The 288,358-nt window shown below is 38.6% G+C and overlaps 8 protein-coding genes across 10 annotated transcripts; 4 read left to right on the top strand and 4 right to left on the bottom strand.

Annotated features, from left to right (window-relative positions):
• The first annotated feature begins 85,430 nt into the window (after nucleotides 1-85,430).
• On the top strand, nucleotides 85,431-128,901 carry LOC149845475 (fanconi anemia group F protein (FANCF)). The gene is made up of 9 exons (XM_089995767.1): nucleotides 85,431-85,642; nucleotides 87,552-87,650; nucleotides 87,794-88,350; nucleotides 105,539-105,740; nucleotides 106,767-106,937; nucleotides 107,192-107,292; nucleotides 125,872-125,940; nucleotides 126,023-126,066; nucleotides 127,228-128,901. Exons 1-9 carry the CDS (start codon nucleotides 85,475-85,477, stop codon nucleotides 127,293-127,295), a joined length of 1,479 nt encoding a protein of 492 aa, XP_089851893.1. The 5' UTR covers nucleotides 85,431-85,474; the 3' UTR covers nucleotides 127,296-128,901.
• Nucleotides 128,902-146,453: 17,552 nt separating this feature from the next.
• On the top strand, nucleotides 146,454-147,685 carry LOC149845474 (acid phosphatase 1-like). Its single transcript, XM_089988075.1, has 3 exons — nucleotides 146,454-146,806; nucleotides 147,051-147,260; nucleotides 147,444-147,685. Exons 1-3 carry the CDS (start codon nucleotides 146,454-146,456, stop codon nucleotides 147,619-147,621), a joined length of 741 nt encoding a protein of 246 aa, XP_089844201.1. The 3' UTR covers nucleotides 147,622-147,685.
• A 608-nt stretch (nucleotides 147,686-148,293) lies between these two features.
• LOC149845473 (peroxygenase-like) lies at nucleotides 148,294-152,103 on the bottom strand. Its single transcript, XM_089988072.1, has 6 exons — nucleotides 152,001-152,103; nucleotides 151,728-151,877; nucleotides 151,537-151,622; nucleotides 151,058-151,152; nucleotides 148,634-148,759; nucleotides 148,294-148,441 (listed from the first exon to the last, which is right to left on the bottom strand). Exons 1-6 carry the CDS (start codon nucleotides 152,101-152,103, stop codon nucleotides 148,294-148,296), a joined length of 708 nt encoding a protein of 235 aa, XP_089844198.1.
• A 16,230-nt stretch (nucleotides 152,104-168,333) lies between these two features.
• LOC149845472 (peroxisome biogenesis protein 12-like) lies at nucleotides 168,334-193,173 on the top strand. Of its 3 annotated transcripts, none has more exons than XM_089997637.1 (10): nucleotides 168,334-168,673; nucleotides 168,783-168,888; nucleotides 169,395-169,549; nucleotides 175,484-175,733; nucleotides 182,623-182,732; nucleotides 183,401-183,475; nucleotides 190,520-190,606; nucleotides 192,060-192,146; nucleotides 192,443-192,580; nucleotides 192,833-193,173. In XM_089997637.1, the coding sequence occupies exons 1-10, from the start codon at nucleotides 168,566-168,568 to the stop codon at nucleotides 192,902-192,904; spliced, it is 1,188 nt and encodes a 395-aa protein (XP_089853763.1). In that variant the 5' UTR covers nucleotides 168,334-168,565; the 3' UTR covers nucleotides 192,905-193,173. The 3 variants fall into 3 exon arrangements, with proteins under 3 accessions (XP_089853763.1, XP_089853764.1, XP_089853765.1); XM_089997638.1 differs by having other exon boundaries at nucleotides 192,443-192,603; XM_089997639.1 differs by lacking the exon at nucleotides 192,060-192,146.
• A 1,101-nt stretch (nucleotides 193,174-194,274) lies between these two features.
• On the bottom strand, nucleotides 194,275-196,650 carry LOC149845471 (protein PROTON GRADIENT REGULATION 5, chloroplastic-like). Its single transcript, XM_089997636.1, has 2 exons — nucleotides 196,331-196,650; nucleotides 194,275-194,500 (listed from the first exon to the last, which is right to left on the bottom strand). Exons 1-2 carry the CDS (start codon nucleotides 196,586-196,588, stop codon nucleotides 194,396-194,398), a joined length of 363 nt encoding a protein of 120 aa, XP_089853762.1. The 5' UTR covers nucleotides 196,589-196,650; the 3' UTR covers nucleotides 194,275-194,395.
• A 5,388-nt stretch (nucleotides 196,651-202,038) lies between these two features.
• On the top strand, nucleotides 202,039-212,760 carry CESA4 (cellulose synthase A4). Its single transcript, XM_089988065.1, has 11 exons — nucleotides 202,039-202,228; nucleotides 203,361-203,482; nucleotides 203,584-203,650; nucleotides 204,841-204,994; nucleotides 207,011-207,623; nucleotides 209,205-209,342; nucleotides 209,656-209,781; nucleotides 210,275-210,487; nucleotides 210,797-211,312; nucleotides 211,519-211,869; nucleotides 212,176-212,760. Exons 1-11 carry the CDS (start codon nucleotides 202,039-202,041, stop codon nucleotides 212,758-212,760), a joined length of 3,075 nt encoding a protein of 1,024 aa, XP_089844191.1.
• Nucleotides 212,761-241,956: 29,196 nt separating this feature from the next.
• LOC149845469 (putative F-box/LRR-repeat protein 22) lies at nucleotides 241,957-244,577 on the bottom strand. Its single transcript, XM_089995766.1, has 2 exons — nucleotides 244,118-244,577; nucleotides 241,957-242,799 (listed from the first exon to the last, which is right to left on the bottom strand). Exons 1-2 carry the CDS (start codon nucleotides 244,480-244,482, stop codon nucleotides 242,274-242,276), a joined length of 891 nt encoding a protein of 296 aa, XP_089851892.1. The 5' UTR covers nucleotides 244,483-244,577; the 3' UTR covers nucleotides 241,957-242,273.
• Nucleotides 244,578-276,813: 32,236 nt separating this feature from the next.
• On the bottom strand, nucleotides 276,814-277,680 carry LOC149845468 (uncharacterized). Its single transcript, XM_089988058.1, has one exon. The coding sequence runs from the start codon at nucleotides 277,678-277,680 to the stop codon at nucleotides 276,814-276,816; it is 867 nt and encodes a 288-aa protein (XP_089844184.1).
• Nucleotides 277,681-288,358: the final 10,678 nt, after the last annotated feature.

The following is a 288,358-nucleotide window of genomic DNA, read 5'->3' as shown; positions in this document are numbered from 1 at the left end:
TTCATTTCCTTTCCTAAAATTCAAATTCAGATTCAAAATCCCTTTTTCTTAAACTTTGAAACTTCATCTCCTTCTATTTTCAAAGCTTTAAGTCATTTCCTCCTCATTTATTTTCTTCCAAAAATTTTGATCTACTTCTCTCAAGTGCTAAGTAAGATTTAAACATTTCTTCACTCCCATACCAAGTTCATCTCAGAATACTTGGAAATTTCTAAAACCTTCTTTTCAAAAGAGCATAACATTCTTGCATTGCACAAGCATGATTCTTTGTGCATTTAGAGTTAGAATAAATTCTTAGATTATGTTTAGGAAAAGCAAAAGGCATAGACTCGATCCTTGGGTCGATTACCCCTGGTAAAGGCGCCAGAAACGGTCGAACCTCGTACCGACGAGTGAATCCCGTCTCCCCATTTTTCCCGCAAATTTTCAAAACGGAGGCGAGTTAAATTTCTAAATGTTTTCAAATTAAGGTCAAGTGAGACCGCGCAAAACAGTTCCCCTCTCTCTCTTTCTTTCTTTCTTTTCACTTCTCTCTTTCTTTTCTTTCTTTTTATCCTTCTCCCTTCAAAAGGGAGGAGAATAGAGGTTAGAAAAGGAAAAGAGAAGGAAGAGAGAGAAATCATAAAGAGAGGAAAAATTTTGTGATGATCACAGTTTTGGCGACCGAGATGGGACTCGTCTTCGTCCGGTTGGATCTATGCCTTTGTTTTTGCTTTTATATAATCTAAGTCTTTATTCTAACATATGTCAGCTACATGCAAACCTTAGGAAGCCTAGATTTTATCCCAAGCTGACATCATTGCATATAAGATCTAAGTATGGTTTGGTAGGACCATATTGAGGAGATTATTCCATGTTCACATTAGACTTAGGTTTTAAATACAACTCTCCTCAATTTTAGGGATTGAATGCAAAACAATGTATGCAAGTATATGCTTCTTCTTTAAATCTATCTCTTTAGGACTTGCATTAGAGTCTTCTGATTTTATTGCATGTTGATCATATTTTTGAAAAACAACCTTACCTATATTGTCCCGTCTTCACGTTGCTGGGCTGTCTCACTGAACCATAGTTCGAGAGAGAGCCTCACAACTGGACCACTTATTTGCGTTCGTGCCCCCCTACCATGTACCTAAGGGCCATAGTCCGAGGTATATCGGTAGGTGCTCAAGGATGTTGGGAAGCCCTTACCTTAGAACCAGAGAAATTATCTTATATGCCACGTACTTCGAGCTTCGGCTTGAGTATATCGGCATACCTTGATTGGAATCAGATGATCTGAACCATAGAGTTAGGATTAAGGTCCTACAAGCTATTTCAAATATTGCATATAGAGTCAGACTTTAGGGAGTGCTGTGTGTGCATCCTTGTTTGTGCAGCTATGATTATGCGATATCGACCTCTTTTAAAACCCTGGGTGTACTATTTAAAACTTCCTCTATTTTCAAAAAAACCCCAGTTGCATATTTTTCCCTTTGCCTATATTCTTTTCCTTTTTTGTTTTTATGTCAAAACTTTTTCTTAAAAACCCTGGAATGTCTTTTTCAAATCCCCTGTTTTTTCCAAAATTTCCAGGATTAATGTTTGTCCCCTTCTTTCATCGAAAAGTCTATCCGTAAGTCCTGCATTCTATCTGACACTCTTCCTCCTTTTGCCTCAGTATCACTCCGATGGCATCCGAATCTCCCGATGTTATCTTTCCTTGGGATCATGTCTTCTATCAAATAAGGGATGGAACCCCAGATCATCGGGTCATTCAGTCTCGTACCTTCTTCCCTCGGTGGTACTATTCTTGGTTCATCGCCTTCTCGCGTATGTTCCCAGACCACTTGGATGATTGTGGATTGGAGATGGCATCGGCAGTTGGCAAACGAACCATCAACGGCAGTCTAATTCAAGCTATGGCAGAGCGTTGGAATCCGCGTACCTGCACGTTTTGGTTTCCATGGGGAGAGATGACTATGCTAATGGACGAGTTCAATAATATCATGGGATTGCCAGAACCAGCTGGTCAGCCAGATGATCCGGTCGAGCAGCAATTTTTGATCAATGTCAAAGGGGTAGATGTTCGAGAAGCATTGGCCAGAGCTACAGGGAGCAGATCCTGGCCTCTCACAGAGATCAGCGGAAATCAGTTCATCGACCTGTTCGAACTCTACAACAAATATGGGGCCTACGAAGAAGTCGATACCTTATCTCGGGCAGCGAAAGAAAGGATCCAGCACGCCATGGTCCTATGCACAGTGGGGCTGGCATTCTTTCAGGATGGTCAGAATTTCATCGATATCAGAGTCGCCCAACTTTTTCGAAGATGGGGAAGCAAACAGACCCGTCAGCTTTCAGTATCCATGGCAGCTCTAGCTTTTCTCTACAGAGGTTTAGCACGTTTCGCCCTCGGAGAGACCATTCTGGTGGAAGGATGCACGTATGCCTTGCAGTCATGGTTCCTGCGACATGTACCAACAAAAGCCAGTTCTTTCAGATTCAACAGCAAGCAGCCGAAGTCAGCCATTCAGTGCCGAGTTTTGATCGAGAAACTGCATCAGGAGGAAATCGTTTGGGACTTCTTCGACAGAAGAGAGACCATTCCTCGTTACACCTATGCTCGTGACAAGCGTTACAAACTGCTCGGCCCTTTCTTCTGCGTAGACTATCAGCCAAAGAGATGTCTCAGACAGTTTTCGCAGCGGCAGGTTCGTGCCAACACTCGCTTCCCGACAGGCCGCATGCCAGAGTTCGATCTACGGTCAGATCAGTGGTCTGGAGCATACCACGTCGCCAAATACACTTGGGACTCCTTTATTCCTTTGTCTATATTTTCTGGTCCTAATGTATCATCAGAGTATCGAGAATGGTGGCTAACTGTCTGCCCACCTTCTTTTTGTATTTAAATTTTGTCAATCAATGAAAATGCAAACTTTTATTTTGTGGCCAAATCTTATTTTATTTCATATAGTTACGGATTCATCCCCAGCGATGAGACTTCTTTTTGTCTGTTCTCGCCTAGGTCATAAGGCGCATTTTGTCACCATAAAAGGATGACGCGATCATTGCAAAAATTTGCCAAAATTCCTTCCCTCATGTCTTTTTCTAAAAATCACATTTCCAAAAAATTTCCTCCAAACCCTAATCATTCTTTTCACAATATTTAACAGAAATCACTGGCATTGGCAAAATGGTCGTAACAAGGGCAGGAAAAGAAACAGTTCCTCAACACAGCGACAGCGAGGCCGAAGGGATGGATTCTCCCAAATCGGTCAGAGGACAAAATCAGAATCAAACAGATGATATCGATCCAGCCATGTATAATCTGTTTAAAAGAATGATGACCAAAATGATGGCTGAGCAGGCCGAGGCCAGTAAAAAAGAAGCCGTTCCGAAGAGCAAGCCAAAGAAGAAGGCCGTGAAGAAGCCAGTCAGGATTGTTAGGAAGCAAGTACAGCCCGACACCACTTCTGAAGAAACAGAATCAGTTGAGGAATCAGAAGAAGAAGAGCAGCTTGTCTATCAGAATCCTCCACCGCAGTTTGCAAAGACCACTGCAGAGCCCGAATCAATCAACATTCCAACTAATGACCCGATGCAGGAGCAAATGAAAGAAATGAATCGGGCCATCAAGGATATTCAAGCTAAAAGCAAGGGCAAGCAGACCTACTCCGGTGAAGACTTCTATCATGGTCTGGACGGGGATGCCAATTTGGAGAATCTCCCTCGAAAGTTTCTTAAATTCGATGGAACCAGTAACCCCAAGGCTCATTTGGCCACCTTTTATACCGAATGCGACCGCTTCAGAAAAGATAATTGGGCGTTATTCATATGCTTTCCTCGCAGCCTTGAAGGGGTAGCGGCCAGGTGGTATGCAGACCACATTAATCTTATCGAACTACGAGAGTTTGATAAAGTTGTCAACTTATTCATTGAGCGCTTCATGTTCAATGTTGAAGCCTCACCAACCCTCAATCATTTGTACAATTTAAAACAGATGGAGAATGAGAAAGCCAGTGAGTTCATCCACAGGTGGAGGAGCACCTGTAACAGAATGAAGGTCCCCATCCCGGAGGAGCACGCCCTACAGATTATTCTGAATAATTTCGCTCAGCCTTTGAGGAACCTCATTTCCACTTCACCTGCCAAGTCATTCATTAAATTAATTAAGAGAGCCGAGTGGCTCGAGACCGGCCTGGACAATGGTCTATACGAAGGATATCCTTTTGTCAGAGGAAATCCTGATCAAAAGAAAAAGGCGCACGTCACCTATGTCGCAGAATTGACAGATCAGGGCAGCAGTGATTCCGACAGAAAGAAGAACAAGAAGGGACAAGAATTCAGGACATCCCAGTACCGAAAGGACAAACTCGGCAGCCCAGAAAGGAAAATTTGTTAAGCCCATCCAACCAGGGCCCCAGCCAGAAGCGAAGCAGCGAGAAAAGTCGAAGCACGAAGGTTGGAGTTATGATCGGGAATTCTTAGCCTTAGAACAGTCCCACGAAGACATCTTAGAATATATGATGTCGAAAGGAATGATTAAGCTCCCCAAGGTGGCGGATCCTCCTGTCGCCATGGGTAAATGGACTGACAAGTTCTGCAAGTTCCATAGGACTGTCGGACATGACACCGAGCATTGTTTTGTCCTCAAAAACATCATTCAGGATTGTATTGACAAGAACATGTTAATTGAAGACGAGGATGAGCAGCAGCCAGAAGTCTTGTCCAAACCATTCCCTAAGCATTCAACTTCGGTCATCTCAGAGCGAGCATTCTCTTTGCAAGACAGTATCCAACCGTGTTCTAGGCAGGACATTCAGGATCAACATCAGGTCCTAGTCCTTCGCCAAGCACAGTCATCCGTCAAGAGGGCGGATGCCACTCAATTTTCCAATAAATCAACAAAGGCAGCAACAGGAACTGCCAAAGTAGTCCCCAGGATCCCGAAGCGCTTTATCAAGGCAGCTTTGAAGAAAGAAGAGGCTTCAGGGTCAATTCAGAAGCCGATTACTGCATTATCCAACATCTCTATCTTGGACCTGACTCACGCTTCATCTGAGCACCAAAAAGCGCTAGAAGATCTTCTTAGAAAGATCAAAGTCAAGCCTAGCACAACCCCGCAAGATATGGCTCAGATCGTCAATCAGGCCATGACGAATGCACCAATCACTTTTTCTGATGAGGATTTGCCAAAGCCTCATTCGTTTCACAACAACGCCCTATACATAGTAGTGCGGACCAGGGGCATGACAGTCCCTCATGTGCTCGTTGATGGAGGTAGCAGCCTCAATATCTGTCCAGAGATGACGGCCAAGGCATTGGGCCTAAAAGAAGAGGAATACACCCCAGATCCGATCACTATCTACGGTTTTGATAACCATGGACAGACAGCCAAGGGGAAGATATTTCTCGAGATCTTCATCAACTATTCGGTGCATACTGCACTCTTCCATGTGGTCAATGTACCACCAACATACAATTTGCTCCTCGGACGCACTTGGATTCACAATGCCAATGCGGTCCCATCAACCCTGCACCAGTGTATCAAATGGTCGAAGGGAGGCATGATCACCACGGTCCTAGGAGAGGATCCAGAAGAACGACTCCCGCAGCCGATGATTCCCCGTCCCACTTTCACTGCCGACATCCCGAGCATCCGGGAAGCCGAAGAGATTGATCTGAGTGAAAGCCTGGATATGCTGAATCTGAAGGAAATCCAGCCAACAGAAAATGTCACCGCAGTTGTTCAGTGGCAGGGACCTCGCTTCTTCAAGCTAGGAGGACGCCTCGATTGCACCTCATTTAGAGATCATCCTCTGTTTCCTCGATTCTCCAAATCAAGGAAAGGATTTGACCTTCTAATGAAGCACGGATATCAACCTTTCAGGGGCCTAGGCAAAGATGAAGACGGCATCCTGGAGCCGATCATCCCTGTTCAGCATGTCACCGGCACAGGCTTGGGTTTCACAGGCCAGTCATCCGGCAGAAAAACCATCTTCGTCAAGGGAGCTCAGTAATGAAGACAATGCCAGTGTTTTTCTGTTCTCTTTCCTTTTGTCATCTTGTAAGGGCAAGATCCGCCCCAATTTCTTTCCTTTTCTCAAACAGTCGCTTGTAAATATCAAAGTTTACTTTATCAATGAAGAGTTGTTTGCTCTGTTCATCTTGGTGTACACAAATTCTCTGCTTATATCCTTATCTATGTTGTCATTCTCTATCTCTGTACAAAAGGCTATTTTTCAGATATTTTACCTTTTCTCAAATGGCCTCCTTTTCACTTACAGGATTGTCGTGATCATGACTCCTAAATCATTCAAAAAGCTCATCATCAATGCCAACCTTTTTCAAAATAAACCAGCCAAAGCATGCAAAGCGAAGGCAGGGGCAGAAGTCAGCAAAATGACAGAGCGGATCGAGGAGTTGGCAGAATTCGACTCGACAAATCAAGGTTTGCCAGAATTTGCCAGCATTCAGAAGCAGGATGAACCATCGTCGTTGGTTCAGGATCCAACAGAGGATGTCAATATTGGTTCAGAAGATGACCCAAGAATCCTCAAAATTGGTTCCAGTCTAAGTTTTGATGAGAAGGAAAGGCTCATCTACTTCCTCAAACAGCATCAGAAAGTCTTCGCTTGGACTTATGAGGATATGCCAGGTTTAGACTCCAAGTTAGTCGAGCATCGCCTTGTGTTGAAGCCAGATTGCAAACCAATCAAGCAGAAACTAAGAAAAATGGATCCTCGAGTGGCACCACAAGTTAAAGAAGGACTTGAGGAGTTGTTAAAGGCAGGATTCATTCGGACCATTGAGTATCCAGACTGGTTGGCAAACATTGTGGCAGTCCCCAAAAAGAATGGCAAAGTTCGGATCTGTATTGACTTCAGAGATCTGAACAAAGCCACCCCAAAAGATGATTATCCACTCCCCAACATCGATCTTTTGATCGATAGCACGGCAGGCCATGCCATGTTCTCCTTCATGGATGGATACTCGGGCTACAATCAAATCAAATTGGCCGCTCGTGACCAATCAAAAACTTCTTTTACCACGCCTTGGGGCACCTTTTGCTATACAGTCATGCCGTTTGGACTCAAGAACGCGGGGGCAACCTATCAGAGAGCAATGGCAGTTATCTTTCATGACCAGATGCACAAAAACATGGATGCCTATGTGGATGACATCCTGGTCAAATCTAAAGAAGGAGAGGACCATCTCGATGCTCTCGGCCAAGTCTTTGAAAGACTTATCCTCTACAAATTACGACTCAATCTGCAGAAATATGTCTTCGGGGTAGAGTCAGGCAAGCTGCTTGGCTACATGATCACCAAGAAAGGCATAGAGGTGGATCCGGCCAAAGCAAAGGCAATCATCGACATGCCACCTCCCACCAACCTCAAAGAATTAAGGAGCCTTCAGGGGCGCATTCAGTCTATTCGACGTTGCATCTCAAATTTGGCCATGAGATGCGAGCCCTTCAATCACTTGCTAAGAAAAGAAGTGAAATTTGAATGGGGATCAGAATGCCAACTCTCATTTGAGCGCATCAAACAGTATCTCCTCAATCCACCAGTTCTGAAGCCACCCGAACTCGGAAAGCCGCTGCTCTTATATATTTCTGTCAACCACAATGCTTGTGGCAGATTTCTTGCGCAGTATGAGGAAGGCAGCCGGATAGAGCATGCCATCTACTATATCAGCAAGACTTTCATCGATTATGAAAAGAGATACTCCCAGATGGAGAAGACATGTCTAGCCTTAGTGTGGATGTGTTAGAAGCTGAGGCATTATCTAATGGCATCAGAAATCAAGATCCTTTCGAGACTCAACCCTCTCAAATACATCCTTGAGCAGCTGTTCCTTACAGGACGGATTGCGAAATGGCAAGTCCTCCTGATGCAGTATGATTTGGAGTACGTTTCTCAGAAATCGGTCAAGGGTCAGTCCATCGCAGATCAGTTAGCAGATTTCCCGTTGACAGAAGAGATCAAAGCAGAAGATGATTTTCCTGACGATCGCATCTGCAGTGTTCAGGAATCTCCACTCTGGACTCTATTCTTTGATGGAGCCAGAAATATGTCTGGTATAGGAATTGGGATCTTGTTAATCACTCCTGAAAAGGAGATGCTCCCTTATTCCCTCAAGCTCAATTTCCAATGTACTCACAACATGGCTGAGTATGAAGCTCTAATACAAGGCCTCAAAATTTTGCACGACTTTGATGTCAAGAGAGTACACGCCTTCGGCGACTCATTACTTGTTATCAGCCAAGTTAATGCTGAATGGCAAGTCAGGGATTCAAAGTTAATCCCTTATCAGAAGATTGCCTTAGCTCTCATAGGCAACTTTGAAGAATTTCAGCTCAATCATGTCAAGAGGGAATACAATCACATAGCCGATGGTTTAGCCTGCTTGGGCTCTATTTTGTCTTTCAAAGATAGTGAATCTTGTCGTTCCTTCGAAATCGGCAGACTTGATCAACCTGCCTACATTCCAGTTGAGCAAGTGAACCAGGCCGCTCAGAAGGAAAAGCCTTGGTATCAAGACATCAAAAGCTTTATTGAAACCGGTGAGTTTCCAGCAGAAATGCCAAGAAAGGAGCAACATGCGATTCAATGCATGTCAGTTCGCTATTTCATCCTTGCCAATACTCTCTACCATCGTGGGTTCAGTTCTGAGTATGCCAGATGCTTAGACAAAGACGAAGCCATGGAAGTTATCCAAGAGGCGCACGAAGGAATTTGTGGTGGCCACGTCGGCTACCAAACACTCGTCAAGCAAATTATCCGCGCAGGATATTACTGGAAAACCATGCAGCAAGATTGCCATCAATTTGTAAGGAAATGCGTCAAGTGTCGAATGCACGCACCTTCCATTCACACGCCAGCCGCATACTTGCAGTCAATGGTCTCTCCTTGGCCCTTTTCAATGTGGGCCTTCGACGTGGTGGGTCCAATCACTCCTTCTGCATCTAATGGCCACAAATACTTTCTCGCGGCTACAGAATACTTCACCAAATGGGTCGAGGTTGTAACTCTGCGAACAGTAGAAGGCCGGCATGTGGTTTCATTTATTCATAAAAATCTTCTCTGTCGCTTCGGCGTCCCACATGATATTGTGTCAGATAATGGCAGCCATTTCAAAAATGAGAAGATGAAGACCTTCTGCTCGAAGTTCGGGATTCATCACCACTTCTCAGCTCCTTACTATTCTCAAGGGAACGGTCAGGCAGAGGCCACCAACAAGATTTTGATCCGCATTCTGGAAAGAACAGTGGAAACAGGTCGTGATTGGCACGAGAAGATGCACGATGCACTTTGGGCCTACCGAACCACCATTCGAACCCCAACAAATGCTACGCCTTCAGAACTTATTTATGGAACAGAGGTGGTGTTACCTCTACATGTTCAGAAGCCCGCACTCAAGTTTGCGTCACTCGTTGAACTTCCGCTTGATCAGTATCAGCAGCAGAGATTGGTACAGCTTGATCTACTAGACGAGAAAAGGCTCAAGGCAGCAGAGCACGCTCAGGCCTATCGTCAGAGGATAGCTAGGCACTACGCCAAATCAGTTATTGAGAGAAGGCTTCGAGTTAATGATCTTGTGCTTAGATCGACAACTCATCTCAAGCATCGGCTGAAGGGCAAGTGGTCACCCAATTGGGAAGGCCCTTATGTGGTTAAGGGAGCATTGCCCCGTAATTCCTATCGTCTGATCAATGCAGATGGAGCGGAATTGCCAGATCCTATTAATGCTTTACATTTGAAGAGATTTTACACTTAAAATCCTAGCCTTTTGTACTCTTCAGAAGAATCTCTCTCAATAAAGCAATGATTTTTCTATTAAATTCTCACATCTTCTCCCTGATACTGGGGCATTTTTATTATTGATCTATACATGTCTTCCTTCGTCATATGCAGGCAGGATTAGACGAACTCTTTTTCTGAAAAACTTGTCAACTTTTCAGTTGATCTATTTTTATTTGGAATCTATTTCATTTTCCAATTTAATTGAATTTCCATCGATTTGTTCATTTTGTCAAGTTTTTATCAAACTTTTAAATTTTATCGATCTTTTATTTTACATCCCTTTCAGGTTAAGGGATAAAACCTGAACTACTTCCCATAAACTCTTCAATTCATATCAATCTTTTATTCATTTTTTCCCTTCAGGATAAGGGATAATCCTGAAACACCGGCAATCACTTTCGCTCAATTCTCAAATATCTTCGAATGTCGGTCTCATTTTTCAAATCCTCCTTCTGAAAAAGCCAGTGCTCGTACTGGTGTGCATTTCGAAAACCCAGTGCTCGTACTGGTGTGCATTTTTCGAAAACCCAGCGCTCGTACTGGGGCATTTTTTCGAAATCCAGTGCTCGTGCTGGCACATCTAGCGCTCGTGCTAGTGTTTGGCTGACTAATCAGTTAGCCTTCCAGGTTCAGTCTTTGTGCTAACCAAGCATCATCATTTCAAAGTTCTAAATTCTCAATTTCAACCTTCGGGTTATCATTTTATCAAAAATCAATCTTTTTCTCTTGCGAAGGACCCTCTTCAGGGAGAGTTCGAGGGAGCTCGTTCCTTTCGCATACAACCATCTTTCGTTCGCAAGAACCCTTTTCCAGGGAGAGTTTGAAGGGACTCGTTCTTCTTCGCGAATAGTTTGCAAAACAACAACCAACTTTACACAAGGGAACCCTTTTTCCAGGGAAGCTTCGACGGAAGCTCGTTTCTTTTGTGGCCCCCGTTTTATCATCTTTGGCCAACTCCTTCACAGAGGACCCTCTTCTAGGGAGAGTGTGATGGACTCGTTCCTCTGTGATACTTTCAACTTTGTTTTTCGGCCACCTTTCCATAAGAGAAGCCTAGAGATAGGGAGTTTTGACGAAAACTTAATTTCTCTTCGAAAGTTCCGTTTTGCAAACACCTCCTCTTTCAGGGAAGAGAGGAGTATTTCCAACTTCCCATTCAGGTAAGGGCTTAATCCTGAGTCTCTCTTTTTGGGAAAAAAGAGAGAAGAATTTTGTCATGGACGTGTCAGTTCGATATCAAGCAATCTCTTTCATCAAGGACTTCTAGAATACGTTGCCAATTTGCTATCAAAAGTCATTGTTGATCTCAAAGCTTTCATTACACAAAGAATTATCTCAAACTATCTTTAGTATCATTTTCAAAAGAGCAAGACTCTTGCGAAATAAGAGCTAAATTCAAGCTTTTTTCTGTTGGCCAACCAAGAGGCTGAAGAAAAGTCTTTGATATGACCGGCAAAGGAAAATTCAATGATGTTGAAAAGCCATAAGTGAGCTGATATTGATCATAGCTGTGGCGCATTCTTAAAGAATATTCTTTTGGCAGTAAGGTAGTGGAAATATCTTGGGCAGTAAAAAGAACCTACCCAGTCCATATATCCTCAGTCATCCAAGCTAAGCTGCAATCAAATATCCGCAAAAGGGATCTCTCAAATGTCGTCAAGATGAAGGCGAATTAAGCGAGTGGATCTCCGGGGCCAAAGAAGATTTGAAACATCTCCAAGATGACGGAGTTTGTGACGGATCCTTCCAGGGAAAGTTCGGATCACCGTCGAGATGAAGGCGGATGCGATGAACCTACCGACAAACCCTAAAAGATATTTGATTTCTGCTATCATTTAGAGATTTCAACCCAAGAACCAATCCCTGAGAAAGAAAAAGAAGGATCGGATCATCTCCGAGATGAAGGAGTTTGTGACGTACCCTTCCTCGAAAAAGAGAGAAAAGTCAGGAGGATGTAAAAGAACCCAGAAAGGATCCATGGTTCAAAAGAATGCAAACAGATCATCATGAGAAATGCCCAGGATATCAGACTGCCCGAAACTGTCAAGAATCATCTTTTTCTATGTGAAATTCTTTATCAATGTCTTTTCACTTAATCGCTTTTATGAAGCTAAGAATGTTTCCTCTTCTTTTCATATTAGGGAAATTGATATCTTCCTTGAGGAAACTCAACAGCAACAAATTTGAATTTTAGATCTCAAATTCTATAGAGTTAGCCCAATTGAAGCTAATACTCTAGGTAGAAAGAGGTGATGTCTTCACACATGAGCACAATTCAATCATTCTGAATCAACTACAATTTTTGGTATCTTATTGGCAATATTTTCTAATTATCCCAACATGAAGTGTGAACTTGAGATCGTTTTTGACGTATCCTGACGTCATCCCTCCTTAGGACTGAAAAGTCCTTTCCTTCCGTCTGATCTGAGCGCTCTCAGATTCGCACACTTCCCTGTGCTCCCCACTATCCCGCCATAGACAGTACTCGCTCAGGATAAGGGTTAAACCTGAACTTTTTGCAAAAGATATGTTATTGTCAAAAGCTATTTTCAGTCTCAGCAAAGAGGCGCCCAAGAACAACCCCTTTTCAAGCTTTAGGGACCGCCATTTTTATCCTTTTGCGAAAACCCCTCTTGGACTTGTTATGCAAAGTCTAGAGGCCCATCACAGTTTTCCTCGCTCCTCGAGGATTCTGTATCCATTCAGGCTAAGGATTAAATCTGTCACCTCGCTCCTCGAGGTGTAACCCAAAAACTTTCTGCGAGAGATCGTCTGTTTTTAGAAAGCTGATTTTAGTCTCAGCAATGAGGCACCCAAGATCATCCCCTTTCCAAGCTTTAGGGAATTCCTTGTCTTTCTCTTCTCGCAAACCCCTTTCAGATTTGTTCGTCCAAACTCTGAAGGTCCCATCATGGTCTCTTCATCTGAGGATTCCGTATGGTCATCCCTTTCAGGTTAAGGGTTAAGCCTGAACCTCGCTTCACAAGGTGTCCTTTCCGTTCAGATTATGGTTAAACCTGAGTCCCATTTCCAACTAGATATCCTTTCTAGTTCCATCACGGTTTCTCCATTCGAAGATTCTGCATCATCTCCCACTTAGGACAAGGGTTAAAACCTGAATCTCGCTTCGGCGATGCATTTGTTGTCCCATCACGGTTTCTTCACTCAAAGATTCTGTATGGTCGTCCCTCTCAGGATAAGGGTGAAGCCTGAATCTCACTCCGTGAGGTACCTCCCTTTCAGGTTTGGGTTAAACCTGAGCCTCGCTTAGACGAGGTAATTCTTCCCATCCCATCATAGTTTTTCCCACAAAGGAATCCATGTTCTGTACATCCATCCAGGAAAGGATCATGTTTTAAATTTCATCTCACAAGGCATTTCTCTCAAAATGTCCCATCGAGGTCCGTTTATATTTCCTTTCCCCCATCCAAATTATCTTGATCTATCTTCGTCCCATCCAGGTTAAGGGCTAAACCTGAGTCATTCTAAAGGGCTGATCTTATCTCACCCATGAAACTTGATCAAAATTTTTATCTTTCACCATCCCTGGGATTTTCACCCAAAGTCCCATCACAATTTCCTCATTTCTATCATTCAGTCGTATCGTTGTCGAGGATTTCATCCCCCCGGGACCATTCAGGATAAGGTTTCAAGCCTGGCAAGCCGTATTTTCAAAATAATTCTTCCACACCCAGCTCGGATCAGCTGACTGGGGCATTTTTCAAAATTTGGAGTGTTTCTTTGCCACTAAGCTCGGCTTTCAACCGGCTTAGTAGCAAAGAGGGGCATCTGTGAACACCCCAAATTTTTCAAAATGTTGTAAATATCCCCTTTCTGCCCTTTGTCCCCATTTTCTGGGTAATTGAGTCAGTTTTAAATCTAAATCCCCTTTTGTTTCTCAAAATTTGGTTGAAATTAAATTCATTATTCCATGTCTGACTCAATTTCGGATCTGGATCCATTATCAAAATCCAAATCTGAGCTTCATTATCCAATTTTAAATTAAATTCTCAAAATTACCAAAATAATCTTTTGAAAAGCTCAGACACTTCGTCCGGTATCCGTTTGGATCCATCGAGTTGTATTTCTCGATTCGAGGTTTAAAACTCGAACATTTCCTCAAAACCTGGGTCCAAACCCCTTTTTTCTGAAGAAATTTTCCCCAAGATGGCCCGAAATTCTTGAGAAAACATTTTTTTTATTTATTATTTCTTAGAAAAATACAAAAATTTAGTGTTTAAACTTTAAATCTTAGTTTTTCTATTACAAAAATACAAAAAAATGAAAAAAATAAAAAAAAAATTATTAGTTTTAATCCTTGTTTTCTTACAAATTTTAGGATTTTATTCTAAAAATACAAAAAAATGGAAAAATCATGCAAAAAATCAAAGAAATTAGGAAAAACTACGTGGTTTTTTTAAAAAACCTTTAACCACCTTTTTTAAGAAAACTTGAAAAGAAAAACCACCTTTTTGAAAAACTCCCAAAACGAGCCCCCCCTATTTGCTAAAATATTTTTTTTTTAAGGGGGGCCTGTTGAAAATTTTCTTTTAGGGTTTTTTTTTTTCGAGAACCCTTCGCAAGGAGAGGTCGAAGGCCCATAGCGCTGCCTCCCTCTCCCTCTCTCAATATCTCTCAGCCCTTCAGGAAGCCTCTAGCTTCCATGGCTTCCATCAACCCTCCGATCGCTTCCATCGCCCTCCTCCTTCGTTCATCACCAACAAACACGCATGCATCCATCTCCCGAACTCCTCCACCCTCCGATTACTGCCCTCTCACTCGGGCCATCGATCAGCAACGGAACCTTTCTCTCTGGAAGCTTCTTCTTTCCTCTATAAAGGAAGACCCGGAAGAAACGAAAAAGGGGGGGGGGGGATCGGTGACTCGGATGTTCTCCACGCTCCTTTTGATCATCGCTCATCAAACCGAGGCATCCTTTGCCAGAAGACGATCTCCACCATCAGCCAAGCCCACCGAACATCGTTCAATCAATCCTCAATCTCATCTCTCGGTGCCTCTTCAGCCTCTGGATTCCTGTAAGTTTCACGGTGAGCTTCTTTCTTCCTTTCATTTTTTCTGAACTTCCCTGTAATTTCTTTATTTCTATGTTATTTTTGCCTCCGTTAACGCACTATAGGTGACATTGGATTGCATATAGCAAAAACCCAATCCACCTTGTGCAAAAGGAAAGGAATGCTGATATTCCGACATCATCTCTCATCTTATACATTTTTTTTTTCCTTTCAATTTTAGCCTGGTCATTCATTTTATATTTCCTTTTTTTTTTTGGTTTAGGCGTTTTAATTTTTTGTATCTTGGTTGTCATTTTTTTTTATGTGCATCGCCTTCATTCATTATATCTTGACATTGCACCTCCCCGCTAAGTGTCATGCTCTATAGATGTTTACTCTCCATATTGTTCATTTCATGATACCCCACCAGCATACTCGGGTCGATGATGATCGGGTTCCCGAATTAGTCATGACGTTCTTCTCGCTGGAATGTCCTGTTCACTTTCGTTCATGTCTGGTGACTTCAACTATGCCCCTGCATTTACATTACCTTTTGTAGAATGATATCAGTCCCAAATTCTCTGCTTGCGATAATACCGGTATACTTTAGTGTTAGTCGTTCATACAGTACATCTAGATTCTATTTTGTTAGATTTAATCTTCCATTTTACGTATATTTTGGTCCTTACAAATATAGCCCAAGCTCAGTTGCATATCGCATATAGCATGTAGTTCTTGCATAGATTTGTCGGCATCTCCATATGGTGTCTTGATGTATGAGTTGATGATTTGTTAAAATCGATTCACCCTAGGACATTTCGGGTGTTAAGAAGGTAGGCCATCAAGAGCCTTTGGACAGAGGCGTGCCGGTGGAAGTTCTCACCATTGTGACCTCGGCCGGGGAACACACCTTATCTGCCATTCATGATATGAGGTCTTTTGAAGGCAATGCCATCTGAAACTCGCCACCGTTATATAAATCCCTTCTCAAGCTTTCCTACAGGTATTGGCAGAGGATTCGTTCTGAAGCCTGTTTTTCGGGTGACTTTGTGGAATCATAAGAGGCATAAGTTTCTTGAAATATCCCACTCACTCTTCAGTGATCCAGATATCTGGTTTTCTAGAAATAGTGTGGTTTTAGTTTCAGTCCGGTCAAAGGTCTAAATCACTACAGAAGGAATATCCCGTTGTTCAAGCTTGGTCAAAGAAAGACTCAGTGATACCTCAATACAGAAATTTCTGTGGTAAGTATGAGCTTGAATTTGGACATACTAACTTCCAGCGAGACCGACGCACCCAGCAGAGTCCAACTTGTCTGAATTTTGTAGTTCCAAGACAGTCACCTCGACAAAATTTTTTTTTAGATGATCGCGGCAGCAGCTGATTCATGATCAACAATCAGTGACCGTAAGTTCTGATTCAAAACTGATACGTCTTCAGTTTTCTTTTGCAGGAACAGTCTCACTATCATACCCAGCATCCTCCCGTTCGTAGGCTGTTCAGCTGCTCGAGGGAGTCTGATCATCGGTGTTTATCATTTTCCGGTAAGTGACTACTACCTGGAATTCCAGTCAGCGATATATTGGTTGAAGCATGGTCTACTAAGATTTGAAATCATTTACTAAGTTTTCAAGGCATTATCTGCTAAAATTTGAGATGGTTCTGACCTATCAGAATGTCAGTGGACCTGCAAATCAAATGGATAATCATATCATCTGAATGTAGATATAGAATATCTGAACGTCGCTTGGATTCTAACATATCACCATTATTTTGGGATAAATGCCCCTCTCACTGATAGTCATATTATCGAATTAGTCTGATGCCTAAATGATGGGACATTAAGTTTTGATCAGATGTTATCCTTCTATCCGCCACGTAGTCACAGCTGATAGACCTTCCAAATGCTAAATTGAACAACATACATTGCTTGTTTAAAGATGGTAAGTGAGTTGGTATGGTCTGTGTTAACAGATTGAATAGTAAACATGAAGTATAGAAGGTATTAGTGATCTAGTGCTAATACTAACTAAACGGTCCATGCTCAGTAGTCATGTCGATATGTATTAATAGTTAAATATCAGCAAGTGTGAATCTTTATTAGCAGTCAATATCACTGTGTTGTCAGCCTTGTTAGTCTTCTGTGTGGGTAATAGAAATCATGGACATTAATGATGCTTGTGGAACCAATGAATAGCAGCATGTCGGATTTGTATCGATTGAGCTCCCTTTGAATTGGAGGGATCGAACCTGTGAATCTTTGCTTTACTGGAACTAGTCAGATTTTCTCTACCTGTTCAGGCGTGAACCAACAAGCCATGATTTCCCGAATCGGATTCCCTCCATTGATCGATAGTACCCTGCTGACTTGTTGCTATTTAGGATCTAATATCCCTTTGATGTTGCCCAATAGCCTGGTATCCTTTAAGAATCTGGCTATGAATTCCAAAGTAACTAGATACCACCACCATTTGAGGCCCAAAACTATTCAATATAAAGTGTTATCCCAGTGACAAATAGTATCATCATAGAATAATCTTCATTTTATGATAACAATATTGCCACCATTTCTAACAAAATATCTGGCCACATATGTATCTGTACAATCACCATTTTTTTGTTGCTGCTATTCCAACCATTGTCACACTGTATCCCTGTTAGCTGCACTGTTGTACATCACTACTGTCATACGTTGCTTATAGCAGCATCTCTTACCCATCATATTTGCATTTTCCAACTTCCCGCTTCCAGTCAACATCATCCCTTGCATATTAATGTTATCACTGTAGTTGCATAGCTAGCATCTCATTCACTGTTCATCATCCTTCAGCCCATAGATGCACTCCCTCACTTAGCCTAAACCGACCTCCTTCTACTTACCAACCATATACTTGCCCTATTTCCTGCAAATGCAACTATACCAGCACTCACTCTTTCTCTATATATATAAATATACCTATATATATGTATATATATGGGTACATATGTGTATAGATATATGTATATACTTATATACGTATATGTGTTGTCTTCACATGTACATCTTTATGCATGGTTACACAGATTCATCCTTATATGTATATACTTAGTCCCACGCATCTCACATGCACTCTTCCTTTAGATATATGAGTATTCACCATCTTGTATAGGAAGTATTGTTTTCTTTCCATATGTATTTTTTTTTTTATTATGCTAACTCGGTTTTGCAGGGAATATGTGGAGAATATCATTTCTTGGGTTTGTAAATTCAATTTTTTTTTTTAATAAGTTAGGATTTAATGAGAACTTACATTTCGTGTTGTATAGAATGAATGAGCATTGTAAATATCATGAGTTATTTGTTTTTCATGCATTTTTGTCTTTATTTCCCAAAATCTCACATTGGTAAAACACGAATGACACGAGCACCATTTTGTAAGAGGTAAATCAATCCTAAGTTGATGATCCACATCAATGGCCATAGTCAGGGTGTGGACAAAACTTAGGATTTTTATCTTTTACAAAATAACACCGGATCCACACTGGATCCATTTTTCAAAATTCATCATATTTACTCAAATATTTTCTTCTTTTATTAGAGTTTAACTTAGAATTAATTCAATATATATACCAATGGCCATAGTCATGGTATATTGAGAGTTAATTTCATTTTAAACTCTATAAAAGCACCAAAATGTATTTTATTCTTCACCTGAATTTAAATATAGATTATTATATAATACATTCAATGACCATAGTCAAGGAAGTATTATATCCTCAATCTTATTTTAATTCATCCAAAGAATGAAATAGCTTTTCAAAAGCCAATTTCAAAATTCTTTTTAAATCATTCATCATTTAGGATAGAACTGCATCATATTTCAAAATTACTTTTCCAAAACTCCAAGTGATGTAAACATCTTCTTCAATCAAATCGCCAAATCTTGTTCATCTTTTCCAAATTCTATTTCATTTTACCATCTCAGAGTCCAATTTAACTTTGAGATTTCAATTTCATTCCATATTCAAAAATCCCAAATCATTTTCAAAGTTCAATTTTACTTTAAAAATTCAAATTCATTTTCAAAAGCTCCAATCAAAAGGTTCAATCTTAACTTTGAGATTCTTGATTCATTTCAAACTTCAAATCCCAGGACTAAATTGACTTAGGATTCATCTGTATATTCAACATTCAACTTCTAAAAATTCCCTTTTCCCAAACTCAAATCAGACTTAGAAATTCTTGAATTAATTCCAAGTCTATTTTTTCTAAAAATTCAGCACTCATATTGGATCTCAGACTTCAGATCCAATTTCTCTTTAGGATCCAGAATTCAACACTCATGTTGGATCTTAGACTTCGGATCCAATTCCTCTTTAGGATCCAGAGTCCAATTTCACTTTTGGATCTCAGACTCCAGATCCAACTCCCAATTAGGATCCAGAATCCAATTCTATTTTGGATCTCAGGCTTTTAGATCCAAAAATCCATCTTAGGATCCAGAATTCAATCACACTTTGGATCTCAGACTTCAGATCCGAATCTATTTTAGGATCCGAAACCCAATCTCCATTTCCAATTCTAGGTTTCAAACCCAATTCCATTTTTCAGATCTCACCTGAACTCCCTAAATCAATTTCTATTCTTAAATACCATTTGGATCCCTCAGATCTATTCTAGATTTCAAACTTCAAAATCTAAATTTAAATTCATCTCAAACATTTCATTTCCTTTCCTAAAATTCAAATTCAGATTCAAAATCCCTTTTTCTTAAACTTTGAAACTTCATCTCCTTCTATTTTCAAAGCTTCAAGTCATTTCCTCCTCATTTATTTTCTTCCAAAAATTTTGATCTACTTCTCTCAAGTGCTAAGTAAGATTTAAACATTTCTTCACTCCCGTACCAAGTTCATCTCAGAATACTTGGAAATTTCTAAAACCTTCTTTTCAAAAGAGCATAACATTCTTGCATTGCACAAGCATGATTCTTTGTGCATTTAGAGTTAGAATAAATTCTTAGATTATGTTTAGGCAAAGCAAAAGGCATAGACTCGATCCTTGGGTCGATTACCCCTGGTAAAGGCGCCAGGAATGGTCGAACCTCGTACCGACGAGCGAATCCCGTCTCCCCATTTTTCCCACAAATTTTCAAAACGGAGGCGAGTTAAATTTCTAAATGTTTTCAAATTAAGGTCAAGTGAGACCGCGCAAAACAGTTCCCCTCTCTCTTTCTTTCTTTCTTTTCACTTCTCTCTTTCTTTTCTTTCTTTTCATCCTTCTCCCTTCAAAAGGGAGGAGAATAGAGGTTAGAAAAGGAAAAGAAAAGGAAGAGAGAGAAATCATAAAGAGAGGAAAAAATTTGCGATGATCACACCTGCTAAAGTGGAAGCAGTATTAGAATGGAAACAACCTAAGAATATTACATATATTCGAAGTTTTCTTGGACTTGCAGGATACTACCGAAAATTCATTCAAGATTTCTCCCGTATAGCATCACCGATGACCAGACTTCTAAAGAAGGGTATTAAATTTGATTGGGACGCTAAATGTGAAGAAAGTTTCCAAATTCTGAAAGAAAAACTCACTATATCTCCAATACTTACTTTACCCTCAGAACATGGTGGATTTGAGGTTTATGCAGATGCTTCCGACACCGATCTAGGTTGTGTATTGATGCAACATGGAAAAGTTATTGCTTATGCATCAAGACAATTGAAAAATCATGAGAAGAATTATCCAACCCATGACTTAGAAGTTGCGGCAATTGTTTTTGCACTAAAGATCTGGAGACATTACTTATATGGAGAACAATTTGAAGTATTCAGTGATCACAAGAGCCTCAAATATTTGTTCTCGCAGAAAGAATTGAATATGAGACATCGACGTTGGCTAGAATTTATTAAAGACTATGAGTTCACACTTTCTTATCATCCTGGAAAGGCGAATATTGTAGCTGATGCTCTTAGTCGTAAAACTAGAGACACCTTGACTAGTCTCATAGACAAAGAATGAAAACTTATTGAAAATTTCATTAATTGGAAACTCTTTGCAACTGAACTAGGAAGGATTTTATTATTAAACTTAATTATTCGACCAGAAATCCTCATCCGAATTATTACCGAACAAAGTAAAGATTCTCAACATGAAGAATTTTTAGCTAGAGCCCAACATGAAGATGATGTTTCTTTTCGGCTCAAAGAAGATGGAAGTATTTTGATGAATGATCGAATATGGGTACCAAATAACCCTGAACTGAGAAATGAAATCCTTGAAGAAGCCCATAAAAGCAAATATACTATCCACCCAGGAAGTGCAAAGATGTTCAAAGATTTGCAAAGAAAGTACTGGTGGACTGGTATGAAGAAGAATGTGGCAAATTATGTTTCAAAGTATTTGATTTGCCAACAAGTAAAAGCAGAACATCAAAAACCAGGTAGAATGATGCAACAAATTGAAATTCCACAATGGAAATGGGAAGAAATTACTATAGATTAAATAGTGGGTTTACCGAAGACTCAAAAATAGCATGATGTAATTTGGGTTATTATTGACTGATTAACTAAATCGGCTCATTTTCTACCTATTTGTATAAGTGAATCATTGGAAAGTCTCATAGATTTATATATTCGAGAAATTGTAAGACTACATGGAATACCAAATTCGATTATCTCTGATCGTGATCCAAGGTTTACTTCTCGATTCTGGAACCAACTTCAGCAGGCTTTGGAATCAAAATTAAAGTTCAGTTCTGCATTTCATCCCCAAACTGATGGATAATCAAAGCGTACTATTCAAACTCTGAAAGATATGTTACGCGCTTGTATGCTAGAATGGAAAGGAGATTGAGATATTCATATTATGCTAGCTGAATTCGCTTATAATAATAGTTATCATGCCAGTATTGAAATGGCGTCATACGAAGCTTTATATGGAAGACCTTGTCGATCGCCACTCTATTTGAATGAAATTGGTGAACGAAAGTTAGAGTCACCAATGATACTACAACATTACACTCAGCAAGTAAATATGATCCGAGACAGACTACGCGCTGCTCAGAACTGTTATCGTCGCAAAATTTTTCCCCCGCCTTCCCTTCCTTGCGGAAGAGAAAAAGAGAGAAATGCTTTCGCGCCTCAAACTTTGACCGGATTTTGGAAATTGTTTTGAAATACTCGCCTACGTTTTTGAAAATTGCGGGAAAATCCATGGGATGGGGCTCGACCTGTCGGTACGAGGTTCGACCGTTCCTGCCACCTTTAACAGGGGTAATCGAACCAAGGACCAAAATTGTGCTTGACTTAGCGAAATTATCAAAGTTATGTTCTATCCTAAATGCATAGAGAATTCAGGCATGTGCTATGAGATTTTGGAAAATGCAGCTTGGAAAAACATGATGTATGCTTGGAAAATATTTGGAGTTGAAAAGATTCTCTCAGGAAAAAGCTGAAAGTCAATTTCTTAGGAAACTCAGATGGAAAAGGGGTTTTTGAAAACATGAGAAAGCTTATAAAGATGTGGAAAAATCAGAAATAGTTGAAAATCTTGGGAAAATGGAAGTGATTCTTGAGAAAAGATGAACCTTTTTGAAAAGGGAAACACTTCTTAGGAAAACTTGGACTTTGAGAGTTTTCTTAGGAAAATGATGGAAGATTTATAGGAAAGCTCATTGGAGAAGGAAATTCAAAACTTGTGGAATCGAAATCCTGGGAATTTTACCTTTTTAAATACTTGAAAATCGATTTTGGATCTTGAAGAAAGATTGGAAAACTCTTTTGAATATCTTAAGAAAATATCCTTTTCCTGGGAAAATTGTGGAAAAACTTGTCTTGGAAAACCGATTTTTGAAAAATCCTTAGAGTTTCTTGAGAAATCGATTTCTTGAGAATGAAGTTTTCTTGAGAAAATCTTGAGAAAATCAATGATTTTATGATGCAAATGACATAAGTGAATGAATGCACTTTGAAAAGATTTTCTAAGAGATTTGTTGGAAAAATATGCATTAAGTCAAGATAAATCCTTCACATATCCTGACTGTGGCCATGAATATGTTCAGAATTTAGTTGATTTGATGCACATGATTTTGAAGACTTTGGAAATATGATGTGCATTTTAAGATAGCCTAAGAGTGTAGGCTCAATGTGACTAGTAGAAAGATGATGGATCTGGGTCTCGTCCATATTCCGACTAGGGCCGTAAATATGGATCCCACCGAGTCCATCAACTCCCTAAGAGTTGGTGCACGTGCCATTCGTGAACATCCATAGTGCTTTTGAAATAAAATGCATGAATCATAGAAACAGGATATTGCATAAATTCAAACTATATGATATGCATCCTAGTCTAAGCAGGAAATTAAATTTCTTATTCCAAAATTTACATTATTACATCACTAAATAAAGGAAATAAAAGAAATTTGCAGACTTCAGCTCCTTCTTTGGAATGTCCCTGCCAAGCTTGAAATAAAGTTAGCTCAAATATGTGGGTTTTTCCAAGATTTTCCAATAATATTATGAAATTATTGGATTTAATTGGATATAAACCCTATTCTCATGCTTCCTTGATGTTTTGATATGGTGTAAATGCAAGAAATTTAGTGAAAAATAATTTAAAATTCGAAATGGTGGTCAAAATGACCAAAATACCCCTAAAATTAAAGTTACACCTTTAAAATCAGGGTTTTTTGAAGGAAAACTTAGTAAAATTGGGATTTCGAAATTCAAATTGAATTCAATGATGATGAAATGCAATATGACATGCTTATAAACACATTAGGACTGTAAAATCAGAATTTGACATTTTGAAATTTAGCCAAAATAACGAATTTCGCTTGTTTTTCACTTGGATCCGGGTCCTGCGGGACCCTGTTTTGGTATTGTGGATAATCCGAACCTCAAATGGATTCCAAATTGCACCAAATTCGGTATGAAGCATCTACTTACTATGATAAACAGCCTAGAATGCTAAAAATCACGAAATGATATGATTTAAATGCTAAAATTCAAGGAAAGTCCTAAAAATGATGGATTTTGCCTATGGATCCGAACCAAATGCAATGCCTAATATGATAATGCAAGATTTACACCATGGAAACTTCTGATATTTTTCAGACTGCTAAAAGACCCAAAATGGAACATTTTTGGTTTTTATAGCCTCGGGATTTGAGCCATGGTGAGTTCAATAACAGAGATTTAGTTCGGACAGAGGTAAAAATCACACTAATCTGATGAAAAATGCTAAAGAAATACAAAACGGCCATGGAAATTTATGACATTAATCAGAGGTATGCACGACATCTACATGAACAACTTTCATGTTTATGACTTCGGCATTTGATCAACGGAAACACAGATAAAAATATAACTATTCCTGCCTAAACTAACAGAACAGACAAATGTAGCAAAACAGGGGGCTGACAAGAAAAATCCGAAGCAGGGGTCAACACTGTTCTAAAAATTACAGGCTTTTAGATGCAAACAGAGGACACCACGGACATAACTTTCACTTTTTATCGTTTCGGATTTGGAGCAACACACAAAGAGAAACCATAGCCCTAAGTCGATCCAAGATCTCAGAGACCCAAATTAGGCTCTGACACGTGTACCGACATCTCGGATTTTTGTCAGACATAAACAAAAATCAGAAAAATCTGATAAAATCATATTAAAAACTAGACATTCTCCCTAGTTCCAAACATCTTTAGGATCAAAAATCGGATCTTCCATGAGGGATATTTCGATTTTACAAGTCGAAAAATGATTTTCAAAACGTATCCCGGGTAACAAAACCCGACTTGCCATTTTGAATGTTTACCACAGTAAACAAATTCAAATGCCTCCGAATTTTTGTCAAAATTTCAGGGACACCTAAGGGCGCATTCCGTGATTTTTTTGGGATTTTTAATAAAAAACAAATGCATGAAATGACGTGTGGACTGACTGATAAAAACAGAGACCTACTGAAAATAAGCAGAATTGAAATAAAGGCTAAAATAATCCTAATTAATTCATGAAATGTGCTAAATGAATGAAATAAAATGCAAATTGAACCTAGCTAACTATATGAATGTTAAAAATCATCAAGGAAGCATAACAAAACATTTTTATATATGTCGTTTTATGAGAATAGCTCAATCCATCCCTCGGATGAGCTCTTTCTTCAAACGACTCCCGATTCGGATTATAGAATCACATCAAGGGGAAAAGAAGTGCACCTTGCTTCGTTACGCAGCGTAGGAGCTCTTGAAAGGGGCAGCTATCACGAGCTTCCTTCGTCCTTCGCTCCGAGCTTCGGATGGTCCACCAAAATCGACCTCTGTTGGAATTGAATTGGCCACAGCACGAGCTCTACTCCACCTTCTTCAATGAGCCAAAGGGGGCACGATTTCCAAGATTCAAAATCAGATGTTAGGAAGGCTAGGTCGGATTTTCCAAGTTCACCAGAGCTAAAAAATATAATCTTCTTTTTTTAGGCTGGGCGTGAACCCTTGTTTTTATAACTTTTCTGAAAATTTTTGAAATTCAAACAGGTTCAATCTGAGCCCTCCATGTGGCGCCATCTCAGGGGGTATCATCTGAGGGGTTTGAAATTCGAATTTGTCTTCTGCAGGGAGCCCTCAGGTGGCGCCACCTCAAAAGGTGTTTTAATTTTTGAGAAAAATAAAAAAAATGGAAATTTTGTGGGTGAGACACCTCAGCAGGGGGAATTTGGAATTTTTCAAAAGTTAGCTTGATTCTCTCTGCAGGGAGCTCCCAGAAGGCGCCACCTCAGAGGGTGCTCTCTTGGAATTTGAAATTCAAACTCACCTTTTGTAGGGAGTCCTCAGGTGGCGCCACCTCATGGTGGGCTACCTTTATTAAAAATAAAATAAAAAATAAAAATGGAGCCAAGTGGAGTCCTGGAATGGTGCCACCTCAAAAGGTGATCTGAGGTGTAAAGTTGGAACAGTAGGGGCATGCTATGTGGCGCCACCTCTGGGGAGTTCAAATGTTTGAAATTTTGCTTTTCTGCAGGAAAGGAGGGGCTGACATGTGGCATTTCCTCAGAGTGGCTCCTACGATGCCATGTGGCAGGAGAACATGAAGGGAGGAAGCAAAATGCGCCACCTCATGGGGGGGGGTTTCTACTTTTTTTGGTGCAGGGAGGTCTGGACATGTGGCGGACAAGTGTCAGCTGTCTGGAGAGGCTTTCTCAAATGGCGCCACCTCAGGGGGGAGTTTGAAATTCAAATGGAGGTTGGCCCTGGAGGAATGGAGGGTGGACATGTGGCGCCACCTCAGGGTGGCTCCTACAATGCCATGTGGCAAGAGGGAGGAAAAGGAGGGAAAGGGACATGTGGCGCCATCTCAGGCCATCTGGAAAAATCAGAGCTCAGGATTTTTGCCACCTAGTGCCTTGTTTGAATTTTGAATGGTTTGCTTTTTCTGAAGAAGGCCAGGAGTGACATGTGTCTCCTACTTTTCTGAAAGAGGTAGGGAGAAGACATGTGTCCTCTACTTTTTCTGAAAGAAGCAGAGAATGACACGTGGCAGAGGGGAGAGAAGGTGGGCCAAGCCATGTGGCGCCATCTCAGACAGGATGAAAAAGGTAGGAGTTCTTGATTTTCGCCACCTATGGGGATTTTGAATATTTGAATTCTAGTTTTTCTGAGGAAAGCAGAAAATGACACATGGCACTTGCTTTTTCTGAGGAAATGAGAGCTTGCCATGTGTCCTCTGCAGGAGACACTCCAGATGGCGCCACCTCAGAGGAGACAAGCCTACCTTTTCTGTAGGAATTTAGGAGTGACACATGTTTCCTACTTTTATGAAAAAAATAGGGAGAGGACATGTGTCAGGCTACTTTTCTAGAAGGAAGGAGGGGTTGACATGTGTCCCCTGCAGGAGACACACTTCAATTGGCGCCACCTCAGAGGAGACAAACTCCACTTTTCTAGACAGGACAACCTATGACACTTGGCATCTCCTGGCAGTCTTGGAATGACACATGGCGCAGGATGGATAGGGTGACACATGGCAGATAAATGGGATGACATGTGGCGGCTTCTGAAGGTAGCCCCACACTGACACTTGGCATGGAAATGGGAGGAGAGAGAAAAGACAAGTGGCACCAATCCAGGGGACAAGGCTCCTATATTTTTGGGTTTTTCAAAATTCAAATTTTCAAAAGGAAAGCTTGTGTGACACCACCTCAGTGTGGGTCCCACATTGCTTCTTTATTGAAATAAGGATAAAACCACAACTTCTTTTTGGAATTTTCATAAAATCTGGACTAATGGGCAAAACAGGAATTTTGGAAAGAGTTGGCCCTTGTAGGGCGATTTTGTAAAAGAAAGATATTTGAAATTGTCAAAAAGGGCAAAATCTGAGGTCAAGTGACTCAAATCCATATTGAAAACTATCCAGATGGTTTTCCTGAGGAAATATTTTGAAATTCAGAGTCTTGGGGGTAAAATGGGAAAAATTGATAATTTTGAAGACCCAGGGTTTTGAAATCAATTTTGAAAAGAGTTGAAATTCTAATCTGGATTGAAAATTTTGAAATCAAGAGTTCTGGACCTCGAAATGACATGCTGTGCAGTGCAGTGATTTGAAATGCTCATGCAATGATATGCAATGTCATGTCTTATGAAATGTAATCTTGAATCAAGACTTGGAGATGTCTGTCTCCTGTCAGGAGTAAAATTTTGAACATCTGAGCTAAAAATAGAGAAATTTTGAGAGTTGCAGATGAAATTTGGACTTTTGCAAGGTCCGAGCTTAGAAAATGACCATTTTGCCCTCCAGCGATTTCAGAGGCTGGATGATGATGTTTGGTGGAGATGTCGGGGAGGTGAGTGAAAATTTGGGGTGTTTACAAGAACCGACAAAAAGGATATGCTGATCAAAGACGAAAGGAACTCGCTTTTGAAGTTGATGATATGGTCTTTGTCAAAGTATCTCCAACCAAAAGTGTGTTCAGATTTGGAAAGAAGGGAAAGTTAAGTCCTAGATTTGTAGGACCCTTTAAGATTCTTGAGCGAATCGGTGAAACTGCTTATAGAATCGAATTGCCTCATCAGTATGCACAGATTCATAATGTATTTCATGTTTCAATGCTGCGAAAATACGTTTATGATCCATCTCATATTATTCAGCATCAAGATATAGCAATTCAAGAAGATATGACTGTCGAGGAAAAGCCAATAGAAATTATGGATAGAAGGAATCAAATTTTGAGAACAAAGACTATTCCTCTGGTTAAAGTCAGATGGCAGCATCACGGAATTGAAGAATGTACTTGGGAACCTGAAAACAGCATCAAAGAGAAGTATCCAGAATTGTTTGTTTAGATTGTACCATAAATTTCGAGGATGAAATTTTTTCTTTTAGGGGGGTACAATGTAATACCCAAAAATTTTAATGATTTGTAAATTCTGAAGATAATTCAAATCTCAATTCTAATTCATTCTAGATACGAATTATAGTGTTAAAACATTGAATTTTTATGGTTAGTATTATTCAAATTGAAGTTTTGGATCTATATTTAAAATCCTAACAAAATTCTATTAACGCTTGTCCAAAAATTGAAATTCAGGGACATTTTTGTTATTAATCAAATCATCAAAGGTAGCTTAGTAATTTCCCAATCTTGTGGCATTTTCGGTAAAATACACAACTATATGAGGTCAAAATGGTAATTTTTTTTTTAGGGACATTTTCAGGGAATTAATAAAATTGTCAGGGACAAAAACAGTAATTTGCCATCTTTATTGACAGACCCAGTAATTTTTTGAACTTTAGAAGGGCAATAAAGTAACTTTTGAATCCCTTATGGCATTTCTAAAATATGGGATTTGAATTAGGTATAAAAGGTATAAAAAGATTAGCAATAAAATAAAATATAATATTTTATATTAAAATATTCAAGAGACCATGGTTTTGGAAAACCACTGGCCCAAAACCAAATGCAGCCATGGTTTTTCCAAAACCATAAGGTGACAAGTGTCACCTCACAGTGAGGAGGTGACACCCATCCCTCTTCTCTCTTTGACACATGTCAAAAAAATTAATAAAATAATATAAAAATGACAAGTGTCAAAATAAACTAATATTAAAAAAAAGTGACAAGTGTCACCAAAGTGGGTCCCACAGGGGGGGGGCAAAACCCTCTCTCTCTCTTATAAATACCCCCTCCACCCCTCTCTCTCTACCCAACTTCTGAAGTCCCTTCTCTATCTAAGCTCTCTCTCTCCTACTTTATCTCTCTAACTTTGAGTTTCTCTCTCTAGCTTTTAAGCCTAAACCTCTGTAGAATCTCATATTTTTTCTGAGGATCCCCTTCTAGCCACTTTTCTCTCTCTCTCTTTAGACAAGATCTACTCCTTCGTTGAAGTTTCGACGAGCTAAATCTAGCCCCAAGAGCGCTGCCTGCAGAAGTTGTGCTAAATTTAGCAGAAAAATCAAATTTGGATAGCGGAAGCGCTGCTCAAATCAACTAAACAAGGTTAGTATTCAGAAACCCTCTTCTAAATTCGAGTTTATACTTTCTGAGCTTCCATATTCTCTTTCTGAACCTCAACTATATTTCTTTTGGATTTAAATTTTGACAATTTTGCCAAAATTTTATCCAAGCCTGCCTCTACGCAAGGGAAGCTTTGTTCAAATTTTTCTAAATATTTTTAAGTATTCAGAACTACTTTAACAGTAGTTCTGGCAAAATTTTCTAAAAGACTTCTGAAAAATTGAGTTTTTATAGCAGGAGTTCTGCCAAAATAATTTAAAGATTTTTGAAAAAAGTAGAATTAGTATAACACTAATTCTGACCAAATTTTTAAATGATTTTTGAAAAAAAAATAATTATTTCAATTAGAATTTTGGCAAAAATTTTTCAGATATTTTAGAAATTTCGAGTTTATTTAGTAGAAGTTATATAAAAAAATTTATAACTATTTCAGAAAAAAACAATTTTTATAAAGGGAATTCTGTTAAAATTTTCAAAATCATTTTTAAATATTTGAATCAATTTTTTTGAAAAACCTTTATAAAAATATTTGTGATGCAAAGTCATGTTCGAATTTTTACAAATCGAATTCAAGTTTAAACCTATTTTCGAACTTTTGAGTTATTATAGAGGAAATTCTGTGAAAATTTTTATAAAATTTTTAGATTTTTAATAATCCCCTTAAAAAGATATTTATAGGGCAAATACTGCCTAAAATTTGATATAAAAATATTAACTCATATAATGAATTTTATCAAATTAAATCAAAGCACGAGCGCTTTATCCTATTCCCCTTAATCCTATCAGAAATCAAGGTAAGTTATTCTATCAAAATCTTATAATTTTTATATTAGACATGTTTTTGATGCATGCATAATTATTTAAATCTGATTCATGATCAAATGCATATTTCAATATCCGCATGAATAAATATTTGTTTTGAATGACAAGATTTTCAATCTTATGATTTGAATAAAATTTTGATGGGTACTATGGTCAAAACTTTGATGATTTTCAATTTTGATAAAAGAATTTTTGTATAGCATGTTGATTTTTGAAAGATTTTATTGTTGCATGAGTCATGTCTACACAAACTTAATTTTCGCCTTCATAGGCGAGTGCTCATTTTTATAGAGCAAAATTCTGGATGGGCTGGGTAGATATGACCTGTGTTTATTTGAAAGGAATGATTTGGCTATTGAGCCTAGTTTTGAAAAGATGTAAAGTTCGATAAAAGAATCCTTCAAGCCCATCTAGGTTTAGCCTACCCTGGAAGGGGTAGTGGTACAACCATGAGTGACATTGTGAAGATTTTGATTCTTGGGAGCAATAGATTCCCTGGGCCTCCTGTCACTCGGGTTGAGGAGGCCGAAACAACGGGTCTCAAGGCTGCCGCATGCCAGTGGATGCATCTAACTCTCCTTGTTTTCTCGCCATTGCCGAGAATCTTCCCGGTCGTTGACCGCTCGCTTGAGAGCCCGTTTCACTCAGGTATCCAGGTAATCCACAATAGAATAATACACCTCCGAAATACTTAGTTTGAGATCGGAGTGCCCTCCACCGTACCAGGAGAACGTTAATATCGAAACAATGACATTTTCTTTCACAGAATTTGATATAAAAATATGCTTTGTTGATATAACACATAATCATGTTTTAATTTATTTTTAATCGCCATATTTTAAATTGTATAATTGTTCTTGAATATATGTATTTTGATTTATAAATTATTGAAATCATGCTTAATATTTGAATTGTATGATTTTGATTAATAACTTACATGGCTATCATAAGTCTGACCTCGTTTTATGGGGATTTCAGGTTCAGATATGGAGTAGGCGATATTACAGTGGATATTGGACAAGTGCGGCATCGAAGAATCCAGATTCCCAAGATCCTGAGATCAATTTAGGATTTATTTTAAATTTAATCTTAAATGTTTAAATTTTTGAACCTTGTGAAATGACTATGTATATAGTGTTGATATAAATTATTGTTGCTCTTGTTATGAATTGTGAAATGTGACGTGCCCGAGGTTTAAAAACCGGAAGTCAAAACCATTTCCGTTGTCTAAAAAAGAAAATTGCATTTTTAAAGGTTTTAAAACCACGGGACGTTACAGTATAGCATCCAATAGCTTGCCCTAAGCTAAAGAGAATAACAACAAAGGAATCACAGGATGAGAGGGATACAAGATTACCTCTCGGGTGCACAACCCGAGTCAAAACCCACACCACAACCAACCTCTCTTTGAGGATCAATGTGCGGTGACGAACCTTCTTCCTTCCTCTTCTTCTCTCTACTCTCTCTCTCTTACTTCTCTCTCTGCACACTGCACACAGCCACTCTGCTGATAGCACTTTGCTCTTCTCACCTCCAGCACATAACCTCTGCACCCCTATTTATAGATGGCATAGAGCCTTCTAGATGTGAACCTTCTAGATGTGAGCCTACTAGACCCATTCCGGAAACTGAAGGGGTTTTGGCCCTTCAACTTCTCCTGCATTAATGAGAAGCAGTGGGTGGTTATTTCACTTCCCCATATCATTAGTGAGGGATAGGGCTGGACCCAATACACCCCTCATGGCACTGATAACCAGCAGAAATGGCTGGAAAATGCAATGTTGTCAATATCAGTATCGGCCCTGAATCGTTAGGCCACTGATTCAGCTGTATCGGTCGATACTGATAAGCGAATGGTTCTATATTGATCAGAAAATAATAAAAAACATGACATGTCAATAATAACCTCATAGACACGTGTCAATAGTAAGGAACTTCATAGTTGGAACTCACAAGAATATGTTGTTTTGACAAAATCTAACCTCATAGACAACATGGTCAAAATAGTAGAAATTGACTCTTGGATCATAGTTTTTTTATGTAAAAATATATTTTTTTGAGGTTTGAAAATTTAATACATTCTAAGCCATTGATTTTTAAACCCTCATGAAATCTGATATATATGTCAAAAAAATCATTATCCAAAGGTCAGTTTAAGTAATTCACATCTATAAGGTCAGATGTGTAAAAAAAATGAAAAAAGAAAAATATTATATTTTTTCTTTAAAGATTTCTTATCCACGAGTGGCGCAAACATTAGCCCCCATTTAGAAAAGGCTAAAGATTCCCCCTCCTTCAAAAAGCACTATATAGAATGTCACCTATTTTGAAATGGGAAAAGTATTTCCTACCACCCTACCCTCTTGGGTGAGGAACTCCTTAAGAAATTATAACTCATATATGATGTTCTTATGAACAAATCTAACCCATAAGTGTGTTCAGTATATTAATAAAAATCATGAATCGACCTTTGAATCACATTTTTTCAACATAAAAATATGTTTTTTTGAAATTTTGATACATTATAGGTTGTTGATTTTGCAACTTCTGTAAAATCTAACATACATGTAGGAAAAAGAACACTGATTCAGGCTAAGTATTGAATAGTAGGTTGTATTGTGATTTCTGCCATGCTCTCATACTCTATTGCTATTTGAGAGCAAACAATGCATTGGGAATGGTGTCAGCAACCCAAAGCGATATTTCAACACCTTTTTCGAGATGATGTTAAACAATGTTTTCCTTCCATTGCAAGGCTCCCAAACATAGCTTAATTTCTTATTTGTTTTTGAAATTTTTTTGTGGTTTAGCCTTATACATTTTGATATGCATTCTTGTGTGGCATTGGATCTTATGATCCAATGACTCTGGTGCATTTATTCATTGGTCACGCCTAAGGTGTCTGCAGTTTGCATAGTATGGTGTGTGCACCATGAACAACGTGAACTTTGTATGAAATGAGCAATGTTGGTTTCTTGTAAATGTGCATTTGTTAGGAATTGACTGTTGAATTATGCTTTTCTGATAAAATATAATAGGGTTTTTTCAAAGTTGATATGTCTTATTGACGATTTGTAAAATAGTCCTTGCCTTATGGTATTTTGCAAATAGGTCCTTGCCTTTTCGTTAACCTTTGCAAATTAGTCCCTTAAGTTAATAGCCATTAGTTTTTCGAACAATAAGTGTTAAGGGCACATTGGGGATCATTTTGCAAAAACAAAAAAGTAGGGATTGGTTTGCAAAAGGTGAGAAAAAATGACCATTTTGTCTTCAGTGTCGATCACTTGTTTATTAGCTCTATTGTGCATGTCCCCGACCAATCCTTTGGAATGGGGTATGTGCAGTGTTGAGCGCCATTGAGTGAAAAATGCATTGAGTGTAGGAACGAGCAGTATGCGTTGGGCTAATCGGTGATGTGTGGTGATAGCATGACATGCGATGAACAACAGTATCATCGTTGATGTGATGACGTGTGGTGGCACAAATGTGGAGCATTGTTTGGTTAAACAACATGCCAGCAAATTAGAGGATGTTGCTTTTGAAGATTTGGTTAAAGACCTCTCGACTTGGATGAGATATCTCACACATAGTATTTGGTTGCTAGGGGGTGCGTGTGGGTTAGGGCTAATTCTCTCAAGAATCACATTAGGTGTTCTCAACCAAATATGGTGACTCAGGGCTAGGCGAGTGAATGTCTAGGCATCGGTGAGAAATCTGAGTAGCATTGCTTGCTATAACATATAAGTTATCAACCGATCACAAGACTAGGTGGTCATGAGAATAACCTTCTCATGTCCATCGACATATCAGCAAGGCCTTCTTAAGTGACGCTTTCAGGTGGTCATGCCACAACCTTAGAGGTTCAACATTGTTGTTGGATCTGATTATGGTTCAAAGAGGCACGAGCGTCTCTCCATCTTGGAACTTAGATGATGACCCTTTTGTGCATTCATTATAGCATGGTGGTGATGCACTTAAGGAAGATGCACGGAGCCAGTGGCTTGGTCCAAGCAGTTACATATAAGGCAATGTTTGAAGCCAAACTTCTGCTTAGGCAGCTATGCACATGATGGTGCACAATGCCAATGATCAATTCGACACACATAAAAAAGTTTGTTCAAGGCCTTTGGCCATTAGGTTGGCTAGACTGAGCAATCTGGTACCACACAAGCTCACAAAAATGTTTTGTCTGTGACAAATGGTATTAAAGCAAAAGGATTCATGGTGACTATGTCTATGAGTCAGTGTGATACTGAAAGATGGTAGTATTTATTGGACGAGTCCAAGAAGTTTGTTTGTGTGAACACTCCAAATTTTTCAAAATTTTGTAAATATTCTCTTTATGCCCTTGGCCCTCATTTTCTGAATAAATTGAGTCATTTTCAATCTAAATTCAAGTTATTTCTCGGATTCACTGAAATCCAAATTCATTTTATATATCTGACTTAATTTCGGATCCGGATTTAGTTCAGAATCCAAATCTGAGCTTCGTTATCTAATTTTTAAACCAATTTTATAAAAATACCAAAAATAATTTCTGAAAGGCTCAGACAGTCCATCCAGTGTTCGTTTGGATTCACTGCTCTTTACTTCTCAATTCGAGGTTCAAAATTTGAATATTTCTTCAAAACCTGGATCCAAACCCGTTTTCTGAATAAATTTCCAAAATTCAAACCCAAATTCTTAGAAAACACTTCTTTTGTAAATATTTTTTTTTAAATTTTGCAAAATTAGTTTTAAAACCCTTTAGTTTTCAAAGTTTTTATATCAAAAACACCAAAAAATAAGAAATGCAAAGAAAAAGAGCAAAAAAATAAAAATAGAAAAGAAAAAAAAAAAAATTAGTTTAGAAACCCCTTTTTGAAAATTTCTTTTAGTTAAAACCATCTTTTTGAGAAAAATCTTAAAAAGAACCACTCTTTTAAAAACTCCACGAAATTTTTGGACCCGATCTGAGAAATCCCCAACAGTTTTCTCTTATAAAAGAAAACTGCAGGGGAAGGGGTCCTCCATCCGTCTTCTGCCCCTCCATCACGCTCCCTCTTCTCACAAGCCTTCTTCCTCTCTTTTGCTCTTCTTTGATTCCCCTTTTTTCTTTCTTCTTCTGGTTTTCCCCAATCAGCAGAAAGGATCGACCCCCCCTGCGAATCTACAGGTGAGTGACCATCTTCTTTTTTTTCTCTCTTGATTTTCTGTCAAAGCTTTTCCCCTGTTTACTACATTCCCTTGCCTGGATTCCTTCTTCTTCGTTTTGTTTTTATTTTATCACAAAGCACCGACGGTGGGATCGGCTGCATATAGCAAGATCGATCCCCCCATTGCAACAGTAACAGAATATCTGTGTTCCGACATCCGTTTTATCTCCTTTATAATTCCTTTCAGAATCTCCTTAATCTCTCTTTGTATATTTTAGCATAATTTATAAGTTGTTTTTGCATCTATGTTTCCTTTACAACACTTTTTTTTTTTGGTTCTTTCTGTTTGATTTCTGTTTCAAGTTTTATCAGTAGTTTCGATCTACTTGATTTTTGTTCGGTTCCTGTTTTGGATCACATTTCGCTTCCTGTTTTTGAATTACTTCTTTCTTTTTTTTACTTTTGTTTTGATTTATGTTTATGTTTTGATTTCTATTTTAAGTTACTATTAGCTTTGATTACTGATTGATGATCTCTCATTGATTTCCTATTTTATTTCCTTCACAACTTTATACCCCTTCATCCTTCTCCAGCACAATGCATAGATCACAAATCCTGTCATGAATCGTCTTAAAGTCATTTTAATTTCTTGTTACGTATTGTTTTATACTGATCTTTCAACTTTATGCCCAACATTCCTGATTCATTACTATTGTTTCATTTGATTTTCTGCATTTCTGTTATTATTTGTAACACAACACATTTGACTCTCGTTTCCCCATCATCATTTTCATCACGCATTTCGTTTCATCCCTCTGTTACATTTACATTTCATCTTCTTTGTTAGTTCATATTCCATGCCCTGTGTCGCACGCCATGATTTCTTCTCTGCATGTATACATATCTTGTCTTGTTTTACCAATTCATGTTGTCGATTTATCACATGCATTTTGTTTCACTTGTTTATTATCACATTATGTGTGCATGCATAGGGTTACTGCGTGTTTTGTTATTCACTTTATTGAATTGGCATGCACATAATGGGCATAGAAGCGATCCACCTGCAATAAGTCCCCAGTGAAGGCTGGAATTGAGAAGATGAAGGATTGCGTGTTTGAAAGTAGCAGGGCCTATCAAAAGATTTATAGCTACTATAGCTCCCCAGAATTTTCAGTGGAACTCTCAAGTATTTGAATCTAGTGTAATCCGAGAGGTGTTGTGACTCTGATAGCATGGTCCATGTTATGAAGTACTGGGTGATTGTTAAATACATGCACCAGTTGCTTGTTATGTCTAATCAGTCATTAAAAAATAGGCAGCTAAATAAAGAACATTTTGAGAATTCGCTAGTATCAAGGTTATCTCTTATTGTAAGAGTTTTGATATCACTCAGTAACCTTGCAAAGGAAATCCCAATCCTTGAATATGACATGGAGTTATTATGCTTTGTAGTTTGTCTTGTCAATGAACTGCCTAATTTGTTTCAAGGAACATCTGGGATTGTTACTTTGGTCATCTTGCATTGGAGAATAGCCTTGAAAATCTCTTAGTAATGACCTGCTGCGGAGTTGGCCCTTCTGAGGGGAAAATTTTTGAAGGTAGAATACTTTTTCCAGAAACAGATTGAAAAGATTATAGAGATTCATCTGATTATATTTTAAGAATAAAATTTTTTTGTGAGGGATTTGTCAAGTTTGTGGTTGACGGGGTGAAGCTTGTATGCAATGGGAGCGTTATTTTAATGAAGATCTCAGGAAAGCTCACAGAAATTCAACAAACATGCCACATCACTCCATTATACAATGTTTTTGATCTGGCTGGATTACCATTTGATCAGACTCACGTGGTTCTGATCATGAGAATTTTCAAATCAGTTGCGCCTGGGGATTGACACACCAATTCATTGCAAGATCGGTTATCAATCTGTGGATAAGATTATTTGTTGCCAAAAATCTCGATACAATATTTGCATATCACATATTCCAGCATCTGTATCTACCAGGATAGAATCATCTCCTGCGTTTCATATTTCCATAAACTTTGGTGCAAATTGCCTGTCCCATTCGTGTTTGTGCAAAGGTTTGACTGATAGCATCAATCATTTGATTCCACATAGGAATGTTCAATTCTGCATTTTCTCGTGTAAATTCGCAATATGTTTCATCATTGTTTTAATAGTGCCCACCAATCATCTGTATCACAGGTTATAAACATTGGATATATGTCTAAGTTGATGTCTGCTATATATATCATGTGGCATTTTCCCTTTGGCATATTCGTCCATGGGGCCCCTGCATATTTTTAAAATATGTGTATAGTCATAATACATTTCAATTTCATTTAACACATACCATTTTGATTTAATAGAGACACTTTCGACCTTGCATATCCTTATCAGGTGCATAAGCAATGGCATTTTTATCATTTAGCAGTTGTTAGTTGGCAATTTACAACATCTAGTCATAGTGACTGCTACATATGGTAATGTATGTATACCATATGGCACTATCCCATATTTGCAGTTTGTCCTGTGTACTCATCACCTATAAATCTTAGTTGAGTTAACCCAGAGTTGGTATGTATATTCAGGTGCATATGTCTCGATCTGGTAGGTCTTCCCTTTGCATATGATGTAAATTGACAGTCATCACATTCTATTCATTGATCATCAACCTTAACACCCTTTTTTTTTATCCTGAAATCCATTGAGATAGGGTTGCCAGTCATTGATAGGAGTTCTGAGGCACACAAACGCCAATCCATTTGTATTTTCCATATAGCATCTACAGGTTACTCTTGTACCTGTGCACCTTTTCACTATAAATTGCATAATACTTGCATATTCATATTGTTTTCAAATATTTCCTTCATCACACTGTCACCTCACAGCATATCTATGCCTATAACTGCACCTACAACTGATACAACACACCTTGAATTTGTGCTATAACACCATTTGCCCATGTTGTATTTGCATAACATTCATGACTCCTTTTACATCTGTTGTAGCATCATGTATTGTTTTATCTCTGTTTCACTATTTCTTGTACATTGTTACAAGAGCATGGGTTAGATCATTTCATCATTCGCATGCTGTAAATTCCTGCAACACCTTCCATACACTACATTTAGTTTTCACCCTTCACTATTGCATGGTTGTTGTAACTTACAGCAACATCCATACTCAAGTACGTTCCCTGCCATGCAACAACCACTTTACCTTCCTGCTAACACTTCCATCCCCCATCACCTGTAAAATATCATATACACACCTTCATATCCCTTTTTCTCATCACTTTAGGATATTGCATATATATTTTGGCATCCATTTCTTCATTAATCTTAGTATATCATATGTGCATTTCAAATGCATAACTTCCCACCAAATACGATGTATTGAATTTTCATTAGTATAAAGTACATGTAGGAGCATTATATCAGTTGACTTCTAGATTCAACATGGTACTTGGCAAACTTCTTTCTGTATGCTTCTTTTGTCTTGTGCTAACCTGATTTTTGCAGGAAACATGTAAAATTTTTAAATTCCTTCCTAGATTAGAAATTTATCATTTCAATTTCAATCTCAAGTTTGTAAAAGCGAGACATTAATGAGAAATTTACTTTTCCAGTTTTAGATTAGAATGTATGAGCATGTAAATATTACTTGCTTCATTCTTCTTTTACTTTCAGAAATCCACGAATGGAAACATGAATGGCACGTGTATCATTCTAATAAGAGGTAATTAATCCTAATCAAATGACCCACATTAATGACTATACTTAGGATTTTCATCTTTTATGGAATAACATTGATCCACACTAGATCCTTTTCAAAAAATCATGTTTCCAAAATATTTTTCTTCCTTTATTAGAGTTTAATTTAAAATTAACTCAAGATATATATCAATGGCCATAGTCAGGATATATTGAGGGTTAATTTTATCTTAAACCTTATAAAGGCACCAAAATATGTTTTATTCTTCACTTGAATTTAGGAATGATTATTATATAATATATTTTATGACCATAGTCAGAAATGTATTATATCTTCAATCTTATTTTAATTCACTTAAAGAATGAAATGTGCTTTTCAAATCTAATTTCAAATTCTTTAATTCATTTCATCATTTATGATAGAATTACATCATATTTTCAAACATTCTTTTTCAAAATCCAAGTGATTTTGAGATATATTTTCAAATATCTTCTTCATTTCTCAAATCAATCTTCGATTCTTATTTCAAATTCATCCTTTTATTCTCAATTCTATCTCATATCAAAAATCAAACTTCAATTTCAAAGTCCAATTTGACTTTGAAATTTCAAATTCATTTGTATATTCAAAATTCAAATTTTCAATTCAAATCAAATTTCAAAGTTCAAATCAACTTTGAAATTCCAAATTCATTTTCAGGATTCAATTTCAAATTCAATTTAATATCTCAGATCAAATTTCAAAGTTCAATTTAAACTTTGAAATTCCCGATTCATCTTCTGATTTAAAAACTCAAGTTTTAAATCAAGCTTATCCTTTATTTTTCAAAAATTTCCAAAGTTCTATCTAAAGATTGAGTCTTGGTTCTCAATTCAAAATCAGGATTTAGAGATTGATTCTAAATCTCAAAATTCAATTTTCCCTAAGTTTAAAGCCCACCCTTAAAATTCAAATCTGGATTTCCAAAATCCAGGTCCATCCTCAAAGTCCCATTTGGATTTTCAAAATCCAATTCAAACTCGGATTCTAGATTTAGAACCCAATTCCACATTGGATTCAGATCTTTGGATCCATTTCCATTTAGGATTCCAGATTTTGGATTCAATTCCATCTTAAATTCCAGACTTCGGATTCAATTCCATTTAGGATTCCAGACTTCGGATTCAATTCCATTTAGGATTCCAGATTTCGAATTCAATTCCATCTTGGATTCCAGACTTCGGATCCAATTCCATCTAGGATTCCAGACTTCAGATTCAAATCCATCCTGAAATTCAGATTTCAAATCCAATTTTGTTTTCAAATTTCACCTAGATCCATTCTAAATTTCAGACTGTAACTCCAGGATTCAATTCCCTTTAAAAATTTCATCTCAAATTCAAATTCTAGATTCAAAATCAAAATAAAAAAATTCATTTTTTCACTTCAAAAATTCTATCTCAGTATTCAAATCTCCCCTTTTCCTTCATTTCTTCAAACTCAAGATTTATTTTCAAGTCTCTGATTATTCTGAGACTTCCAGATCTCGTTCAAGTTTTAAGTTAGATTCAAACTCTAACTTTTCCAAACCAAATCCTCAACCTTTAAAAATCATTTCTTCACTACATCATCTAATTTATTTTAGAATCACTTGGAAAGTCCCAAAATTTCTAAACTATTTTCTCAAAAGCATACATTTCTGCATTTGCATTGCACAAGCATAATTTTTTGTGCATATTTTGACTTAGAGTAAATTCTTAGATGATATTTAAGCAAAGCAAAAGGCATAAATTCGATCCTTGGTTCGATTACTCCTGGTAAAGGCGCCAAAAACGACCGAACCTTGTACCGACGAGCGAATCCCATCTCTCTGTTTTCCCACAAATTTTCAAAATGGAGGCGAGTGATTTCCAATCATTTTTCAAAATTAAGGTCAAGTGAGACCTTTGCAAAAGAGTTCCTCTCTCTTCTTTTTCTTTTCTCTTCTCTCTCTTCTTTTATATCTTTTGTTCCCCTTCAAAAAGAGAATAGAGGCTAGAAAAGGCAAAGAGAGGAAAAAGAGGAAAACCAAAGAGGAAAAATTTTGCAATGATCACAGTTTCTCCCATGTATGCGTATATATGTAGCTGACATGTGGTAAATTGAACGAAGATGCAAGTTGTTAGCAGAATGGTATAAAACATCTTGTCGATGGAAAGCAGAACTCAAGGTTATGGCTTAGTTGGCTGAGGAAACATGGGTAAAGTGTGGTTGATTCCTACCATCTTGTGTATCAACTCACATGTGGAGCATGGCGTTGCTTTGTGTAAGATGCAGAGCATGCATCCTTGATTATTCAACTGAATAGATTTGCACCTTTGAGTACGAGAGACTCAATGAGACTTGCAAGTTCTCTCTCAAGTGTTCGAGTGGGACGTCTGTTATCGTCGCAATTTTTTTCCCGTCTTCCCTTCTCTTGCGGGAGAGAGAGAAAAATGCTTTTGCAATTCAAACTTGACTGGATTTTGGAAATTATTTTGAAATACTCGCCTCTGTTTTGAAAATAGCGGGAAAATCCATGGGATGGGGCTTGACCTGTCGGTACGAGGTTCGACCATTCCTGCCGCCTTTAACAGAGGTAATCGAACCAAGGACCAAAATTGTGCTTGACTTAGTGAAATTATCGAAATTTTGTTCTATCCTAAATGCACAGAGAATTCAGGCATGTGCCATGAGATTTTGTAAAATGTAAGTTGGAAAAAAATGATGTATGCTTAGAAAACATTTGGAGTTGAAAAGCATTTCTCAGAAAATCAATCTCTCAGGAAACTCAGATGAAAGGATTTGGAAATCACCAGAAAGTTTATGAAGTTTGGGGAAAATCGTGAATGGATGAAAGTCCTGGGAAAATGGAGAAGGTTCTTGAGAAAATGATTGGAATACATTGGAAAATCCTTAGGAGCAGGAAAAGCAAAACTCAGGAAACTGAAATTCTGAGAGTATTAGACTTGAAATATTTGAAAATTGATTTTGATTCTTGAGCAAGATAAGAAATCTCCTTTGAAAAGCATCTTAAGAAAATAATATTTTCAGGGAAAATCACGAGAAAACTTTGACTTGGGAAATCCAACTTCGGAAATCTTCATAGTTTCTTGAGAAATCGATTTCTAGGGAGTGAAAATTTCTTGAGAAAATCATAAGAAAAGCAGATGATGCCATGATGCAGATGATTTGAATGAATGGATGCACTTTGAGAAGATTTTTTTGAGAAATTTTTGAAAAACTGTGTATTAAGTCAAAGTAAATCCTTCACATATTCTGATTGTGGCCATGAATATGTTCAGGGTTTATTTGAGTTAATTCACAATATTTTGAAAAATTGGAAACATGATGTGCAATTTTAAGATAGCCTAAGAGTGTAGGTTCAATGTGACTAGTAAAAAGATGATGGATCTGGGTCTCGTCCATATTCCGACTAGGGCCGTAAATATGGACTCCACCGAGTTCATCAACTCTCTAAGAGTTGGTGCACGTGCCATTCGTGTACATCCATGGTGATTTTGCAAAATGAGATATATGAATCATAGAATCAGGATATTGCCGAAATCAAACTACATAAGATGCATCCTAATCTAAGCAGTAAAAATAAATATTATTCCAAGTTTGATTATTACATCTCTGACATAAATGAAGATAAATAAAATACATAGTGTAGAAAGAATCAACATCCTCTAGATTTTCCTACAAAATGAGAATTAGTACAAGGAAGGGATATACAAGATACCCAAGGAAATGGGCATATATAGAATATGTGCAATGAAGATATATATATATATATATATATATGTATATATATATCAAAATGTTAAAATTTGTGCTAAATGACATGTAACAATGGAGGTGTATTTATATGAGAAAATAGTTACATGAATGCTTATATATGGAAATAAATGCACATAAAGGGATCCATATGTAAATATATGTATATATATATGTGTGTATATATATATATATACATGTATATGTATATATATATATATGTAGATATACATATATATAGATAGATATATATACATATAATGAGAAAATACACATATTAATTGAAATTCCATATATAATGGGTAAAATCAGAAAATACAAGGTATATACAGTTTCTGTAGGTGATTTCACAAAGCTGTAATTCCCAAATTATAACATATTTCTCAGTAAAATTTGGTATGAAGCTTCCCTATATATCAATAACAAAGCATGAAAAAGATGGTCCGAAAATTATAAACGGATATTAAAATATCCATCCATGAACATGGCTCATTATCAAGAATGGGTACCTGCAGCAGAAGAGATGGGTATGGATACAAGATGCAACTGTAAGTGATAGTTGTGGAACACTTAAATGGCATGATGAATATCACTCCAATGGGCTGTTGACCACCCATTGCTTCCTGCAAAACTGATTCTTTTCCTCTATTATGATCTACATATATCGGTAACATACAAAACTCCATTGAACCTAGCTGGATTTCAGATTTGTTGTTGACTAATCGATTTCCAGCAGTTTAGGGATCATGATATCAACAAAATCTATTTGATAAAAACTCAGTGATAGAAGAGGAAAAATGATTTTCCTTTTTGCAGCTAGTGTAGAAATATTAACATATAACGATAGAATATGAATACAGATGCATGAAAGGGCAATGTCAACAGTTGCACAGCCGCAAAAGAAAAGTCCTAAGATGAAATTGTAACAAAAACAAAGCCATAGGCCAAATTACACAGGGGTTTTGAACTGCTAACTATAGATGATCAAGGTAGTGTGAAATCACAAATACAAAAAAAAAAAAATTAGAATAAGTGCAGGAACTAATCATGATAAGCATAAGATCTGTCATAATGTAATGCAACAAAGTACCACTTAAGCTAATAAGATCAGTTTGATCTAAGCTCACTTCAATCAGCCAAAACTGGAGATGATGGCATGTATACAACAAGCTAAATTACTGAGGAACAGTTAAGATCTTATGCTGTTTCAAATTATCTGAATTACAACCACCTAAATTTACATGATAAATCCAGACTATTAGCTATGGATGTTGATATGTAGATGGAACATTTGCAGAATGTACGCAGGAAATTTGCATAACAATAACCGACACAGATTTGGCCAGCAAGTATAGAGAGTATGATAGAAAAAAATAATATAAGCTGTATGTATACAGAATGACATATGCTACAGAGCCTTCAACATAAAAAACAAATGTGTAAATATGTCAACAACTAAGACATGATGGAAAGAAAACATGCAGAGGGTAAACTTCGACAGAGGAGCTGGGAGGCATTAGACAGAGCAGCCCACTGTAGGTGCAAAATGAGAGATTAGAGAAATCTCTTGTGGAAAACAACCCACAGTTAGCCTATTGCAGTCCACGTTAGCCGATTGCTAGGGGGGGTATCCCTTTCAATGCTGGATCGAGATGTTTACTTCAGCTAACAATGACAAATAGGATTTTGAGTAGATTCCCTGCACCGTGTGACTTGTTGCTGGGCTGAAGGTGATAAAAAAAAAATGTTGGCTGGGTCTCCTGTATCCTGCGTGGAAGGGAGCCTCACGCTTGAGAGGAATGATCCCTGCTGGATCCCCTGCAGCTGAGCTGAAGAAAGAGAAGTCCTTCTTCACGCTGGATGAAGGAAAAGAGCAGCAACAAGGGTCAGTTTTCTATGGCTGGGCTGAAGAAAGCTGGGAAGGAAGATAATGGTTGTATCTCTTGCAGGTGGGCTGAAGAAGATGGGAAGGCAATCGACTGTGTTGAAGGAGAGGTGAAAAGCAGTTGTTGGGCTGAAGGTGGATGGGAAGCCTCCTTCATGCTGGATGGAGTTTTCTGCTGGTGAGCTGAAGGCACTCTGAAGGAAGATGATGGCTGGACTCCTATAACCAGCGATGAAGGGGCAGCAACCTACTCATGGGTTGAAGGATGGCAGCAACCGTTGGAGGTGGAAGAGAGCTCCACGCTCAGAAGGAAAATCTGCAAAATCGGAAAAAGAACAATCAATCGGCCTCCTCCTTTGTGAATCAATAGCCTTCCTTTTAAAAAACTTTCAGCCCCTTGAAGAAAAACGCAGCCCCCTTTCATGAGGTTCTGTTACCTCTTTTGAAATTTGAAACTGCCATTTTCAAGAGGGGCGCATTCTATGTTTTTTTTCAAAATTTTGTTTCATTTACCTAAGTTTTAGGTAAAATGAAATTTATTTTTTTAGGGAAGTTTGGTTGTGCCATTTAAGGCTGCTTTCTTTTAAAAAAAAATCTTATTCAAGCAAATAAATGAAAAGAAATAAAATGAATAGTGAAATATGAGAGGCTTTTATGGAAATGCCACCTCAATCCACTTTTAAAATCCTTTTGAAAAATAAAGTTTTATTTTGTTTTTGCAAATCTTTTATTTTCAATTGGGGTGCCACATGTGTGTGGGCCCACTAACTAAAAAAATAAATAAATAAATAACATAAAGAAGAAGAATTTGCAAATTGGTGCGATCTCCGGGTGGGTCTCGCTTGAAAATAAGAAACTTACCTGGGAATCTGAGTATGATGCTAGTTCAAAGGCGGGTCCCGCTCCATTTATTTGAAAATAAAAATAGAAGAAATAACTTCTTTTTTTTGGAATTTTTGTAATACGAGATAAAACTTTGTTTGTTTTCAAGAATTTGGAAAAAAATGGTTTTTCAGGAAGTTTTGAGATAAAATCTTTAAAATCAATATCCAAATATCCAGATTATTTTCCTGAGAAAAACTTTTGTAATTAAAAAGTTTTGGGGGTAAAATGGGAAATATTGGCAATTTTGAAAACCTAGGGTTTTAAAAATCAATTTTGAAAAGAGTTAAAACTCGAATCTGGATTGAGAATTTTTGAAATCGAGAGTTTCTGGACCTCAAAATGACATGTTGTGCAGTGAAATGATATGAAATGTTCATGCAATGCTATGCAAAGACATGTTCTATGAAATATCATTCTGAATCTAAAATTGGAAATTCTAATTTCTTGTCAGGAATAGGATTTTGAAAATTTGCAATTTGAAGATGTCTCTGAACCTAAATATAGAAATTTTGAGGCTCAAGAATGAAATTTTAGACTTTCTGCAAGGTTCAATCTCAGAAAATGACCATTTTGCCCTTCATTGATTCCGGGGAACTGAAATGTGCCGATTGAGGGAGATGTCAGGGAGGTGAGTGAAAATTTGGGGTGTTTACAACGTCAGAAGCGTCTTCAAATGGCATTGATGAACTTGTGGGCATGTAGAGTACTCACCTTGAGTAGAATGCTCATTGATATTGGTATGTTGTTGTCGGCAATCCTCTCTAATTTCGCCTGGGTCGGGTGGTAGTATGATTTGAGTCTTAGACTAAGACATTACAATTCATTAAAGTGATAATAGGTTATCATTCTAGGCTTGTCGGTTTGGTTCCTATGGGAACATATTTGTTGACTTTGAGAAGAGAGTTGCGACATAGGGGTTGAAAACTGCAGTTGGATGAGTGACTAGAAGACCGCTGTGGAGGACCACTGTGGGGGTGGTATGCGCATTGGTAGTTGCCATATGAGAATAAGTGTGTGTCATGGACATGGAAGAAAATAGTGATAGTAGTGCTATTGGAGGAGCAGACCAATTGGTGGCATATGTTGGTGGACTCTTTCTGCATTAATAGAGGACCACAAAGGGTTTGAAATTGCCCTTGGTTGGGGTAAGAACCCCTTTGATAGGTTGTGAGTGCCTTTGGTTGGGTTGGAAGTGCCCATGATGAGCATGAAAACAATGAATGTGTCATGCAAGTGTTAATGACCTTCTTAAGTCTAAGACTACACTAGAGTTCCACGAGCGAAGAATGCTCGATTGCTTAAGAAGGCGGATGACCATTGTCAAAGTGACTTAAGGTGCATTGAAGTATGGGACTTGACATGTTGAAAGTTGCGATAATGGCAGGTTGAAGCCAATAACACTACAAGAAAATAGGCTATTAGTGACAAAATTTAGCGACATAATTATTCCGCCGCTAGTTAGCGACAGATTAACGAGCGAAACACATCTGTCGCTATAATCAATAAAATTTATGAAAATAGTGATGAAATATATCCCGTTGCAAAATTCGTCGCTAATTAGCGACATATTTTGCGAGGGAATATTTTGTCATCACGGACACACCATTTAGCGACGTCGTTTGCGACGTAAAGTCTTTTGTTGCTAATTAGCGACAGAATTGGAGACAGAATATATTTCGTTGCCATTTACGTGTTTTGATTTACGACGGCTTAGCGACGGAATTAATCTGTCGCTAAGCCGTCGCTAATTGTCGCAAAACCCTAATCACAGCCGTCTTTTTCTTTTCTTCTTTCACTGCTCCCGTGCCCTCTCCCTCCCGCCGCCCTATTTGTCCCGTCGGCCTCTCTCCGGCCCCCACCGTCCACTGTTCGCCGGTTGTCGATCCCCGTCAGCCTTCCGCCGCTGCCCGGAGATAGGTAATTTCTACTGCGTTTTCCGGTAGGGGGTCGACCCCCTGTTGTTCCGGCAGGGGGTCGACCCCCTGCATTTCGGTAGGTCATTGGGTACTGGGCTTTTTAAGGCCTATGCAAGATGTTTTCATTTGCCTCGGGTTTTTTGTGGTGACTTCATTCTAAAACAGTATTTTTTGCAGATTTCTCAACGGAACCCGCTTGTGCTCAGCCACCCGTGGTAAGTGACAAAAAAATGCAAATCGGGTAAATATCCGCAGTGAGTAAGTGATGCAAGCGCATCACATGTTATTTAATTTATTAGATGTAACACTTTATTGTTCACACACTCACTTAGTTTTTGATATCTAGGGTTGCTTTGTTGGAGTTCGGAGATCATGCTGAGCCTGATTTTAATGTATGAATATAGAAGTGTTCTTATTTTTGGAGTACGGATTCCATGTTAGGCATGGTAGTAGTTAGTGGAATATTGAAGTGTGTTTGTTGCGGGTACATGTTTGACATTTGTTTGATATGAATGATTACGATGTATTGCAATGTTTGATGTAATTGTATCCATGCTTGCATGTAGTTACTTTCAATTTTATTATGGCTTCCATGTGAAATTGTATAATGAAAGCATGCTTCAAATGAATGTATTGTGTCATTAATAGTTTACACATGAAAATATTAAGTTATCAATGCATGCATCATAATTCTTGTTATTGTATGACATCATATATTGCATGATAAATTTGATATTTTCTTTATCATAGCATTCTAATGGTTCCCTTTTAACTGGTTAGGTTATTATTCGTAACATCATACAAAAATGACTGTAAATCGTGAATGAATGTACCATAGAATAGTGGACAATGAGTTATTGCATGAATATATGGATGGTATTGAAAGTTTTATTAAATTTGCAATGGCAAGTGTCAGTACAGTGAATCCCACAGGTCGAATTAGGTGTCCCTACATGATTTGTAAGAATAATTGATTTGTAGAACCTCATGGCGTTAGACATCACCTATACAGAAAGGGTTTTGTGAGTGATTATCAGAATTGGACGTTTCATGGAGAAGAATTTAGAAACAATTTTGATGCACGAGTGAATGTGGTGCACGATAATCCATATATGGATTTGATATTTGATGCCGCAGGAACAGAACTGGGTTCTGCTATGAGTCTTAGTGATGTAAGAATTATCGTAGATGAAGAATCACCAAACGATGCAGCTAGTAGATTTTATGATTTACTTAGAGATGCTGATGAGCCACTTTAGAACGGTTGCGAGAGTCACAATGTCTTGTCTGCAGTTCTTCAACTAATGAATTTGAAGTCCGAGTATAATTTGAGTCAATCATGTTTTGATCGTTTGTGCGTGATTGTGAAGAGTATGTTGCCCAAAGATGAGAAATTGTCACAAAATTTCTATCGTGTGAAAGTTATGGTCAATGCTCTAGGTATGGGGTATAAAAAGATTGATGCTTATCCAAATCACGGCATGTTGTATTTCAAGGATCAGGAAAACAACATATCATGCCCGTCATGTGGGCATCCTCAGTTCAAGCCAAAGACAAGAGGCAATTGTAGCACAAGATCAAAGAAAGTTTCATACAAGTCCCTCTGATACTTTCCTGTCACTCCTAGATTACAACGATTGTATATGTCTTCAAGGACAGCTAAACACATGAGATGGCATGCAAATAAAGTTCGACACGATGAAAACAAGATCACGCATCCTGTTGACGCTGAAGCTTGGAAGCACTTTGATCGTACTCATCAGAACTTTGCAATAGAAGTGCAAAATGTTAGACTCGGTCTATGTACAAATAGATTTAATCCATTTAGGGGTAGATCAACTACATACTCATGCTGGCCAGTATTTGTAACTCCATACAACCTTCCACCAAGCTTGTGTATGAAACATCCAAATCTTTTCTTGTCTCTGTTGATCCCTGGTCCGACCTCACCTGGCCAAAATCTTGATGTATATTTAAGGCCATTGATTGATGAACTAAAAGTATTGTGGGATGATGGTGTTACCACGTATGATGCCCACAAAAAACAAAATTTTAATATAAAGGTCGTTGTTCTATGGACAATCAATGACTTCCCTGCATATGGTATGTTATCTGGTTGGAGCACATATGGAAGGTTGGCTTGTCCGTACTGCATGGAGGATTCCAAAGCTTTTAGATTGACGTATGAAAGGAAGCCTTGCTGGTTTGAGTGTCATCGTCGATTTCTACCCAGCGATCATCCGTTACGACGATAAAAGAATGTGTTTAGAGCAGGCACAACTGAAATGGAAGGTACATCCACAAGATTGTCTGGCATAAAGATTCTAAAAAGATTGCGATACTTTCCAGATGTATTAACAGATGCCTGCAGTCCAATACCCTTTTGTGGATTTGGAAAGGATCACAATTGGACAAGGAAAAATATTTTTGAGGAACTACCATATTGGCCGACCCTATTGATACGACATAATTTGGATGTGATGCATGTGAAGAAAAATGTGTTTGATAATGTGTTCAATACAGTAATGAATGTTAAAGGAAAAACAAAGGATAATCCAAAGGCCCGTATGAATTTAAAAGTAATATGTAAAAGACCAGAATTGGAACTCAAAGAGTATAATGGCAAAATACTGAAACCTAAGGCAAAGTACGTGCTTGGACCTGATCAAATAAAGCATTATGTCAATGGTTGAGACAATTGAGATTTTCAGATGGATATGTCTCTAACATTGCTCGGGCTGTAAAGATTGACGATGGACAGTTATATTGGTTGAAGAGCCATGATTGTCATGTCATTATGCAACGATTGATACCCCTAGCATTCCATGATATGTTAGACAAACCTATATGGGGGGTATTGTCTGAGTTAAGTGGAGTTTTTAGAACATTGTGCGCATTGAAAGTCGTAAATAATCTCAAGGACTGTGTCATCACCATTGTTTGTCTGCTAGAAAAGATTTTTTCGCCATCATTTTTCGATGTTATAGAACATTTGATTATACATTTGCCATATGAACTAAGGGTTGGTGGCCCTGTGCAATATCGATGGATGTACCCATTTGAAAGGTACATGTTTTTTTATATTTGTCTCTTTAATGACAGATATTTCAAATTTGAAATGTATATTTTTGACAGATGCATGTTTGACCTAAAAAAAAGGTTCGTAATAAAGCAAGAGTAAAAGGCTCTATTTGTGAGGTGTACACTTTAGAAGAGATGTCAAATTTCTCATCTATGTACTTTGAACCTCACATTCCAACACGTTACACATGCCCGTCTCGTAACGATGATGGAGAACAAGTAACTGTAGCTGACAAGCTGTCGATATTTCAACCGCTTGGGCATGCATTTGGTAGTTGCTGATCAAGGCTCTTGACAGATCGAGAGCAAGACGCAACACACATCTATATTCTTTTTAATTGCTCAGCGATCGACCCATACATCAAGTAAGTATATGTAGACACAACACAATTATAAATCCTTTTATGTTCTATATGTGCATACATGGTTCAATAATATAAGTATTTGTGGTTTGCAGACGATTTGATCTGGAGTTGCGAAAAGAAGTTTCACATCTCACTGATGCAGAAGTACAAAACGAATGTGAAACTAAGTTTGTAAAGTGGTTGAAACAGTTGGTAAGGATGCTAACATAAATTTTGTACTTATAAACAATACTAAGTTACTTAATTGGTCGTGATCACAATCATTGTTTATGTCTGTGCGTAGGTCCGCCATGGTGATGTTAAAGATCAAGGAATATGTGATTTAGAAAATAGTCCGACCAAAGTTGTGCAATGCAACAATGGGTACATCGTAAATGGTTATTGATTTCATACGAAAGATTACGGTATAAACAAATGAACGATGAATAGTGGTGTGTGTGTCAAGGGTAGAAGCTATGGTGAAAATGAACATAATTACTACGGTGTTATAGAGAAAATAATGGAGTTGACTTACTTAGGCATAAATAATAGGGTAACTTTATTCAAGTGTTATTGGTTTGATCCAACTGCAAGAAGACTTGACAAAGCTTCAGGCATTGTGGAGGTGAATCATAAATCAAGGTTTGGAACATATGAACCATTCATATTAGCCTTGCAAGCTTAACAAGTTTATTATACTTCATATCTGAGTATAAAAAAGTCAGATAGAAATGAATGGTGGGCAGTTTGCAAGGTGAAGTCCAAACTATACCCTGAGTATGATCAGTTACAGGAAGACAAGTTAGCTGAAGACAGTGATTACTATCAATCAGATGATATCTATGACTTCTCTTATGGTCACAATGTTGCGCATGATATGAATGTCATATCTCAATTGTCCGATGACACATACATGGAATAATGTGATCCAAATGATATACCAAGTGGATGGGTAAACAATGAAGAAAAAGAATATGAAGAAGAAGAAGAAGAATATGAAAGTTAAACAAGTGACGAGGAAGAATTCTCAAGCTAGTGAGCAAAATCTTGTAATACAAACCTCTATTTGAATGCATTGCAATGCTTGATGTGAATGATTTGAATGTATTGTAATAATTGATGCTAATGAATGAGTTGTATTGCAATACTTGATGTGGATGATTTGAATTATTTGAATATATTATAATACTTGATACGAATGATTTGAATGCATTGAAATACTTGATGTGAATGATTTGAATGTATTGTAATACTTGATGCGAATGAATGAGTTGTATTGTAATACTTGATGTGAATGTTTTGAATTATTTGAATATATTGTAATACTTGATGTGAATGATTTGAATGCATTGCAATACTTGATGTGAATGATTTGAATGCATTGCAATACTTGATGTGAATAACTTGAATGTATTGTAATACTTGATGTGAATGACTTGAATGTTTTGTAATACTTGATGTGAATGATTTGAATTATTTGAATGTATTGTAATACTTGATGTGAATGATTTGAATGCATTGCAATACTTGATGTGAATGATTTGAATGTATTGCAATACTTGATGTGAATGACTTGAATATTTTGTAATACTTGATGTGAATGACTTGAATGTATTATAATACTTGATGTGAATGACTTGAATGTATTATAATACTTGATTCGAATGAATGAGTTGTATTGTACTTGATGTGAATGATTTGAATATATTGTAATACTTGATGCGAATTATTTGAATGTATTGTATGACATTTGTTATTTGTTAGAATATGGTTTGTGAAGGTTACAGTGGTCGTTCATCCAGTAGTAGCCAGACCCAACCTTCATCTTCACGGGCTCCTGTGATAGGTATATCATTTAACTAATTGGATGCTTGATTAGTTGAAATGCGCATTCTGAGAATTTCTAACGTATTTTTTTACAGATGATGTTTCACCAGCGATCGACCCACCTACACCAGTTGATCACATAAGTCAAGAGCCAACACAGGATGCAGGGTCTTCTCAGTCTGGCACAAGAAGACTAATTTGAATAGTGTATATCGATAATCGATCGTAAGTATTTCATTTTTAATTATTGCATATGTTATAAATATTTTATATTGATATTTACTGTGTACCAATTCATATACAGCACGAGGTTTGAGCCTCAAGAAGTAGTACGCGAGATTAAGAATTCACTTCTTCAACATCTACCAGGACCAGCCGCTTAATGGAAAGAGTATCCAAAAGAGATGATAGACAGATTGTGGTCCTCATTCACGGTATACAGTTGTTTGTCATAGTTAATGTGTTTCATATTTAAGTTTTTTATAATCATGTCTACTAACTTTTTGAAAATATATATAGGCTTCGAATCGCTTCGCGACCACGGTGGAGGAACATGATGCAAGGAAGGTGTGGCAGAGGGTGGATGTCAATCGATTTGCAGACATGTTGCACAATATGAAGACTGCAACAAAAAAAGTATATGGCGGAATAGATGATCCACTACAGTGGAAGGGCCATGACCCTATTACTATCAGGAGAGATTATTGAGATGGAATGTGCGACAAGTGGGCGAGGGATGCATTTCGAAATCGCTCTGCGAAGGCTACACAAAATCGAGCGAAAATGCCCGAAGCCCATCTACACACAAGAGGATCTAAGACTTTTGGGAGCCACCTGAAGAAAATGGTAACTCATCAATATATAATATTAATTTTATAATTATTGTTGCAAACTTGTTTACTAAATCTTTTATCATTTAAGTTCGCAGGAAGCAAAAAAAGGAGGCATTGTACCATATAAGGATGTGTTTGTTGAAATACATAAACGAAAGACCACGGGAGACTTCGTATCAGAAAAGGCAAGAATGACAGTGGTATGTATTTATTCTATTAATAATCATTGCAATATGCAAGTTATCATAATGTTATCATTAATTATTAATGCATACTTTAAACATTATTTTGTAGGAGGCATATGAGCAACAGATGGTAGAGCGATATGGCAATGACGCTACTCAGCATCCATCATTTGATCCTGCAGCATGGGTGACTGCAGCAGGTGAACCCAAAAAGGGTCGTGTGTTCGAGTTTGGGAGTAATATGAACACTTCACCTGTTATTTCTTCTTCCAGTTACGGCTCACAGACTTCTTCCGTCGACATAAGCTCCAAACAACATCCTACTCTTTTCGGTGATGATATACGCCAGATCGTTAAGGACACAATGTGTGACTACTTTTATGAAACCGTCGTCGACGTTCTCTGAGCTAAGTTCAACAGTTTTTTGCTGAACAGGAGAACTTCAATTGCAGGTCCCTCTCAGGTATGAAAGTTTCATGCAATATATTGCATGTTGTTAGATTTCATGTAACTTTGAGATTTCATGTAACTTTGATTGCCTTAACATATTCAGTTTTTTTGACTGCCTTAGAGCACATATGAGCATGATAGAATCACATATAGAGTTTTTCTGACTTTTTTAGAACACATATGAGCATTCTAGAATCACATATACAACTTTTTGCCTGCCTTAGAGCACATATGAGCATGGTAGAATCACATATAGAGTTTTTCTTACTGCCTTAGAACACATATGAGCATGCTATAATCACATATTCAGTTTTTTGACTGCCTTAGAACACATATGAGCATGATTGAATCACATATATAGTTTTTTGTCTGCCTTAGAACACATATGAGCATAGTAGAATCACATATCGAGTTTTTTGCCTGCTTTAGAGCACATATAAGCATGCTATAATCACATATAAAGTTTTTTGCCTGCCTTAGAGCATATATGAGCATGATAGAATCATATATAAAGTTTTTTTGACTGCCTTAGAACACATATGAGCATGCTATAATCACATATTCAGTTTTTTGACTGCCTTAAAACACATATGAGCATGCTAGAATCACATATAGAGTTTTTTTACTGCCTTAGAACACATATCATTCATGATAGAATCGCATATAAAGTTTTTTGCTTTGCCTGCCTTAGAGCACATATAAGCATGATAGAATCACATATAGAGTTTTTCTGACTGCTTTAGAACACATATGAGCATTCTATAATCACATATTCAATTTTTTTACTGCCTTAGAATACATATGAGCATATGATAGAATCACATATAGTGTATAATTTATTTCAATATATTTTGTTTATCAATACTGATTGTTCTTTTCTTGTGTAGATTACTAGCGATAATCAGCGTAGCAGAGCTGAAGGGACAGATCAAGGCAATGAATAAGAAGACACACAAAATTTTGGCGATGATTAGATTAATGTGTTGAATTTGTTCTATTTTTTTTTGTTTCGAAAATGTAATTGTTGAATTGTAAATAATTAAACTTGTTAATTTTAAAGTGGAATGATTAATTGTTTCAGTTTCTTTTTATATGAAATTTTATGTGTACTTTATTTTTTATTTACAGGAAATATAAATTGTACAGGAAATATAAATTGTTGCGTTCTCGATATATAATTTTCAAATAATTTTTTTTATTTTTTTTCTTGTTTGTGACGGATTAGCGATGGATATATTCATCGATATACATATAATTTAGCGACGACTGTAAATCCGTCGCCAAGCCGAGGTCACCGTTTAGTACCGGCGGATTTGCGACGGAATCCGTCGTTCGTTATTCCGTCGAAATTAGCGACGGAACTGGCGACAGATTTATTCTGTTGCCAGTTAGCATTGAAAAAATTGCGACGTAAGCTAACTGCCGCTATTCCGTCGCTAAGCCGGTTAGCGACGAAATAGCGACGGATTGACATTGTCGCTAATCCACTGCTTTGTTGTAGTGTAAAGGATGCACTATGAGTTGGAAGTCTAGGTGCCTAAGAGAGGCACTTGACGGATCTTTGTGGGAGCACGAGGCATGCCATAGGTTTGGGGTCCCTAGAATATTGAGGGCAACACGAGGTAAAGCTCGGCTATTGTTCGTAGTGTTGAGGGCAGCGGGAGGTGAAGCTCGGTTGTCGCTCATGAGTTGAGGTCAGCATGAGGTGAAGCTTGGCTGTCGTTCATGATGTTGAGAGCTCTAGCGTAAAGTAGGTTTTCTGAGTGAGTTACAAGTTGAAAATGATGAAGGAAAAGAAAAACTAAAGATGATTGCGAAAGAAAACTAACAATTGGAATTGGAGATTATTCTTACCTACACCAACATTGTCAAGGACGACAATGGGTTGAGTGGAGGAGAATGTCTTGGACCAGGCCTTTGGAATGGGACATGTTCAATATTGAGCTCCATTGAGTGAAAAACGTATCGAATGTAGGAATGAGCGATATGCGTTGGGCTAATCAGTGAAGTGCGGTGATAGCATGACATGTATTGTTGTTAATGAGAAGGTGTGTGGTGGCATAAGTATGGAGCATTGTTCTGTTAAGCAGTAACCAGCGGATATTGTAGTTAAAGATTTGGTTAAGGACCTTTGGACTTAGATGAAATATCCCATGTGTGGCGTTTGGTTGTTGTGAGTGTGTGTGGGTTAGAGCTAATTCCCTCATGGATCATATTTGGTGTTCCTAACCAAGTGTGGTGACTCGGAGCTAATCTGAGTAGCATTGCTTACAATGATATATAAGCTATCAACTGGTCGTAAGACTGGGCAGTCATAAGAATAATATTTCCTCGTTCATTGATATATCTGCAAGGTCTTCCTGGATGACGCTTTCAAGAGGTTGCTCGTAGCCTTAAAGGTGCAGCATTGTTGTTGGATTCCGGTTGTGGTCCAGAGGGGGCACAAACGTCTTCCCCTCTGAGAACTTGGACGATGACCCATTTGTGCAAACATTGTAGCACAATGGTGATTTACTTAAAGAAGATGCGCGAAGCCAATGGCTTGGGTAAGGAAATTACACATTGAGTAATGTGTGAGGCCAAACTTTCGCTTAATTAGCAGTGCATGGGGTGGTGCGCAATGTCAATGGTCAATTTAACACACATAAAAGAGTTTGTGCGAGCCCTTTCGCCGTTAAGCTGGCCAGACTGGGCAGCCTAGCGCTGCACGAGCTCATAGAAATTTTTTGCTTGTGACAATGCTAACCCATATCTTTTTAGTGTTTATTCTTGTTTGATTGAACAACTTATATTGATTTGTGTATAGTGTAAATTATTCTTTGTTATAGTTGGGCTTTGGTACTCATAGTTGTCAAAATATTAGAGTATAGTATGGCCCTTACTAAATCTGTTGAGGTGGGGCATGGGTATGAATGAATGAAGTGGGCATGAAGAGTGTTACAACATTTGATGGTGGGTGGGGGTTGTGGTGTGGGAATGATCTGGGCAAAGGATCGATATAGTGCGTGGTAGACTAGTGAAAGGTGTAGAGATTTTTTGGGCTTGTTAGGGTTCTTCATTTTTTTTTTTTGACAGAGAAAGCTGGGGTTATTCAATGTTTTTGGTGTTGTTAGTTTTACTCCTATTTTGCTGTTATCCTTGTGGCTGCAACTGGGTGACATTCACCACTTTAATTTTAGTAACCCGTGGGGCTGCATGTGTACTGAGGCCTTGCAATTGGTTTTGGTTAGGATTCTGCAGCTCAGGCTCTTTTATGTTATTGTAGTTGTTGGGTGGCCGTATGTCATCGATTTTGGGTTTGGGTTGTTTATGTTTGTTGTTGCTACTGTTGGTCTCGATCGTTGATGATGCGGCTGCTACAAGTATCTTGGGTCTCCAAACATTTCAACTTCAGGCCTGTTTGTGTGTCGTGGAAACCTATGGGTTTCCACAGAAATGCACACAACTGCATGCATCTTTGTGGGGGCCTGTCATCCTCTTTCTGTGCGAAAAGAAGACCTCATTTTTAGGGCCGCCCCCCTTTTCGACTAAAATGCTTCATGTGGGAGTAGTCAGGCTTGAGTTTCGCGGAAGATAGCTATGCAACAGGTGATGAGTGGTGTTGCAGAGCCCTCTTCCACAACACACAAATGGGCTCTCAATGAAAAAGCAGAAGGAAGAGACACAGAGGAAATGGAGTTGTCCCGTAAGCCATCAATAGGGAGGGAATGGTTGCTGGATCTAGGCATTGGATACAAAGTATGGTCATTAGGTCTTACAAAAGAAATTATTAAGTAGTGGGCTCTTTAAATACATTTATATGTAACTAATATCCTGTTCAGAAGGTGATTATTACGTGGCATCATTCTTCTGAATCAATGGTGGACGATATCAATCTTTTTGAGTTGCCTATATAGTTAATGTTATGGTAAAACATTAAAATGAGATGAAAAAAAATAGATTTTGTTAAGAGGATTGAGGTGTGTCATCACAAAGCTAGTGTTTTGACTCCTTTTGATGCACATGCCCCACAATTCTTGACCACACCTTAAACCAGTTTAAGAAACTTCACTGGTTTCAAGGGAGGTCGGTTGTTGGGGAAGAGGGAGAACCCAAACGAGGAGTATTTTGGTGATCAGTTGACCATGGTCAAACTAAAGGGCTTTGACAGGAGGACTTGTTTGTAATGACGTTGAGAAAGGTGAGAACTAATTTGCAAAAATGCAAAAGGTAGGAACTATTTTGCAAATTGTTTATAAGGCGGGGACCAATTTGCAAAAATACCCAATATAATATTTTGACACTTCAATATTGACAAAAATTTTGTGCCATAAAATAACTTGCTTGTGTGCCATAATCATCTTTGGCTTCTGTTACGGCCTCGATTTTCGGGTATAGTATAAGGTCTGAAACTGGATCTAATCAGACTTATCATAAGAGAAACCATACTTGGACCCGATAAGAACTACACAAACCAAAACTAGGCCATACCTAGTAAAATAATATTTTTTATCATTTTTATATTAAAAAATTGTGGGTCTTAATCGAAACTCGGGTTAGGTCCAGGTCTGGTATAAAATTTCACAAACTATACGTAAGGATGTCAACAAGTCGGGTTTACCGAGACCGGACCCATACCAAACCCTATAGGGTCCAAGTATGGTGATAAATAAGAAGATCCGATTAAGACCTGGGTTCGGACCCTAAAGTCTCATTAATACATGGATCCATGATATAGTTTGTGAAATTTTATAGCAGACCCAAGCGACCCAAGCCTGACCCAAGTTCTAATTAAGACCTGCAAATTTTCAACATAAAAATGATAAAAAAAATAGTATTTTACCGGGTATGGCCCGAGTCTAGTTCATGTAGTTCTTATCGGGTTTGGGTATGGTTTCTCTTATGATGGATCTGATTAGACCCTAGTCCGGACCCAATACTGTAACACCCCAATTTTTATAACCCGAGAAATGGTGGATTTTATTTTATTTTTTAAATATTTTAACAAATAACAACGGAAAAAATCAACGAATCTAAAACTTGGCATGCTACTTCACATGAACACTTGAAAACATACACTTGTGAAATTCAAAATTTAACAACTAATTAATCATGCATAAAATGAAATCAGAGTTTTACAATATCCAAAATTAATTACATTTGTCCTTGAATTGAATTAAAATAAAAATCAAAGTTCAAAATCCATGAAGCAGAGGAAAGGTAGGCTCGATCCTCATCGCAACCCTTCACAAGTAAGTATCTACTCCTCACCTGAAAAACATTAAACCATATAGGGTCAAACACAACATGTCTCAGTAGAGTGAAATATACTAAACTTGTAAAGCAGAAAACACGAAGCAGGATTTTATTAGGTTTTTCATAATTTAACATTTAAAATTAAATGAACTACTTACACAATTGGCATGCATATTCAATTTACCAAATTAAATAATTGTGCATCTATTCATTCATTCAGAGAAATTAAAATGCATGAGCAGTTAATATGCATGACTTACCATATGTAGAAGCAGTTGAATGCATGCGTAAATTCTTATCTTAAATTATATTTTCTTTCTTAAATGATGCATGCAATGCCTGACTAATGAGCATACATCTTTAAGTTATCACTTCTTAATCCTGTTGATACGACACAGGCTTGACTTCTCATATCAGAACCATGGCTCAGTCGATATTTTACATACATGGGTGGCTTTAGCCTAGCCGAGCCCTTTCACCACGACGGGGTGAGAGACGATGATAGTATGACAGAGATTCCCAACATCTTTCAACCCAGTGCATCAGTTTTTCCTCATGAGTATCTTGCCCTCTGCGCTGCAGTCTAATGCAGAGGTTTTTCCACAAAATCATAGGAGGGAGGAGCAATCTTCCGTGCTCAAAACTTACTTGCCCTACGAAGTTTTGTATCACTTGCCACTCTCTTAGCAAGTATCTTAAAATTTAAATGTCACATATTTACTTGATTTAACTTGTATTTTGCATGCAACATCTAAATTCTTGGCCACTTTACGAGCAATGGATGCATTCTTAATAAAGCATAATTTTTTTTATTAAATTATGTTTTTAACATAAACTTGAGCATATGCGAATAGGAACATCTCATCCATTTTCATGCTTTGATTAACATATATGCATATACATGGCCAATGCAATACAAAACATAAACTTGAGCATCCATATTATTGAAACATCAATATCATCATAACATGTTCAAACTTGTAGTTACGACTAATACTCGAAACTTAACATGACACTTTGCATATTGGACCCTTTGATCCATTAATTAACACTTGGCTCCCTTTGAGCAACATAATTAATTACGAGCCTTCACATTCATGCTATAAAACAAATACAGCATACACTGTATAAATCAGACATAAATATAAAAATACAATACGTATTCAACTCATACATGAAATTTCATGAAACATAGATAATTGTGCATGTATCGGGGTTGGACTCTTAGACAAACTCTAAATTGTGAAACTCTCAACTCTGTTTAACTGTGAAAGAGTTCATAAAAAAATTATCAGTCGGTTAACAAATCTAATATTTCGCATAATGTAACAAATTTCACCAGCTTTTCGTAGGCGCAAATCGTTCATAAAAATTCTTCAATATGAGGAAGTTACAAATATTTTACTGAAGGTCTATCTAATTATATTTCAACTGATGCCAAAACAGGCTCAAACCATGAACAGAGATAAACATTTAACAAGAGTTAAAAAAATTTGTTAGCTTTCCAACACAATAAATTGTTCATCAAAACTCCTCTGAATGAGGGAGTTACAAGCATTTTACTGGTTGGATGTCTGATCGGAACCAGTAAATTCTAGATCTAGGCATTCCGGTGAGCCCAAACCAGGTCACTTGAATCCATACATCCATATATATTTGATAACATTTTTAATCAAAATAGTAGTATAACTACTCCTCTAAGTCTGATTTATTCTTATTGAGACAAATCAGATTTTTCCTCAGTCGTTTGGCCAAGAAAAATTGGTGTGTCTCTCACATGCATTAATTACTCAGAAATAAATTCGGAAAACACACAATTAATAAAGTAAATCATGGAATTTATATGCAAATAAAATTCTGAAAAATTTATAAAAATCACAGAATACTCCTATGTATATATTCTACCAACTACAAAAGTAAAATCACATGAGTTCATACACGAAATTCATGATATTCTCTAATTTACCAAAATCTTTTCTGGAAAACCCGATTTGACTAAAATTAAGATATCTCAAGACTCTAACTATGAAAATTCATAAAATTTTCATAGAATATCTACAACATCATATACTACCAATCCAAATGGATACTTGCACAAAAATCATAGCTTATTCCACAAAATTTCAAAATTTACAGATTTCTTTTCTAAGAAACCTATTTTTGAGTAAATCATGTTTTCAAAGAGGGTTTTTCTTCAAAAAACCCTTCTTTAAACATAGTTTGACAGCCCTAAGCCAAACCCACGTGTGTGAGGGTTTGTTTAGGGTTTATGGATGTAAAAAATCCATAGAATTCATACTACAAATTTTTGTTTCACAAGAAGAGTATTGATCACCTACCTTTTGTCAGATTTTTCGTTCTTTCGTGCACTGGCAGGTTGTTTTGCACGATTCGTCACTTTCAAGCAAATCATGACCTGGTGTATAGCCTCCTTAGACCTTCCTCAATCACGTGAATCCCTCTTTCTTGTTGGAACAAGGGAGAAACACTAATGGTATTGAGAAAAGAGAGGAAGAAGAGAGGGTTTTAAGAGGGGAGAGAGACAAAGGCTTGAGATGGCTAAAAATTTCTAAAGGGGCAAAATAGAGGGGGCGTGAGCCCCTCCTCTAGCTTTATAGGGCCTTGAATTAGTTCAAGGGCTGGGTTGATTCTTGTCCCTTGATCTAATTCTAAAAAAAAATCCAAATCTCAATGCCTTCTTCTTGCCTTTTCTCTCTTTTTTTTTCTTTTGCATTTTCTTTATTTATTTTTCATGTTCTTTTTTTTTTATACACTTAGCATAATAATATATTTATTATATACCTTATACTTAATATACTATATGTGTAATCTAAATATATTAACATAGAGAGAGGGTAGGTCGACCCCCTCTTGGCTTCTCTTTCTAAATTGGGAAAAGGCAACTTGCTTGCTTGGCTAGCAAGTTGACCTTTTCAAATATTTTTTTTTATTAATCTACTATTTTTTTTTCTTGCCTTTACTTTCCTAATCTCTCAAGGGAGGTCCAGCCCTTGCTGGACCTTCTAGGTTTTTCCAAAACCAACGCCTCCCCTTATGGGGCTCTTTTATTTAAATTTTGGAAAGGGTTGACTTTTTTAACCTTTTCCCTCTTATTTTAGTAAGTTTGATTTTCACCTTATTTTCAAAGTTATTTTTGGTTTTTACCAATTTACAACTTTAAGTAGGATGCCACATGGGATGGGAGGGCCCACCTATGGGATCTTACCATTTTATAAATTTTAATTATTTTTTGAAATCCATTCCATGAAATTCAAGTTAAATTCTTTCTAAATTACATTAAAATGCCTTGTAAATTAATTCAAAATTCACATAAATTCTAATGAATGTAGTTTAAGTAAATTCATACCTAAATAAATTTTATTAGTTTATTTTCAAAGATTTAAACATTTAATTTATTTATTTTCATTAATTCTACTAAGTGAAATTCTTCTTAAATACAAATTAATTCAAATAAAATTCTATAAGAATTCAAATATGAAATTACATTAAATGACACTAAATGATATTTGAATTAGTAATTGAATTTTATCTATTAAATTTTCATTTTTTATGCATTTAAATTATTTATTTCATGTATTCTTTCTAAGGCTAATTCGTATTCTTCAAAAATAATTTTTGAAGAAATGGATTCCAATAGGGTCGATGAAACCCTTGGGCCTATGGGTGTATTTCATAAACGTATTCTAAATCTTACATAACACATAGCATAACACTTAGTTTGAATCATAATTATCCATTTATTTCGATTGCTAAAAATATTTTCTAAAAATTCTGTTTTCTAAATAATGCATTTCACAAACGATTCCTACTCGAGTCGACAAGGCATGTTGTCGTATTGACTATTTGATTTCATTTTGGTTTCGTACATTAAGTTTCAAACTTGAATTTACATTCAATTAAGTTTCAAATCTAATTATAATGTTTGAGACATATTTGATAATCCAAATTTAAATACAAATCCGATCTGGATTCAAATTTTTGAATCAAAATTCAGATTGATAAAACTTTAGAAATTGAAATCAAAATTCAATAAGATTTCAAATTAAAATATATACTTAGTTTGAATCATGTCTAATATTAAACCTTGAATTAAAATCTAGGTAGCTTCAGTTTAAACTCAGATTAGATCCAATAAAAACTCAAAACCCTGATTCAGAATAAATTCTCAAATCTAACTTTATTCTGAATCCCAAATAATACTTGAATTATAATTAAATTTATACCTTAATTATGAATAATATTTTTGTCTTAATTTACTATTATTATGTGGCATTATTCTCCCAAATCAATGGTGGACGATATCAATCTTTTTGAGTTGCCTATATAGTTAATGTTATGGTAAAACATTAAAATGAGAAGAAAAAAAAGAGATTTTGTTAAGAGGATTGAGGTGTGTCATCACAAAGCTAGTGTTTTGACTCCTTTTGATGCACATGCCCCACAATTCTTGACCACACCTTAAACCAGTTTAAGAAACTTCACTGTTTCAACAGAGGTCGGTTGTTGGGGAAGAGGGAGAATCCAAACGAGGAGTATTTTGGTGATCAGTTGACCATGGTTAAACTAAAGGGCTTTGACAGAAGGACTTGTTTGTAATGACATTGAGAAAGGTGAGAACTAATTTGCAAAAATGCAAAAGGTAGAAACTACTTTGCAAATTGTTTATAAGGCGGAGACCAATTTGCAAAAATACCCAATATAATATTTTGACACTTCAATATTGACAAAAATTTTGTGCCATAAAATAACTTGCTTGTGTGCCATAATCATCTTTGGTTTCTGTTACGGGTGTCAACGGGTCGGGTTTGGTTCAAATCCAGGTGGAACTAGACTTAGCCTCAATTTTCGGGTATAGTATAAGGTCTGAAATTGGATCTAATCAGACCTACCATAAGAGAAACCATACTTGGACCCGATAAGAACTACATGAACCAAAACTAGGCCATACCCAGTAAAATAATATTTTTTATCATTTTTATATTAAAAATATGTGGGTCTTAATCGAAACTCGGGTTGGGTCTGGGTCTGGTATAAAATTTCACAAACTATACTTAAGGATGTCAACAGGTTGGGTTTACCGAGACCGGACCCATACCATACCCTATAGGGTCCAAGTATGGTGATAAATAAGAAGATCCGATTAAGACCTGGGTTCAGACCCTAAAGTCTCATTAATACATGGATCCATGATATAGTTTGTGAAATTTTATAGCAGACCCAGGCCTGACCCAAGTTCTAATTAAGACCCGCAAATTTTCAATATAAAAATGATAAAAAATAGTATTTTACCAGGTATGGCCCGAGTCTAGTTCATGTAGTTCTCATCGGGTTTGGGTATGGTTTCTCTTATGGTGGGGTCGATTAGACCCTAGTCCGGACCTGATACCATACCCAAAAATTGGGGCTAAGTATGGTTCCACCTGGGTTCGAACCAAACCCGACCTGTTGAGACCCTTAGCTATACCCAGCACCATGTATTAATTAGACCTTTGAGTTTTGACCCATGTCTTCGTATTTAGCACCATAACCGAACCCTATAGGGTTTAGCATGGGTTGGGTCTAGGTAAACCCGACCCATTAACACCCTTAGTTTTTGGGGTCTGGGCAATTTCTCTGCAGTGAATTTCTCAGAAGATTTTCAACATTTTGAATATTTCTTGAGTTTTTTTCGGCAAAATATTGGGAAAAAATTAAAAGTTCAAATAAATTCTCAAAAAATATAAAAAAAAAATCAAATAAAATAAACCAATTTAATTTTACATGAAAAAATATAAAATCTATTTTGAATCCCACTAACCATATCAAAAAAGTATCAAACATCAAATAAGTATCAAGCATGTGCATCAAATGTACTTCCATTCAAGTAAGTATCTATCATCAACCAAATCATCATACATTAAATATCAAAAACAAAAACAAAATGACTACAAGTTCACGAGAAAACAAACATCATAATGATTCAAATTTATACAAAAAGACTATTCACTTGCTATTAACTAAGAAATCAAAAGTGTCTTCATCAATTCCTTGGTCGTCAATGCTTTCATCATCCTCTTTCTCATCTTTTGTTTTCTCTTCTTTATTCCTTTCTTCAATTGAGCCATATGCAAATGTATCAATGTCATCATATACAATAGGTCAAGAATCTTTTGCTTTTTTTTCAACTGAAGTCTCCTGCATGTGCACGTGCATGTGCATATTCATGCGCACATAAACTAAATTAGTAAGAGTTGTTGGCTCATGCTGGTTTCACTTTTTGGTATGTGTCGCTTCAAATGCACTCAAATTTCTTTTACATGCAGATGCATTGCATGGTTGACTAAGTATTTTAATTGTTATATTTTGCAAAATAGGAACATTTGCTTCACTCATTTTCCACCATATCCCTGATGAAAACAAAAACAAGTAATGAGAAATTGATAATATATTTTAAAATAAAAAAATACAAAATGCAAATCAAAATTGAAACTTATGTAGATGTGCAGTATGGAGAAGAGATATTGTAATCTCATTAAAGATCTTTGGATCTTTTGAATGATAATAAGTCAATTCTGAAGCAAGCTCATCTTTTTTATCTTCCTTATCAACCATCTTTTTCATAATTTTCTTCAATCCTTCTATGATTTCGTTGTTCATCTTTACAAAACCATTATAAAAAAGTTATGAATTTACATACCTAACAACAACATGTAAGTCACTTCTCAAGTTGACCTCCCATCTACTATCAATGATGTCCCATAGTTGTAGATATTTATCTACTTGACATTTATAAAAACTTTTTATTTCTTCTTTAACATGATTTATGCCTTTATATAAGTAACCTATGGTAGAACTAGCCACATCTACCATCCTCAAAAGTTTTATAAGTGGTTCTGTTGTTGCTATTATTTCTCTATCATTTTTCTCAAAACTCCTCTCCTTGTATAATATCAGTCACATCTTTGCCTTTTCTTCCTTTCTTAACCTTTTCTAAATTTTTCTATTAAGAAGAAACAACCAAAAACCTCAACTTATTTTTCATTTTCAATATAGATTTCAAATATAAAAAAATAGTAGCAAAACGAGTATCCCCAAGCCTTTGTATCTCTCTATCATTTGTATAATTTTTCATAAGTTACAACATTGATTGTGATTTATATATGAAGCTTGTAATCCTCCTTGCATCTATTAATGTATGAGAGAAATTAGGCAATCTATCACAATCTTCAAGCATTAAATCAATACAGTGTGCAACACAAGATGATGTAAAAATATGAGGGTATCTTACCTCTAGTGCAGACATTGCTTTCAAGTAGTTTGATTCATTATCTGTCACAAATTGAACTACTTTGTTTGATTCAATTTCTTTAATAGTAGTTGATATATACTTCTCAATATATTCACCATTTTTTGGCTTTTTAGCACATTTAGATTTCAAAAATATTTTGCCTTTAGGGCATAAGGCCAAAATATTTATATGTGAATGATTTTTCTTATCTATCCATATATTAGACATTAAAGTGCATCCTGATATCGATCGTGACTTTTTTACCTCATCAATAAATGTTACTTGTCTTTTTAGGTTTTGAAGCTATTTTGTTTTAATTGTTTCACTACTTAAAGAGGTATAACCAAGTCCATAATTTGCAATGTCATTAACCATCTCCTTAAATGCATTATCTCTAGCTAACCTAAAAGGCAAATTGTTCATGATAATACATTTTGTTGCATACATATGTACATGTTCTTTCTCTTTCTTCTTTATAAAAGCATTTAGAGTATTTCGTTGATCTATACCTATACTTATAGAAGTAGGAAAAAATTCTATAGAAGTAGAATCTGAGCCGCTTCCAGTAGAAAACAAATAACTTGTGAATTTTGATTTTTTCCCTAATGGCTTGGACTCTAATTCATGAATTGAAGTCAATGCTAGATGTTTCACATCTAACGTTACGTGCCCACATGCAGTAACATCTTTATTTGGCATGCCCGCAAGATGATACTTAAATCATGTTATTCTCTCATTAAATTCTACCTTACAATAGTTGCAAAGTAATCGACCATCTGATTGTAGTGTAGCATGGTTCCGTAATGCATCTCTATCTTTAGGTCTCCCCATCCTTTTTTCTATATATAACACATCAAAACACATCAAAACACATCAAATATTTAGCATAATGTATCAAAACAGAACATTTATTTTTATGTTAAGCACATCAAAATAGAACAGCCAAAATAGAAGTTTCTTAACATAACCAACAAGTAAGAAGTAAAGGCAACTCCATAAATTCAAATAATTGAAAGGATAAACTCTTTATGACACTACAAGAAAAATGTGTATTAGCGACGAACACTATCCGTTGCTACGCCATCGCTAATCTGTCGCTACATATGTTAATGACGACTTTTGCGATGGATTAGCGACGGATAGCGTCCATCGCATAACCCTAGTCGCTAAACTGCGACAAAATTTATTTGTCACCAATCCATCGCTAAGTAGCGACAGATTATGTTTGTCGTTAATCCGCCATTAAATAGAGACTAATTTGGTTATGCGACAAAATTTAATCCGTCGCTAATTAGTCGCTACTATTTAGCGGGGGATACATATCCATCACTAATGTTCGTCGCTAATTTGGCGACGAACATTAGCGACAGATTTAATTTCATTGCAAACCAACGACTGCTTTAAATTGGCAATAGAGTAGCGACGAATATTATCTGTCGCTAAGTTTTAAAAAAAATATAATTTTTTGAAACTCGAGAAAAAATTCTCGTTATACAATCATATAACCTGCTTATAAAAAACAAAATACACATAAAAAATACATATGCAGGTGAAACAAATGTAACAAAAGTTCTAAGTTAGGCAAACTTTAACAACCAAATACAGTCTTTGCCAAGTTATAATTTGTTACAAGTATGTCAAAGAAATTAAACAAATGAATCTAATCCTCGTCAAGATTATGGGCATCATCCTCTTCATTTTGTCGATCTGTGCCTCCCTCCATGCCTACATCAGCTCCTCTACGCTGATCATCTTCAACATCCTACAAGAGAAAAAAAATGTTAGTATTTATAAACAAAATATAATGAAATAAATTATATGCAATGCACCTAATCTAATGCAACAAAGTAAATGGTTGAATGACACAGAGAATAGCAATAAATTGAAGGACTTTAACAAAATTCAAATATGTGTTCTAAGACTGGAAAAAAAATGTACAGTGACTCAATCATGCAGATATGTGTTTTAAGTTTGTCAAAGAATTTCACAGTGATTCACGCATGCATATATAGTTTATAAGGATGTCAAATAAATGTGTTATGTATCACAATCATGCATATATGTGTTGCAAGACAGTCAAAAAACTTCTATAGTGATGAAATCATGCTTATATGTGTTCTAAAGCAGTGAAAAAACTTTATATGTGATTCAATCATGCCTATCATGTTCTAAAGTAGTCAAAAAAATTATAGTTGAATATCATGCATATATGTGTTATAAGGCATTAAAAAACTTTCATATATGCTAATATCATGCTCATATGTGTTCTAAGGTTGTCATAGTGATGAAAGCAAGCTTGTATGTGTTCTAAGGTTGTCAAAAAACTTTTATAGTGATTAAATCATGCATATATGTGTTATAAGGCACTAAGAAAAATTTATAGTGATTAATTCATGCATATATGTGTTGTAAGGTTGTAAAAAACTTTCATAGTGATTCAATCATGCGTATATGTGTTATAAGGGTGCCAAAAAAATTGTATAGTGAATCAATCATGCATATATGTGTTATAAGATGTCAAAAAAATCATAGTGAGGCAATCATGCATATATGTATTCAATCATGCATATACTAGCTTGAAATCTAATGACATAAAACAAATGACATGAAACTTTATACCTGACAGGCATCAAAGCTCATGTTGAATGCAGACGAAGTTCTCCTGTCTTGAAAAAAGTTGCACAACTCATTACAGACAATGTTGGGAATGACTTCATTTAAAAAGTATTATATTTTGTCCTCAAGACACTGACAGACACCATCCCAAGACATAGCAGGGTCAATCGGACGTTGGGAGCTGATGCTTACGAGAGAACTCTGAGAGTCGTGGTTGCAAGAGGCAACAACTAGTATGGTGTTCATGTTACTTCCAAACCCGAACACACGACCCCTTTTGGGTTCACCAGTTGCAGTCACCCATGCTGCAGGATCAAAAGGCGGATGCTGAGTATAGTCATCGCCATATCACTATACCATTTGTTGCTTGTATAACTCCTACAAAGTAATGATTAGACTATGAATTAATAATTTAGAATTATAATATTTATGATAACGTAATTCAAAGTAACTTGTATATTACAATGTTTATTAATACAATAAATATATATCGATGTCGTTCTCGCCTTCTCTTATACAAAATCTCCCGTGCTCTTACGTTTATATGTTTCAACAAACACATCCTTGTAAGGTACAATGTCTCCTTTTTTGGCTTCCTGCAATGTTAAATAATAAAAAAATGATTAATAAGTATGCTGAAATACTTATAAATTTGACTATATATATATATATATATATATATATATATATATATTGATGAGTTACCATTCTCTTCTTGTGGCTCCCAAAAGTCCTAGATCCCCCTGTGTGTAGATGGGCATCTTCACTTGGTTTTGTATAGCCTTTGCTGAGCGGTTTCGAAATTCATTGCTCACCCACTTGTCGCACATGCCCTCTCAATAATCTCTCCTAATAGTAGAAGGCCTATGGCTCTTCTACTACAGTCGATCATTTATCCCACCAGTTGCTTTTTTTGTTGCAGTCTTCATATTGTGTAGTATATCAGCAAATCGATTGGCAGTCACCTTATGTCACACTACCCTCGCGTCTTTCTCCTCGTTTGCAGTCGCGAAGCGATGAAAAACCTACAAATACTTTCAGAAAGTTAGCACACATAAATATGAAACACTTCTTGTTATGACAAACGATTGCATACCATGAATGATTTTGGCCTAGGTCGGGTGCGCGACAGAAGGGGGTCAGCAAGGCTGCCGAAGAGGGAGGGGTCGGGGTATCAGTGAGTTAGGTAGGAGGGTCGATGGCAATGTTGTCAGGCCGGGGGGCGACAGAAGGTGGGCTGAGGGGCGATAGGAGGTGGGCAGGGGGGCGACAGGAGGCGGGCCAGGGGGCGACGAGAGGCGGGTTGGGAGGCGATAGGAGGCAGGCCGGGAAGCGATGGGAGGAGAGACGGGGGGCAACAGGAGGCGAGCCGGAGGGCGACGGGCTGTGGGGCGACAGGAGGCAGGCCGGAGTGCGTCAGAAAGCGGACTGGGGTGTGACCGGAGGTGGGCCATGGGGTGATAGGAGGCGGGCTGGGGTGCAGTAGAAGAAGGGTCAGAGGGCGACAGGAGGCGGGCCGGGGGACAACAAGAGGCAGGGCGGGGGGTGGGGCGGGGGGCGACAGGAGGCAAGCCGGAGGTCGACAGGAGGCGGGTCGGGGGCCAACAGGAGGCGAGCTGGGGGGCACCAGGAGGCGGGCCAGGGGCCGACGGAAGGCGGGTCGGGGAAACACGGTGGAAATGAAACATAAAAGAGAAAGAAAGGGAAAAATTAGGGATTTATGGAGAAATTAGCGACGGATTCGCGACGGGCAAATTTCGTCGTTAAGTCATCACTATTTGGTGATGAATTAGCGACAGATTCATGATGGGCAAATTTCTTCGTTAAGTCGTCGCTATTTGGCGATGAATTAGCGACGGATTAGTTTTGTCGTTGATCCGTCGCTAAATTGTGACGAATATAGAGACAAAATAAAATACATCGCTAATCCATAGAAAAGTAGTGATGGATTAACGACAGAATATTTTCCATCACTAAAATCGTAAATAAATGATATTTTAGTGACAAATAGCTTTCTCTCGCTAATCTGTCATAAATTTGCGATGGATTTTGTCAGTCGCTAATTAGTGTTTTTCTTGTAGTGTGAGTTCGTACAAACTCTTTATGAGCCAAGTAATGAGCAACTCAGATTGTTTCCCAGCCCTAGTCTCAGATGACAATGTCGTCAGCTATATGTTACATGCCCACTATCTCTAACTGTATGCATTTGTTTGTTAGAAGCTATATGCCTGTGGAGATCAAAAAAATTGTTTGACACTTTATTTTTTCTCTTTTGGTTTGTTTGGTTTTGGAAGAAGTCACTTAAGATTTTGTTCTTTCCTGATTGACACTATCCGAGCATTCTTGCTTGATAGCCAAAATATTTTTACTTACCGTAGATGCGTATAAGTTCTCAAATGTCCCCAAATGGGTGGTAAAAATTTAAAGTTGTATAATTTGTGATCACCACTCTTTGGATGATAATTATTTCTTTGGAAGGCTAACTTGTACAAGTCATCCTATATTAGTGTTATATTATGTTACAAAGACATTGTAACGACCCCAACTCATACCCTTTGAAAATGTGAAATATTTTTTTTATAACAGTGCGGAAAACTTCCCAGAGACCCGAGGTCCTCACAGTTCCAATTCTCACTCGATAGCCAAAACACCACAAACGAACTTGCAACCATCATCGATAAGAACCAAAACAATTTCTTTATTTATGAGTAAGAGTAAATTTCAGAGATAATGTTTTATTCGACTGAAAATAAAGCAACAACTGAAAAAGCAAGAAGGACTGAAGTAAAAGAAAGAGCCACTATGTCCCCTGCTGAAGCTGTCAAGCCCAAGTATGACTCTCATTCATTCCCAGTAGCCAATCTAACCTCATTGTTCACCCTTCCTTATAAAAAACCAACAAAGTAGGGTGTCAGAACTGAAATTCTGAGCGCAACTACTTCTAAAGAAACAAGGTGCGACAAAGAACATGGATAAGATTTCATATAATGATTTGAGTGAGTGCAGATATAACAATTTGCAGTGTCTAACAATTCATACATGTGACAGATTGCATATACTCACCAATCGAGAACACTAAAGCAGTACCATATATCAAGAACTAAATAACCAAACCTTGCAGCATGCTTTTAGGAAGTAAATTACCTACCACCACCATATCATGTCATGATATAGAGAATAATTCAAATATGCATGATCTAATGCATAATAGGAAGATGCATGACTTCTTTTCAATGCATGAGTCCTTTTGTTATTTTACCTTTAAGTTTCTTTTTTCTTTCGCATATGCATGCTCTGTTAAATGCATGCAACATTAAGTTCCTCTTTTTAATTATCGTTGTCCGCGGATACACCAAACAGGTACAATCCCCGAGGTTAAGTAGGTTCTCAGGGTAGCTTAGCACACAATTTGTATTTTATTATTTGGTTCCAACTTAGCCTTCGATTGAATCACCTTCGGAACATTAGACCTCCACATTTAATGTCGGAGACACAAGGGACACCCCACGCCCACAAGTGTCACTTCCTTGGTACCAAAACAATCACAGTTGTGACCAACACACCACCCCTAGGTAAAGTGACATACTCTCCCTAAAAACGTGGACAGGAGAAGGAACCTCACTATCGGGTTTAGGAAATAAAATTACAGCACACGGAGTTTTTGTATCCTCACAGTCTCCCCAATACCGTATCTCTAAGATCTCCATTCTCCATATGGAAGATCCCAGAACATATATTACACTGTTCTTATTTATTATATTTTTAATTTACCTCAATTCTTTAAGTTTGCAATACCATATGCAAAAGTAAAGTGAAAACCCGCATCCTCCCTTGCAGGAACTCTTACGGAACTCCAACCCGTGAGGACAACTAGAACAATGTAGTAGTGTGTCATACCAACTTATGTGGTTTAAGTTATGCAATCAAAAACATATGTGAAAGGAAAACAAACCCACGGCTCTCCAGGTCGATGATGGTCCAATTAGGCCATCGGTGCATCACATAATAAAACCAAGTAGTGTTTATTCATAACACTAAGCCAATAGTGCCAAAAGCATGTGCACTCATGCAAACATAACCCAATCATATGCATGCCATTTCTCAATCATATGCATTTTCACTATGTGTATTACCTCCATCACATACGTGTATCCACCCATGCATATCTCCTTTGAATGTGTGCATGTGCACATAAATTAAACATTTTCATCAAGTATACATGCTTGCGTAAATTGCCAAATATCAATAACCTAACAGTTATATGACAACACATGCTCACGTTAATGACTATATAATCAGGACAATTAACTACTGCTTAACAAGGCCAATCACATATACATATCACTGGGCAGAACTTATGAGCACATATGTCAACCTATCATGGAATGAATCGTATTATGAGCAGCATTAGCCATGACGAACATAGATATGCTATTGAGCATGTTCCAACATGCATCGGGCTGTTGCTATACCTGGTACAACATCGGTCCAGCCAACACACCCCCATAGTTTCATAACAGAAAGTTTATTTTTTGTTTGGCACCGAAACAACCCACGTATATGCAGTTTTATGACAGGAATATCATTTTATGTTCAACACTGAAACAGCCCATACATATGATGTTTTTATAACAAGAATATGCAAGACCATAAAACTAAAAATCAAGAGATCCATATTATGCATATAATGTCAACTAACTCGGATCATTACCGTATATGCATAGCTACGCAGGATGATAAAAAAAATAACACAGAACTACTAATCCCCATTTCAGATCTACACGAATTGATCTATTGAAAAAAATAAATAAATGGAGCCAAACACCATAAAAGATATGGACCACTCTCAATTTCAGCAAGCACGTGTTTGATCACATATCACGCAAGGTCCAGCACGCTCCAACAAAATGGACAGAGGATTTAAAAAAATAGGGATTTCAAAAAAAAGAATCAGTATATGGGAAAATCCATTTTGCATCAATCGAAAACCCCCTTTTTATCCCAAATCGAACCCTCCCCCCTTCCGTACTTAGTTTATCAAATCCCAAATAGGAAACCCCCAAATTTTGGGGTTATCCGTTACCACAATCGTAACCTTTCCTCATATTATAGAAATCGAAAGATCCCTCCAACCACCTACAACTCCCTTTCTAAAATACCTTTGGAACCCCCAACCATTAACTTGGGTTTCGAAATAGGGTTGACAGCAAAAACCAAAATCGGATGTCGTAGCTACCGGAACCCCTGGGTTTGTCATCTTGAATCCCTACATGGAATCGAATCCATATTTGATTCCTCACACAGTTTCAAGAGATGCACTGTACCTTTATTTTGCTATGTTTTTGGCGATCAGAAACTATAGTCGTTGCGAGAGAAGGGTCGACTGAGCCTCGTTAGCGCTGTCGTGTAGGGAGGATGCAGGCTGGTGTCACTCCTCTCTACTGTCGTGGAGGAGGGTGCTCGTTGTGGCCTTTGATGGCAGCTGGTAGCCATGACTTGCAGGCGATGGAGCCTCTTTCTCCGGCGTGCGCACACTGACAAAGAGGGAGACGAAGTGGGAGGAAGAGAAGAGAGATGAGAGGAGAGAGAGCGAGACTCCCCCTCCATCTCTTCTTTAACGAGCCGACACCCCCCCTCTCTTCCGAGAAAATTGGGAGTCGGTTACGACTTCCGTAACCTCCTCCCCCTTCCCTTCTTGCGCTCTGCAAGAATCGTGCCCTAGGCACGATTCTTGTAATCGGGCCCCTTTAAAAAAAATGTTGGGTCCGGGTCTGAGCCCCCCGCCCGACCTGCGATCCACGATGCTGTTGGATCCACCTTTAGCGTGGATCCGGGTCGCTCGTGAATGACGGATCCTCAGTTGGATCCTCGTGGGTCCAACTGTGGGTCTGACCCTTGTAGCAGAATTATTTTTTTTTCTTTTCTTTTTATCTTATAAATAATATTAATTAATTATTTAATTTAAAATTAACATTATATGTTTAATTTAACCCCCATTTTATGGGTTATTTACGAATTCGAATATCGGGTCCAAACTCTCCTACTCAAGATCCAAATTCCATTTTGGATCCAAGCTGATTATAAGAGTGGATTTGTCTGAAACTATTTACTGTTTTCCTTATTTCCTTATGATTTTATATATATATATATATATATATATATATATATATATATGGGTATATGGATCCGAAAGGTGGATCCCGGACCCATCTACGTACCATCTTAAATAACTATCCCTCAAATTATTTAATTAATTAAAATTATTGCACTTATATATGGATATAAGATTATACGAGGTAAATTTATTCGTAAGGATCCCTTTATGGGTCAAGGATCCGAGACTTGGATCCCAAGCCCAAATCACAATGTTATGAAATTTTGTATCATAATATTTTTAAATAAATACCTAAAAATTTATGGTTTTTACATCCCTACCCCCTTAAAAGAATTCCATCCGCGAAATTAAAATGTACCAAATAAGTGTGAGCAGTACTAAAATTAAATATCACACGAGCCTAATGATTGACAACTAAGAGATACCTTAGACCAGATCAGTCTGATCATCCTGTGTAGTAGTCGTAACGGCGTAAACCCTCCTATTGGTTTTCCGCTGACCCTATTGCGGCTGAGGTATCTGTTGCTGCTGCTGCGGTGATTGTTGTCCTCCCTGAGCCGCTGGCTTGTTCAGACAAAAAAGAGCAATGTGCCTTGGCTGCCGGCACTGATAGCAAACCCCCTTGAACAATGGGCAAAAACCTAGTAGATGGTTCTTGTCGCACTTGCGACACGTTGACGGAGCCTTTCCATGTTGTTGCCTCTCATGGGTGCATTGCTTCTTGCCACCTTGAGTCTTTTTGCCTGCATGTGGGTCCTTCCTCTTTCCGCCCGAAGCATCTCCTCCATTGATGCCTCCCTTTTGCGATACATTTCTAGACCTCTCCCAGTCCTTAGTCAGAACTGTAGCCGACTCATCAGGATGCGAGTTCGCAACACATCCTTCAATTCGTACACATACTTCACCACCCTTGCCTTCTCATTCTTGAAGAGGTTCAGACAGTACCTCTCGAGACTCCATAATCTAGTAGTGTAGTCCACCAAACTCATGGTCCCCTGAGTCAGATAAAGGAACTTTTGTTGCATTTGTTCTTCGGCGTAAGAGGGAAAGTAAGCATCCAGAAACTCTCCTCTGAACGTCTCCTAGGGAATCTCATCTCAGTCGGTGAACTTCACCCTTCGCAGAGTGTCCCACCACTTCTTGGCATCCCCTTTCAGACGGTACATGCCAAAAGGTGTCTTTCTGTCCTTGGGGATAGGTAGGACGTCGAACACTCGCTCCATTTCCTCGACCCATCTCTCAGCAGCCTTTGGGTCTGCCTTTCCAGAAAAAGTTGGCGGATCCAACTTTAGAAACCTTTCGAAGGAAACAACACCCCCATTTGAACTAATGTCGACCAGATGGTCACACACAGCTGCCTAAGCCGCCTGTGCTGCCTGAGCAGCTTGCACAGCTTGTGCCACCTGCATGGCCTGAGCCGTCTGCAGAGCCTGAGTCATTTGCGCTGCTTGAGCTGTCATAGTCTCGATCAGGGTCTGAATGGCCTCCATCATAAAGTCCCTTTGCTTCTGCCAATTCGCGGGAGCAGCAGTAGAGGATGAAGCACCTCTGTGGTTATACGACATCTAAAACGCACATACTTTCTACAAATTAGACTCTTATTGATCCTACCCCCTTAGGGTTGATCACGAACAATAATCGTTCAGAAAATCATACTAAGACTTTTAATTTCACACCAATAAAAATTGAACTATAATTGCAATCAATCATACAAGGTTCACATACTTTAAATAGAAGTATTAAATCGCCTTACCAGTGAAGAAGACTGCTCTGGAGGACGAGTCACAACTTGTTGATGCTTTAGGACAAGGCTCATATACCAAAAATAGAAATTTTAATACTCAAAGATGATAAAATTGCAAGTCTTTGTGGTGGCTCTAATACCAAACCTGTAACGACCCCAACTCATACCTTCTGAAAATGCAGAATATTTTTTTTATATAACAGTGCGGAAAACTTCCTAGAGACCCAAGGTCCTCACAGTTCTAATTCTCATTAGATAGCCAAAACACCACAAACGAACTTGCAACCATCATCCATAAGAACCAAAACAATTTCTTTATGTATGAATAAGAGTAAATTTCAGAGACAATGTTTTATTCGACTGAAAATAAAGTAACAACTGAAAAAGCAAGAAGGACTGAAGTAAAAGAAAGAGTCACTCTGTCCTCTGCTGAAGTTGTCAAGCCCAAGTATGACTCTCATCCATTCCCAGTAGCCAATCCAACCTCATTGTTCACCCTTCCTTGTGAAAAACCAACAAAGTAGGGTGTCAGAACCGAAATTCTGAGCACAACTACTTCTAAAGAAACCAAGTGAGACAAAGAACATGGATAAGATTTCATATAATGATTTAAGTGAGTGCAGATATAACAATTTGCAGTGTCTAACAATTCATACATGCGACAAATTGCATATACTCATCAGTCGAGAACAGTAAAGCAGTACCATATATCAGGAACTAAATAACCAAACATTGCAGCATGCTTTCAAGAAGTAAATTACCTACCACCACCATATCATGTCATGATATAGAGAACAATTCAAATATGCATGATCTAATGCATAACAGGAAGATGCATGACTTCTTTTGAATGCATGAGTCCTTTTGTTATCTTACCTTTAAGTTTTCTTTTTTCTTCGCATATGCATACCCTACTAAATACACACAACATTAAGTTCCTCTTTTAATTACCGTTGCTCGCGGATACACCAAACGGGTATAATCCCCGAGGTTAAGTAGGTTCCCAGGGTAGCTTAGCACACAATTTGTATTTTATTACTGGGTTCCAACTTAGCCATTGACTGAATCACCTTCGAAATATTAGACATCTACATCTAATGTCGGGGATATAAGAGACACCCTACACTCACAAGTGCAACTTCCTTGGTACCAAAACAATCACAGATGTGACCAACACACCACCCCTAGGTAAAGTGGCAAACTCTCCCTAAAACCGTGGCCAGGAGAAGGAACCTCAATATCGGGTTCAGGAGACAAAATTACAGCACACATAGTTTTTGTATCCTCACAGTCTCCCCAAGACCATATCTCTAAGATCTACATTCTTCAGATGAAACATCCCAGAACATATATTACACTATTCTTTTTTATTATATTTTTAATTTACCTCAATTCTTTAAGCTTGCAACACCATATGCAAAAGTAAAGTGAAAACCCGCATCCTCCCTTGCGGAAATCCTTACGGAACTCCAGCCCGTGAGGACAACTAGAACAATGTAGTAGTGTGTCATACCAACTTATGTGGTTTAAGTGATACAATAAAAAACATATGTGAAAGAAAAACAAACCCACAACTCTCCAGGTCGATGATGGTCCAATTAGGCCATCGGTGCATCACATAATAAAACCAAGTAGTGTTTATTCATAACACTAGACCAATAGTGCCAAAAGCATGTGCACTCATGCAAACATAACCCAACCATATGCATGTCATTTCTCAATCATATGCATTTTCACTATGTGTATTACCTCCATCACATACGTGTATCCACCCACGCATATCTCCTTTGAGTGTGTGCATGTGCACATAAATTAAACATTTTCATCAAGTATACATGCTTACGTAAATTGCCAAATATCAATAACCTAATAGTTATATGACAACACATGCTCACGTTAATGACTAATATCACTAGGCAAAACTTATGAGCACATATATCAACCTATCATGGAATGAATCGTATTATGAGCAGCATTAGCCATGACGAACATAGATATGCCATTGAGCGTGTTCCAACACGCATTGGGCTGTTGCTATGCCTGATACAACATCGGTCCAGCCGACACACCCCCATAGTTTCATAACAGAAAGTTTATTTTCTGTTTGGCACCGAAACAACCCACGTATATGCAGTTTTATGACAGGAATATCATTTTATGTTCAACACTGAAACAACCAATACATATGCAGTTTTTATAACAGGAATATGCAAGACCATAAAACTAAAAATCAAGAGATCCATATTATGCATACAATGGCAGCTAACTCGGATCATTACCGTATATGCATAGCTACGCAAGATGATAAAAAAAATAACATAGAACTACTAATCCCCATTTCAGATCTACACGAATTGATCTATTGAAATAAATAAATAAATGGAGCCAAACACCATAAAAGATTTGGACCACTCTCGATTTCAGCAAGCACGTGTCTGATCACATATCACGCAAGGTCCAGCACGCTCCAACAAAATGGGCAGAGGATTTAAAAAAAATAGGGATTTCAAAAAAAAGAATCAGTATATGGGAAAATCCATTTTGCATCAATCGGAAACCCCCTTTTTATCGCAAATCAAACCTTCCCCCCTTCTGTACTTAGTTTATCAAATCCCAAATAGGAAACCCCCAAATTCTGGGGTTATCCGTTACCACAATCGTAACCTTTCCCCAAATTATAGAAATCGAAAGATCCCTTCAACCACCTACAACTCCCTTTCTAAAATACCTTTGAAACCCCCAACCATTAACTTGGGTTAAGAAATAGGGTTGACAGCAAAATCCCAAATCGGATGTCGTAGCTACCGGAACCCCTGGGTTTCTCATCTTGAATCCCTACACGGAATCGAATCCATATTCGATTCCTCACACAGTTTCAAGAGAAGCACTGTACCTTTATTTTGCTATGTTTTTGGCGATCGAAAACTATAGTCGTTGCGAGAGAAGGGTCGACTGAGCCTCGTCAGCGTTGCCGTGTAGGGAGGATGCAGGTTGGTGTCGCTCCTCTCCACTGTCGTGGAGGAGGGTGCTCGTTGTGGCCTTCGATGGCAGCCAGTAGCCATGACTTGCAGACAATGGAGCCTCTTTCTTCGGCGTGCACACACTGACAAAGAGGGAGACGAAGTGGGAGGAAAAGAGGAGAGATGAGAGGAGAGAGAGCGAGACTCCCCCTCCATCTCTTCTTTAACGAGCCGAAGCCCCCCCCCCTCTCTTTCGAGAAAATCGGGAGTCGGTTACGACTTCCATAACCTCCTCCCCCTTCCCTTCTTGGGCTCTGCAAGAATCGTGCCCTAGGCACGATTCTTGTAATCGGGTCCCCTTAAAAAAAATTGTTGTGTCCGGGTCCGAGCTCCCCGCCCGACCTGTGATCCACGATGCCGCTGGATCCACCTTTAGTGTGGATCCGAGTCGCTCGTGAATGACGGTTCCTTAGTTGGATCCTCGTGGGTCCAACTGTGGGTCCGACCCTTGTACCAATTTTTTTTTCTTTTCTTTTTATCTTATAAAAAATATTAATTATTTATTTAATTAAAATTAACATTATATGTATAATTTAACCCCCATTTTGTGGGTTATTTACGGATTTGGGTATCGGGTCCAAACTCTACTACTCGGGATCCAAATCCCAACTTGGATCTGGGCTGGTTATATGAGTGGATTCGTCTGAAACTATTTACTGTTTTCCTTATTTTATTATGATTTTATATATATATATATATATCAATATATATATGGGTATATGGATCTGAAAGGTGGATCCTTGACCCATTTACGTACCATCTTAAATAGTTATCCCTCGAATTATTTAATTAATTAAAATTATTACACTTATATATGCATATAAGATTATACGAGGTAAATTTATTCGTAAGGATCCCTTTATGGGTCAAGGATCCGAGACTTGGATCCCAGGCCCAAATCACAATGTTATGAAATTTTGTATCATAATATTTTTAAATAAATACCTAAAAATTTGTGGTTATTACAGACATTTTATTGGGAAGATCAGTATTGTTTGTTATTATTTAAATATTACCTCTTTCTCTCTGCATGTTTTTTTAGTCTGAATGGAAGATTTGGTTACACTTATTTTCACTTCTATAATAATGAGTAATAGGATCTTATTTGCTCATTGTTCTTACTTAACAACAAAGTTATAATCCTGAAGCATACAAAGAGTTGATGGAATTCGCAGACATCCCCTGTCTATAGTAGGATTTAAAATCCTATTGTATCACTGCACATGAACAATGTCAAGAGTAGTGATTTGCATTTGCAAACCCAAACAAGGGAAGAACTAATTTTCTATTTTTTGATAAGCATATAATTAACTTCAAAAATAATTTCATTTGTTGGTACAAAAAAAATTTGTTGCAATTACAAATATATATTACAAGAATAATGAATGATATTTTTGCAGATTAGAACTAACATGGATAGCAAGATTATTAGAGCACTCTCTGTCAAAGGATGCTTGGTGACAGCTTCTGTCTAGTGTTGCACTTGTCAGTTGTATATTCTGTTGCAAGGAATAAGTACTGGCAAAACAGAATTATGCAGTAATTATATTGGAACAAGGCTATCTATAGCTAATTTCAGATCGCTTCTACTAATTCTGATTGATCTAAAATAAGTTGTGGTATTGCCGAGGATCCAACATAAAGTGTTCTGCAAACTATCTACAGAGCACCGGGTCTGTACTCAATTGGTTTGCATTGACAATGGATTTGTTGTTTGGCACAAGTCGAGCTTGGGTGAGTAGGTAAGATAAGAGTCTTGTAGCAGCTTTTACAATATCAAGATCTACCACTTTTTTTTTTCTTTTTTTGGTTTACAGCTACCTCTCATAGATATTGATTGGGAGTTGTTGTATTTGCAGTCCAAGAAAGGAGACTATCTCTCCATCTGCAATGCCTGTTATGATCCTAATACATGCTATGAGCCTATACTGCAATGCCTGCTATGATACTAATGTGAAGCAAGCGTATGACGCTTTCTATGATACCTAAAAGTCTCAAAGCATAGTTTAGTTTCTACATTTTATGTTAAAGAGTATTGGTGGCAGCGGTGGCTTGTGATATTATATAAAGTAGCTTTTAAAGTTCATACTTTTAGTTGTCTTGTATCATCTGTAATAGTTTTGAATGATTTGGGCATGAAAAGTGTTAGGGTATTTGAAGGGGTTGTGGTGGAAATGATCTGGGCAAAGGATCGGTATAGTGCGTGGTAGACTAGTGAGAGGTGTAAAGCTTTTTTGAGCCTGTTAGGGTTCTTTATATTTTTTTTTAGACAGAGAAAGCTGGCGTTAGGCAGACTATACAACCATATACCATTGGGATTCCAACTTGTAACATCCCAACTCAAGGTGACATGCACTAACTGTTAGGGTTCTTCATTTTTTCTAGTGTTAGTTTTACTCCTATTTTGCTGTTATCCTCTTGGCTGCAATTGGGTGGCATTCATCAGTAACTCGTGGGGCTGCATGTGTACTGAGGCCTTCTTGCAATTGGTTTTGGTTAGGATTCTTCTGTTTAGGATCTTTTATGTTATTGCAGATGCTGGGTGGACGTATGTCATCAGTTTTGGGTTGTTTATGTTTGTTGTTGCTGCTGGTCTTGATCTGTTGATGATGCGGCTACTACAAGTATCTTGGGTCTCTCAACATTTCAACTTCCGGCCTGTTTGTGTGCCGTGGAAACCTATGGGTTTCCATAGAAATGCACACAACCCCATGCATCTCTGTGGGGCCTGTCATCCTCTTTCTGTGCTAAAAGAAGAAAAATTCTTCCTGTGGTTGTGGTCGGACTTGAGTTCCGAGGAAGATAGCTATTCAACAGGTGGCGAGTGGAATCGTAGAGCTCTCTTCCACGGTACAGAGGGAATGGAGTCGTCAGGTGAGCGAGGGAAGAGGAAGGGTTGTTGGATCTAGGTATTGGATACAAAGTATGGCTATTAGTTCTCACAGAAGAAATCATCACTAAGATAGTGGGCCCTTGAAATGCAGTTATATGTAACTAATACCCTATTAAGGAGGTGATTATTATGAGGCATTATTCTCCAGAATCAATGGTGGATCATATCAATCTTTTTGAGTTGCCTATATAGTTAATGTTACGCTAAAACAGAAAAACTAGAAAAAAAAAAAGAGATTTTGTCAAGAGGATTGAGGTGATCTGATCACTACATCGAGAACGGGTTGGAATACCTCAAAGGAAGTCATCACACAGATAGAGTTTTGACTCCTTTTGATGCACATGCCCCACAGTTCTTGACCACACCTTAAACCAGTTTAAGAAACTTTCCTGGTTTTTACGGAGGTCGGTTGTTGGGGAAGAGGGAGAACCCAAATGAGAAGTATTTTGGTGATCAGTTAACCATGGTTAAACTAAAGGGCTTTGTCAGAAGAATTAGTTTGTAACGACGATGAGAAAGGTGAAAACTAATTTGCAAAAATGCAAAAGGTAGGGACTACTTTGCAAATTGTTTATAAGGTATAGGGACCAATTTGCAAAAAAACCCAATATAATATTTCGACATTCCAATATTGACAAAAATTTTATGCGATAAAAGAACTTGCTTGTGTGCTTATCTCACGGGTGTCAATGGGTCGGGTTTGGTTCAAATCCAGGTGAAACCAGACTTAGCCTTGATTTTCGGGTATAGTATCAGGTGAACCCGGATCTAATCAGACCTGCCATAAGAGAAACCATACTTTGACCCGATAAAAACTACTTGAATCAAAACCGGGCCATACCCAGTAAAATAATATTTTTTATCATTTTTACATTGAAAAATTGGGGGTGTTAATCGGAACTCGGGTCGGGTATAAAATTTCACAAACTATACCTAAGGGTGTCAATGGGTCGGGTTTACCCAAACTGGACCCGTATCAAACCCTATAGGGTGCGATAAATAAGACAAACTAATTAAGAGTTGGGTTCGGACCCTAAAGTCTGATTAATCCATGAATCCGGGGTATAGTTTGTGAAATTTTATACCAGACCTAGGCCCGACCCAAGTTCTGATTAAGACCCATAAATTTTCAATGTAAAAATGATAAAAAATAATATTTTATCGGGTATGGCCAAGGTCTAGTTCATGTAGTTCTTATTGGGTATGATTTCTCTTATGGTGGGTCTGATTAGACCCAGGTCCTGACCCGATATCATACCCAAAAATTGGGGCTAAGTCTGGTTCCACCTGGATCCGAACCAAACCCAACCCGTTGACACCCCTAACTATACCCAACTCCATATATTAATTGGACCTTCGGGTTTCGATCCGAGTCTTAATCAGGTCTTTTTATTTTTCACCATACCGGGGTCTTATAGGGTTTGGTATGGGTTGGGTCCAGGTAAACCCGACCCGTTAACACCCTTAGTTTCTAGGGGTACCAAGATGTACAAGACATAAAAAAAAGCTGTGGGATATCCAACAAAAAATATTGACAGCGTTGGTAGTCGTGAGTAGTAACAAAACAATGTTGCCACTCGGTTGGGTTCCACTCATACCCTATGTCACCTCCCATCTCTATACTGCTTTGCAATTTGCAATCTTATTGATTCAAGTGGTTTTGATCGAATATGACAATATAGATGGATTCAACATAGTTAATTCAATAATAAATCTTATTTTTGAAAAAACTATGATTTTTTTAAATCACAAAATTTTATGTTTTAAAAACCTTTGAGTTTTGAATCTTTAAAAAAATCCTTCATACGAGTTAGATTCTGATGATTTAAATGTTGGTCTTTACTAAATGAATGATGCAGATCACATCTATGAAGGCCGATTTGATCAAAAGAGTTTGCAATAATGAACTCCAAAAGAGGAGTATGAAGATAGAGATGACTTTGGGAATCGTTGGAAACGTTGCCACTTGGGCACATAAACAGTGTGACAAATATAAACATTTAAACAAAAAATAAGAAATTGACTGGCCATTTTCTGGTAAGTATAAACTGAAATTAAATTTTAAAAAATTTATTTGTAAACATTAATTAAAAATTGGTTTCTATTTATTTATTTATGCTAAAAATTACAAGATTTATAAAAATGTTCAAAATATTGCGAGATTTTGGCTGTCCATATTTACCAAAAGAATGGTTTGTTACTATCGACAGAACCCTAATTCCCACATTTACAGTATAGGTTTGCCTCCTTGAGTCCTTACTCTAAGTCCGCAAACACACCCCCGCGTCCAGTGTCTACTTAGTCGTGTCCATGTGATATGAAGCTGAGAGAGCCTTAGCTTACTATTTAATCGAAGCGCGCGCGCGAAGCAAGAACGATCCACAAGAGAGAGAGAGAGAGAGAGAGAGAGAGAGAGAGAGAGAGAGATGGGGTGGTCTCACCCTGACATCTCGTTGCCGGACCTCCTGTTTTTGGTGAAGGGGTTCGTCGACATCGTCGTTCTGGCGTCCGGCCGCCAATCGTCGGGCCTCCCCGCTCACTGGGACGCCCCCAACGTCAAGAAAGCCCTCCAGTGGGGACTTTTCTTCGAGCAGGTCAGTGATCGCACTGATCCGACCCACCCAACCTCTCTCATCACTTCTCTTTGTAACTCGTCGTTGAGTCGATTTTTTTCGGTGTTAGTCCCAACAATTTGTGTTTTTTCGGATCGATGAAAACGTCTGAGTGTTAGTTTTCGTGATTGATTTGTACGGAAGATCGTTCTTCGTTGTTTTAAAGCCCGGAAATCTTGATGGGGACTTGTAAAACCCTCTTAGGGCTCTTGGGGGAGCCCTAGAAACAAGTGATTTAGGCGAATTCGCGTACCCAAACAACGTTTCAGCGCAATTTTGATCTAATGCCGCGTAGGGTACTGAATCAGTAATACGATACGCGTGATCCGAATAAAATTTTACTCCCGAATTCTTGATGCGTGATAGTCAAGAGTGCCACCTTTTGTAGGTTCAGTGCTAGGAAATCCTGGTGAGGTAATCGGGAATTATGGACCCTGTATACTTATTCATGAAGCATGAAGAAGATATATAGTCTACGAAAATGTTGGGGACATATGGGAGCCATGTGAGAAAGGTTGGCATGGTACAGGCAGAAGGAGTTAGGAAAAGTGGAAGACCACTGAAGGCTTGGAAGGAGGCAGTTAGAGGTGACATGAAAGATTGTAAAGTGACCTAAGTTGTAGCTCTAGATAGACAGAAATGAAGAAATATGACTCATAAAGACGACCCCATGTAGTTGGGATAAGGAATGATGGGAACCATGTGAATGATTTCTCATCAACCATTTGCTTATACAAATTCATACTTGGCATGCACGATGCTGTATTGTGCAGATATGAAAGCCAGGTTCACAGCTATGGTGAAAATGTATTCTGAATAATGCAGTCTACAATCTAGCATTTCCGTATAGGTCGAGCATTTATGCACACAGAATGCACTCCCAACTTCGATGGATTTTGAATATATCGAGTCCATCACTCAAGAGTTTGGAGATTAGACTGGAAGTTTGTCTATGGATTGGTTGTAGTCGTGTAGGTTTTGTTTTCACTAGGGTCAGGATATGTATATAAATGTAGAATTGTGCAGCGAAATCCTGATGTATGTAATTCCAATTTTCTGAAGTCATCGGAATGTGGTTTGCAATCAAAACAGTTGTTTAAGCGCTTGGACGCTCGATGTAAGCTAGTTGGCTTGAAGCCCATTGTCTTGTTCGATGTAAGCTGCTTGTCTGTCAGTATGTGGTTTTGAATCTTGACCATTTCTTGCAGAAAGTTAAGACCAGCTCCAGTAGACCCAGCCGAGTGACCAACTCTAATAGACCCCTCTCCAGCATCACAGAGTGCTTGACTGCAATGGATATGCCCCTTGATGTGAGCTGTTTGGCTGTGTCTCAGGGAAAATCTAAAGTAATCATGAAGGGGGTGAGCTAGGGTGTAGGGGGTGAGTGAGACCTGCAAATAGGGTAGGACTTGTTGGATTTTTTCCAAGAGTTGTCAGATCTTAGTCGTGTAATGGTCAGTCTTCAATGGGTGCTCAATGGGAGGAACAAGAAATGTGTGCTGGCCTGTGACATGACTTGCTGATGTCTCCAATCAGCATGTGGAACCATTTTAGAGCACAATAAAATCGTTTCGTATGAATCTTTTTGTCAATCCCTTCTCGCAGGAATAATGGTATCGGCTGGCACATTGCTAGGTTTCAAGAGACATTGTTTTGCTATTGTAGAATATTTACTCCATATAGACCCCAGTACACATGGGAACACTTGGTGGAGAATCATGGGACAATGTTGAATATGGTAACTCTATGATAATCCAACACAGTTCCGATCATATTTTCTGAAATGCTTCATGTTGCTGCCTTCCTGCATAGGATTTTGTGATGTCATTATGTACTTATCAAAATTCTGGCTCTTCAACTGCTAATTCCAGATTACATAATACTTATGCAGGTTTTTCGGAGAATTTCCAACTCAGCTGATTATCAAGAATCAGTGAAGGAACTGGATGCATCCTTGCTGGAACTGACTTCAGATCCTTCTTTTCCTCAGGTAGTCAGTATGAAATTTTGGTACAATGAAAGCAACCATAGAAGCTTCCCTTACCATAAAATATGTACTTGATGAAGATTATTGGCTACTTGGTTAGTTTGGCAAGCATAGTTTACAGGTGTCTGCTACTTTTTGAACTGCAGGGTCTTGCTCATTTCTCCTCTGCCACCCTCATGAAGGCAAGATATTTTGTGGTGGAGCGTTTACTCAATGCGCTACCACTTAGGGATGCACAATTGCATGCTCTATTATCTGCAGTGGTTGAGTTGGATTTTGATGATCCCAGAATGTCCCAGGAATCTGAGCCCCTTGTTTCTTATGTTAACAAATTGGTGTCTTATGAAACATCTAGAGGTATACCTGAAAGTAAAAATGGTTGTACAAAGCAATTAGAGACACCATTAGCCTTCAAGGAAAGCCACGTTGTGCACGATGAGTCTAGCAAAGCTGATAGCTGCAAAACCAGTGTTATGGGTCCTGTACCATATTTGGATCCCTCTACTATTAATCCCAATGTAATAAGCTATCATGGTCATTCAGAATTTGTTATTGAAGAGCTCGTGAAAAGGCATAATATGGTTTCTTTCATGTCATCTTCTGAAGCAAGTTTGGACACTCTATCAGAAATAATTACAAAGAGTGCAGAAGTGGGATCTGTAAGCAGCATATGGCAAGCGCAAGCATGTGACAGCATAAATAAGTAGGTGATAGTTATACCTTTTACATTTGACTGTATAATAAATAAGTAGATGGTTTCATAATTTCAGGAATTGAATTGTTATTTCTGCGACTTCAGTCATATTGGGCTCTTGCAGAGCTTAGCTCTTCCTTGGGTGAGATGTGGTGCATTTTCTGAGAATAAGAAAATAAATAAATGTATGCATGTATTTTTTCTTTTAATGCTAGTGAATCAATATGTTATAAAGCTCATAGATATCTGATGCATTTGCATTTTTACTTTCTTTTCATTACAAGGAATATCCCAGAGTTACCGGAAGCGCCTAAGTAAAAGGGGAAGCGCGAAACGTCGCGCTTCCGAAGCTTGCGGGGAAGCACCACTTTTAAATGGGAAACACACTTCCCATCACGCTTCCCCCTCGCTTCCCCTATTTTTTCAATTTTTTTGTATTTCTTATTTTTTATTTTTATTTTTTTCGCTTCCCCTTCGCTTCCGGTTCGCTTCCTAGGTCGCTTCAGAGACGATTTCCGAATCACTCCTAAGTGGTCCCACGCTTCCCACTTCCTAAAATTTTGAAAGTGCCTCGCTTCCCGCTCTCGCTTCCTCAACTGGCAACCATGGAATATCCTATGCAAGTCTAAACATTGTCTGCATATTATGGTGGTAAACAAGGTTGTATGTATCGTATCGTAACCCATATCGGTGGGACCCAAAATAAGATATGTATCGTATTGTAAAAAATCATATTTTTTAAAAAAAAATAAAAATTCTAAAAATTCATAAAAAATTAGCAGAAATTCTAAAAAAACATAACACATAAAACAGTGATGAAATGCACAAAATGCAACTATACAATCACGTGTAAAGCATTTATGTCTATATGTGCTACATAACACATCATCAATCATCAAATCTTACAAGAATAATGCAAAATAGTAATATCTTCAATTAAGAACATGCCACAAGATTCATCAAAAAACATAAAAAACAAGTTTATGAATACTTAACACTTACAAATTGCAATACATAACTAAGTTTTTAAAAAGTATACCATCAATCATCATCAATATCGTTATCTTCTTGTTCTTCTTCTCCTCTTTCTTTGACATTCAAATCATCTCCAATATAAGTGGGGTCTTCGTCATCTACGTTCTGAGCTCCCTCCACATTTATCCATTGAATGTCCTATTCATTCAGGAGGTCTGCTTCTTGAACTCATTCATTTAATACATCGAAGTTCTCTAAACTGATGGGATTAAACTGTTCTTTATTTCTCCCTGATCACAACTTTTATATTTGTCTAAAAAGATAACATAAAAATTTAAAATTAGTTGAGTTTTGTATGCATAAAAAAATATTAAATAACATATGAATATGACAAATAAACTTTATAAATTTAAAATTACCTTTGCCTCGGTCATAAGTTATAGCGAACGTACACGAGGTCATTGAGCCTTTTGTGCTATAATTTGTTTATTCGCTTTGTATGAATCTACTCAAAGATGCTTCATTTTCTTTTGCATCTACTTGCATTGCATGTTTGACTTAGGATGCGAATAGCAAAAACTCTTAGGTTTGAAACATTACTCCCAAACCTAGTCCACCACATCTCCGAAAAAAAAAAAGAAAATGAAAAATCAATAAGACAATAACTGATACAAATCATATAATCATACAAAACATCATAACTAAATAACAATATGAAATTAAAATTGAAATACAACAAACAACAACTACGCCTTCATCCCAAAACAATTGGGGTCGGCGATATGAACCAAAAAAGAAAATCATTCTGGGTCTTCCACATGAATCCTTCTCCTCCAATCATTTCTATCCAATGCCATATCCTCGGTGAGGTTCAAAGCATTCATATCCTTTCTTATCATCTCCATCCAAGTCTTCTTAGGCCTACCCCTCATGGAACTGCCCTTCGATTGACAGATCTTGTTGTTGAGGAAATCTAGAAGAGTATGGGAAGGGAGGAAGAAGAGAACTCGTGCTTTTTGGGAATCAACAACCTCTCATTTCATTCGATCGGCTGCGATAATCCTTAATTATATTAAATAGGGTTACAACCTTTTTACAAGGACAAAAATGCCCTGTATAAGAAAAGTAAAATACAACATTATAAAACTCGATATGGATATGGATCCAATAAGGGATCCAATTCCATTCATATTCTAATACCCTCCCTCAAGTTGTGCATGGGAGTAAACCATGTGCAACTTGTTCTTCAGATACCAGAAACGGTTCCTTGTGAGACCTTTTGTGAACACATCAACGACTTGGTCTTCTGAAGACACATAAACTGGTTCAATTTCTTTGGATGCTATCTTTTGTCTGATGAAATGTTGGTCAATCTCGTTATGCTTGGTCCGACTGTGATGAACAGGGTTGATTGCAATTTGTATGACACTTTTATTATCACACATAAGATTTGAACTTGAGACATTCTCTCCCATCTTTGCAAGTAGATGCCTAATCCAGGTCACTTCAACTGTGGCAACTGCCATAGATCTATACTCAGCTTCTGTGCTAGATCTTGCCACAACCTTCTGTTTTCTGTTGCTCCATGAGATGAGATTTTTTCCAATAAAAACACAGTACCCTGAAACAAATGTCCTTTCATCTGGGTCCCCTGCCCAGTCTGCATTTGTGTAAGCCAATATCTCATGTTTTGGTGTGCCACATGAAGACTGAACATATGTGAGTCCATCACCCACCGTGCCTTTTAGATAGCGAAGAATACGTTTGACGACATCCATGTGACCAGTTTTCGGTCTATGCATGAACTGAGATACTTGATTTACAGAATATACGATATCTGGTCTGGTAAAAGTGAGGTACTGTAACATACCCACTATACTGCGGTACTTGCTTGCATCAGGATACAACTCACCATCACAAATGCTGAGCTTTTGATTGACAACACTGGGTGTAGGCAGAGGTTTGCAATTTGTCATTCCTGCTTTGGCCAGAAGATCAAGAGTATATTTGTGTTGAGTCAATGACATTTTTCCATCTTATCTGTCCACCTCTACACCAAGAAAATATCTCAGTTCCCCAAGATCTTTCATCTTGAACCGCATACTTAGTAGCACTTTAATTCGCTGAATGTGGTTAGGAGCATTACCAGTGATTACGATATCATCAACATATATGAGTAGGAAAACCACAGTGGTTCCATCCTTGTATGTGAATAGAGAATGATCTAGTTGGGACCGGATGAAACAGTGGTTCTGAATTTCTAAGGAGAAGCTTTCAAACCAAGATCTGGAGGCTTGCTTTAAGCCATACAATGCTCTGGTTAATTTACATACATATTCCTTTGGGTCTCCCTCTGCGTAACCTTGAGGTTGCTCCATGTAAACCTCTTCTTTTAAGTCCCCATGCAAAAATGCATTTTTAACATCAAATTGACTAAGAGTCCACTCATGTTCAATTGCCAGACCAAGAATAATACGAATAGTTCCCATTTTCACGACTAGGCTGAATGTCTCCTCGTAATCTTGACCGTATTCTTGAGTAAAACCTTTGGCAACGAGGTGTGCTTTGTATCGTTCAATGCTACCGTCCGGTTTATATTTAATCTTATAAACCCATTTTGAGCCAACAACATTTTTATCTGGGGGACGCCCAACTATCTCCCATGTTTGACATTCATAAAGCGCCTCAATTTCCTTATTCATCGCTTCAATCCATTTGTTAGAATGAATAGTTTGACAAAAACCAAGTGGTTCTTCGTGTTTTTCAATCTTGGATAGAAAAACCTGAAAATCCATTGAAAAATTATTATAACTCACCCACTTTTCAATAGGATGCCTTATTCTGCCAGATCTTCTTGGTGCCTCTCCGTTATTGGACAAGGCCACGTGTTCTCCAGCAGGCACATCTGTTTGCTCTTTGAGCCTCCTGGTATAGACATTTCCTTTGTATCTCAGACATTCTATTCTTGATGCCTCATCACATGTGCTTTCGGAAGCCAGATTAGTGTGTTCCGCAGCATGTGAAATAAGTTCAGCACTGAGCCATGGATCATACCAATTATCAGTAGTGTCAATATGTTCACGATTGTGATCCGCTTTATTCCCCAGAAAACTATTTTCATCAAAAACCACATTTCTGGAAATTCGAATTCTTTTACTTGCAGGATCATAGCACCTGTGACCTTTGTGTTCATCTGGATAACCAACAAATTGGCATATAGAGGCTTTGTCCTGAAATTTAGTTCTCATGGATCTATCAATATGTACATAACATATGCATTCAAAAACTCGTAGCTCATCATAATCTGGATGTACACCATGGAGAACATAATAGGGAGACTGATTTTCAAGGATGGGCATAGGAAGGCGATTTATCACATGAGTGGCAGTATGAAAAGTTTTTGTCCAAAGACTAACAGGGACGTTAGAACCATGCATCATGCTCATTGCACTTTCCACAATATGTTTGTGTTTGCGTTCAGCAATTCCATTTTGCTGTGGAGTGTACGGGAAAAAAACTCTACGATGTATCCCGTTATCTTGGAAAAAATCTAAAAATTCTTTGGAGGAATACTCACCACCTCCTTTATATTGTAGAATTTGAATATTTTGAGAGAATTGGGTTTTAACATAGGCATGTAAATGACGAAAAATAAGACAAACCGCTGAATTGTGTTTCATGAAGAATATCCAGGTAAACCAAGAAAAACTGTCAATAAAGGATACATAATATTTACTTCCAAAAGAGGAAACATTGGGGGTTGGGCCCCAAACATCAGAATATATTATCTCAAAAGTCATGAAGGTTCTTTTATTTATTTGATAAAAAGAAAGTACATGACTTTTGCAGACTTGGCAACTGGAACACATTTTATTCTTCAACGAAGATGAAACAGACTCTGGAAGGAAACCATTGGACACTAATTTTTCAATAAAAACTTGATTACAATGACCAAGACGGGAATGCCAAAGTTCTGACTTATTATATTAGGATATACTGAAAACACTTGTAGAGGCGTGATCGGATTTGGGGGGCTTCAGAACAGTGGAGGTTGGATCTTTATTGAAGATATACATATTTCCATGTCGCTCTCATTTAGCGAACATCTTTTTCGTTTGAAGATCCTTGACAAAGACAGAAGTAAGAGTGAATTCAACAGATGAATTGGTAGAATCAACAAGCTTAGAAACAGAGACAATGTTTTTCTTTATATTTGGTGCATGAACAACATTAGATAAAGGAATGGATGAGGATGCAGACAAAGGGATGAGGCGTTGCCTACATTTGAAATAGGGTGGTGAGTCCTATCTCCAGTTACAATATTAGATTTACCAAAATAGGGGATTAAAGTAGAGAACTTACCTGCATTGCCAGTGACATGAGCTGCTGCCCCAGAGTCAACATACCATATTCCATCATCATTCTGTTTCAGGTTCAGGTTAGCCATAACAGACAAGAGAAGGTCCTTAGCATCATCATGAACCCGAAAGATACCCGCAGATCCTGATTTAGCAACATTTCTATTGTTTTGTATTCTATTGCGGTTTTGAGGATTTTGGGGATTGAACCAGCAGTTGGCTTTGATGTGGCCACGTTTGTTGCACTGATAGCAAATGGGAACACTCTTGCTGTTTTGACTTCCTGTAAATGAATTGGGTGATCCATTGGGAGTGGGGAGCAATCCTCGTCCTCCTTGCCCACCCCTCCCTCTTCCTCGTCCTTCACCAAAATAATTGTTTGCACGTCCGCGCCCTAAACTAAAGCCTGTAGCAAGGACTTCATGAGAATCAGATTGTCCACTTGTTTCACCTGTTAAACCCTTCAACGTGGCCTCATATTGTAACATCTTGGCTCACAAATCTTCAAAGCTAAGGAGCTCAGGTAGACATAACAAAGAGGTCACAAACATATGATATTCTTGTCCCAATGCATTCAATGTCTGTTGAACCATGTCTCGATCTGATACCTTACACCCCACCGCAGCCAGCTCATCAGTGATACTCTTGACTTTGTTTAGGAATTCCATAATAGTCATAGTCCCCTTTTTGAGTAATTGGAATTCACGCTTAAGGTACATGATTCTACCTTCTGAAATCTGTGAGTATGTATGAACCATTCTTTCCCACAGCTCCTTGGCAGAGCAATCATCAGAAATGGCAATAAGAACTTCCTAGGATAAGGTGGAGGTAATATATGCAATTAGAGCTTGGTCATGTTTTATCCAGGAAACAAAATCAGGGTTTCGAGTGAGTTTAGTCGAGATAGCTTCACCTGCATCTTTAATTTCCTGCACAACAAATTTTGACGGGGCTGGGACAGATCCATCCAAGTGTCCAAAGAGGTCCTGACTTTTAATAAAAGGAATAATTTGTCTTTTCCAGGTCAAGAAGTTATTGTTATTGAGTTTCTTTGAAACAAGTTGACCCAAAAAGCTAGAAGAAAGAGCAGATTGGGAAAAAGAAGAGTCCATGATCGGATTGAGACCAAAGAGTTTTTTTTTTTTTTGAGATCAGGCAAACTGCAGGCTAACGATGTTGTTAGTAGAATCCAAATATCTCAAATAATATGTTGACGTGATTCAAACCAAGAAGCATATGTTGAAACTAATGTGTAACGTGATACAGAAAAGATACCCTCAACGAAATACGCAGATCAGAGTCCAAGGAATCAGCCAAAACGTATTGATTTTCTGATGTTAAAGACAATAACCCAGAAAAATGATGATTTAACAGCAACCCAGAAAAATAATATGAATGAAATAAAGCTAAACAGGATCGTATCACGTTTTAACAGCAACAATGAAATAAAACTAAACAGGATCGTATCACGTTTTAACAGCAACCTAGAAATACAAAGAATATCAGAAGAGACGTTAAAAGAAAAGAAGGAGATGTTAAGAGGGAGGAAGAAAGGAAATAGACAAGGGGTTTGAGGGAAAAGAATAGCAGAGGAAGAAAAGAAGAAAAGGTAAGAGGACGGTGGAAGAAGGGTTTGGATTTTTTTTTGAAGCAAACCTCTTTGACGCACTTTTCTGGAAGAGTCTGATGATGCCTTTAGGCTCTCTGCTCTGATACCATCGTAGAACTGCCCTTCGACTGGCAGATCTTGTTATTAAGGAAATCTAGAAGAGTATGGGAAGGGAGGAAGAAGAGAACTCGTGCTTTCTGGGAATCAGCAGCCTCTCATTTCATTCGATAGGCTGCGGTAATCCTTAATTATATTAAATAGGGTTACAACCTTTTTACAAGGACAAAAATGCCCTGTATAAGAAAAGTAAAATACAACATTATAAAACTCGATATGGATATGCATCCAATAAGGGATCCAATTCCATTCATATTCTAATAACCCCAACCTCTTTTAACTAATATATTTTCCCATTTCTCCATCCTTCTAACTAGAGCATCATTAGGCCTTCGCCGATTATGTCCAAACCACCGTAAACGATTCTCTCTCATCTTATTTTCAATGGATGCAACGCCTACCTTCTTACGTATCTCCTCGTTTCAAATCTTTTCTTTTATTGTATTTTCACACATCCATCTAAGCATACGCATCTCAGCTATACCCATTTCCATTTTTTGAATATGATGTCTCTTGGCAACCCAACATTTCGTACCATGTAGTAAAGCGGGCCTAATTGTCGTCCTATAAAACTTTCCCTTCAACCGCAATGGCATTCTACGATCGCACAACACTCAAGTTGCACTTTTCCATTTCATCCACCCAACATTTATCGTATGATTTACATCTCCATCAATTTCTCCATACTTTTGAATGATAGATCCCAAATATTTGAAACAGTCATCCACCGGTATTTCTTGCTCACCAAGCTTCACTACACTCCCATCACTACTTCGTTGCTTACTAAACCGACATTCCATATATTTTGTCTTACTCTTACTCAACTTAAAACCTCTTGCTTTCAATGTCTGTCTCCATAATTCTAACTTAGCATTAACCCCAGCTCTAGACTCATCAATCAAAACAATATCATCAGCAAACAACATACACCACGACACATTTTCTTGAATTGATCTCGTAAGCTCATCCATCACTATAGCAAATAGGAAAGGGCTTAATGCATATCCTTGATGTAACCCAACCGTTATAGGAAAATTGGTTGTCACCCCTCCACAAGTGCGGACATTGGTTACTCATCCACTCCCATATACGAATCTGGTGATACCCACTTTTTAAATCGATTTTGGAGAAAATGGCAGCACCAGCTAACATGTCAAACATATCATCCAAACGAGGGATGGGAAAATGGTATTTGACAGTGATGCGATTGATCGCTCGACTATCTACACACATGCGCATGGACCAATCTTTCTTAGGGGTGAGTAGGGTGGGTATTGCGCAAGGGCTCACACTCTCACGAATAAAACCTTTTTGCAGTAAATCCTGAATCTGCCTCAACAACTCGGCATGCTCAGATGAGTTCATGCGATATGCGGGGACGGGGAGGTTAGGAAGACTCGACCCTAGAACAAAATCAATAGCATGCCGCACAACTCGCATGGAAGGAAGGCCATCTGGGAGGTCATCTGGCATAATATCGTGAAACTCCTCAATAAGGGGCGCGATGTCCATGGGAACAGGCAATGACGTACTCGTCGACGACTTAGCCACCAGGGCATAACAATAACCATCCTCCCGACAATGGCTCAAGAAAGACCGGTAGGATAGGCCTGCAAGCCGGGAAACTGGCTTAGGCTTATCCACCGTGGGAAACTCGGTCTCCTTGATGGGGAGAAGGACTATCTTATGACCCTTAAACATGAACGAGTACGTGTTCCTACGGCCATCATGAATGGTCTTGCGATCAAATTGCCAGGGACGTCCCAAGAGGATGTGACACGTGTTCATGGGGGCTACATCACACCACACCTCATCGTGGTAATGCTCCCCCATGAAAAACCGGACTAGACAACACTGGGTGATAAGGACCTCGTTTCTCTTCTTGAACCATGTCATCTTATAAGGTTGGGGCAGTTTCTCCGTTTTTAGGTTCAAGGTGGATACGACACTCTCGGATACCATATTCTCGCACGCCCCAGTATCAATGATAACATCACACGCGTGCCCCTCACAGTTGCACCGGGTTGTAAAAATGTTATTCCTCAACCATTTTGTCGGGGCCGACTCCCGGGGTGCGGTCAAAACATGACGAATGGACAACAAATTTTCGACGTTGCCATCGAACTCTACGACTTCCCTCTCGTCATCTCCTTCAACAAACGACTCACCCTCGCTCTCACTATCGGACGTTGACTTAACAATGCCCTCTACGAAATGTATGTTCTTGCTCACGGTGGGGCACTTGGACGCAACATGACCTAACTCCTGACACCTAAAACAACGAATGGTAGACTCACTGGGCTTGGCTTTGGATCTGGTGTGGTAAGCGGGTCTGGACTGGTCGGGTTTGCTAGGGTCAACTCTAGGGGTGGACTTTGAGTCTTCCTTCCTAGGGGAGCTCGCTCCCCTGCTAGGGAAACTCGACTTGGGTCGACTGGACTGGTCACTACTGGAGACTCAATAATCCTGCCTCATTTTCAACTTCTCCTCGATGTTCTTGACATAACTGCTTGCCTGATCTAGAGACTCGACTGTGACACAACTGAAGTCATCAGAAATAGCAGGACGAAGACCAGAAATATACCTCGTGACCTGCTGGCCAGCGGTCTCCTCGATTTGCACTCGTAGGGAAAGACGGTGGAACTCAGCAGTGTACTCCTCCACAGTTCGGGTGCCTTGACGCAAGGTAAGGTACTCCTTGTAAGCTCTCTCAGCGTGATCTGATGGCACGAACTTAGACTGCATTAACCTCTGCATCTCCTCCCAAGTCTGTACGCGCTCTAGCCCCTGCCGCTCCCTCGACCTCTGCAGCTCAACCCACCATGTCTGTTCTAGGCCTCTCAACCGAGTAGAGGCTAGGGAGACACGACGGTGCTCAGCGGCAGTGTGGTAGTCAAAGAAGAACTGGACGACATAAGACCAGTCGAAGAACTGCTCCACATCGAACCGACCTGCGAACTCTGGAAGATCCAGCTTCACCCTGTATGTGGAGGGGTGCTCTTGTGCTCTCTGCTGACGGGCCTCCACCATGCTTGTTGGGTACTCGTTCTAGAAGGCGTCATCATGACATCATCTCCTTCGTCACGATGTTGCTCTCCTGGTAACTGATGCTGATGAACTCCGACGACCTGTGGTCGGCGCTCTGGTCGTGCCGGTCCCTATTGAATCTGCGTAGGAATCTGTCTCTGTCTGGCTCGCTCGTGAGTGTGAACCATCTGCGGCCGGCATTGTGGCACCGGTATGACAGGTGGTCCTACTATAGGTGGAAGGGTTGGTCGGGTCTCGGGCTCTAGGTGGGTAGGAATGGGATAATACGGGTTTGGGTTATGGGTCGGGCTAGGATAGTGGTGTTGGGTCGGGTATGGTATTGGGTTTTGGATCAGGGATAGGTTAATGGGTTGGTTCTGGTGCGAGTATTGGGTCTGGTTGGTATAATATTGGGATGATTCGCCCGATTGGATATGGATCGGGTCTAGTCCTAAGCTACTCGTCGAACCCAGAATAGGATGGGCAGGACCCTGGATCGAGTTGTGGTGTGAAAAAGCTTGGTTCGAACTCAATCCTTGATCCATAACAAATTGGGTCTGGTTTTGACTCGTCTCAAATTCAAACTGGTGCTCCGTCCGGGTACGATACAAATTTGGGTCGGCATTGGATCCATTTTGGGGTTCAAACATAATGGGTTTGGTCTGGTTCGGGGCGAACCGTGAACCAAACCCAACTGGGTAGGTCGGGTAAGGGGGTTTGGAACTCGGACCCACTCCCGGGGACCCAAAGGGTGGACCCCAAGACCCGGGCCTGGGTCCCGTACTAGCAAAGTCTGGTCTGGACCCTCTCGGGTTCGGACCCATCCACATAGATCCGTGAACCCCTGCACGCAGGTGGGCTGCAGTAACTCCCCCACGCGCAGGCTCAGGGAAGTGGGTCACGGGCCTGTCTGTCGCTGTTGTGCCAGCAGCCTGGCCCAGCGTCACGCTGGGGCCTTGGGACCCGGATCGAAGCTGCGACACAGGCACGAGGCCAGGCCTGTGCACTAGAACTCACGCTGGGATACACGGCCAGAGCCCCGTGACTTGGTTGCCCAACACCGACAACCTGATTATTAATTGTGACAGGTCCCGCAGTGGGAGACGGTACCAGAATTGGGGTGTTGGCGTGACCAAGACAGACCGGCTGACCTGATTCAACTCTGGAAACAGGTACGTGGTGTTAGAAAGTGACTTTGAATATATTAGGTTCAATAATGAACCCATACACATGCACATGAAGTGCGAATAAACCCACTCAATGGAACAACACAAGCACATCATGTGCTAATACATAAACCCATAAAAGGGGTAAATATGACTTAAAGTCATAAGTTGAATATTATTGAAGAAAAAAGAAGAAGAGGGTAAAAACCCTATACAATGGAGCAAATGCTCCTTTAAGGAGTGATCTACACAAGGGGGAAAGATCCCTATTTATAAGCCTTAAAGGGACCACCTTGGGGGCTCCCAAAGGAGACGGAGAGCCCCCAATGGTCACATTTGTGACCGTTGGGGGCTCCCAACGTCGCTATTGGGAGGCCCCCAATATGGTACGAAAACAAAAAATAAAAAAAGAAAAAAGAAAAATATTACAATGCATATTCCAATTGGAATATGCGTAAAATGACAAATTACAGAAATACCCTTGAGGGTATTTTAGGAAGAAAATATACATATATATATATAAATAGAGATACGTATATATATATATACATTTAAGGATTATATTTCAACATACATATATGTGTACTCATACACATATTTTAACACCCCCCCTCAAACTTTGCGGGGAAACGAAAAGGTTGAAAAAGGCGCAAGACTCCAAGATGCTTCCGTAAGGATGCTATTGAAACTTGTAAATGCTTTTCTTCAATTGCTTTCTAATGGTGAACATATGTCCCGATCCATCCGAGGTACTTCCTTTTATCCTATCTCCAAGATCCTGTGGAATAACAACAAAGAAACAAGTAAAACATATCTTTGCACTTTACTCAAATGGAACATTTCTAACAAGATTAATTGAAACCATATCGGATGACACATCCGCAAAACAATGGTGCAAAAATATAACTTATGCATAGAAATTTGAAGCACATGATAGGATAATTATTTTAGCATGAAAAGTAAATTTAGAAAACCAAAGTTTCAAAATCATACATCATGTTAAAGAGTGAGCGGAAGCAAATTATGCGGAAAATGAATTGCAAGAATGCATAATGCATTCATAAGGTTCAACATTGGACAAACATAACTCCATAATGGAGAATAACACAATGGTTCCCTAAGGGACACCACAGTAAGCCTACGAAGAGGCATAAGTTACATATGCTTTATTGAATGAGAGCCTAAAAGGCCATAAAGAGCATATGCATATACTATCATGAAATGAATTAATACTTAAAGGAATCATTAATGAGCTCCAAACATGTAATGAAGTGCCAAACAAGAGAAACGAAGTCTTCAAGCATACTTTAGACAAAATAAACACAAGAGTTCACAAGGTTTTAAATCCATTTACGAGGCAAAACGAAGAGTGTTATTTGAGTAGAGAATCTTACCCATTTAGGAAAATCTCACTCAATTGACAAAAAACACTATAAGCTACTAGATCAAGAATATAAATATAATGTCATTAAAGGTCCAAGACACACACAAAGGTGTGCAAAAGAATCTCTTGTCTACATATAATAATACTTGAAATGAGTGCATCTACGACAAGAACAAGAGAATACACGCCAACATGGACAAAAAACATCTCTTGTCTACGTAAAAATACACTCAAAACCAAGTATGTTCAGCTACTAGAACAAGAGTAACAAGTCAACCATGGGCTAAAACACAATACATCTCTTGTCTATATAAGATGACACTTGAAATGAGTGAAATAAGCCAACCATGGGCATACATCTCAGCGACTAGAACAAGGACACAAATGCCAACATAGGCTAAAATCACACACCATGGTGTGAATCAACGTGCCTTGAATCTACATATAATAACACTCAAGACAAGTGTGTTCAGCTACTAGACCAAGAGAGCAAAAGCCAACAAAGGGCTACCAACACACGAAGGTATAATAAAATTCTTGTCTACATATGATGACACTTAGATAAGGGGCATAAAATGAGAAGACTTTTGATGCAATAAAACTTGTAATGAAAAAATATAAATAAAACCTTGAAATAATATTCTTCAAAAAGAATACCCATAACAATATCATTTTGGAATAAATGTGTGAATATACAGACACCAAGAACACTTGTGCACAAAAGCACAAAACATAAATGTGCAAATGCACTCATATGATTCATAAACAATAAAAGGTTGGGCAATAATCCTCAAAACCTTGATTTTGATATACCTTAAAACATTTAAGGTTTCAAACACCATATATCCATCACATTTACATGTAAATGAGAGCATTCATTAGATCAATGGTGAAAAGAGAAAAAATGAGTGACACACTCATAATTAGAGATCATATAACAAATCATTTTAGAGTCCCAAGGTGCCCATAACTCACCTCAACAACCATCTATAATATGGCAAGTGGACAATCTAGAATGATATAACACGAGGTGCCCATAACTCACCTCAACAAACATCTCTAATATAACAATAATAAGGCCAAAACAATTATCATTAAAAAAACATGTGATGGACAAATATAAATACCACAAAAAGGCAATAAACACTTTAGGAATCACTTTTCAAAGAAAAGAGGACCGATTAAAAATTGAATCAAAGGTCTAATATAATCAATCACAATAATATGCTTTATAACAACAATTTTGCATAAACACGAATTATGCTTAATCTTCAAAAGAAGTCATTTATACAAAAAAGACTTATTATGCAACTAACACAATTATGAAATATTAAGCAACATCATGCGTAAGAACCGATTTGGAATAATCAAAAAGTCAAAAACAAGCCTCAACTATGATAGATATAAAGTGCAATTAAATGCACACCAAATGATAATAGATGCACTTTTATGCAATGCAAGATTTTTAAATGACAATAATCTTGAATGAGCAAATAACAAACTTAGGCCAATATAGGCATTCATAAAGATGGTGAAGTTTGAAAATCTTATGAAATCCACTATTGTAACTTTAAAAAATGATGCTCACAACCAATCTCAAAAGATCCACAAAGGGTTACAAGTATTAATGAATCTTCGAAGGATATTATGCAAGGGAAAAGATACTCACAAACAATCATGAAATCTTCATAAAAGAGTATATACTCACAAGAAGATTATAAGGACCGAAAGGCTCCTTAAAAAGAGCTCAAAAAACACACAAAATTCCCAAAGAAGGGGGAAACTCCACTAAAGTGAGAGAAATCCCAACAAAGAAGAATAATAGATTTATTAAAAAACCTTATGATAAAGTAAGATTGTACTATGGCATAAATCTATAAAATTAAACATTTATTGAGGAAAAATTCAAAAGCTCTTAAGTTTTATCAAAAAACATGACTTAATAGATTATTACCAACTCCTAATGTAATAAGTACGCAACAAACATTAGTGAAGACCATAAATTTTATAATGAGACAAGCTCTTTAAATCAAATTGAAAAATCTTTTAAGAGTATAAAGATGCAAAGAAAATCACCATATTCCATAAGACTATTTTAAAACTTAATTCAACCGGAATTATAAAAAAAAAAACTTTTTAATTAAATGTTGCTCATATAAAAAAGACACATTAGGTAAGTGAATCAAAACTTATTAAGGAATTTTTTATATATGTCAAGCATTTTTCGAAAAACTACATCTCACAAACATTTTAATCTTAACATACCTTTCTTTAAAGACTTACCATATATAAAAGGTATTCTTATAAACAAAGTTAGGTTTAAAATATAAATTCAAGGCTCCAATGGTCATAAATTTTTACCGACCCATTAAGTTTTGAGCAATCATATATCTAATTTTTCGTCAAACAAGTTATCATTTTAAAATTTTTCAAAGAAAACATACGAAAAAATATATATACGAAAAAGATTCAATAGAGTATCAAGTAACTCAAATTTTTATAAAAAGACATAATGACAAAGAGTACACATAAAAAAAGAACATATTAAATTCTTCATACAATACTTAAAGAAATAGAATGCATACCGAATAACTTTAAGAAAGAAAAGAGAGAGAAATGAATACTTCATCATTTTTCTTTAAAAATTTCTTGAATATCATGCTTCCCGATGCACCAAAGAGCAACTCGATCTCAACCTTGCTCTGATACCATGTTAGAAAGTGACTTTGAATATATTAGGTTTAATAATGAACCCATACACATGCACATGAAGTGCGAATAAACCCACTCAATGGAACAACACAAGCACATCATGTGCTAATACATAAACCCATAAAAGGGGTAAATATGACTTAAAGTCATAAGTTGAATATTATTGAAGAAAAATGAAGAAGAGGGTAAAAACCCTATACAATGGAGCAAATGCTCCTACAAGGAGTGATCTACACAAGGGGGAAAGATCCCTATTTATAAGCCTTAAAGGGACCACCTTGGGGGCTCTCAAAGGAGACGTTGGAGAGCCCCCAACGGTCACATTTGTGACCGTTGGGGGCTCCCAACGTCTCTATTGGGAGGCCCCCAATATGGTACGAAAAACAAAAAAGAAAAAAAGAAAAAAGAAAAATATTACAATGCATATTCCAATTGGAATATGCGTAAAATGACAAATTACAGAAATACCCTTGAGGGTATTTTAGGAAGAAAAAATATATATATTTATATATATATATATAAATAGAGATACGTATACATATATGTATACGTATCTTTATATATATATATATATATATATAAATATATATGTGTACATTTAAGGATTATATTTCAACATACATATATTTGTACTCATACACATATTTTAACACGTGGCTGTCTGCGCCGTCACCCAAGTTTGCTCATGTTTTTCACATTGAAGTCACGCGCGCATCTCCTGATGACTCAATGATCACGAGTCGATCTTCAATCCCATCGATGCGCTTCGACATTCCGGCTACCTCCTTGCCTACGCGCTATAGGTTTTCCTGGATCTTCGTCACCATGTCAAGCACCCGCAGCATTGGATCTTCGACGCCGGTTTCCTCCCACTCCTTGTCACTTGCTGGATCAGTCCTCGCCTCATGAGACATCACGTTGTTGAAGGAGGAACCCTAAGCTCTGATACCACTTTGATGCAGGAGGGCACGATGTTTTCATGAGACATATGTCGACGCTGCTGCTCTTCGACACAACGACAGAAAATGAAGATCACGTAATAGGCCTGACGCGGACGTTGATCTTTTGGTGCACAATCAGTCGTGCAACAGCAAATAAATCAAATGAAATGCTGAGCAAGGATCAGATCAATAGATCCGGCCAACAGTTTATTCAATGGACTGATATAGATTACAATGAACAAGGGAAAATAACAAACAAACTAATAACTAATGGCTGGATGCAAGAAACAAACGAAATAACGTGAAGGAAAAGAAACGCTGCTATGAACCAACAGAAGGAAAGAGGCAGGCTACGGTAAATTCCATATGCTACCCCCTGCATGCAACCCTATGATGGTCATTTAAAGGCTTCAGCTGGATCCGGGTCTCGGGTCCAGTCCCGGACCCGAAACAACTTCTGAGTGCTGCTGGATCTGGGGCGTCCCGGCCTGTACTCTCTGTGCTCGTCTGGAGTAGGTACGCAGAGGGACCTCTTTTCCGCGTCTCGGTACGGGAATCTGGATCGGATCCACTACTTGGGTCCGATCTCCAATCCCATGGTGCAAATCCGGTCCACTGCTTGGGTCAGGCTGTATGGATCCGGGTCCATCCTGCTCTGCATCAGTTCTTTACTGCATGTCTTCAATATGTCTCATCTCTATGGTTGTGTTAAGACATTATGTAAATGGTAAGCAGTTTCTAGTGCCCTTAAATATATCTTGTTTACTTGTATTACTTGTATATTTGTTTTAAGTTTATTTTGACATGTACCGGTTGTTAGTATTAAACTGAGAGCTGGCATTACTGAGCCATTTTCTGAGTTGCTTTTGTGGTAAGTTAAATAAATTTATTCTTGTAATTCTTTTCAGGAAAATGGAGAGAACAGTGGGACATGATCGATGGAAACAATGGAGATCAAGTTGTCTATCCTATTTGCTTAATAAGAGAACCCTCAACTTGATATCTGGAGTAAGCCTAATTTTTTGTTGTCCAAAGACTCAATGGGTTCAAGCTCTAGAGTCCTTGAGGGCTTCAACCATTAACCAAAATGGTGATCTGCTTGAGATGATTGTAAGTTGGTGTTGTTGCCAATCAAATTGAAAAAATACCTGTGGTTGTATTTTCTATGATTCAATAATCTATGAGTTTCAGGATAATACAAATAACCATACACACACAAATATGTAACACATGACTGCATAATAAACAGTCTTTCATATACTATCTAGTTATCATGACATTATCAAATTCTCATCACAAAATCCATACGACTACAAAAAAGAACTATATATGCCTACAAGTTCACATTAATATATACGAATTAGCATGTCAAGTTTACTGTTGTATCAACTTATACATATCAAGTTTATCATTCACCATGTAGAATTTCGCAAGAAAGTTATTGAATGAAAATGGGTGAGGTTGTTTTGTCCATAAATTTGGTTCTAAAAACTGCTTTCTGGTGCTTTGTCATTATGGTGTGGCGATTGATATTAGTAGCAAATTTGGCTATTCATGAAAGGGGCAGTCATACAAATGAAGGAAATTGTTAAGGCGCTCAGTGGTTTACATAACTCTATTCTTTCAACAATATACTGAGAACTTGAAGCTTTTTGTATAATCTTTTCAGGATAGCCAATTTCATTCATTCTTGGTGGTTTTTCTAGAAATTTAACGGTTGATGATGTAGCTTGCCTGCTAATTTTGAATATTGATCAATCTATTTGAGAAAGCAGCATATGCAGTTGAGCCATTTTTTTGGTGTATTTGGATGATTGGACATACAACACCATACTTCAGCGATAGCAATGATGCTAATGCATGTTTACTTTTGCATTGGCCTTCCACTAGTTTTGTCAATTGCTTTTCAACCTGTTTGTCTTTGTATCCACCAACTGATAATTGGATAAAGAATCTAGTTTCTTCTTTCAAGTTTTGTCTTTATTTCTATTGTTGTGTATTATATGCTGGAATGTGATCAAGCATCTTAGGAATACTCTTCCTGATGATAAAGGCCTGCATGTACCTTAGAAGATGGCTGGCCTTGGTTGTGATAATGGAAATGGTTGCTGATGAATGTTGTTAACAACTTAACAGGAGCTTTGCTTATTAGGATTAGTGTCAAGAACATGGAATCGACTGATTGAACAGTTCACATCATGTTTTTATGAAGTTATATCTGTCTCAAAGCTCTACCATGATGTGCACAGTTTACTTCAAGAAAGGTCACGATTTTTTGATCCTGCTAAGCAAGCGACGAATAGTAAGGTATATCTACATATCTTAGACTAAGCAAAAGCCTGGTGTACTCCAAAGCATAGCTAAATCATGGTTTGTCTTTCTTTATGCAGAAATCTGTGAAAATGCACCCTTTTTGTTAAAAAACTTAAAAATACATTTTCATCAAAAAAAAATGTAAAAGTGAGATGTCATCCAAAGCCTTTGATTTATGTTATCTAACATAAAATTAATGATTTCAGGATATGCTCTTATGACTTATTTTGGTGATTATAATATGCCAGGAAACTGATATTTTGGAGTATCTATCATCATTGCTGGACTCAAAACATTTCCAGTTGTGGAAATTACCCCCAGTTCTTGTGGCAGCTGGGCTCCCATCATGGTAGTATCTGATCTTTTGACCACATTGATTGAACTTCTTTGTAACTTTATATGGGGCATCCTATTGATAATCGCCACTGGTCTGCAAATTAAATTTTGCAGAACGAATATAAAAATGTTAGTATGTTGATAATGTTAAATTATGTACATAATCATATAATGTAATATATATATTATATATATATAAGGTAATACATATACATATATTAATATATATGTATATGTATCTACTTATTATATATATAAAATATATATTTCTATTTGTTTAGCCGTAGGGGTAGTTTAGTCTTTTCCTCTGTTTTACGCACATTCACATTATGAATGTGATTGTAAATTTATTTTTATTTTTATTTTTTTGTTTTTTATTTCTTTTATGTAAAGTACCAAAAGGTACCTTGGGGGGCCCACTAACATAGACGTTGGGCCCTCTCCAACGGTCACATTTGTGACCGTTGGAGGGGCTCTAACGTCTATGAGTTGTTATAAATAAGGGTTCTCCCCTTTGTATTTCTCTATGGCTTTGAGTCAAAGCCCAAGTGCTCAATAAATTGATTCCATTATTTTTATGCCTTTGCGCATTTGTGAGTTATTTGTGAGTTGTGCTTTTGTGCACAAGTGTTCTAAAGTGTTCTTATTGTGCATTCGTGCCGAGTTTATTATCAAGAATATTAAGGTCTTGATCTTAGTATCTTGTTGGAGATACTTTTACATGGTATCAGAGCCTCGTTGAAGGAGGAGGATCGTGCATCTCGTCACTTGTGAAGTACCTCGAAAAGTTTTGGAGTAAATCATCTACTTCGGGCAATATTTTAGAAGCAACTTTTGTCAAGAAAAGTTTGAAAATCCTTTAAGGTACGCATTATTTTCTATCATCTTTCCTCTCTAATGGGTGAAAAAGATTCTCACTTCTCCCTTGGGTTTAAGCTTAGTGGTTCGAACTACCATGTTTGGGCCGGCAATATGGAAGCCCATATCAAAGGGAAGGGCCTTTGGGGATACGTTCAAGGTTCCATATCGGAACCCGAACCCAAACTTTCTATCATAGAGAAAGGGGATATTAAGATTCTTGAAGGTGAAGATAGACAAAAGGCCCTAGAAGAATATTCAAAAAAGCATGATGAGTGGGAAATGAAGAACTTCAAAATATTGTCTTGGATTTTTTCATCCGTTGAAACCAAGATCAATGTCAACATCATTAAGTTTAAAAGGGCCTCCGAAGCTTGGTTGTACCTTGAAAAAATGTATACTTCAAGGGACTTATCTCACAAATATTATCTCCAAAAGAAAGCTTTGACTCTTCAACAAAACGATTTGTCTATTCGGGAATACTTTGCCGAACTATCATCTATTTGGGACGAGCTTGCTATGCTCGAACCAAAATGGAGCGGAGAAGCTATTGAATTAAGACACAAACAACTAGAGGAAGATCGATTCTTCAACTTTCTAAATGGTCTTAGACCCGAATTTGAGCAAATTTGGTCCTCTCTTCTATCCGCTTTCACATCTCCCTCTATTGAAGATGTCATCACCAAGCTAAGTCGTGAGGAAACACGAATGGGGATTAGTAAAAATAACCCAAGTATCCTTGCTACACCCTCTCAAAGTGATTATGAAGTGGCTAATGCTGTGTCAAGACCCAGAAGTAATTTGAAGACCTACAAACCACCTCATTTCAAAAATCAAGGGCAAGGAGGAAATGATCGATATGGCAAGAGAGACTATAGCAAATTAACTTGCCATTTTTGTAAAGAACCGGGGCATATCAAGCCCATTTGTCCCAAATGGAAGAAATTTCTTGCCGCGGCTTTAGCATCCCAATTTGAGGAAAGGCCTTCATCATCAAATGAGTCTCTTTCGCTTCAACAAGTTATGGATGCTCTTCAACCTCTTCTCAAAGGAGGCATTTCTAGAGCCGCTATGTCATCCTCTTCCTCTCTCGGTAAGACATCTTGGCTCCTTGATTCTGATGCTTCATTTTATATGACACCAAGTCCTTGTTTTCTTTCTGATTATTCTAAAAAATTTCTTTCATCTTTTGTCTCAACGGCGGATGGAACCAGAGTTACCGGAAACGCCTATAGAATAGGGGAAGCGCGCTTCCCCGGGACGCGCTTCGGAAGCGTGAAACGCAACGCTTCCGAAACGCGAGGGGAAGCGCAGGTTCAATTGAAGAAGCGTGTCCCCCTTTAAAGGGAAGCGCGTACCTCTTTAAAGGGGTACGCGTACCCCTTTAAAGGGGTACGCTATTATGGAAAGGTCGAATTTGCCCTTAATTTTTTTTTACACATGAATATATTTTTTACTGAGGATAAAATGGGTATTTTACAAAACTCGTGAAAAAATAAAATCGAAAGGGGCTTAGGGTTTTGTTTTTTCACGCGTATCTTCCGACTCCTCTCTCTCTCTCTCTCTCTCTCTCTCTCTCTCTCTCTCGAGTTTTCGGTGAGCTCCGAGTTCCGGCGACCTCAAAAAATTCTAGTGGCCTCCACCGACTTCCGAAGATGAAGATGTTCAGGACCTTCAGGTACGTATCTTCTCTTACCCCCCTCTCTCACGCTCTGTCACTCTCTCTATCTCGAATCTGGATCGGTCGAGTCCTTGGTGAAAAGGGGACGGCAAGAAGCAAGGGTTTGTAACTTCGGTTGGAGGGGTTGATGGCGGTTGGGTTCTGCCAACTGCGAGCCCTAGTGGGAGGAGGACCTCTCTCTGACCACCTGTGCATGGCAAGTGGCTTGGGCATGGGGGGGGGGGTGGCTCGACAGAGACACACAAAGGGAGAGAAGGTTGGGGAAGGAGGCTTCAACAGGGAGCACCACCGGTAGTGGCGTAGCTAGGATTCATGTGAGGGGGGGGGGGGGCGCAAATAGGGGTGTAGCAAGACAAAAAATTGGTGTGATAGGGGTTCAGGGGCAGCATCCTCCTTTTTTTTTTGAGATAAAATAAAAATGGCTACAATTATTAATAAAAATCTATTTCATATGGACAAATCAAACTATTTGCTGCAGTCAGGGTTGGGCTACAAAAATGGATAAAAATCTATTTCATATGGAATCAGAGTTGGGCTAGTACTGAGCTTTTAAATTTTTTTTTAACTGGACCGGGAGGCCCATATTTTGCTTTGATGAAGAGTTTTCGAGTGATATAGGGCTGGTGTCTGACTTGTGTGGTGTGAGGTTCAGCTCGTGAGTAGAGGTTTGATTCCTTCATTCTCTCTAGAAAGTACATTTAGGGAACATGGGATTGTTAGAGACTATTTGTTTCATTTTTCCGTTGCAATAACATGATGGTCTTTATCTTTTGTGTTATCATATGATGATCATTTATATTCTTATTTGAGACCCATGAATGAACAATATATTGGTTGAGAAACATTTCACATTTTGTGGTTTAACTGAGTTTATTTGGTCGTCTTTTTTAGAAATAAGGGTTAATGCAGTATTTTTTTATCATTCTTGTAGGTTTTAACTTTTAAGTCATTTTGACGATTGCTTGAATCCTGATTCCTGATCAGATTGACTGGATCACTTTTATTATTCTTTTACTGTTGGATATATATGGATTATTGATTTATTGTTTTCAATTTCAAAGTCAATGAAAAACATGTTCTGCCTCCACAAGTTGTCTTATGGTTTCATTATGGTGTTTGATCTTGCAGACTTCTAGAATCTATTCTCTCCTTGATCTCTTGAAGTGATTTTGCTTTATGTGAATTCTGAACTTACATGTTGATCAAGTGAACCAAGCGTGATAAAAGAAACAAAACAAAAGAGATACTTATAAGTATCCTATAATATATAAAAAATATATTATAGGAAAATTCTTGAATTCATATTATAAAAACATATTATACAAAATGTATACCAAGCATGATTGAGCTTATCATCCCTATTAAGTATGAATTCTTTGATATACCGAGCGTGGGCACACCCATGCTCGGCTCATTTACTCTATCAGAAGAGTGGGGCAACTAGTATGCTGCAGCTAGTTGTTTAAAATTTTAAATAAATATCATTATTGCTAGTAACAGTCGGCCAATATGAATTTTGTTTTTCTTCGTTGTTATGTTATCTTATTTTGGCATTTTTTCATAAATGCAAACTTTTGAAAGAACTTTTTTAAAAAAAAAATTTGTTTGCTTTATCATAGTATATTATAGAATCATAGATCTTTCACCTCCTTAAATGATGTTTATTTATTTGTTTTAGTAATTGGTAAATTATGAGTAATGATTTGTGTTCTTCACTCTCCATCATTTACTGTTAATAATAGCTTTTTTAAAGTGTTTTAGGTTGATTCTGATACTTTTATGATGTAGATTTATTTGCATGTTCTTTGCTTCATTAATGACCATCTCAATGTAATGAAATATGCGGAAAAGAAATGTATGTCCTACAATGGACATTCACACATAGAAATCAAAGAACAAGTCCAAAAGAGGACATACACAAAAGCCAATAATGGCTAGAAAGTATAAAATCTTATAAATGCACAAAAGGGCTTGAAGAAGCCACACATTACAAAGGGGGAGACCCCACTTATTTATAGGCAAGAGAGGAGTGAGGGAGAGTTAGAGAAAAGCAAGAGAGAGGGACCATTGGGAGTCCCAACAAGGAGTCGTTGGGCTCCCAACGGTCACAATTGTGACCGTTGGGGGCCCAACGACTCTTTGTTGGGGCCCCCAATGGCTGTGCATTAAATGCACAAAAAAGAAATAAAAAAAAACAAAAAAGAAAGAGGAAAAAATAGAAAAAGAAAGAGGAAAAATAGAAAAAGAAAAAGGAAAAAAGAAGAAAAGGAAAAAGTCTAAAATGCCCCTATTGGGCGAGATTACAAAACTAGCCCTTATCGGGTAGTGAATGAGAACTATATTTATATATATTTATATATATTTATATATATATATATATATATATATAAATATAGGTATTACATATATTTTAACACCCTCCCTCAAGCTTTACGGGGATACAACGGAAAGCTTGTTGAGAAGAAACATGAAACGAGGAGCAGCAAGAGCTTTGGTGAAAAAGTCCGCCAACTGGTACTCGGATGTGACATAGGGCAGTGCTATGGTTCCTTTTAGGTATTCATCTCGAACATAGTGGCAATCCATCTCAATGTGTTTAGTACGCTCATGGAAGGTGTGGTTGCTTGCAATATAGATAGCACTCTTGTTATCGCAACACATCTTCGAAGGAATTGAGATGACGATGCCCATATCACAGAGGAGACTTCTAAGCCACACAAGCTCCATGGTTGTAGTGGCCATTGCACGATATTCGGCTTCAGTTGAGGACAATGATACTTTATGCTGCTTCTTGCATCTCCAAGAAATCATAGTCACCTAGGAAAACACAAAAACCAGTGGTTGAGACTCTATCATTGGGATTTCCTCCCCAATCAGCATCTGTATAAGCAATTAAATCAAGGGATGATGAAGAGGAAAGAAAAACTCCCTTAGTTATGGTGTTTTTAATATATCTGACAATTCTTAAGACTGCACTCATGTGCACAGTTATAGGTGCATGTTGAAACTGACTGACGGAGTGAACTGCATGAGCTATGTTTGGCCGAGTGATGGATAAGTATGTCAGAGACCCAACGAGTTGACGGTAGGGAGTAGGATTCTCAAGAAGTGTCCCATCTTCCAGTCTCAGCTTTGCATTGATAACCTCAGGGGTTTCTGTCTTCTTATCATCCGAAATTCCAGACTTGGCACAGATGTCAGCAGCAAGTTTCATCTGAGAGAGGATGTACCCTCGAGGTGAATATGCAACTTCAATACCTAGAAAATATCTTAAGAAACCAAGGTTAGACATGTCAAAATTTTCTTTTAAAATTTTCTTAATATCATGGATTCCTTGCTCATCACTCCCAGTGATGATCATATCATCAACATATAGTAGTAGAATAACTACAGAGGACCCTGCACTTTTCACAAATAACGCAGTGTCAGTATAACATAAACGAAAATTTAAGCTAGTCATTACAGTACTAAATCTGTCATGCCAAGCTTTCGGAGCTTGTTTTAACCCATATAGTGCCTTTTTTAGTTTAAGAATTTTGTTTTCACCAATAGATACTCCTGGTGGAGGATCCATATAGACCTCTTCACTTAGTTCGCCATTAAGAAATGCGTTCTTAACATCCAATTGATAGATAGGCCATTTTTTAACGGATGCAATCGCAATAAGAGTCCTAACACTAGTCATTCTAGCTACGGGAGCAAAGGTTTCTTCATAGTCTATTCCGTACTCTTGAGCATATCCTTTGGCTACCAACCTAGCTTTATAACGTTCTAATGACCCATCACTTTTAGTTTTAATTTTGAAGACCCATCTACATCCAATAGACTTCTTTCCAGTGGGTAATGAGATTATTTCCCAAGTTTTAGCCTTTTCAAGGGCACTAAGTTCAAGTTTCATGGCTTCAACCCATTGAGGAATGTTTTTGGCTTCATTATAGTGTGACGGTTCATGATAAGAGTGTAATGCAATTAGGCATGCCCTATATTTAGGTGTTAGGGACTCATAGGAAACAAACCTATTAGGAGGATTGGAGATCCGGCTAGATCTCCTTAAAGAGGTTTCTTCTATGTTGGAATTTTGAGAATATTTTTCTAAAGCGCTAATGGGAGTTTCTTGACCACGCCTAGCATAGGTTTGAATGGACCTATTTTCAACATCATTATTTGCATTTTCAACATTACTAAGAGGAGTATCCTCTAAATCATTAGGAACATCCTCTTCGTGAGGAGTCACATCTTCTTGAGAGAGAAGATCAAATAAGAAAGCATATTCGCTTTCATCAATATCTTTATTTTTCTCAAAACCATTCTCATTTTCTAAAAAAGTAACATCTTTGGATACATATAGTTTGTTGCTTTTGGGATCGAAGCACCTAAAACCCTTTTGATTCTTTCCGTATCCTAAGAACACACATTCAATAGCCTTGGGAGATAACTTATCTCTTTTATGTGTAAGGACAAAGCACTTACACCCAAAAATTCTTAATCTATTAAAATCGGGTGTTCTTTCAAAAAGTTTTTCATATGGAGATATATTTTGTAGGGATGAGGATATCATTCTATTTATCAAATAAGTGGAGGTTAAGGCGGCTTCGGCCCAATAGCATTTTGAAATTTCTTTGGAAATAAGAAGAGTCCTAGTGGTTTCCAAGATGTGTCTATGCTTTCTTTCGGCTAGACCGTTTTGTTGGGGAGTCCTAGGACATGACCTTTGATGACAAATTCCATTGGTTTCCAAATATTCTTGAAATTCATTTGATAGATATTCTCCACCGGAGTCGGATCGAAGAATGGAGATATTAGTTGAAAATTGATTTTTGACAATCATATGAAATTTTTTAAAGAAGTTAAAAACTTCGGATTTTAGATTGAGAAAATAGATCCACACATATCGAGTGAAATCATCAATGAAAGTAACATAATATGAGTATCCTCCTTTTGATATGACCGGAGAAGGACCCCAAACATCCGAATGAACTAATTCAAAGGGTCTTTTTGACACAAATGTTCTCTTTGGAAATGGGGTGGATTTCATTTTTCCAAAAATACAACTCTTGCAAACAAAATGTTTCTCATTACAAAATTTCTTTCCAAAGGGAAAGGAGTACATTTTTGAGAAGCTTGGATGTCCAAGTCTTTGATGCCAAGTTTCTATATTTTTATCTTGGACATGATTACAAAATGAGTTAGTAGGAAGTTTCAAGTGGGTCATGTAGTAGAGATCTCCCCTCCTATGGCCTTGCCCAATCCGCTTCCCGGACTGGAGATCCTGTATAGAACAATCCTTGGTTGAGAAGGAGATTTCACATCCATGATCACATATTTGGGAGACCGATAAAAGATTTAAATTAAGTTGAGGTACTACTCTTACATTTGGCACAAAAAAATCTTTTGAAAAATCTAAGGTTCCAAAACTTTTAACTTGTAAAGAGGTACCATCGGCGGTGGAAACAAAGGAATTTTTGGAGTTGCTACATACATTGGATAGTCCATTTTCAATAGGGGTCATATGAAAAGATGCTCCAGAGTTAAGGATCCAAGAAGGCGTACCTGGAGGAGAAGAAGAGGCAATGGCGGCTCCCGAAGTTGATGGCGACTTGAGTAGAATTTGTAGTGCTTCGGATAGTTGAGCAAGGGAGAAGGACTATTTCCCTTTCATTGTCTCCTCCTTCTTTTGTGGGATTTCTTCAATAATAGCAACTTTACCTTTTGGAGGTTCATTTATCTTTGGACAATTAGGTCTTATATGACCCGGTTCTTGACAATGATGGCAAATGGCTTTCCTATAATTGCCATTATAGTTATTTTGCCTCCCAAAGTGTGGAGGCTTATATGCTTTCATATGATTGTCGGGTTTAGACACGGCAAGAACTTCGTCTCCTTTAATCATGCCAAGACGTGTTTCTTCTTGGCATATTTCGGCTATGGCATCTTCCAATGGAAGTGGTTTGGATCTATGAAGGAGGGAGGACCTAACTTGTTCATATTCGGGCCTAAGCCCATGTAAAAATTGGAAAAAGTGTTCTTTCTCCATTTGTTCTCTCCTCATTTCAACATCTTCACTTGATACCCATTTGGGTTCAAGAAGGGATAGCTCATCCCACAAAGGGCCAAGAGTGCTATAGTAATCTCTTACACTCATTTCACCTTGCTTAATGGTACGAATTTTTTCTTGGATGAAGAATTGACGAGCAAGGTCTTTTTGGGTATACATACCTTTCATAAAGAACCATGCTTCATTTGCTAGGCGGAATTTAGCAATGTTGGCGCAAATCTTTAACTCCACGTTGTTCATGAACCATGCAAGAATTTTTGCATGCTTACTTTCCCAATCTTCTACCTTGGATTGGTGATCTTCAATAGCTTTCATGCGAGCATTTCCTTTTAGAGCTTTTTCTTGATCACCATCAATTTTCGTAAGTTGAAGTTGAGGTTCCCTAATGGTGCCCATAACGTATCCCCAAAGCTTTTTACCTTTGAGGTTGTTCTCCATGGCGGCGGCCCACATCATGTAGTTAGTACCATTGAGCTTGAAGGAGAGATCAATCTTTTGTTCTCCTTCCATTATATAATCAAGAATGGAGGACAAACAAAGAGAGATAAAACAAGACAACTAGCAATATGAATCAAGAGCACAACCAAGGCTCTGATACCATGTAATGAAATATGCGGAAAAGAAATGTATGTCCTACAATGGACATTCACACATAGAAATCAAAGAACAAGTCCAAAAGAGGACATACACAAAAGCCAATAATGGCTAGAAAGTATAAAATCTTATAAATGCACAAAAGGGCTTGAAGAAGCCACACATTACAAAGGGGGAGACCCCACTTATTTATAGGCAAGAGAGGAGTGAGGGAGAGTTAGAGAAAAGCAAGAGAGAGGGACCATTGGGAGTCCCAACAAGGAGTCGTTGGGCTCCCAACGGTCACAATTGTGACCGTTGGGGGCCCAACGACTCTTTGTTGGGGCCCCCAATGGCTGTGCATTAAATGCACAAAAAAGAAATAAAAAAAACAAAAAAGAAAGAGGAAAAAATAGAAAAAGAAAAAGGAAAAAAGAAGAAAAGGAAAAAGTCTAAAATGCCCCTATTGGGCGAGATTACAAAACTACCCCTTATCGGGTAGTGAATGAGAACTATATTTATATATATTTATATATATATATATAAATATAGGTATTACATATATTTTAACACTCAAGCTATGATCACGATAATTTTGATGACGATGACGATTCTTTGTACAATTTGGAGCATGAATCATCTAGTGGTGTTGGGAAGGGCAAGAAGAGGTCTTCTGCTTGTCCATATCAGTTTGAGGACCGAAACGAAAATTGTTTTGATGAGGAAGATGAAGAAGAATATGACTTGGATGACTACTATTCTGAAGATGACCAAGATGATGAACCACCTAGCATGCATAAAACAACAGTGCTATGGCACCATGTATTGAAACAAAAGAAGAGTGGGCAAGGAAAGCAAGGTGGAAACCAAGTTTTTATGTGCAGGCACTGCAAAAAAAATTTATCATGGGTCATATACTCGAGTTTTTGCACATCTCATGGGATCTTCAAAGGGACAAAGTGTTGGGATTGCCTTTTGCCCTGTAGTTGCAAAAAATGCAGAATTGGAAAAAAAATTAAGAGGCAAGTTCATCTAGTGGAGGTTTCATCAAGTGCATTTGAGTTGAAGAGATCAAGAATTGATACTCCGAAGAAGCCTATTAGTATGACTACATCATCTAGTGGAAGCCGAAAAACAGTTGATATTCGTGATACCTTTAAAAAGGTAGAAAGAGATGATGTAGATCACAAAATTATCAGATTTTTGTGTGCAAATGGCATACCTTTCAATGTGCTTCGATCACCATATTGGGAAGAGATGATATCTGCAGTTAGTAAAGTGCCCGGATATAAACCCCCATCATATGAAAAAGTGCGAACAACGTTGCTTGACAGTGAGAAAGAGTGTGTTCACAGGGAGTTAAATGAATTTCGAGAAAAGTTTGAGGAGTTTGGAGTTTCCATTGTCTCAGACGGTTGGACAAATATCAAGAACAAACACTTGATAAATATACTTGCCTCAAACTGTTTTGGCTCGATGTTCTTATATGCAAGCGATTTTTCTAATGTGCAACAGTAGCTGCAAACATTGCCGAGTTTTTGAAGACGGGATTTAAACTTGTGGGGCCTTCTAATGTAGTGCAAGTGATTACAGACAATGCAGCAAATTGCAAGTTAGCAGGTGAAGAATTAAAACAAACGTACAAGTATATTTTTTGGTCACCTTGTGTTGTGCACACACTTAATTTGATCTTCAAGGATTTGGCACATGAGTTTCATTGGTTGGGAGAAACATATTTGCAGAGTAAAGAAATTGTGAAGTATATCACAAATCATTCAAAAGCACTAGCAATCTTTAGAAGCAATGAAAAATTAGAATTAATAAAGATTGCAAAAACAAGGTTTGCTTCACATTATACTACTTTGAAACGCTTGCTTGATGTGAGGGAGAGCTTAAGGCTCACAGTAATTTTAGATAGATGGAGCGATTGGAAGCAATCATGCACGGATGACACTATGAAAAAAAGGGTTGTTACAACAGAAACAACTGTTCTTGATAAAGAATATTGGGATTCTGTACGTTTAGCATTATTGATTACAAAACCCATCTATAAGATGATTAAATTTTGTGATCAGGAAGGCCCTATAATCGGTGAAGTGTATAAAGGCATGGACAACATGTTGGGGGAAATCAAAGACAATCTAAAAGGACAACCAGATTTATATGAAAAGATTCATAAGATTGTCTCAAATAGATGAGATAGAATGAATGTGCCTCTCCATAGTCTAGCCCACATGCTTACTCCAAAATATTACGAGTCGGAGTATCTCAAAATCCCAGCAGTAGGAGGGGTCAAACAAGTTTCTCCTGGTAAAAATTTAATTCTATCTATTTAATAAAGTTTAAAGTTAAATGATTTAATTATTTTATTATTTCATTTGCATTTTCTTGTTATAGTTACTAAACATTTTTTTTTTGCAGAAAAGGATAATGATATCTTAGACGGTGCAATGCTCGCGCTTGAAGTCATATCTTCTGGAAATGAAGAGCTATCTACACTTTATAGGTCACAACTTATGGCTTTGCATCAAGAAATGGAAGATTTAGCCGAAATGCAGCAAGAATAGATGCACTGAATCCTACAATGTCAGTGCTTAATTGGTGGCGTTTTTATGGTGGTGATACACCTGAGTTGAGAGCATTAGCCATTAAGGTTTTATCTCAACCTATTAGCACATCTTCTGCAGAAAGAGTGTGGAGCACCTATAGTTACATTCACAATGTTAAAAGAAATAGACTCAATGAAGATCGTGCTGATACCTTAGTGTATATTCATTCCAATCTTCGATTGATTGACAGGTATAATTAAACTGTGTTGTACTTTTGTTTTGGTATTTTTTTTTCTCTTTTTTTATCATTGATTGTTTATTAGCATTCATATTTTATATTCTTGTTATAAAAGGTGCAACAATCGTTATAAAGAAGGGCCTAGTCGAAAATGGGATATCAATCCAGAACTTCCTATTGTAAAAGAAAATACGTTGAGATTAGAGGATATGCGATGGAGAGATTTGGATGATAGTGCACAACAATCAAGCACTATTTCCAAATCCAAACATAAAGATGCACAACCAAGAGCTCCATTACCTCCAATAATCATACGTACAAATGAAGTTGAAGAGGATACAAATCAATCCAACAGAGCTAGTAGAACTGCAGATATACAAGAGCGACCATCAGTTCCTCATGGTCGGATTGATCGTTTCTTTAGCAGGAGACCTAGGCAAGGTATGTTGATATTGTGTTTTTTATATTTTAAATTATGGTTTTTGAACATTTTAATTTTTTAACATATTCATTATAGGAAATGAAGGAAGGAGCAGAAGACATGGTCGTGGAGGACAAGATGCACGTGATGATGCAGAAAGTTCGCGATCTATTGCTGACTTGAAGGGGAAGAGAAAGATGATAGATTAATGAACTCTTGAATTATTAATTGTTTTTTTGATGATGTAGTTGGAGTAGTCCAACTTAAAAACTTTTATGTTACTTTTTTGTCATGGTCTTATAATATTTGTTTGGTATACTTTTATTTTGAATCTTGCATGATGAAGTGAAGTAGTGGATTATGTTAATTTTAAGGTTAGACTTAGAGTTTACAACTTTGTAGCTTATAATTTACAATTTAGAAATTTATAGCTTCTTAGGTCACTTCCGGTTCGCTTCCTATGTCGCTTCCGAGACGCTTCCTATGTCACTTCCGAGACGCTTCCCGGTTCTCTCCTAAGTGGTCCCACGCTTCCCGCTTCCTAAAATTTTGAAAGTGCCTCGCTTCCCGCTCCCGCTTCCTCGACTGACAACTCTGGATGGAACACCTCTTGAAATTAAAGGAATGGGCAATCTTGAAAAACAAGACTTCTTTATCCCAAAAATTCGTCTTATACCAAAATTAAACTTAAATTTACTTTCCGTTTCTCAACTCTCGGACTATGGTTGCGATATAAAATTTTCTTCTAATAAATGTTGGATACAGGATCGCCAGTCCGGGAAGTTGATTGGGGAAGGCTCTAGGAGAGGAGACCTCTACTATGTTGATTTTCTTAAAATTCCCAAGAATAAATTTTGTAATGTTGCTCAAAACAAAGATATTCATGTATGGCATAAGAGATTGGGTCATCCCAACATTGTTAAAATCTCTTATTTGCCTTTTATTAAGCATCTTTGTAATGAAAATTTTGTTTGTAATGAATGTATTCTTGGAAAAATGAGAAGTCTTCATTTTCCTCAAAGATCCATGTTTACAACAAAACCTTTTGAAATTGTTCACTCTGATGTATGGGGTCCGGCTCCAGTGATATCTAAGGGAGGTTTCTCATACTATGTTATCTTTGTGGACGATTTCACTAGGTTTAGTTGAATATATTTTCTTAAACATAAACATGAAGTTTTCTCAACTTTTAAAACATTTCATATGATGGTTTTAAATCAATTCAATGGAAATTTAAAAATTCTTAGAACCGATTCGGGTGGCGAGTATCTTTCCAATGAATTCAAAAATTATCTTGAAAACTATGGAATTCTCCATCAAAAGTCTTGTCCTAAAACCCCCCAACAAAATGGGTTGGCAGAACGAAAACATAGGCACATTATTGAAACAACACGAACTTTGCTCATTTCACAAAATATTCCGAAAAAACTTTGGGCTGAGGCAGCCTTTACATCTGTCTATCTCATAAATAGACTTTCATCTAAAAACTTGAACAAGATTTTCCCATTTGAAAAATTATACGAAAAAGAACCTGATTACAACAGGTTAAGGGTTTTTGGATGTAAATGTTTTGTCCTTACTGATAAAAATGACAAACTCTCCCCTAAGGCCATTCTTTGTGCCTTTCTTGGTTATTCTGAAACTCAAAAAGGCTTTCGCTGTTATGATATTAAAAGTGATAAACTATATGTTTCCAGAAATGTAAGCTTCTTGGAAAATATTAGTGGTTTCGAAAAACTTGAAACTAATGACGAGAATATAGACTATTCTTTTTTGTTTGATTTATTGACTGAAGATGATGATACTAGTGATGATGAAAATGACTTAAGTAATAGTTAAACCCATTCTGAGTCCTCAACACTTCATCAACATATCAATGAAGAACCACATAGAGATCCCATAACCTACTCTCATAGAGATAGGAATACTTTCAGAAGTGCCCTCGAAAGATATGATAATGAGTCTACTCCTTCGAGTGAAGAAAACCTTCGTAGGACCGAAAGACCAAGAAGACCCTCTTCTAGGTTCATCTCATATGAGTCTTTTTCGCCTAAATATAGAGCATGTCTAAGCGCCATTCACTCTTACATAGAACCTAGGAACTTCGAGGAAGCACAAAAATGTCCGGAATGGATAGTCGCTATGAATAATGAACTTGAAGCTCTAAAGAAAGCAAAGACATGGGAGTTTCAAGACCTCCCTAAAGACAAGAAAGCAATAGGGTGTAGATGGGTGTTTAAGGTCAAGACTAAGAGTGATGGGTCCCTTGAGAGATATAAGGCCCGTTTAGTTGCAAAAGGATATGGTCAAAAATATGGGATTGATTATGAGGAGACCTTTGTTCCGGTAGCTCGGATGGTCACCGGCCGATGTCTTATAACCGTTGTCTCAATCAATAAATGGAACATCTATCAGATGGATGTTAAAAATGTTTTTTTAAACGGAGATCTAAACGAAGAAGTTTATATAGATGCTCCTCCTGGAATGGAGTCCCCTAAAGGAAAAGTGTTTCGCCTTCAGAAAGCACTTTATGGTTTAAAACAAGCTCCCAAGGCTTGGTATGATAGGTTTAACTCCGTAATGTTAGAAAATGGTTTTTCATCCTGCTTTACTGATACTGCTTTGTTTGTTAGAAAATCTAATGCAGGGATTGTTATTCTGCTACTATATGTGGATGACATGCTTATAACTGGGAGCGATTCTAAAGGGATTAAAAGCATAAAATTCATTTTAAAGGATAAGTTTGAAATGTCTGACTTGGGTTTCTTAACTTATTTTTTGGGTATTGAGGTAGCATACTCTCATAGAGGATATTTTTTGTCTCAAACTAAGCTTGCATCTGAGATTATTTACAGGTCAGGTATTACAGACGATAAAATTTGTGAAACTCCTGCTATAGTAGGAGCTAAAATGAAGATTGATGATGGTGTTCCTCTCTCCGACCCTACTCCCTACAGGCAACTAGTAGGATCGTTGATGTACCTAAGTATCACCAGACCAGATATCTCACATGCGGTGCATACGGCAAGTCAGTTTCAGCATGCACCAACTTCTGTTCACATGGGTATTATCTTACGTGTCGTAAGATACCTAAAGCACACTATTAATAAGGGAGTTTTTCTGTCTTCCTCTTCTGAGTTAAAATTAATTGCTTATACTGACTCTGATTGGGGAGGTGACCCAAATAACCGTCACTCCACCACTGGTTTTTGTGTATTCTTAGGAGACTCATTGATCTCATGGAGATGCAAGAAGCAGCAAAAGGCATCTCTATCATCAACTGAAGCTGAATATCGTGCCATGGCGACTACTACCATGGAAATTGTTTGGATTCATCAGTTGCTGGAAGACATGGGAATCACAATTGAAGGGCCTACCAAGCTGTGCTGTGACAACAAAAGTGCGATTTATATTGCTAAAAATCACACTTTTCATGAGCGGACCAAACATATAGAGATGGATTGTCACTATGTTCGGGAGGCGTACCTCAAAGGAATCATTGACCTTCCCTATGTCACGTCCGAGTATCAGCTGGCGGATTTCTTTACTAGCTCCGCGTTTCAACTTCCTTCTTAGCAAACTCTCGGTCATTCTGCCCTAAGTTTGAGGGGGGGTGTTAAATTATGTACATAATCATATAATGTAATATATATATTTTATATATATAAGGTAATACATATACATATATTAATATATATGTATATGTATCTACTTATTATATATATATAAAATATATTTCTATTTGTTTAGCCCATGGTTGCCAGTTGAGGAAGCGGGAGCGGGAAGCGATACGGGAAGCGGGAGCGGGAAGCGAGGCACTTTCAAAATTTTAGGAAGCGGGGAAGCGTGGGACCACTTAGGAGCGATTCGGGAAGCGTCTCGGAAGCGACCTAGGAAGCGTCTCGGAAGCGACCTAGGAAGCGTCTCGGAAGCGAGGGGGAAGCGAAAAAAATAAAAATAAAAAATAAAAAATACAAAAAATTTGAAAAAACAGGGGAAGCGAGGGGGAAGCGTGGGGGAAGCGAGGGGGAAGCGTGGGGGAAGCGTTGGGGAAGCGATGGGGAAGCGTGGGGGAAGCGCGCTTCCCATTAAAGGGAAGCGCGTCCCCCATTAAAGGGAAACGCGTCCCCCATTAAAGGGAAGCGCGCTTCCCAAAAAAGGGGGACGCTTCCCCCCACGCTTCGGAAGCGCGACGTTTCGCGCTTCCGAAGCGCGCTTCCCCTTTTAGCTAGGCGCTTCCGGTAACTCTGGTTTAGCCGTAGGGGTAGTTTAGTCTTTTCCTCTGTTTTACGCACATTCACATTATGAATGTGATTGTAAATTTATTTTTATTTTTATTTTTCTTTTTTTGTTTTTTATTTCTTTTATTTCTTTTATGTAAAGTACCAAAAGGTACCTTGGGGGGCCCACTAACATAGACGTTGGGCCCTCTCCAACGGTCACATTTGTGACCGTTGGAGGGGCTCCAACGTCTATGAGTGGAGCCCCTCCAAGGCCCCCTTTGTGTTGTTATAAATAGGGGTTCTCCCCTTTGTATTTCTCTATGGCTTTGAGTCAAAAAGTGCTCAATAAATTGATTCCATTATTTTTATGCCTTTGCGCATTTGTGAGTTATTTGTGAGTTGTGCTTTTGTGCACAAGTGTTCTAAAGTGTTCTTATTGTGCATTCGTGCCGGGTTTATTATCAAGAATATTAAGGTATTGATCTTAGTATCTTGTTGGAGATACTTTTACAGATAATGCTGTATTTTATAGAGGCATCCACCAGATTGGGCATGTCAGTAAGGCAAGCTGAGGAATCATGCCTTTAAGCAGCAGAAACGAAGCCGGCTCGGTGTGCCAATAAGCGTTACCTTTTCATTGGTCATATTTCTTATGATATCCTAATGTAAGTGATAATGGGAAACAATCTGTGGAAACATGATTTTAACGGATTATGTTTGCTACCACCTCAGTATTGTGATTGGAACATAACAAATTCCTCAGGCAGTGTGAGTTATAGAAATGAAAAAGAAGTGCTTGTCTTGAACGCTGTGGAAGCTCATGTTCTTTAGAGAATAGAAAATATTCATGATGATAGCATCTAAAAAATCATTTCTTTCAAGTTGGGGTTTGGAGGCATGTTTTAAACTCATCATCTTTTTTTTGTTGAAATAAGTATCTTAAAATTGATGACTTGGAACTAAGTAAGTTTTACATCCTTAGAATGGCAATGGCTTCCATACTATACCCATAAATATCATCGTTGAGATTTGACCAGATAATGTGGATTTCATCACCTGACAACATTGATGAGTCATTTCTCATATAAAATGCTAAAGATAGGAGGAAATGCAAAAAATGTGAGAAAAAAGGGAAAACTAATTGTATTACAACCACAAGAATATAAAGGATTTCACATAATTTATCAGCCATTTAACTAAATAGTTAATGTGATCATCTTATTATGTGTCTTTGCATCTTATTATGTGTCTTTGATTACGGCTATTGATGGATGAAGACAACCTGCATCAGAACTCATAATCTCTTGGATATTGTCAGTTGGGTTCATAAACTGGGCCAGGGTTTGGATAGGATCAGATCAATTCTTGTTTGGATGTAGGTCTTGGATGAATATAACAGATGTCATCCTTTTGGATACAACATGGGTATGACTGGATATGGACTGAAGTTTGCACCCACCTAATTACCATATCCTAGTGCTTGGATCTGGTGTGCTTAGGGCCCTGGATTGTGCATATATAAATAGAATGTCTGGATGGAAGAAGAAAAATTCCAACAATGGAAGACTTGCTTCTGTTCCTATCCAACAGTTTGGTATTAGTTTACTTATTTATTTGTTTTATTAATTCAATATAAATTGGTTTTATACTCCTTTTTAAAACTTGTTTTCTAGAGGATGATGCAGCAAAAAATTATCCTTTACTTCCCCATCACTTAGGTTTGGCTTCTGAAATATGTAGGATGAGTTGGTTGCCTTTTCAAACCATATCCATTTTTATGGATGTGGACCATTGCACTGGCATGTATATATCAAATGGGTGGTGTATGGATGTGTAATGTAGTATTCAATTTGATATTGGTATTGCGTCACCATGTTGCTTTTAGTTTAATGTTTTAAAACCTAGTTGCCATCCTTCTCAAGCTTTTTTGTGGTGTTTATGTAAATTTATAATTTCTTGGAAGTGATTTGATGTGTTTATTATTTGATTTGCAGGTCAGCTCTGTTTCATATGTATGTTAGTGAGATAGAAAAGCAGATAACTGAAGGTTCTTCCACTGCGAGGTTACATTGTTCTACCTGTTCCTGTTTCACATTTAATGCTCATGGGGTTTAATTTGCTCACATTTTCTCATGTTTTCTCTAGATATTGCAGCAGCTGTGATCACTATGGTGAAGAGCACATAGACTGTAAGTTGACATTGCATGAAATATTAACTTGTCGAAATTACTAATATTATGGTGAATGACAGATGTTTGCTACGAGTTCTTTTATCTTCTTGCCAATTTCCATGATTCAACAACTTGGCTAAAGTTGGGATAGACCAACATCTACCATGATTCAACAACTCTGATTAGTTTGGACCTACATCTGGGTCCAAAATGGGTAAAATAAGTAAGGGTGTCAATGGTCGGGTTTGACCTGGACTCGACCCATACCAAACCCTATAGTGTCAGGGTTTGGTGATAAATAAGAAGGCCTAATTAGAATCTGGGTCGGACATTAAGGGTCTGATTAATATATGAAACCGGGTATGGTTTGTGAAATTTCATACCAGACATGGGCCCGACCTGAGCTCCAATTGAGATCCACAAATTTTCAATGTAAAATGATAAAAAATATTATTTTACTGGGTATGGCCTGGGTCTGGTTCATGTAATCCTTGTAGGATCTGGGTATGGTTTCTCTTATAGTGGGTCTGATTAGACCCAGGTCCAGACCCGGTACCATCATCTCAAATCAGGTTTGTGTCTGGTTCCACCTGAGTCCGAACCAAACCTGACCCATTGACACCCCTAAAACTATGTGGGCCAGTTACCACTCTGAACCATATGCAAATGGATCATCGTACTAATGCTCCTACAAAAAGTGGGTAGGATATTTATGCGTGATGTAATATCCAGATGGATATGGTTCTTGTAAATACTAGTCAATCTGAACCTAAGCTATATCTAAATGGCAACTTTATATTATAATACTTTTGTATGTCTTCAAGATATTAATGGTTTGTGTATAGATTGATCTAGACTCTAAGATTGATCTAGATTCTAGTTGGACATTGAAACAAATATGTAACCTATACTTACCCAACCTATGACTTATTATCGGAGTCTATCTGTATCCCACCCTCCCTAGATGGATGTGGATGCGAGCTGATCCAAAATGACCCATATTTGACCCACTTTGAGCTCCATGTTCACTCATATGAATCTCCAAGGATATGATGTCGATGTGGTCCATGTGACCTGATGCGTATCAGCTCTTGGGCTTCCTTAATCACATGAATGCAAGCTTCTGACATGATATCAAATGGGTTCTCTTAATAAAATTCTGACCTCATAACTGTTCAGGTGAAATTGCAGAAAGAGTTTGGTGTGTTTACGTTCATCATGTTCGTGGCCAAAATCACATCCATTGACTACTGTCATGCATATTAGAGGGGGCACTTCAGTAATTCCTTATCTACAGAGTTAAGACAGCAATACTTTTTTCCCCTTTTTCCACAAGCTTATCTGCTCAGTGTTTCAGGTTAAATTGCATTACTAATTTGATTTGTGTTCATTTTAAAGTTACGTTCATTGACTATTGCAAAGCATTTCAGCCATATGCATGCGTGTGTGGATGCCTGTGCACTCTTGCTCTTCCAAGCATGGTTTTACCTTCCATTTTGTGACAGTGACAAGTTGATTGAAGCATGATAACATGATATTGGAACCATAGCGATGGGTGCGTGAGTGCCATCCATTTTTCAAATGGACTTATTGGTTTCTTTACAGCAGCACAGTTCTTTAAAGATATAAAAGCTTACCAACTTGGTCAAACTCAGTTCATTGTAGCACCTGATAACGTAGCCTCCTATTTCCTAAATGATGTCGTGTTTTGTATGTCAAAACACTTCACCAAATCTGACTGCACTAAGTAGAACCCGAACCTTAACTTTGCTGTTTTCAATTTGGATAAACATAGAAAAAGCTGAGTTGCTATCACTGCTCACAAAAGCAATGCACGATTGAACACTATTCTTTCCCACCCTCCTATGCTTTAATTAATGGTAATAAAGCAAGATTTCCTCCGTTAATATCTTCAACTCAAAATCTTTTTGGGATGAGGAATAGTAGATGAAAAGGGCCATAGTGGTAGGTCATGGCACATCAAACCTAATCTCCTGATGACTTTAATAAAGGAAAAAGTAGAACCGACCACATATGCTTTCATGATCAAAGGTGCTTCTCCAAAACATGGTTTTGCCTAGAATCATTGTATTATGACCAATTTAGAGTCTCTTTTCTACCATTGCACATGATTATGTACGATGCAGTCATCATAATACATTGTCTTCTTTTGAAGTTTTTTCTAAGGTTGCTTTGAGTGATGGGACTCTGCGTTGTCTTATAGAAAGAAGGGTGCTGAAGGTTTTTGGACCCACAACACTAGTTAGACAATCGTGGGAACTTTTCTTTATGACAAGCCATGACGTTGATATGAATTGGCATCTGTTGTGGTGGGTGTTAACTGCTAGATGATATGAGGGCTTCTATGGAGACTTCTATGGCATGTCAATGGATGAGAAAGAAAATGGCAGTGAGGCGAGCCAGTGACAAGCATGGGGCAGTTACTCTTGTTAGTGTCCAAGCAAGGGTGTCCTTAAGTTCATGGCATGGGGTGATATACTGGAGGCATCTACTGTGGAGGATCAAGGCACAGTGGAGGCAAGCCATGAAGGCACACAAGAACAGGTTGAAGTTCAGTTATGATATTCATAGTTATCGTCAGAATTTTGATGATGGTCTTCAGTGTGATCTTTAGGAGAGCCAGAGGGTCTTTAGTAGAATCAGAAAGTAATGATGTAGGACATGTTTGGAACAGGGAAAGGGAACTTTTTTTCATATTTCCCACAAAAATTTTCTGCAAGTTTGAAGATGACCTGAATTTTCTTGTTTTTCCTTTTATATTTGTACAAATATTACTTGGTGTTGGGAAAGAGTTTAATGGGAAAATCGACTGGAGAGCCTCATTTTCTTTTTCTTTTTCAAAGTGACACTATAACAGTTTCAATTATCAGGAGATCCTTCTTTAACTATTTCTTTTTGAGTTCATGCGAGAAAAGCTTTTCTGTTCTCTAGATTCTTAGGAAATAATATGGTGCTTGATCTTCACCTTGGAACGTCAATATGAGATTGTGGGTTTATGTCATGGCAATCATTGTATTGTTCTTGGAGACCCCCAACGAGTTGGAAGCTCAAGGTGCCACTTAGTGGGATGCTGCTTACCTGTTATGCAATGAAATAATAGATACGATTAGCAGTTAGACATGCAAGATCTAAAGAGCTTACAGTTTTAAGCCAAAATTTAGATCCACATGCGTTTTTACTAGAATTCTAGACAAGGACTGAAGAAAATCAAGTTTTAAGCCAAAATTTGGTTCCAGAAATATTTGTTAGCTGCAGATCTAGGGAAGTAGAATTTTAGAGAAGATCTGGATGAAATCAAGTTTTAAGCCAAAACTTGGACCCACAGATTTTTATTGCATTCAATGGTTCGTTTCTTATGTTGGCTGTAGCTAACATTTTCATTAGGCTTTCACGGTTCAAGCTCTTGTTGCCATGACTAACTCTGCTGCTTCAAACCATATTTTTTTTTTTTTTGGATAATAAAGCTGGGGTCAAGCCGACCCCTACCTGTTCATTAATCAAATTAAGAAATCATTACATTATACAACGTTTATTCCACCTGGGAACCAATCTGGTAGTTTGTCTTTTCAAATGGAACATCTATTAACAAACTCTAAATTAGAGTTCTAGAGAAGTAATTTATCAACTCTAAGCACTTTAATTCTCTGAAAACTGAACCGTGTGATCTTTTGCACATCTCAGTCTCTTCAAATGTCATTTTATTCCTAAATTGCCAAAGCTTCCAAACAGTCACTTGAAAGGCCATCAACCGACATCGCTGAATAATTTTATTTGAGAAACCACACTTACCCCCATCTCCATAACTCCTTCAACGCTCAATAAAGGCTACCTCCAGCTTTTCTTGTTGGTAATAGAGAGGCTTAGCTATTAATGTTCAAATTAACGCTGCCACAAATCTCGCTGTTGTAACCTTTCAAAATCAAATTCAAAATGGAAGGAGCAAAACTCGCATATCAGAATGAAAGGTGGCTATGCTGAAATCTCGCAGAACAGTTTTTATCAATTCATGTTGTAATTCAAATATTTCCTTTTCTGTTGTAACAATACTACTATATATCTGCTTCAACAAAAGTGAGGTGAAAAATTATCAGTTTCCTCAATTACCTTCATTTTTGTTTCTTTCTATTATTTCACATGGTATCAAAGCATTCTAATCCTATTGTAGTTCTCTTTGTCTGTCTGCATGCTCAATTTTACCTGAGTACTAAGTCCTCACGTTGATTTTTTTTTACATCACACATTTGTCAGCGTCTGCAACTACTGCTTGTTGCAAGATTTTTTACAGCAGTACATCTTTCCACCACAACCACTCAATGTCTTAATTGCAAACATCAACGGATGTTGCCGTCTACAGCAACATTATCTCCTTTACAGTATTTTGATGTTTTGTCTGCTTGCTGCTTATTTGTGTTGTTGCCCATCAGTTTGGTTGTTGATCTCGTCTAATCTTTTCAAGTAATTCTTCAACATCTGAGATGGCTACTTCTGTCGAGAACAATACAAACTCTACCCCTGTAACCTCTCAAGAGGATGCCTATTATCTGTGTAGAAAGATGCACCAAACCCTAGGTATATATATATAGAGAGAGAGAGACGGCTGCACAGGGAGAGAAAACTCGTTAACTTATTATTAGGGCCGCTCTCTATGTTAAATAGAGAGAGGCTTAAAAGAATAATTACAACTAAGCCCATTATGAAAACATAATTTCAAATAGCATCTAATATGAAAAAACTTCATTTAAAACCACATATTCTCAACACTTTCCCTCAAGCTGGAGCATAGATATCAATCATGCTCAGCTTGTCACAACATTTTGAGAAATTTGGTCTAACAAGAGGTTTTGTAAACATACCTGCAACTTGGTCTTCCGACTTTAGATATTTGGTAGTGATATGACCAGCTTGAACCATATCCCTTACATAGTGGCAATTAACCTCAATGTGCTTTGTTCTCTCATGAAATACAGGATTGTTCGCTATATATGTTGCAGCTTTGTTATCGCACATCATGGTCATGGGAGAAAAAACCTTCACCTGAAGATCATGAAGAACAGTACGAACCCACATCAATTCAGCAGTTGTTTGGGCCATAGCCCGATATTCTGATTCTGCACTTGACCTAGAAACCACATTTTGTTTCTTACTTCTCCAAGAAATCAAGTTGTCTCCCAGAAACACACAGAATCCTGTGGTAGATTTTTTATCCACTACAGATCCTGCATAGTCAGCATCAGAATAGGCCACTATCTCCAGAGTTCCACCTTTACTAAACAATAACCCATTTCCAGGAGAAGATTTTAGATATATGAGAATCATAATAGCTGCATTCCAGTGTACCTCAGTTGGTTTGTCCATAAACTGGCTAACTTTGCTTACTGCTAAAGCAATATCCGACCTGATCACAGTTACATACAGTAGCTTCTCTACTAGGGAGCGATAACTTTTGCTATCAACCGGTTTTGACCCTTCTTCAAACAACTGAACTTTATGGTCCATGGGAATATTTGCTGGTTTAGCTCCCAACATTCTCATTTCCTTTAATAAGTCAAGAACATACTTCCGTTGAGACAAAACCATCCCTTCACGACTCCTGGCAACTTCTATACCCAGAAAATACCTGAGTGAACCAAGGTCTTTTGTAACAAAGTGTTTTTTAAGATGAGCCTTTGTGGCTTCAATAGCTTTCACATCATCTCCTGTAAGAATGATGTCATCCACATATACCACCGTAACAACTATGTCAGAGCTAGTTTTCTTTATAAATAGTGTATGATCAGCTGCTGACCTATTAAAGCCAAAGTGTGACATCACTTCAAACAACTTTTGAAACCATGCACGAGGACTTTGTTTCAAGTCATAAATCGCCTTTCTCAATCTACACACCTTCTGACACTCCCCCTTAACCTCGAATCCTGGAGGTTGTTGCATATAAACGGTCTCAGATAAATCCCCATATAGAAATGCATTTTTCACATCTAATTGGTACAAGCTCTAACCATGCTGAACAGCTACTGAGAGAACAAGACGAATGATACCCATCTGTGCAACATGAGAAAAGGTTTCAAAGAAATCAATACCATATGTCTGAGTATACCCTTTGGCTACTAATCTGGCCTTGTACCTTTCAATAGAACCATCAGATTTGTACTTTATTGTATATATCCATTTACACCCAACAATGTCAGCATCTGCTGGGGAATCAACTAGATCCCAATGCTGAGATATTAAAGCATCCATTTCTTCTTGCATAGCCAGCTTCCAGCGATTATCAAACTCTGCTTGCTGATAGTTCAGAGGAATAGTTTCAGCAGATAAGGCTGAAATAAAAGACTTCATCTGATTTCCAATTCTGGCATCGGAGACAAACTGAGATATGGGATATAAGGTACATTGTCGTGTCCCCTTTCGTAGAGCAATGGGCCTGTTATCATCATCATGAAGATCACTATTGTCAGTAAAACTTACCTCAAGAGAAGAAGAAGATGAAGGCTCTTGCGGAGGTGGAGCTCTACGCACATATACCAATGGAGGATTATTAAATCTGGAAGAGGATGAAGTTTGGTTCGGGAATGAGGGCACAAATTCCAAAGGAAAAGGAGGTATAGGTAATGGAAAAGACTCAGCTGGATCAACCTATAGCGGGGAACCGAAAATGGAGTAATATGGAGTGGATTCCAAGAAAGATACATCTGCACTGACATACTCTCGGCGAGAAATATGATCATAACATCGATATCCCTTTTGATTTTTGGGATAACCTATAAATATACATTTTGTAGCTTGAGCAGCTAATTTATCACGGTCAGGGCCAAGTTTGTGTACAAAACAAACACATCCAAATATTTTTGGTGAGAAAGAAAAGAGTGGGGCATTAGGTTTTAGGATATGTAATGGAATTTGATCACCCACAGAAGACGAAGGCATGCGATTGATTAGATATCAAGCAGTGGTAATCGCATCACCCCAGTATAACGCAGGAACATTGGATTGAATCATAATGGTCCTGGCAACATCAAGCAAGTGCCGATGTTTTCGCTCAGCCACCCCATTTTGTTGAGATGAATAGGCACAAGAAGTTTGGGGTTGGATGCCATGATCTTGGTAAAATTGTAACAGACCTTTTGATTTAAACTCGAGAGCATTATCAGTGCGAACAATCTTGACAATAGATTCAAACTGAGTTTTTATTTCAAGAATTAAGGATTTGATAATACTTGGAACTTCATATCGTTCCTTTATTAAAAACGCCCATGACAACTTAGAGAAATCATCAACAATAACTAGATAGTGTTGACACTGAGTCCTAGTAGGAATCTTACTAGGACCCAACAATAACTAGATAGTATCGACACTGAGTCCTAGTAGGAATCTTACTAGGACCCCATACATCTGCATGAAGAAGTTCAAATACTTTATTACTAGACTGACTCTGACTCGAAGGGAACGAACTTCGATGATGCTTGCTCAGCTGACATGCTTCACACTGAAAGGATGTGGTGGAAGGAATCTGAGGAAAGACCGAACGAAGCTTTGACAATGAAGGATGACCAAGACGACGATGCCACTGAACAGGACAGAATGAATGTTCCACTGCAGCATGAACAGTACCCATTGGATGATGTAGGTAGTAAACTCCCTTTTCTTCATAGCCTCCACCAATCTTCTTCCCCGTCAGCAAATCCTAAAAATGACAACTCATCAGATCAAATATTACTCTACAGTTTTGTTCTTTTATAAGGCAACTAACAGAGAGTAAACTTTGAGGAAATTTTGGAGCATGAAGAACATTTTGCAACTGTAACGAGGAAGATATAGAAATATTTCCCTGACCAACAACCGGGGAGGAGCTCCCATCGGCTAATGAGACTCCAAGCTGAGCATTAATATCCTTTAGAACTGAAAAAACAAGTGAATTTCCACACAAATGTCTGGATGCACCAGAGTCAATAATCCACTTACTGTCAGTCGAATGAAGATGATTTCCGGTTGAATAGGCAACCCCAACTACAGGAGGGGTGGAACTCAAAGGACGAAGAACTATCAACTCATCATATTCAACACGACTGAGGGTGATACTATTGTCACTTGCAGAGATACAGGAGGGGTGGAACTCAAAGGACGAAGAACTATCAGCTCATCATATTCAGCACGATTGAGGGTGATACTACTGTCACTTGCAGAGATATTTTCATGTGCCTTTGTTGCCTTGAGAGTAGTAACATTTGCTTTAGGGGCATATGACTTTGATGAATAAGAGGTTGGCCGGCCATGCTTATCCCAACAACGATCTTCTAAATGTCCAGATTTTCCACAAAATGTACATTGAAGCTTTCCTCTGCATCCCATACATCGTCCACGACCTCATCCTCTGATGTTCTGAAGATTTCCACGCCCATAACCAGATGAGACAACTAGAGCAGATGACTGAGTCACAGGCTGAGATTGTGGAAGAGAAATCGCAAGTCTACTCAGACGATTATATGCCTTAGCAAGAGTAGGTACATCTGAACCAGTCAACATTTGGACTTTTGCAACAGAGAATTCTGAAGATAAACCTGTAAGAAACCGAGCAACCATAGTTTGTTCTTGATGATCCTTTTGTTTCGAACAGCAGAGGGGTCTGTGAGCATTAAGTCTTTCAAAGGCAGCTTTGACGGAGGCATAGTACTGGGCCAAGGTTTGATCTCCCTGCTATAAATTATATATTTCTTGTTCAACTTGTAGGATACGACTCACATTAGTCTCTTGTGAGTACGTATCTCGAAGATTGTCCCACATCTGTTTGGTTGTATTATAGTAAATTAAATCATCTGCAATATGGGCTTCAACACTATTCATAATCCATGACATGACTATGTCATTATCTTCATCCCAGGTAACATATTTTCCCACTTTTTCAGTGGGTTTGTCTTCCAACAAGATATGTTTTCTGCGATGTCCAGATACCGACATCATAAAAGTTTTGGACCACCTGGCATAGTTAGTTTCATTCAACCTTACAGACGAGCCATACGAAAAGGGATTGGCAAATGCCTTATACTCTCCAATATTTTCCAATTTGGAATCACATTTCGAAGTTTCAGTCATACTTCTTTTCAGTAAAAAAAAACTGGACAGACTCCAATCAACACAGGAAAAACGTGTATTACACTCACACACCAACCAATATGACAATCAGCAGTTGTTCACACACACAAAAAAAAACACTACGACAGTAAGGAATAGCAGCCCACAACACGAGTACTTTCCCAGCACAGCAGGAAATCTAGCCTACAGTTTCCACGACAGTAGTGAACAACAGCCCACAAACATGAAAAATAGTTTTAAATTTTTTTTTCAGCACATCAGTGAATCACGACCAACATAACTCTGCATACGCAGAACCTGTTTTTTTTTCCAGCACATCAGTGAATCACGACCAACATAACTCTGCATACGCAAAACCTGTTTTTCAGCACATCAGCGAATCACAACCAACATACCTCTGCATACGCAAACCCTGAATCATAACAGAGGTTGCTCCCCAGACATATACAACTTGACAGTCAGTCATTTTTCAATCACTAGCAACACCACTACGAGTGTGATTGTTGTTTCTCCCAAAAACCAGGAAGTCACGACATGAAATCACGAAACAGAAAAAAATTTTGTGGCCCAAACATCAGGGAATCACGGCTGAGATAAGACTCGGCACCAGGGAGTCACGGCAAGGCAAACATTCATCAGGGTATCACGGTTGAACTAAGACGCAGCACCAGGGAGTCGCGACAAGGCAAAATAAGGCTTGGAAACAGAGAATCACGGCAGGAACTCACAGCAAGAAAAAAACTCGGCAACAACAAGCATCCACGACCAGCAGCACGCCCAGATCTGTCATCAGATCTTAAAAAAAAATTAATCGCTGACCTGATTGGAAAGATATTTTCGTTGGATCGTAGTTTGATCATGATCGATCACGCTCCCACAATCGACTGTGCTTTGATCGCAATCGATCACGCTCCCACGATCGACTGTGCTCTGATACCATGTAGAAAAATGCACCAAACCCTAGGTAGAGAGAGAGAAGAGAGAGAGACAGCTGCACAAGGAGAGAAAACTCGTTAACTTATTATTAGGGCCTCTCTCTATGTTAAATAGAGAGAGGATTAAAAGAATAATTACAACTAAACTCATTATGAAAACATAATTTCAAATAGCATCTAATATGAAAAAACTTCACTTAAAACCACCTATTCTCAACAATCTGCATCACTCTGATAATCTGGGGATGTTGGTTACCCAAGTTCTGGAGGGACCAAACTATCCTACTTGGAGTCGTGCTATGCTCATGGCTCTAGCAGCCAAAGACAAGGTTGGGTTTATTGATGGTTCTATACCCAAGCCTGCCTTTGGATCGACAGAATTTCTCAAGTGGAAACGTTGTAACAACATGGTCCTATCGTGGCTAGTAAATTTCATATCTAAGGAACTTGCTAACACTGTCATATATGCCACTACTGCACTTGAAGTTTGGGCTAATCTGAAAGAACTTTTTTCACGAACTGTGGCACCCCGTATATATCATATCCAGGAATCTATTGCTCATTTGTAGCAAGGCTCCCAACCTGTTGCTACGTAATTCTCCCAATTGAAAGCATATTGGGATGAAATCAACTCATATTGTCCACCTCCTTCTTGCTCATGTGGTGCTATTAGTGACATGATTAAACAATGAGAGCAGGAGAAAATGTTTTAGTTCTTGATGGTTTGGAATGACTCTTATGATCATATTAGAGGACAAATCTTGCTTATGGAGCCAGTTTCGAGCATTGCCAAAGCATACAATTTAATTGTTCAAGAAAAACAACAAAGAGAGGCACGCTCTCTACCGGCAACCACTAACAGTCAAGCTGCCTTTTATTCAGCCAACTTCAGTCATGATCATAATGTCATGGGTGTGACTGATCAGAAGGGTGAAAAACAAAAAATTTAATTGGAAATCTCAACCAATATGCTCTCATTGCAATGGAGTTGGACATACTAAAGAGCGTTGCTTCAAACTTCATGGATATCCTCCACATCATCGGCTTCATGGAGAAGTTTCAAATGTCTCATTGGCATCTTCAGGATCAATCAATACCAACACCTCAAATAGATTAATTTTAGGTAAGAAAAAATCAGAAAGTGTCGATGTTGTTACTCTTACCAAGAGTGAGTATGACCAGATCATGGCTCTAGTCAAAGGCAAGTCTGTTATAGCAAACTTTGTTGGTATGTCATCCTTTCACAAACCCTCTTTTCAATCTTGGATTATTGATTTAGGAGCTAGTAATCATATTGTTTATTCTCCTACTTTTCTTAATCAAAGTTCTACTAAAAATTTTGGTATTTTTGTCAAATTACCTTAAGTCATTTGACTAAGCAAATGAACTGTTCAATCACCTTCTTTCCTCATTATTGTGTTATTCAGGACCTTGCCTCGCAGATGAGGATTGGAGTGGGTGAAATTGGAGTGGGTGAAGAAACTGATGGATTGTACAAGTTGCAAATTCCAAGTCCACCATCGGCCTTCTCCATAGCCAACAATAATCAAGACATCTAGCATCGACGACTTGGACATCCCTCTTCTTCTCGCATGAGACAAGTTTTCCACTATGATTCTACTTTTAATTTTAGTAAAGATACATGTGCTTGTGATGTGTGTCATCGAGCAAAGCAGGTTTGTCTTCCTTTTCTTCATAGTTCAATTAAAAGTATATTTATATTTGAGTTTATTCATATTGACATTTGGAGACCTTACTCCTTTGCTTCAATTAATGGTGCTCATTATTTTTTAAGTATTGTAGATGATTATTCTAGGTGTACTTGGATCTATTTGATGTGGCATAAATCTGAAGTGAAATATTTACTTAAATTTTTTTTTCTATGGCCAAAACTCAATATGAAAAGGATATTAAAAATGTTAGAACTGACAATGGATCTGAATTTCTCTCAAATTCCATACAAAATTATTTTCATGAAAATGGGATTGGCCATCAACTTTCGTGTGTTGCCACTCACCAACAAAACGGAGTAGTGGAACGAAAGCATAGGCATCTTCTTGAAGTTCCCTGTGCTCTCATCTTTCGAGCAAACCTTCCTCACTATTTTTGTGGAGAGTGTATTCTTGCCACCGCATACTTAATCAATAGAACTCCATCTTCTAAATTGCAAGGCAAAGCACCTTTTAATTTTTTTTTAACCACAAACAGTCTTATGATCATATCAAAACTTTTGGATGCCTTTGCTATGCTGCAAATCTAGATCCACATAGGTCAAAATTTGATTCTAGAGCAAGAAAGTGCATTTTCATCGGATATCCCTTTGGGAAAAAGGCATACAAATTATATGATTTAGAGACCAAAATGGTTTTTACCTCTAGAGATGTTATTTTTTATGAAAATATCTTTCCTTTTTGTGAGTATAAGGAAGATGTCTATGAACAGGTGCTACCCATACCCACACCATTGAATGACCAAGACTCAATACCCACTCCTTAAACATCTAATGAGTCAACCGAGTCTCCTCAAAACAATGACCCTCAGTCAAACATTTCAGTTGATGAGCCTCATCCAATCACCAATACCGACACTCATCAATCAGAGATTGTATCAATCTGAACCAAATTTCAACCTTGAACCACTTAGAAGATCTTCGAGAGAAAAATGACCCTCTACATTGCTTAGGGATTTCTATTGTATAGTTGTTCAGATCTCACCAAATCCAAATCCAAATTCAAATCATAAAGGCAAAGGTACTTGTTTCCCTCTTGTTAATTTTGCCAATTTTCAGCATTTTTCTCCTCCTCATCTTAAATTCTTGATGTCTGTATCCGCCACCTCAGAACCCACAACCTACTCCCAAGTTGTAAAAGATAAGCATTGAAAAGATACCATGCTCTCATAAATACAAGCTCTCAAGGAGAATAACATTTGGTCACTTACTGAACTTTCACCTGGAGTGAAACCAATAGGGTGCAAGTGGATTTATCGTATAAAGTATAAATCAGACAGTTCTATTGAACGCTACAAAGCAAGGCTTGTAGCAAAAGGATTTACTCAGCAAGAAGGTCTTGATTATCATGAGACCTTCACTCCAGTTGCCAAACTTGTCACCGTTAAATGCTTATTGGCACTTGCTTCAGCTAAAAATTGGATATTGTACCAAATGGACGTTCACAATGCCTTCTTACATGGCGATTTAAAAGTTGTTTATATGGAATTGCCACCAGGATACATCGTTCAAGGGGAGAATGTAGTATGCAAATTAAATAAATCATTTTATGGTTTAAAGTAAGCTCTCCAGAATTGGTTTGCCAAGTTTTCTCAAGCTTTATTGCAGTGTGGTTTTTCTCAATCAAAGGCTGATTACTCACTCTTCACTTTTAGTAAAGGAAACTCAATTATTGCAATTCTGGTATACGTAGATGACTTGATTATTGCAGGTAATCAAGAAAAGAACATTTCTCAACTGAAGACTTATTTGAGTCATATATTCAAAATAAAGGATTTGGGTACACTCAAATATTTCTTGGGATTAGAAGTATCTCAATCCACCGCTGGCATCAATCTAAATCAGCAAAAATATACTTCGGATATTTTGGATGAATATGGACTACTTGGATGCAAACCGTGTGCCTCTCCTATGGAGCGAAAATCGAACTTGTCCTCTACTGAAGGAAAACCATTACATGATCCTCAACAATACCGACGTTTAGTAGGTCGGCTAATCTACTTAACTATCACTCGGCCTGACATACCTTTTTTTGTGAACGTCTTGAGCCGCTTCATGCAGACTCCCCATCAACCTCATATGGCAGTTGCTCTTAAGGTCTTACACTATTTGAAGCACAATCCAGGACAAGGATTGTTCATGTCCTCATTATCAAATCATATTCTAAAAACCTATTGTGACTCAGATTGGGTTGCATGTCAAGAAACTAGGAAGTCCATCACTGGGTATTGCATATTCTTGGAAACTAGTATGATCTCTTGGAAAACAAAGCGCCAGACCACTATATCTCGCTCATCAGCCGAAGCAGAATACCGAGCAATGGCAAATGTTGTATGTGAAATTATTTGGCTCTGTTATTTACTTATTGATCTTCATATCCATTTGCAAGAACCAACTCAGCTTTTTTGTGACAATCAAGCGACTCTCCATAGTGCTGCAAACTTTGATTTTCATGAGAGAACTAAGCACAATGATATAGACTGTCACTTGGTTCGTGACAATATATCAGATGGAACCATTTTCACTGCTCATGTTCAGTCTCAAGATCAGTTGACCGATCTTTTTACAAAATCTCTTGGAAAGGATCAATTTCATTACCTTATTTCCAAATTGGGCCTATAAGATTTGTATGCATCAGTTTGAGGGGGAGTGTTAATATTCAAATTAACGCTGCCACAAATCTCGCTATTGTAACCTTTCAAAATCAAATTCAAAATTGGAGCAAATCTCGCAGATCAGAATGAAAGGTGGCTATGCTGAAATCTTACAGATCAAACCAGAAATAGTTTTTATCAATTCATATTGTAATTCAAATATTTCCTTTTCTATTGTACAATACTACTATATATATGTTGTATGTATCTCAACAAAAGTGAGGTGAAAAATTATCAGTTTCCTCAATTACCTTCATTTTTGTTTCTTTCTATTATTTCACATTAGCAGAGGTAGAAGAAGAGAGAATGAGTATACTTTCTTGTGTAGTAAGATCATTCCAATGGAGTCATAACCTATATGCAGATGATGCTTTATTTTTTTTATCAAAGATCAAGATGATTGGGTTGAGCAGTTTGTGATAGTTATCAAGGAATTTGAAAGAAAGCCTGGTCTCAAGGTGAGCAAGAAAAAATCTATGTTGTTGATTCCTTTTAATGTCCATCAGAATAAATTAAATGATGTTAGATCTCTTACCCGGTGGAATATTGGTAGTTTGCCTATAAAATATTTGGTCGGTTATGTGCAACTCCATAATTAACAAAATGCAATCTAAATTGGATGCCTTAAGTGGCCATTTACTTTCAATGGAAAGAATTATCCTTGTTAATGTTGTCCTTTCAGTGGTGCCCATTTACTGGATGATGTGCTTTTGACTTCTGCATTCTATCTCTCAAAAAATTGAAAAAATCATGAGAGAGTTCTTATGGAGTGAGAATTCTGAAATATAAAATCTCATTTGTTGGGATGGGATAAACTTTATCGTCGAAAAAAAGAGAGGGGTCTTGGTGTCAGGAGAATGAGAGATGTCAACCTAAGTCTTCTTTCGAAACTATCTTGGTCTCTAGTGTCGGGTGAGTTAAACCCATGATCCAACCTAGTGAGGGTCAAGTATTTGAGTAGGGAGTCCCTTTGGTTCAGATGGTCCTATAAGATAGTTTCATGGGGATGGAAGAGTATTCAAGAAAGTATGGTCATTTTAGATATAGGAGCCAAGTGGTTCATAGGAGATGGTAGAAGGATGAGTTTCTAGATGGATCATTGGGTTGATCATTTTTCCCTTGTGTCTATAAAGGGTCACAAAAATTTTAGAGAGTACCAAGAGTTAGTCATATTAAAGTCTAGGAAGTCATTGAAGAGTCTTACAAGTATATGTGTGTTATTTCTAAGTCGTTCATGTAGGTATCTGCAATAATAAAGGAGTTGGTGGAGCAAGTGCCAAGGAATGCTTTAGAGGCAGACAAACCGGTGTGGTTGGGAGGGGGAGTCGTTCAGGCTGGCGAATATGATTTGGTGCAAAAACCATTGGCCTAAGGCAGTGTTGACTCTTTGATTCTCGATTGAGGGGAGGTTGGTGACCCAAGAGATGATGAAGAAAAGAAGTGTTCAATTAGCCAACATTTGTGGTCTATGCAGGAATGCAGAGAAGAACATAGATCACATTTTTATTACTTGTAAGATGGCCAAGATGGTGTGGGAGCAGGTCACACAATATTTCAACATCGATCATAAGGTTGCGAGGCTCTAAAGAGATGAGGTGAAGTCAAGTGGGAGAATAAAGCTATTAGGTCAATGTGACTTGTGTCTTCCAATTGGTTGTGAGAGGAATATGGGAAATCAGGAACAGAATTATTTTTGAGGATTGGAAAGTGGATAGTGGGAAAGTAATGTATTGAAGGTGATTGTAATTTTGAAAGGAGTTATAACATATCCATTGGTTGGCTATATGCAGGAAGAAGAAAACCATCGAGTGAGGGATGGGTTAAGGGATCAATTGCTAGTTGTGAGACTGATGTCCTAAAGGTAGGTTTCACTGTTAGAGACCATAAAGGTTGTTTCTTGAAGCTTGACTGATTAGTAAGCAAAACCAATGAAAAAGAGGAGCATAGATGGTGGATTGACATTGTCAATGATCTAGATGAGAACCTCATTATTATTATTGAGTCTTTTAAAAAAGCTATAGTTGAAGAAGTAAGAGCAATGTTGGAGGGAAGACATAAGAGAGGACCGAATTTGTTGTATGAAAAACTGTTATCTTTTAACAAAACCCATTGTAAGTGGTCTCCGAGCTCTCAAAACTACATTGTAGAAAATCTGGCGAAGATGGGGGTCTTCAGGCTCACAAAATTTGGAAAGACAAACCACTGAAATGGTTCCCGTCTTTGGAAGTTTTGTGATTTATGTATTATTTTAATTGATATACGGGTTGGGGTCTTGCCTAACCCCAACTTGATTATCCAAAAAAAACTTGTGTCTTCCAAAGAAAGAAGACATACTTCTTTCCACACTGCTTTACTCATAGGACATGTGAAAAATAGATGGGAAGGGAACTCCCACACTATTTTTAGAGAAAGAACATCTGCTGATCATATTAAATCCCAGATGCATACCAACAGGGGCTCCGCTTGTCTGGCAGGGCAGTTAGTGCACGTCACCTTGTGTTGTTGGGTCCTTGCAAGTTCGAATCCCAATGGTATATGGTTGTATAACTGGTAGGGGTCTGCCTAACCCCAGCTTTCTCTGTAGGAAAAAAAAAAAATCATATGCATAAGGCGATCATGAGTTGGGAGACGATCTTCAATTGCAAACCCAACAGTCAATGAAGCCCGAAGAAGATGTTTAGGAAACCACATGAATCTGAAACACCCAAGAGTATTGCTTTTGGCTTTAATATGTTGCCAGGCTTCTTTTATATAAATTTCATCATTTTTTTATAGGCAAGTTGGGGTTAGGCAGATCTCCACTAGTTACACAAGATACCATTAGGGATGGCAGTGGACCGGGGGAAAGCGGGGCCCCGCCCCGCCTCGCCCCGTTTGGACCGGGGATGAAGGGTATGAAACGGGGATGGAGGCGGGGATGAAGGTTAAAATCCATCCCCGTCCGGGGGTGGAGGCGGGGATGGACTGGCACGTTCCCCCGCCCCGCCCCGCCCCGCCCCATCCCCGCCCCGGCCCCGCCCCGGCCCATCCCCGCCCCGCCCCCGGCCCATCCCCGTCCCGGCCCCGCCCCATCCCCGCCCCCAACTCAGATGAACTGTTTACTAACCCTAACTCCCTTCCCTAATTTCCTAACCCTGGAGCCGGGCGACGTTACTGTGCACGTAGGACGCCGGGTTCTCGATAGCGTACCGGACTCCGGCCTGGGCGGCGAGGTGCATCACGTGGGTGAAGGCGACGAGGTCGAAGAGCTTGGCCAGGAGCCGGGCGTCGTTGATGTCGCCGGCGATGACGAAGACGCCGTGGTCGCCGAGGATTCGACGGCGGGCCTTCTTGAGCGAGGGGTCGTAGTAGTCGTTGAAGTTGTCGAGGCCGACGACACCGTCACCGCGCTTCCGGAGGGCGAGCGAGACGTGGGTGCCGACAAAGCCAGCGGCGCCGGTGACGAGCACGCTCATCCCGCGGGGTCGGGGATGGGGGCGGGGTCGGGACGGGGACGGGGCGGGGGCGGGGCGGGGACGGGGACGGGGCGGGGACGGGGACGGAGACGGGGCGGGGGTGGAGGACATGAAACGGGGATGAAGGCGGGGGTGGAGGATAAAATCCATCCCCGCCGCGGAGGCGGGGCGGGGGTGGAGGATAAAATTTTGAGGCGGGGCGGGGGTGGAAACCTTGTCCCCCGCCCCGCCCCGCCCCGCCCCACTGCCATCCCTAGATACCATTGGGTTTTGAACTTGCAATGTCCCAATACATGGTGACGTGCACTAACAGCTCCTACCAAACAGGCGGAGCCCCCCCTTTTATAGAAATTTCATTAACCCCTTTCCATGTAAACTGGTCTTCCCTAATTGTGTCCCATGATTGATTAATCAATTCATTAGAAACCAGATGATCCAGGTGTCAATACTCCCTACTTAACACAGGCTGGTGTACAGGAACACTTTGTAGAGTGAAACAGCAAAAATAGTTGAAAAATCATCTGGTAAAGGCCACTCGTGAAAGTCACCGAGTTGACAAGACGTCACATGTTTGAAACCCTTGCCGCAGCAAGGTTTAAATAATGACTATGTATTTTGCATTCACGTCAGCTTGTGTTGGGACGTTGAAGGTTCAAAACCCAATGGTATAGGGGTCTGCCCAACCCCAGCTTGAGCTTACCTTCAAAAAAAAAAAAATGCAAATAAAAAAAATTGGCATAAAACATAGGTAATTAAAAATTCAGCAAACGGTATAGATGGGTTCAATTCAGTTTTAATTTTATAAAATAACCTTTAAAGAACAGACGTCAGTATGCGATCTTTTCTTGAAAGTCAAGTTAGGGCATAAAAACTACAAGATTCAAATTCAAGGCGACTTGATTCTGAGAATTGATAAAAAGGGCTTCACAGGGGTGCCTTGAATTGCGGAAGAAATAATCAGCGTCCTCCTCTCAATCAAACACGGGATAAATAGTCTGGCGACTATTTCTCCGGTTTTTGTGTGTTTTATTTTCGTGGGTTTTATCCCGGATTTTTCTTCTGTGGTTTTATCCAAGCCGCCAAATGCACCCTAAAGGTGCAGTTGGATCCCTTGGATTCTTGGATTTGAAATCCAAGAATCTGAGGTCTCACCTTCCCCCTCGTTGGAAGAGACATTCCCTGATCTCTCCCTCACTACCTTATGCATGAAAGGTTTCAGATCCAGCATTTAAATCGCCTTGGATCTTGGCCTGGGTCTCATCAATGTGTCAGATCCTTGAATCCCGGAATTCAAACATACCCTAATGGAATTTCTTTTCCTACGTGGAACATTGGATCCTTTCCTGCAGGGAAAAATTGCCAATGTTGAGAGAGAGAGAGAGAGAGAGAGACGCACCCTCTTAATCAATGTTGCCAAATTTGGATGATAAACAGGAACGATTTTCAAAAAGATTCAAAAAATTCAACGATTCAGGCTCGACTCAAATCAGGCTGAACAGGTGCATTGAATTTTCAAGTTTTAAAAAAATTATATATATATAATAAAAAAACCGATTAAAGCCCAATTCTGCCAATTCGGGGTTGGATCGTCTGACATTTGAGTAAGCTTGATTTGACCCTAAAGCAGATCAGATTTGGAGATAATTCAGCCGATTTGATTCTATTCTGATAACATGGCTCTTGGTAATCCCAAGGAACACAGTGGGATCAGAACTAAGAAGACGGCCCTTCACAAACGGTACGAGGGAGAGCGCATCAGGTCAGAGCTGCCTTAGATGCTATTCATCCATTTGATGAACGGCAGCCAGAACACCATCTTGTTTCTTTTTGTTTCAGCTGTTTCATTTTTTGAAGACTGTAGATGGCGGTCCATCTAAAAATTGAATGGCTCACAAAGTACCCATCTAAGATACAACACAAACTTCTTTAAGTCTGATTTGGAATGCATAAAATAAAAGAAACAATTACTTCATTTGATTGAATGTCATTAAGGAAACCCCACCCATTTGATTGCATCAACGACACCACAGCATGTTCTCCACTGCCCCCACTGGGGCCATGTACTGGGAATTTATCATGCCGGCCACTTCTCTTAACAACTTTACAAGTGGTACCAAAGCTTTCTTCTTCAAGATGACCAAATGGCTTCTTAAACAGCCAGACTTAAAAAGACTGTATATTTTGAATAGATTTATTTCAGTTCAGCCATTTCCTTTCGAATCAAAATTCACATGCACTGAGAGAGAAAATTATTAAATAACATATTTAGAATTTGCCAGCCTAGCTCCTATCGTATCATCATGTGAAATGGCAGCTCCTTCAAATTATTAAGACACGATCCACCATGTGTAGTAAACGTACATATTTTGTCATATCATCCCCAAGGACGTGTACCCATTGCTTCAAAGCATCAGAGCCTGCCTCCTCTCTCTCTCTCTCTCTCTCTCTTGGTGAAGTTGGAGAAAAAATGGTGAAACATCCAGCTCTGGTATTGTACCTGTTGATTTTGAGCATGCTTGTGGAAATGGGGATTGGGGATTGGAATATTTTGCGCAACAAAAGGGTTGATCCTTTGCGCATCAACAAAAAGGTTGATCCCACTATCAGTTTGAAGAACTACTGCGAGAGTTGGAGGATCAATGTTGAGCTGCACAACATCAGGGTGTTTGAAGTTGTTCCTGAGGAATGCATCGAGTACATTGGGAAATACATGTCCTCTACCCAATACAAGGTTGATGTTGAAAGGGCAACAGAGCAGGTCACCCTCTATCTCACCAACAACTTTGTGTTGGGTGGGGATGGTAAAGATGCTTGGGTATTTGACATTGATGACACTCTCCTGTCAACAGTGCCTTACTACAAGAAACATCAATTTGGGTAATTCCCCAACCTCTCCAAAATGCAGTTTTTGGCGACATTTCTTGATAGCTCTGATAGGATCTTTCCATTGGTAGCTTCTAACTCTTTGTTACAGCAGATCTATAGTTCTTCAGCATTGCATTTGACAAGAACACCAACAGAGCACTATTTCATTTGAACACGACAAAGTGCTTTCTTTCTTTGTCTTCTTAAAAGTTGGATACTTGTATATGTTTTAGCAAGTGTAACGTCTGTGTGGCAGGGGTGAGACATTGAACACTACATTGTTAGAGAAGTGGATGAAAAGTAGCAAAGCTCCAGCTCTAGAGTATTCCCTCGCTCTGTATAATCATATCAAAAGCATAGGATTGAAGATCTTCCTTGTGTCATCTAGAAACGAGCATCTGAGGGATGCAACGGTTGACAACCTACTGACCGTCGGCTACACAGGATGGACAAGCCTCATCTTAAGGTATGGAACCAACCCTCATGTGCAGCATACAAATAACTAAATTCTAATCACTATCACATTCAAATGGCTACAAGTGTTCAAAACAGAACACCATGATTTCAATCTCTCCCCTATGTGTTGAGATCTATAGCTATGGCTCCCTTCATGGCAATCATTGACATCTATGATCGCTGTTGTTTCCAGGGAACTTGAAGATGTTGGTATTACAATACAGAAATACAAGACTGAACAAAGGAAGAAGATTATAGCAGAAGGCTACCACATCTGGGGAGTTGTTGGGGCTCAGTGGAGCAGCATCCTGGGATTCCCCAGTGGCTCGAGGACCTTCAAGCTACCAAACTCCATGTATTACATGTCGTGAACCAAGATACCATCATATCGGAAACTAGCTTCCTACGTAAATAAGAAAATGCCCCCCCCCCTATAGAGGCCAAGATCCCATGCGTCATTGTGCTCCAATTTATGTTTTGATTCTATAAACTAGCTTCCTACATAAATAAGAAAATGCTCCCACCATAGATCAAGATCCTTATGTGTCACTCTTCTCCAATTTGTGTTTTGCTCTCTCTCTCTCTCTCTCTCTCTCTCTCTCTCTCTCTCAAGCTCAGAACGATAGTACCGGTTTTAGTAGCGGCACAAAAGGAATCACCATTGATCCAATTAGACGAGATTGGAAGCCTTTTCAAGGGTAAAATTTACAGCCACAGCCCAATGCTGATCCGCTTATGAGCTGGGAGAACACCCCCAATTAACCTATATTCAATGAGTCCTAGTCTCTGAAGAAGATATAAACAAATAAATCTAAAGGAACCAATAACGTCAAAGCATAAAAGGTTAGATGAGATTATGAAGAAAGCACTCAACTGATAACAGAGGTTTATGCCAACTAAGACAGTTCAACTTAGAAGAACATCAGTTCCTCATATTTACATAAGCATGCCAAACACTCGACATGGAACATGGTCTCTAGTCTATCACAACCATCCACAGCAACATACTCTGACCACCTAAAGATGCATCTCTCCCTGTTCTACTAAGCTGTTTTGTCATAAGACTGTTGTTTGGACAGGTACTCGAATAAACTGCCATCAAAAGATGCTCTTATTGCTTCCTTGGGTAGAAATCCTTGTTGGTCCCTTGCCAGAATGTAAAGTACTGCCCATTCCAGTTTGCTTGAGATCCTAAGTATTTGTTGGTACATTACAATCAATATAACACCAATTAGAAGCAGGCAAAGAAATGTGCAAAAGGCAAGATCAAATGGACGAAAAAGGTTGCTTCATACTGCAACACTGAGTAGCAAAAACAAGTGAAACCGATTATCATGATCAGGATGATAAAAAGTATATATGCAATTGGGTGAAGGAAATTACCAGCCAAATGGGTCGATGGCGATGCGATTACCTTCAGTCATCGTCCACAGCTCTGATAATGTCAAAGCATCTGGTTTTGTACGGGCATATTTACTAAAGATGTGCTCAAAATTTGCTGGAACATACCTGCAATCCAAATGAACGCTTTTGAGAATGAGACCGGTCAGAGAGCATATAAGGACCCTGCAAGAGCCTTGTGCCTGTTCCTGTTGAAGTTTCCACAGACTGGGCTGGTAAACGAGCCGAACAAATAAGCTCAGGGTGTTCAAGCTTGACTCATTCTTGTGGTGAGCCAAGACAAACTTAAGATCACGAAGAACCCAAGTACATGGGGTGTAACCAGGTTGGGTTTTGTTCAGGTCTTATCAGACCCGAATCTGAATCGGGTTTAAAAGTAAGACCCAAAGTACCCAACCCAATCTAATTTGGGTTGGGGTACAGTTAAAAACTGTGGAGCCGCTTTGATTCGGATTGGGTTCTGGTATGAGCATTGAAGAAAAAATTAGACCTATATAGGTTAACGGGTTGGGTTCTGGTATGAGCTCACGTCTTGATATGATCAGCTAGAGCTAATTACCCACCAATAAAAAATATGCTAACAAAATAAAAGCTTAATATCTATTTTAAATAATGTCAAAATATAAATATAAAAATAATATATTCACTCCAACCATTTACTTCAATTTGACAATTTCCATCAATCGGAAGTACATGAAAAAATGAATTAAAGTTTAAATTACCAAAATGCAATGCATATTAATTCTAAGTTTAAAAATCATGAAAAATACATGATATTACATAAAAGACCAAAATACTCCTAAATCAACAAACCCTTCCAGCCGTTGCAGAGGATCCAACAGCTAGAAATATAACCGGACCCGGACCCTCTCCAACGGTTATATAAAGTCAACATTGGTTGACTTAGTTAACCCAAGTTGACTATTATATATAATATATATTTTATATAAATAACAATGTATATATACATATATATTATATATAAATATATGACAATATTATATTAATACATATAATATTACATCCATCTTAACAGTATATGCATGTACTTATATATTGTGGATGTGTATGTGCCTGTGTAATGTATGTATGCATGTATAATGTTCTCTTGAAAGGTTGGGGTATAATGCATACTGTCACATTATGGAGAAGACTCTTTTTTTTTTTTTGTTGCTTGGTTTAAATGATCTTTTTTCTGCTTGTATCATTTATGTTTTAGGTTAAGTCTGAGTTTATTGATGCATTGAGCACTGCAGAGAATAAAGTGAACGATTTGCAGTCCAGGTTGGAGTCACTAAGTGATCAGCTTTCCAGAAAAGGTAAGTTTAAAGATTTCTTGAATTAACATAAGTTGTACACAAGTCGTGTTTAGGCTTCATTGAGGTATTAGGGCCTTCCATAGTCTTGTAAACTTTTGAAGGTGGCATATATTTACCAATCGAAGATGAGTCTGGGTACATAGCCTGTTCCCCGGCCGTTTGAGTACCTATTGTTTGTTTTACAAAATAAATACAAAGCTTGAGCAATAGGATTTGAAATCCAAACCTGTTTGTTTTACAAAGTAAATACAATGTTTCAAAGATGTGAGCAACAGAATTTGAACTCCAAACCTGTTTGTTTTACAAAGTAAATACAATGTTTAAAAGATGTGAGCAACAGAATTTGAACTCCAAACCTGTTGTTTGTTTTACAAAATAAATACATTGTTTCAAAACGGTAAGCAATAGGATTTGAACTCCAAAACCTGTTGTTTATATGCCAAATACTCCACCATCTACACTCTATGATACAAAATATGTGTAAAATATTTTCAGTACCAGTTAACGAGCCTGTTCATGTTCGGCTTCAGAGCCAATTCAATTTAACTAGTTGGAACGAGATCTTTACAAGCCGAACATGTGTGGAACTGCGTCCCTAGCCCTAGTGTCACACTATATCTTTCTCCTGGTAATTTGGTGACTCTGCATCCCTCAATCCTCATCTTGAAAGATCTCTCTGGGGTTGGTTATCTCCACAACCAATACTAGATATGCACTTGTACCAAGAAAATATCAGGAACCTCCAGACGTTTCATCAACTCTAGCTGTTACCATCACAATCCAACTACTGATAAGCAACCAATGCTGTTAACATCGGAGGCCACCAGCACCCATCATTTACATAGGCACATACTTTGCTGCTTATCACATCAGTTTGGCAATTGGGAACAGAGATACCCTATGTTAAAGGCCTTATCAATTCAATATTCTGCAAGAAGACCAGACCCAATATGGACTATAAAAGAACTTGTTAGGGGCTCTCAGTATGATGGGACTCAAGTCAAGTGATTCCATGTTTTGTATAGATGGCATTTTGTGAGCATTGATGGTTGCGATCATGAAAACATTGTAAAATAGAGGAGCATACCTTCCCTCTGTATCATAAGTTCCAGAGTCACTACCATGCTTAGCTTTATGGATATTGTGAATATATATCGGAAAGAAGGGAGAAGGGAACCATCCCTGCAACACATTACAAAAGAGCAGAGTTTATTACACATATACACGTGCATGCACGAATCACTGGTTTATGTGTGTGAGAGAGAGAGCAGCAAGAAATACAACATTACCACTCATGAAGATCAACAAAATGTTGAACTCATGAACTGAAAAAGAGTAAAAGCCAAAGCCAAAACAAATAAAAGAAAGCAGAAAAAAAAAACATCAGACGGACAAAACGGGCTCACCCAGGAACCCTGCATGGCCCAAAGGACGGCAAAAGGGGGGCATCAGCAGGAGGGAGTGGAGGGAGCAGGAGATCACTAAGATGCATGAGATCACTAAGATGCATGTGCAGGATCGCATAAACATCCACCAAAAGAGAAAGAGAGAGAGAGAGAGAGGTACCGGCAGCGTTTGGTAGCTCAAGGCAAGGTTTATGACAATAGCCATTATAAGAGATGAGATGATGTTGAACCCGACCGCTCTGAGCCCTGAAACCAACAGCCCACACATCATTTCCAAACACATCCACACCTAAAACGTAAATCAAAGCACAGGAAAAGAAGGCTAAAGACAAACATCAACAACAAAAGAACCTGAATAGGTCTCCCACGGGTAAATGATGCCGTCTCCATCCCTGTCAAAGAAGGCAACGTGCTGCTGAAGGACGCTGAGGTTGTGATGCTGGTGACCAGGCGACCCCGTCTTGTGCTCCGTATCAACCGCAACCAGAGCTCTTGGAACGTCTATAAACAAAAGGGAAACAAGCACAAATTAACCACACACCCAGTGAGCAAACTCAAGACGCTTAGAATGCAGAACCACAACTAGGTGTAGACTATGTTAGAAGGCTGGCTATGAAGCCATACATGGTTTAGGAATGGAGTCGTCCAAGTCGGTCCTGACTTTTCTTTGGGACGTGACGGGTGCCCGCGGCGCCACCGTTGCTAAAGAGTCGACCTGGGTTGCCATTTTTATGGGTCTCTGTTGGTACTCCTTTCTTTGTTTCACCACAGAACCAGGAAGACTTCCACACTCGATCGATCGATGGGAAGAGAGGAGGTTGATGATGTTTGTTGTTGAGCTGTTCTTATAGAGGTCTGCGATTTCGAAGGTGCCGTGACACGTATCATATGTGAACAGGTATGGTAGCAACACGTAGAGTGAAGGTTGCAGAACCAGAAACTTCACGATGCCTACCCTGGTTATCAGGTTGCAGTACCGGGTCCAGGTCTGTCACTGACCGGTTAAATCAAGCCCGGGTAAATCGGGGGTGAATTATATAACTAATATAAATAAAACAAATACATATCACACACACTCTCTCTCTCTCTTAAAGGTTTATGAAAAAATAAATAAAACCGCTCTTTGACAAATTGACGAAATAAAAAAAAAAAAAAATCCATCGTTTATAACTTTATAGCCATCCTGCTCTCTCGCCACCTTTTAAAGACCCCCTGACGGAGGCATTCCCAACCTCGTTTGTTGTCTTTTTCCTTACCAGGCTTTGTCGGTCTTCTTCGAACGTCGAACCCCTCACTCCCGCTTCATTTCTCTCTCTAGAGGCATCAACGGGTCGGACCCAGTGAAACCGAACTCATACCTGATTTAAAGTGCTGGTACCGGATTCGATTGCGAGTCCAATCAGACCCACCATAAGAGAAATTATACCCAGGTCTTATGGGGATTACATGAACCAGACCTGGATGCTATACAGATAAAATAACATTTTTTATACATTAAAAAATTACGGATGTTAATCGGAACTCGTGTCGAGCTCACTCGGTTCTATATATTAATCGTTCCAGATTTTAACCGGACATCTTTATTTATCACCAAACCCTTATCCTATAGAGTTTGGAAAGGGTGAGGTTCGTGCCAAACCCAACCCTCCACTGCACCATGACGCCACCGGCATGGGCTGAGTCAGGGTGGTGAGCATCCACCGGCCAGGTCACGATCGGCGACCACCAGCCGGTTGGGTCCTGGCCAGTTTGCAGTTCGTCATGGTTTGGGTGAGATAGGAAAAGAATGACAGTGACAAAGGGGAAAGACAGGGGGTGTTAGGCGGGGGTCTGGCGGAAATCAGGAGGTCCTGGCGGTCAGACCTGATGGTCTGTTTGTGGTGCTGAGGTTGGTGGTGGTCTGCCGTGGCGGATGTGGATGCGAAAGACAAGCAGATGCCTTTCATGTTGCAAACCTCAGCACCCGCTCGCCTGAAGAAGATTTTGTTAATAATTTAGATCTGGATTGGATTCATTTGAATCCGGATTGAATCTAGATTCATTTTTCAACGTCAAATATGTGATGATTTGAAGTAGAGATAAGTCCTATTTAGTCAGAGACTTATACGTAACTGTTAAAAAGTTATGGAGAAATCCTTTTAGTATACCTGCATGGTTGAGGGCGGAGGGAATAATTAGTTTTTCTAAAGGTTTCAAATACACGGTTGGGTCTCTGCTCTATTTTCTCATTATGTGTTGTGACTCACCTAAGGCAAAGAAAACTTAGAGGAGAAGGCTCTCTCGCTTCATTTAGACGGTCGAGTTCCATCATCGCTCAATGGCAGGGACATCAGGTACATACGTCTTTTGTTTTATATATTTTCACTTTTAGTACATAATGTTTGCTAGCTCAGAAAGATCGATTTTGTTCTTGAAACAAAATCGGTTTTTGGTTCAGTCAAGCTGGATTGGGGTTCTGGGAACCGATCCGGTCTTATACGTTTTCCAATCTGGTTCTGAGAATTATATCAGACCTGACCTATTTTGGATCCAGTAGTAAACCGAATTGGGTCATAGTTCTGAACCGGTCTGCTTCACGGATTGGATGCAGACCCGTATCGGGTCCGGGCGAGTCCCTTGTGATCGACATGACTCGTGTCAGGTCACTGTTTCTTTTCGACGTTTTTGCTGGGACTAGAGATATTTTCCCTCCGATCGCCGACGAAAACCCCATTCTGTTCAAGGGGGGGGGGGTTGTCGGAAAGGACAGGAGGCAGTTTTTGGGTTAAACCCAAACCCTCCCGGAAATTGAAGACAGCTCTGACCATCGGCCATTTCGTTGGAAAAAACCTCTATAAAAAAATATATGCTTACAAAGGGCATTTTTTCACCATTTTTTCACTGACTTCTGTCTTTGTCACTGTGTGGTGATCGAAGCTGAGAAAGAGGTTGGTACTGGCCGAATCTACAAACCGCACTGCATCAGATGGCAGAAAGGGGGTCGGGGCTGGACAGATAAGCTCGTCGGAGCCCAACGAAACCTCTGGTCGGCATTTTTTTCCCCTTTCTTTCGCTTTCCTTTTCTCTGGAAGCCTCTAGCATGGAAGATGTTGGCAAGCTCTGCATCAGGTTCTGCCGAATGCGCCATCTATCTCGTTGGGCGTCGTCGTTTGTTTCGTTGGAGCCACCGGCCGCCTCGCTGAATGCTTCTGATTGATGAGATAGAGAAGGGGCTTTGAGGTGGCTAGGGTTTTCTGTAAACATCATAACGATGTTTATATACTAGGGAAACTGGATCGGGTCTCGACTCGATCCAGAATACCCAATTTTCCTCAGATCCGAAAGCAATAATCAAGTCCGGGTCTGGACCCGGGTCGGTTATTTTGGGATCCATGGACCTGAAGTCCAAAAACACTGGGTATGTCTATTCCAGAACATGGTGTTCTAGAACGTTTTGAACGCCCAGTTCGACTGTCCGAGAACATGGTGTTTTGGAACGACCAGAATGCTGCCGAACAGTTGTCCTGGGAACAGACAGAACGACCCGGAATGAACCGTATCGTTTCATGTGGCTTCTGAGATCGATATAGGGCATTCCGGGACCGGTTATAAGTGAATTTAAACTGGTTCCTGGGGTTTTTGAGTCGGTTCTTTCACTTGGCATGACTGTTTTTTTCGTTTTGAGACTGTTCTGAGGGTGTTTCCTTTACGGTTCATCAAGTTTCAAACCGATTCATTTATTTTTCTGGGACTATTCATCTTGTTTTGGATTGGTTCATGGATTCTGAGGCTGACATATATGTTTTAGAGCATGCATAACATACTTTTATAAGGCATATTTAGTTATTTTACTGATTCATTATGGTTTTGAACCAGTTTTAATACTTGTGTACATGCCTCCATTGGTGTTATGCATGTTCATGCATATGTATACACATTTATTAATGCATAAAGATATGTGTAATATTGTCTTTTAATATGCATGATTATTTAAGCATTCGCATCAGTGTTAATATAGGGATTAACATGGAATTTGCATTTGTATGTATTTGCTTTCACCCAAGTGAACTGATGTATATTTTTGCAAATGTCTAGTTAGAATTTTTTTTTAATAATGAAATTGTATTGGTCTCGTAAAATAATGTGTCATTCAAAGATGGTATTGTTATGTTCAGAAGCTAGTAGGATAAAATGAAGGAAGTGTCTCCCAGCACATGAGATGTGTAGCACCCAAAGGTACCATATCGATTGCCTCTGGGTACATGTTCTCTCAGTTTTATCGAATAGTAGGAGGCGAAGTGCATTTGCGTATTATAGGTACAAACCAAAGTGGGACCATAATGACCCCTGGCACTTGCCTATGAAAAAGTAAATAATTAAGAGCCTTATTCATGTATTTATCTTTCCATTTACATGCCTCATTACGTGCAATAATATTTTCTTTTGTCTATGTAGTGCCTAATACAATTTTTGGCTCATCTATTATCTTTTTTCTCAATGATTCTAATTTCTCAGAATGGAAAGAAACAATTTTATTTACTTTAGGGTACATGGATTTAGACCTTGCCCTTAGAAAAAAAGAACCTGTTGAACTAACACCTATTAGCACTCTGGAACATAAATTCGATTTTGAAAAGTGAAAGCGTTCTAACCGCCTCAGTCTGTTTTTGCTGCGGTCTAGGGTTGCTAAGAACATAAGAAATGTCATTCCCACATGTAAGACTGTAAAGGATTTTCTGGCTGCTATAGAGGCACAGTTCGTGAGTTCCAACAAGGCTAGGGCCAGTACTCTTATGTCTAAGTTAACATTTATGAGATATATGAATGAGAGAAACAACCGACAATACATACTAGAAATGAGAAACATAGCCACACAGCTTAATGATATGAAGCTGACTATCTCAGACTTCTTCCTTGTCCACCTCATTATGGCATTATTGTCAGTTGAGTACGGTTCTTTTAAAATCTCCTACAACACACATAATGATGAATGAACTTTTAATGATCTTCTGTCCAAGTGTGTTGAGGAAAATGAGAGGTTGAAGGGTGAGAAGGTGCATAGTGCACATATAGCTTCTCATAAGATTCAACAGAAGAGTGGACCGAAAAAAAATCTTTAAAGAAAAAACCCAAGAAAAAGTTAGTCTCCCAGCCCAACCAAGCACATGCTAAGTCTGATGTTCTTGCAATAAAGTGTTTTTTCTGCAAAAAGAAGGGACATAAGAAGGCAGAGTGCGTAAAGTACCAGTTCTGGTTGAGCAAGAAAGGTAACTTGTCATTTGCTTCTCATGAATGTAATTTGATTGATGTTCCAATCAATAGTTGATAGATTGACTCAGGTGCCACTATGCACATTGTCAATTCTCTGCAGGCATTTCTGAACAAGAGGAAACCAACAAGTCATGAAAACAACATCTTCTCCTAAATAAGATATGGTCTCATGTGTAGGCTGTTGAGACCTGCAAAATAGTATTAGATAGTGGTTTCATTTTAGATTTGAAAGATACTTTTTACGTTCCATCCTATAGCAGAAATTTTATTTCTGTATCAAGACTTGATAAATTTGGATATTGTATGAAGTTTGAACATTCCAAATTATATATCAATAAAGATAATGTCTTGATTGATTTTGCATTATTGTGTGATGGATTGTATCGTCTGAAAACCCAAATCTATATCCAGGAAACTCTTAATACTAATCAAGTAATTGGCAATAAGTGTAACCTGATATATGATCAATGTAACGCCCAAACTTTTTTTTTAGTAAAAATTTTAGAGTAAATTTTTTTTTTTTTTTGAAATAGCGGAAGTGCGAAAAACACAAGTCGGGCGCATTACAGGGTAAAACAGAGAAGTACTAAATATACCATTCATTAATTGGAACATTAATGTCATTATTTACATCCCATAACAGAAATGTAAATCTACTAATCAGAGTTCAAACATAAAATACTGAATAAATGAGATCTCTTGGCTTTATCCAAAACGACACCCCGATGCTCCAATTAGTTGCTACCTGAAAAACATTTAAAGCAGAAGGGTCAGACTCCCCTGTCTGCGTAAGAAGCATTATATTTATATGTGGTGCTCAGTGACCTGTGTACAAATATGTGCAAGTACTGCAGATATAACTGGCATGGAAGTTTATAACATTCTAAGAAGATGATTATGCTTTCTAATTCATGATACAGTGCAAAAGATGACTGAACTAGAGGTATATTTATCCAAATTAGTACAAGTTGTAGATTCCACAAGTTTTACTAAAGTCAACTCAACAGAATGTAATTCTTCAGAGATAAGTTTCTAGTCAACTTAAATTATTTAATGCTTATTTTACCTTACCCTGTGGGTACGCACAGGCATAGACCTCGTAGCGGACCGAGACCATACGGGGGTCTATTATTTAATAACCCGTATGACTAACCTTACGGATATCCAAAGGGGACGGTCAGTGACAGAGAGAAAACTCCCCAGTGGCTAGAAAAAAAATTAGGATGCATCCTGTACTTCTACAGAAGACTTGGATCTACCACTTAGGACATACTGGTAGTCCTGGTCCCTTAACTTCGTGGACTGGGGACCGGGTGAGACGCCTAGCTCTCACAAGAACAAGAATGTCTACGAAGCTTGTACCACCTACCCTCTCCAAGGTAGACCATGGGTCCAGTAACATACACCATCTTTCAGGTGTACCCAGAGCCCTGAGAAACCAATAACATATATCATCTTCAGGTATACCCAGAATCCAACATATTTAATTTGTATGTGTATACATTTTCATTCTTGTTTGTTTGGATCCAGTAACATACATCTTCTTTCAGATGTACCCAGAACCCTGAGAAACCAGTAACATATACCATCTTTCAGGTATACCCAGAATCCCATATTTAATTTATATGTGTATAAATTTTCATTCTTGTTTGTTTGAATCCAGTAACATACATCTTCTTTCAGATGTACCCAGAACCCTGGGAAACCAGTAACATATACCATCTTTCAAGTATACCCCGAATCCCATATTTAGGTTATGTGTGCATATTTTTAATTTTATTTATTCTTATATGCAAGTCATTGCACCACAGGGGACTTTCAAAACCCCAACTCATACTCAGGTTGATCTTAGTATATGCACATTACCCATCAAATGCCCCAAAGGCACCAACCACAATTTCTCATAATTCTGGTTCAACTTTGTGTCGAGTACTTAAACATTCGGCATTTTCAGTTTTGTTTATGAGCTTGAGTGTATGTTCCGTACCCCCATTGGTTATGCCGCAACATGACATTATCCAACTTCATCATGTGTGTTCCATGTATTGGACATAATCCTAAAGTCTATATGTGAATCACATATTTAGTTTACCATCGAAATTATTTCCTTCATAGATATTTCAGTTGCATTTCACCTAAAAAGTCTTTAGAAACTTTTCTAAAAGAACCCTTCATGAAAATCATTTTAGAAAACTCTTTACTCAATTTTTCATGTTTATTAGTCGACCAATAGGCTCACCGGTCGACCAACCTTTTTGCTTCAAATCTTCTAAGCAAAACGTTATTTTTTATAAAATTAGTCGACCAAAGAATTTATCAGTCGACGAGACAGAATGTCTGTTTTCTGGAAAATTTTAGCAGCAATCGACTGAAGGGTTTATCAGTCGACTAATCATAAAATTAGTCGACCGAAAGTTTTATCAGTCGACCGGACAGAATGTCCGTTTTCTGGAAAGATTTAGCAGCAGTCGACTGAAGGGTTTATCAGTCGACTGAACAGAATATCAATTTTCTGGAAATTTTAGCATCAGTCGACTGAAGGTTTTATCAGTCGACTGATCAGAATATCTGTTTTCTGGAAAATTTTTAGCATCAGTCGACTGAACAGAATGTCTGTTTCCTGGAAATTTTAGCAGTAGTCGACTGAAGGTTTTATCAGTCGACTGAACATATTATCAGTCGACTAACTATTGTTCCAGTCGACTAATTTTGCCGTTTTTCTGTAACGTTTAAAAGGGTGTATCCTTTTATTTTTCAAACATTTTGATCATTCTAAATGGACTGTTTTGCCACCCCTTTCATCCTCAATGCATGGGATCTTTCAACTATAAATATGAGTGCATTCCACACTCAAAAACATCAAATCCAATCGAATTACCCAATAGGAATGGTATATCTTTATTTTACCATGATGTGAAATAGCAATCACGTATCCATAACTTCAGACTTGATTAAAATCATTCAATCTACAAAGTGTAAAAGGTGTATTGAACAAGAAAATACAACCAAACAATAATTTCAGGAATAAAAATCTGAGATACATAAGGTTCCACGCCATTCACCTACTTTATTTTGTTTAGATCTTGAATCCGTCATGGCTAACGCCCACACCAGAAATATATGCATTTCCCTACATAGATTCGAACTGTAGGTTTTGATATGAGTACTACATGTCACCAGGCATACACATAGGAACATAATGCCCTTACAAAGAACACCCCAGTGCCCCAACGTTGGCCATGGGTGAGAACCATCGGCTGAACCACTACATATTGACCTATTGGCGAGTAGGTGTTTCAGCTCATGCCACCTGGGTTTCGAGGCCCTAAACATACCTACATATAGGTGGTCCTTGTCGCGTAAACTCCATGATATTGCAACATAGATGTGCAACAAGGCATCAACCACTTACATACAAATAGCAATGCTCCTTACCTCTTTGGAGTCTCACGACGGCAAGGTTGTAACCCCTTCTCTTCGTTAGAGCGGCACCCCACGTTGATAATGGATGTTCACGCGTTCAGCAAGGGAGGTCCACACAGTCCAACAATGGAGGTCGACCACCACCGTGAGAGAGAGATACGTCTAATGTAACTCCTTACCAAAAATCTCTCATTTAACTCCTCTATCTAGGGAGAAGTTACCAAATTTTCAAAGCATTAAATCTTCACCCAAATCTCACGTTTTTGGTGGGTGATGTCTATTTCCAACAATGCCCCCTCCTCTCTTTGGCATGATTTCCTCTAACTTCCCTCACTATTTGCTTTATGGGTATCCCTCTTCCATGTCACCTGGGATTCTCCTCAATCCTTGGTAGAGCTAGATGAAAAAGGCCAAAAATTTAGGCTTAACATAATCCCACGTTTTTACCCTTTTCACCAAGGTAGAAATAATCACTTTCTTGAAAAAAAATAATTTGTGCACAGGGGGTTTTGAACTTGGGTGGTGGTATCACACACCGTGTGTCCTACCACAACACCACACCATCACTTGGTGTTTATTTTTGCAAAAAATTCTCTTTATGTCACAATGGGACATTTTTCCTTGTTGATAGATTCCTTTTGTTTTCATATGGATTTTTCACCCGTTTGGTCTAAACTTGCACTCGCTTACTCTAATCATTTTTCGGATCTCACGTTATCATTCTGAAACCATCAGGTTTCCCATTGGGCCCCGTAAGTCGGGTCGGATCATCGGATCTCGCCAAGATCTGAATCCAAAACCACTTGTGAGAGTTTGCTATCGGTTTCGTTCTAGAAACCACAAGTCATAAAAATTGCACTGCCTAACTTAAAATCTTACTATTTCACATAACTGCTCCCTTTTATTCATTTAGAATTTCATAAATTTCATGGGTTTTACAATCAATCTTATATTCTTTGGCGTCGTCATTTAGGACACATCTCGAAAGAGAGAGTCCAACGACTTGTGAAAGAAGGGATCTTGGGATCCTTAGATTTCACAGATAATGAACCATGTTTGGACTGCATTAAGGCTAAACAAACAAACACATATAAGAAAAATACCAAAAGAAGTGATAAATTAGTGAAAATCATTCGTACCGACGTATATGGACCGTTTACCCCATGTTTTACGGGCCAAAAGTATTTTATCGCTTTTATTGATAATTATTCTCGTTTTATGTATTTGTATCTCCTATTTGAAAAATATAAGGTCTATTAAGTTTTCAAAGACTTCAAGAAAGAGATAGAAAAACAAACAAGGAGAATAATCAAAATTGTAAGATTCGATAGAGGTGGAGAATACTAAGGGCAATTTACTGATATGGGACAACAAAAAGGACCATTAACTCATTTTCTGAAGGAAGAGGGCATTGTCTCTCAATACACCATGCTCGATAGTATATATCAGAATCATGTAGCCGAAAGGGGAAATCGAACACTTAAGAAAATGATCCGAGTAATGATGAATTATTCAACATTACCTGTAACCTTGTGGGTGAAACTCTAAGGACAGTTGTGCATATTTTGAACAAGGTTTCTACAAAAGTCGTTTCAAAAACTCCTTTTGAGTTATGGACAAGTAGGAAGCATTCCCTTACTTACATGCACAAATAGGGTTGTCGTGCAGAGGCTAAACTTTATAACCCCCACATAAAGGCTTTTGACCCTAGAACAACTAGTAGTTTCTTCATTGGTTATCCAGAAAGATCAAAGGGTTACAAGTTTTATTGTCCATCCCATACACCACATATAGTAGAAATGAATAAGGCAAGAGTTCTAGAAAATGATTCTATTGAGAAAGATGCATTACAAAACCTTAATTTTGATGAATCTCAAGATAAGGATAAAATCCCTGAGATGAATGATAAATTGCCTATCATTTTTCAACCAAGTGTTTAACCCACATGTGATGCACCCATTACAGAAGAATCATTAGTGGATAATGCTAGAGAACATATACAGAAGGATCAGGAACCTCCGTCTGTATGGAGATCCACTAGAGTTAGAAGATATGCTATTCATCCATATTACGTAGTGTATTTACAAGAGCCCGTAAATCTCATAGATAATGATCTCACAATATTTATGGAAGTTGTTGAAAGTAAGCAATCCTCACTTTGGATTGAGGCAATGAAAGAAGAGCTAGACTCTATGGCCAAAAATAAAGTGTAGAACCTTGTTACATTACCTAGGGGAGTCAAACCTATTGGGTGTAAATGAGTCTTTAAGACCAAAAGAAACTCCAAAGGTAATGTTGATAAGTATAAAGCAAGGCTTGTTGCAAAAGGTTTTACCCAAATGGAAGGCATTGACTACAGTGAGACTCTTTTGCCTGTCTCAACTAAAGAGTCAATACGGATTGTACTTGCCCTAGCAGCTCATTTAGATTTAGAGCTACACCAAATGGATGTAAAAACAACTTTTCTAAATGGTAAACTTGATGAGAAAGTTTATATGGATCAACCTCAAGGTTTCTCTAAAGGTGAGTTTGAACATTTGGTTTGCAAGTTAAATAAGTCATTATATGGACTTAAATAGGCCTTCCGCCAATGATACATTAAATTTATCGAAGTCATTCTGACTTTTGGATTTACAGAAAACATCATTGACTTATGTGTTCCTCAAGACAAATGTGAGTAAGTTCATAATCATGGTTTTATATGTAGATGACATATTACTTACAACAAACGATAATGTCATGCTCACAAAAAACCAAGGAGTTTCTTTCCCTTCATTTTGAGATGAAGGACATGGGAGAGGTTGCTTTTGTTCTCAGTATAGAGATTCGTCGAGACAGAGCAAAAGGTGTTTTAGGCCTCTCTCAAAGAACCTATATAAATAAAATTCTCAAAAGGTATGGGATGGATAATTGTTCTCCTACTACAACACCCATACTTAAAGGGGATAAAATAAGCCTCAAGGTTTGTCCTCAAACTGAAGAAGACAATGCACTCATGAATCAAATACCATATGATTCAGTTGTTGGTAGCTTGCAATATGCACAGACCTACACCCGACCTAACATATCCTATGCAGTTGGGGTTCTTGGCAGATTTCAGTCGAATCCAGGTTACGCCCATTGGATAACTGCAAAGAAGGTCATGCAGTATTTACAAGAGACAAAAGATTATATATTGACCTATAGGAGATCAGAGCACCTTGAAGTGATTGGCTATTTGGATGCTGATCTAGGTGGATGTCCTGATAGTAGAAAGTCTATAACAAGATATATCTTTCTTCTTGCTGGTGGTGCCATTTCTTGGAGGAGTGAAAAGTAGTCCACTACTGCTGCACACACCATGGAGTCTGAATTCATTGCACTATTTGAGACGACGTCGCAGGCTATCTGATTGTGGTACTGTTGAGAAACTCTGTTTTGATGTCACATAATATGATACACTGTCGTATTTGATTTTATATAATATGATAATATGTCCTCTTGAAAAATGTTATATTATGACTGAATATGTTTTGCCATACATCTAACGAGTATTTGATGCAAGGATATCTCACCCAAAAAGGATGGAGACTTCCTGTTCAAGTACAATTTTAGTGCAATCATACTCCTTGAAGAAAAAGCTTGATGAGCCATGCATTCCTAAAGTTCAAATGAAGAGATCGGCTACCTCAAGATGAAGATTTTTTTTTTCTTTAGAGTCATATGTAACAGAACCTTCAGGAACATGCATATTGCATATTACATACTCATTCATAAAAACTATATCATAAAAGTATACGATAGTTTCAAAAAAGCTCCTTTTTAAAAACTAAAAATTGTACCTTCTTACAACCCTTTATGAAAAAGATATTTTGTCATGTAATAATTGTACCTTACACTATATACAAGACAACATGAAAAAGAATTGTAGGAAAAAGACAAAAACATAAAATCGGCTACACAAAGAAAAACCAATATAATATATTTTTGAAAAGACTCTAGTTACCTTCTTTAAAGAAATGTTTTTAATATAAGAAGAAGACAAAAACATAAAATCGGCTACACAAAGAAAAACAAATATAATATATTTTTGAAAAGACTCTAGTTACCTTCTTTAAAGAAATGTTTTTAATATAAGAAGAAGACAAAAACATAAAATCGGCTACACAAAGAAATACAAATATAATATGTTTTTGAAAGGACTCTAGTTACCTTTTTTTTTTCAAAACCATAGAATGTCGACTTACTTGAAGTCATCATTCTCTTTGTACAAAACATTAAATACCTCCTGTAACAAATCCTTGTTAATATCCTTCTCAAAGAATGTCGACTTTCTTTTAGTCCTCATTCTCTCTGAAGACTTTGAAAAACACAACATAAAGAAAACACTTGACATGACTATGTACAAATATATATCTCAAAGCACTCAGTGTACTTACACTCATTTAAAGTAAAGAAGTACCTATGTACCTCAAATCATTAATTAGAATAAAGACAAAACTACAATCCAACGTTCAATGTACTATTGTAAGAAATAGACTTTTTACATAAAATATGTATTACCTAAAATATTACAACGACTAGTGTACCCTATATTTTACTTTTATGGAAAAAGGCATTCTCGAATTTCTCTAAAAGATATTTTTGAAATGACATAACATTTCACATTTCAAAAAAGCTACGATTTCAAAATGTAACGACTACTTTTTCAAAAGCTATATAAACACACTCAAATAAACTATTCAATAAGAGAGAATGGAATAGACGTGTGAGCTTACAACGAGAAAAATTCTATTCATTATTTGAAAAGAGAGTCTTGAAAAAGAAAGAGAAAGAGAAAAGAAAGAGAAAGAGAAAAGAAAGAAAAGAGAAAAAGTCAAGTCCAGCTCTTTGACAAAGAGTATCTTCTGAGTGACAAACAGAACATTCTGAGAATCCTTCATTCGTGCATTCATATCTTTCTGAAGGTTCTATAGGAAGTATTGTAACTCTGTTATTCACTGTTTTCCTTCTTTGTTGAAAGAAGTAGACCTCTGTGAAAGAGGGTGTTGCCCTTCTCTGTTGAGAGAAGAAGACCTCTGTGAAAGAGGGTGTTGTCCTTCTCTGTTGAGGGAAGAAGACCTCTGAGGAAGAGGGTGTTGTACTATTTATCCGGTGACTCGGATGTTATAGTGGAAAGCTCAAGTGGTTTGCTTGGGGACTGGATGTAGGTATGGGTACTGACCGAACTAGTATAAATTCTGTGTTTTATGTGTTGTGCCTTATAGCCTGATTATTTTATTTTATCGATCTTTATCAAATTTCACTATTCACCCCCCTCTAGTGGAATTTCAGGTACTTCATATCTGAACTCAAAGTGGTTGAATCTATTGGGGGACCACTTAGGGTATATTGTGACAATGAAGCCGCTGTGTCATTTTCTAACAACAATAGGAGTACTACATTATGCAAGTATATGGAACTTTGTTGTCAAGGAAAGGACTGAGAATCAACATGTATGTATTAACAACATTGGTACCAAAGAAATGGTTGCAGATCCTCTTACTAAGGGTTTAGCCTCAGAATTATATGATGAACATGTAAAGATGATGGGTTTGTTCATTTCATTGTAGTTAGATACACATTTTGTACATGTGATCACATATTGTAATTAAGGTTGATTCTTTTATTTATATTGCATAAAAGTTTTCTATGTGTATAGAATTTTGTTGAGCAATATAAAATGGACCCGAATAGAATTAACGACAATATATTCAAGTTGTAATTCAAATAATTTGAAAACAACATATTTTTGTCCAAGTGGGAGATTGTTAATAATTTGAATCTAGATTGGATCTATTTGGATTCAGATTGGATCTATTTGGATTCAGATTGGATCTAAATATATTTTCCATAACTAACACTTATGGACGTCAAATATGCGACGATCTGAAGTAGAGATAAGTCCCATTTAGTCGTGGGCTTATCTGTAATTGTTAATCAGTTACAGAGAAATCCTTTTAGTATACCTGCATGGTTGAGGGCAGGAGGGGATAATTAGTTTTCCTAAAGGTTTCAAATACACGGTTGGGTCCCTGCTCTGTTTTCTCATTATGTGTTGTGACTCACCTAAGATAGAAAACCTAGAGGAGAAGGCTCTCCCGCTTCATTTAGACGTCCGAGTTTCATCATCGAGCAATGGCAGGGACATCAGGTACATGCGTCTTTTGTTCTATGTATTTCCAATTTTAGTACATAATGCATGTACCTATTGCTTTTAGTTTATGGGGTTGATTTGACACAACAGATTTTTATTTCCCTTCTTCCCCTTTTATGTCCTTAACAAAAACCTCTCATCCCATCCAATCGCCATCCGGTAGGTCACCACTGACAGCCACCGCGGCAACCTTGGTTGTTGGCCGGAGGTCATCCCTAACGGCTTCTCCTTGGTGGCGGGTGGGCTAGGTTTTCATATTCATAACCCTTTCCCACCACCCTCTTTCCACCGTGAGTCTTCCCACACCACATTGGGAGGAACACAGATCCCATCATTTGAAATAGGATGAGTTCCATCCTACATTCAACCATAGCCATCCAATCAATGGCTAGATGGTTCTGCTGGATGGCTAGGATTCATTGTAGGATGAAACCCATCCTATTTCAAATGATGATGAGATCCGATGTTCCAATGGGAGGGACCGAACCATTGGAAGGGGCCAAACTGGTTCATCTCAAAACCGGTTTGTTCCATTTTAATCCAGGTTCAATTTTATTTCCATTGTTTTGAAACCGGGTCATGGATTCAACATTGGTTCTCAACCATGAACAAATCCTAAACACCTATTTGAAGCCTGAGCTTAACCCAGTTTATTCCAAACGACCCCCTAAATCCTATCACCTATGGGTTAGACCCAAAATCAATATTATGTCTTCTTTTGACACATTGAGTTATATCTTGATCCATGCCAGGACCAAGCCCCAACTCTACCCAAACAGATTCTCGAGCCCCAATTCAATCAAGTTCGAGATTTCAGAGTTCACTGGACGACTTGATGCATACACTTTTCTTGAGTGGATTGAAGCCATCGAGGTTTTCACAATATCCCTGAGTATCACCTACTTATGTGGTTTGACTTTAATTTGGTAGTATGAAGTGCAAAAGAATCGTCAGAACCAAGGGATGGAGCGAGGAATGAGATAAAGTAAATGATGCTGCTCAAGTTTGCAAGGCAACCACCATTCACCTTTGATCCAAAACCTATAGAATCCTAGTTAGAAAATACCGTGTTAGAACCTAGCCAAATAAACCTTCTCTTAAACCCTACCCAAAACCTCACCAATGCCTATATCTAGTTATCTTAGGTCCAATATCTTTTAATGAATCAAAATCTATTTTATTAGATCTATCCAAACCCACTTTATAATATGTTACCTAATCCCCAAATCAACCTCAATTAGACCTTAACCAGATTTATTTTGACCAATCCTATGTAAACCTTTCTATATCCTACCCACTATCCATATCCAAACTCATACTACTCAAAACCAACTAGTTTTGAATCGTAGTGAAAATCCCCATGTCATATAATATATCCTGACCCAAAAGCAAATTAAACCCATCTTGCCCGAGCTAAACCTTCAATTTTCCTGAATCAAATCTAGTTTTCTTAGAGTGGATTATGATTTTATCACAACCATCTGCTCCAAATCTGCATGACTCATTTCACTTTTGAGCATCTCAGATTCTCATGTGGCTTTGGTTGGTTTTGGAATAATATTCCTGACCTTATCATGCCTAATGAATTAAATTTAACAAGTTCTCTTTTCTTTTTTAAGCAACAAAGACACCCTATTCTATGTCATGGATCTATAACCCACAAAGTAGAACAAAATTGAAAAAACGCAAGCAAAATCCAGACTTTAGGGCAAGTCTTCTCTAACCCAAGAATGATGTAGGAGCAGAGCAAAAAAATCAGGTCTAGCAGGATTTATTTGGATTCATTTCAGTTTTCGGATTATTTTTATCTTCTAAAACTTTGTATTTGGATATTTGGATTTTTTATTTGGATAATAGATTATTATTCATGATCCATGTCTTTTGGAAGTTATCAAAATTGGCAGTTTGTTTGTTTTATATGCCATACTTCAAATTGTATGCTCGTATCGTGTCAGTAAAAAACTTTACAAAAAACCAAAGTGTCTCGTGTGCTTAAATCGTGTCCATGTGACGTAATTCGTACGGTTTGTGGTCGGTATTTGGATAGAGGAGCGTAAAGAGAACGCAAACGCCAGCCCGCGCCTTTTCTTTCCTCCCCGCCACCGCCTCCCTCCCTTCCCCTTCGTTATCTCTTCTCTACTTCTCTCGCTCAGAGTTCCCACAAGCAGCACTCTGCAAGAAAGGCAGAAACCGAGCCATCTCCCTTCTCCCAAGAGGCCGACGTAAAGCCGTATCGCGTCCTATCCGAACAAGCACCACCGTCCCTCTCTCTTCTTCCTCTTCCCGAGCTAATAACGGGCGCGAGTTAGCGCACCCACCTTCTTTACAGGAACAGAAAAGGATGCTGTTCCAGGTAGGGGGCCAGGGGACTCGGCCCACTTTCTTTGAGATGGCCGCCACCCAACAGCTCCCCTCCAGCCTCAGGGCCGCCCTCGCTTACTCCGTCGGGGTATTCGCCTCCGCCCATTCGGAAAATTAGGGTTTTGGGTTTCTTTCTATTGGCTTGCAAATTGTTTTTTTTTTTGGGATTGTGATTTGGAAAGCGATCGGATGCGTAGGTGCTGGCTCAGAGGCAGCCGTTCTTGCATAAGGTGTTGGACTACGAGGACGAGTGCTTCGCCTTGTTGATGCTGGTTTTCGATACCCACAGTTTGCGCACCGCAGGTGATCCTTCTTCCTGTTCCTTTCTGTTTTTTTTTCTGGTACGTATCCGGAGTTTCGTCCATGTCTCCCAATAACTTAGATGGGCGTTAGTGGTGAAAGTATTCCGGAGTGTTTCAGCGGGCGTTAGTGGTACGTATTCCGGTTGAATTTCAGTAATCCGGAGTGTTTCAGCGGGCGTTAGTGGTGGAAGTTATTGGGAGACATAGACGAAAGGATTCGTTTTAGTTTGATTTTTTGCGCTTTGAGCTTTGGGTTCTTGGGTTTTTGGTAGAATTGGTGGCATTGTTACGCTTTGGGCTTTCGTTGGGTTCTTGATTTTTTGGTTAATTGGTGGCGTTTGTTGCGCTTTGTTTTGATTGTGTTGTGAATTTTGTATATTGTCATCCATGATTCAACAAAAAACACAGAAAGAATCGGAAAATATAGAATGCGTACATTGAATTTTAACCAATGATGCTGTAATTGAAATTTATGACACGCTCGTTCCTGTTTTGACGAATTTGCAGATGCTTCTTTTGCCGAGTCATTGTATGGTTTGCGAAGGAAGGCTGTCAAGATCACGGCGATGAAGGGAAAGGATGTTTCACGTGTTGGTTCGAGCGACGGAATCCGTCATTCCGGGCTTGAAAAGCACCAGAAAGTTCTTTCGCTTGCGTTTCTGGTATGGACGGAAGTTGCACGTTCCTCTGTTTTCTCTTTTATGGTGTCTAGGAGAACATGTCATCATGGTTTTCCTTCGTGATTCTGTGCTATAGAATTGAATGTTTTCGAATATTATTTGGAGAGCTGCTTTGTTGTCTCAGTTTTGCAGAAGCAAATTTTGGAAACATAGCGTAATATATTTATAATGTTCTCCTCTACTACGTTAGGGTGCTTGCCAATGTAGGTATGAAATATGCTATATCGTCACAATAAACCCCATCCAAATTTCACTGTTTTATTTTTCTCTTTTGAAAACACCCCGAAAAACTGTACTTTAATTAAAGCTCGTTTTTGAAAGCGAGTTTCCAAGCCAGCATCCAAAATTCACAAGGCAATTGCACCTTTATGCAAACCTTAAAAGTTATTCCTTTCACATAGAAATATAACTTCTATAAAATGTGTAACAACATTTATATCTATGTACAAAGTTCCCATAACATCAAAAGCGGTCTGAGGTCCTCGTCTAGAGGTCCGTCGAGCTCGGTACTCTTCGCCGATCCATTCCGCCAAGAAATTTCTTGAAAAAAATGATTCAAATAGTGGAGTGAGACAAACCACAGTCTCAACATGATCCAACACTCAACACGGATTACAAACTAACATAACAAATGGCAAAAAACTCAAGCCCTGACACGAAAATGGTCGATCCTTCACAAACAGGAATCAACCTCCAAATCATATCATACGTATCACAAAATAGAAGTCGATATTAATATTCAAAATTAGAAGATGAGTCGACTCTCCCAACCTAGGAGTTGACTCTCAACTCAACAAAACCATCCATTATACTCAACTAAGAAGTCGACTCTGATACATGGGAAAAGTCAACTTTGCATTCTCAGGAGTCAACTCTAAATGCAGAACGTAACACCAATATAAACCAAGAAGAGTTCACTCGCCCAACTCAGAGTTCGACCCTTAGGTGTGCCATGCATCGAAGACACAAACTCATGCGATGTTTACGTACATGCATGAATGTTTTATTCATCTTTTTATTTAGTTGTTTATTCATTATATGCTATGTTTATACACAATTTTATTATGATCCTGTTTACACCAAAGGAGCATCGCTCCTTTGAAAACTATGGGTATCTTCGGCCCATCCAAAAGCTTTCATTCATATATTTACTTGTGTCTTTTAACCCTTGGAGGACACCAGGACACTTGCACTAGAGTCTGTGATCCTTCATTAAGACATCCCTCTCCTTGAGACCTAGAGTCCGGGACTTTATCCCTCTCCCTGAAGTCAACGAAGTGCGCTACTAGGCATACCTCCGTCTACAATATCGAACTCCAATATTCATTAAGCCCGTGGTAGGGGACGGATCCTTTAGATACATATGACATGACCCTCGCTCTACTGTCCCCAAAACTTACCACGAGGTTGGTGCATACTTGTACACATCTGACAAGCTAGCTCAAGCCATAAGAAAATCGGGCAAGCACATGTCACTCTTAGTGACAACATGATCTCATACATTACACAACCTTATAATGTATTTTCTTAATATCCCGTGTCAACTCTGACAAACTAACTGAAACCACAAGAAAATTAGGTGAGCATAACACATCTGATAGGCAAATTGAAACCATAAGAAAAAACCAGGTGAATATAACATATCTTATAAGTTGTCTGAAACCATAAGAAAACTAGGTGAATATAATAGATCTGATAAGCTGGCCCAATTATAAGAAAACAAGGTGAGCATAATACATTTGATAAGTTGTCTCAACCATAAGAAAACTAGGTGAGCATAATACATCTGATAAGCTATTTCAACTATAAGAAAACAAGGTGAGCATAATACATCTGATAAGCTGTCTCAAATATAAGAAAACCAGGTGAGCATAATAAATCTGATAAGCTGGCTCAACCATAAGAAAACCATGTGAGTATAATACATTTGATAAGCTGACTCAAACTATAAGAAAACCAGGTATGCATAATACATCTGATAAGCTGGCTGAAACTGTAATAAAATCCGACGAGCACAACACATCTGATAGCTGACTGAAACTGCAAGAAAACCAAACGAGCATAACATATCCGACAAGCTGACTCACTAATATCTAATGATACAAACCAATAATTATAAGCTTACAAGTAGAGCATAACATGCATCATACCCTTTCGGTTAAGGTAACCCAAGCCAACACTTCATGTATTGTATCCTCACGGTACCAATATCTTGGCCAAGACACAACTACCACAACAAAAATAGCATACTACCAATAGAACAAGTGTATCCCTTAGGTACTGACATCTAAGGCCAAAACTCACAATACCCCTTGTTAGAGCATATGCTCAGTCTTGCGGCCATCAGCAGCTAATCAATAAACCCAAAAAGAAGATGAGAGAGAGAGAGAATTTGTATTATTCATTGATCCCTAATCCCTTTAAATAGGGATTAGTCAAAGAAAGGTTCACAAAAAGAGTCATACATAATTTATGACTACCCAAACTTATAAATATTACTTTTTTAACATTCCCTCTCAAGCTGGAGCATATATATCTATCGTGCTTAGCTTGTCACAACATCTGAAAAAACTGGCACTTGCAAGAGGCTTGGTAAACACATCTGCAACTTGTTCCTCTGAAGCCACATGACTAGTAGAGATATGTCCCGCCTGCACTAAGTCGCGTATATAGTGGCAATCAACTTCAATGTGTTTTGTCCTCTCGTGAAACACAAGATTGTTAGCTATATAGGTGGCTGCTCTATTATCACACATCATCAACATTGGGGCAGAAATCTTCACTTGTAAATCTCTGAGAATAGATCTAACCCATATCATTTCAGCAGCAGTTTGAGCCATAGCTCTATATTCTGATTCAACACTCGATCGGGCTACTACTGTCTACTTTTTACTTCTCCAGATAATTAAGTTTGCTCCTACAAACACACAAAACCCAGTGGTGGACTTTCTGTCATCAATGGCCCCTGCATAATCAGCATCTGAATACGCAACTATATCAAGTGAAGAGCTTTGTTTATGCAACAATCCCTTTCCAGGAGAGGATTTCAAATACTTGAGAATCATCATCGCAACCTGACAATAGAATTGAGTTGGCTTGTCCATGAATTGACTTATCTTACTCACAACAAAGAAAATATCTGGTCTTGTCACAGTAACATATAGAAGTTTATCAACCAAGGATCTAAAACTTCTACTGTCAATCGGTTATGCTTGTTCATCATACATATGAAGTTTCAGATCCATTGGGATGTTGGCTGGTTTGGCCCCTAACATTCCTGTTTCTTGTAATAAGTAAGCACATACTTTCTCTGTGATGAAACTATCATCTCACTGCTTTGAGCCACCTCTATGCCCAAGAAGTATCTAAGAGAACCAAGATCTTTTGTGACAAAGTGCTTCTGAAGATGAACTTTGATATCTGAGATATCCTTGGCACTGTTTCCTATGAGTATAATGTCGTCCACATACACAACCATAACCACAATACCAGCAGAGGTCTTCTTAATAAACACTGAGTGATCTGATGCCGACTTGTGGAAGCTAAATGCAGACATAATTTCAAATAACTTCTGAAACCAAGCACGTGGACTGTGTTTTAAACCATATATAACTTTCTTTAATTTGCACACCTTGTTACACTCTCTTTGAACCTCAAACCCTGGAGGTTGTTGCATGTACATTGTCTCAGACAAATCGCCATAGAAGAATGTGTTTTTCACATCTAATTGGCATAAACTTCACCCACTATGGACAACCACATATATGACAAGCCAAATAGTCCCAAGGCGAGCTACTGGAGAAAATGTTTCAAAAAAATCAACCCCATATGTTTGTGTGTACCTCTTGGCCACCAACCTGACTTTGTATCTTTCAATAGAGCCATCTGAGTTGTACTTAATGGTGTAGACCCACTTACATCCGACAATATCTGCATCCACTGGAGGGGTAACCAACTCCCATGTGTTGCGTGAGAGCAAGGCATCCATCTCATCTTGCATAGCGTGCTTCCACTTGTGGTCCAACAACGCCTTATGATGATTAAGTAGATAGATGTTGCAGATAGAACTGAGATGAAATTCCTCATGTGCCTCCCAAACCTTATCTCTGTAACAAACTTAGAAATAGGGTCTAATGTGCATTGTCTTTGGTCTAATGTGCATTGTCTTTTACCTTTCCTGATAGCAATCAGCCTGTCATCATCCACAACAGAAAGCTCAATATTTTTAGGAGATCTTACCTCAGAGGAAGGAGGTGGTGTAGGTTCTGTTTCAGGAGGTAATCTATGAGTGTACACCAGAGGAGGTTCACGATACCGAGCCGTTGTGGAAGACTGAGAAGCAGGAATACTCTGAGAAATAGACTCTAAGGGAAAATGAGGTATAGGTAGAGGCATGACATCTCCTTGATCAACATGTAGTTTGGATGCAGTGCTTAAAAAATAAGGGACAAATTCAAAGAAAGATACATTCATACTAACATACTCTCGACGGGCAATGGGATCATAACATTGGTATCCCTTTTGGTTTTTAGGATATCCAATGAAAACACATCTATCGCATGAATCTTCTGAAATCAGATATCTAAACATAAATTCATCCGAAATATGTTATAAACTCGAAGATTGAAATCATCTAAACACGATTTAACATGCTAAGGTCTCAAACTACGTAGGAATTCATCTTATCTCAGAGTCATGATGGAAACCAATAATTTAAACATTGTTTTCTATTCAAATCACCAACTTTCCTACGCATATGTTGTACACTAGCAAGCAATGCGAGGAGTATAGGATCATACCTTGAATCTATGCTCATTAACAACGAGAATCTATGCCATGCCTAAAAACCACCAAAAATGTGCCTCTAAGCAACACCGGAACTCCACACTTGCCGGAAGACGCTCCATCACCGCAGCTCCACCAATGAGGGAGAGAAGAGGGAGACCTCACGGGTGATGGCGAGCGAAAGAAGAAGAAGAAGAAGAAGAAGAAGAAGAAGAAGGTGAGGGAGGAGAGAAGAGTGTGTGAGAGAGGGAGTTCGGTAGAGAGAGTGAGAGGGGGAAATGGTATGCGTAATGAGATTAGATTAGGTTTTTAAATAAAAACACCTAATACATGTCAATACCAAATAAAACGGTGGGGGCTGAGATGTTCACTTTAATGACAGCTGCCCCTGCCCAAGTTACTAAAATTCCCTTGTTAACATTCTCTTACCCATTTTGCCCCTTTTTGCAAATCTATTTACCATACTGCCATTCCCTATAAAACCAAAATCTTTTAAATTAATTACCTATCACATCCCTTGACAATTTAATCCTTTACCTTTTCTAAAAATTTTGAGCACGTCCCTTGCCCAAAATGCTATAAACAATTCCAGAAATAACGACTATGGCCCCAAATCCAAATGTGGCCGATCCAAACCCAAATATCGACTGGTTTGAGATCCAAATCCATGAAAAACACTTATATAAAAGTCTTCGAAGGGCGTTACATATAGTAGACCGTAGCAAATTCAGGAGTTCATATAGGCCTTATGCCTTGTTGTCTAGGCTTTCGATTGAATGGTTTTCAGCACCCTCATCTTAGGCATTAGATATTTGACAACCAAACATCTGTGGCTACAATCTTCTTGTTGCTAGATTCTTCATTAAGTTATGTTTCAGGCTTCTAGATTGTCTTTTGGCACGTCACGGGATTGGCTGCTTTGTTAAGCTATGGTGCTTCTCTTTCTGCCTGACTGGGAGCTTGGCAGCTTATGCATTGGTGCACCAACATTCTTGTTTCTTCACACTATATAAGATTATTCACTTCTTAGTTTTGGAATGTAAAAGGATCATTTATTACCACTGTATATGTTCCTGAGACTTCTGAGTTCTGAAAGGTAAACATGAGTGCTGACTGAGCATCTGATTGTAGGTTCTTTTGCCATACCTGAAGTCAAAGTTGCACTTGGTGTATACAAGACAAAGGGATGTGACACTTCAAGCCACATTATGGGGGCATGGAGATGCAGGTATGGATGATACTGATCATCTCCTGCAAGGAGAACCGTTGCATCTTCAATCTGAAGATGCAGATTCAGAATCTTCACATTTGATGCGTACTGTGAACAGGACAAAAAGAATTTTGGCTGCTTTATACCCCTGGTTACATGCAATCAATGAAGGTGCGTATATCGATGATATTACTGCATTAATACTTTTGATTTTTGGTCCGAAATGATATTGGTGTCACTAAGCATATGAGGATTTGTTTCTCTCCTGTAGTTGCGTGCCATAAGTAGTGAAGCAAACCATGATAACAGTATTCAATCTAAATTATTAATTTACATTACATGTGCTGTGAAAATAAATTCCTTGTGGAGACTTAATGAAGGAATTGTTCTTTGAATAAATGTTATCAACCCCCAAAAAACTAGCATAAAAAAGTTCTCTTTCTCATTTTCTTTCTCCATTCACAGATTTTGTTTGGCATAAATAATTGAAGTTATATGGCACCTGGACTCCAAAATTCTAAATACATTTTGTTACAGCTTGCATTTATTGATTCTTTCATGTGCTTGAATCAATCATGGCGACTCTACTATTTCTTTATGAGACTACATTAAAACTATGATTGCAGATATCTGGCATAAAAACCCATACATGATTCTTCATCTGTTGATGGTATGCTTGTTATATTGATAGTTTATCTTCCTGTATCCAATAGCATTTTTGTTCTCCTCGTCACTAAATGGGATGCTAATAGCTTGATATATTAGTGGCACAACTTTTTGTCCAAGGGGGCCATGAGACATGAATGTAAGATAGAGCATGCAAATTTACTAACTAGAAGAAGTAGGGACTACATATTAAACATGATTGGGAGAGAAGTGCAGACACATAGATATCTTACAAAACACTGGTTCCTTATAGCAGAATCTTGAATAAACCAAAGGGGTGATTAATTTGTACAGGCAACCCAAGATGGTCTTGAAAGATTTCCAATGCTCAAATCCTTCCATGCGTGAAAGCTGAGAGAGAGAGAGAGAGAGAGAGAGAGAGAGAGAGAGAGAGAGAGAGAGAGAGAGAGAGAGAGAGAGAGAGAACCGATACCCAAATTGTATAGGGGTCGGCTGCTATTCTAATCCCTTTATAATAACATACTAATACAAAGATTAGGGTACTAACGTACCCTTATTACAAGAGAATAAATTGCACAGTGCCATTAATGAAATGGCAATGATCACGGGTCTGGATCTCCTGACCCGTGACCCGTAACAATTCAGCCACTTCTTTTCACCCTCCCTCAAGTTGTGCATGATCTTGAACCATGAACAACTTGCCTTTTAACATCCAAAATCTGTCTTTTGTCAACCCTTTTGTAAATATATCCGCCACTTGACAAGGCTCAATCTCTTTCTCTTCTACTTTTTGTCTCACAAAATGCTGATCTATTTCAATATGTTTGGCACGACTGTGATGGATTGAAATAAAAGACATACTAATGGCACTCTGGTTGTCACACAAAAGAAATAAAAGACATACTAATGGCACTCTGCATACATATTTTGTAGGATTGCCTTCTGCGTAACCAGTGGGTTGTTCCATATATACTTCTTCTCTCAAATTTTCATGAAGAAAGGCATTCTTTACATCAAGTTGGCTAATAGTCCATTGATGTTCAATAGCTAAAGAAAATATGACTATGATTGTCTCCATCTTCACCACTGGACTAAATGTTTCATCATAGTCCTGTCCTTGCTCTTGTGTAAAACCTTTGGCTACAAGTCTCACCTTGTATTGCTCTATAGTTCCATCTGGTTTATACTTTATTTTGTACACCCATTTCGAACCAACAACATTTCTGTCAGGTGGTCTTGGTACAACATTCCACGTACCACATTCATGTAGAGCTTCTATTTCCTCAGGCATTGCTTCAATCCATCTTTTGGAATTTGATGCTTGAGAGAACGTTGTGAGTTTATCTTCTTTACTCAAGGCTGTTAGAAAGAGTTGAAAATCTAATGAGAATTTTTCATAACTGACCCATCTTTCAATTGGATGACGAGAACGAGTGGATCTTCTAGCATCAACGATGTTGGATGTAGAGGATGTGTCCATTTCTGGATTAACTATGGTGGGCGACTCTCTTTCTCGTCGAGTGTAAACAAGACCTTTATACCTTTCTGGATTTAAAGTTGGGTCTGTATTTTCATGGGCAATCATTTCATCATTAGACACAAATTCCTTATCCTTTTGAGTACAATTTGAGAGGCAGACATCACGAGCTCCGGAGAAAAGTTCATAGTTCAGCCAAGGATAATAAGCCTCGATTTTAGAATTTGATTCTGAAGAACTAGTACATCGACAATCAAAATTCAATTCATCGAAGACGACATTTCTTGATATTTTGATGCGCTTGCTCACCGGATCATAGCACCTGTACCCTTTATAGTCATCAGCATAACCCACAAACCTGCACTTCAGGGCCTTGTCCTGAAACTTATGTCTCATTGAACTATCAACATGAACATAGCATAAACGGACAAGCAAATCATGATAGTTGGGATGTGCACAAAAAAGGGACAAGTAAGGAGACTTGTTTTCCAAAATAGTCATGGGCAATCGATTTATCACATGAACTGCAGAATGAAAGGCCTCTGTCCATAAAGTAATCGGAAGATTACTATCATGCATCATGCTCATCGCACTCTCAACAATATGACGATGCTTCCTTTCAGCAATCCCATTCTGCTGAGGTGTGTGTGGGCAAGACACCCTTCTCCTTATCCCGTTACTTTGAAGAAAGTAAAGTCAATGAAAGAAAATTCACCTCCTTCGTCACATTGGAAACTAAGGATGTTTTCAGAAAATTGGTTTTTGACAAAGGAATGGAAGTTTCAAAACAACTTGAAAGTCTCAGATTTGTGTTTCATGAAAAATATCCAAGAATAACGAGAATAACGAGAATAACTGTCAACAAATATAAGATAATATCTAGTTTCAGATATGGAAGCAACTGGGGCAAACCCCCAAACATCAGAACAGATAATTTCAAAAGGTCTTGAAGCTCTTTTATTTATAGAATGAAAGGGCAAGACATGACTCTTACATAAGAGACAACTAAAACATTTGTTGTCATTGACATTTATTCCTAAACTTGACTTGGGAATAGGGTTATTTAAAACAAGCTTTTCAATGAAACTACTACTGCAATGACCTAGACGATCATGCCAAAGATTTGGCTTATTGATTTCAGAGACACTAAAAACACATGTAGAATTCTCAGAAGGCAACGATGAGTGAAGCTTCAAGTTTGGGTCTGTAGGGCGAATATGTGCTGAAGGATCTTCTTGAAAAACATACATATTGCCTTGCCGTTTTCCTCTAGCGAACGTCTTCTTCGTGCAGAGATCCTTGACAAGAATAGAAGAGAGAGTAAATTCAACTGAGCCTTTGATATCATCAACAAGTTTAGAAACTGAAACAATGTTTTTCTTTATGTTAGGAGCATAAAGAACTTTTGAAAGGTTGTTAGAAGATTCAGACAAGGGTATAATGGAGATTTTAATATGAGAGATAAAGTGGTGTGATACATCCCCAATAACTATACTACTTCTACCAATGTAAGGAACAAGTTTTAGGAGCTTACCGGCATCACCAGTAACGTGAGTCGCTGCGCCAAAGTCCACGTACCAAGTACCTTGCTCATTCTGTTTCAGATTCAATTCTACTAAAACTGACAGCAATAACTCCTTTACTTCTCCGCTGGTCCTTGTACTGTCTGTGCTTTTTTTTGCTTCAGTTTGTGTCGATTTTCCTTTATTTTGGGGATTGAACCAACAATTAGCTTTGATATGCCCCTTTTTATTACATAGAAAGCAAGTAGGAATTGGCCTCTGTCTTTGTGGATTGGTATATATCCACGACCTCCTTGACCACTTCTCCCTTGTCCTCCTTTTCCCTTGATGTCATAGCTTTATCGTCCTCGTGCATAAGTAATCCCTGTAGCAAGAACTTCTTGTGCTCCAGTATGCATAGATGATTCTTCAGAAAATCCCTTTAGGTTCATCTCATATTGTAATAATTTTGCACGCAGATCTTCAAAGTTGGGCAGCTCAGGTAAACATAACAATGAAGTAACAATCATATGATAGTCGGGTCCCAATCCATTGAGAGTTTGCTGTACCAAATCTTTATCAGTTACTGCACATCCAACAACTGCTAGTTGATCTGTGATAACCATCATTTTGTTCAAGTATTCCATGATGGTCATGGAATCCTTTCTTAACATTTGAAATTCTCTTTTAAGAAACATAATCCTGGCCTGAGAAAGCTGTATGTATGAACAAGTCTGTTCCAAAGTTGCATGGCAGTGCAATCATCTGGAATTGCTACGAGCACCTCTTGTGACAGTGTAAATGTAATATAAGCAACTAGCGTTTGGTCTTTTTTCATCCAAACTACAAATTCAGGATTTCTAACATATACCGTAGTAGATTCTCCTTTGCTGTCCCTTTCTTCTCGTGATATGAACTCGGGCGGAACTGGAACAGATCCATCCAGATGTCCGGAGAGATCCTGACTCCTAATAAAATGTATGATTTGCCTCTTCCAAGTCAAGAAGTTACAATTGTTTAATTTTTCAGACACGAGTTGACTTAGGAAGCTTGAATATAGGACCGACTGAGTAGGAAGTGAATCCATGTTTCATAGTATTAAGAGTGTGTCCAGCACAATCTGTCTACAGTTTCTGTAACTTTTTTTTTTGCAGAAACTAATTTAGGTCAATGGCTGATTTAAAACAGATATTGAATATCTATCAGATTTCTGATTTTCAGAAAAGAATGAATACTGAATATGAAAACCACAAAAAAAATGTGAATAGGAATTCACACTCGGTATTGATGCAGTGATTTCAAGCTAAAGGAGATAAAATGGTAGAAATGAGGGCAACGTCAGATCTGCCTAGTCAGATCTGATCAGGGATGTAGCTGGATCAAATAAGACCCCCATTATGTGATTAGATCACGCTCTGATCGAAAACAATAAACAATATATATTGACTACAGATTGAAGAATGAGAGAAGGGATTCAATGAAGGGGTTGAGATCGAAAACTTGAACTGAGTTAACTCAAATAAATTAGAAAAGAAATTTTGATCAGATCTGATTACCGTCAGATCTGATTAACGTCAGATCTGATCGAGAAGAAAATGAGGAATAAATATTCAGACGAGGTTGAGGAAACGGACAGAATAAAAAGGAATTTTCTTGACTTAGAAGAGAAAATCGAGAAGAGACAGGTCTTTCAGACGTACCTTTGAAATCGATTCCAGGTCCAGCTGTAGCATGACTTTGATACCATGAAAGATTTCCAATGCTCAAATCCTTCCACGCGTGAAAGCTGAGAGAGAGAGAGAGAGAGAGAGAGAGAGAGAGAGAGAGAGAGAGAGAGAGAGAGAGAGAGAGAGAGAAAACTGATACCCAAATTGTATATGGGTCGGCTGCTATTCTAATCCTTTTATAATAACATACTAATACAAAGATTAGGGTACTAACGTACCCTTATTACAAGAGAATAAATTACACAGTGCCATTAATGAAATGGCAATGATCACGGGTCTGGATCTCCTGACCCGTGACCCGTAACAATTCAGCCACTTCTTTTCAGGTCTGAGGTCCTTAGTCATGCATTGATGGAACTAAGACTCTGTTTGGGAACCGGTGTTGGAGGGATTTGCAAAGAGTTCGGGAAAATACAAAAACTGGACTTCAAGGTAAATGGATTTCAAAGGAATTGTGAATTCCCTCTATTGTTTGGAAGCATAAGCAACTCTTTCAAGGATTCAGGCTTCCAACTCCTGATTCCTCACCATGCTTGGTTGTACGTGGGTGTGGTTGTAAGCCTCTTGACTACACCGTTATTGCAGTCAGTAATGGGGTAAAATAGGTGAATAAAAGATCTACTGAGGTAAATGGGGTAACAAAATTTGAACCATCGGAAATTCAGAATTCCACCAGAATCCTTGTGATTCAAAGAGTTGTAAATACCTCCTCTTTATTAGAGGAGTTGAAATTTCTAGTATTTGGAGTTGGCTGATTCCCAGCCAACATTCACGCTTCCCTCCACTTACCTTTCCAAAACTCAATCCAAATCCATTTGGACCCTGCCACGTCATGTAACCGTCTCCGACACCCTCCCAACTCCTCTGATACCCTTCTCCCAAACAGATCCTAAGGTACTAAACTGTAACCACACTCTGATCTATTGTTTTTATATTTATCTCCCTGGAATTGACAGGCACGGAGTTCATTAAATGCAAAAGAAATCTGTACCACTTGGGAGATGTTAGATATTGGATGACTGTTTGGATGAGACAACAAGAACAAACAAAAGAAATATTGACACATATTGGATGAGACGACAAGAACAAAGGAAACCTTGACACATGATGGGCTAATTATAGCATATGAGAGGATAATGTAATAGAAGTAGGATTTAAATAAATGCTTGAAAAATAGGTTCTGTCTGTACCAGGGATAGGCCATAGCAATAAACTGGAGAGGAAGAAAATAGCTTGATAAAGGTGGCGCGTATTAGAGTTTTGCACTGAACTGTCCTTTGTGCCTGTGTATGCATACTTGTACAGGACTCAAGGGGCATGCTCATGTGCATGCGTATGGCAGTTTCCCTTTTAGAGTTGCTTGGAGTCGTCAAATTCAAATTGAGTTCTTCTGTTGACTGCACATGATTTGATAGATATTTGCACTTTATCCTAGATGGATTTGATCTGGGGACATCAGTGTCAAATATCGCATGGCTAAAGTAGCTTATCTGGATCATGAGCATCAACAGGATAAATTGGAACTGGGTTTTATCCATCATTATTTTGTCATGTGCAACAAAAGTTTCAGATATGCCTTACTGTTATACCATGATGCTGTTTATACCGATTGAGTTCTGAAGCTACTTGAATATCCGACTGCTTGATATATGTCCATATTCATCTCTAAAGCTTTTAAACTGGAACAGCCTTATGCTTCCTGCTGAAACAAAATGTTGATCTTCCAGGCTTCTCATTTGCTTATCAACTATTATATCTGTTGGATGCCACTGGCTTCTACACTCCTGCCCTGCACGTACTTGGTGTTCATGTGTGTCGGGCAACAGGCCAGGAGCTGGTATGCAAATTCGGCTGTTAATAATTTCTTTTACATGCTATCCTTTGCCATTGTGTTTACTCGATCAGAGATTTCATGTGTGAGTTCCACATATGTTTACCTTGTATTGGACTTGGTAAATAGACTTGTTTGAAGTTTAAATTTTTTTATGTCAGCACCTGTTTCCTATATATATATATATATATATATATATATATATATATATATATATATATATAGCATGCTAGTTTCTTTGATCTTCCATTGGGAATAAGTTTTGTTGTTATTGGTAAAGAACATTTTCTTTTCATCTCTCATATTAAATTTTTTGCATGTATAGTTAAATATTTGCAATACTTCCATTCATCTAAGTTTTGTTGCATACAATTCAGTGAATTCACTTTGGAAAATCTGACCTTAGGTTGATCCAAAGTTTTCTCATGCCTTATGCTTGAGATTCTTTAACTTATTGCACGTTCTAATTGTCGTTGCATTCCTTTGTGTTATTTTATTTCTTTTAGTCGATGTCATTATGTTTATCATTCAAAGTAATTTTCATGTTACCATGACCGATAAGTTCCCTAAGAAATGATAAAGCATTTCTAGTAAGATTAGTTCCTTTGAAAAAATAAAGTCTGGAGTTGTATCTGATAATCTTACAAATCATGATGAAATTGTAATCAAGGTAGATGGATTCATCTTCAAAAATTGCAAGCAGCAGGAGTCGTGAGTATGGGAGGCTTCATGGTCCTGCTTGGTTGAAGGTATGTATTTATGCCTCGTCTATTATAGTAGCCAATGAAACTTCAGTTTTACCATTTCTTTTGATTCAATTCAGTTCATTCAAACGCTTACTGTTTATAACACTTGCTGTAGTAAGATTCAACGAAAACCATTTTAAAGCATTATGAGATTGGGAAAAGAGAATCAAATAGATATGTTAGGGACTATGTCACAGGGATTCGGCTAGCAGGGTGCCGCACCGGGTGTGTTCAACCCGACCCTGGGTGCGGTCAATGCACCCAGGGTTATTTTGGTCCAATTTTTCGAACTTAAAAAAAAATTTGCCAAGAAATTTTTTTAATATATGTCACGGGGATTCTCCAACTAGGTGCCGCACCCACACTCGCACCCGATGCGGTCAACCTGACCCTGGGTGCAGTCAACGTGCCTAGGGTCATTTATGTCCAACTTTTGAACTTTATATATATATATATATTTGCACCCGCACCCATGCGACATAGGTTAGGGAATGACTCTTCGAACTACCGATGGATCGAAGAAACAAACACGGGAAAAAGCAAAAGGAGAAAACAACCACACATGAAAAACAAAGATTTACGTGGTTCGACAATAATTGCCTACATCTATGACCGCACTGAGCCTTCTTCTTTGTTGATTGAGATACAATACAAGAGCCGGATTGCCTCATTTAAATAGGAGTCTGCGTGTTTTATAAGGAGTTTACTAGTGTCTTTGAATATAACAAGGAGTCTAGGGTAAAATTATAGAACTACCCTTCAAAAAAATCCGCATTAGAGTTTTCTGAATTTTGAAGGAAGGCATTAGAAAAGAAGCATATGGTGGTACTTTGCAAGCAACTGAACAAGCTTTAGCCTAATAAATATGATTTAACTCATGCACCACTTTTGTGAAAAAAACATGCATAGTCAATCAGATACAAAGGGGTTTGGCGTAGTGGGATGGGGCCTTGGCCTTTAGGCAGGCAGTCTAGGTTCAAATCCCATGGGTGTCATCGCTTGCGCAAGCTGAAGCGTGGCGACTCCTTTGGGGCAAGAGGTAAGCCCACAAAGTTTTACATTGCGAGGACAATGATTACAAGTATAGCACGCAGAGCCAGTGCAACTAGGTCTCTGATCTTGGTGGCGGTTTCTTTATCTAAATATAAAAAAGAATAAGATACAAATGAGAAATACACTGTTTTCTGTTGCAAATCGTTAGAGCTGTAAGGAAATGAGTTTCTTCAAAGATGATCATTCAATCACCAATAGTGGACACTCAAGCGAGTTCCACCAAAATACCAAAATGAACACTCAAATAACCACAAATGAGTTTTCTCACAAACACCCACTAAAGGGAAATAAAAATAAGAGATACAAAATAATGATTTTATTTATCTCAACATATGCAAGATTCATACATTTGTAGTGGGGCTTTGCCCCATATTTTACACAAGTGAAGGAGGCCATAGAGAGTCGTTGGGACCCCAACGGTTCCCTATGTTGACTAATTCAAATGCAACAAAAAAATAAAGAATACCTAAAGAGAGTATTCCTAGTTATTATTCTTAATTACATATATATATATATATATATATATATATATATATATATATATATATATTTTAACACTCCCCTCAAACTTACTGTTGGATAACCGAAAGTTTGTTCAAGAGAAAATTGTGTTTTAGCAATAATAAAAATATGATAAACAAAAACACAAATAATTAAAAAAATTGACAAAATCAGTACCCAAAAAAAGCACAATGAATTGAGATCTCTCTATTGAGTGAACCAATTAATCATAAAGATCTATATTTTTCTTAGAGGGCATTTTTTATGTAGTAGCATTGCATGATGCGCTGTCGTTGCTGACAGCCACCCATCTTAACATTTCTTGAGATGGAGACCATGCCCATCTCGAGAAATGCCAAGATGGGTGGCTGTTAGCGTCGCTGCATATAATGTGAACACTTTCTTCTAAGGCTTTTAAATTGACATTTTTTGCACAATGAGATGGAAAATTTTAGTACTTTTTAATCAACTACAAAATTTCAGACTTTCACATCAAATAGTTGGAGTTTTATCCTATTAACATTTCAACGTGTATAACATGTTGCATGCATTCTTCTTCTTCAATGCTTCTGCCAATGACAATTCTAGGAAAATCATTTTATTCACAAGGTCCAAAGTAGTTTCAGACTTTCACATCTTAATCAATGATATTTCCTAGGATTGTCATCCTGCAGTAAAAAATGGTCCATTCTCCACTATAAATACTGGCATTTCTGGATAGGATCGCTACTGCATAATCATATTTCAAGCTTATCCATTAACAAGCACATTTTCTTTTTCGAATGTCCATTGACCCCTCATGTATTACACCTACCACCATGAAGAATCAGTTGGCAGCATATTGCAACCGAAACATGCACCAACTTCAGAAACATAGACATAATAAATTGCAGTTAATGTGGTTTCAACCCAAAAATCTTTAGGTACTTGGTTTGTAATAAATAAAGTTTGTGTTGTTTTTATAATATGCCTGCTTCTTTTCAGCTAAACAATTTTGTTGATGGGTATAAGGACAAGATTTTTAATGTGTGATACCGTATAGGTCTAGGTAATCTTTAAATTCTTTTGATAAAAACCTTTCATTGAATCAGTGTGAAAGATAAAAATATCATTCTTGAATTGATTTTTGACTAAATTATGAAATATTTGAAAATGTGAGAAAACTTCAGACTTGTGTTTAAGAAAATAAATTCAAGTGTGTTTCGTAAAACCATCCACAAAAATTGCATAATACATAAAATCATACTTTGATATAACAGGTGCAGGTCCCCACACATTCGAATGTAATAACTTAAGTAGTCGGAAAGATACAAAAGTTCTTTCTTGAAATGGTAATCTCTTCATTTTATCAAGAATACAATTTTCATATGTAAAATTTTCAAAATTACAAAAATTTTTCATCTTTGAAAAAAAACTGAATCTTGGATATACTAAGCTGGCCAGGTCTCTTGTGCCATAGATTCAAATTCAATTTCTGAACATTGCAACAAAATGTATTCTTGGGTATTTTCAAAAAAATCTATGTAGTATAAGCTATGTCACAGGGACTCGGCAAAACAGATGCCGCACCCGCGTCGACGCGACGCGACGCGGGTGCGGCACCGGGTGCGGTCAACACGACCCTGGGTGCGGTCAACGCACCCAGGGTCATTTTGATACATCTTTTTTATTTTTTTTTTAAATTTTGCCCTATGAAATGGTACAAGGGTGATTCTTTGGACAAATCAGAGGTGCCGGAAAAATGCAAAGGGTGTTTTGGAAGGGGTGTTGTTTTAGAGTTGATACCTGGGGATTTGAAGGCAATAGGAAAAGGTTGCGGAGTCCTTGTTGCAGTAGCTCCTGCTGCAACTGCACCACAGGGACATCGTATAAATCGCTCGACCTGCCCTCACTGTTATAAAAGGTGGGGCTGTTGTTACAACGGGAGAAGGGAGGCATCCTAAAGTTGAACGCATCGGTGCGAGACAACTTTTGAGGCGCCGGACTAATACCTTCCCTCTCTTCACCGGAATCATTCACGGCCAAGGCTGCTACTGCGCCTGCAAAGCTCCCTGCTGTGCCTGCACTACTACTGCCCCGGTCTCTGATGCGCAACCAATCTCCCCCTTTCATCCTTTGCTGCTTCCAACATTCGGCCTTTGGGACAAATTAGTAAAGCTAACGCTGCTGCCCCTTATTACTTCAAATCACATCACACTAACCCTTTACATGTCTCGAGTGTTGCACCCAACCAGGGTTGGGGACTAACCAAAGTTCCTTCACGTGATGCACTAACTAATTGCCCCCAACTAGTCTCACCTCCACTTCCAGAAGGAAAAAGCGCAAAACACAAAATCTCCAAATATCTTATTATATGTCATAAAGAAATCTAAAAATGTAAAGGTAGAAAAGATGGCTGGAGGCGGTACGGTCACGGAAACAGAGGTCAAAACTAATAAAATATTGACTGGTGATTTTAAAGCCCGAGTAATTACGCGGGACGACTTTTAAATATGCCTTGCCCAGGACCCGCGTTGGGGGAACCCGGACCCCTTTTAAATATATATATATATATATTTTTTTAAAAAAAAAAAAAATTTGCCGCACCCCCGCACCCGGGTTTTTTGGAAGTGCCGAATCCCCGCACCCGCACCCGCACCCGCACCCGCACCCGCACCCGCACCCGCACCCGCACCCATGTGACTTAGAGTATAAGCTTCTTTCTCTATAGCCTTCCCCAATTAGCTTTCCTGACTGACGATCCTGCACTCGACAACTACGAGAGGAGAAGAAAACATTACATTCATGATCAGATAATTGAGAAACAAATAAAATATTTAAGTTTAGTTTAAGAATACATCTTATTTTTGAAATACAAAATCTTTTTTAATTTTGAGAAATGTTTTTAAAATTTCTTATTCCTTTTATCTCAAGAGATGTTCTATCGGTAGTGAAAACATTTGACTAACTTGAGTTATGACATTCAGATAACATATCACCATTTGGTGTTATATGAAAAAAGTCACTTGAGTCAATAAGTCAAAGAGATTTATCTGGATCGAATATGTCGAAGGAAGAGACCGCGACTCCAGTAGATGAGGATGTTCCTTTGAGTAGAGTTTGAAGAGCCTCCACTAATTGTGTCAAGGACATATTTCTAATATATGGATCACTAGACTCTTGTGGAGGTCCAAAAGAGACAACCTTTTTCTTATAAGGTTTCTTCAATTTAGGACAATATTTTTCATATGTCCCGGTTCTCGACAATAGTTGCAAATAACTTTCTTTCTTTCATACTTATTGTCGGGCTTCTCATCATTTAGCTTTTCATAGTGTGGTAGTTTGTAGGTACAAACATAGTTTTCTGGTCTAGATACGGCTAGAACCGAGTCATCATCACTTTTAGAGATTCGCTTTTAAGCATATTTTCGTCCATACTTAATTCTTCTGTAGTGTCTTCTATCGAAGGGACTTTCCCTTGATGAAGAAGAGCAAGTTTAGTAGATTCAAACTCTAATCTCAACTCATTAATAAATTGGTAAAAGTACTCCACGTCTATTTGATTTTGGTGGAGTTCTATGTCTTTCGGACAATGCCACTTTGATTCAAGAAGAGGCAACTCTTCTTGTATTTCGGATAAACCATTATAGTATTCTCTAATGCTTGTCTTTTTTAACCATATTCCATATCTTATCTTGCAAGTTGCACACGTGCAATATCTTTAAGAGAATACATTCTCTTAAGATAATCCCATGCATTGTTTGCATGTTCGAATTTAGCAAGACTTGACTACTTCTTAATGTCGATGCTACTAATGAGCCAAGACATAATTTTGTCATGTATCATTGTCTATTCCTTCCACTTTTTCTCATAAGTAATTGCCTTATTTTTCTCAACCTCCTTAAGATGTACCTCTTTCTCACTTTCTACTTTGGTAAGGATTAGTTTGGGTTCCTTATCGGTCTCATCCACTACTCTCCACAACCCCTTTCCTCATATGCGATGCTTCATAATTGAAGCCCATATTACATAGTTTGAATCATTGAGTTTGATGGGTTTTATGGTGACATTTTCATTGTCATCCAGTTTACAAGGGTAAAAATAAAGAAAAAAAAACTAGAGAGGGGAGAAAGTATAAAGGAGAGAACAAGAGCAAGGGTGAAAATCACGAACATTCCACCACCATGCAAATGCCACCGATCAAGAGCACGAACGCTCCTTTTTCACGCAAGCACCACCAACCTATTTCTTGAAAAACAATCACCATCTTACTAGTATTTGAATAAGAATTGCAATAGAGCTTCAATACTTTCAAATTTGGAGCGACATGCTTCCCAATGTACTAAAAACAATTTCAGCTTGATGATACCATGTAAGGAAATGAGTTCCTTCAAAGATGTTCACTCAATCAAGTGAGTTCCACCAAAATACCAAAATGAACACTCAAAGAACCACAAATGGGTTCTCTCACAAACATCTACTAAAGGGAAATAAAAACAAGAGATAAAAAATAACTGATTTTATTTATCTCAACATATGCAAGATTCATACATTTGTAGTGGGGCTTTGCCCCATATTTATACACAAGTGAAGGAGGCCATAGAGAGTTGTTGGGACCCCAACGGTTCCCTATGTTGACTAGTCAACATATGTTGAATAGTTCAAATACAACAAAAAAATAAAGAAAACCTAAAGAGACTATTTCTATTTATTATATATATATACACATTTACATTTTTAACAAGAGCCAATTTGTATTCATCACATGTGGTACCCTAAGGAGATGGGGCAGCACGTAAATGCATAAGAAAATGCGGTGGAGTTTCCTAATTTTGTGTGAGGAATTGATATCTAGGGATTGGGATTAAGCATCCGGTGTAGTACAAAACTGTTAACTATGTGTCAACTTGTTTCATTTGTTTGATCAGGTCCTTGAGTTCAATATTTAGACTTTTTATTTTCCATTTATGGACCTTGTCTTTGCCCATATTGTTTGAACCCCCCATTTATCAAAAAACTAGTCAAAATCAATTATCTGGAGTGGCATCAGATTCATTCAGATGACTAGGTGAAAGATGTAATTTATTTTTACTGAGCAGCATATAAAAAAGAATCCAAGAATGGAAGTTGCCATAATGTCTGCATGAGTAAGACTGTAAGAGAGACTAAAAAAGGACAGAGTAGGACTGTAAGAGAGACTAAAAAAAGGATAAGGCTACAAAAAATTTTGTGTACGACCTTTTGGAAATTGATTTTCTTTCTCCTCATGCTATTCCAAAGTACTTCCATTGTTTCTCCACAGCACCATTGGTTGATCTCCATTGCACGTGCATACACTTAACAAGTGGTGGGGCACTCAGCACTTGCAAAAGCATCACCGTTGCATGTGATCTTTGGGTCCTTCACCAAATAAAAGTTTATGATGTCTATTGCTTTTGAAAATATGTGCTATTTTTATTCACATGGATCATGATCAGTTTCTGATCAGCATTTCTCTTTTTGTCAAACATACAGGCTATTCAGAGAATAGCGCTCACCTCTATATATGCTACTCTGGATTATGCACAGACTGGTCTAATAGCTGCCGTGTTCTTTTTCAAAGTGAGTGCATTTCATCTCTCTTTACTACTTATTGATATACATTTGATTATTATTATTATTATTTTTTAACTATTTGTGAAACAAGTTGCCAAACTCAAGAAATGGTGTTTCTCGTTGATCTGTGATATTGATCATGGTTTTTTTGGGTATATCATCTTATTTTTTACATTTGTTAAGAGTTTCCCTATCAACAATTGCAATACACATTTCCTCTGCTTATATGTAATATATTCTGGCTAAATTTGAGCAGTATTTTAGTGGCATATTGCTGAATAGCTTCTGGTTGAGCCATCATTAGTTGTACTGATTTTTATGTTTATTACAGATAATGATAATTCTTCTAAAAACCAAGTTAGCAGAGAGTGCTCCATTTCTTCTGAAATGCAAGTTAACAGGCCTTCACTGTTTGCACATTGGGAGACAAAAATGCGCTTAAAAGGCATAGAGGACTCACATTAATCTAGAACTTGTTTGCATTCTTCATAGCGAGCTGACAGCAGCTATAAGAGAGGGAGTCATGGTTTATGTTTTCTATAGATCGTATACTAAATAATTAAAGTAGATATGAAGAAACACAAGAGTGGAACTTTGGAATCCTGGAAAAAAACTTTTTGAAACAAAAAATTGAAACTACAAGGAGGATCCTAGGATGAACTTCCAGGAGTCATATGAGAAAATCACATATATATGGCGTTCCAGTGATGGATCTAACAGAAAAATGATATAGCTAATATGAATGACTTTAAATATGTCTGAGCAATTTTTAGATTCCATCATAAACAAGCTGGTGAGGTTAAAAAGGATATTGCAAACAGGATTTGTGCGAAATGCATAAAGCAGACACCTGACAGCGGTGTATTAATTGATAAACTGGTAAAGCTTTGGTTTACAGGGCATTTCCATGACAGTTATAACTGCATTATTTTGATCAGCAGAGTAATTAGGTTACAGGACATACAAGAATTTAAGTTTTTAACATGTTGATTTTTTTTTAAATTCTTCTTTCCATGTTTTGCCTAACTTTCACAAGTGTTGAAGTAATGAATAAAAGGAGTCTAGTTAAGTGAGCACTGTATGAAGCTAATGTTTTTCATTGTTATATTGATCCTTGCTAAGCCTAACTCATTAGATTTTAACTCTCAATTACTGGTATCATGTGTATCCTTTTATCCACAAGTTTTCCACTTCCCTAACAAACATAATTAATAATTATTTAATTCCATTTGACACTTTCATTTGGTAAATTGTATTCCCTTATTGTTCTGTGGTTCTTTTCTTCTTATCTTGCTTTGTCATTGACATTTTGTTTACATGCATGGTGTGTGTGTGTGTGTGTGTGTGTGTCCATCACTATAAGAATTGGGTTGAAGCTTCCCCAATCTCCTTTTCATCATTGGAGTCCTGAGGTATATGCATGTGTGTGTGTGCACAATTCACATATTGAATTTTACAGATGATGGAATGGTGGTACCAATCTGCTGAAGAAAGAATGTCAGCTCCAACTGTCTACCCTCCGCCTCCACCACCGCCACCACCAAAGGTGAAGTCCATTTTGCATTTTACATTAGGGGATTGGCACAGAACTGCTATTTTGATTCTTTGACCATCCTTTGATTAATTAGCCTTGACTTTAAGCAATAATTTGAATAATTATCGTGTTTATCTTGTTATTTTGGGTGTTTATATATTTTAAAAGCCACAACAATGTTTTTTGCACAAGGTTATTGCGTGGAAGATCCTCCATAATTAGCTGAATACAATTCATACTCGTTTAATTTGTGATTATTATAATGACTTCATAAGCACACTACTGTATAACTCTACAAGCACTTGCAGGTCGCTGAAGGGGGGATTTCACTGCCGCCAGATAGGTCTCTCTGTCCTTTGTGCACACAGAAGCGCACAAACCCATCGGTAGTTCCAGTCTCGGGGTTTGTTTTCTGTTATGCCTGCATATTTAAGTACGTTTCACAGGTGAGCACTTATTGTCTGTTTACGTAAGAAGCAAACCATCTGATGTTTGTTGAATTAGACACTGTGTTAACTCCTGAGTTGTCAAATTGCTAATCAACTTAGAATGTTTGGCCAAGCTCATCAATGATTGAAAAACACTAGCCTGACATAGGTTGAGATGCATGATGCACAAGTTGGTTTAGACTTCTACTGAAATAAAATTGATGCTCTGGTGGTTGTGATGTCCGTTACTTTTGTCCTGTTTGGCTGCAGTGTAAGCGATGCCCAGTTACCTTGATGCCTATTAGTATTGATCAGATACGGAGGCTCTTTCATGACACATAGGAGCTTTGGTAGAAGGCAGAAATTGAAGCTGGATGCTGATTCTTGGAACAACTCTTTTCTGCTTGGGCCCGTCAACAATAATTCAAACATGCATTTTCAACTTGTGGGGCATGCCAACGAAGATTCTTCCAATATTTCCTTGATTTTTTTATCTCAGGATAAATGTAAAGTGATATATCTGTTTTAGTTTGATGTGATATGGTATATATGGTGCTCTAACAAAAAGCAATGGTTTCACATTCATGGAAAACAAGTCAAAAAAGATCTCATATGCATTGATTGTTTTCCATGTATAAGATCATAAGAAAAATTTCATTTTTCATCTTGTTCAAGTGCATTAATTGGCTTTCATGTTACCCCTTTGCAAACTTCATTCATACTCTTAGGGTACGGTTGAATCTCTTGGATCCCAGATCCAAGGGATTGGGTTTAGCATGGGGTCAACACCAATTCCAGATTGAGTCAAATGCTGAATCTCATCCCAATTTTAAGAGGTTCTGAGATCCAGTTATTGGTGCAAGGTCATAAATCTCTGGCCTGATCTCGGGGTTGGTCGGGTCAATAATTCATGAATTTCAGATCCTTTGGTTCTCAAATCTGATTAGTGCTGGATTTTAGTTCCTAGTTTTTAGGATCTACTGCCTCGGAGAAAAACAGCCCTGCAGGATCTTTCAATCTTAATGTGAGAATGGTTGTTAATGACTCTGCTGGGTGGAGACGACCCAAAGATGGGGCTGTAGAGATGCACACTCGATAAGATCTTGATCCTATGTGGCCTTGTTTTGGGCTGTAGCTTGTTACACCGATTGTTTCAAATACCAGAGTCCATTAAGTGAGGGAGCCAGTGTACACCATGAATTTGGGCGAGCTGACTCCGAAGACCAAAGAGAACATTTTTATGCCTTTTGCTTTTGCTTGAATCAGGACTTTTAGGTTGGTAACTTAGGTGGGTGGGCTTAAGGTCTTCAAATTGAAAGACCTTTCAGTTTGATACTCAGGGTTCATGTCCTGTTCAGCAAGGCTGAAGCCAACTTGTACTCATGGACTTTTACATTGCAAACTATGAAACATGTCATTTCTCCACCTGTAAGTCTAACAAATTAAAGCGGTGGTTTATCCCTGGTATCCCAAAAAAAACAAAAGGTTTGTAGGTCCTCACTCCTCAGGAAATAACTTTCCAACTCTGGTGAATAGACAGTGGCTATGTTTGATTTGGTTGGTGTAGTGGGCATGCTTTAAGTTCTCAGGGAATTGTTGTGGGCCAACCATTCTGAACTCCACTGCAGAGCCTTGTTCATAACATATTGCATTAGTTGGATTCCAGTCACACAAGAGTTGCCTTAATTTTGCCTTTTGACACTCTTATTCCATTTTTTAAATATTTCAAGAAGTAAGCCCATTTAATATTAATTAAGAATCATGAAAAGATCATTTACATCTCGCAAAAGTAGCACTGAAATTACACTAGAAAAGGGGAATAAAGAACTCATTTTAAGCAAGGAATCCAAGTCTTTCTCCATTCTTCTTTGCCAGTCGAATCAATCCCTGTCTCTGTTTACCATCAGCACCAATCGATTTACAAAACTCCGTAATCACCTAGGCATACCAATAGCATCACTACGTTAGTACATTGTGTAAAAAAAAAAAAACAAGTAGAAATTTAAAAAAAGATGCAGCGTTAGAATAAAACAATACAATTTTTTTGTTTTCAAGAAAATAACAAGACAAAGAAATGAACTCCCAACCTTTTCTATCCAAGTCGAGCCTAATACAATGTGCTCATAACAAACTTAAAATGAACTTATTTTTGTAGGCTCAAAAGAGTTCACTGTCGAGCTGAACTTTGCCGAGTAACAAGCAGCTTGGTTAATTTACCAGCCTTACTTGGGTGATTCACGAGCCACCAAATTATTCTGTGATAGATGATCCGATCAACTCGGTTTGATGACCCTGAGGTTTTAGGGTCTGTTGGTTATGAGAAAACTTTTGGTTGTAGGTAGGCCTGCAGAGTCCTTTTCTAGTATGCTGTATATATATATATATATATATATATATATATATATATATATATATATATATATATATATATATATATATATATATATATATATATATATATATATATATATATATATCCAATTGGGTAGGTTGGTCAGAGATTCATATTAAGTTGGCCTAGTCCCCAAGGGCTCTACACACCTGGCTAGATAACTTGGCCTAAAAGTGTCCAAAGTTGAAGGAGGTCATGAGTTTGATACTTGGGTCTGCATCCTTCGCTGCAAGGTCAAAGCTGGGTGCACTGTCGAGTGGCACGATAGACCTTGTGGGTTTTATTGGTGAAAGCCTGCACTATGGCTGCTGAGTTCACATCCATCTTAGTCATGGCTGATCAGAACAGGTTTTTTCCTTCGCTCAGCCGGGAAAAAGGAAAAAGCAAAAAAAAAAAGGTTGGTTCAGTACTACCTATACGGGTTTCGGACACTGTCAAATCAGCTAAGTTAGAAAGGGTGCAACCAGTGTTGTGAGAGGCGTACCCCTCAGTACTTGAAGTGTACGCCTCAAAGGCGAGGCACACGCTCAAGGTACTGAGACACACACTCAGTACCTGAAGCGTACTGGAATGTACGGTGCCTCCTCAACAAATGTATAAGTTTTAAATTTTAATTAAAACTTATATGCGTCCAGGCTCACATGTATAAGTTTTAATTAAAAAAAAAAACTTCTGAGGGGCAGGGCGGGTCTGCCGGCGGTCTCATGGGTCTGACGGCGGCCTTTTTTATATATACATGAAAAAACCGCTCTCAAGATCAGATGTAGCCAGTGAGGGTCTGCCGGCAGCCTCATGGTACAGACTACAGATCGTCGTCCTCCAATGCATAATTTGGTACACTCTCCTCTTATGATTTTGTACTAAAATAAGTAAAAGCAAATTAGTAGTTATTATTTAAAATTTTCATTATTTTATTAATATTATATATTTTATTATTCTGATCATGAAGCTTAGAATGCGCTTCATAACATGCTCAACGCCTGGCTTCGAACAACCTTGGTGCAACTGAATGGGCTAAGTGGACGCTTTTACTAGAGAGAAACAAATAAAAAATGAGTCTTGATGAGTGGATTCTATTCTCCACTACTTCCCGAGCTGACCAATTAGCTGAGGATTGGGCAAGAGGCAATTATCATTATTGACTTTTCTAAAATGGTGTAAAACTACGTTTAGGCATCAAATCAAATTCTACGAGTTCAAGAACTACAACGGTTTTGCCGGTAGAAAGTGTTATGAGTTCCTGAACTTGTTCAATTTCACCAAACGAAATCCAAGTGAGAAGATTGAACCAGTACTTACCAATTCAATTTCAAAGTTGGTCTCTATGAGAGAGAGAGAGAGAGAGAGAGCATCAGTTAATTGGGTTATATACATACCTGAGAGTGCAAGGCGATGGCTTTGCCCCTGAATTGGTTGAAACGCTTCTTGCCGATTATGTTCCTGGTCAGTACCACAAGGGGTGCGAACAACCCCTTGCCTTCGTTCACGTTCTTCATGACCGGGCTGGACCGACTGGGTCTGGTTGCCCGGACCGAGGACGGGACCAATCTCACCAACTTGGTGCAGTCCTCACCTGCTAGGGAGGAACCCCAACTTCCATGGAAGGAGGAAGTCAGGCTAATGGAGGTAGCCATCTCTCTCTCTCTCTCTTTCTAGAATGGTTGAAAGAGATGATTCTTTTTTGTGTAAGGTTTAAGGCCTTTGGTTGCTGGGCGTTTAGAGAGAGAAAGTCAGGGAAGGAAGGCCACACGATTTGTGGTTTGGATTATGGGTTGGGATCTCGAGTGATGACATGGACAGGTTCGTGAAGGTGTACGTGGACTGAGGTTGGTGGTCCTTGGGTTGTTGGGGCCCATTTTATAACGCGGAAATTTTGGAGCCAGGTATTCATTTCCGGGCAAGTTCATGAATTTTCGTGTAGTTCATGAACTTGGGACGCTTCAAGATGTGACGCTCAAGAGAGTTTAGAAACAAGACAAGCAGCTCATGGCTCGGGTCAGCTTGGCTCGTTAAGAGCCTATTTCGGCTTGTAAAGTAGACTAAACGAGCCGAGCCATCAGCTGATGATGAAGGTTATTCAGCATAGCACAAACAAGGGATGGTCGGCTTGGCTAAGCTTCTTAGGCTTGATTCAAACGAGCACAACTGCAGCTTGGCTTGTGCTGAGCTGGAGCTGGGCTTCATCCTAAACAAGACAAACTTGAACAGGTCAAGCTTGGCTAGTTTGGCTCGTAGACTCAAGCTTACTCGATGCAAGAGTTAGGATAGGGAAGCAAATGGGTCAAGACCCCATAAACCCAGATGGATTCTTTTAGTGGATCTAATAAAGCTTGCAAAAACACTAGCTTAATTTGGTTTGCTGTACTTATGTTAAATTTCCATATTTTCTATGGTGGTTTGCCCAATTAGGTGTGACCGGTGCTTCAGACCCAAAATCACCTGAAACCCAAGGGTGTCAATGGGTGGGGTTTGACCCAGACCCAACCGGTACCAAACCTTAGAAGGTCAGGGTTTGGTGATAAACAAGGAGGTCCGATTAGAATCTAGTTCAGACTCAAAGGGTCCGATTAACATATATAGCTGGGTTTGGTTTAATTGTAAAATTTCATACCTGACCCAGCCCTGATCGAGTTTCGACTAAGATCCACAATTTTAAATGTAAAAAAGATAAAAAAAATATTATTTTACTGGGTTCATGCAATCTTTATAGGATACAAATATGGTTCTTCTTGTGGTTTGATTGGACTCTGGTCCAGACTTGGTATCAGCATCTCAAATCAGATTTGAGTTTGGACCAAACCCAACCCATTGACTAGACCCAATTGTTAAGGCCTATTTAGTGAATGACGCTAGGCCCAGTACAAGGTGGTTTGGCTTAAATAGGATCAGCCAAGCGGGAGATGGGCTGATTGCTTCACCCTAATACATTATTAGGTTGTGTTTTTGAAAAGTAAGAATATTATTTAAAAGAGATTCACTTTCAAAATCTCATGAGAAACAAATTTTCACTTTTTAAGGCCCTTGCTTAATTTTGCTTTTAGGGTCCAATTATATCAATTTTTTTTTTTTTTATGTTTTAATTGTTTTTGAAGTACTATTGAAATGAGATTGTCATGTGATTCCAAACCAGGAGATGCAATCAAACGTACCCAAGTCACCTACCACTGTTGCCATGACCTCATCTAACATTCTAAACAAAGAGGGGGAAGGTGCAGTAGGACAACAACTCTGTCATATGTGGTAGCACTGATTTAGATAGACACTTATGGTAATTCGTGCAAAGGCCCATTGAAAACCTTCACGCATTAACCATCATGTTCATGCAGACCGAGGCCAACATGTATATATATATATATATATGAGTGCTCGTTCGATGCCCAATACAAAGTAAGCAGGGTTGAGGAAGTTTGGACATGTGACATGATCAGAGTGCAAACCCAATCCGCATAATATTTGATTAATACAAATATGATCCATATATTGCTCGAGTCTTGATTTAAGCCAGATGCTTGACACATATCCAACCCACTGGCAGCCCTAGGTAGACTGGTGCAACCAATATCTGCCCGGTCAAGTGCTCTACATAGTTCTCATTCTGCATTACACTCGAATGTACGTGTGATCTATGAACAAAACCCAATTTTTAGGACTATGCCATAGACCGGCTAAACTAGGCTAGCTCAGTGTTAGGTTTCACCTCCTCCTATCAAGGTGAGAACCAGTAAGTACTTGTTCCATGCGACTAAGCTCAACTCCATGGTTAGTTGCTTGACTCATACCATTGGAAAAGGTCAGACAAGCTAATTAATATTTTCTTATGGTAAGAAAATTTTACTAGAGTTTATAATTATTTATGTTTTCTCCACACGTCTAACCTTTTTGATTTTTTTTTATGGCGAGGAACCCTTATTGAGAACCAAATCACTTAATAATGTGCCTGCTCCCTGATAGGTAAGCCACGAGTGGAGTCACTGACACCCAAGCCCTTATGGAACCCACCAATTAAAGACACCTGCACACCTGATGGGAGTCGAACCTGGGACGAGGGTGGATCTGTCTTAACATTTTGGATGTTGAAGTTTAAAATATTGAATTTTGTGCACCAAAAGAAAGAAAGTCATGAATCAGGAAATAGGTCTCCTTGTGCCATTGTTGCCTTGTTTTTAAATTTTTTTTCTTTTTGAGAAATTTAAAAAAATACACCTAAAGTTTGCCAATTAATAAAAAAATGCACTTAATGTTTTGAAAAATGTTAAAATGGCACCTAAATTTTGGCACCGTTAATAAAAAACAAACTTTTATCCATTTAACCTAGGTTATCACTAACCAAAGATAAGTTAATAGGGATAATTTACTAGTTAACCCTTCAAAGACTCCTTCCCTCTCTCGTAGGTGCATTTTTGAAATATGATATTAAGGGTAAAATAGTAATTTTAAATTACATATATCAGCAAACTTGATGGTAGTAAACTCCTGGACCTTTTTAATTAACCATGATATTTTTATGTGCGTTTTTTTATTTTTCTAAAACTTATATGCCTTTTTTATTAATGCACAAACTTTAGTTGCCTTTTTTTTTTCTTTCAGCATAAGCAAACTGGAGTTAGGCTGACGTTTACCAATTACAACGTGTTACTTGTATCGTTTGGCCAATGATTCAGGTGAATAGGCTGAAACCGATTCTCAAGTGAATCGCCATTAAAATAATGTTAAAAAATTATTTTTAAGTTAATTATATATTTATTAAAAAATAACCAATTCAAGTATTTTCTGGTGACACGATACATATCGGCCGATTCAGACCGATACACACCAATACCCACAACACTGGTCTGAACCACATAAATGTAGTTTCACTTTGAAAAAAAAAAAAAGAAACAGTAAAAATCAAACCCTATACTTTCTTTTTTTCTTAGTCAAGAAAAAAACCCATTACTGGCCGCACATTAGCAGACCCGTGGTTGGTAAAAAGCCTTGAAGTCTTGGTGCCATAGAGCAGAGCAGTACACCCAGCTTCAACCTTGCAGCAAGGGACGTCCCATTTGGGTTTCGAACTCGTGACCTCTTGTCAACCTGGCAACAATCACAAGTCGCGTTGGCCCAGTCCAACTCCCCTCACTTTCCAGTTTCCACTAGGTCACATTGCAACCCAGCCAAGTCCGAATGCAGGGGTCAGGTCATGGTTGAAAATCTCAACCCAGGGGGGTTGGATCGTGTACAGGCCCACCTTCCTTGTAACAACGCAAAGCTGCTGGGCTGACCCGGATAGGCCCATGTCTATTTTTGACCTGACCGAGTAGCCTGTTAATGGGATGGACCTAAGTGCGGTTCGAGCGAGGCTGAGGTCCAACAAAGATGACCCAAACTCAGTCCAAACAGGGTTGAACCTGGCATGACTGATCCCAATCCAACCTAATGATGCAAAAGAAAAAAAAAAAAAACGATGGTGCCAATGATAAGGGGTAAGTACAGGGTATCCAGTTACCAACAAACCCATGTACATTCTTTTCTAATGTACGCTCCACTTGTGGATTTGGACTTATCAACAACTCAATCCTCCAAAAGTTCAAGGCTCAATTTTTGAAGGAAAAAAAAAAGGGTTTGTTAAATGCCCTAGAGAGTTCACAAATTTAGTCACGTTTCCCACAAAGGATCTATGGTCCCCTTAAGATCGACTTGATCAGAACCGGTGAATTGGATCAGATCATATTCAAAATGAATCCGGTTAGGATCCAAATACATAACCAGACATATCTGAAACTGTTCCTAAAACCCATCGCTCCGATTTTGATGGAGAAGTGCCAAGAAGAGGGTGCTGGATCATTTTGGTCTTTCCGGTTCGGATTATATTAGACATTCAGTGCCCAACAAACTCCGCAACCTGAAACAGAACCCGGCCACATAACACACAACCCGAGGCAAATGTGGCATATTCTCTACTAGGCCATAGTTGGTGATACAGATCCAAACCCACCAAAATCAGGGGAACATGCATGATCGTAAAGCGCAATTCGGATCTGGGTACATGAAATCCGAACCCGTGGGCATCCCCCAAGTATGAAGTACCAATGCTTGCTTTTAATTGAGTTGCTCAAGTGTAACCCTCCGAAACGCCTTATCTTGGAAGTCTTGAAGGTAGAACTGCCACCTTCACAAGACTTCTCTTCAACTCAACTCGACCTCTCAACTCACAGTTAGGTATGGAAAAGAAATCCTACACCTTCCCCTCCATCCCATTTTAATACATAATTAAAGGCTTCTGCTGCACAAGCCCTAAGCCTAACACCAAGCTCTTCTATTGAGGCAGCTAGCCATGGCTGCCACCAACCTATCACTTGTTGCAGGATCTCATGGAAGGGACGAGCTGCATGCCTTTCACAGCCATGAAGAGGTAAAGTAGTACGCGTCCAGCCCAGCAGGGCGGGTGTGCCCATGTGGTTAATTAAGGGTCGGGTGCGAGAGGCGGTGTTACCCCCCCCATGTCTCGTGTTCGAAACCCGCCATGGCCGTCTCTTGCGAGTAAGCCGAAGCCGCAGGCTCCCTAGGTCTTGGCTCATGACATGGCTTAGCCTGTTCAAATTCCTAGTGAACCGAACCTAGCTCAACAAGTAGAGCCACCAACACTGCTGTGATAGCCCAGTGCAACTGGACTATATGGGGAAGCCAACTTGGCTTGGGTGCACTACAATGGGCTAGAGTTAATATTGGGACACAGACAATGTAACTCAGAAAGTCTGAACAATCCGAGTCCATAATAAATAAGTTAAATAAATCAAGTTGCATATTGCTAGGCCAAGTTGGTGAGGTTGCTTGGCACGTACATGCATGGGACTTTGAGGGGTTCCAGTCCCCTCAACTTGATGAGCCAATGCATGTAACCTTAGAAGCTTGCTTCCCTTAATTGAATATGCTCTGAATTACAATGCTTTCTTTTCTTTGCTTCACATGATAGTTTCTGCGTTACCTCTTTCTCGTTAATTAGACTGCCATGGCAACATTCATGTATCGTTAATTAATTTCTGGATTCCGCTTCTTGTGGTAGTAACCATGGTTTTGTTTCCACGAACTTGATTAGACAAGATCGATGGTAGAGAACCCATCATCAAAGGCATGTAAGATTTGTCGAGACGAGATCACCCGGGATGACAACGGAGAACTGTTCGTGGCTTGCCGTGAATGTGGATTTCCGGTGTGCCGGCCTTGCTATGAATATGAAAGAAAGGAAGGCAACCATATTTGTCCTAAATGCCATACTCGCTACAAACACCACAAAGGTATATTCTAATACCAAACATGCCCTCAGTTGCTTAGGTCAAATTGAGACTCATGTCTAGGCTCGAGCTAGGTTGGTTCTAGAATCAATATTGATACTCAGTTGGCTCGGAAAGGCCGGGACTTGGATCGATCTAGTTGTGTTCAACTTGACCTGCCGGGTCTAGGTCTTGGTGTGCTACCACTTGGCAGAAACAGGTTGGACTTGCTGAGGGCATATAGCCACCTTAAAGTAGCCAGGTCAAGTGACTCAAGTCAACTACACAAATATTCAGATGTTTGAATTATTAGGCCATTAGTTCAGCTAAGTCAAATTGGTCTGGGCTGAGCCTTGTGCCAATCAACAAAAGCCACACACACTCTCTCTCTCTCTCATAGTTGGAATAGGTTGTTAAATGGCAAAAAGTTGATTAAATAATGAGTACATGATAAAAAAAATCCTTCCATTCAAAAGTATGGAGAAAAACAATGACATAAAAAAATGAGTCACCCAAAATTGGCAAATAACATCTACACGTTTAGTTTGGTTTTAATTTTATATAATAAGATACAAACCATATATATATACACATACACACGCTCACTCTCATAATCAAGCTAGCTTATATATTACAAGAATTATGGAATTGAAGTCCATGATTCAAACTTAAGATCCTGGCAAAATTGGATTCACATTAGTGTTTTTTTAACTATACTTTTTAAATAATTTTGTGCGCTAAATGTTTGTCTCAATTAAACTAGTTTTTTTTTTTTACAGCATTCTGAAAAATTGGATTTTTTTTTTGCGTGCTTAGCTTTAATGAATTTCTGTCCAACTATGCGTAACAAGGATCCCATCATTTGAAATAGGATGGGTTCCATCATACATTCAATCCTAGCCAACCAAGAGAACCATCTAAACCGTTAATTGGATGGCTAGGATTGAATGTATGATGCAACCCATCCTATTTCAAATGATGGGATCTCCGTGTTCAAAAAAGTTTTGCCAACGATGGTCAGAAAAAGGTAAAATTTTAAAATTTCAGGAAACTGATTAGTTGAATGCAGTATAGATAATCTGGCATATTACGTTACAAAAATGACTAAAATACAAGATAAATTTACTAATGGCTATTTGATTATACACACCAGCAGGATGTGCGCGGGTTGCAGGCGACGAAGATGATGATGGAGAGTACAATGACTTGGAAGATGAATTCCAGATCAAGAACTCCAAAGAAACACAAGAACGCCATCCCTCGCCCCTTAATCAATCGGTAATTAAAACATATCTCATAGAAGTAAAATCTCAGTTTCTCAATCAACACCATCATCATTCATCACAATTTTAACTAACAATACATTGATGTTATAGCAGGAAAATGGAGATCATGTGGCTCAGTGGCAGCCTAGTCGCGGTGCTTTTTCATCCATTGCTAGTAGCAGTACGTACAATGAGATCTCTTAGCTTTGAGTTTCATTTATTTTGGTTTAACTAGGATTAGCTATTCTGAATGACTGATGCACCCTCGAATCCGAGGTCGCTTATGAAAGAAATCTATGTTATCCTACTGCTATAGATTTGCGCTACCAAAGAAGTGGAATAATAAAAAATAATCATTTTAACTAATGCATAAAATTAAATAAAATACTCAGAATTTCAATCATCAACCCTCTCTCAAAAACACTGTAACGAATATTTATAGCATGAAAGGAAAACCTTAGCTCTACGGTGGATCTTGGATAAAACTGGAATACTAAAGCAAATCTGAAAATAAAAATCCCAATCCAAAACACTAATTATGGATCCAGGGTCTCTCTTCCATCACCCTTTGTTCTTAATTCTTCTTCTTCTCCTCCTCCTTAATTGGATTATTCATTACCTGATCCATGAGTGAATCTAGCTATGACCCTTTGTGCTAATGTGATAAGTATATATCTTGCATTTTGTGATGAGATTTTTTTTTTGTTAGCTATCCGTTATGTCATATGGACATAGGGAACTTTCATTTTTATGAAGTTTTCAATATGACTAGTATATGAACACGGATCCCATCATTTGAAATAGGATGGGTTTCATCATACATTCAATCCTAGCCATCCAGCAGAACCATCTAGCCCTTGATTGGATGGCTAGGATTGAATGTATGATAGAACCCATCCTATTTTAAATGATGGGATCCGTGTTCCTAGTATATATAAGATACCCGGTGCAAAATAGAGTGTCCATGTAATTAGGGCTGGTAAATGAGCCCCTGTTCGTTCGTCTTGTTTACAGCCATATAGTGTTCAGATTCGGCTCCGGTTAGCCAAGCCCAGTTTGTATAAGCTCAAGCCAAACGATCAGAGTCCGAGCTGGCTTGCCTTAATAAAAAGTATGGTTTTTGAAAGGGTTCAAAGAAGGAATACAACTCCCAACCTGTTACATACAAGAATTACCAACAACCAACTCAATTATGTATAACAAAAGATATCGTGTTTGAATCGCCATCCAAATTAACGAACCAAACATGAACAAGTTTGGGACGGGCCCGAGCCGGGCCGAGCCACTAGCTAGTTGCTCGGTTCGTTTACCAGCCCTACATGTAATATAGGTTATCCCTCATAATTAATTCGGGTACATGTGCATGTACAGTTGTAGGCAAGGACTTTGAAGGAGAAAAAGAGACGTACATCAATGCAGAATGGAAGGAGAGGGTGGAGAAGTGGAAAGCGCGCCAAGAGAAGAAGGGTCGGGTGCACCAAGATGGCAAAGGAGGGGACGACCAGGATGAAGCTGATGATAACTTGTGAGTATATATATGTATACATACTTTCTCATGGGATCCTGGATTTTCTAAGTCCAATGGTCTTGTTTTTTCTACTGGATCCAGCTTGACGTTTTACTAAGATTACAACGTCATGTCATCAAAATTGACAATGCTCAACAGGGTATGATTCGATGATCGGGGCTGAGCACTTATCAAGGTGATCGGAACCCCAAAATGCAACATGTGTCTTCAGCAGTACCCTCCATGCTTCCTACACAAGAGAGCGATGCAATCACATTGCATACTTTGAGTGCACTTGACAGCCCTCTATCTCTGAGATACAGCCTATGGGTTCCAACAGAGGATGGAGGACGGATCAGGTGCAACAGCACACTAAAGTGTGCAATGTGATTGCATCTGATCCACGACAGTACACATTTTTTTTTATAAGTTGCACTAGACGTACCAGCGATTGAGCCTAATGGTCTTATCCCTCCATCTAATATCACATTTTTTAGAAGATTGATACCCTGAGGGCGTTTGGTGTAATGTGATGGGGCCTAGGCCATTAGACGGGTGGTCAAGGCTCAATTCCTGCAAGCATCACTCTGTCGCTCTCTTGCACAAGCTGATGTTCAGCATAGGCCCTACGGGTGAGGGTCCTAATCTCGGAGTTTTATGCTATCTGGGCCCGACCACCGTAGATATGGCATCCGAGAGGGTGTTGCGTGTTCTCCTCCGAACATGAACTGTAGCTACAGTGCGTTTTCGGGGGTCCCGACTAAACGCCGCGTGCAGTATTCAGTCGGGTGTAGGGGGCGCCGTACACCACCGTACAGCCCGCAGGCTGGTGTATGACACCCCCATACACCTGACTGAGCACCCCACGCGGCACTCAGTCAGGACACATATAACCTGCCCCCGCCTTTGAGCCCAAACGCAGTTTTTTTCGGTGATAAATAAATAAATAAATAAAAAGGTTACTAGTTGGGTAGGAAGTCATGTCTCCAAGATTGGCAATGCCCAACCTGGTGGTGGTTGTCCATTAACGTAAAGTTCCAGTTTTGGGAGGGTTGGTGGGTGATTGGGTTGGTAATCTCACTCATGGAAAGGTAATGTGGAGGAAAATCTTGCAATGACTTCGAAATTTCAGTTCCAAGTTATAGAATCACAATAAAATAGCATTTGAAAATTTGTTCTTATGAGACCTAAACTTTTAGAAGACCAGTAGGGTTAGGCAATACATTATTTTGAAACAAAAAAGGCATTTTAGAAGAATTAAAGTTAAGCAATAAATTAAAATATTGCTTTCTCTCTCTATAGATTCAAATGGGTTGGACATGGATTTGGCTTCTAAGATCAGATGCCTTAAATCCAACCTGATTAATTAGCTAATCAGACCTAGTTGGTTGGTTTATATTTTTTTGTTGGTTCGGTTGTAGAGTTCACATCCAAATTAAAGTCTGAGTCCAGTTCCAATCCTAGCAATATCCAAATAGAAATACATGTAACATGCATACCAAATAAAGTTACTAGTTTATTAGATCTGGATGCAGTACTATCTGAATCTGATTAGGCCAGATCCGATTATGTAGGCTTCATTAATGCCTACAACTGAACCTAATCCAACCTGTTTCCCATCCCCACTTGGGCCATTTGCAGGATCAATATATAGTGAAGGATCCAGCATAGTACCAGAGCAATTGATGTTACATATGGAAACGGTTCAGATTTGGGTCGGATGTGGCCAATACTTACTATATCTGACTAATTGGATGTTGGCTGAATGGATTCGAATCCAGATTGGGATTTAGATGGAGAAAAGCTAATACCAAATTAGTTTTTTAATTTTTTTTAACATGTAAAGGAATTCATATATCCATCAAATCTGAATATTCGGTAGCAAAAAATCAAAACCATATATCCACATAAGATTACAATCGTTTTAGCTTACCAAATCCATCTAAAACGGAGTCTGATTTGATCGGATATTGAGGTACATTGACATCTCTCTTATACCTAAATAATATTATTTGTTTATTTGAAAAATAAAAGGATGGCAGAAGCTCGCCAACCCTTGTGGAGGAAGGTCCCGGTTCCCTCGAGAAAGGTCAACCCATACCGCATCGTCATCGTGCTCCGGCTCGTCATCCTATGCTTCTTTTTCCGGTTCCGGATCCTCAACCCGGCGAGAGATGCCTATGCCCTCTGGCTCACCTCCATCATTTGCGAGATCTGGTTTGCGTTCTCGTGGATCCTGGACCAGTTCCCCAAGTGGTACCCAATCAACAGGGAGACGTACTTGGACCGGCTCTCGGCGCGGTTCGAGCGCGAGGGTGAGCCGAACCGGCTCGCACCAGTGGACGTGTTCGTGAGCACGGTGGATCCCACCAAGGAGCCCCCACTGATCACGGCCAACACGGTGCTGTCCATAATGAGCGTGGACTATCCGGTACAGAAGGTGAGCTGCTACGTCTCGGATGATGGAGCGTCCATGCTCCTGTTCGATACTCTATCAGAGACGGCCGAGTTCGGGAGGAGGTGGGTCCCATTCTGCAAGAAGTTCAACATCGAGCCGCGGGCCCCAGAGTTCTACTTCTCCCAGAAGATTGACTATCTTAAGGATAAGGTACAGCCCACATTCGTCAAGGAACGGAGGGCCATGAAGGTACTTATAAACACCTCTCTCTCACTGAAATAAATGGGTCAGGATCGATTAGGCTGTAAACGGGTCGGATCACAATAAACAGGTCGAATATCCGGTCCATTTGGGTGAAACTGAATCCACCTAGATAATGGATTTGTGTTCGGGTCATGCAGGTTGGCAAAAATGGGAGCCCAATCCACGTAGATAAAATATTGTATTTGAGGTTTCACGTTTGTAGGGCAGATAAACCGGGAGTCCAAACAGGGCTTGCATAATTCAAAGAATGTTTAATATATATATATATATATATATATATATATATATATATATATGAATGATTGGTAGCTGCTCACACATTAGGTGCTAAATGAGCGTACTAAATGGGTTTTTTATTTTAATTATAAATTTTAACCGTACATATGTGATATATGTACTTTATTTTATAGGGATCAGCTTTTGAAGTGTTCAATTTCGATACATGGGTGGGCTTTTATAAGGTTCAAAAAATCAACAATGCAAAATCTTTGTAAATTTTTTTAGGCTTCAAATATCCTTTTTTTCATCAAAAACACATGATCCAGGTGTGGATTCTTCTTAAATCGATCATGCCCAACACATTTATGGGGTTAGAACTGTGAAAAAAATACCTAAAAAGCAGAAAAATCCATTTAGCACGCATCATTTAACAACTACCAATATATATATATATATATAACTTAACATTATGGATCGAGTTGGATATCCAAGAAAATTTATAACTCAAACCCTACCCAAATATTATACGAGTTAGGTTGTCCGTTTGGGGTTGACCCAAAAGATATAAAGATCAGCACTTTCATGAAAATATCTGGAAATTCAGATATGGAACATGGATTCAGATCTGACCCATTAATGGCCCTAGATATGTCAGTAACCTGGTGATTGCATGGGGTGCACAACCTTTGGCCAAGATCTGATCTGGGCCTGGACCTACCTGGATCAGATATTTTAGTAGGTTGTGTGTGCTGTCAGGGACAGTGGCTTGGTCTAGGCCAGTTCCAACTTTTACCAAACTGGGTCTGATTCTGATGTTCCAGTACTGGGTTCAGGTCTGAATGGACCTAGGTTAGGCAGGTCAGGGTCCGGATCTGAGTCTGAATGGTTAAGATTTGACCTGACTAGCCAAACCCCACACTTTTTAGAGATTTTATATACTTGTACCTTAACCAGGTCTGGGTCCGGTTACTAATCCGACCCAATTGTTCAATCAGACACTCCTTTGTTGGTCCAGACTCCGACCATACTTTATGGGGTTGGTATTGAGTCTGAATGGCTAAGACCCGATCCGATGACAGCCCCAACAAGACCTGGCCGTTGATTCTACCAACTTGACTGACCATGAAATACTGAGACCGATTCATCAGTATTAATTTGCAGAGAGTACTAATTGTGGGCAAGGTTCAACAGAGTCAACTATGTAACTTGCCAAATTAAGTACACAGACAAGTGTGAACCAAGTCAACTAAGACCAAAGTGATGCATGCAGTTGGGTCTAATGGTGCTAGCCTATGTCATCGCTCAATTGATATATATGAAATATCTAATGTTGCCTTTTGTTTTCAGAGAGAGTATGAGGAGTTCAAGGTGAGGGTAAACGCATTGGTGGCCAAGGCGCAGAAGGCTCCAGAGGAGGGCTGGGTCATGCAGGATGGAACCCCTTGGCCAGGCAACAACACTAGAGATCACCCTGGAATGATACAAGTACTATTAGAAATTAAATCTTTCTTTCATTTTCTACAAATCCAAGTAGAAAAACTTTTACCCCGGGGGCTGGGGGCAGGGGTCTTAGCCTCGGAGTTTTACGCTGCTGGCACGATGACCATAGGTATGACAGGCTTAGCCAGTGCGACCAGGTCTTCATGCCGGGTGTGGTTTCTTCGGGTTATAAAAAAAAAAAGTAGAAACTTTTCCAGGATTTTCAATGTTTAGGAACTCCATAAACATGTTATTTGTCCCACTTTTGTCTAACCTTTTATCCACCCTCTTATGAAATGGCATGTTGGTCATTGGGTAGGTTCATTTGGGAAGTGAAGGTGCACGTGACATAGAAGGCAACGAGCTTCCTCGGCTTGTGTACGTCTCACGTGAGAAGCGGCCTGGCCATCAACACCATAAGAAGGCTGGTGCCATGAATGCATTAGTGAGTATATCCTGTCTTCCATAACTACTGCACAAACACTTGTCTAGAAAAGTGGGATAATTTAGGATTTATACTGTATTATATGCTTCATGATATCCCTTTTATTGAAAAGAGGGGTGCATCTCCAAACACCTCCCCATAGGGGTCTCCGGTTCAAATTTTACCAGGGACTGACTCCCTGTACGTCTATATAACAAGGAAGAAGGGAAAAGGGTGAAAACAAGAAATGGGTCTCTAATGATTTATGATAATAAAACAGAAAAAGAAATGCCAAATCTTTAAGCAATGCTTGCTTTAAAATAACATGGAACGTGACCAAGTTCATGAACTCTTTTCGGGAACATGGTCGCGTTCAAACATGAAGCTAAGCGTCCGCTTGGTCTTCCAGAGCAGATCCAGTGATCGGGCTCGATCACCTAACTACGCCTCCTTGGCCTTCTTGGTTTGTGTTACTTTTTCAAATAACGAAAACTGACTGGGTATATAATTGCAGGTTCGAGTTTCTGCAGTGCTCACCAATGCACCCTTCATGCTCAATCTCGACTGTGATCACTACATAAACAACAGCAAGGCGTTGAGGGAAGCAATGTGCTTCTTAATGGACCCCCAGTTGGGGAAAAAACTTTGCTACGTCCAGTTTCCTCAAAGGTTTGATGGGATCGATCTTCACGATCGCTATGCAAATCGCAACATCGTCTTCTTTGATGTAAGTGTATCAAACATTCAGCTAACTACACATTTCTATTCACTTAAATTTTCATGTATTTACATTAAACAAATTAATTTGGAATTTAGTTAAGCTATAATACTGATCATGGTCAAGTTCATAAGCTGCCCCGTTTCTCCTAATAGTAGTAGTAGTAATAAGACTTCTACTAGTGCATCAGCAGCTCCAGATCATAAACTGAGTCATGTTTTCACTAGTTCTAAGGATGTACATGTTCACAGCTTTGTTTGCATTTCACGGGACGCAAACACGTAACAAGTTATTTACATATTGGTTTTTGATCTGCAGATCAATATGAAGGGTCTTGATGGAATCCAAGGCCCTGTTTACGTAGGAACAGGATGTGTGTTCAATCGCCCGGCACTGTATGGTTATGACCCTCCTGTCTCAGAAAAGCGTCGCAAGATGACATGTGATTGTTGGCCTTCATGGTGCTGTTGCTGTTGTTGCAACCGATCAAGAAGAAAGTCCAAGTCCAAAACCAAGTCTAAAAAAGCAGGAGGCATAATGGGATTTTTGGGTAGGAGGAAGAAGAACACCAGTAAGTTGTCCAAAAAGAGAGAGAAATTCATAGAGCTTGAAGAGATAGAGGAAGGGCTAGAAGGGTATGAAGAACTTGAAAAATCATCATTGATGTCACAGAAGAGCTTCGAGAAGAGATTCGGTCAATCATCCATTTTCATCGCGTCGACTCTCATGGAAGAGGGCGGTCTTCCAGCCGGCACTAATCCCACTTCACTCATAAAGGAAGCTATTCATGTAATCAGCTGTGGCTATGAGGAGAAAACAGAGTGGGGCAAAGAGGTCTCTCTCTCTCTCTCTCTCTCTATATATATATATATATATATATATATATATATATATATCTGTGTGTGTGTGTGTGTGTGTGTGTGTGTGTGTGTGTGTGTACACGTAAAATTGAAAAGTTCTAATGACATAAACAGTGTTCTAGTTTTAGAAAGCGCAAATCTTCACATGAGGATCTATTAAATGTTCTTTCTCTTGTGTAGATTGGCTGGATATATGGATCAGTAACAGAGGATATATTGACTGGTTTCAAGATGCATTGTAGAGGATGGAAGTCGGTATATTGCATGCCACCAAGGGCTGCATTTAAGGGGTCTGCACCAATCAATTTGTCTGACAGGCTGCACCAAGTTCTTAGGTGGGCACTGGGTTCGGTGGAGATCTTCCTGAGCAGGCATTGCCCATTGTGGTATGGATACGGAGGCAACCTCAAATGGCTTGAGCGTTTAGCTTACATCAACACCATTGTCTACCCCTTCACATCCATCCCCTTGCTTGCCTACTGCACCATTCCTGCTGTGTGTCTTCTCACTGGAAAATTCATCATCCCAACTGTAAGTTTTCTCAAGCCATGAAATTAGCATTGCTGTGCAACTGTCACTAAAAATAAGTAACTTGGTACTAGTGGTATCAATCATGCACTTCTAGGTTTTTAGGCTCTTCCGATTGAAAAATTGTACACTCGAATTGGAACATTCATAATAGAATTGGCCTCTGTATCAACGGAATCGCATCATCCTAAATGCATGTCATCACCACCAAGGAATTCTGTTCTCATACACAATGTTTCTAACACAATTTCAAGTAATACATTGTAATATGTTTCTATAGCTAACATGACATGCCTTTGTATGACGCAGCTTACTAGCTTTGCTAGCATGTGGTTCATTTTACTCTTCGTCTCAATCATAGCCACTGGAGTGCTAGAACTCCGGTGGAGTGGAGTAAGCATCCAAGACTTGTGGCGCAACGAGCAATTCTGGGTGATCGGTGGCGTCTCCGCACACCTCTTTGCTGTCTTCCAGGGTCTACTTAAAGTGCTAGCAGGGGTAGACACAAACTTCACTGTAACTGCAAAAGCATCTGGCGATGAAGATGAGTTAGGCGAACTCTATCTGTTCAAGTGGACTACTCTTCTGATCCCGCCGACGACGCTGATCATCTTGAACATGGTTGGAGTTGTTGCAGGTGTTTCAGATGCCATTAACAATGGATACAGTTCTTGGGGTCCCCTGTTTGGGAAACTCTTCTTTGCCTTCTGGGTCATTGTTCACCTATACCCCTTCCTGAAGGGGCTGATGGGGAGGCAGAACAGAACTCCCACAATTGTAGTCCTATGGTCTGTTCTCCTTGCTTCTATCTTCTCTCTGGTTTGGGTACGTATTGATCCATTTTTGCCAAAGCCACAGGGTCCTATTCTCAAACAGTGTGGTGTTGAGTGTTAGGTACCCTCATGAGAAGGATCTCCTCTTTTTGCTTCTTTTGATTGTATGTTTTGTTTTTAAGGGAGATGATGTACTTGGCCATATCGTTTTGAAGCGAGAGTGAGGCCCCACGACCACCCTGCCTTACCTGGCCCACCTCTGTACTTGGCCATATTGTTGATATATAAGGTTGGTGGGATTATAATCCACAACTGATTCAAATGTAATCAAGGACATACTAGAAAAGATGGCCTAATTAAAAAATTGTCAAATATTGTGTTTAATATGTTGCCAAAGCTGTTAATATCGAGTCTATAGATTCAATAGATTTAGCTGAAAATTACGTGAGATATTTCAGTGAACCCTTGCCTAATTTAAAGTTTAACCTAGGTTGTTTAAAGATTTTCTCTGTAAATCTACTTGACCTTTTTTTTTTCAATTTTATAAAAGCACAATGGAGGATATTTATGATGAAAAAAATATTAACTTCATGTCTTGAGCGCATATATTAATAAAATTCTATTTTACCCTTTATTCATACATGCTATAAAGGCATTCATGACAACAATTTCTTGCAACTTTTTAAAAATGACACGAAATTTCAAGGACATTTAAAGGGAGTTTTGTAATGAAACAAGAAAACAGTACAAGATAATGTCTCTAAGGGCTTACAAGAGTACAAACACAAAGTGTCACTTATGGGTAAAATACAAATCCACATTGAATCTCACAAACACAAGCCACTAAGGGCTACAACATAAAAAATATAAGGGTTTATTGATGTGAAGAATGCTTGGAAAAACATAACACTACATGGGGAAGAATCCCCTTATATAGAGCCAAAAGGAATACAAAGGGTCTAGTCCAACTAGGGGTGACAATTTCTGACACGATCCGCCAACCCGACTCTTAGGCGGGTTCGGGTTGGGCTTAGGCCAACCCGTTTAATAAACGGGTCGACCCGCGTAACCCGTTTATTAAACAGGTCGGGTTCGGGTTAGGGGTATGCCAACCCGCCAACCCGGCTGACCCGTTTAATAAACGGGTTAGGCGGGCAGGTCAACCCGTTTACCCGAACCCGACCACCCGCAACCCGTATATGTTGCATTATCTAACCCTAATTTCCTAAAGTGAATCCATTCCTCCTACCCAGCCCCAGCCGAGAGCCGAAGAGTCGGAGACCTCTCCTGAGTCTCCTCTGAGTCCTCTCCACCTCTCGTTGCCATCACGATTCACCGCACAGGCGCACACCACCACCCTCTTCTCTCCTCCCTCTTGTTCCTCCTCTTGGTTTGGCAATGACACCCAAGCAAAGCAAGTTCAATCCAACGTTTCATCTCTTCCGCTGAAGGCACCTCATTTTTTTTATCTTGAAGGAGGAGTTGGAATAAGTATGGGGTTTGTTCTTCGCTTTTTTTAAAGGTCTTCCCATTCCCATCGTTTGGCAGCACTGTATGGTCTATGAAATTTCGTACCAGACCCAGGTATATTACTGCTCTCTCTAGTGTTGGTTGAAACCTTATGACGGTAATGCTTGGGTCTTTTTATTTTTCTTCATAATAGGCCACCAGAAATCCGGGATCACCAAGGGTCTTCATAAGACTTATCAATTTCTGTTGCATATAGGAGCCATTTTTTTTAGTGATTTTAATCGTGTGCTCTGCATACTATGATTCATGTGCACGCTGTGTTGCCAATAAATATACATTATGGGCTAAATAGATTCCAAAACATTATAAAAAGTTGCTAATGGTTTTATTTTTCTCATCTTTTTTTATGCAATGTTTTGTCATCTTGTATATGTCCATCTTCATTTCCTAAAAATTCTTGCCTGACCACTTGAATTGATTCAACTGTGTTTTCATCGATAATTCAAAAAAACATATCCTAGTATGGCATATGGTCATGTTGATAGATGAGAATATACACATTTGCTGATATTTTGGTATCACTTCATGCTTTTTAGGTGTAGTTACCATCAAAAATTGGTTTTCAAGCTATAAGTTGGCACAAACATAAGCACATATTAGCATTTACATCTGGTCCTAATCAAATATCTGTGCACGATTTTGAAGAATCAGGTCAGTGGCATATGAAAAGTATCTTCTATGTGCTTTTCTTTTTTTCTACAATATGTTTTTCTCATTTCAGGGGTGGAATATGCATTTGGTCTACTTCTTATCCAGGGAATACAACTTCTCTAAGATCTGGGTTAGCCTCTTAAGATATATGTATCATACCTCTGACTCAACTATTAATTTTTCCCTATGTTCTTTTACTCTATTCAGGCAACATTAAATATTACTTTCAATTAGTAATAGACAACGTTGTGGATACATCTGCTGAAGGTCCAGAAGAAATTAATTTTGAGGATGTTCGTGTTACGCCATCTACAGTATTAGGTGGAGAGAGTTCTAGTACTAGACGGAAAAGAAAACCAACCTCTAATGTTTGGGAAGTATTTAAGCAACTTTCAATTGGAGAAGATGGGATAAAGAGAGCTGTATGTAAATTATGTAACAAACCCTACCAAGCAGATAGCAAGAATGGGACCGGAAATTTAAAGCGTCATATGCTTGCATGTCCAAAATTGAAAACTAAAGACATAGGTCAATTATTCCTTGCAAAATCAGAGGGAACTATGTCTTTACAAGTTTCTAAGTTTGATCAACAAAAGTATCAAGAATTGGTAACAACAATGATTCTTAAGCATGAATTGCCTTTCCAATTTGTTGATTATGATGGATTTCGTTCATTGATTACCTATGTATGTGATGATGCCAAACATATTAGCAGAAACACAGCTAAGGCATATGTTTTAAAGATGTATAAAAAAGAGAAAGACAAACTCAAAGATTTGTTGCAGTCTATTCCAGGAAGGATATGTTTAACATCTGATTTGTGGACATCTATAACTACTGATGGGTATATATGTCTCATTGCACACTTTGTTGATGAAAATTCAATATTGCAAAAGAAAATTCTAAATTTTTCTGCAATGCCAACTCCACACACTGGAATAGCTATATCTGAGAAAATTTATACATTGTTGACTGAATGGGGTATAGAGAAAAAAATATTTTCGATTACACTAGACAATGCTTCTGCAAATGATGTATCTGTTGAGTTGTTGAAGAGTCAGCTTACATTGAAGGATGTATTATTATGTGATGGTGAATTCTTCCATATTCGTTGTTGTGCTCATATCCTGAATTTGATAGTTCAAGAAGGACTGAAAGAGATAGATGATTCTGTTAAAAAAGTCCGAGAGAGCATAAAATATGTGAAAGGGTCACAAGGTAGAAAACAAAAGTTTTTGGAGTGTGTTAAGCAAGTTTCTTTGAATAATAGTAAAGGATTGAGACAAGATGTCCCTACAAGATGGAATTCAACTTATTTAATGCTTGAAGGTGCTATTATATATCGTCGTGCATTTCTTCATTTATAATTGAGTGATTCAAATTACAAGCATTGTCCATCAATAGGAGAATGGGACAAAGTTGAAAAGATTTGTGACTTCTTGAAGTTGTTTTATCATGTGACATGCTTATTTTCTGGATCTACATATTCTACATCAAATTTATATTTTCAAGAAGTGTTTCTAATTCACTTAAGCATAGTCAACGGTATGCGAAGCTCAGATAGTTTTATTAAATGCATGGCAACACAGATGAATATCAAATTTGAGAAGTATTGGAAACATCACAGTATGATCTTAGCTATGGCTACTGTTTTGGATCCACAATACAAGCTACAGTTTGTGGAGTTCTTATATAATAAAGCAGGAGACTCTTGTGAGGCGATACAAGTTCGTGAGAAGATATTTGCTCTTTTTGATATTTATATGCAGAACAATCCTAAAGCTTCAAATGTTGAATCTTCAAGTCCTCTGGATAATGGTTTAGAACGTGGTTCAAATGATAACTCACTTTTTATGGTAATTACTTCTAATACATATATTTTCAATTTTTCATTACTATATTTGTCAATGTTTTTTTTAATAAATTTTGTTGTGTGTAGGAGTTTACTTTATTTGAGAACTCTGGGAGTGTGAATAAAGCACAAAAGTTACAATTAGAATTATATCTAGAAGAGCCTCGAATTGATTGGAATTCACAATTGAATGTTCTTGATTATTAGAGAACAAATAAATTTCGATATCCAGATCTTGCTCTCATGGCGTGTGATGTATTGAGTATTCCTATCTCCACAGTTGCTTCAGAATCTGCTTTTAGCATTGGTGGTAGAGTACTTGATCAATATAGAAGCTCTTTGAAACCTGAGACAGTAGAAGCGTTAATTTGCACTCGAGATTGGTTGTTTCATGCTAATGGTAATCCATAATCTTATATTTTTTCCTTATACAAAGTATCAAATAATTTGTGGAGTTTGATTAGTGAGTTCTATGTTACTAACTATTTTATGATTTGTTACTAACTATTTTATGGTATAACAGAAAATTTAGTATTATTGGAGGAGCTGACGGAGGATATTATTGATTTGAACCCAACTGTGACCGCGAGTGCAATTGTAGAATCTGTTGAATGCTCAAATTAAAAACCAATATTTTGTAAGGTACTTGTAAAAATCTTGATACTTATGTTTTTTTTTTTGTTTCATATGTTGTATCTTAATAATTTAACTTACTCTTTTAATTTTTTTATGTAGGGTCATGATCTTTGGAGGATTGAAACAATTGATAAATTGATCTTAATGTTGATTGTTGACACAATGTATCAGATGATTAATGTTTAATTGTTATTGTGATGTGGAAGTTTAATTATTTATGTTTATCTTGATGACTGCAAGACAACTTGGTGGATATGTTTGTAGTATGGTTGTAACTTGTAAGACATTGTGTTTATGTTGAGTAAGGATGTGCCTTGCTTGGTCCAGTGGCATCAATTAATTCACATGGATGATTGATTTTTAGTCATGTATTTTTTCCCTCTGTTGGTAGCTTGGTATTCTTAGTGGAATACCAACTTGAATGTTCCAGGTGTTTCTTAGCCTTACACCAACTCAGTGAGCCATAGTAATGGAATATGCTTCTGACGGTGAGCTAATGTTGAGAGAATATGCAATGCTGGGAGATTCAGTGAGCTTTTTGAGAGAATATTCCCTTAGTCTTTTTTGGTTTCTTATTTTTATTTGTTTCGTTAATTGGTTTGGAGACTGCATTTTGGTTAGGCTTGAGGAAGCTGAAGAAAGTGAAGAGTAATGGGCAAACACTTGCAGTTAATGAGGTGTGTGTTCTTTCTTTTTTCTAATTCTCAGTTATCAAACCTTTTGCTATTCAAAATGCATTTTTGTGCATGTATCGAGTTATTGTATATGATGAACATGCAATTAAAAGATATAGTTCTGGCTAATAGTGAGTGTTTTTTCTCTGATCAATAGTGTAAGTACAAATCATTTTGATCAATTGCATTTTTTGCCTCCATACATCTGGAATAAGTTTGTTGTTTATTGGTGCCTTAGGTTTCCTAACCTCTCTTGTTGATCAGTTGTGTTTTCAGCTAATGTTGTTTTGCAATTTTTACTGATTTTTGAGCAGTTATATTTATGCACAATTACTGATTAGTTGCCAAATTCCATTACATTTTCAAGTGCCTTAACAGCTTGTGCTGGATTGGAAGAATTGGACTTGGGTCAGGGAATTCATGGTTGGGTAATCAAATGCAATATGGAAGATGTCTTCATTGCAACTGCACTGGAAGATGATGTCTTCATTGTTAGGCGTGAGGATGTTGGTTTTTTGTGTGATTTTTTGTCACATTGTGATGTTATGCTCATCTTAGATTTTGCTTTCACATAAACTAGCTAATCTCGATGGAAAATTTTAGATAAATTAATTGATGTGTGACCTGCTAGATGTAAAGATAATTTATCAATTTTATTTTCACCCAATTAGAAAAATGTGTATTACCGATGGGGCATCACCAGCGGAAATATTATTCTAATAATGAGTTTGGGTTCAAGTATTAAATGCAAAACTTTTTGGCTCAAGTTGAAATATATTCAATTTTGTAGGAAAATATATAAAAACTCTGTTCTGTTCTTGAACTTGTAATGGCATGAATCCCTCTACTCGTATAAAGAAAATTTTGGGCAGAATACAATTTGTAGTTTAAGGTTATGGATATTGCACGTACATGATGACATCTTGGGAGATTGATGTGCCAAAAGTTTCTTGTATAACTGCTAGGATTAGTTTAAAACCATGTCCTTTTTTTATGTGCAAAGCGGTACGGTCATTGTTTCATATATATTTTTGTACTTTCTAGTGCTTTACTTTCATGCTGGTGTTTGGGTGATTCAAAGTCAGAGTAGATCCAAGATGTTGTGAAAACATGTGTTGAACACATTGTATAATCCATGATAGCCTGTTGTGAATCTGTTTAGCTATCTGGTCCACCTCAGAAATGATGAGTGCTTATACAAATGAAAAATAGACTGTCATTTTCTTTTAACTTGGCCAACATGGAACAGGGTATCTCTCGACTATCATATGAGTTGCAATCTGCTTCAGGTGAAGAACGAGATAGTGGTCACAAGATTGCTGTCTCCACATGGTCAACCATGGTTGCTGGTTATGATCAAAATCGGAATACAGGAAGATGTATTGAGTTGTTTCAGCAAATATCTCGAGAAGGAATGAAACCAAAAAAATATGCAACTTCAAGTGCTCTGAGTGTCATAGACTGTGAAGAACTGGGGAAAAAAATATGCAACTTCAAGTGCTCTTTTCATTTTGCTTCGTCAATTGGTAGTTTTAGACTTTAGTTTAACTCATCAGTCTGAAGGCCAATATGAATCATTAGACAGGTTATTCAGGTTACTCGGGTCGGTTATCGTGTCTACATTATCGGGTTGACCCGTTTAATAAACGGGTCCGCGTGTCGTGTAAACGGGTCGTGTTGACCCGACCCATTTATTAAACAGGTTAATCGGGTCGTGTCGGGTTACCCATTTAATAAATGGGTCGGGTTCGTGTTTGCCACAGACGACCCGTTTAATAAACGGGTCGGGTTCATGTTTGCCACAAACGACCCGTTTAATAAACGGGTCGGGTTCGTGTTGAGGTATGCTGACCCGCCGACCCGACCCGCCAACCCGACCCGATTGCCACCCCTAAGTCCAACTAGCTATTGGACTAGCCCAACTGCTAGTTGGGCTGTCCCAACAGCTATATCATAAAAAAACAACAAATAAAAAGCATAAAAAACAGTTTTACAAAAATGCCCCTATAAGGCAATCTCTATTATAATATGAAAATGACCAAAATACCTTTGATAGATATTTTTTGTTATATATATATACACACACACACACACATACATTAATACTCTCCCTCAAACTTATGGTGTAAACATCGAAAGTTTGTCTAAAAGAAAGCGAAACCTAGGTGAGAGTAATGCCTTGGTGAAGAAATCGACCAATTAAAATTATAAAGTGATGAAGGGTAAAGTGATGGACTTCTTCAAAAATTTTGCATGCACATAGTGACAATCCATTTCAATGTGTTTAGTCCTTTTGTGAAATGTATGATTGTCAGCTATGTATATAACAGTTTTGTTGTCACAACATAATCTTGAGGGTGCCTGCAAATAAACCCACATATCTTCAAGTAACCTTATGAGCTATACAATCTCTGATGTTGTAGTTGTCATAGTATGGTACTCAGCTTCAACAAATGACAAATATACTTTATACTGCTTCTTGCACTTTCAGGACACCATTGAGTAACCTAACACAAAAACCAATAGTTAGCATCTGTCATTAAGATTTTCTCCCCAGTCTGAATCAGAGTACGCAATGAATTCAAGAGACGAGGAGAAGGACAATAAAAGACTCCTAGAAAAATAATTTTGTAAATATCTAATGATCCTCATCATATCACTCATGTGAATTGTGGTGAGAGAATGCTAAAAATGGCTTGCAGTATGGATGGAATGAGAAATATCAAGATGAGTAATAGTTAGATGAGTCAAAGCACCAATCATTTGGTGATAAAGAGTGAGATCTTTTAAAGGTGAACCATCATCCTTCTAAATCTTGGTATTGATAATTTATGGAATATTTACCCTCTTTAAATCAATGATCACTAACCTATCAATAATATCATTAGCAAACTCGGTTTGAGTTAGCAAGTATCATCGAGTTGAATAATATCATTTGAAAAGCCAAAATCAAAACCTAGATGCTAATTGAAAAAAAAACACAAAAAATCCTAAACCCTAAAAAAAACACAAGAAGAAGACCAACAATGATGTGTCGCCTTGTTGGGGAAGCCACATGACAGTGATTTGAGGCCCTGACTTGGCTTAAGCAGGGTTTTGATATATATATATATATATATAGATATATAGATAGATAGATAGATAGATAGATAGATAGAGAGAGAGAGAGAGAGAGAGAGAGAGAGAGAGAGAGAGAGAGAGAGAGAGATGCTAGGGTATCGTGGGGGAGCTGAAAGGGTTGAGACCATCAGGCATGAGTGCCCACCTTGACCCAGATCAGAGTCGGTACTGCCCACATACCTTGCGGGTCTGACCCATACCTCCTTGGCAGATTTTTGTGAGTCAAGGTGGGCATGTTCCCACCCTCCCCACAACGTGGCTCCACCCCTAGTTTTCTATCACAAGAGTCAAAACTAAACACTTGTAAAGAAGGCAACAAATGGTTTTTCATAGAGCTATGTTCTTACGTTGTTTATATTGCAGAATGGTTTCCTGGTAGAACTATTAGAATAAGATAAGAGTAGAGTCGTCTTTTCCATGGTGACGTCCTAGTATGGGTATGCCTATAATATTTTGTATTTGTTTATTCTTCATGTGACGTCCTCTATAGTATAGTTTTGTAATATGTTTTGCATTATTGTGCCCCATTGTATCTAGCCCAATTAGAGCATACATATGTATGAGAAGATTAAGGTGTCATCCTACACTGAGAATCAAAAGATTAAGGACTAACCAACATGCAACTCCTTCTCCTCTCACCTCCTCTCTAGTGTTGTGACAAAACTGAGACTGTGCTAACATGGTATCAGATCCAATAATCCATGTTGGCGCTCTTGTCTTATGTTCTTGGTAAAAGGTAAGTCTATTATTTCCTTTTTCCTACTTGTTCTTCTTCTCTCTTGATTTCTTCTTCTTCTCCCTTGATTGCTTCTCTCATCGTCCTCACATTTGAATCCTTCTAGTTTTGTTATTGCCCTAATATATTTGTCTCAATTATTGTTCTTTTTCATCATACTATTTTCTTTGCTATTAGGGTCACATCTTATCACCTTGCTTGGAAGAGAATTGTCTTGCCCTATATTAGGCACATGAGACTTGCAGGGTATATCGATGGCACTGTAACAACACCTCCTGAATTTGTTATTACGAAGTAGTCTGATAGAGAGAATAAAAAAATGCAAGGTTCCATCTCAAAATCAAGCATATGAAGATTGGTTGTCGAAGGACCAAGTCTTAGTTGGCTAGTTGCCCAAGTAGTTGATCTGTCAACTGCAAAAGAAGTGTGGGATGAATTAAAGAACAATTATGCTCAACATTCTCTTGATTGAATGTAAAAAGGGAGAGCAGTCAGTGTCAAAGTATTTGACAAAGATGAAGAATATATGTGATCAGCTTGCCATGATACAACAGCCCGTTAGTGATTCAGACATGGTTCTATATGACTTAAGAGGCATTGCAAAAGGCTATGAGTCATTTGTTACATCAGTCACATCAATCTATTCTAAATCACAGAAAGGTGGCCTCCTCAAGTTTTCAAATCTTCGACCCATGTTGTTGCTTCATCATAAGCCCATGTTTCTGAATAAACGTAACAATAGCAGTTACAACTACAATCGAAGTGTTGGACATAATGTTTTATTTGTTGTAAACAATAATGGTGGAAATCAAGGAGGAAGAGGTGGAAGTGGCCGTTATAATAATTATAATGGTCGAGGACGTGGAAGAGGAATAAACGAAGGTTATGGAAATTACAATTGTTATGTTGGTCATGGTAGTTTTCAGCAGTAGAATTCAAGATGTGGGATACTTCCTATGCCTAATCAATATAATAATAATTACAGGGCAAATGGTGGTTATGAAAACAATTTTAGTGGTATGTCATGTCATATTTATGGTGGTCGAAATCATTTGGTTAATTATTTTCATGAAAAGATGGAAAGAATTCTAGCAATATGGGAATTTATAATTTCAACTTTAAGGAGAGTGGGGTGTCCTTAATGAAGATGATAGCAGAATAACAATGTGACATACTCTTTTGAAAATATGTCATTGAACACCCCTTCAGAAGTGTAGGCTTGGTTCTTGTCTATTTCATGTATATTTTATACCTAAGTATGTTTTCTTGAAGGACCAATCAAAGACAACATTCATTAGAGAAAAACACGTTGGAGAGCTATATATGGTTCATGATCAGTTCTAGGGCTTGTGAATGAAGTTTTCTTCCTATGTCATTCATTGTAGTGAGTCTAAGTGTTATAATAAAGATGTTAATTTTTGGGATCATCGTTTGAGTCATTGTTTTGTAGAGTCTTTGAATAAGTTGAGTAAGCAAGGGTTTATTCCTTTTATTGGAGCTAGTCCAGTTAATGTGTCATGGTTGTCAGTTGGGTAGACATGTCAAACTTTCTTTTGAATCTAGCAATAATAAAACTTCTTTTGTCCTTGATCTTATTCACACAAATGTTTAGGGACTTTGTAATAAAATAGTAGAAAATGCAAGAACAATGTCATTGATGGCTTACAAGATCACAATCACAAAAGTGCACAAGCACAAACTAATGTCACTAAGGGTTTACAAGATCACAAGCACAAGTCTACTACGAGACAATACAATAACCAACAAAGGCATTAAATGCATATAAAATATTAAAGAACTAAATATAAAAACACAAAACATAAAAATATTTATCTTTATTGAGCATAAATGCTTAAGAAAAACATTGAAAAATGAAAAGAAAATAAAACCCCTTATTTATAAATATACAAGAGAGGGAGACCTCACTAGAGTTCCAACAACTCTATTGACTAGTAAACTCTATGTTCATTAGTAAAAAAAGAACCTCACATCTATATTTGATACTTGACTAAATAGTCCTTATAAAAACAGAAAAATATAAAAAAATAAAATAAAATAAAGTACTAGTTTGCCACTAATGGGCACATCCTATTACAATAACTAAAATAACCAAAATACTTCTAATGGGTATTTACCTATTACATCATTTATATATATATATATATATATATATATATATATATATATATATATATATATATATATATATATATATATATATATATATATATATATACACAACTTAACACTCCTCCTCAAACTTATGGTGTGATATACCGAAAGTTTGAAAATACAAAAATAATCAACAGTTTTCAAGTGTCTTCATTGAAAGTCTCCATTTTTATGCCGCATCAGGTAAGTTTTCAAACACAAGTCTCTAAATGCCTTCATTGGTGATCATCTACATATACCTTCATCGACTATCTCTATCTTCATGATATGATGCATCAAATATATTCTTTTCTCAATCTATCACATCTTTAATAACCCGCAGAGAAAACAAAACAAAGGTTTCAACTACACAAGAAAAATATCATAACCCAATAGTTATAAAGTTTTAAAAAATAATATACTTTCAAAACAAGAATAACACTAAAGTAGATTTTTCAAAAAAAGGGTAATAATTTTTAGAAATATGAGATAATCATTAAGAAAGATTAGAAGAATATTTCTCAAGGATCCTTTTTATGAAATCAAATCATAAACTCAAAATCAACATATTTTTTAAGAAAATATAAATGTTGATCAATAAGAATATGTGATCACTAAAGGATACATAAATCATCAAGAAGAGATAAACAATTATGTATAAATAATATCCCAAGCATTTCAAATAATATGAATATGAAATATAACAATTTAAAAAAAGACCTCACGAAGAGAGGAGCTAATTGGATTCATGCATTCAGTAGTGTGAAGAAGCTAATTAATATGAAACACACACATATATACAATTAAAGCATATTTAATCCACATGAAACACCAATAAAAATAATTATTTATATCAATAAAATGCACATAGAATGCATGAGTTTAATGTAAAGAAACATGTATCCTTCAATTACAAACCAAAATGTCAAATATCTAAGGGAACAACACACAAGTGTTTACTTAAAAAATACACTCTCAAAACCCACAAAGGGGCACACATAAGAAAGCTCACAATATAAAGAATAAGATTTTTATTATATAAAAAAATGATTGAAATTTTTATCCATAAACATCTTCCATACAAGGAAAAAACAAGTAGTAAAAGTTGGGTTGCTGTCAATCCACATTTAGCAAGCATGAAACTGCAAAAATTAATTGAAGAATGAATAAACAATTAAAATTATTTTGCATTCAAAGTGACAAAAATTGGCAAAAATGATATATGCATAACATTAATTATGAAATGATGGTAATACCCACTCAAAATTTTAACATGACTACCCCAATAAAGATTTGGAGAAAACTTACCAAGCACCGTGTATCCATACGACCCGGCAGCGGTGGCATCCTACCCCAACAACTTCAAGTCTGAGATCCATGCTTTGAGGTCCGAATCCAACAAGACATTGTTTATGGATATGTCCCCTGTGCATAATGGGAAGCAAGCAATCGTGGTGAAGGTAGGAGAGTGCATGGGCCATGCCCCTTAGTATCTGGATCCTTGCAGCCCACCCCAGATCCTCTCATTCCCCTTCGCTCCCATACACCACCTTCTCCAAGCTGCCTTGCTTCAGATACTCATACACCAAGTACATCCTCTTCTCCTTGTAGCAGAAGCCATACAACCTCACTATGTTCTAGTGTTGGGCATCCATCAAGGCCCAAATCTCATTCTCAAAGCTCTTCCTGTATGCTGGATATCCTTCTTCTGACAAATGCATTCTCTTGACTGCCAACACCTCGCCGGAGGCCAGCATGATGTGTTACACACACCTGAACCCGACTTTGCCAACGCAGTATTTGTCATCGAAATTCTATATAGCCTCGACAATCTCATTGAAGGTGAGATTCCCTTTGACATTCTAGAGACCTATGATGGAGTAATATGCTTTTCGGCAATTATGAATATGTAGATGAGCATGAGCATAAGAACCAGTATGGCCAGAAGCACTATAGCCAAAACCAGGTTTTTCAGATGAGATTTTCCATTTCTATTGTTGTTTGATTTGGGGGTTTAGTCAAACTGTTCACCTTCCCTTATAGACCTGGGTTTTCAGTGAATGTTGATGTTGAGGAGTTCAATATCGCCTTGTTATCTGGGAGCAAGCCGAAGAGTTGGTTGTAAAAGAAGTCAACGGTTTGGAAACTGACCACGCTGCAGAAACTCGACGGGATCTGGCTGGAGAGTTGATTGCGTGAAAGGTTCAGGCTCATTAGTGACACCAACTTCGCCAATTGCGTGGGGATCTCGCCAAAGAGGTTATTAGAGCTGAGATGGAGCAACTCTTGCAATGAAACCAAGTTCCCCTTCTCAAACGGGATATCAAACGCTTAGTTTTATAAAAACATACTCTTGGATCATCCAATTACGATGTATAAGAAAATCTTTTAAGGGTTGAAAATCAATGGCTTAAAATTTTCATAAATATTCATGCATAAAAATCATATTTCTTGATCCAATTATGATGATCCAACAATCGATTCTTAGAAAATGAACTACGTCGATTGCATTTGCAGGATTTAATTTGCAAAAAACCTATGAAAATCTCAATTCATACATGCAAACATCGACTAGTAAACATATTTCAGTTTTTCTATATATATATATATATATATGAAAATGTGTAGGTGCATGATCACTTTCTAACATGACTAGTACAAACTTGCGTGGAGCATCCATTGCGCACGCGATGGACGCTCCGCGTGAGGTTCCTCCGAATAATATCTTTAGCGAAGTTACCACTAAAGGTCTCATACTGTTATCTGCGACTTTTGTCATCGTTAAAGGTCATCACACTGAAATTCCACTAGAGGGGGGTGAATAGTGAAATATGATAAAGATCGATAAAATAAAATAATCAGGCAATAAGGCACAACACATAAAACACATAATTTATACTCGTTCGGTCAGTACCCGAACCTACATCCAGTCCCCAAGCAAACCACTTGAGCTTTCCACTATAACATACGAGTCACCAGATAAATAGTACAACACCCTCTTCCTCAGAGGTCTTCTTCCCTCAACAGAGAAGGACAACACCCTCTTTCACAGAGGTCTTCTTCTCTCAACAGAGAAGGGCAACACCCTCTTTCACAGAGGTCTACTTCTTTCAACAAAGAAGGAAAACAGTGAATAACAGAGTTACAATACTTCCTATAGAACCTTCAGAATGATATGAATGCACGAATGAAGGATTCTCAGAATGTTCTGTTTGTCACTCAGAGGATGCTCTTTGTCAAAGAGCTGGACTTGACTTTTTCTCTTTTCTTTCTTTTCTTTTTCTTTTTTTTTTTCAAGGCTCTCTTTCAAATATCGAATAGGAGTTTTTTTCTTTGTAAGCTCACACGTCTATTCCATTCCGTTGTTGAATAGTTTATTTGAGTGTGTTTATATAGCTTTTGAAAAAGTAGTCGTTACATTTTGAAATCGTAGCCTTTTGAAATGTGAAATGTTATGTCATTTCAAAAATATCTTTTAGAGAGATTTGAGAATGCCTTTTTCCATAAAAGTAAAATATAGGGTATACTAATCGTTGTAATATTTTAGGTAATACATATTTTATGTAAAAAGTCTATTTCTTACAATAGTACATTGAACGTTGGGTTGTAGTTTTGTCTTTATTCTAATTAATGATTTGAGGTACATAAGTACTTCTTTACTTTAAATGAGTGTGAGTATAATGAGTGCTTTGAGATATTTATTTGTACATAGTCATGTCAAGTGTTTTATTTATGTTGTGTTTTTCAAAGTCTTCAGAGAGAATGAGGACTAAAAGATGGTCGACATTCTTTGAGAAGGATATTAACAAGGATTTGTTCCAGGAGGTATTTAATGCTTTGTACAAAGAGAATGATGACTTCAAGTAAGTCGACATTCTATGATTTTGTAAAAAGGTAACTAGAGTCCTTTCAAAAACATATTATATTTGTTTTTCTTTTGTGTAGCCGATTTTATGTTTTTGTCTTCTTCTTATATTAAAAACATTTCTAGAGTCTTTTCAAAAACATATTATATTTGTTTTTCTTGGTGTAGCCGATTTCATGTTTTGTCTTTTTCCTTCCTTTAAAAACATTACTTTTCAAGTTGTCTTGTATATGATATAAGGTACCATTATTACATTTTGAAGTCATGTCAAAATACCTTTTTCATGAAGGGTTGTAAGAAGGTACAATGATTTGTTTTCAAAAAGGAGCTTTTTGAAACTATCGTATACTTTTATGAAATATGGCTTTTATGAATGGTTATGTACTATGCAATATGCATGCTTTTGAAGGTTCTGTTACATATGACTCTAAAGAAGAAAAATACAATCTTCAATCTTGAGGTAGCCAAACTTTTTGGATGCTCTTTAGTAATGTATGGCTCATCAAGCTTTTCTTCAAGGAGTATGATTGCACCATAGTTGTACTTGAACAGGAGTACTCCATCCTTTTTGGGTGAGATATCCTTGCATCAAATACTCGTTAGATTTATGGCAAAACATATCCAGTCATAATATAACTTTTTTCAAGAAGGCATATTATCATATTATATAGAATCAAATGAGACAGTGTATCATATTATGTGACATCAAAACAGAGTTTCTCAACATTCTCCCCCTTTTTGATGATGACAAAATATGCTCCCTCTGTCAAAAAGACATTATGCATAGAAATAATACTTATAAAAATATTGAAAAATGTTGAATACGAGGATGTTTCTCCAATAATGGAGACAGGTTTTTCTCCCCCTTTGTCATAGACAAAAAGGAAGGGATCAGAGTAATAGAGTTATTACAGACCAAAAGGAATTAAAAGTTATTACAGACCGGAAAAAAAAAAGTTTATCCCGAAGGTGGAGGAGGTTGATGTGTTCGGTCGGCACGATTCCGCTTGTGAGCTTGATTGCGAAGGATACGATCTTGAGAGTGCTCGATATCCATCATTGCAGAGAAGTAATCAAAGGTGAATGTTGGATCTTCTTCATCAGAGCCGGGCATGTGCAGGGACCTTAGATTGAAGGTGGTAGCATCGAGGACCTGAGAGGGACGGAGGATGACTTCGTTGTGAAGGGGTACTTTGAAGTATTTTAGGATGGGAGTTATAAAACACCCGAAAAGAAGAGGTTTGAATTTCTAGTAACAAATGAAAAGGTCGAAAAGAATGGAGGACCAGTTTATCGGAGTAGAGGAAAATATTGCATAGATGAGGAGAGAGATTTTTTGTGGAACTAATCCCTTGCAGGGAAGCTTGGGATAGATGTTGTGAAGAAGAATCTGGGCAAGTAATTGAGCATGAGGTTGGAGATTCCTCATGTGCCATGGAAGTTGGTAGCAGTTGGTACAGAGAAGAATTTTTCGAAGTACCGATCGTTCGATAGGTACTATGGTGTTGAGGTCGGTGCCGGTGGATGGCAGATTTAGAATTCTACCTAGTGAGGAAACATGAAAGAACATCAGCTTGCCTCAAACTTTGGTGGTGATTGTAGTTTGTTCATGATCAGTGGAAAAGTTTGTATAGAATAGTCGAACTAGTTCAGGATAGTAGGCAGCTTGGGATGAAGATCCTAGTAGAGGTTTGAGTTCAGGGAGATAGTTGTCTAAGTCAAATAGCATAAAGTCGTCGAAGTTAACCAATTTACCTTCATGAATGGGGCGAGAGCATAGTAAGTTGTAATTGTGAAACAGATCTGGATACCTTAGATCTGCTGCAGTAATCACATTGTTGGAGGAGGAAGAGGCCATTGCAAGAGTTTGTAAGAAAAAAAAGGGGGACTAAGAAGGGCGAGTTTGAAGTGGGTAATAGCTTGTAGGATGATAGATAGATACGAGTGGAATTGATGTGTGATGAATCAATCCATTAAATAGAGGAATGAGAATAATTTTGATAGGTTTTGAATGACATTGGAAGTGAGTGATTTTTAGAATTTAGTCAAATAAGAAAATCCGTGAGTAGTAGGTTAAGAGACTTGTGAATGACAAATCAAATCAATGTTTGAAGATAGTGTATTATATTGGGTTGAGAAGGACATAGTTTTGAAATAATTAGTATATATAGATTTTACTATGGGTGAGTTTATCGACTAGTGAGAGAATCCATTAATAGAGTATGGGGTGTCATGTTGAACTAAAAAAGAGTGAATGATTTTAAAAATAATGGCCTAATAAAACAAGCAACTTTTTACTTTATGTGGAAGTATTCTTAATTCGTGAATGGAGAGTTTAGAATAGGACAACCCATGGGGTATGAGTGAGAGGCAATAATTTGTTATTTAATAAGTATATATTTTGATATGTGTGAAAAAAGGATGAATAAACATAAAGAAGGGTGATACGAATATGTGGTTTGAAAGATATGACATTTTGAAAAAAAATGTGTCATGATTAATGTGTCTTCACATTTGTAATTTCTATGAGTATACGTAAATATGAGAGGGACATACTTTGACTATGAATAGTGGTGAGAGAGATGATGAGACAAAACAATATTCATGAGTGAAGAGTAATAATTGCTTACATAAGAATTATTTTTGTGGATATGCGTGGAAGGAGTGTGAGTAGTCATAGAGAGAAGTGAGATGACATATATGGATTTTTGAGTAGGATAAGAAGTAAAAAAAAAAAAAATCATGATTGATATGAGATGAAATACATGAGATAAAGTTATGATTGACATGAATTAATGTTTATTTGATAAACATAATTTTTAAAGAAACTCGATTTGAGGAAGTTCATAGTTATTAGAGAATAAAGTTAAGTTTTAAACTAGTAAAGGAGTCGCAAACAAGAATTGACAAGAATGGAGGCTCAATTCGAATGAGAGAGAGAGAAAGTACTAAAGGTACTAATGAGAATAAAAAATATGAAGGACAAGGTTTTAATGAGTCTCGATTGGAGAGAGATATAAAATATATGAGAAGGAGCTTCGTATAATATATATAGAGAGAGATAGATAAAAAGGTGATACAAAACGTACTAATGGGTGGAGTACAAGTGTTTTTATGATATTTTTTTTTAAAAGATGTAAAGCATGAAGAGATGATAATAGATAGTTCGTTAGGCTATGATATAAAAGATGATATAGTAAAAATTTACGTGAGATATAATAGAGTGTACGTAATCTATGATATATCAAATGATATAGTAAAAATTTACGTGAGAACATAACAACTAGATCTTTAGAAAAAGGTAAAAGAACAAAAAAAAATCATTCGATTTTAACTAATAATTTGAAAAGCAAGAGTTCTCATAAACTAATATGTTATCATGTAGAAGGTGAATCAATTTATCGTAAGAGAAGTTTTCACAAAAGGACAAAAATAATAAAGGAGTTATGAGATGAGTGATGGGAACAATGTTATGATAGCTTTTAATATAATTAGTTTTTATGGATATGAGTGAAAGGAGATAGGACAAGGAGTCATAAAGGATGTGTACTTGAAAGATGACAAGATAAAAGACATAAAGAATGTGTCTTATAAGAGTTTAAAGTGTACGTGAATATGGAAATCTAGTTTGACTAACAAAAATCGATAAGAAGAAAAGCTTTTAAAATAAGATTTTAACAAAACTTTTAAGAAGTATTATAATAAGTGTGATTAATTTATAAGTCACTTAGTTTGCATATTCCTAGTTCTCTTCTAATTCGTGTAAAGTCTTCATGTTTCAATGGTTTAGTGAAAATGTCTGCTAACTGTTGATTAGTGGGTATGAATTCCAGTTTAATTATGTTGTTTAAGACTTGTTCTCTTAAGAAGTGGTGTCTTATTTGAATGTGCTTAGTTTGTGAGTGTAAAATAGGATTCTTAGATAAGTTTATAGCACTAGTATTATCATAGAAAATAGTTGTATTTTCAAAATTTAGACCAAAATCTTTTAAGGTTTGTTTCATCTAGATAACTTGTGTACAGGCTAGGCTAGCAGCAATGTATTCGGCTTCAGTAGTTGATAAGGATACACAGTTTTGTTTCTTATTGAACCATGATACTAGTGAGTGCCCTAGCATATGACATGTTCCACTTGTGCTTTTTCTGTCAGATTTACTTCCAGCAAAGTCAGCATCGCTGTATGAGATAAGATCAAATGTAGAGGATTTTGAATAGAATAATCCAAAATCAACTGTGTCTTTTAAATATCTCATTATTCTTTTTACAACTTTAAGATGTGATTCTTTTGGATTTGACTGAAATCTAGCATACAAGCAAACACTGAACATAATATCTGGACGGCTAGCAGTTAAATAAAGAAGTGATCCTATCATACCTCGGTATACCTTTGTATCAACAGACTTACCATCTTCATCTTTGTCCAAAACAGTAGTAGTGCTCATAGGAGTAGATTTTGAAGCAGTTGAGTTCATGCTGAACCTCTTCAGAAGTTCACGAGCATACTTAGATTGATTGATGAAAACTCCATCCTTGGTTTGCTTAATATGCAGTCCAAGAAAGTAGGTGAGTTCTCCCATCATACTCATTTCAAATTTTTTCTGCATGGACTTGGAAAATTCTTCACAAAGAGTGTTGTTAGAAGATCCAAAGATGATATCGTCTACATATATTTGAACAATTAGGGTATGATTATTCACTATTTTAACAAATAATGTAGAGTCTGCTTTGCCAATAAAAAAACCAGTTTTTAACAAAAAGGTTTTAAGTCTATCATACCAAGCACGAGGTGCTTGTTTTAAACCATACAAAGCACGTTTGAGTTTGAAAACATGATCTGGATATTGTTCATTTTCAAATCCTGGAGGTTGTTTTACATAAACTTCTTCATTTATAAAACCATTTAAAAAAGCACTTTTAACATCCATTTGATACAGTTTAAAATCCATATAGCTTGCATATGCTAAAAACATTCTAATAGATTCAAGTCTAGCAACAGGAGCAAATGTTTCATCAAAATCAATACCTTCCTCCTGGTTGTATCCTTGAGCTACTAGTCTGGCCTTGTTTCTTATAACATTACATGTTTCGTCTAGCTTGTTTCTGAAGATCCATCTTGTCCCAATGATTGGATGATCCTTTGGTCTAGATACAAGATCCCAAACTTCATTTCTTTGGAATTTATTCAGTTCTTCAGTCATGGCTAGCATCCAGAATTCATCAATGATGACTTCATCAATCTTCTTTGGTTCAAGTTGAGAAATGAATGTCATATTTGCAATACGTTCTAACTGAGCTCTAGTCTAAACCCCCTTTGTCAGTTCTCCCAAAATCTGCTTTTGAGGATGATCTTTGATATCGACAAATGTTCTTTGATGATCATCTTCATTAGACTTAGCTGTGTTATCTAAAAATAAATCTGTACTTTCAACATCATCATCATTAGTTTGCTTATGAACAGATTGATCAATAGATTCACAAAAACTAACATGCATAGATTCTTCAATAGTATTATAACTCTTATTGAAAACTCTGTATGCTTTACTATGACTTGAATATCCTAAGAATATGCCTTCAACAGATTTAGCATCAAATTTATCCAGGCTATCTTTTGTGTTTAGGATAAAGCATTTACATCCAAAGACTTTGAAATAGTCTATTCTTGGAGTTCTGTCATAGAATAGTTCATAGGGAGTTTTATTTAATAAGGGTCTAATGAGAACTCTATTTGTTATGTAGCATGTAGTATTAACAGCTTCTGCCCAAAAAGATTTAGCAAGATTATTGTGTTGGAGCATAGTCCTGGCAGATTTCTGAAGGGTTCTCTTCTTTCTTTCTACTACACCATTTTGAGGTGCAGCTCTAGGAAAGGCAAAGTTATGAGAAATACCATGCAAGTTACAAAAATTTACAAATAGTTCATTTTCAAATTCTCCTCCATGGTCACTACGGATTTTAACAATAGAACACGATTTTTCATTTTGTAATTTTTTACATAAAATTTCAAATTGACAAAACGTATCACTTTTGTTTTTCAAAAATATTACCCAAGTAAATCTTGAGTAGTCATCTACAATGACAAAAGCATATATATTATGATTAAGACTAGCTACTCTAGAAGGACCAAAAAGATCCAGGTGGAGAAGCTCTAAAGGTCTTTTACTTGAAATGATATTTTTTGATTTGAAAGATGATTTTGACAGTTTTCCTAATTGACATGCATCACAAAAATAATCCTTTTTAAAAGATATTTTGGGTAACCCACGTACTAACTTATCTTTAGCTAATTTAGACATGTATTTAGAATTGACATGACCCATTCTCATGTGCCATAGATGTTGAGTGTCATTATTAGCTATGAGGCAATGTTCTGTGATGTTTTCTAGGTATAGTTCATATATATTATTCTTTCTTATACCTTTTAAGATGATGTTTTTGTTGGTGTCTGCTATGAGGCATGCATCATGATTAAAGCTAACATTATAACCTGTGTCACACATTTGACTGATACTTAGTAGGTTATGTTTTAAGCCTTTAACAAGAAGAACGTCTTTGATAAGAGGTCTATCTATGTTACCAATATTACCAATGCCAATTATCAAACCTTTGTTGTTATCTCCAAAGGTGACGGTTCCTCCTTCTTTATGATGAAGAACAGCAAAAAGGTCTGGATGTCCTGTCATGTGTTTTGAACATCCACTGTCTAGAATCCATCTGTTCTTCTTATTTGGAGCCTGCAAATCATCAAGTAAAATTTCTTTTTGGCACCCAATCGGGTCCCTTTTTGTTAGACCTTGGAACCCATATCCATTTGGATTTGGGTTTGTCTACAACCTTAGAGGAGTTAAAAAGATTAACATTATAATACTCCTTATTTGGTTCAGATGAACTTTTTACAAACGTGGTCTTTTGATTCATACAAGAAGGCTTTTTGAAATGAGAGTAGCCAATACCATTATTGTAAAAAGAGACTTTCTGAGAGGATAAGAGTTTATCCAAGTTCTCTTTACCTTTAGTAAACTTGAAAACCGTTTTCATGAGGTTCTCAGTTTTACTTTTTAGCTCTGAAACTTCTACTTACAGATTTTTAGTTTTGGAGCTAGTAGAAGAAATTTCAGACATAAGCATAAGGTTTTTCTTTTTCAACTCAGAATTTTCACTGTTGAGCTTTTCATTCTTTTGAGAAATCTTTAGATTTTCAGATTTTAAATCTTTATTTTTGAAACTCAATTTTCTAGATTCTTCAAATAGTTCTTGAAAAGCATCTAGAAGTTCTTCAAAGGAAAAATCAGAGATTTCACTTACCGAACTTCTGTTTGCCATGAAGCACATATTTGCAGTTTCGGCTTCATCATCACTTGACTCTTCACTAGTGGATGGTTCTGAATCATCCCATTGAGCATGCAGAGCCTTTTTCTTGAAGAACCTCTTCTTTGGTTCCTCAGTCTTGGACTTTCTTTTGAGAAGGGGACAATCACGTCTTAAGTGGCCTGGCTTATTACACTGATAGCACATGAGATCTTCTTTAGGATCTTTTCTTTCCTTATGCCTGTTTGGAAGCCGGTTCCTTCTCATGAAGCGCTGGAATTTTCTGGTAAGTAGCGCAATTTCTGATTCTTTATCTGAGTCTTCATTCTCAGATAGGGCTGAGAAAGCTAGAGTTTTCTTTACAGGTTGCTCTTCTTCCCTTCTTTCTTTCATGTGGACTTCATAGGCCATAAGATTGCCTATTAAGTCGTCCAAAGTAAACTTAGATAAATCTTGAGCTTCTTCAATAGCTGTAGTCTTCTTCTCCCAATCAGTTGTGAGAGATCTCAAGATTTTCTTCACCTTTTCTGTCTGGTAATATGTTACACCCAGAGATTTCAGATCGTTGGTGATGTTGGTGAATCTGGTAAACATCTCTGTGATGGGTTCATCTTTGTTCATTTTGAACAACTCATATTTTCTAACAAGAGATGAGATTTTTGCTTCTTTTACTTTGTTGGTTCCTTCATGAATAACCTCCAAAGAATGCCAAATGTCATATGCAGATTCACATATAGATATTTTGTTGAATTCATTCTGATCAATGGCACAATATAAGGCATTCATAGCCTTTGCATTTAGGTTTGCCATTTTCTTTTCTTCATCAGACCATAAGTTATAGTCTGCGGATGGAGATGTGTATGGATGCTCAACAATTTTCCATATAGCAAAGTCTATGGATTTGAGAAAGATAGCCATTCTGCACTTCCAGTATCCATAGTTGGATCCATTGAAGAAAGGAGGACGAGATGCGTGTTGACCTTCAATATCACGAGCATAAGAGGTAGATGTCATTTATGCTGGAAGACTTGTTATGTCGAAACCAGCAAACCTGCTCTGATACCAAATGAAATTCCACTAGAGGGGGGTGAATAGTAAAATACGATAAAGATCGATAAAATAAAATAATCAAGCAATAAGGCACAACACATAAAACACAGAATTTATACTGGTTCGGTCAGTACCCAGACCTACATCCAGTCCCCAAGCAAACCACTTGAGCTTTCCACTATAACATCTGAGTCACCAGATAAATAGTACAACACCCTCTTCCTCAGAGGTCTTCTTCCTTCAACAGAGAAGGACAACACCCTCTTTCACAGATGTCTTCTTCTCTCAACAGAGAAGGACAACACCCTCTTTCACAGAGGTCTTCTTCTCTCAACAGAGAAGGACAACACCCTCTTTCACAGAGGTCTACTTCTTTCAACAAAGATGGAAAACAGTGAATAACAGAGTTACAATACTTCCTATAGAACCTTCAGAATGATATGAATGCACGAATGAAGGATTCTCAGAATGTTTTGTTTGTCACTCAGAGGATGCTCTTTGTCAAAGAGTTGGACTTGACTTTTTCTCTTTTCTTTCTTTCTTTTTCAAGGCTTTCTTTTCAAATATCGAATAGGAGTTTTTTTCTTTGTAAGCTCACACGTCTATTCCATTCCGTTGTTGAATAGTTTATTTGAGTGTGTTTATATAGCTTTTGAAAAAGTAGTCGTTACATTTTGAAATCGTAGCCTTTTTGAAATTTGAAATGTTATGTCATTTCAAAAATATCTTTTAGAGAGATTTGAGAATGCCTTTTTCCATAAAAGTAAAATATAGGCTACACTAGTCGTTGTAATATTTTAGGTAATACATATTTTATGTAAAAAGTCTATTTCTTACAATAGTACATTGAACGTTGGGTTGTAGTTTTGTCTTTATTCTAATTAATGATTTGAGGTACATAAGTATTTCTTTACTTTAAATGAGTGTAAGTATAATGAGTGCTTTGAGATATTTATTTGTACATAGTCATGTCAAGTGTTTTCTTTATGTTGTGTTTTTCAAAGTCTTCAGAGAGAATGAGGACTAAAAGAAGGTCGACATTCTTTGAGAATGATATTAACAAGGATTTGTTCCAGGAGGTATTTAATGCTTTGTACAAAGAGAATGATGACTTCAAGTAAGTCGACATTCTATGGTTTTGTAAAAAGGTAACTAGAGTCCTTTCAAAAACATATTATATTTGTTTTTCTTTTGTGTAGCCGATTTTATGTTTTTGTCTTCTTCTTATATTAAAAACATTTCTAGAGTCTTTTCAAAAACATATTATATTTGTTTTTCTTGGTGTAGCCGATTTCATGTTTTGTCTTTTTCCTTCCTTTAAAAACATTACTTTTCAAGTTGTCTTGTATATGATATAAGGTACCATTATTACATTTTGAAGTCATGTCAAAATACCTTTTTCATGAAGGGTTGTAAGAAGGTATAATGATTTGTTTTCAAAAAGGAGCTTTTTGAAACTATCATATACTTTTATGAAATATGGCTTTTATGAATGGTTATGTACTATGCAATATGCATGCTTCTGAAGGTTCTGTTACATATGACTCTAAAGAAGAAAAATACAATCTTCAATCTTGAGGTAGCCGAACTTTTTGGATGCTCTTTAGTAATGCATGGCTCATCAAGCTTTTCTTCAAGGAGTATGATTGCACCATAGTTGTACTTGAACAGGAGTACTCCATCCTTTTTGGGTGAGATATCCTTGCATCAAATACTCGTTAGATTTATGGCAAAACATATCCAGTCATAATATAACATTTTTCAAGAAGGCATATTATCATATTATATAGAATAAAATGAGACAGCGTATCATATTATGTGACATCAAAACAGAGTTTCTCAACACACACCACTAAAAGTCTCATTGCCGAAACACTTATATTGAGCATCCATCGCGAACATAAGTTCATTTTGGTCACATTTGAAAGTGATCATATATATATATATATATATATATATATATATATATATATATATATATAGAGAGAGAGAGAGAGAGAGAGAGAGAGAGAGAGAGATGAGTTGGTGCTGCCCCTTTTCTCATTCTGCCCGGTCAAGTCTCTTTAAAAATTATAGTTTTTTTGGGCATTTTCTCACATCTAACACCATAGATGTGATTTATAGATTTTGTTTAGTGGAAACCGACTTTAGGATCACCAGAATCTGACCTGTATACAGGGTTTTCTGGTGATTCAAAAATCAATGGCTATAAAGCATCATTTTTTTTATCATAAAAATACATTTTTTGTTGAAAAAATATGATCTAAGAGTTGATTTTCACTAAATCGAGCATGATAAACACATCTAATGGTTGAGATCTATCATAAAACACTTCAACCTATGGGGCAGAATGAGAAAAGTGAGCCTAATATGTTAAGTTCTCATATATATATATATATATATATATATATATATATATATATATATATATATATATATATATATATAAAAGAACTGAACATATTAAGCCCCATTTCTTTGTTTTGCTCCCATAGGTTTTAAGTGTTTTAAAATAGATATGGACGGTTAGATGTGTTTAGCACGTTCAATTGAGTGAAAATTGACTTTTGGATCATTTTTTTTTTGATGAAAAAAATATTTTTATGAGCCGAGAAAAACTGGTCCCTTCATAACCATTGATTTTGGATCACCGAAAAAACCTGTATACAGGTTAGATTCCGGCAATCCAAAAGCCAGTTCCACTAAACAAAACCTATAGATCACATATACGGTGTTAGACTTAAGAAAAAATACCTAAAACAATGATTTTTGAAAGAGCCTATTGAAACCTAACCTAAAAAGGGCATAATCTTCACTGATTGTTAGGCCTGTTTCATGTCACAGTGTTGACCTCATGTACGGAAAGTACGGATTGTTGCACCTTCTGAAACAAGTCGTATAGAATGTCGTGTGTGTGCTGGGGGGGGGGGGTGCAATTATCATAGTGGGATACTCTTAAAGACAAAGCAGTTTGGACAATATCTTTCCTGCCTCTTGAAAAATCACCATTAGATACTTCTTTTTTTTTTTTTTTAAAGGCAAGCTGGGCAGACTCCTACCAAATATCTCTTAAGCCCAATGTGGGGGAGGGATTTGAACATGGGCCTTTGGCTCAGGACCTCGCTTACCACCTGGGTGGACACTTTTAAAGACAGTATCTTTCCTGTCTATTGAAAAAATGGCGACTTGGGCTACCAAAATACCACCAAGCTTGACCACGAATTAGCATCACCTGATGTAAGAGTGAGAAGAACACGCCACCCACAGTGTAGCCCAAGGTTGTTAAATGCGATGAGGCGAAGCGAGGCGTTGAGCATGTTATAAAGCGAGGCATAAGCCTCGAGGCATTGAAGCGTAAGCTTCATGATCAGAATAATAATATATATAATATTAAGAAAATAATGAAAATTTTAAATAAGAACTACTTATTTGTTTTTACTTATTTTAGTACAAAATCATAAGAAAATAAAATAAAGATTCATCACGGATCTCTACGTCCGCCATTAACTGATCGGAGCCGAACAGGGAGGCAATGCCAGAATTGACCTTGAATGAGACTATGCTTGCAGCATTTTTCGAGAACTGCTCGCCGATGAAAAGCCGCGCGCCACAGTACTCAAAGAGGAAGAGGAGGAGAGTGTACCAAATTATGCATTGGAGGATGACGATCTGTAGTCTGTACCATAAGGTCGCCGGCAGACCCTCACTGGCTACATCTGATCTTGAGAGCGGTTTTTCCATGTATATATAAAAAAGGCCGCCGGCAGACCCATGAAACCGCCGACAGACCCACCCTGCCCCTCAGAAGTTTTTTTTTTAATTAAAACTTATACATGTAAGCCTAGACGCATATAAGTTTTAATTAAAATTTAAAACTTATATATTCGTTGAGGAGTCACCGTACATTCTAGTACGTTTCAGGTACCGAGTGTGCACCTCAGTACCTTGAGCATGCGCCTCGCCTGTGAGGCCTAGGCTTCAAGTACCAAGGCGTACGCCTCTCCCAACACTGGTGTAGCCCCTTTTTATGCCGACCGAAATTTGGGGTGAAGCACATGATTTTTTTTTTTTTAATATTTACAAGGAGAAACGCCTGCATGATCAGAGACCTAACCGCGCTCTGGCTCTGCCTGCCTAAGCACATGGAAATTTTTGTTTGTTTTTGTTTTTTTAACGCATTCAATGTCATCCATCATCTTTTTTTAGATGACGAAATTTTGTACCGAAGCAGGTAATCTTCGGGTGGGGTCGTCATCATCATCTTAATTAGCACAAAGTGCCACTGAGTGGGGAAAGCGAGGTAGGGCTTGAAGAAACGAGTGTGGCTTATTGGATGAGGCTCAACCCCCATGGAACGTTGAGAGTTTTGTCCCAAAGAAATATAGGAACCACATTGTACTATTTTAAAGGCAAAAACGATATATATATAGTAAAATTGATAGCAGCAAAATGATTAAGTGCTAAATCCGTGGTCGATCGCACTGGCCGTCCATCACACGTGTTGATGGACAGTCAGCAAAAAAACAAATAGCATCAAAATGATGAGTTTTTCTGCAAAAGAGGCATTAGCAGCGACAATTCCGCTAATGATCAAACAAGCATTAGTGTCGACAAAAAATGCCGCTAAAGGTCATTAGCGACGATTTTTGCTGCCTTTAATATTCATTTTTTTCGCTCAGAGTAAAATCTCATCAAAAACATGATTTTTTTGTTTTGTTTTGCGCTGCCCGTCCATCAATGCAAGTGTTGGACGGTCAGCCATTTGACCACGAATTTAATACCTATCGATCTCACAGCTACCAATCACTCTCAATATATATATATATATATATATATATATATATATATATTCTACTGCAGAATTGAAGAATTGTTTTGTCATGCAGGTGTTTGAGTAGGCTCCATGAGCCCTTCTTCTGTACCACGAAGACTTCAAAATTGACGGTCCAGATGTAAAACACAAGCATCACAGTTGGTTTGCCATATAAAAAAGTCCATGAAAATCAAATACTAATCATCCATTTTAGACTGCCATTTTGATTGTATTATGGTTAATAATTAATTGTTCCTTTAAAGGAATACAACGTGCATTAGAGATAAAAATCTCATTCTGTTTTACTCATCCTAAAATCTTTTGTTCAACTTAAATTTGAGCAACAATAATCTTTCAAGGAATAAAGTACCATGAATCATTTAAATGCCACTACTTTTAGACGTGTCAAACAAGAAACCCAGATGCCGTGCCATATAATCAAATATTATCTGTACACACATTTTATTTTTATTTAAAAAAAGGAAACCCTGTTTCAGGTGGTGGAGGCCAAGGAGAGATTGATGCACTGTCATATGGCCCATCCGGAAGCAACTAAAACTTTTCTACCACTCTCGCTCACTAGGGAGCCCGCTGCTTCGGCCTTAACTTGCAGATTCGAGTCCTATGGTCAAATTGAAGTGTTGATACAAAAAATGCTTTGAGGCCATGTTTAGATCGATGATGACCCCTCTGATGATGCAAGTCTGGCACCAGTTAGACAAGAAAAAGGGTGAATATATAGGGAAATCATTTTCCGGGATACCACAGTTCAAGAGCATATGGCATGAAGTGGTAAATATCTAATAACCATCTGGGACATCCTGACCCAGCCCATGTATGAAAAATAGGTCCTGAGTTACCAACTTCCACTCAGAAATTGAGATGGTTGCTGTTAATAATTAGATGACCAACTAACTGGCTATGCATTATATCACAAATACTTTCATCAATGCTATCTAGAGATTTTTCACATGCTCTAAAATTACACGTATCAGCTTCTGAGTGAAGATCAACACAGAAATCACAAACTATTGCAGAAGTAGGAAAAGGGTTCTCTCAAACCTCATATTTATGCATTTCCTGCCATAAAATAAAATTTGTGACCCTGGAGGGCACAGCTGTAGTTCAAAGCCTGTGTTCCACATTCACAACAGACACTTCGAGACATTTTGAACATGCAAGCCTATGTTCCACATTCACAACAGACACTTCGAGACATTCTTAACATACAATACCTCCAAGCTAATTATTCTACTGAAATAACATAGTAACTTCACCATGGCATGATCCATCACTTCCGAACACGTATTCTTCATAGATCAAACCTCTCACAGGCCTAAAATTGTGTTCATCATCATCGCTTTCTGCACATCCATACTTGAAATCCTTAAGATGTGAAGCCTTTTCAAGTATCTCATCATCAATTTTAACACGGGTACAATCAGTGACATCTAGGCGTTCCAAAGCTCTACATCCATTTAAAAGAGCCAACAAGCCTTCGTTCGTCAACGTGGAAAAGCTCAAATTTAGCACTCTCAACTTTGGGAGCTCAGATGCCACAGCTAAAACTTCTTCTTCTGATATCTGTCCCCTTGTTCTAAGCTGAACCAAATTTTGACAACATCTACCAATCTCACATATGGTCTCTTTGCATAAGAGCGGTGGAGTAATTACGTCAATGACTTCAAGTTGCTTCCAGTTGCAGAGCGCCTTGATGAAGGCCCCTTTAGAAATGTCACACCTGCCCTGAAAATCAAGGCTTTTAAGCCGCGGGCATCTGCATATGGAGTTCAATAAACTGTGTTTAGTCCCATCATCAATTTTTCTCCAACTTAAAAAGAAATAAGGCAAAACTACTCAGGAGCGGGAAAAAAAAAGGTATTACCAAATCGCCTTTATGATTCAGATGCAAACCAAGAGATCTCTTAGATTTGTTAATCAACAAATTGTGATATCATTGACATCATAAAACCATATTCATATAATTTGAACAAATGGAGCTCGGAATATAGTAAAAGAACTTACCCCAGATGCCTACCTCTCCATGAAGTGGGATTAGCAGGAAATTTGTGTACACCAGAGTTGGGCTAGACTGACAGCATGCTCCCAACTTCACATGATGAAGTTCCCAGGTTTTATACATTGTTACAGTTCATCCATGTAATCTTGCATTTCAATGTTTTACGGCAGCTTGTTTTTACTTCCTAGATTCCGATGTGAACAATACCATTAAAGTAATACTCTAGTTAAATCTAAATTAGGCTCTGTTTGTGAGCTGTTATTGGGAGGGGTGATGAGATGGGTGACGAAATCAGAGCGGACTTTGTTGAAATCCGCCTACTTTAAACTGCATCGCCCCTCCCAACTACAGTCCGACCTCCGTCGGGAAACCAAGCCAGACGGATGGGGAGTCAGTGAATCCTCCCAAATAGAGCCTTAATGTATATACTATACAATACTCTCTCTGTCTGTTCACAGATGTTGAACATTTTTACAATTCATTCGTGTAGTTTCGCATTTCAATGTTTTATGGAAGTTTGTTTTCACTTCCACAACCACACCGACGCTGATGCAAATGGGTGAACTCATAGAAGATCAAAAAATGCGGAAGGAAAAGGCAGCAGGCGAAGACCAATAGTGATTCAGAGAAAGCCAGTTAGAGCCAAGCACAAAGGAATACCCGGAGACAGGGCGATTAGCCTTAGGAACAAAAATAGATCAAAGGATCTAGATACAAAGGCCAAGACTCGATGAAAACAACATATACCACAATGAACGATTGTAAATAAACCAACCAACATGGCGATTTTTCTTCAGGCCGTCAAATTAGCGCATAATTACACTAAATCGGCGTAAGTTTAGCGTTCAGAAGGATAATTTCTTGCCACCCACTGCCACCAACCCGATCTCCCCTTGCACCCAAAATCAAAAGAAAACCCTGAATTCCCGGAGTCTTTTCTGATTCCCTTCAAATCAATTCCATTTTACTTCTCAAATCAAACAATCAAGAGGGGAGATAAGAAAAAGAAAAAAGGAAAGAACGAGCGACACCAACAGAAAGAAAGGGGAAATATCTGGAGATCGGATCGCGGTACCTTCTGGCGACGTAGAGCAGGATCCCGTCGGTGACGTCGCGCTTGGGGAAGACGATGGACTTGAGGTTTCCGTGGCTGCGGTCGACGACGAACCTGAGGAGCTTCGCGAAGTCGAGGACGATCCGGGTCGTTCCCTGGGGGAAGAACCTGCGGAAGAGGCGCTCCCATGCGTGGAGGTCGAGCGAGGTCCAACAGAGAGGGTTGAGGGACGCGGCACTCCAGGGGCGACAAACCAGCGGCACGCTCAGCAGCAGGTCCTCGACGTCGAGCTTCTGGAAGATGAAGAGGAGGATGTCCTCGTCGATGTCCGCCCAGTTCCTCCACTCCACCACCTCCTCATCAGAATCCTCAAAGAACACGTTCATCTGAAGGGGAAATTGAAACCCTTAGGGTTAGGGTTTTTGGGGAGGGTCAGGGCTCTCTATCACCCTCTCTCTTGGGTTTTTGCCACCTGAAAAGGCAGGAAATGGAAGAGGGTGAGGGTTACGTTTTGTCCCTTGCATTGGTTTTGGGGGGGGGGGGGGGGGGTTTCCACTCTTCGTTTTACTTTGTGAGTTAAAACTGGTTTAAGGTTTTAGACTGCTGAAATTACGAGATTGTACATTACAATGAGATTAAGAACGCATCTGTCCTGCCCGAAGTCCAAATTATGAATTTGCTTATTTTTTTTTTTTTTTTAATTTATAACCCGAAGAAACCTCACCCAACACAGACCTCCCCCATGCCTACGCTCGCCGTGCCGCTCCAATAAGATCCCTGGCCCTCGAAGCCTATGCTAGGCATTGATTTGCATGGAGACCATGAGAATTGAAGCTTGACCCACCCCACTTGGGGCAGCTTATTAATATGCCCTTTACATTTATATCCGATTCAGGTGGCCATTGGATTCGGATTTGTTTTGAGATGTAAAACTCTATACTGATTCCAAATCCAAATCATGTTTATCACGATGGGTCCATAGACTAAATCCTAATCTGAAGTGTATGTAATAGCTCAAATCCAAGTGAAATCCGAGGAAGTAGGGTTGAATCTGAATCTTAAAAGTATACATAAATATCAGATCCAGTAATGAAGACTGAAAATAATACGAGTAACAGGTACCTAAGGATCAGATTTAATCTGAATTCATACATAGATCCAACATAAAGTACTGATCCAAATCTAAAATAATTATATTTCGCAAATTTGAATCTAATTGAAATATGCACATTTTGGATCTTATTTGAAAGATCCATATCCAGACTAAAATGTCAGATCAGATCAGTAGTCTGACCAAACCTGATCCATTTACAGCCCAACTTCCTTTTGTTCTAGGAAACAGAATCCAGGTTTGCTGTAAAGGTGGCCTTATCTTACCATTTCATGATACGTAAGGCAGAGAATGAGTTGTAAAGCTCCATTTGGAGTTTGTCAACATCCCCATTCATTGATGATATGCGTACAAAATCAGTTACACGTATGCATCTAAATAAACAAATAAGTGGGGGGTGGGCTGCGGCCCGCAAATAGACCTGGCCGGCCCGGGCCAAAGACCCGGTTGGGGCCTGCTTGTTGAAAAAACACCCGCCCATTAGGCCCTTTGACCTAACGGCCGGACCATGCTTATATATGGGTAACTGAAATATATAACTTAGAAAATATGTAAACTGTTATGCACCGAGATTTTCATAATTTTTTACTAAAATTTCACTTTACCAATACGACTAGATGCTTAGTTTTATATAGATAGACTCTTAGATCACCCTATTATGATGTATAGGAATAATCTTTTAAAGCTTGAAAATCAAAGACTTAGAATTTTCAAAAATATTCAAGCATACAAAATCATCATATTTCTTGATGCAATAACTGATTCTAAGCAAATGGACGAATGCATCTGCAGGATTAGATATGCAAAAAACCTATAAAAAACTGAGTTCATACTCATTTAAATATTTTGCTGGTTTACATATTCCAGATTCTCTTATGTATATTATCTTTTATTTATATATATATACACACACACAAGCCAGCTCATGTCAGCCCGGTTCAGGCTGAGCTTGGGCCTAATTTATTGGCCCAAGCCCTGCCCTTCCGGATGCATGCCCCTACCCATAAGGGGAGTGCAGGAGCCGAGAGCTTGTCAGGTTTAGGTTGAGCCCAATTTTACATCTAGCCCAGGGCAGGCCCTTTTAAATTAACATGACTACTGTCTGGTCAAGCTTCATTGGCATCCCTTCTAATCATACTCGAACCCGGCACATTTATTAATCAGGCGTTCAAGGTGAAGAAGAATCTGAAGAGCTCGAGGTTTGTGTCCCGTGTCTTAAGTCAGAAGCAGAAGGCTCTCTAGTGTGGGGCAAGGGGACTCCGGATCAGGTGCCATATGATGACAAAAAAAAAAAAAATATGCCTTACGCACCTAATCCCCTCCATCTTGGGGATTGGTCTTGGGGATTGGGCTTGTCAGTTGTGGGACCCAAGATCTGATGGAGGCCGGTCAGATGCTTAAAGCACAAAATTTTGTGCCATCATATGTCATCTGATCTGGACTCGTCCAGCCAAAGGCTTTTAATTGCTTGGAGGTGAGTCATATGACAAATCATCTCTCTCTCAGGGACCCCTATTAAAATTGATGGATCCAAACCCAAATCTGAATAAGTCATGCGAGCATAGGTTCCGAATCTATCCAGATTTTCACAAGAAAAAACATACTGGGATCTGATTAGAATTACATAAACCAGACCCAGTCTACACCGGGTAAAATAATATTTTTTTTAGTTTTTTACATTAAAAAATTACAGATCTTAATTGAAACTCGGGTCAGGCCCGGGTTTGTAATAAAAATTCACAAACCATATCCGACCCATTTAATAATTTGGACCTCATGGGTCTGACTTGGATAGTTAATCGGACCATTTTCTTTGTAACCAAACCCTGATCTTATAGCATCCAGTCCGGGTTTGGATGGGATCCATTGACACCCTTACTAGGGCCCAACCACCTGAATAGGGGTTTCCCATCCATAAATACCAAAAAAACAAAAAATATACATAATGTTTAACATCGTAGAAATGGATATGGGTTCAGATGAATAACAATCCAATATCCTACCCATTTTCAGACTGACTATATATTGCTCTAAAAGACAATTCTTGACGTCCCCAAAGCGTGTTTGGCATAGCAGAATGGGGTCAAGGCAGGTGGTCTAGGTTCAAATCCCATGAGTGTCATCCCTTGGCAAGCCCAAGTGTCACTACAAGAAAACCGTGGATTAGCGACATACGCTATCCATCGCTAAACTGTTTAGCGATGGATTGACGACAGATTAGTGATGATTATCATCCATCTTAAATTTTTGATCGCTAATTAGCGACAAAACTTATCTATCATTACTTTCATCGTTAATTTGTGACAGATTAACGACGAACATGATCCGTCGCGAGTCCGTTGTTAAATAAGTATAGATTTGGTTTTGCGACGGACATTATCTGTCGTTATTTTAGCGACGAATATTATCCATCGCTAAATTTAAAATAAAAAAAAAAAATTGCCTCCTGCCGAACGGTATTCCGGCAGCAATAGGCCGGACTTGTACCGCACCACACAGGCATTGCACATGGTCTTAGACCCGAGCAGCCCATCCCGCCACTGCGGGGTCTTCTGCACAAAACCGGTGCGCTCTCTAACGCCCTCTCGACCTGGTTCCCCGCTTTTCCGACTTGGCCCGCCACTACAAAGAAAAACAAAAGCCGTATCTCATCCATAACAAAAATATACAAAGAAAACCAAGGAAACACAAATTTCGCTTAACTTACCCGATCAAAAATCACTCAAAAGCGAAGCTACATTCCGATAAAAAAGACGTTGGAGATCTGACGAAGACGAAATAGAGTGAGATCAAGCTTTTCCGAAAAAAAAGACGACGACAACGAAGATGATGATGATGATACAGCTGGACATCACAGTAGAAAAGGAGCTAGTATATGAAGCGCAACTGCGGATCACTCGTTATTCCGGTGAGAGTTCTCCCATCCGGCGAACCTCGACGACCTTAGATTTCGGCCATCACCTGCGAGGCTTTTCGAAGAAGTCGAACGATCTGAAAGAGAAGCACGTCGTTCGGCACTTTAATCGAACGACTTTTGGGTCAGTTTAAATTTCGCACGAGGAGAGAGAAAATTTTGCACCTTAGATGAGTTGGTTTAATTAAATTGAAAAGTAGCGACGAAAATTTTCTGTCGCTAGTCTGTCGTTAATTAGGGATGAAAAAATTTCCTCGCTAATTAGCGATGAAAAAATTCTCTCGTTAATTCTGACGCTAATTAGTATTTTTTCTTGTAATGTTTGGCGATGAAAAAATATAATCGCAACTTAACGACAGAAAACTTTCTGTCACTAAGTTTGAGACATAATTTTTTTGGATGAATTTTTTTTTGTCACTAATTTTATAAATATTTTGAATGTTACTAATGGATTCGTCCCTGCTACTGGAGATTGACTAATCTAAAAAGTGATCCACTTCAAGTTTGTGAATGATCCACGGGAAGCCCACTTTGTCCACCTTTTGAGAGGGCGTTTTTGCGGTATTTTACAACTTTATTGAAATGAAAAAAAGGGACAAGAAAATAAAGAAGTGCAGGTCATCAGCCAAAGACCTGGCTGGTAGGAACCGGTTTGGTGTGACCGATACTTATCAAATATAAAGCTTTGAAAGCTGGTTGTAATGATGTAAACTTCTTTTTATATTTTTAAAAGGGTCAGCATATCACTTCCATGTGACTTGGGAATCCCACTGTGCAAATAAGCCAAACAACAATGCAGTGACAATAACTATAAAGGATTCCACCACCCAGGTGGTATCCCATGCGGCAAGCAGGGTCCTGTGCCAAGCTGAAGGCCAGGTTCGAAATCCTGACGCAGGTAGGAGTGCTTAACCCCAGCTTGCCTATAAAAAAAAAAAAACAAAACTACAAAGGATTTCACACTTCATTAGCATGGGCATCAATCATGTAACTTGTAGGGCACATTTGGAAGCGAGAAAGATGTAGAAAAAGTGATGCAAAGCAGAAAAAGTGTATGGATTTTTTACCCTTTCAAACGAAGAGTTTTTTTTTAAAAAGTACATTTTTTTGATAGAAAACATTCTTTCATAAAAAGAGGTGGAAAAATGTTTTCTACCAAGAGAAAATTTATTTCTACACTCCCCACCGTCCCATCTCACCACCACCCTCCAACTCCTCTCTCATTTTTTTTTCATTTTTTTTTTACTTTATTTTTCTCATGCGTATAAAAAACTTTTCAGAGGCAAAACTTTCTTTTCCTATGAGTTTTTCTGTCTTTCAAACATGCCCCTATGGCTACCATTCACGGAATTGGGGGGAGTTGTACAAAATTAAAAGCCTTTCATTGCAGGAATTGATAAATGCCTCTTTTTTTTAGGAGGTATTTGCCAATTCTACTTTGTGGGTATATAAAAAAGAGTTAAAATTTCAACCAAATATGCCTCTCACTCCCCTGCCTGGCACCCTCCTTTCCATGTATCCATAAATTTTCCCCAAGCTATCAGTATCGTAACCATGAACTAACTTGATACGATACATACTTGTATCATGATATGATTATATATTGTATCTATATCGTATTGCATCATATAATACGTACTTTAAAAGGATCAAAACTTGTTTTTTAAAAATTTGAGTTTTAAAGACCTCTTTATGGTCTATTCTCTCATTTGTGTAGAGACCTTTAGAGAAAAACCCATGCACCCTAAGAGGTCTTTGAGCTATTTGGGGGTTGATTAGTGTGCAAGTAAGAGATCTTTTGTGGATTTCTCATGTAGAAGTGCATTTTTATCTTTTTCCACTCAAGAGAGTGAGCTAAGGTAACAAATTTGTATTTTTGGATTTTCATTGATTTTTTTTTTTAGAAAGATGACATCAAATAAGATGGCATAGCAATAAGACACTCAAGTAGTAAGTCAAAACCTATTGAAAATTGAGTGCAACTATTGTTATCATATTGTTTCGGGTGATATCTCTTGGTTAAAGTATCATTTAGTGCTTCATGCATGCCAAAGGATTTGTTGGATGTTGTGAAATGATAATGCTTTGACGGAGAAAAAAAAAAAAGACGAGTGAGGCAGAAATAAGGTATGCGCAACCTAAAAGGGTGTGCTTCTTACTTTTGATCCTACTGTCTTTAGCATAACATCATAATAAGAAGAAGATAATGATGAATCTCAATAGCAACACTTACACGATCGAATCAAGTATTATATTGTTTTCGATACGGTCTACTATTTTGCTGCTATGACTTGGTGCGTAACATTATTCAAATTAAACATGTACTTAAGGTTTATTGTATCCCCAGATCCGTTGGCAGGATCTCCCGTTTGATATTCGATTCGAAAAGAGCTTGGATTGTTGCCTGTGTGGAATAAGGGCCTAAACCCAATTAATTTTAATGAAAGGATAAGGGCATTAGCAAGGAACGAGACTAAGAACTCATTTTCAGATGAGGAAGTCTCTAATCTCTTGGACAGACTTCTAGAATAAAAGTTTATTGAATATCAATAAAGCAAAATTAAGGCCTCGTTGAGCCAATAAGACTGGTGATCGAATTATATAAGTCACGATGATGATTGATGTTATATTTTTAAAAAACTTTATTATTTAACACTTAAGTGTTCATAAATTTGGTTAGTTTATTTTTTTATATAATATGAAAGTAAAAGTCACGTGGCATGTTGTTAATTATAAGATATTTAATATTTTATATTATTCTTGTGAGATATGCATACAGAGACATAAATAATTCATATGTAATTTTATGATTGTATTTTGTTAATTAGTCATCATTGTTTCATGTGTTATGATATTTTATCATTTTTGTTATTTTTTTTAAAAATTATAATTTTTTTACAATATGTATCTAACTTTGAGTCGGACCGATACTAATAATGATACACTATTTACAACCTTGGAACCAATGCAACTTCACAATTTATCATGCTTTTCTGAATAAGTGGGTAAATCCAAAGACCAACTTAATTTTGAAACTGCAGCATTGGCTTCAATATTACATGAGCTTGAGTTGTGGGTAGCGATTAGGTAGCACATCACATAGTGTTTGGTAAACCACACAATGTCATGGGCCAAAAGAATTGGGCAAATGGGCTTGGTCTTGATCCATTTTGTATACCTAGTCTTTTGCAGTTTCATGCACCATGGAAAGGAAATATATATAGTAGCATTGGGGCTCCACTTGTCTGGTAGGAGCAGCTAGTGCACTTCATTGCAGGTTCAAAACCTAATGGTATAGTTATATAACTGGTAGGGGTCTGCCTAATCCCAGCTTGCCTTTCAAAAAACAAAATATTTGCTGCCATCTACCAAGTGAGTGGTACCCTACACTGGGAAATCAAATGTGGCCACTAAAAACTGACCTGATTTGAGCTATACTCCATCCCTCACTGAGTTCTTTGCGCCCACAAGGGTTTTCACTCACCTGGCTTGGTGGGTCAGCTTAAGGTGTTCAAGCTGAACGTCAAGAGTCCGATGCATATAGTGCCACGTAGGGGTGGCAATCGGGTCGGGTTGGTGGGTTGGCGGGTCAGCATACCTCAACCCGAACCCGACCCGTTTATTAAACGGGTCGGCTGTGGCAAACACGAACCCGACCCGTTTAATAAACGGGTAGCCCGACATGACCCGCCAACCCATTTAATAAATGGGTTGGGTCGGGTAAACGGGTTTTCAGGTTTGCGGGTCAGGTTGGCAGGGCGGGTTGACGGATTGGGTTGGCAGGTAGGCAGGTTGGCGGGTCGGGTTGACGGGTCGGGTTGGCGGGTTGGGCAGACGGGTTGGCGGGTTGACCCACCCGCCTAACCCGTTTATTAAACGGGTCAGCCGGGTTGGCGGGTTGGCATACCCCCAACCCAAACCCGACCTGTTTAATAAACGGGTTACGCGGGTCGACCCATTTATTAAATGGGTTGGCTTAAGCCCAACCCGAACCCACCTAAGAGGCGGGTTGGCGGGTCGTGTCAGAAATTGCCACCCCTAGTGCCACGTCCTTTGGCACAAGGCTGAAGTAGGGGCAGCCAAGTGGTTTTAACTGCTTCGGGATGAGTCATACAGTAAGGCACCATTCTATTTAGGTCTCCACCACATGAGGCGGGGTCTCTCTCTCTCATATATATATATATATATATATATATATATGTATATATATATATATATATATATATATATATATATATATATATATATATATATATATATATATATATAAAGAAATAAAAAAGAGGTTTTGGGGGCATTGTTTCAAAAGGCTACTCAGCATTTGTTGGCCGCTGTTCATCTCCAGATGGAGGGTAATCAGCATAGCAAATATAGGACGGATGCTTGGGTAGAGTAGTTGGTTAGGATCAAAGGAGCTGTTGGTGCACTGGTGACGTTGCAAGTTCAAAACCCAATGGTATGTTGTGTAACTGGGTGCTGTCTGACTAATCCTTAACCGTATTCAGTAAGCATAATATATTGTGTATGACACATCCAAGCGGGCAACTATGTTATCCCACTTCATATTCCATCCTTGTCAATCAGAGGTCATAAAGTTGACAGCGCAGAGAGAGAGAGAGAGAGATGGTAAAAAGTAAATGTTGCTTCAAGACACCAAATCACTTTGAAGCAAGGAAGCCCAATGCTAACGTTGACGACCTCAGGGGTATTACACTTTCACATCATATCTTCTCTCCTTTATTATGCTGTCACTGAGGTCACATAGGTTTAGGCACGACACATAAATTTTTATGAGTTTAAGGGTACTGTTGTTATATATATATATATATATATATATATACACGAAAATGAGTGGGTGCTAAACCCATTTGGTGCTAAACCAGGGTTTTTCTTGGGCTTCTCCTGTGCTTTTTTTATGCAGTTTCCGCCATATAAATGTGTTGGGCATAGTCGATTTACTAAGAATCCATATTTGGATCATGTGTTTTCGTTGAAAAAAATGATGTTTGGAGCCTCAAAAATTTATAAAGATTTTTGACCGTTGATTTTTCAAACTTTATAAAAACTCACCCATGTGAATCAAACTCTTCAAGGGAGCCTGAACCCTGTAAAATCAAGTACACAAATCACATCTGTGCGGTCAGAATTTAAAAATAAAATAAAAAAAAACCTGAAAAAACTATTTATCACACCATTTAGCACCAAATGGGTTTATCACCAACCCATTACTCTATAAATAGATCACATTTGGGCTTTTTTCATTTTGTTTTTAAATTCTGACCGTACAGATGTGAATTGTGTACTTGATTTTACAGTGTTCAGCTCTTGAAGCATTGGATTCCAATACATGGGTGGGTTTTTATAAAGTTTGAAAAATCAACTGTCCAAAATCTTTGCATAAAAAGCACCAAAGAAGCTGAAAACCCAGTTAGCACGCGGTTTAGCACCAAATGGGTTTAGCATGGATCCATATATATATATATATGATAGGGTACTCCCCAAGCAGGTAGTCCCTCTTATTAGCCGTTGGATCTCAACGACTATGATGCATGTGTACCTTAAATGTTATTGTTGTAAAATCTTGAGATTTGGGGTTCACTCTCTAAAAAAAAACATAATTTTAGAGTGGTTCAGTCTAACACGTTCACCGCGGGGTTTCCTTTTCTCTTGATTTTTTATCCTTTTTTTATAGGTGGGTTCTAGAGTTATACGTTTTTGAGACTTCTCCATACATAAGGAGACCTAATTACAACTATATTCCTTGTGATTACATGTTTTTTCTTTAATGGTCTTCTTCTTGGAAGATGAGTCAACATTTGCTTAAGTTACGGTAAAACCCCACTCCGACAGAGTCGCCGGAGGGGATAAACAACAAATTAAAAAAAAAAAACAAAAAAAAAACAAAAACAAACAAACAAACAACTCCCCGCGTAACGGGAGGGGGTGAGGATAAATCTCACCCCCCAAAAATCCGCGGAGGGTGAGGGTTATCCTCACCCTGCGTGAGGGCTATAAAAGCCCTCACGCAGCCTCCCTCCACCGCATCTCAACGAGCGGCAGAGGGAGAGACAGAGTGAGAAAGGGAGAGTCAGGGAGAAGGGATACTTACCGACGATGGCGACGACGACGACGATGATAACGAGGTAAGCTCCACCCTCCTCATCTTCTTCTTCGTTCTTCTTTTCCATCGAAGCAAAGGGGGCCGGCAGCCATTGCTGCCGGCAAGTTGCAGAAAAAAGAAAAAAAAAAGAAAAAGAGATTCTCAGAGAGAAAGAGAGAGAGAGAGGAGGAGGGGGCCGGCCGATGTCGGTGGCCGACCCCTTCTGTCGGAGATATAGACAGAGAAGGGCCGGCTCCGGCGGCCGACCCCTCTCTGTAAGCTGGTGGGGACGGAAAGGGAGCGATGCCCTTTTTCCGCCCCTTGTGAGGGTTTTAACGGGGAGGACCGGCTCGGTCCGGGGTAACCGGACCGAACCGGGTCGATCTGGGTGCGACCCAGACCGAGCCCACCGGTCTGGGTCGCGCCCAGACCGAGGCTTTAAAAAAAAATGTGTTTGGTCTGGGTTCGACCCAGACCGAGTTAGTCCGGGTCCGACCTAGAACAGACTGAGTCAGTTTGGGTACGACCCAGACCAGTCCGAGTCGGGTTGGGTCCGACCCAGATCAGAACCCGGTTCGTGTCAAGAAAAAAAAATTAATTAAATGAATAAGTGGTTTGGGTGAACCGGTTCGGGTCGAACCGGTTCAGACCGAACTGGTTCGGATGGAACCAGTTCTAGTGGAATCGGTTCAGAGTCCAGACCGAGTCGGGTCTGAACTGAACCGGGTTGGACGAACTCGAGTCAGGTCGAACCGGTTCGATATAACTGGATCTGGGTTCTCAGTTTGGATCCAGTTGGATCTGGACCTTTTTTGAATCCAGACTGACTATTCTGGATCGGTTTGGATCAGTCCTGGATCCATTTCAGAACTGGGTCTAGATCAGACTGTTTTGAATCCAGTCAGACAATTCGGGATCCAGTCAGACTGGCTTGTATCCAGTAAGAGAGTATGGATCCTGTTTCGGATCCAGTCAAGCTATTCTGGATCCAGTTAGAATATTCTAGATCCAGTCAGACTTTTCTGGATCCAGTCAAACAGTTTTGGATCCAGATAAGTAATGGATCTGAATCCAAACAGATAAGGTTAGATCCAGATCACAGATGGATCTGGATCGAGAAAGTCTAGAGTTATACCGAAATGCGAAATGACCCAATTGGATACCTGGGATCCATTTCAGTAAAATGGACATATCTTCGCACTCTGAACTCGGAATCGAGTGAGGTTTGGTGCGTTGGATTCGTATTGAAGAGGGGAATCCACTGGTTTATAAAATTCAGTCAAACTAATAATGCAGAAACCGTGGTTTCTTGAATAAGACTCGATAAGGGTATTTTGGTAATTTGGTAATTTGGTAAGAGGTTTGTGAACTGATTCAAGTATATTGCTTTAATGACCAAATTCTATTGTTAGAGCTTCGTGATGCTCGATTTCAGAGAGAGTACGTTGTTCGCACTTGAGGTAAGGGATACTATAAGTAACTTTAGATGTGAATAAACTTGTTTCACGTTGCTTGTTATCATAGTGTTATAGATGTTCTGTGAGTAGCATGATAGCTTTGAGTGAGACCATGACATGCATAAATTACATGCTTGACATTATGAGTTAATTTAAATACATGTTTATTGTGATATGCATGTTAGTTTTAAAATGTCATGCATGATAGAAGGCAAATGCGTTTATGATTGCATGTCTAATTGATCATTAATATCATGCATTGTGATGGGATTAAGTTTGAATTAGAGTCCCAATTAGTCCATTCATGTGGTATGAATGGCTATTTTAGAGTTCAGCATGCAGCACCCCTTAAATCCCGGAAGTGGCGACCTGTGGCAAGGGCTACCTGGTTCGCGGCCAGAGTGCAGCCACCATAGAGAGTGGGCCGCCGGTGATTTAATGATATAGAGACACTACATCATTGCGTGCTAAGAGAGAGCGGTGTGAGTCCTAACGTCATCTTGAGATTAATAATGAGATTGTTGTGATTAGTCATGACATCACTCGTGAGGGAACGAGTGAACTGTGAATTTAAGAATATTGTTCAATGTGTGAACTTAGTTATGACTTAGGATTTCACTCACACTGGTTTGGGACTCTGGAGGATCATGGATGGTTGATAACCATCATGTTTAGGATGTAGCATGAACCATGCCGAGATTGAGAGCTTGACCTCCCGGCTAGCTACCGGTGGGGTTCCCGTGGTGGTTCACTGCAGTGCCTGGTGGTCTGGGGACCACTGGGAGTGTATGGTTCATTGTTTGGCCAACATGTAGAATTGGGGTGTTCTACAGGGTTGCTACGCCCATAGATGACTATTACCGGTATAGCCAGCCTAGCGATAGTTGTTTGAAAGAGAGTATTTGAGAATGATAATGGGGGAAATTAATATATACAAACATGTGTGGTGTATCGAGAATTAAAATAAGACTAAGGGCTTAGAGCCCACTACAGTTGTAAATTGTTGTTATTTACTTATGATTATTCCTTACTGGGTTGTAGACTCACCCCCATTCTTGTTTAATTACAACTGTAGGTTCCAGGCATTAGATCGGCCGCTTGGGAGCAGTTTTATCAGTCTACAGCAGAGCATCAGTATACTTTACTTTCCTTGTCATTGAGAATAAATTGTAATTGTTCTTTTTCTGTTATGAATGATGAACATTGTAAGAAAAAGTTGATTATGAAAATAAAATAAAAAAAAAATTTAGCCACGTTTTCTCTGTGTAAGCTTTGCACTCTTCCCTCTCGGAAGTAATACCAATCGAACTCGGACTCCTGAGGTCCCAGATCGGGGTGTTACAAAGTGGTATCAAAGTCAGGTTTACAAAAAAAAAATTGTTCATCATTCATAATAAGACTCAATGACAAAATGTTAGTCTCTGCTTGAATAATACATGTTAGTGATTAAATTATTGCGTAATTAGAAATGACTAACGAACAAGGAAACAACGATGTTCCACGGGCTCAAGACCCAACTGAGCCTCCCATGGTAGGGAGAGAGGAGTTTTTTCACCGCAATGGTGATGGTTACTGGAGTTATCACGAGCATGACTCTAGTGGTTTGAGAGTTAACGCCACAGCCTCCTCCGATCTACATCATTCTTGGAGACCGAGACGTTTATCATCAGAACTACCCTTATACTACCCAGGGGCCACATCCTCCACCTTACTAAAGAAGGAATCACCAATACAACTGTCAGAGAGCAAGGTCAGCACGTGGGAGAATGGGGGGAAATCAGATGGCGGCTCGAGGAGGCATCGGGAGAAGAGCAGCTCCGAACACAAATTTTGTGCCTCGGGGAGGGTCTCGTATGGCCAGAGCACGGAGACGACACATGTCTCGAGCTAGTTATGTGGCGGCCATGAGTGGGGGAAACCAGAGGGTTCCACCTCCATTCCACGAGCTTCTGGCTGAAGAAGCTCGGAGAGCTGCAATTCAGGCAGCCGAAGCAGCTCGACAGGCAGCGAGAGCCAACCAAGGTGACTCAGGGCTTGGACAGGGGCGAGAAATTTCAGAAAACTCGGAAGAGGGAGGCAAGGATGAAGACCCGAGTGATGATCCTGCCTCACCTACTTACACTCCTTCCACACCTACCCACACATCTTCCTCACCATCGTACACTCCTGCTTCGCCTCAGTACGACTTGAGTGCTCCTCCCGAGACTCAGACTCAAGGGAGTTCAAGGAACAAGCCCTGCTTCGGATGGATTGAAGAATGATTAGGATTAGCTAGTTGCTTAGTAGAGTATCATTCTTTTAATTGCATTGTTCTTTCTTGTTCGTGCTTATAATAATTCTCGTACATGTATGAGATCTCTTTTTGAATAAAATAAAATGAATAATTTTATTGATATTGCGTGAGATGTGATAAAGTCTTGTGAGGATCCAATGAAACATGTAATGTTGAGTGAAAATTTTACTGCAGTACAAATGACTACTCGTAGAGGAACTTCTTACCTTTCCAAGGACACAGTAGCAGCTAGGCGAGAAAGGAAAACCATTGGTGGACTGTCACAAAGGGCACCATCATCATCCCCTACTACAGAAGGGGCACGAGTTCTGGGGAGCCACGCAGCAACCCACACATCGGAGAGATATACTCAGCGTGAAGGTAGAGAAGAAAGTATGGAGATCTCCCCTGGATCCCCAATTAGTCAGAGTATCAGGGTACCGCAAGAGTATACCACCAACCGCATATTGTATGAACTGTTACAAACGACCCGTGCCCAACAAAGTCAGCCACAGACGATGATTTCTGGTATCACCTCATGGACGGAGAGGTTTAAGAATATGCAGCCTCCGCTCTTCGATGGCACTCCTGACGGTGTCGTGGCAGAGAATTGGCGGAGGCAAGTCGAGAAGGCATTGGATGATATCCAATGTCCAGATGATCAGAGAGTTTGGATAGCTGTATCCAATCTGACCAGCGATGCAGAGAACTGGTAGAGATCCATCAGGGACACCTTGGAACCGGACACTTACTTGCCTTGGTCCACTTTCGTGAGAAGATTTTACAGGCAGTTCTTTCTAAAGTGTCAAAGGGTGGAAAAAGAAGAAGAATTCAGAAAGTTGAAGCAGGGTGACATGACAGTCGCCCAATATACTACACGTTTTAACTCTCTCCCATTTTGCCAAGTCCTTGGTGGCAAACGAGAAAGAGAAGTGTAGAAGGTTCGAGAGGGGTTTGAGGCCCGATATTTTGAGGTTGGTCGGGCCACAACAAATAAAGAAATACAACCGACTTGTGGACTATGCCTCCAGGTACGAGTTTTGGGAGATGCGGACAACTGAGAAACCACAAGCGAAGGAAAAAGTCAAGACGGAAGAGAGGACCCAACACAGTGGTGGTAATATGGCAGAATCTTCTCAAAGAAAGTTTTATTCTAAGGAAAGATTCCAGAGGGGCAACAAGAGGCATTTCAGAGAACAAAACCCTGGTCAGAACCAGGGTAAGCAAGTCAAAAATACTGGCAATCAGCAAGCCAAGCAGCAAAGGTTCCAGAAGCCAATCTAGTCGGACAATGCTTGTAAGACTTGTGGTCTACAGAGGCACGAGGGTAAATGCGACTTGAGGAACGTCAAATGCTTCAACTGCCAGCAGATGAGTCATTATGCCAATGATTGCCCACAGCCTGATCGAAGAAACAACGCTCTGCCAAAGCCGAAGCCTGCAGTACCAGGTCGCGCCTATGCGACTGCTCTTCAAGAAGCTCTTGCCAACCCCGATGTGGTTGAAGGTACACTTCTTATTTCTGGTGTTCTTGCTCGTGTGTTGTTCGACTCAGGAGCCACATATAGTTTCTCTTCTTCAACTTTTGGAAAATGGTTGCCAGTGGCACCTTCTTAATTGAGTGTTTCTTACTTAATAGAGACACCTATAGGAGCAACCACCATTGTGGATACTGTGTATCCTAATTGCATTGTAAAAATCAAAGATCGCGAGTTGCCTGTGAACTTGTTGCAACTCGACTTTAAAGACCTTGATGTTGTTCTGGGCATGGATTGGTTGTCGGACCACCATCGATTGTAAAAGAAAGTGTGTCAGCTTTCAAATACCCCATACTACAACTTTCACATACTAGGGTGTTAGAAAGTTACATAAGTCGGCTATCATATCGTGTTTAAAGGCCAATATATATATTGAAAAGGGATGCATGGGATTTCTGGCGTACATGAAAACCAAAGAGAAAGAAGATCTCACAATATCAGATGTAGACATAGTCCGTGAATATGATGATGTTTTTCCAGAAGATCTGCCAGGTCTCCCTCCTGATCGGGAGACTGAGTTCCAAATCGATCTAGTTCCGGGAACAACACCCATTTCGAAGGCTTCCTATCAGATGGGCCCTGCGAAACTCAAGGAACTCAAGAAGCAAATACATGAATTATTGGAGAAAGGATTCATTCGACCTTCAGTATTTTCTTGGGGTGCTCCAATTTTATTCGTGAAGAAGAATGATGGATCACTGCGTATGTGTATTGACTATCGTCAATTGAACGCAATAACCATAAAGAATAAATACCCATTACCTAAAATTGATGATTTATTCGATCAACTGCAAGGAGCGGCATGCTTCTCAAAGTTGGATTTGAGATCAGGATATCATCAACTAAGGATCAAGAAAGAAGATGTAGCTAAGACAACATTCAGATCAAGATATGGCCATTATGAATTTATGGTCATTCCTTTTGGTCTGACTAATGCACCAGTTGCCTTCATGGACATGATGAATAGAGTTTTCAGACCCTATTTGGACAAGTTCGTCATAGTATTTGTCGATGTCATCCTCATATACTCTACCTCGAAGGAAAAACATGAAGAGCATCTGAGGATAGTTCTGCAGACACTTAGAGAACATCAGCTCTATGCCAAATTCTCTAAGTGTGCTTTTTGGTTAGAACAAGTGTCATTCCTTGGACACATTGTTTCTAAAGATGGGATTATGGTAGACCCTGCAAAGATTGAAGCAGTCACCAATTGGTTAAGACCCAAGAATCCTACTAAGATTCATAGCTTTTTGGGTTTAGCTGGGTACTATCGGAGATTCGTGGAAGGATTTTTGTTGTTGGCGGCTCCTATGACGAAGCTCACAAAGAAAGATGTAAAGTTCGAGTGGAATGAGAAATGTGAGCAAAGCTTTCAGGAGATAAAGAAACGTTTGACCACCGCTCCAGTGTTGGTCTTACCTTCTGGATCTGGAGGTTTCACTATTTATAGTGATGCCTCTCACAAAGGATTGGGTTGTGTTCTGATGCAACACGGGAAAGTGATAGCTTATGCATCTCGTCAGCTCAAAACTCATAAAGTCAACTATCCGACACATGATCTGGAGCTAGCAGCGGTGGTTTTTGCCCTTAAGATATGGATGGAGACACTATCTCTATGGCGAACAATTTGAGGTCTTTACCGACCATCAAAGCCTTAAGTATTTATTTTCTCAGAAAGATTTGAATTTGAAGCAAAGGAGATGTTTGGAATTTCTGAAAGATTATGATTTCGAGCTAAAATATCAACCGGGTAAGGCGAATGTAGTCGCTGATGCTCTTAGTAGAAAGGCAGGAGCTCTAGCTAGACTTGCAGATTGGGAGTTATTTTCCTCGGTGACTCATCAGAAGACAGAAGCTCAATGCTTACCAGATCAATTATTATTTGTGCAAACCACATTGAAGTCAGAATTGTGGGATCAAATTAAGGAAAAGCAACCCATAGACCCAGAATTGATGCAAGTAAGAAAGAAGATTTCAGAAAATATAGAATCAAAATTCAAAATTGATGATCAAGGACATTAGATTTCGTCAGAGAGTGTGCATTCCCAAGGATGATCAACTTAGAAATCTGTTGATGGAAGATGCACATCATTCTAGATATGCCATCCATCCCGGTAGCACTAAAATGTATCGAGATCTGAAAGATACGTTTTGGTGGAGTGGTATGAAGAGAGACATTGCTGAGTTTGTTAGCAAATGTATAGTATGTCAGCAGGTGAAGATTGAGCACCAAAGACCAAGTGGTCTTTTGCAACCACTTCCCATACCCGAGTGGAAATGGGCGGATATATCAATGGACTTCGTTTCGGGGCTTCCTAAGACGAAGAATGGGATGAATTCAGTATGAGTGATTGTCGACATGCTAACTAAGTCAGCTCACTTTTTAGTTTGTAAGACAACTCACTCGTGTGACCAATTGGCTCAATTGTTTATTAGAGAAATTGTGAGACTTCATGGAGTACCAGATTCAATTGTTTCTGATAGAGACTCGAAGTTCACATCACGATTTTGACAAAGCTTTCAAGAAACAATGGGGACACAATAAAAAAATGAGTACAGCTTTTCACTCTCAGTCAGATGGTCAGTCAGAGCGAACCATTCAGACCCTTGAAAACATGCTCCGAGCATATAGTTGGAGTATAGCGACTCGTGGAATGATAATTTGCCATTAATGGAGTTTGCTTACAACAACAACTTTCAAGCAAGTATAGGCATGACTCCATTTAAGACATTGTATGGTCGACGATGTCGCACTTCCTTGTGTTGGGATGAAGTCGGAGAAAGGAGTTTGTTAGGACCAGAGATGGTTCAGCGAATGACAGATCAAGTGAGATTCATTCGAGAGCGTCTTCTCACAGCACAAAGTCGACAAAAGAGTTATGCGGATAAAAGACGTCGTGAGTTAGAATTTGAACAAGGTGATCACGTGTTTTTAAAGATATCTCTGTTTAAGGGAGTAATGCGTTTTGGTCGAAGAGGAAAGTTGAACCCCAGATATATTGCACCATTTGAGATACTTGCGAGGGTTGGTCAGGCAGCATACCGGTTAACTCTACCCCCTTCATTATCTTGAATTCACGTGTTCCATGTTTCCATGTTGCGGAAGTACGTGCCAGATGCCTCCCACATATTGGATACAGTCGAGACTGTATTAGATTTACAAGATGATTAGAGTATGAGAGAAAAGCCCATCAAAATCTTGGACACGAAGGTGCAAAAGCTGATAAGCAAGAAGTTATCTCTCGTATTGGTTAGATGGAACCATCACAGTAATAAGGAGGCTATTTGGGAGCGTGAATTTGATATCCGCGAGCAATTTCCACATTTGTTTCTAGGTAAGATTCAGGATGAATCTTCTTTTAAGGGGGGTAGAATTGTAAAACCCCCTTCCGGCAGAGTTGCCGAAGGGGATAAACATCAAATTAAAAAACAAACAAACAAACAAACAGCGGTTTTCCCAAAGGGGAAACCGCGTAACGGGAGGGGGTGAGGATAAACCTCACCCCCCAAAAATCCGCGGAGGGTGAGGTAAAAGCCCTCACGCAGCCTCCCTCCACCGCATCTCAACGAGCGACAGAGGGAGAAGGGGAGAGTCAGGGAGAAGGGATACTTACCGGCGACGGCGACGACGACAGTGAGGTAAGCTCCACCCTCCACATCTTCTTCTTCGTTCTTCTTTTTCGTCGAAGCAAAGGGGGCCGACAACCATTGTTGCCAGCAAGTTGCAGAAAAAAAAGAAAGAAAAAAAGAAAAAGAAAAAGAGATTATGAGAGAGAAAGAGAGAGAGAGAGAGGAGGAGGGGGGCGGCCGATGTCGGTGGCCGACCCCTCCTGTCGGAGATATAGACAGAGAAGGGCCGGCTCCGGCGGCCGACCCCTCTCTGTAAGCTGGTGGGGACGGAAAGGGAGCGATGCCCTTTTTCCGCCCCTTGTGAGGGTTTTAACGGGGAGGACCGGCTCGGTCCGGGGTAACCGGACCGAACCGGGTCGGTCTGGGTGCGACCCAGACCGAGCCCACCGGTCTGGGTCGCGCCCAGACCGAGGCTTTAAAAAAAAAATGTGTTTGGTCTGGGTTCGACCCAGACCGAGTTAGTCCGGGTCCGACCTAGAACAGACTGAGTCAGTTTGGGTACGACCCAGACCAGTCCGAGTCGGGTTGGGTCCGACCCAGATCAGAACCCGGTTCGTGTCAAGAAAAAAAAATTAATTAAATGAATAAGTGGTTTGGGTGAACCGGTTCGGGTCGAACCGGTTCAGACCAAACTGGTTCGGATGGAACCAGTACCAGTGGAATCGGTTCAGAGTCCAGACCGAGTCGGGTCTGAACTGAACCGGGTTGGACGAACTCGAGTCAGGCCGAACCGGTTTGATCTAACTGGATCTGGGTTCTCAGTTTGGATCTAGACCTTTTCTGAATCCAGACTGACTATTCTGGACCGGTTTGGATCAGTCCTGGATCCATTTCAGAACTGGGTCTAGATCAGATTGTTCTGGATCCAGTCAGACAATTCGGGATCCAGTCAGACTGTCCTGGATCTAGTCAGACTGACTTGTATCCAGTAAGAGGGTATGGATCCTGTTTCGGATCCAGTCAAACTATTCTGGATCCAGTTAGAATATTCTGGATCCAGTCAGACTTTTCTGGATCCAGTCAAACAGTTTTGGATCCAGATAAGTAATGGATCTGAATCCAAACAGATAAGGTTGGATCTAGATCATAGATGGATCTGGATCGAGAAAGTCTAGAGTTATACCGAAATCCGAAATGACCCAATTGGATACCCGGGATCCATTTCAGTAAAATGGACATATCTTCGCACTCTGAACTCGGAATCGAGTGAGGTTTGGTGTGTTGGATTCGTATTGAAGAGGGGAATCCATTGGTCTATGAAATTCAGTCAAACTAATAATACAGAAACTGTGGTTTTTTGAATAAGACTCGAGAAGGGTATTTTGGTAATTTGGTAATTTGGTAAGAGGTTTGTAAACTGATTCAAGTATATTGCTTTAATGACCAGATTCTATTGTTAGAGCTTCGTGATGCTCAATTTGGGAGAAAGTACGTTGTTCGCACTTGAGGTTAGGGACGCTATAAGTAACTTTAGATGTGAATAAACTTGTTTCACGTTGCTTGTTATCGTAATGTTATAGATGTTCTGTGAGTAGCATGATAGCTTTGAGTGAGACCATGACATGCATAAATTACATGCTTGACATTATGAGTTAATTTGAATACATGTTTATTGTGATATGCATGTTAGTTTTAATATGTCATGCATGATAGAAGGCGAATGTATTTATGATTGCATGTCTAATTGATCATTAATATCATGCATTGTGATGAGATTAAGTTTGAATTAGAGTCTCAATTAGTCCATTCATGTGGTATGAATGGATATTTTAGAGTTCAGCATGCAACACCCCTTAAATCCTGGAAGTGGCGACCTGTGGCAAGGGCTACCTGGTTCGCGGCAAGAGTGCAACCACCATAGAGAGTAGGCCGCTGGTGATTTAATGATATAGAGACACTACATCATTGCATGCTAAGAGAGAGCGGTGTGAGTCCTAACATCATCTTGAGATTAATAATGAGATTATTGTGATTAGTCATGACACCACTCGTGAGGGAACAAGTGATCTGTGAATTTAAGAATATTGTTCAATGTGTGAACTTAGTTATGACTTAGGATTTCACTCACACTGGTTTGGGACTCTGGAGGATCATGGATGGTTGATAACCATCATGTTTAGGATGTAGCATGAACCATGCCGAGATTGAGAGCTTGACCTCCCGGCTAGCTACCGGTGGGGTCCCCGTGGTGGTTCACTGCAGTGCCTGGTGGTCTGGGGACCACTGGGAGTGTATGGTTCATTGTTTGGCCAACATGTAGAATTGGGGTGTTCTACAGGGTTGCTACGCCCATAGATGACTATTACCGGTATAGCCAGCCTAGCGATAGTTGTTTGAAAGAGAGTATTTGAGAATGATAATGGGGGAAATTAATATATACAAACATGTGTGGTGTATCGAGAATTAAAATAAGACTAAGGGCTTAGAGCCTACTACAGTTGTAAATTGTTGTTATTTACTTATGATTATTCCTTACTGGGTTGTAGACTCACCCCCATTCTTGTTTAATTACAACTGTAGGTTTCAGGCATTAGATCAGTCGCTTGGGAGCAATTTTATCAGTCTACAGCAGAGCATCAGTATACTTTACTTTCCTTGTCATTGAGAATAAATTGTAATTGTTCTTTTTCTGTTATGAATGATGAACATTGTAAGAAAAAGTTGATTATGGAAATAAAAAAAAAAAATGTAGCCACGTTTTCTCTGTGTAAGCTTTGCACTCTTCCCTCTGGGAAGTAATACCAACCGAACTCAGACTCCTGAGGTCCCAGATCGGGGTGTTACAAAGTGGTATCAAAGCCAGGTTTACACTGAAAAAAAATTGTTCATCATTCATAATAAGACTCAATGACAAGATGTAAGTCTCTGCTTGAATAATACATGTTAGTGATTAAATTATTGCGTAATTAGAAATGACTAACGAACAAGGAAACAACGATGTTCCACGGGCTCAAGACCCAGCGTAGCCTCCCATGGTAGAGAGAGAGGAGTTTTTTCGCCGCAATGGCGATGGTTACTGAAGTTATCACGAGCATGACTCAAGTGGTTAGAGAGTTAACGCCACAGCCTTCTCCGATCTACATTATTCTCAGAGACCGAGACGTTTATCATCAGAACTACCCTTATACTACCCAGGGGCCACATCCTCCACCTTACTGAAGAAGGAATCACCAACACAATTGTTAGAGAGCAAGGTCGGCACGTGGGAGAATGGGGGGAAATCAGATGGCGGCTCGAGGAGGCATCGGGAGAAGAGCAACTCCGAACACAAATTTTGTGCCTCGGGGAGGGTCTCGTATGGCCAGAGCACGGAGACGACATATGTCTCGAGCTAGTTATGTGGCGGCCATGAGTGGGGGAAACCAGAGGGTTCCACCTCCATTCCACGAGCTTCTGGCTGAAGAAGCTCGGAGAGCTGCAATTCAGGTAGCCGAAGCAGCTCGGCAGGCAGCGGGAGCCAACCAAGGTGACCCAGGGCTTGGACAGGGGCGAGAAATTTCGGAAAACTCGGAAGAGGGAGGCGAGGATGAAGACCCGAGTGATGATCCTGCCTCACCTACTTACACTCCTACCACACCTACCCACACATCTTCCTCACCATCGTACACTCCTGCTTCGCCTCAGTACGACTTGAACGCTCCTCCCGAGACTCAGACTCAAGGGAGTTCAAGGAATAAACCCTGCTTCGGATGGATCGAAGAATGATTAGGATTAGCTAGTTGCTTAGTAGAGTAGCATTCTTTTAATTGCATTGTTCTTTCTTGTTCGTGCTTATAATAATTCTCGTACATGTATGAGATCTTTTTTTGAATAAAATAAAATAAAATGAATAATTTTATTGATATTGCGTGAGATGTGATAAAGTCTTGTGAGGATCCAATGAAACATGTAATGTTGAGTGAAAATTTTACTGCAGTACAAATGGCTACTCGTAGAGGAACTTCTTACCTTTCCAAGGACACGGTAGCAGCTAGGCGAGAAAACCATAACATGTGTGTTCTATGTGATTCTTGCATCCACAAAACTGGCACACCACCTATCCGTTCCTACCAGCACGTTGGGGAGACGAGGAGAGGGGCTTTGGTGTCCTTGATTTTCTCTTGCATCGATATTTTGATAGTTTTGAAAGAAGGGGTTAGCCCCTCTTCCATGACCACCATGACCTCTACCTTGACATCTTTTAAAGAAAAAGATGATCGAAGAAGTTTCAACTTGTTGAGGAGGCTTAGAATTCAATAGTTGAAGTCGCTTCTCTTGGTTTAGAAGGAGTTCAAATAGCTCACTGAACTTTGAAAGCTTATTGAGAGACGAGGTGATAACAATAGTAATTGAGTTAAACCATTCAGAATGAACCGAACCAGATCTTTATCAGAGAGTGGTTCTTCAATAACACAAAAAGAATCTTCAACAAACTTGACATTATTCGGATATTCAATCATGCTTTTGTCCTCCTTTACGTTTTGACGGTCATGTTTTAACTGGAGGATCTTGAGAATGGAGTGAGATGCATATGATTGTTCCAAAGCAATCCATGTGTCTTGGGCAGAGGGGACTCTAATGATTTACCCCAAGACGGCTTCAGTAATGGTAGCTTTAATCCAACTCAACACGAGTTGGTTTGGCTATTTCCAAATGGCATTCAAGATTAATTTTGAGTTGTTCACCTTTAGTCACATATTAACATGGTGCTGGATACGATCCATTCACAAACTTGATAAGGTCACAGTTTAATATAACGAACTCGATTTGGGAGCACCACAACAGGTAGTTGTTTTGATCGAACTTGATACACCAATGAGGAAAACTCATTTCATTTTATGACGGAGTTAGGAACCAAGGAGGATGAGCTTGACGCCATTGGCACTAGTAGGAGAAAGACAGAACTATAACACCGAACTCAATGGAGCTGGTGGGCTCTGATACCATGTAAAAACGTGAGGCTTGGGGATCTCACACACACACACACATAGGAAAACACAATTTTAGAGTAGTTCGATTCAACTGTGACCTACGTCCACTATGGAGTCTCTCTTTCTCTTGATTTTTTCACACCCACGAGAGAGTATTTCTTTCCTTTTTATAGATGGGTCCAAGAGTTACACATTTTTGGGACTTCTCTATACATAAGGATACCCAATTATTATGACTAAACTACTTGTGATTACATGTTTCCTTTTTACAAGTCTTCCTCTTGGAAAATGAGATATTTGCTTCAGTTATCTTGTTTAGGAGGGGTCATTGTTTGGAACCACTATCCACATGGGAGACCTAGTTGGGATATATATTTTCAACCTGGGGATCCACCTCCACATGTGGATGTGGGTAGGATCCACCTCAACGTGTGGGTCTGACTAGTAGAAATCCAGTGCAACATGTCCTAGATCTGGATTTGGATCTTCCTTCACAACTCTCTCTCTCCCTCTCACACACACATCCTTTCTCATGCAATTGCCTTAAAGGCACTCTCTTTCTCATAATTTCCAATGTAAATGCCTTAAATGACACATCTCAAAGTTAGATACATTGGTAGATATTATTGGACATGAATATGGATGTTAGCATGTTCTAACATACCATCGTTCATGTAAATTGTATGTCTTTTGGTTTTTTTTTTTGTGATTTAGATGAAGTTCATAGAACAGGACATATCTGAGAAGTAAACCATCCAATCATGGTGTTTGGGTTGTCATGTATCACATGGATGAATTGTATCCAAGGTTAGTCTGCCCTGATTCTGATCATGACAGGCTTGTTTCATTCTGTCACTTGGGTCTAGAATAGATCCAGTAGACCACTTCAAGTGGACGGTTGAATTATCTTATTTGTATGAGAACAAAATAATGAGCCGGTTGACATGACAAAAAAATTTATTGGCTTTGAAGAAGACAAAATGTACCTACTTGTTGAATGTAGAGAGAGAGAGAGAGAGATTAGGAATGCAAATTTGTTGGTGATCCAACCCATATTGCCAGATCCAGGTCTGATTCAATTCGCAGAACGGCTTCTGTCTGGTCATCTGTGCCAGAAATCCGGTAAAAAAAATATGTCGGTATCCATCCATAAAGTACCAATACCATTATCACGGCTCGTCATGAGTACAGCACCCTTGTGGAAGTAATCATGTTACATGACTGCCAGTTTATTTATTATAATAACAAAAGGAAGGAAGAAGCATGTTACGGGTTGCAATTAAACTGCGGCAACACCACTGCTGGCATCTGAAACGTTGATTATAAAAGCTAATGGGGCCCTGGTCTTGGCAAGACTTTGCTTAAATTGGTAGAGAACCACGGTTAGCAAGTATGGTTATTTCATTAACAATGCATGTAGATCATGTATCGTTCAAATGCTAGAATAAAATCTATTTGGTAATGAAGAATGCCTGCTGCTTCATTCATTTGCCTTATGGATAACAAAGCAAATAGTTATTGCAGTAAATTTATGGCCATGAAACAAGAAGACCCACCAGTGAAAGTGGAAACTTCCATCATTTCAGTTCAAATTCATTGTGGTATCATCCACAGAGAGCAATTATTAACGACTGAATCATCACGCATTGAACTGTAGGTGTTAGTGTGCATTCTTGTACCCCCACAAGTATAAACATGATGCTTTTGGCATGTTCTAATGTGAAAGCTGACACTCCACTCGTTCCATAAAATCCACAAAGATAAATCTGTGTTGCATCAGAACACACTAAAGTGAAGAACCAAACACCACAACCGCTCCGGATATGGCTTGCTTCCAGACACACTCACCCGCACTCATGGAGATGCCGCTGAATAGGTTACAGAGGTATTTGTTTCTCTTATTTGTTCTTTCCTTCACACTCTACAGCTGATTTACATATGACTTCAGCAATTAGGAATACCTAAAATTCAAAATCAAAAGTAAATTGGCAAACTACTGAAATTTCAATAGATACTGTGTTTTTGAGGCTTGATTCATTGCATGATGTTTCTCATGTTATGATTTATACTGCAAATATGCCTACAGCTTGAGATATCCCACATTCATTTCCACATCAAAAGTGATTGAACTGAGTTCTCAATGATTTAACTCTGAGGAGATTGCCTCTTTTTAGGCTCTTCCATGTATCATTTGGAGAGACTTGTGGATTGATAACCATTTCATTTCAAACCTATCTTTTCTAATTGTTTAACTTCTTGGGCACTAATCAGGTTGTGAATGATTGTTTCTGGGTAAGCTTTGATCTGCCTGGTCAAACAAGTCATCATGTTTACATTTTCAGGTCACTGCATTCCTTATGTCCCGATATGCCAAGTCATCAAGACCATGAATATTCATTTACAAGCTTCTTGAATCTTGGGTCAGAGACATTTGAATATCATATTGCATCACAATGGCTGCTTTCTAAATGACAAAAATGCATTAGAAGGACAATCAAATAGTGGCGTCCCGGATGGCATAAAAATAAACAGAGGCTGCACCAGTACAAACACATTCAAACTTGAGAAATGACATGAGCATAGATATCTCAACGCTCTTCAAACAATGATGACCGATGAGAATAACCTCCACTATGTGCCTGAATGTAAGAAGAAAATGGGCACAGACTTTATGGAAGAACTAGATGATAGAAAAAACTGTCTTTTCTTGTTCTTGTAGCAGTGTTTCTGTCCTGTGATCAATTATTGTAGTCCTCTCATTCTACATTTTACCTGATGGAAATCAGACCTATCTGTACCATTTATATGATGAACCCAACTTGATGAAAATAAAAACTTGAATTGGTTCCTATCTTTGCAAAATTTTCTCCACCAATTCTTACAGAGGAACCCCAAATCCATCGTCTAAATGCAAACCTTGCATTAAAATAGTCAACAAGTGGGGACCATTGTTAATGCAACTCAGAAATATCATGCAGAACAGTTTGCTTCTGTACTCGTATATCCATGTAAGACCGAGTGTTGCCTCATGTGTTTTAGTGACCCTTAATGTCTATCCATTCTTTTTATCTCCCGTGCCATTAAGTAGCAACTGAGCCCAAGAATGGTGACAATGGATAGGGTCTTTACACAGCCAATGGAAGATAACACTTCCTATGGACCACACCTATCATCTACCAAGAATCCAACTGCAGCCTTATCTATCTGGACTTTGTGTGAACATCCAAACTAGTAACTCCTTTGTTTCAAGAATTGAAGGCTGACTCAAGCCACTTGGATCAACTACTTCAACACAAACTTGTTTTTGACAGTTGATCAAATGCACTCTGCACCAACAGTTTATAATTTAAAGGTTTTTGAAGTTACTTTTATAGCCTTCTATGTTTTAAACTAGGAATATAAGGTCTTCATATTATCCAGAGCACATTAAGATAAGAAAATATATTTAATATTTTAATGAAATATATGGGCTCATAATAAATGACAGAGTGCTTGAATGTGTCATCTGACACTGAAACCAAAATATTTTACAACAGATTCCCTAAAACTCGTCCAAAATTATTCGATAAGTACAATGACTTCCAACAAACACAAACAGAGGAGGAGCAACCCTAGCAATATTTGCTAGTTAGTATACAAGTTTATCCAAATCACGTTTAAGCATCTGCATCTCCATACATTTTATAATGCTTCTGTTAGCACATACAACTTCAAGTCCATAAGCTATCGAAGGATTGTCATAAAGTACGTACCCATGTTCATTTAAGACTTCCAATTACCTTTTTATACTTCATGAGCTGTCCACTTCATATTTACATCCTTCAGTAATATGGTGCTTGACACAGCTAGTCTCACGACATGAGGTTGACATTTACTTTAAATATCTAATATGACCATTTCTTCCTTTTGACAGCACTGACAGAGTTTCAAAGATGGATCATCATTTATTTGAATATGGAGCAGTTCATTATCATATTCAGGTACTTTCAAGTTTATGTTCAATGAAACAATGTTTACTAATAATAAATAACAATGTTTAAATAATACATTTGCACATGGATGCATAACAAGCTCATAGTGATTATGGCCATGACTGGGAACTGTTGTACCAAATGGATGTACCATCAAATTTTAAATAAGAAAAATATAATGGGTTTTGATTAGATGGTCTTGGCATGTGGAAAGCTGCCCATACATATGGCACAGAATCTGATAGGTTTATATCAAACTTTGAAAGGTATTTCATAATATATATGAGTTGATGATCTCTAAGTTTTGTAATATCTGTGAGCAGGCATCAACTTTGAACCCTGACATAGTTGAACTATCAATATCCACCACAACACTCTCCCCACAGATAGCAGTTGCAGGCGGCCTCTCAGATGGTACCCTACAATATATAAGAGAATTATATGCTCATTTTGTGGAGATTGTTGAACCTACAGAAGAAAGATATCAGCTTACTGTAAGATTTGACATCTCAAAAGTTCCAGATGACAAAGGTTTGAATATTCTTAGTCTCAAAAGTTCCAATATTTCTAATTTCTCATACAAATATACAACTGCACTACCTTTAGTTATGGCCAATTTGACAACTTGGCCAAAACGCCAATGAGTGACAAGTCAATCTCTAGGTGATAGAGAAATCATGACTATTCAAGAAATTGTTGGAACATTCACTGGTAAACAGAACCAATGAATCATGATTCACACACACACACACACACACACACACACAAAGAGGAGTTTTTTCTCCAGAAAACAGGAAGAAATGTCAGCAGATTATTTGGGAATCTTTTTCTTTCTTTTTTATGTGAAAGAAGAGAAGAAGGTTGTTGTGATAGGTCCAAATGGGCAATCAATTCTAAATCACTATGATCAACAACAATAAATAATAAATCCAACTTAAAAATTGAAATATAATGCAATCAATGATAAATTTAGAAAAAAAGACACCAATAAACATACCATAATTAAGATCCTAAAAAGAAATACATGAAGTTAGGGACACACTGCTGACTGTGTCCTACACAAGTTTGATTGTGTCCATGAAGTGTCATGTCAACACAAGACACATGGTCAAAGTGTCATCATCATGGTTGCAAAGAAATGCCAAGGATGACCCTGTATACCATGGTTACATAAGCAAACACTTTTCATTGAAGCTTTTAGACTAGAAAGAACTCAAGGTCTTTCTCAATAGCATTAACAACATTTCTTTATAATCTGCAATTGAATTGATCTTATTTAATACATATAGAGGGTTAAATAAGATAGCTAGACCAGTTAGGGTAGCACTGTTTTAGCTGCAGGACTCAAGTTTGGATCCCACAGTTGCCTCCTCTGCTTGGTTTAACAATAACAATAATAGTAACAACAGAGTTAAACAAATGCATAAAATGTCAGTGAATAACATCAACATTTTTTTTTGGATAGGCAAGCTGGGGGATAACCTCCATGGGATTCATTTAATCGAATTTCAGGTCGGTACCCGATACAAACCTGACCCAATCATAGTTGGCCCGCTCGGTAAGGCAAAAACCGTTCGGGGTCCAACTCATGACTCGTCATGACTTGGCGAATTAGCTCGGACGACTCGGATTATTCAAGAATTTTTATTTTTAATATATTTTAAAAATAAAATTGGGTCTCTAAATGAAAATTTTCATTTTTTATTTTACTCTCTCTCTCTCTCTTTATATTATATATAAACATAAACTAGCTGTGTAGGTAGATGTGCATGACATGGAGCATTACTGCAACCAGTCACAGCAGTCCATCTATCATACACATGATGATGGTATAAAGCATGTATATGATGCATATGGTGCATGGTGATGGCATAAAGCCATTTGAGGCAATGATGATACATGTGGTGATGGCATAGAGCCGTTTAGGGTAATGATGAAACATCTTTGAGTAAAAAACCTATAGGGATTTGAAGTTCCATTGCATCTGTGCAGACTTGGAGGACGAGTTGGGTGAAATGAATGAGACACACGAGTCACAGCGAGTTTTGGTTAAAACCGAGTATAACAAAAACCATTACTTGGTTGATCTCTCCATCGGAGCGAGCTACCGAGTCAGCCTGTTTGAACCGGCCAGTCTGCCAACCATGGACCCAATGACGACCTGACACTAAATGGAGCCAAAGTGGAGAGAGAGAGAGAGAGAGAGAGAGAGAGCATGGAAAGTTCCTAAAAAGTAGACTTTTTAATTTGGGAAAGGTGTATGGGTAGAATGGTCATTCTAATGGATAACTACAAAAGTTATTAAAGATAACTAACCTGGGTGCTTAACCCATACAAAAACTTTGGTGGGAAGTTGAAAAGGTCTAAACTTTTGGTGTCCACATGAATTACTAGCCTACCAACCTAAACACACAAATAGTATATTACGAGAATTTTAACTTCATTTTCAGCCAGAGAAGACTGCAGTAATTTTTCCCATGCATTTCAAGGATGATTCAGACGTGGTTTTTGCAACAGCCTTTTTAAGGTATCCTCAGCCTAGCATAAAAATTAAATACTAAATTATCACTAAGACAAATAAGCTTATTTCTCATTTGAGTTGTCTTACAAGAACTAATGGACGTAAGATGCTCCTCAACTTCGAATAGAGCACCATTTTGCACATGGTCACCAATCCCCTCTTTCAGAGCTAAAAGGAGAGCATATCCAAGATTGATCACAAATGGTGGCTTTGTATCATTTGGTATAGCACTTAAAATGCCTATTCCTTGTTAAGAGTATTATTATACCTTTATGGAAAAATAAACTGAACAAGTTTGCAGAACGTTTTGAATAGTGAAATCCATTTACATTATTAAGTATGAAATTCAATTGCATACAGAAATATTTCTGCATCATACACAACTGAACAAAACTGTTTGGAGTTTGTTGAACTTTTGTGCTTATGTGAAGCATCATATAAAGGTTAGTATTTTTCTCCACAAGCATAAAATGATGCATCAATGAAAGTTAAGGGACATGTTCATATTTGATAAGTTTAGCAACTATTGTTTCTGCAGCACTTAAAAGGTTTCATACAAGGACAACTGAATAGATGTTTAGATTGTATGGTGAAGGTGATGGGCTAATTTCAATCTTATTATCATTGAGTTAAAAATTATACCAGACTTAACAGTTTGTTTTGCAAGTTTCAGGCACTGCAGAATGCAAAAATTATGAGAAAGGAACATAAGAAGCCCAACCAAGGTGAGAAACTCTTGAAGTTAATACACATCAGCAAGTCATCATGAATTATTCTTCTTCTTACCAGAAAAGACCATGATTTCTTAACATATGTATTAACATTCTCCATACAGGCTGTAAGCATATGAGGAGTCTGATAAATGTCTCAAAGTCAAAGATAATCAAAATAAGTTTCAATCAATTCAGAAAGAAGATAAAGAAAAGTAGACTGCCAATCAAAATTCATGGTTTTGCTCGATTACAGAGCTGCTGGATGAAGATAACAAAGTTCATTTCATAAAAAAAATATAAGACCGCCTGATGTATGTAAGAAAGAGCACTTGGGAAGATAACATCGTACGAATATAAAAATATATGGCAGATGACGTTTGCTAACATGAAGAATGTATGAGTACAACAACTACTATATTATTAATGATGAAAATCTAAATAGTGGCAACAATAACAAGGACATTTCATGATGGAGTATTTTTTGAGTTAAGACATTTCCGTACAGGTCTTTCCTAACACTTTTGCCAGAAAACATGATAGGATCAATTGTAGACACCGAGCATTCTGCCACCACTAATTATAAAACATTGCCAGGTCAAAATCATTTTTTTTCTAAGGGATCATTAACAGTCAATGCCTCAAAAGGAAAGAAAGAAAGGAGCAACCTAACTAATAATAAAATATCGCCCCAGGCCTCTTCCTTTTCAAGCTCAGCATAATAACTTCCATTAAGCACACTATTGTAGGCATATGCAAAAATCATACCAAAACAACAGAAGCATCCTAAACGCAAATAGCATGTGCCATATCAAACATAACCAAGCAGACAAGCACCATGACTGATTGTCGTGGTTGAAACTGTTAGCATAAATCAAGCATTATGTTTTGCAACCAAAAGCACATTACTAGGACAGGATTCATTGGCCTAACCCCAGACAGATAAGGAAAATGAAATGAAGAAACAATGACGTGAATTTAACGCCAGAGGATCACAAAAGAAAGTAAATATTAGCAATGTCTGTTGGGATTTGATTTTTAACACAGGATGACATGTTGGTATTCAAATAAACCATTCCACCATCTACAACAAGGAATAATTCCCACGCTAAAGCAGCCACCACTTCATCCGAAGTGTAAAAGAAAACAACTAAAAATAAAAGCCAAGACCAGATTCATATGTTAAGGGTGCCGTATGTGAGCAACTAAGCATGTTTTAAGACCAATCCCTCATATAGATAAGCTTAGTTGGTGAATTTGGTGAAACCATTATAGAAATTATGGTAAACTACCTTCAAATATCAATCCAAACACTAGAATATTTTGAATGATATCGCATTTCATATCTAATTATCTCACAGTTAGCAGCAAAGTGAACCGCCCCGATCGAGAATTCAGTCTCAATTATATAAAAAAAATCAGAGAAAAACAAAAGCAGGATATTGTTCAAAAAATGATCAGGAACAAAAAAAAGAATACATTCTTCCAGCATCGTAATGGTTTATACCAAACACAAGCCCGGGAATTAAACTATTAAAAATGGTACAGGAATTCCACAAACAGGAACTCACTCTAGACCCATGTCACTCAAGATCGAACTCCGGGAGCGGGCGCATCAACATAGTCTCCGCTTCCATCTCCCCCAGGGACAATCCGCCGGCCGCAAACCTCGTCTGGCTCTTTCGAGAGAGCAGGCCAAACATGGCAACGCTCAGAACCAACACCCCAAGAGCATGCCCCACAAACAACAGGTCAATTATAGCCACTCCCCTCAAACCATCTTCCTCCAAATCACACTGCACGCCACCATTCTGGTAAGAATTCAACCCGGTAGCTCGACGGCACCCGTTGGGCAGGAATCCCGCTGAGAACAACGACAGCCCCGATTGCAGGAACCACGTCCCCTTGAGCACGATCCCCGCCGAGAGCGCAAACTCCGCAAAGAACGCCCCCGGCTGGTAGGAAAGCAGGAAGCAGGAAGCGGAGCAGACAAGGCTCAGGCAGGCAAGAAGCTGGTAGGAGCGGCCGGCGAGGCCGGTGCCGGCGTCCTTTCCTACGGTAGCGCAGTCGACCAGGAATGCGACGCCGGCGAAGAAGAAGAGGACGTTCTCATGGACGGACTCATGGACGAAATTCTCGCGGATGAGCACGATGAGGAGGAAAGCCCAGAATAGGAGGATGACGGCGGCCTGCTGGAAGAAGGAGAAGCGGTAGAAGGGGTGGCCGTTGAAGGTGAGGAACCAGAAGATCTCGGAGAAGGCGGCGATGGGGAGGGTAACGCAGAGGACATAGAGGTCAAGGTTCTTCCACTTGGGCTCCTCGAAGTACCATGTACGAGATCGGTAGTGGAAAGGGGAGCGGAGGTAGAGGGAGAAGGAGCAGAGGAGGCGGCGGAGGCCCAGGGTGAAGAGGAAGAGGAAGGCCAAGAAGTGAGTCGCTAGAGAGCCCATTGAGTGCTCCGAAGGGAGCGATCGATCATGGGGGATCGACGAGAGAGAGAGAGATGGCGGTTGGTGGTGACGTTCGGGATGTTTCAGAAACGAGGGAGAGAGAGGGAGGAAGACGACGACCCACGAAGAGAGAGGAAGAGAGAGACTTGGGTTATGTCGGATCGGGTAAGAGGACCCTTAACCGGATCCTTATCTTATATTGGGTCTGATTCAAGCTTTGAGTGGCCTTGGGGATGGACCTTTGCGATGTAAACGGTTCGGATTCGGGTTGGATATGGTAAAATACCAATCAATCGGATTCGGATTCGGATTCAGATGGAGAAAAGCTTAAACTATATCCGAATTTTTATGTAATCAGATACAGATATCCGTAAAATTCACATATTCATCGGACTCGGCAGCAAAACTAAAAAATGTATCTGAATCCAAACATACATAATCAGATATGGTTTTGGCTTACCCAAGCCAACTAAACAAAATCAGATTCGGTTAGATATTAGATAAAAGGGTTATTTAAAAAAACATACCCAGTCTATTTTTACAATTCAAATTCATACTTAAAAGAACTTATAATTCAAATGCATACATAATGTAACTACTCTCATTTTAACCTGTAAAATTTAAAAATACCAGTTTTACCCTCATTAGATATTTTTAGGTTACTCATGTACGAATGGCAGTGGACTGCAGGTGTGGGGGACAGGCTCTCCACCTCCCGCCCCCATCTCAAAATTGTGTGCTTCATTCTCGTGGCAGATTTTGATTTTCACCTTCATCCCCGGTCCACTCCTCATTTCATATTCTTCATTCCTACCCCAAATGAGGCGGGTTGGAATGGATCCCCATTTTTTCTCGATACACTATCATCCTTACTTCCACACCAACAGGGATGGCAGTGGACCGGGGGAAAGCGGGGCCCTGCCCCATTTGGACCGGGGAGATGAAGGGTATGAAACGGGGATGAAGGCGGGGACGAAGGTTAAAATCCATCCCCGTTTGGGGATGGATGTGGGGATGGACGTACACTTTTCCCCGTCCCCACCTCATCCCCGCCACGCCCCGCCACTTTTCCTAGCAATAGCCCCGCCCCGCCTCATACCCATTTGAACCTGGGATGGAGGACATGAAACGGGGATGAAGGCGGGGGTGGAGGTTAAAATCCATCCCCGTGCAGGGATGGAGGTTCTAATCTTGAGGCGGGGTGGGGGTGGAGACCTTGTCCCCCACCCTGCCCCACTGCCATCCCTACACACCAAGCCATTGTTTCAACATTACGACACTTTTTGAATCATTGATCAATCAGAGGCACCTCATATGAAGTGATAAGAGATAAACAAAAAATTAAAAACTTAATGCACCAAAATAAAAAAAATCAAGAACTATGCCGAAGAGGGTCGCTGCCGCCTTTCACCATTGCCACCTTCCGTCGATAAAGGAAAGAGAGGAGAGAAAGGAGAACCGCTGCCATTTTCAAACAAATCGGCCGAGAAAGGACATGAATCGTAGAACCTTTGCAGTCTTCGACTGTTAGAAGGAAAGGGGAGAGAAAGAGAACCGGTTTTTGAGGTTAGAAAGTAAAAACTTAAGGTTATATATATATATATATATGATTTAAATGTTATTTTATAATATAATAAGAATATATTAGTAATTTCATTAACAAGGATGAGGGATGGGGCGGGGAAGGGCAATCAAATTTTGGTTTTCTCCTCAATCTCCTGTTCATTCTCATTGTATGTCTTCTGCCCTTGCTCCAAACGGGGCGGGTTCGAACATATCCCTGTTTTTTCATTCCACTGCCATCCCTATACTCATGTGAGGACAAATCCCTGTTTTCTCATCCCACAACCATTCCTTTATTTATTAATTAATAAATTCTCCATTTAATGTCATATCTCTCTCTCTAACTTCCAACAATTGCAAAGATCGATCAGTTTTTAGGGCATCCAATGGCTTCTTCGACAGGGAGTCACCCTCCTGCGATGAAGATTTGAGGGTTTTGCGACACTTGAAGAGGTTCCAGAGATCCCTATTGCTGGATGTAGATTGACTCCTCTTCGTGAGCGCGGCCAGTCGGTTCACCTCCGCCTACTTCCTCTGCTCGTCTGTGAACTCTATGGCCAAAAGATTGACGGAGAACTAGATTCATCGATCAGAAAACCTGAACGAATAAACCCAGACCGAAAAACCAGATTCATCAACCGACAACCATTTTGCTCTAGCAACGGGCTAACGGTGACCCCTCATGCGGCTACGGTACTCTCTCTCTCTCTGACTACATGTTTTTCTCTCTCGAGCGCCTGACTCTCGAATCCCGACTATCTCTCATCCTGAAGACCCTAACAAAGATAGAACAACGGCCAGAGACTGGTCAGCATCCTGTGGCCAAACAAACCAGCACTAACCGAAGGTCATCCTCTTCTGTGGCTCGCCTCTTCCAACAACTACAAAGATCGATCAGTTTTGAGGGCATCTAGTGGCTTCTTCGGCAGGGAGTCACCCTACTGCGATGAAGATTTGAGGGTTTTGCGACACTTGAAGAGGTTTCAGAGATCCCTATTGCCAGACGTAGATTGGCTTCTCTTCGTGAGCACGTCCAGCCGGTTCGCCTTCACCCGCTTCCTCTGCTTATCCGTGAACTCCATGGCTAGAAGATCGACGGAGAACCAGATTCATCGACTGGAAAACCCGGACGAATAAATCCTTCTCTCTCTTCCTCTCCCTCTCTCTCTGGTTTTGCAGGCCAATCTTCTCATCCTCCAACTCAAAACCCTAATTTCTGAGCGACCACCACCATCACCATTGCTCCTCTCTTTGTTCGGTGTCCTCCTCCGACAGTTTCAGAGGCATTCTCTCTCTCTCTCTCTGCCATGCCTATAACACCTTCCCCTCTGCCATCCCCCCCCCCCCCCGCCCCCTTTGTGCTCCTAACCTGATTCGACCTCCCCCTCTCTCTCTGCCAACCCTCTCATCCTAAGCCTCTCTTCATGTCTTCCTCACCATGTTTCTTCTGGGGTATCGACTCCAACCATCCTCTGCACATCAACCAGCAAGCCCTCCTATCCATTCAGGATGCTTTGAAGGACTGGGGTGCTGCTTTTGCCCTACGACGATGGGGTTTTGATGTTTCCCTTTCGTTCTGTCTATCATTCAAGCTATTCTCTTCCCTTTCGGTTGTGTTCTCTTCTTGTCTGGCCTCCGACTCGCTCCTCCCCCTGGACATCTGGTACTTCATTCGTGTCGCCAGGAAGGAGCCTCTTCAGAGTTGCTCGGCAAGAGCTTTGCTGGGCGAACCATTTTCTTTCGGATTTCTCCTTGATGGGGGCAATGCTCGGGGTTGACAAGATATTAAGCTCTCCTGACAACACTCTTTCTCAGATGTTCTCTCTCAGGTTGAGGTGCGCCATGCGAAGCCTGACGACTGGTGGTGTATCGAGGGTTTCTCCCTTAACTTTCGGAAGTGCACCACCTGTCACCGTTGTGCCTCCTCTTTCCTCTCTCGGCGGCATTATGTCTGGAAGCATCATTGTGCCAATAGTCCTCCCTCACTCTCCTTGCGATAGAAGACGATATCCAGCCAGGGTCTTGGGTATTCTCAGAAGCCCCGGTGTCGCACCTCTTTTTCGCATTGGGTGCAGGTTGGCAAGTTGCTTGAACCCAAGTCATCCTTTTTGGCTATCAAAATTGGTTCTTTCTGGGTTTCGATTGGCCAGTCACCTGCATTGCTAATGTCGTTTACCGAAAAATCCTTCATGCGGTCTTCGACGGGTCCTTCTCTGTCAGCAGCTCTTTTCGATGGCAGCTTGCGCTTGCCTGGTGGTCTCCTCGGTTCCTGCTCCTCTTAGCCGCCATCTCTATTTCTGATTGATGATCCCAAGTGCATTGGAATTCCCCTCATCGATGATTGTTTTTCTGGGAAGTCGTCCACTCTTCTTTCGTCTCTCAATGCTCGTGGTTTGCAAGGGATCTCCTGGCGCTCCTTCTTGAGGTGCTTTGGTGGCTCATGTTGTGGTTGGTGGTATTCTCGGTTTCCATTTGCTTTGGTATCTGCCCTCGCTCCTTTTTCTCCTCTGAAGGTTTCTTGGTTATCGCTCTTCTCAGCCGCTAAGAGCATCTGCGGTTGGCGTTCTTGAGGCTTCTGGATTTCCGCCCTTTGATGATGGCTCTCCTGCTCAGCAGTATGCCACCTGTTCTCTCCCCCAGGCTCAAGTCTCCTTATTCCTCCATCTTAGAGCCGTTGGGCCATCGTTAACCCATGCTCTCCCCCAGGCCACCATTTTGCAAGGTTTTTCAGTTGCTTCTAGAGTCGTGTGCAGCCTTCATAAGTCTCAGTGTGAGGATTCACTCTTGATCCTTTCCCCATGTAGGCATTGTGATGGCCCTTCGATTCATGTGATGATTTTCAATACCATTTCATGTCACGCCTTCATTAGCATGGTCATCCTCATGCAAGTTCTTCTCTGCCCCCCTTGCAGTTTTCATTTTTTTTGCCCTTCTTCATTTATGTCGGTCGACCAAGGTTCGCCTTGCGAGCCCTACATCGCTTCCCCTGGCGTTTCTTCCCCTGCAAGTGCTCACCCACCTATAGGGCTCAATCATCCCTCCTCTCCTCTGGGCATCAACGTGGATGACACTGCCTGACTGCTCAAAGTCTCTCTTCCTCATATGCAGCTTATTCATATTTCTGACGTCATGCTAGCTTTTGTTGCTGCGATATCTGACCTTCTGCCTTCCTATGTGGCTCTCCAAGTGAAGACCGTTCTTGGTCGTTCGATTGCCTCCTCGTCCCCTTCACCAGGTGCTAGAGTTGTTTCCTCCCCGAGGCGCTGTTGTTTTGCCCATCGTGGGCGTCGTCATTTCTTGCAATGCTCGACCGCCCTTGCTAATTATTTGCCTAGGCGTTCTGCGAGAGCTCGCACCCCTCAGAGTTTTGCTAGCTTCTAGCTATGAAGGTGTTGTGCTGGAATATCAGAGAACTGAACTGTCCTGACAAGCGTATGTTCTTGGCAAGCTGGATTCACCAAGAAACACAAGATCACATTGCCCTGTGCAAAACCAAAATGATCATGGTTTCTCGCTCTGTTGTTTCCGATATTTGGAGAGGGGCCGATTTCTTTTTTAAGCCCACGGTCCACTATACTGGTAGTCTTCTTATCCTTGGTAAGCCTTCTTTTGGTATCTCCCAAGTTGACAAAGGCTAATTCTCCCTATCGTTTGCTCTTCCTTTGAAAACGAGGGCCTCCCATGTTGTGGTCAGTTTTGTCTACGATCCCAATCGCCCCCACCTTCACTCCGCTTTTTAAACTGATCTGAGCAGGGTTCTTGGTTCTTTTTGGGAGTTGCATCTTCTTACAGGGGATTTTAACTGTTTGTTGTCCATCCATGATTCCAACCTTCCCGTTTCTTCATCGGCATCTATGCAGGGTTTCTAGGATTTCGTCCAACTGCACCAACTCTACTATGTTCCTCCTGCCGGTGAGGCCTTCTTATGGTCTTTTAGACGATCTCGTCTGTGCTGCAGACTACTAGACCATGTGCTCGTCTCTCCAGATCTTCTGGCGATCCTTCTCGACATCACCTGCTTTCTTATTTCTCCTTCTGTCTCTGACCATAGTCAGGTCATTACTCATTAGGGGGAAGGGTTTTCCTCTACTAGTTCTTTCATCTTTGAACAGTGGTGACTGAAGGATCCGAATTTTGAATATGTGGTCATCCATTCATGGAACAGGCCTTCCAATGCAGTTAGAGTTGTCGCTCGTTGCCTTGTGAAGCTCTTTCGCCTATCCCGCGACATTAAAGCTTGACTTCAGTCTAATAGCATCAGCAAATTCTAGGAACTGAACGCCTGAAAAAAAGAGCTATCTGTCGTTCATCACTCTTTGTCACTCCCAGACTCTCTTTTTTATTCCTCTATTCAAAGCTTAAAAGCAAGATTTGCTGCGCTTTCTTTGATTTTGCAAACCTGGCGAATCAAGGATGAAATTTGATGGAAGCAACAGTTGAGAGTGCATTGGCTTGCCGTTGGTGATGACAACACCAGATTTTTTCACTCCTTCACTTCACACCAGCATAGGAGGCACGTTATCCCTTCTATCTCCATTGAGCAAGTAACCTATTTTGCCGACAATGTCATCCCCGCAGTTTCTCTCTACTTCAAGGCCCTTTATGTTGCCCAACCCTCTGTCGGTGGCTCTATTGGTCCTCTCCTCATTCAGACTATTGACCTAACCCAATCCAGATCCATGCAAACTCCTTTCGCTGATGATGAGATCTTTTCAGCTATTAAGGACCTATCAGGTTTGAAAGCTTCTGGCTTCGATGGCTTTCCCGTAGACTTGTTATGTATCTTTTGGTCCTACATTAAGAATGACGTTATCAAAGTCTTCGCTGAGTTCCATCGCAATTGTCGGCTGCCGGTCCACAAACACTTAGCCATTGTCTCTCTCATCCCTAAGGATGTGGCATCTTCTGATATCTCGAGATTCCATCCTATTTCGATTTTTTGGGGGATCTACTACATTATTGCTAAGGTTTTAGCTAACATGCTCAGAGTCGTTGCTTCTCAGATTTTCTCAGATTTTCAGTTTGCTTTTATCCCCCTTAGGCAGATTCATCACTCCTTCATTCTGGCCTAGAAAATCCTGCACTCTTTGAATATCAGTGGCCAACCTTTTTTCTCTCTCAAGCTCGACTTCCATAAAGCCTTCGACTCGATTCATTGACCTTTCTTATTCCATATGCTTGACAACTTCGGTATCGGTCATCATTTCTCTCGGTGGGTGCGCGAGCTGGTTTCAAATGCTTATTCTTTGATTAAGATCAACAGAGTTAGAGGCTCACAGTTCAAGCTTGGGTGTAGTATTCAGCAAGGCTGCCCTCTTTCCCCTTTGTTATTTAGCGTCGTTGCTAAGGACCTCATGGTTTTGTTCAAGAGGGTTGCAGATTCTAGCTTTATTGATCCCCTCAGCATTCAAAATTTTTCCCATCATATTCTCACATATGCTGACGATATGATCCTCTTCGGCCGCACCTCCGTGCAGTAAATGTTGAGATTCAAGCTCATCCTTCAGTTTTTCCTCTCTCTGTCGGGTTTATCTTTGAACGACAATAAATGTTTCATGTCCATATTCAATGCCCTCCCTTCCTTGCTGGCCATTGGGCAACAGATTTTTTGCTGCGCTAATTTAGGTCCTCTTATTTTCTATCTGGGTCTCCCTTTACAACTTACATGCATCCCTTCAACCGCTTGGAATGCAACTCTTCAAAAAATCCAGACCAAAATTTTCTCCTGAAAGGCTTCCTACCCTTCTATTGCAGGTAGACTTACCCTCATCAAGCATGTCTTGTCCTCTGTCCTAGAATTCCTTATGTCTATGTTCTTGATGTCCACATGCGTGGAGAATAAAGTCTCCCGTTTGATGATGGATTTCCTCTTGTCTGGCTGCCATCCTCATACTAAGTGCCATCTGGCAGGTTAGAATTCTTTGATGCTCTTTAGGTGTATGGCGGGTCTGGGGATTCTTGCTCTAAGACTTAAAAGTATTGCTCTCGTCGTGAAGCAATGCTGAATGGTGCATTGTTCTGGCAATCCATGCGCTCCCTTACTGCATGCTAAATATGGCTCCCTTGAGTCATTCTTTTTTTATCATGGTCATCATAGGCTTCCTACTTCGCACCTGCATCACATGTGGCTTAAAACTATGTCTTTCATCCTCATGAATGAGGGTGATCCTGACCCTACCGCCTAGCTTTTGCATCGGGCAATTGCGCCTAGCGGCACTTTCTGCACCAAATCTCTTTATCGGTCTCTTCTTCATCCTGGAGCTGACTGACTACCTGAGCATTTGTTATGGGCTAAAGACCCAACTCTGCATTCTCGGTTCTTAGGTTGGTTGATTCTGCATGATCGAGTCCAGAGGGACAACTTCCTTAAAAGAGTGGGTTTTCAGCTTCCGAGTCGGTGCGTCCTGTGCAATGCGGCAGAAGAATCCGCTTATCATCTGTTTTGGGCCTGTCCCATCTTTGTGGATCTCTTCAAGAGTACGTGGGACAAACTTGATGTCAACGTGCGACAAGACTCCTTCACGCTCGATCTTCTGTGGGGCCCACCGCAGGTGCGTAGTTGCAAGAGATGGTGGCTGATCTGGAGAACTTGGCTCCTCACTACCTGGTGGGCTGTTTGGATGACCCACAACAATGCGATATTCCATCAAACTCTGATTGTTTTCAATAAGCTCATGCATTGCATCTTGGCTGATGTGTACGCAATTTTGTACCTCTGTTGCTCTGGTACCGCTCTCAGCTGCTCTCTTCATTGTGGCCCTAGCTGAATTTGTCAGAATTTTGACTTCTGTCCTTATGTTTTTCTGTTTTTGCTTTCGTGTTTTCGACCCCCATTTATTTGCTCACAGGCTCAACATTTGTTGACCCTTTGTCTTAGTAATGTTGATGTTTTGTTCAGCTCTTTCTACAAATCACACCATCTTACGCTCCTCTCTCTTCTGCACACCATCCCACTCTCTCTACATTTTAGAGGTTTTCTCCTATTTTTCTATTTTTTACCAACTTCCAACCAGATCTGAAGCCTGTCTGCATCACAAAAACCATAGGAAAAACAAGCGTCATTGAGGTTCTAAGAGTCCACTCATGGGTATTGCCTTCCATATCATCCATAAACTTCTGAACTTAGGTGTGGAAGATGGAGACTCGTGAATTCATGAAAGAAGAAGACAGAAAAGTGGAGAGAAGGAATTATAATATAAAAAAAAGAGCCTATTAAAAAAAGAAAGTGAAAAAAATGACATTGGATAAAGAAAAGGGTTATTTACAAAAACATACCAAGCATTTTTTTGATATTTTACATTCATACTCAAGAAGATCTGTAATTCAAATACATACTTATTTTTATCTTTGGTGTTCAAATGCATACTTATGTTAATTATGTTTAGGGGTGGGCAACAGGCCGAGCAACCCAATGAGCCAAGCCGACAGGTTCACTATGGGCCTGCTTTGGACCAAGGTTTTAGGTCTAGGCTCATTAGGTACCGGGCCGAAACCCAACCCATTATATATAGGTCGGGCTTGGGCCAGCCCGCGTGTTATTGGGATGCCCAATGGGGCTTGAGATATTTATGATTTTTTAATAATAAAAAAAATAACTATTGCATAGTAACTTGATAATTATTATTATTTACCTAATTAGTTAGGTTAATTTTATATAAAACTTGAAAGATAATTAATTGGGTCATGAAAAGTTGAGAACTTGTTAATTATTACTATTTATAAATAGATTTGGTTCGGACCATACTAGACCCAGCCTGCTTCACATTAGCCGGTTGGGCCAATGGGCCGAGCCATGGGCTGCTCTTCAAACCCGAGCCCGTTAAGAACCCGACCTATCAGTAAACGGGCCAGCCCATCTTTGGGCCCGGCCACACTTAAAGTTTGGTGGGCCAAACTCTAAACGGGCTCAAGCCAGCACGATGCCCACCCCAAATTATGTTCCCCTTAACTTTATTTAATAAATTCTACCAGTTTTATCCTCATTAATACCTCTTCTCTTTATTCGTTTTACCCTCGTTAATCTCTTTCTCCCTCTCCCTCTCTTCTCTTTTACCAACTTCCCACAGTTCTAGCTCCTTTTTACCCTTTTTAATTTCTTTTCTCTTTATTCGATGGTATTCTAGATATTGTGAAAATGGAAAAATGAAAGGAGATTGGATAAAGAAGAAAGGGTTATATGAAAAAAACATAGCCAGGATTGTTTTGATATTTCAGATTTCATACTAAAGAAGATTGGTAATTCAAATACATACTTATTTTTATCTTAGTTGTCCAAATGCATATCTATGTCAATTATGTTCCCTTAATTTTGTTTGATAATCAATAAATTCTATCTTGTACTAGTCTCACCCTCGTTAATATCTCTTCTCTTTATCAGTTTTACGCTATATATATATATATATATATATATATATATATATATATATATATATATATATTCATTTACAAAACCCACGCTTCGCTTTCTCTTTTACCTTGTTAATATCTTCAATCTCTCCATCTACCAACAACCCATGATTCTCTCTTCCTTTCTTGTTCTCTTATGCTCTAAGGGACTGGATCCAGATTTGGATCTCAAATCTTAAGTTGTAAGATTTTCAATACAATTTTTGTGGAAATGGACAGACCCGGGGTCTTAAGAGTGATTTGTTACGCAATAAATCTCCACAGGTTAGTTGTGAATTTTTCTTTCTTGAGATAACACTCCACTTTGGTGTATCACCACTGTCAGTACATATCAAGTGTATTCTTCACTTCTACTGGCCTCATATGACCTCTACTTGTAGTCCCTGAAAAGGGGTTGAAATAGTCATGCCCTTCAACCCCCCAAGGGTCACAACCCTTCTTGTATATTATTAAGTGACTATTAGTATGATTATGTTATAACTGCACATGTTAAAGGCATTAAAATAATATTTAAAAATAATTTTAAAAAGTAACCTGTTCAAGAGCTAAACAGATCGATTTTCTGTCGATACTATACGTATCAGATGTTACATACAACAATGATAGGGATACAAATGTGTGGGAGTAATATCAGAGTCAGATAACATATGAAAAAATGTGTCATATTAGAACAAAACGTGCTTGGGTCCAGCCGAACCCTCGTTAGGAC

The sequence above is a fragment of the Nuphar pumila genome, chromosome 2 (genome assembly GCF_984573655.1).
Source record: "Nuphar pumila chromosome 2, dmNupPumi1.hap1.1, whole genome shotgun sequence".
In the NCBI taxonomy this organism is placed as follows: Eukaryota; Viridiplantae; Streptophyta; class Magnoliopsida; order Nymphaeales; family Nymphaeaceae; genus Nuphar; species Nuphar pumila.
The sequence above is the reverse complement of the archived record's forward strand: the minus strand, read 5'-3'. Positions and strand labels throughout refer to the sequence as shown.

Coding starts and splice junctions, on each gene's coding strand:
- LOC149845473 (XM_089988072.1), bottom strand. CDS start 152,103: ATGGCAACCCAGGTCGACTCTTTAGCAACGGTGGCGCCGCGGGCACCC. Junction 148,760..151,057: donor ACTTATGATACAGAGGGAAG/GTATGCTCCTCT, acceptor TTTGGATTGCAG/GTATGTTCCAGCAAATTTTG. Junction 148,442..148,633: donor GCCATCGACCCATTTGGCTG/GTAATTTCCTTC, acceptor ACAAATACTTAG/GATCTCAAGCAAACTGGAAT.
- LOC149845468 (XM_089988058.1), bottom strand. CDS start 277,680: ATGGGCTCTCTAGCGACTCACTTCTTGGCCTTCCTCTTCCTCTTCACC.
- LOC149845469 (XM_089995766.1), bottom strand. CDS start 244,482: ATGAACGTGTTCTTTGAGGATTCTGATGAGGAGGTGGTGGAGTGGAGG. Junction 242,800..244,117: donor CTGCTCTACGTCGCCAGAAG/GTACCGCGATCC, acceptor CTCCATATGCAG/ATGCCCGCGGCTTAAAAGCC.
- CESA4 (XM_089988065.1), top strand. CDS start 202,039: ATGGTAGAGAACCCATCATCAAAGGCATGTAAGATTTGTCGAGACGAG. Junction 204,995..207,010: donor GATGAAGCTGATGATAACTT/GTGAGTATATAT, acceptor GAAAAATAAAAG/GATGGCAGAAGCTCGCCAAC. Junction 209,782..210,274: donor CTGGTGCCATGAATGCATTA/GTGAGTATATCC, acceptor ATATAATTGCAG/GTTCGAGTTTCTGCAGTGCT.
- LOC149845475 (XM_089995767.1), top strand. CDS start 85,475: ATGGGGTGGTCTCACCCTGACATCTCGTTGCCGGACCTCCTGTTTTTG. Junction 88,351..105,538: donor GCATGTGACAGCATAAATAA/GTAGGTGATAGT, acceptor AATTCTTTTCAG/GAAAATGGAGAGAACAGTGG. Junction 107,293..125,871: donor GCAGCTGGGCTCCCATCATG/GTAGTATCTGAT, acceptor TTTGATTTGCAG/GTCAGCTCTGTTTCATATGT.
- LOC149845472 (XM_089997637.1), top strand. CDS start 168,566: ATGCTGTTCCAGGTAGGGGGCCAGGGGACTCGGCCCACTTTCTTTGAG. Junction 175,734..182,622: donor GTTACATGCAATCAATGAAG/GTGCGTATATCG, acceptor TTGATCTTCCAG/GCTTCTCATTTGCTTATCAA. Junction 190,607..192,059: donor CTGCCGTGTTCTTTTTCAAA/GTGAGTGCATTT, acceptor TGAATTTTACAG/ATGATGGAATGGTGGTACCA.
- LOC149845471 (XM_089997636.1), bottom strand. CDS start 196,588: ATGGCTACCTCCATTAGCCTGACTTCCTCCTTCCATGGAAGTTGGGGT. Junction 194,501..196,330: donor CCATCGCCTTGCACTCTCAG/GTATGTATATAA, acceptor TGGTATGCCTAG/GTGATTACGGAGTTTTGTAA.
- LOC149845474 (XM_089988075.1), top strand. CDS start 146,454: ATGGGGATTGGGGATTGGAATATTTTGCGCAACAAAAGGGTTGATCCT. Junction 146,807..147,050: donor TACAAGAAACATCAATTTGG/GTAATTCCCCAA, acceptor TCTGTGTGGCAG/GGGTGAGACATTGAACACTA. Junction 147,261..147,443: donor TGGACAAGCCTCATCTTAAG/GTATGGAACCAA, acceptor TGTTGTTTCCAG/GGAACTTGAAGATGTTGGTA.